This window comes from Lepus europaeus, chromosome 2, assembly GCF_033115175.1.
Source record: "Lepus europaeus isolate LE1 chromosome 2, mLepTim1.pri, whole genome shotgun sequence".
In the NCBI taxonomy this organism is placed as follows: Eukaryota; Metazoa; Chordata; class Mammalia; order Lagomorpha; family Leporidae; genus Lepus; species Lepus europaeus.
This window is the reverse complement of record NC_084828.1, coordinates 76,118,705-76,334,589: the sequence shown is the minus strand read 5'-3', so window position 1 is coordinate 76,334,589 and position 215,885 is coordinate 76,118,705. Positions and strand designations below refer to the sequence as shown.

Here is a 215,885-nt window from a genome sequence, read left to right as displayed (position 1 = left end):
AGATGGGTGTGCTTCTTCACATCCTCTTTCTCCAGAAATGAGAGGCCACTCTGGGCCGTCTCTCATTTCTTGTTGTGTCATGACTTTGACCAAAGTCCAGGTCAAGTAGGCTGCAACATGACTGACAAATGGAACAAAGTGTACAGTAGCTTACTTAGATCTTTGTCCTGAGCTTTGGAAACTAACCGAACCAGGATCTTGAAAAAGAACAGTGGCCACAGATGTCTTAGAAACTAATGCTTTGTTCTACTTTCTCAAAAGTTCAGGGAGGAGCCAGTGTTGTAGCCTAGCAAGTAAAGCCACTGCCTGCAATGCCAGCACCCCTTACAGACACCGGTTTGTGTCTCAGCTGCTCTACTTTGGATCCAGCTCTCTGGGAAAAGCAGCAAAAATGGCCCAAGTACCTGGGCCCCTGTCACATGGGAGACCCAGAAGCTCCTGCCTCCTTGCTTCAACCCCTGGCTCAGTGCTGGCCAGTGCAGCCATCTGCAGAGTAAACCAATGGAAGACTCATTGTCTCTTCCCTCTCTCCTCCTCCTCTCCTCTCTCCTCTCTTCTCCTTCCTTCCCTCCCTTCCCCTCCTCCCTCCTCCCTTCTTCTCCTCCTCTTTCTTCTTCTCTCTCAAACTCTTTCAAAATTAAATAAATCTTAAAAAATTCAGGAAAGGGAATAATGAAAAGCCAGATGTTTGACAATAGGAAACTTGAGTCTGGCTCCTAGTCCCATAACTTGAGAGCCACAAAACTGCTGAAAAGAAATATCTGTTGTAGCTCTTTGGTGTATCTAACCTAGAATCTTAGTTAATCTTGGACTACATTTAGTAGTTATAGTCTGTATAAATCACATGTGCATATCAATTCAATGTGCGGAGTGTTTTAAATCAATACCAGGAGGTGGGAGTTTACCTCACAAACCCATCTTAATCTAACCTACCCTCACCTTTCCCTAGGCACCTCTGACAACAATTTCAGGCTCTTGAACGAGTAGCACACTGAAATTGTTTTAATCAGCAAGGGGATATGCATATGAACACAGCTAAATGGAATTTATATTTCTAAATTACACATTTATACTTTTAATTGAATCCATAATTAGGCAAAACTTCTGGGAGCAAGAGCTGTATAATTTAGAAAGAGGAACTCTTTCTCCCTCAATTGCTTTTCTAAAAATGAGTGCTTTCTCCCTTTGCTGCAGAAAAGGCTAGTAAGTCTAGAGATATGTCAGGGATTGTGCTGACTTACATTGATTTCTATTGATGGTGTCTTAGATTTTCAAAGTTTGGTTGTAAAATAGTAAAAGCTAAGCAATTATTTGTTTCTAAAATTCAGTTACCTTGCAGTTTCATTTGCAATTGATTATTAAACATTTAGAATTTATTCAACTACTACTTTTTTTTTTTTTTTTTTGACAGACAGTGAGAGAGGGAGAGAGACAGAAAGGTCTTCCTTTTTCCGTTGGTTCACCCCCCCCAAGTGGCCGCTATGGCTGGCGCATTGCGGCCGGCGCGCTGCGCTGATCTGAAGCCAGGAGCCAGGTGCTTCCTCCTGGTCTCCCATGTGGGTGCAGGGCCCAAGCACTTGGGCCATCCTCCACTGCACTCCTGGCCACAGCAGAGAGCTGGACTGGAAGAGGAGCAACCGGGACAGAATCCGGGGTGCCAGTGCCGCAGGCGGAGGATTAGCCTAGTGAGCCGAGGCGCCTGCCCCACTACTACATTTTTAATTATAGTACTTAGACCTTGAATTTTTATGTAAAACAATCCTTTCATGAACAAACCAAGTTGAATGATCAAATTTTGCATTTTTAAAAAATGTATTTGAAAGAGTTACACAGAGGGAGAGACACAGAGAGAGATCATCCATCCTCTAGTTCACTCCCCAAATGGCTGCAATGGCCTGGGCTGGGCCAGGCTGTCGCCAGGAGCCAGGGGCTTCATCTGGGTCTCCCAGGGGGTGCCGGGGCCCAAGCACTGCATTCTTAGAGCAAGAGTCTTAAGATGTGTAAAGGGCAATAAGTAGTGATATACAAAGGAGCTATAAAAAGTTAATGGAAATTTCCTATGATGAAAACACTGCATGGTTTCAAAGATCTTTTGCACCAAAGGAAAAAACTTTTAATTTCATTTTTCCGTGAATATTTTAAAGTTCTCTGTAGGTAGAGCATAAATAGATAATGTGTGTGTTTATGTAATATATACTATTTCCTTACTCCCACATTTCTTTTTTTCCCCAGAAAAGAAACGCAAATAATTTTAACATCTCCAGCCAAGAACATACTTGCTGAGCTGAAGTTATAGGTGTGGAGTACATAATGTAGAATTGGTTAAAGTGTTATTTGTGGAAATACAAGAAAAAATTTTATTTAGGGGCAGCCATTGTGGTGCAATGGGTTAAGCCATCTGCTTGGAACCGGCCCCTTGGGATCCCCACATTCCATTTGGAAATGCCTGGGATCCAGTCTCACCTCCACCTTCTGATCCAGCTTCCTGCTAATGTGAGATAGCAGATACTAGCTCAAGTACTTGGGTTCCTCCCATCCACTGGAGAGGAGTCCTGGGCTTCTGGCTGCAGCATGGCCCAGCCCTGGCTCCTGTTGGCTTTTGGAAAACAAACCCAAGAATAAAAGATCTCTTCCCCCTCTGCCTTTCAAATAAACTTTTTTTAAAAAAACAAAGATCTTTCTTTCTCCCTTTCTTCTCTTTTTCTCCTCTTTCTTTTTTTTCTTTTTCTTCCTTCTTTGAAAGGCAGAGTTACAGAAAGAGAGAGAAAGGCAGAGAGATCTTCCATCTGGTGGTTCACTCCCCAAAATGGCCACAACAACCAGGGCTGGGCTGGGCCAGATGGAAGCCAAGAGGCTGGAACTCCATTCAGGTCTCCCACGTGGGTGTCAAGGGCCCAGTGGGTATCAGGGGCATGTGGGTGTTGGGGGCCTAGGCATTTGTTCCATCTTCCACTGCTTTCCCAGCCATTAGGGAACAGCCAGTACTTGAACCGGTGCTCATAGGGGATGCCAGTGTCTCGTGCATCTGCTTAGCCTTGTGCCACAACACTGGCCCCTCAAACTTTTTTTTTTTTTATTTGACAGGTAGAGTCATAGACAGAGACAGAGAGAAAGGTCTTCCTTCTGTTGGTTCATTCCCCAAATGGCCGCTACAGCCAGTGCTGAGCCAATCCGAAGCCAGGAGCCAGGTGCTTCTTCCTGGTCTCTCATGCGGGTGCAGGGCCCAAGCACTTGGGCCATCCTCCACTGCCCTCCCGGGCCACAGCAGAGAGCTGGACTGGAAGAGGAGCAACTGGGACTAGAACCCGGCGCCCATTTGGGATGCCGGCACCACAGGTGGAGGATTAACCAAGTGAGCCATGGTGCCGGCCCAGGCCCCTCAAACTTTGAAAAGCATTTTATTCAAAGATGGCTATAAACAAAGCAGATACTTTGATACTCTAGCTTTGAGGACACACAGGAATAGTAGATGTGTGCAAATGGTTCTGCTCCAACACATTTACTGACTATCACCATAGTCTCAGACTGGAGCAGTCCAGCATTCTGGGCTCAGAAGCAAACACGGGCTCCAGTCAGATGGGGAACAGACCTGCTCTCACCAAGTCACATGCATATACCCACAACCACCATGCCTATCCTTCCTCTCACATACACAAGTGCCTTAGGGAACCCTCACTTGGATTCCAGATAACCACAGAACTCCAGTACAGCTCAGCATCCAAAGAAATTTCTCATGCTTCTTATATCACTTGTTACTTCTCCTTTTGATCCAAGTTATTTGGATTTCTGCTTTGTTTTCTTTTTATTTATTTATTTATTTATTTATTTATTTTTTTTGACAGGCAGAGTGGACAGTGAGAGAGAGAGAGAGAGACAGAGAGAAAGGTCTTCCTTTTGCCGTTGGTTCACCCTCCAATGGCCGCCGCGGTAGCGCGCTGCGGCCGGCGCACCGCGCTGTTCCGATGGCAGGAGCCAGGTGCTTATCCTGGTCTCCCAGGGGGTGCAGGACCCAAGCACTTGGGCCATCCTCCACTGCACTCCCTGGCCACAGCAGAGAGCTGGCCTGGAAGAGGGGCAACCGGGACAGGATCGGTGCCCTGACCGGGACTAGAACCCGGTGTGCCGGCGCCGCAAGGCGGAGGATTAGCCTGTTGAGCCACGGCGCCGGCCATCTGCTTTGTTTTCTTAACAATAAACTCTCTGAGGCCAAGAAACATGTGGGCCAATGTCAGATGCCCCATAGCAGGTTGCATAACAAGTGTTCTTCAAAAAGGTCATGGAAAATGGAATTACAAGGTAAGTTTACTTTAGCATGCACAAAAAAACTTGAAATTGAAGGCTAGTGGTTTTTTATAACATTTTCCATGAAATTTTTTAAGATCCTCATAATTTACTGCTTAATATGTGCAGGATCTTAGTCCACCCGAACGAGGATGGACTGGGTCCAAAGAAAGGTAAGTGCACCGCTCGCCCGTTCCCCAGCCTCCCGATCCCGGAGACAGACGCAGCGGAGAATCAAGTCAAGCAAGCAAGAACTCGGTTTATTGCGCATGTAGCAAAGCCTTTTAAAGCACAAGACTGCAGGATTACTGGGGCAGGGCATAAGGACCAACCAATTATTTAAAAGGTCATTTTACAGGGCGACTTTTTACAGGACCAGCCATATGTCTGTACACTCATCATCAGTTGTCATCACCTCCCTGATACTGCACGGCCAATCAGCTTTGGTGGTAAACGACTTTGGGTACCGCCCACCTTACTTCCTTTGGGTGCCATCTTTGAATTGCCACATGTGCCTAATTTCCCTGCAGGCGCCATCTTGAATTGCCTCCTGTGCCTAATTTCCCCACAAATAAGGTGTTTGAATAAACGTGGAAACACAAAAGGATGTGCCCAGAATAAAGTCACGGCAAGCTTCTGACATTTGTGGCAGGCCTCCTGGCCTCTCGCTAGGAGACCCACACAGCCTTGGAACACCTGAGCAGGTCAGGACAGGAGGCCGGGGGTTGGGAATGGGTGGGAAAATGGGAGCCCAAAGGGTTTGAGGTAGCAATGAAAAGACTGGAGCTAATGAACTTGGGTGTGGGTGCAGATCCTCAGATTGCCCAGCCCTGGGCACCCCTTCTCGCCTCCCACCACAGCACATAAGTGGATTTGGGATTTGGGGATCTAGTCCCAGACCCCAGGACCATTTCTAGGGAGAGGGTAGCCAGTGCATTCTCCATGGATGGAACTGTGGTCAGGGGCTAGAGGGGGCACAAGTCCTTTCCTGAGAAATGCTAGCCCCCTGTGGCCACAGCAGCAGGTCTCCGGGAGAGGCAGGCTCACAAGGCTTCGTTGACCATCGGTGGTGTCCACATGGGGGCTCAGAGAGCTGTGGGCCTGGCTGCCCTGTTAAGGCCTAGTCCAAAAGCAGCTGCTCAGCCATCTGTGGTGCTAAACAGCTCCCGCATGAGGGGGGTGGCGAAGGGGTGTGTGTCCTGGATCCGCAGCAGCCGCTGCGTGTGCTGGGCGTTGATAGTGCGAAGCTCAGTGAGGACAGCCATGATCTTCAGGAACAGGAAGCTGTGGGCCGGCCGGAGGACAGGTCAAGGATGCAGCCGCCCTCTCCCCAGCCCGCCCCCCGGGGACCGCCTTGAGGCTGGCCAAGAGACACGGCTTGACTGAACACCTTAAGCTTCCCTTTCAGCATGGGGATTCAAGTGGCAGCCACACTCTCCCTACTCCCACCCCTCCACAGCGCTGGAATCCTGGCACAGACACTGAGGCACAAACAATGCAGAGGTAGTTGTGTGGTGAGCGGTGGGGCAGGGCAGCTCCCTGCCTTGGTTAAAATCCAGGGGCCAGGTCCAAGCAGAGCAGACGTGCAGGTCGAGCACTGCAGGCTGAAATCCCTGTCCGGCTGCAGCTCTGAAGCTAGCGTGGAAGACACGCCACACCTGGCATCTCCCCCATGATGAAAAAGAAAACAGCTCCAGCCTTGTTCCACCCTGGGGAGGCCTGAGCAATTACAAACACGGCCGCTCCAGCAGCCCAGGACACTGGGCCAACATAAAAGCTGCTGCAGGCCAGGTAAGGGTTTCAGTGGTAAGTTCACCCCATGCTGGTCTTGGTGTTAATCCTTATGGCCTTGGGCTCAAAGCAGGCCAAGCTCATTCTTGGGTCTGTTGGCAACAGACTAGGCACTAGGTAGGCCCCAGATTAAGCACTTAGGACCAGTGAAGGTGTGAAGTCTCTGGGAGTTGAGGCCACACACTGAGGAGTTTCCCACCCGCTGGGCAGGTGCGCTTCCTGCCTGGTCAGCTGTCATGGAGAGTTGTGCTTGGCACTTGCTTTGGCAGCTCCACCACCTGCAGAGCCTTGGGCAGCAGCTTGCGCCTCGCCCCCATGCAGGATGGTGGTGGTGTTGCCTTCTGGCAGTGTTTGGAGGATTAAAGATGATGTGGTCCATGCAAACTGCTTCTGATCGATTGACTATGATTGATTGATTTATGATTAGCAGTATTAGTGTGACCATTCCTATCATTGTGGGGTTCCAGCTATTGCTAGAAGACTCTGCCAAAAGACTCCAGAGAATATCTGGCTCTTTCCACCTCTTGATGATCACACTAGTGGGGAAGGCGCTGCACAGAGAAACATCCTAGCAATCAGACACAGCCCCTGGCCCTCCTTAGTTTTCCCCAGGACTTGGCTGGCACTGGGGCTGAGCGGGCAGGAAGCCTCAGGGGAGGTCACAGTCTCCAGACTGCTGTCCCCGAGAGCCCTAGGCAGACAGAGCCACAGGTAGAAGCCCCCCATACCCACCCCGCACACTTCCTCCCTCCCTGCTTGTGCTCACCGGTGGGTGGGCTGCGGCCGACTGCACTCGATGTAGGCTTTCAGGGTGATGGCGAATCGCTCCTGAAGCTGGTCCACCACTCCGCGCTGCACCACACCTGGGCGGTCTGGCGGGGAGGGGAAAGCAGTGTGGGGCCAGCCAGGCAGTGGAGCCCAGAGCGGGAGCTGCCAGCTAACCAGCTGCCAGAGCAGGAGTCACCAGGCAGGAAGGGAGGGAGGACTTGGGCCTTGCCTCAACCCCCCCCCCTCCCCCCCGCCCAGGGAGAAACCAGCCAGAGTTCCCATGCTGGCTGTGCAGGGAGTGTGGAGCAAGGGTTGGCAGCTGGGACCTTCCCTGAGGAGGGCAGATCAAGCTGAGGGTGCCAGCAGCCCGGGGAGGCCATCACCTGGGGAGAAAAGGGAGATGGCCTGCATCAGCACGTACTCCTCCTTGTGCAGCTGCAGCTTCTTCAGCATGTAGTGGAATCTCAGCAAGGGATCCACAAGAAGTTGCTGGAAGCCTCCTGAGTATGGATGCAGGAAGGAGGGGCAGCTTTTCGGGATGCTGAGCCAGCACCCAGCCTTCCCTCACCAAGGCCCATCGCCCAGTCTTCCTGCCCATGGTCCCAGACCCTGAAGACCCTGGCAGGACCTTTTCCCTCCCCCAGCTAGGGCAGGCAGGCAGGCAGGCATCCTGCAGGCACCTTCAGGGTCTTCCAAGCAGTAGGACAGCCGACCACACTCCCAAGTGCCAGTCTCTGCGTTGAACACGGTGTTGAATCTCAGGAGGTACAGCTCGAGGGTGGCTCCCTTGAGCAAGGAGATCTGGTCCTCGATGGGCAAGTCCCTGGCAGCAGGGAGGGGGAGGGAATGACAGCTTCCAGGAGGCTGCCCAGAGGATGGCTCCAGCGCTCGTCCCCACAACCCAGAACATGGATTGGGGGCGGGGTCAGGGAGGTGAGGTAGGATGGGCGCCCGTCCCTGGGGATTAATGCTGCTGCGGATGCGTCCTGGCTGCCTCCCACCTCTCTCCCTCACAGTCCTCTCCTGCGACCTTCACTGCTCACTCACTTAGTCTGGCATCCAAGTTCCAGACAGCCTGGCCCATCTGCTCCAAATACCCACCCAGCCACTGACCTACCCCTGACAGCTCAGCCCTGGCCTCACCTGTTCTACCTCACTTCCCACCACCCTTGGAATAATGGCTCTGGCCACCTCATTGCAGTAAACCCTGCTAGTTCTTCAGGCCAAGCTATGTCTTTGGTCCTCCCATGAATCCTTCCAAGCACAAAGTCCTTCCACAGGTGTCACTCCTTTGGCAGGAGCTCCATGCGGCTTGCCGCTCATGCTTCCTGCTGACTCTGTTGGATTTAACAGGTGCACACTCCTATTTCTGCAGTCTGGAGGTGTTGAGCCCCACTCCCAGTGCCTAGCCATGACACTGTGTAATAAGCCTCCATGGTCAGCCTTCCCATCCGTCCACCCCTGAGGCCATCATTCCTGACATGCAGGAGTCTCTGGAAGCCCGGGAGGGACGGCCTTCAGCATCACCTCTCAGGAAAGCCCCGCCCCGGTTATGGTCTCCTTAGAACTTCACACCCTGTGGTCCTCACACCCAGCCTTGTTTTAGGTCCAAAAACAAAAGCCGGAATGTTGACCTTATGCTTCTGTGTCTTCCCAGTGCATGGTAGGGAGCTGACTCTGAAGTTTGCATTCTGTGATTTTCAAATCTGCCATCTACCACTGATTAGCTGGGACCTTGTTCAAGTCTCTTAACCTTGGGAAGGCTCAGTTTCTATCTGTAGAAGGAAGGTGACAGTGAAGCCTAGGGTCTGTGTGCTCAAAACTGATGATCACCAGGCAAGCCTTTATCCTAATGATTAAGACACCTGTCAAGATGCCCGTTGAAGCTTCCCCGTCACAAATCTGAGTACCTGGGTTGTCAGATGCCTGGCTCCAGCTCCTGACTCCAGCTTCCTGCTAACGCAGACCATGGGAAGCAGCAGAGATGGCTCAGGTACCTGCTACCCACTTGAGAGACCTACACTGAAATCCTGGCTCCTAGCTTCAGCCCAGCCGAGTTCCAGCCCTTGTGGAAACATTGAGTATGAACCAGTGCATAGGAGCTCTCCATCTCTGCCTCTCTCTCTCTCTCTCTCTGTGTGTGTGTGTGTGTGTGTGTTCCAGCCTCTCAAATAAACACATTTAAAAAAACGTTGGTTTGGAGAAACAACAAATGACCTCTTCTCCTGGCATTACCCTGTGGATCAACATGTATCCACAGGGATCTGCCAATGTCCAAATTGCTAAGTAGCCTTCTGCCCTTGCTGCCTTGATCGAAGCTGCTGCAACCTGAACCCACTCCAGCCTGTTGCCACCTTCACCCCAATAAACCAGCCTTTCCTGTCACCCACCGGGCCACAAGGGGACCTGTGGGCTCCTGGAACACACACAACCTGCCGATGAAATCAGGGAGTCCTTGCATGTTGACTCAGCTCCGTGTGGCCAGGCTGAGGAAGTCAAGGTGGCCAACCCTTGGGCTGACACACACAGCACCACTCCAGGCCTAGCAGACTGCATCTCATGGATAGGAGCTTCCTAGGCCTCCTGCTAACTCAGCGGCCCCATGCTTGTGTGCTCCACACCTGGCCCTGGGGAGACCTGGCTGTTTGGCCCTCAGGACACCCATCACCCCCCAGAGCCTTCTCAACCTTCTCTTGGAAGCAGCCTGCTGGAGCCCCGCACCTGTCCCTCGCTCTCTACCCACATTCTTCACTCTCTGGACTTCCTACCAACTCATTCTTTGCTCTGGAACGGCTGACTTGAGATTCCTGCCCTTACAGGGGAGGGAGGCGCTAGGGAAAGGGGTTACTATCTGAAGTCCTCCGTGGGCCATGCGCTCGTATGCTCCTCAGACATTTTCTCATGTTATACTCCAGGCCTGGAAGGAGGCATTCCTGGCTCTCCTCTGCCAGACGGGGAGATGCAGCTGCATTATTCGGCAGGCCTACGGGCACAAAGCTAATGGGACCTGGAGCCAGGCCTCTATATTCCCCAGCAGCACTGGTGTCCTAGGGGCAGAGTTAAAGCAGGATCTTTTGCGCCCAAGCCTCCCAAACTCAGGGGGCTCTCCCCCAGGTACTTGAGCCACTTGACCATTTTTCGTTCTTCTCCACAACCCATTCCCCCAGCCTCATGTCCTACCTGAAGTAGGAGATGACCTTAGCAAAGTTGATGATGCCTTTGAACATGTAGGTTGACATGTCAGCCAAGTGGGGCAGCAGAGAAAAGAGCTCTTTCCCACTTCTGTCAGCTGGGGGCTTGTAGTTCCAGACGCTGCCGTCTTCCCCCCGCAGCTGCAGAGAAATCTTCAGGGTGCCCAGATCTTCATGGCTCTGTCTCCACCTGCCAGACTCTTCCTCCGGTAGGGCCTGCAGAGATTCTGGAATCTCACAGCCACTGCCAAGCACCTCCGGCAGCTGGGACACAAGCCAGGAGGTGGAGAGAGGAGAGACAGCATGTGTTTCCTAGGCCCCCACACGGGCCCCAGCCAGCCAGCCACAGCCCGAGAGGATGCACGGCTGCCGGTGCTTATTCCTGCATACAGGCGCATGAACACAAGCACTCGGCACATTTCTCCTCTCTGGCATTTTCCCAAGTGGTGCTTTCGGGTTTTAGGAAGTTGCGGTCACACACAGCCCTGCCCAGTGAGAATGCAAGGTGAGAGGGGTGTCTACCCATTCTATGTCCCAAACATCCCAGACACTGAGCTCATACAACCCAAAGAGGGTTTGGGGAGCTACAAACAGAGAGCAGACCTGAGGCCCATGGGCTAACCTGGGTCTCTTAGACACCTCTGAACACAGGGGGTGGAAGACCCCTGGGAGCTCAGATGGGGCTAATGAACACCTGCTCACATGATCACACACACACACACACACACACACAACCCGAAACAGGTCTTGACCCTACGTAGACAGAGCTCTGAATGCCAGCAGCCCATGGAGCCTCTTAGCTTTTCCTCCATCTCTCGCTCATATCCAATCCCTACCTGCTGCAGACACAGAGAGAAGCCATTCTCACTATGAGCCAGTGTTGGACCACCTGGGGGCCTCGCCCCTCCCCGGAGTTTCAACTGAGCAGGACTGCCTGGATTTGCATTTCTAACAAGCCCCAGGGGATGCTGATGTTGCTGACCCAGGGGCCACACCTGCAGGAGACCTGGCAATGAGACTGGAGCTTTGAGGAGTGAACCCAGAAGTGGAGCCAGCTCTGAGACCTCCTACCCGAAAATTCTTGAAATGGGAGAAGGTGGTGTCAAAGGTTTTCATCTGAGCGTCCATCAGCTCCTCGATTATCATCCGCTGCTCTTCCGTCAGCCCTTGCATTCCCGGCGGCTGAGTCTCCATCCGTTCTCTCTTCTTCCTCTTGATCAGAGCCCGTCTCTGTGCCACGGCCACATCGGACATGATCACTGCGGGGACATCCGAACAGGCTCAGCTCCCAGGGGCGCCCCTGCAGGACCCTCTCAAGGCCGCAGAATACGTTAGGTGAAAGGGAGAGTGCTGGCCGCAAGGAGCTCCCCCTTGTCCACACTTGGGGTGGTGGGTGCGGGATCTCCGGGTTCCTCTGGAGAAACACCTGTGTGAGGGTGGAGGTGAGGCAGGGCTGCGGTGCCACCCTCTGCAATGGATTTGTGACCACACTGTGGGGCCGTGGGAGAGTGCAGACTTCCATTTAAAAGGCACTGGGTTTACAGGAAGCCTTTGCCATTGACTGTGACCTCTCACAAGCTCCTTAGCCTCGCCTGCCTTAGCCGCGTGCCTTGCACACTGGAGCAAGGGTGCTTGTGGTGCTGTTGGGATGAGACGGCGCATGCAGGGGACCAAAGAGAGTGCCTCCACACATGTTCAGTAAATGGCCCTGAGAGGATTATTTTCTCGCGAATGACACAGAGAGACCCCTGAGGGCTCTGAGTCTACAAGACTCAGAGAGACTGAGAGAGCTGGGACTACTGCCTGGCAAGGAACAGCAACTGTGGCTGTTTCCTCTATACCTGGAGGAGGCCATGTGTGTGTGCAAAGCCCAGCTGCTGGGGTGCTTGGAGTGGGCAGATCTGCACACACAACCCTTACTCTCAGATCTTACTCTCAGCCGGCTGCAGGCCAGGCTCCCTGCCCACGTGGCTAGAGAACCGGACCCCTAAGAGAGGCTGCCTGGGGCAGGGCAGAAGACCAACAAACTCCTGGTGACTCTAGCCCTCCCCTCACCGCCTCCACTGCCTCACTGTTGCCCACCCCAGCCTGTCTCTCAGGAGTCACCTGGAGGGGCCAGGCTGTGGTGCAGTGGGTTAATGCCCTGGCCTGAAGCACCGGCATCCCATATGGGCGCCGGTTCGAGACTTAGCTGCTCCATTTCCGATCCAGCTCTCTGCTATAACCTGGGAAAGCAGTAGAAGATGGCCCAAGTCCTTGGGCCCCTGCACCCGCATAGGAGACCTGGAAGAAGTTCCTGGCTCCTGGCTTTGGACTGGCACAGCTCTGGCCATTGTGGCCAATTGGGGAGTGAACCAACAGATGGAAGACCTCTCTCTTTGCCTCGCCTCTCTCTGCATAACTCTGACTTTCAAATAAATAAATAAATCTTAAAAAAAAAAAAAAAAGAGTCACCTGGAGGCAGAAATGCGAGTATACTAATGTGGAACAGGCAGCACAGACCACCCTATGTCGCCTGCTAGCAAAACAGCTCCCTTACGCAGAGATAGCATCTGAAAGACTGGGGGCCGTCCCTCCTTATCTGTGCCTCCCCTTCCTCATTTGGTTGTGTGAGACCTGAGCCCCAATCAAGGTGTAACTATTTTAAATTAGGCCTCCATCTTGTAACTTGGGCCTGACCAGGCCCTGAACCCTAAGCCAGAAGTAAATAAATGAACTCCCCTTGCGATAAACTTTCCTAGCAACAGCCGATTAACAGATAACAGAGAAATACCTAGAGTCCCTGGTGTCTTCTCAGGGCAGATAAGGTGATTGATAGCTACCTGAGACCCTGCAGTTCGGCACATACACCCCAGCAGCTCGGACCCTATGCTTCGGCCAATCAATTCAAAAGGTATCAACCCCAAAGCCATCCAGCCACCTTTAGTAGGTCCGTTCCCGCCACTGGATGCACTAATCAATTCTAGGAGATGTCCTTTGAACTTCCTGCGGGATGAGATGATTTGCTAAATGGTACCATGATGTATAGAATGTCTCTGAAAACCCTATAAAAACCCTGTTAACGGAAGGGTCGGGGCTCTCAATTCAGACCCGCTGTGTCAGTGTTGATTGAGAGACCAGGCCGGACCTGCAATAAAACTCTCGTGTGCTTTACAGCGGTATCGGCTCCTTGGTGGTCTTTGGGGACGACTGAACTGGGCATTACAGTTGTAGCACCAGGATGAGGATTATGAAGAGGCCAAAAGCAATCACTCCGGCAGGTGACACTCACCACGCCTCCCAGAGAGCAAGCTAGGGGCCCTCCAGCACCCTTCGTGTGCACGTGGCTGCCTCTGGCCCCTGCAGGAATCTCCCACGTGCCCCTGGGTTCTCCGGGAATGTGGGCGCACATGCCACACCCTTTGCACAGGTGTCTCTGGGCGCGCCTGAGCGGGACACGCCTGACTTCCCCCACCCGCCCGCTCTGGGGCCCTGCTGCTCACTCTCCTTCTTCATGCCGCTCTCCAGGCACTTGCGCAGCCGGCAGGCCTGGCACTGGCGCCGGGTCTTCCGGGTGATCTCGCAGGCGCCCTTCCGGAAGGGGCATCTCAGCCGGGCGTTGCGTTTCACGGTCCTCCTGCGGGAGAGCGGGAGCAACGGGTTAGGGGCTGCCGCGGGGCTCCCAGGCCGCGCCCTCCTCTCTTCCAGGCTGCCATGGCCGGGCAAGTGAAGGTTGGGGTTCTTCCCTGGGGTCCCAGGACTCAGCTAGAGGAAGGAGAACGGGGGAGGGGGTCTGCTCTGCAACTCTCCCACAGGAAGCCCCCGGGCCACTCTCTGGGCCGTTTAGCTCCAGGCCCCAGATCCCTGTCCTCTGCACCTGCCATCCCCACCTCCTTCACACCCTTTGCAGTGTTTCCATGGAGATTGGCCTCTGCCCAGATTTCTCCTTCTTGGACAAGGAGGCCCGAGGAAACTGAGGCCAGGAGCATGGGACGCACAGGCGGCCGCTTGCCCTCCAATCCCACTTCTGGATCCGGGGTGGGTGGGTGGGTGGGTGGCCAGGAGCAGCCAGAGGAACTGGTTATCCATGCGGAGGTTTTTCTCCCTCGGAGGACAGAGTGGGCTCTCCTGATGGTGGGAGGAGGCAGAGAGCCCGAGGGCCCGTGCTAGAGGCGGGTGAGGGTGCTGGCTCTGCAGGCCCCCAGAGATGCAGCAGTCGGCCAGCCGCGGGGTAGCTGCTTTGTGGACTCTTGCACGTCCACCCCTCCCCACCGAAGACCCACTCAGGGCTGCTCTCGTTTTATTTTCCCCCATTTCCACGTCTGGGTGGCAGTGGCTCCTGGCCGTGGGGCTAACAGCATGGAAAATGAAGGAAAGCTGGTCCCGGAGCACCAGGGGGCTCTGCAGAGCAGGCCCTGGGGCTGGCCTGAGGGGCTGAGCTGTGCACTCTGTCGGTAGTTTGAGCTCTGAGGCCTCCCCCTACCATCGACCAGCCTAGGGGCCAGGGTCTTTACAGGTACCACCCCTACTTTTGCCCACCTGCTGGCCCAGGTACTTCAAAGTCCACCCAGAATGGTAAAAGGGTAAGGAGAGCGCAGTTAGGAGAGCACACTACTAGTGTGTGCCAGATGCTACACTAGACATTTTGCAGAACTTAGCAAATTTAGTTCTCAAAACCCTATGAAGGGGCTGGCATTGTGGTCTAGCAGGTAAAGCCGCCGCCGCAATGCCGGCATCCCATACAGGTGCCTGCTCCACTTCCAGTCCAGCTCCCTGCTAATGCACCTGGGAAAGCAACAGAGGATGGCCCAAGTCCTTGGGCCCCTTCACCAGTGTGGGAGACCCAGAAGAAGCTCCTGGCTCCTGGCTTTGGGTCAGCCCAGCTCTGGGTATTGCAGCCATTTGGGGAGTGAACCCGTGGATAGAAGACCTCTGTTTCTCTCTAACTCTGCCTCTGCCTCTGGCTCTCTGTAACTTGGACTTTCAAATAAATAAATGTTTAAAAATAATTTAAAATTTTTTTTAAAACCCATATGAAGTCCGTCATTCCATCTTTCTGGCATGGGTAAGAAGGACCGAGGCTTTGAGAAGACAGATCACCACCTGCTCTCACCTCCCCAGGTAAATGGGGAGCTGAGACTTGAATCCAGGTCCACCTGTAGCCGAATCCAAGCTCCTATCCACTACAGGATGTTACCACCCTCTAGGAATCCCAAGAGTAGCCAGGGAAAGGGAGCAGGAAGCAGGGGAGCCCCACACCCTGAGGCGGTCTGCAGGATACCGCTTGCACAGGTGCCCCAGGCAGGGCTGCACCCTGCTTTAGGTGGCGTGTGCCCAGCTCGGCGACACCTTGCTGGCTGCCGACTCGGGAGTAGCCTGGGGCCCTGCTCTAGCAGGTGTGGTGTGAGAGGGTCTTCTGGGAAAGGCTTTCTTGCTCTGCGAGCGAGAAGAGATTGGGCCTTTTTGGTCCTCGGCTGACGTGCTCCCTTAAGAGGAGCCAGACTGAGGATGTCAGAGCTGTCTGGTAAGATGGCGGAAGAGAGACATGGAAAGCACCAAGCCAATGAACTCAGACTTCCTGTTAAGAGCAGCAACACATTTTCCTCATTGTGAAGCTAGCGGAAGGCTCCGTGCTGGGGCTGGGACTTTTCAGTCCTTAATTTCCTGGTCCTTCTTATCGGTAGGGGGGCTTATTTTCTTCTTTTTCACTTATTTTCTGTCGTTCTAACAAGCATCCCACTAAATTTACATGAAAACTCGAATGGTGCATTTTTGAATTCTGTACTCTTTTACTGACTGACCGTCTGGTTTCTTTCAAGAATGCATGAAGAGACGAAAAGAGGGATTATAATGGAAGGGCACCTTCCCCGAGTAGAGCAGAAGGCCGAGGATGAGGGATTTCTCTGAGATGCATGGCTCCGACGAGACTAATGAGAAGCCTTTGACTGGGCCACCACCCCACACTCAGCCTGGGGACGGATCAAGTGGAGGTCCTGCAGCATTGCCCTGCGGGCTCGTGGCCGACCCGGTGAGATGGGACCCAGTGTGCCGATGGTGGCAGGTGGGTGAGAGGCAGAGGGGTAACTACCTGAAAAAGCCCTTGCAGCCTTCACACGTCAGGACGTTGAAGTGGTAACCATTGGCCTTGTCCCCACATACACGGCAAGTCTGGGGCCCTTCCTCCTCATCTGCACTGATGGTGGGCTTTGCTCCCGTGGAGTCTGCTTCGTCATAGCTCGCAAGGCCGGCTTGGTTCCCACTGCCTTCAGATAGCACCTCCAGGTTGGTTTCTGGGCCTCCTGGGCTAGAAGCAAACAAACAAAACAGCCACATGGAATGAAAGGGTTGTACAGTGTCAGGCCAACCTTGGAACCCTCTGTTGCCTGTGTGTGTGTGTGTGTGTGTGGCATTTCAGTCTGATGCTGCAACCAAGAGCTGACGGCTCATGGAATGAATATGAGCGGGGGCTGATGTTGTTATCAAGAAAGATGTGACCAAGACATTCTGTGTACAACAGTAGGGCCTAGGAGAGGACATAGGAAAGAGAACATGGGAGAGAAGAGAAGGAAGGGAGGGAGAAGGGAGGACATGAGGCTGTCTTGTTTGGATCAGGGAGGGGATTCCTGAGTGGGTTGGGGTTAGGAAGCTGTGAGTTGGTCAGAGGGAGCAGCTTGTGGGACAGACTACTTACGCAAGGTGATTTCTGGGATAGAGGAGATCCAGGGAGGATGGTGCCTCAGGTGTGGTAGGGCCCAAGATTCCAGAGAGAGCTGGAAAAAGTGGGCTTTCCCCCGAGGAACCAAGCAGCTAGGAGCCAGGACCACAGTGCAGGAGAAAGTGGCCTGTGCCCTGGCAGAGCCGGGGCTTAAGTGGATTTCGAAGAATTCATGCCGGTCGTTACTCAGGGCGTCCTCCTGGGCTGAGATTCTGCACGGGACCTGCACCGAGGGCGATGAGTGGAAGCTGGAGCCTGTCCCATTCACTCCACCCCCAAAACTCTCTCCAGGCACTGATTGCTAAGGCCAACCACACCACCGATGATGCTGCCTCTTCCAAAGCCATCAAAAAACTGGGAGTGAAATTTCAAGACATACTTCTACTCCTAATAGCATGACAGATGATGGATGCCTGACAGTTCTGCCTATGAAGTGACTAAGAAATTAATCTGGGCTGGCACCATGGCTCAATAGGCTAATCCTCCGCCTCGCGGCGCCGGCACACCGGGTTCTAGTGCCGGTCGGGGTGCCGGATTCTATCCCGGTTGCTCCTCTTCCAGTCCAGCTCTCTGCTGTGGCCTGGGAAGGCAGTGGAGGATGGCCCAAGTGCTTGGGCCCTGCACCCGCATGGGAGACCAGGAGAAGCACCTGGCTCCTGCCTTCGGATCAGCCCAGTGCGCCGGCTGCAGCGCACTGGCTGTGGCGGCCATTGGAGGGTGAACCAACGGCAAAGGAAGACCTTTCTCTCTGTCTCTCTCTCTCTCTCTCACTGTCCACTCTGCCTGTAAAAAAAAAAAAAAAAAAAAATCTTCAACCCTCGAATCTGATTTCAAGTGCTCTGGAGTTGGTCGCTGCACCAGACGCTCAGCGAAGTGGACGCCAGTCCTCCTCCTTGGAGGACCTCACTTCCCCCTTTCCAGCTGGGCACCACCAATCACACACATAATTCCCGAGGAATGCAGGCGAACACAAATCATGAGTAAAGATGAACCCAGCACCATGAGCACAAACCAGCAAAAACAGCTTACAGTAGAACGAGACCACAGAGTATGTTTAAATGAAGATGTTGAAGACATAAATAAAGATGCAAAGACCATAAAACTACCTGAGCAGATCCAAAAAAAGGAAAAAAGTTGATTATCAAATTGAGCAATAACTGGGTGGAGAATGGCTCAGCTGCCAAATAAGACCCACAAAATCATTTGGTCTGGGCCTGCCAAGGCAACCACAGGCAGCACTTGAAATTATAAATCTATAGCAGGCTAATTTGTATAGCCTGCGAATGATGTTGTAAATATCCCAATGGCTCTTGACAGATAAAAGTTTCCCTACCCTATAAACTAATAATGACAATGTCTTGGGAGTTAGAAAAGTCTAAATACAACTAAAGTAAGCATCAAGGGGTAAGTCAGGAAGTGGACAAAGTTTCTCTAAGGTTCTGTGTTATTGAAAGAAAGAAAAGATAGGAAATAACTTAGATTTTTATTAATAAAATGTGCTTCTTTTTTAAAGATTTTTTTATTTATTTGAAAGGCAGAGTTACAGAGAGGCAGAGAGAGAGAGAGAGAGAGAGAGAGAGGTCTTCCATCTGTTGGTTCACTCCCCAAATGGCCGCAATGGCCAGAGCTGTGCCGATCTAAAGCCAGGAGACAGGAGCTTCTTCTGAGTCTCCCACATGAGTGCAGGGGCCCAAGGACTTGGGCCATCTTCTGCTTTCCCAGGCCATAGTAGAGAGCTGGATTGGAAGAGGAGCAGCCAGGACTCGAACCGCCAGCCATATGGGATGCTGGAACTTTAAGCAGTGGCTTTACACACTATGCCACAGCGCCATCCCCATTGATTAATAAAGTATGCATCTTAAAATGTCAAGGTAACCAGTAGAAATCTAGAAACAGCTAGTAGAAAGGGGGAAAAATGGAAGAAAAAATGCCTGAAAGGAGGCAGCTAGAGATAGAAAAAGAAACTGAAAAGGTGAGGCAGATATGAGAGAGCTTGAGACATTCACTGACTCACTCCCCAGATGGCCACCAACAGTCAGGCCTGGGCGAGGCCAAAGCCAGGAGCCAAGAGCCAGGAGCTTTATCCAGGTCTCCCAGACCCCTGGGCCAATCTCCACTGCTTTCCCAGGCGCATCAGCAGAGAGCTGGATCGGAAGTGGAGCAGCCGGGACTAAACCACATGGGATGCTGGTGGTGCAGGTGGTGGTTTATCCTGCTGTGCCGCAGTGCAGAGCAGATTAGCGTTCAGTGTAGACAGATGTGCACCCAGTGCGGAAGGGTATATTGGGGAATCATCTCACTGGAAACAGAAACCTGTTGAGGGGACTAGAGGGATCACCCAGACAGAGCAGCCACCCTTCTCCTCTCTGTGGAGTGCTTCGCTGCCTGCCTCCATGCTGGGTAATGGAAACAAGGAGTCCTCATTTTCCTGATTAAAAACAAAGACAACAGCAAAAACAAAACAAAACAAAAAAAAACTTAAAATCCAGGAGTAGAATGACTCTTCCTAGTTTAAGACAATCTTTCTTACCAACAGCCTATAACATACTCTGTGAAGAAACACTAGAGTTATCTTCAGTGGAATCAGAGAAAAAATAAAACGTCTGCTTTAAGAAGAGCCCATGAGAGTATAGTAGGCATGGAAAGCCAAGATATCATGGAAAAAAAAAAAAGACCTAAATGAATGATCTCTGTGAGTGAGATCCCAGTGGAAAGAACGGGGCCATCAAAGAAGGAGGTACCCTTCTCTGAAGGGAGGAGAGAACTTCCACTTTGACTATGACCCTATCGGAATAAGATCAAAGTCAGCGAACTCTAAAGGCTTCCATAGCCCTGGCAACTCATGACTAGAGCCTAGGGAGATTGCTGACGCCATGAACAGGAGTGTCAAATTGTTTTTTTTTTTTTTTTTTTTTTTTGACAGGCAGAGTGGACCGTGAGAGAGAGAGACAGAGAGAAAGGTCTTCCTTTGCCGTTGGTTCACCCTCTAATGGCCGCCGCGGTAGCGCGCTGCGGCCGGCGCACCGCGCTGTTCCGATGGCAGGAGCCAGGTGCTTCTCCTGGTCTCCCATGGGGTGCAGAGCCCAAACACTTGGGCCATCCTCCACTGCACTCCCTGGCCACAGCAGAGAGCTGGCCTGGAAGAGGGGCAACCGGGACAGGACCGGTGCCCCGACCGGGACTAGAACCCGGTGTGCCGGCGCCGCAAGGCGGAGGATTAGCCTGTTGAGCCACGGCGCCGGCCCATGGAGTGTCAAATTGTTAAATCAGCAACAGGAGTCACTGTGTACTTACACCCCATGTGGGATCTGTCCCTAATGTGTCGTCTAAAGCGAAGTGATGCTATAACTAGTACTGAAATAGTATTTTTATACTTTGCGTTTCTGTGTGGGCACAAACTGATGAGGTCTTTACTAATTATATACTGAATTGATCTTCTGTATATAAAGAGAATTGGAAATGGAAAAAAAACAACCTGGTGTTAAAAAGGAAATGGCATAGAAAATTAATTAATTTGAAAAAAAATTATGTAGGATCTCTGTCTTTAATGTGCTGTACATTGCTATTTAATGTTATAATTAGTAATCCAATGGTAGTTTTTTCACTTTATGTTGCTATATGGGCAAAATGTTGAAATCTTTACCTAATATATACTAAACTGATCTTCTGTATATAAAGAGAATTGAAAATGAATCTTTACATGAATGGAAGGGGAAAGGGAGCGGGAAAGGGGAGGGTTGCAGGCGGGAGGGAAGTTATGGGAGGGGGGAAGCCATTGTAACCCATAAGCTATACTTTGGAAATTTATATTCATTAAATAAAAGTTTAATAAATAAAAAAAAAGAATATTGCAAATAATTAGTCAGGGAGTAACCTAATTCAGTGAGATATGAGACCAGTAAAAAATAAGATACAGCTCTTACAAATCAGGTACAATTAACATTAGGTAGAAACTGTAAGAAAATCAGCTGAAAACTCAGAAAATTAGTTAGTGTTCAATAAAAAGAAAGGATACAGAATAAATACGTAAGAACCAGGGGCTGGCGCTGTGGTGTTGCTGGTTAAAACTGCGTCCCATATGGGCGCTGGTTTGAGTCCTGGCTTCTCTGCTTCTGATCCAGCTCCCTGAGCCCCTACATCCACATGGGAAACCTGGAGGAAGCTCCTGGCTCCTGGCTTCAACAAGTCCCAGCCCCAGTCATTGCGGCCATTTGGAGAGTGAACCATTGGATGGAAGACCTCTCCCTCTCTCTGTCATTCTTTCAAGTAAATAAATAAAAATCATTAAAAAAAAAAACTTTTTAAAAAAGAATCAATAGCTTTCCTTTATATCATAAATAAAATATCATAACCTGAACATATGCAATGGGATTGAAAACCCAGTGTCTGGGAGGAGTAACAAGAAATGCATGGGTGGAGAGTAAAATAAAATTCCCAAACTCTGAAGGGTATGAAAGGAAAGAGATACTTAACATTCAGCATTTTGAAGATGTCCAGTTTTCCCAAATTAATTTATAGATTTGATATAACCAATGAAATTTTACTTTTTTCGCTATTTAGAAAAATCAGGACTTCATTTGGGAGGAAAATGGGGAAAGGAAAAAAATCCCGAACAATTTGATGAGAATGAAGGGAAATCATCCACTAAATCATAGAACCCATTGTGAACCTGCAGTGTTTAAGGTAGCTGTGCTTGTGAAAAACTTAAAAAAAAAAATTCTCAGTGGGGCCAGCGCTGTGGCGTAGCAAGTAAAGCTGCCGCCTGTAGTGCCAGCATCCCATATGGGCTCTGGTTTGAGTCCCAGCTGCTCCACTTTCCATCCAGCTCTCTGCTATGGCCTGGGAAAGCAGTAGAAGATGGCCCAAGTCTTTGGGCCCCTGCACCCGCGTGGGGAGACCTGGAGGAAGCTCCTGGATCCTGACTTCTGATCAGCACAGCTCTGGCCATTGCGGCCATCTGGGGAATGAACCAGTGGATGGAAGACTCTCTCTTTCTCTCTCTCTCTCTCTCTCTCTGTCTCTCCCCATCTCCTTCTCTCTGTGTGTAACTCTGACTTTCAAATAAATAAATAAATCGGCCGGCGCCGTGGCTCAACAGGCTAATCCTCCGACTGTGGTCCCGGCACTCCAGATTCTAGTCCCGATTGGGGCGTCGGATTCTGTCCCGGTTGCCCCTCTTCCAGGCCAGCTCTCTGCTATGGCACGGGAAGGCAGTGGAGGATGGCCCAAGTGCTTGGGCCCTGCACCCCATGGGAGACCAGGAGAAGCACCTGGCTCCTACCTTTGGATCAGCGCGGTGTGCCGGCCGCGGCGGCCATTGGAGGGTGAACCAATGGCATAGGAAGACCTTTCTCTCTGTCTCTCTCTCTCTCCCTGTCCACTCTGCCTGTCAAAAAATAAATAAATAAATCTTTAAAAAAATTCTCAGTGAATGAGAATAGATGTTAATATTTAACATACAATGAGTTTGTCATCACAAAACAATTAAGAACATTCAGTACATGATTCTTTTTTTTCTGACAGGCAGAGTGAACTAGAGGATAAAAGATCTCTCTCTCTCTCTTACTCTCTTTCTCTCTGATACTCTTGTGTTCAAAAAATAAATATTTAGAAAAAGGACAATTTATAATAAAATGAAAAGTGCTATGAGTATATATAAGAAAATACTCAACCTTTCCACTAATAGAAATACACATCAGCAGTAATAATGTCAGATATAATATGTCCTCGAATGTGATGTAACAGGTGCACAATACCATCTACATATGAATTACTCTGGACAAAGAAGTGAAAGCTTTCAAGTTTAGGGGTCTCAGTACCACATTCCAGGAAACACAGGGAATAGAAGAGCATTAAACTATGCTTTGGAAGTACTATCAGCCAAATGCAGAGTGTGAACATTTTTACAGGACAAGGGACCAAGTTTCCCTGACAAATAAATGACAAAAGAAGTGGGGAAAAGGGAATTCTTATGAAGTCAAAAGTTTTTTAAAATGTCTTAAGAAATTTATTATCTAAAAAGCAATGTGTGGAACTTGTTTGGATCCTGACCTAAACAAAGCAACTTTGTCATTTAAAAGTCAATTAGGGCCAGCACCGCGGCTCAATAGGCTAATCCTCCGCCTTGTGGTACCGGCACACTGGGTTCTAGTCCCGGTCGGGGTGCCGGATTCTGTCCTGGTTGCCCCTCTTCCAGGCCAGCTCTCTGCCGTGGCCTGGGAGTGCAGGGGAGGATGGCCCAAGTGCTTGGGCCCTGCACCCATGTGGGAGACCAGGAGAAGCACCTGGCTCCTGCCTTCGGATCAGTGCGGTGCGCAGGACGCAGCGCGCCGGCCACAGCAGCCATTGGAGGGTGAACCAGCGGCAAAGGAAGACCTTTCTCTCTGTCTCTCTCTCTCACTGTCCACTCTGCCTGTCAAAAAAAAAAAAGTCAATTAGAGGGGCCAGTGTTGTGGCATAGTGGGCTAAGCCTCTGCCTGCAGTGCCGGCATCCCATATGGGCACTGATTCGAGTCCAACTGCTCTTCTTTCAATCCGGCTCTCTGCTTATGGCCTGGGAAAGCAGTGGACAATGTCCCAAGTGCTTTGGCCCTTGCACCCACGTGGGAGATCCAGAAGAAGCAACTGGCTCCTGGCTTTGTATCAGCTCAGCTCTGGCTGCTGCTGTCATTTGGGGAGTGAACCAGCAGATGGAAGACCTTTCCCTCTGTCTCTCCCTCTCTCTGTCTGTAACTCTGCCTCTCAAATAAATAAATAGCAATCTTAAAAAAAAACTCAATCAGATTTCCCTGTGTATAGAATCATATTTGTATACCCTTTATTTCTTCTCTTGCTCAATGACTCTGGCTAAAACTTCTAGAACTATACTCAGTAAGAGTGGCAAGATTGTATATCTTTGTCTGGTCCCAGATTTTAGTGGGAACACTTCCAGCTTTTCCGCATTTAATATCACGTTAGCTGTGGGCTTGTCTTATACAGCATTATCATGTTGGGGTACGTTCCTTCTATACTTAATTTGTTCAAGGTTATTGTTTTAAATCACGAATGGATATTGTATTTTATTAAATGTTTTCTCTGAATCTACTAAGATGATCATATGACTTTTAGCCCTTATGTTGTTGATATGATATATTATGTTAATTGGTTTGTGTATGTTGAATCAATCTGCCTCATGGGAAGGAGGAAGTTAAATTATCCCTGTTTTCAGATAACATGATTTTATATGTAGTAGAACAACAACAACAAAAAACTCCAAGGGACTTTTACAATCAATACGTGAATTCAGCAAAGCTGCAAGACACTAAATCAACACACAAAAATCAATAGCATCTTTATATCTTTTATACTAGAATAATATTGCTGAGAAAACATTTATAAGAGCAATCTCATTCACTGTAACTATTAAAAAATCAAATATCTTAGTGTAAATTCAACCAAGAATATGAGGACCCCCTACAATGAAAATTACAAAATACTAATAAAAATGGGAAAAGACATACAAAAAATGGAAACATATCCCCCATCGTGGATTGGAAGAAATAACATTATCAAAATGTCTATTCTACACAAAGCAGTTTACAGATTAAGTGTAATTCATATCAAAATGCCAATGATGTTCACAGAATCAGAAAAATCAGGGGCCAGCGCCGTGGCACAGTGGGTCAACACCCTGGCCTGAAGTGCCGGCATCCCATATGGGCGCCGGTTCGAGATCCGGCTGCTCCTCTTTCAATCCAGCTCTCTGCTATGGCCTGGGAAAGCAGTAGAAGATGGCCCAAGTCCTTGGGCCCCTGCACCCACGTGGGAGACCAGGAAGAAGCTTCTGGCTCCTGGCTTCCGACTGGCACAGCTCTGGCCATTGCGGCCATTTGGAGAGTAAACCAGTGGATGAAAGACCTCTCTCTCTCTCTCTCTCTCTCTCTCTCTGCCTCTCCTCTCTCTGTGTCACTCTGACTTTCAAATAAATAAATAAATCTTTAAAAAAAGAATCAGAAAAATCAATCCTAATATTCATATGGAAACACAAAAGACTCTCAAGGCCCACAGCAGTCTTGACCAGAAAAACAAAGCTGGAGGCATCATAATACCAGGTTTCAAGATGCACTGCAGAACGATTGTAACCAAAGCAGCATGGTACTGACCTGAAGATAGATACATAGACACAAAGACCACTGAAACTGAACAACACAAATAAATCCATCCACCTACAACCATCTTATCTGTGACAGAGGTCCTAGAAGCATTCTCTGGAGAAAGAAGAGTATGTTTAATAAATTGTACTGGGAAAACTGGGTTTCCACGTGCAGAAGTTTGAAACCAGACCCCCTACCTTACACCCTCTACAAAAATCAAATCAAAAGTGATCAAAGACCTCAAAGTAAGATCTGAAATTATGAAACTACTAGAGGAAAACACAGGGTAAACACTCCAGATCATTGGCGATGAATTTTTTGGATAAAACTCCAAAAGCACAGTCAATAAAAGCAAAAATAGACAAACGAGACTATATATAACTAAGAAGCTTCTGCACCACAAAGGAAATAATCAACAGAGTGAAAAGACAACTGGAAGAATGGGAGAAAATATTTGTGACCATGCATCTGATGAAGGATTAATATAAAGAATCTATAAGAAGCTCAAGAAGCTCAGGACAAACTATGTAGTTGAGACATTTTTCAGAAGAAGAAATATAAATGGCCAATGAACACATGAAAAAATGCACAGTAAAACTAACCATCAGGGATATGTAAATAAAAACCACTAGGAAGTATCATGTCACTCCAGTTAGAATGCATGTTATCAAAAAGTAAAAAAAAAAAAAAAAAAAAAAAAAAAAGGTGGGGACCTGTGTTGTGGTGTAGGGGATAAAGCCATGGCCTGCAGTGCTGGCATCACTTAGGGGCACTGGTTTGAGTTTTGGCTGCTCCTCTTCTGATCCAGCTCTCTGCTATGGCCTGGGAAAGCAGAGGAAGATGGCCCAAGTGCTTGGGCCCCTGCACCCATGTGGGAGACCCAGAGGAAGCTCCTGGCTCCCAGCTTCAGATCAGTCCAGCTCCAGCTGCTGTTACCATTTGGAGAGTGAACCAACAGATGGAAAACCTTTCTCTTTGTCTCTCCCTCTGTCTTTTAACTCTGCCTCTCAAGTAAATAAATCAAATCTTTCAAAGAATCCATGCACCGGGCTGGTGCTGTGGCATAGCAGTTAAAGCTGCTGCCTATAACACTAGCATCCCATATGAGCACAGGTTTGAATCCTGGCTGCTCTACTTCTGATATAGTTCTCTGCTAATGGCCTTGGAAAAGCAGTGGAAGATGGCCCAAGTGTGTGCGCTTCTGATATCTACATGAGAGACCTGGAAGAAGCTCTGGCTTGGGCCTGGCCCAGCTCTGGCCATTGCAGCTGTCTTGGGGAGTGACTCAGCAGATGGAATATCTCTCTCATTTCTCCTTCTCTCTCTGTAACTTTGAGTTTCAAACAAATAAATACATATTTTTTAAAAAAATGTTTAAAAATACAATGCTAGCAAGGGTGTGGAGAAAGAGAATTTTTTGAAATATTTATTTATGGGGTTAGCACTGTGGCACAGTGGGTTAAGGCCCTGGGTTGAAGCGTCGGCATCCCATGTGGGCTCCAGTTCGAGTCCTGGCTGCTTCCTTTCTGATCCAGCTCTCTGCTGTGGCCTGGGAAAGCAGTGGAAGATGGCCCAAGTCCTTGGGCCCCTGCACCCACATGGGAGATCCAGAAGAAGCTCCTGGCTCCTGGGTTTGGATCGGCACAGCTCTGACCATTGCGGCCATCTGCAGAGTGAATCAGTGGATGGAAGATCTCTCTCTGTGTCTCTACCTCTCTCTGTAACTCTGCCTTTCAAATAAATAAAATAAATCTTTTTTAAAAAAAGATTTTATTTTATTTAAAAATATTTTATTTATTTGTAAGGCAGAGTTACAGAGGAGCAGGGGCAGAGAGAGACTTTCCATCTGCTGGTTCACTCTCCAAAAGAACTCAATGGCCAGAGCTGGGCCAATCCGAAGCCTGGAGCCAGGAGATACCTCAACTGCTTCAGCTTATGTAATTCTGATTGAAAAATTAAGGTGGAACACATTTTTGACTCAGTCGGTGCCAGGATTTTGTGCTCAGACCAGCTGCAAACAAGAGCAGGGAATTAGCCGAAATTTTTAAAAATTTATTTTATTTGTTGGAAACACAGAGTGATGGGGTGGGGGCAGGGGGAGAGACATAGAGAACCTCTGCTGGTTCACTCCCAAATAGCTGCAAAAGCTAGGACTGGCCTGGCAGAAGCCAGGAGCCTAGAACTCCATCTGGGTCTCCACGTGGGTGGCAGGGTCCCGAGTCCTTGGACCATCCACCGCTGCTCTCCCAGGCACATTAGCAGGGAGCTGGATTGGAAGCAGAGCAGCGAGGATTCAAACTGGTGCTCTGATATGGGATGCTGGCATCACAGGCAGCAGCTACTCCACTGTACCACAACACCGGCCCCAGAGGAAATTCTCAACAAGTAGCATCAAAATCCTGAAGCATTTCTTCAAGGAACTGCTAACGTGAAATGAAATATGGCTTCACAGTACGATCCTTGAAGACGAAGTACAATAAGCAATGGCTGCCTGGAGGTGGAAGTGATCCAGCCAAAGCAAAAGTGGACTGGTTGCGAGCAAGCATCGTGGCAATAGTTTAGGTTTTTTGTTTGTTTGTTATTGTTTTTGTCTTTTTGGATGCTCAAGACATGTTTGTTAACTTTCTGGAAGGCCAAAGGATGATAACATCTATTTGTTGTAAGAAAATTTTGAGAAAATTAGCCAGAAAAGCACACAGGAGATCCAGGCATACAAGGGGGCTTCAAAAAGTTCATAGAATTGTGCTTTGTGAAAACACTGTGCATGGATTTCAGGGTGTTTGTTGTTTTTTTTGTTTTTTGCTTTTTTTTTTTTTTTTTTTACCAAAACAAACTTATCCTTTAATTCCATTTTCCCATAAACTTTAGAAGTATTCTCAGGTATGTATGTATATGGATGAATTTGCAAGTGCATGTGTGTTTGCAGCTACTTCACCTGCTGAGGAGCCTCATAGCATCTCTTAAAGGAAAAGGGATGTCCTTCATGAATAGCTCCATACAGACACGGAATAACCATTTCCCAATGGAAAATCATTTCCCACTTGGTCCCCAGCCTCCTGGAAGTTAAAGGACTTGGATTTTCCTCCTTGGAGACGAAAGAGGCCTTGTCTCAATGGCACTATCACAGGGCCAGGCCTTGGCCCATACCACGGTAGCTGGACTCATTCACTCTTCCTACTAACTTCCCTGGGGCTCGGCGTCCTCAAGATAGGACAGAAGCTGCTGGAAGAGGCCACCGCGGCTTCCGGCATGAAGAGGAAGACAAGGGCGGGGGATGTTAGCGCACACAGAGCCCGCAGGGTGAGAAGTGAAGGAGAGGAGGCTGCTGAAGGCCCTGAAGGCACCTACCACCCAGAGGCCGCCCCAGGGAGAAAGTGTGGCCCCCAGGGAAGACAAGCCTGCACCTGGGAAAAAGAAAGAAGGGGAGTGGTGCACCTGCAGATGATAATGGAGGAGAGTCCTGGAGAAAAGGTGGGGTCAGTTTCCTCTAGGGAGGAGCAAGCATCCCGATGGTCAGAGGAGAGGAGAGGAGAGGAAGCAGGTTGGAAAAGGGGGGTTTTGGGGGGGATAGGACATGGCTTGGGACGACTCAGGGCTGAAAAGAGGAGCGAGAGAAGGCTGCAGAGGCGGTGCTAACGGATGCGAATCCCCCTGCAGGCTGGGCTCCCGGTGGGCTCCGGGAGGCTCAGCCTCTGGGGCACCTGCCCTGGCGCTGGGAGAGGAGTCAGGAAGCAGCTCTGGGCTGCACATCAGGCTGAGCGGGGGCCTGCGGTTTCCTGTCGTCCGGAGGGGTGAGCCGGGAGACGCAGCACGCTCAGTACAGGTGCTTACGTGACCTGAGAGAATTCAATGATGTAGAGCAGATCAACCTTTGGAGCCAAATATTTAGAGACTGGAGGAGAGCACAGGAGAGCGGCGCTGCCCACCGCTCTGGGCCAATGGGCCAGGAATTGGGTATAAACAGGCAAGTGACCGTCTTCAGTGCAAAGAATAAACCTCCCAGGAGAAGCTCCAAGATGCTGCTGGGTCTGCGAGTTTAGCATCGACGGGTCAAGAAGAAAATGCCTACTATAGCCCGAAAAGCAAAACGCTAGAAAGGGGGTGAGCAACGGGTCGGAAGCCCTTTCCAGGGAGTAGAGAGAAAACCAAAGAAGTCAATGTGTGTGGGAAGGGGAGGGGGGCCTGTCTAGAGCCGGTCAAGGGCAGAGTGAAAGGTCAAGGACACCAAGGCCTGGCGCGGACCCTTGGCAGCACCGGCAATGGGACTGGGGCGGCAGCTGAGACAAGAGGACCAGGTGGGGGCCCCTGGAGGAACCACAGGTGCTGCGCATGCTCCTTCAGGTAGCTCAGGGGAAGCAGGGCGGCTGCTGTCACCGCCGAGGCCAGACAAGAGTTCCTAAGACAGGCTGCCCAGCTGCAGTGCTGTGATGGCAAGCGAGGGAGAGATGGCTGACGGGGTCAATCAGTGCGTGCCCAGGGGAATGAGTCAGGGGCCCTCGTCCTGACCTGCCCAGGCACCCGGAACCTGTCTGGCTCGGGACATCCCTGACAGCCCGTCTAGTCGCCCTTTGCCCCGTAAGGGACGCTCCAGGCTCACAGTCCTAACTCCCCCACTGGCCTAGGTGCTGACCCACCCCCGCCAGCCGCTGCCTCCCCAGCTCCTGGAGTTTGCAAAGGAATTTCAAGGAGTGCTTGCCTTAGTCCCTGTGCGGGCAGAGGTGGCCTTGGTCAGCTTAGGTGGGGTCTGAAGCTTAATCAAGTTAAGGACTCCTTTTTTTTTTTTTTTTCATAAAGAACATGAAATTACACACAGAGAAATAAGGTGCCAAGGAGAGATAAAGGACAAGAAAAGACATTGCAATAAATTATAAATATTAAAAAACCAACAGATTTTTTTAAAAATCACAAAATCAGTGTAATGTAATGAATTGTCTGGTATGCCTCTAAAACATGTATTTTTAAATTTTAAGTTCATAGCACTTATTTTATTTGAAAGAGATGGAGGGTGGGAAGAAGAGGTAGAGAAAGAGAAGAGGAAAAGGAAGAAAAAGGAAGAGGAGGAGGAGAGATCTCCCAGCTGTTAGTTCACTCCCCAAATGCTTGCAATAGCCAGGGCTGGGCCAAGGCAAAGCCAGAAACCAGGAGCTCAATTCAGGTCTCCCATGGGTGGCAGGAACCCGAATATTTGGGCTGTCACCTGCTGCCACCCAGGGTACACATTAGCAGGAGACAGGAGTCGGGAGCAGAGCCAGGAATCCAACATCCCAAGTGGCATCTTATTGCTAGGGCAAATGACCTGCTTCTGTATTTTGGATTGTGTCCTTGTAGTAGGCGGAACGATGACCCCCAAAGATACCTGCTTCTGCATCTCCAGCACATGCGGCTGTGCTTCCTCATATGGCTAAAGGGTCTTCGCCCATGTGACCCAGTGACGGGGAGAGAATCCTGACTTCTCTTACTGGCTTTGAGGGCAGAAGAATGGAGCCATGAGCCAGGGAACAACACGGTAGCAGCCAGAAGCTGGAGCAGGCCCAGAGACTGGTTGTCCCCAGAAACCCCTGGGAGCCCCCAGGAGGAAGCTGTCAATGGTTTGGCCTGTGTGGGCTCAGCCCTGCTTCTCTGCCAGGCTGCACCTCTTGGATTTCGCCTGAGTGGCGCTGGGCTGCCTTTCTTAGCAGGTGGCTGCCTATTTTTCTTCTGATGGCTCTGATCATGGACTTCGGTGAGAGGAGAACGGGTGGGTCGCAAGGTGGGTGTCCAGGGTCTGTGATTTTGACCAGAAGTCCATCACACAAGTTCTTCTTAAGGACAGGGTTCAAGGAACGCTCTTCAGAAGGAAAGATGCTACTCCCTGTCCTGGAGAGAGGAACCAGCGTGTCAAAGAAGCTGCCAGACTTGTGAGCAGTTCTATGAGTGCACACCCGGTGCTTCCTCCTCCGGGCCTGGATAGGAGGCTCTTACAAACACTGGCTGGACACCCCCCCCCCCACCGGGAGGAGGCTGCTCTGGAGCCCCGCATCCCACCCCCCAGCCACAGCTGCCTCTGAGGGGCCTCTGGGTGGACCCAGGCCAGGTACCGGGACAAAGGATCCCCAGGTGTTCTGGGACCTGCAAGGGGTGGCACAGTTGTCCTCTCCTGAGAGACAAGGGATCCTCTGACCCATTCATGGCCTCTCTTAGTGACTCTGAATGCCAGACAGAGTCAAATTAAAGGGTCAAATGGTTGGCCGGCTGCCCACGGTGCTTCTACATTCAAAGGCATGCAAACGCGCCTGGAAGGAATCAGAAATGAAGTGAACATAGCTGCTCCCTTTCCTCCTGTGCCATGGGATTTAAATCCCCACTCCTTGACGGTGTGGGCTGGAGTCCGGCGTGCCCAGGGACACTTATGACACTTACACGCCTGTCACACCAGCCACTCCCGTGGAGGACCTCCTGTGGAAATCCGGAGACTGATCAGAAACCCAGGCCTGTGCCGGGCAGGGCTGTTTGCAGGCCTGAGTGGACTGTCTTCCCATCAAAATCCCACAACATCCCTTCAAAGAAACTGCACAGAGTAAAGCACTTCTTTTGGCCACAAGGACCGTGGCATGTAGCTTTTTAATAAAGGAACATCACTTGCCAACAAACACTACTCAGCATCACTGATGGGTAGGAGAACGCATCTCAAAACCACAAAGAAATGTTGACACTCATTAGGATGGTTGCTATCACAAAAACAGAAAGCAGGTGTTAACAGGCGGAGAAAGTGGAACTCTCGGGCCCTCTGGGAATGGAAATGGTGACATCACTGCAGAAAACACTAAAAATAGAATTTCCATAGGATGCAGCAGCCCCTTCCTTGGTATCTGCCCGAAAGAATTGAGATGAGGGTCTTGACGAGAGGTTTGTTCACTCAAGTTCACAGCAGCCTGAGTCCTGTGATCTTAGGAATAGAAACTACTGGAAACAGCAGGATTATTTTATATATGTGTGTGTATCTATGCATATACATGATACTGCTGATTATCTTATATCACACACACACACACACACAAACACAGTCCCTATATAAATAGCAGAACTGGCCAGAGGACAAAGCAGAGGAAAAGCAGGTGAACAGCAGACAATAGAAGGAGACTGGGTTTCTAAGAAGTTAGCAAATAAAGTTTATACAACTGTTTGTGTTGTTTAATGCAGGGAGTTATTTACTAACTCACATTTGCACAGGCTTTGTTGGTTGCAAAAGGATTTCAAAATCTGGTTTTCCTGTCCAGGAAGCTATGAGGTAGGCAGAGTGGGTTTGTCTCCCCAGAGCAGGGAGCAGCAGGTCTTACTACCCCTTTTGCACGGGGAAAATGGGGGGGGCTCTGGGGTGTGCCTGCATTCACAAAGGCAAGAAGCGACAGAAATCCTTTTCATTTCCCTTTATTCGGATTCTTCCAAAGCCTAAAATAGGTGTACTAAATAGGCTAAGTTTTTATTGTAAAATCTGTGGGGATAAAGTGAGATCAGACATTTAAAATTCTTTTGAAATGGATCCAGCACTGGGAACAAGTCTCTTTCTAGTGGCCCTGCCATGGGGTGGGCCCCCAGGGGAAGCTGAGCAATGATCACGTTTTATGAAGTCCCGTGAGAGGGGCTGCGGCTGCGCATGGAAGTTGGCCTCTGGGCCTCGTGCAATGTCACTGTCAGATCCAGCAGGTCCAGGGTTTATGAAAGACTCGGATCAGGGATGAGAGCTGGCAGCAGTGCAAGGCAACAGGACACCCAGTACTCTCCCCCAGTATTTCACAGGGCACAGGAACCTCTTGTTGAGCTGCCTCTCACTAGCGCTGGCGTGGTGCTGCTAGTGCCAGGAGCTTTTTGTTTGTTTTGTTTTTTAAAAGATTTATTTTTTAGGGGCAGGCGCTGTGGTACAGTGGGTTAAAGCCCCGGCCTGCAGTGCCAGCATCCCATATGGATGCCAGTTCTAGTCCTAGCTGCTCTGCTTCCAATCCAGCTCTCTGCTATGGCCTGGAAAAGCAGTAGAAGATGGCCCAAGTCCTTGAGCCCCTGTACCCGTGTGGGAGACCTGGAAGAAGCTCCTGGCTCCTAGCTTCCGATTGGTTCATCTCTGGCCACTGCAGTCATTTGGGGAGCAAACCAGAGGATGGAAGACTCTCTCTCTCTCTCTGGCTCTACCTCTCTCTGTGACTCTGCCTTTCAATAAATCTTATTTTTTATTTATTTGAAAGGCAGAGTTACAGAGAGAGGCAGAGAGACAGAGCAAGAGAGAGCTCTTCCATCCACTGGTCACTCCCCAAATGGTCACAATGGCAGATACTGGCCAGGCCGAAGCCAGGAGCCAGGAGCTTCTTCTGGGTCTCCCATGTGAGTGCAGAGGCCCAAGGACTTGGGGCCATTTCTACTGCTATCCCAGGCACATTAGCAGGGAGAGGGATCCGAAGTGGAGCAGTCAGGACTTGACCAGCACCCATGTGGTATGACAGTGCTGCAGGAGGCCACTTAACCTGCTGCAACACAATACTGGTCCCTGGATTTTTAGTTAGGCTGGTCATTTGGAATTCAAAGAGACCCAGGGGAATTCTCTCCTACACTACATGAGGGATTTGGTAACGGCCCCTTGCCTCGGGTTTCAGTTGGATTTTCTTCTACCTGTTGGATCAGTGTTTCATAGAAGTTCCAGAGATGTGGTGGGTGGATGAGCAGGTATTGGGGGCCGGGGAACTCTTCTCAGTCCCCTTCAAAGCACACCATCCAGAAAGCCCTCACTGGCAAGAGGGGCCCACAGGCTGTTCTCACACCATGCCCAGCGGTGCCCAAGGGGCTGATACCTGGAGTGGGAGGACAAGAGTCTGACAGCTCAACCTGCAGGATGTGGTGTGGTGACCACACAAAGCAACCGAATTAATGCCATCCCGTTCCCCGAGCTGACTGCTCTTCTAGTGGCACAATCGTGAATCTCCTTTTCATGAGTCTTAGGGGCCTTTGGGTCATCTCTGCTTCCATAGCGCTTGTGCTGAGCTATCTAAGCAAGCAAGTCCAACAGTACTTTATACTTTGTGTGTCTGTGTGAGTGCAAACTGTTGACATCTTTACTCAGTATAGAGTTGATCTTCTGTATATGAAGATAATTAAAAATGAATCTTGATGAAGAATGGGATGGGAGAGGGAGTAGGAGATGGGATGGTTTGCGGGTGGGAGGGTGGTTATGGGGGAAGAACCTCTAAAATCCAGAAGTTGTACTTTTGAAATTTATATTTATTAAATAAAAGTTTTCTATTAAAAATAAATAAATAAATAATAGGAAGTCCACTAACTACAATGATAAAGGGAATCAAAAACATTTCTCCCTAAGACATTGAGGATCGTTGAGTTAGACGGTTAAAATGCAGGGAAAAATGCCTGCCCTGCCTTTGTTTGTCTAAAAGACTATTACTAACATAATTTGAAAGACAGAGAGAGAGGGAGAAGGAGGGAGAGAAAGAGGGGGAAAGAGATAGAGAGAGAGAGAGAGATGTCATTCATCTGCTGGTTCACTCCTCAAATGGCTGCAATAGCCAGGGCTGGGCCAGATCAAAGCCAGGGGCCTGAAATCTCATCTGTCTCCCACATGGGTGGCAGGGACCCAAGTAGCTGGGCCTTCATCCTTTGCCCACCAGGTACAACAGCAGGAAGACTGATCCGCAGCAAAGAGAGGCTGGGGCTTGAACCAGACGCGCTCCGTGTGGGATGTGGGTGTCCAAAGAGGTGGCTTAACCCTCGTGCCACAACTCTCCCTCCTGGGGACAGCTTTCTATCAGTTCAGGGAGAGCACAACAGGGCAGAGGAATCTGGGAACTGACGTTACTTCTTCCCCCAGTTTCTCACCTTTGAAAGCCTGAAACTGCTCCCTGTCTTCTCACTGCGGTAAGATGCAGGATTCTTTGTTAAAATACCATTTAAGACAGGGCTCAAGCTGCTGCTTGGAGACAGTTACTTTCCAGAGAGAACTGCTTTTCTCCTGTGTGATGCGTACTACACATGTTAATACATTTGCTTGTTTTTCTCTTGTTAATCTGTCCTTTTTTACAGAAGTGTCCCAACTATGAATTTGTGAGGGTTGAGGAAAACGGGTCATTTTTGTCCCCTTCAAAAATAAGATGAGAGAAGTCCTAGACGTTGCGAAGCATTTAATAAAACTCAGTAGTCAATCTTGACTTTAAAATTCTTGGGTAGCCAGGAGGAACACAAGAGAGCTGCAGCTACCTAATGTGTGACAGCTACCAAACCCTTTTCCCGAGTTTCTTACTCCAGGGAGGAGATTTGGGACATTCAGGGCCGGTGCCAGGACAGAGGTGTTTAGAGAAAAATCCCCCTGGTACAGAGCACCTACAACTACTACATAACATTTTGAAAAATAGTGCTTTTAATGCAGGCTTCAGCTGGTAGAGAAGTAAGGGAGTCTCGGGGAGCCCAAATCTACAAGACTAAGCCAGGGAAGCTAGAAAGAGGAGGCAGCGATCGTCTTGGGGTCTCTACATTCCTGGAGGCCTGGATCCGGGGTGTTACCAGGAGAACAGGGGACAAAGCCTGGAGCCTAGGCAGATGGCAGTGGAACACCGGGGTTCTCAGCCGGGTGCCCCCAGAAGGGACACAGGGCAGTTCACGGCCTTTTCTGCTTTGGCTCTGCAGGGAGCAGGACAAGGATTCCTAACAACAAGCCTGTCAACAGGTAGGTTTGGGTTTAAATTCGAGCTACTCGAGAGGCCAGTCACCCCAAGTCACGGCTGTTCTAGCTGCTGCTGGCCCCTGGCTCCTGGCAAAAGCAAACAGAAATTCTCTGGAGGGAAAAAGGTTTAACTCCAGCCTCAAAGACTCTCACAGAGAAGCTTCTAAGAAATAGGAGTGCACAGTACAAAGTAAAAAGGGATTTAAAATCGGGAACGTGGCAGGAATGCTCAGGATATCTGTGAACAGTACTCCCCAGAATTGTGCAGTGTACAACCCACACAACTGTGTGCATCAGTGCTGAGGCTATCCTCTATCACAGCCATTACTTAACATCGTGCTTGGGGCCTACAAAAGGCAATGAGACACACACACACACACACATACACACATATACACACACACATAATTAAGCTGTATGAAGACTAGAAAGGAAGGAATCAAATTCTCACTAGACATAGATAAATGATTGTCTATTTAGAAATTCCAAAGCAATCAACTGATAAACTTTTGGAAACACAAAGTAGGGTTCCTGATAGGTCAGGAAAAGTCAATTAGTGGACATTGGTTCAGGAATAGGAAGTAAATACAAAAGAACCAGATATCTGGGACTGGCCCTGTGGCGGCAGGGCTTTAATACATGACAGAGGCGATACTTCAAACCAGCAAGGGAAAGGTGGACTCCTCAGTAAGTGGCACTGGAATAATTCCTTGAACTAAGCTCTGGACGGTCCAAGGATCTATCTTTGTAAGTGATAAAACTAGTGCGAGAAAGCGGTCACCATTTTAGACATTTAGAAAGCTTCCTTAAGCCTCCAAGAGAGCAAGATCCGTAAAGGAGAAAACTGATGAATTTCACTATATCGAGACAACATCAACAGTAAAAACTCCTCTTGACTAAAAGTATGTTCTAAATGAAGTTTATAAACAAGTGTCAGAATATATATTACACGTGTATCAAAGAACAATGAACTTCAAAACAAACGAATATAAAAACCTGACATAACATGGGCTGACGATTTAAGAAGACGAACTACAATAGCCAAACATCATGTAAGGAGAACGGTCAGCTGCACCAGGATTCAGGAAAATTAAAGTATGAAGCTAATGGGCTACCGTTTTCACCTATTTGATTGGAAAGGAATCTATCATTGACCTCCCTGGGAGCATTGTTCGGCGCGTGGAGGAACAGTCACTGCCAATGCTAGTGCTGTTTGAAGGAACGAAAAATTGAAATACACATATCCTGCTATGTGGCAGTTCGACTTTTCCCCATTTCCTAGAAGGAAACATTTGCGCATGTGCACGAGTGGACATATATATTGAGGTTCAATATGTTAGTAACAGCAAAACATCGGAAACAGCTCAAACAGTTCTTAAAAAGGAAATGCTGGAGTTGGGCATTTGGCTTGTGGTTAGGATGTCCGGGTCCAATATCACAGCGCCTGGGTTCAAGTCCCAGCTCCGGCTCCCGGCTCCAGCTTCTTGCTAATGCATTCCCTGGAGGCAGTGGTGATGGTTCAAGTAATTGGGCTCTTGACACCCATGTGTAGAACCTGGGTCGGATTCCTGGCTCCTGGTTTGGGCCCCAGATGTGACCCTTTGTGGGCATTTGGGGAGTGAACCAGTGGAGGAGACTTCTTTGACTGTCTCTCTGCCTTTCAAATAAATAAACTGAAAATGTTTTATGGAAATAGCTAAATAAAAGGACTATACACTGTGAAATACTATAAGGAATTAAAATGAATGAATTACAGCTCTCTATAGATATGGAAAAATCTAAGTCATGTTATTCTCGGAAAAATGAATTCAAAGATAAGTTCATTTGGTGCAAAATATTTTGAAATCCATTATACAAAGGGTCTTTGAAGAGTTCACAGAAAATACATATTGTGAAAAAACTATGAATTCAAAAAAATTTTATCAAAATGAATTGTTTTTTAAAATTATTTATTTATTCATTTATTTTATTTGAAAGGCAGAGAGACAGAGATCTTCCATCCACTGATTCAATCTCCAAATGCCCACAACAACCCGGACTAGGCCAGCCCAACGTTGGGAGGCAGGAACTCAGTCTGGGTCCCCCATATGGATGTTAGGGACCCCAGTACTTGAGCCATCACCTGCTGCCTCCCAGAGTGAGCACTGGCAGGAAGCTGGGTGGGAAGCAGAACTTGGACTCAAACCAGCCCCTCCGATACGGAATGGGGAAGTCCCAGGCTGTGAATTAACCCATGGCAAGCTTCTCTTTTAATTTGGTCTTCCATGAACTTTCTGAAGTACCTTAGTATGTTCACTAGTGCTTATGTATACGTGAATGCAAAGGAAACCGCCGGCAGTAAACTCACCAGGCAGAGCAGCACTTTACTCCCCGGGGAACAGAGGATTCGGACAGGCAGCATGGCCAAGGAAAAGTTAGCTTTATCTCTACTGCTTTCTCATTTTATAAGGCGCAAGTAATCATGAGTGGCTTTATAATTTTAAAAGATATTACCCAGAAATCTAACTTAGTCAGTTTTGTAATTGCCTATTATTATGTTTATCCCATAATAATTTAGGGACACATTCATTGCTTTTGGACTAGCAGCTGACAAATATTTTTTCTATAAAGGGTTAGACAGTTAACACTTTGGGCTCTGTGGGCCATCCCACCTCCCTTGCAACTAATCCGTTCTGCTGTTGTGGGGCAGCTGTACGCAATGCATAATGAATGAGCATGCCTGCGTTCCAATAAAACTTTATTTAAAAAAACAGTGGGTGGGCCACATTTGGCCTGTGATCTGTAGTTACTTGCTATAGACTAAGTTTCTTATATAACTAAAGTATATTTTAAATATTTTTGTGCACAGAGCTGGTCAAAAATAGGTCCTAGCCTCGGCAATGTTGCTCAGAATGCTTTAGACTCTGGCCGTATTGTCAGAGACCCAGCACTCCCCCATGGAGGGGATAACCCACAGCTGTCTTTGCATGTGGGTGACAGTCACTGACTCTGGAGCAGCAACCAACCACCCGTGAGGCGCGGGATTGTGCTTGCCACAGCTGATTCACCCAGTCAAGGTTCAGTGGCCTCAGAGGTGGCTCCTGATCAGCCCCACATGCAGAGTGACCCTTAGAGCAATGCCTCTGGCGTCGCCTCAGCCAGGCTGGGCTGCACTGGGGGAGGAGGAAGGCCTGGTGGCACTGAGCCTTTGCAGGAGAGGCTGGGTGCTGTGGGACCAGGGTCTCCCCCTCACAACTCAAGGTCGAAAACTCACTGGTCCAGAGTCGGCTTGGACACAGGGATCCCTCACATAGGTAGGGAAGCCTTGGCACTGGCGTGCTGCTGTCATTGGTCCCAGAGGCTGCCAACACTAGGCACACGGAGTTCCCATGGCTCCCAGCACTGCAGTCCCTGACTCTGGTATTTTCTGGGCTAGGGGACTGTAGCCTAGTATCTGAGAGAGGGCTGGCTGAACCAGGACTCCCGGTGACTCACGTGCAATAGAGGATTGCAGGCAAGCACAGGGCCAGGGAGCACTGGACACAGGGCTCAGGATTGAGTGATGATCTTCGTGCTTATTTCTGCTAGGGAACTGAGGCGAGCAGTGAGGCCCAGGTGATTCCCCAGGCCACGGTGATGTTGACCTCACGTGGAAAATGCAATGTGTTCCCACACAGGCTTTGCATGGAGCTGGAGTGCAGCCTTCCCCCAGCCCAAGAGAAAGAAAAAAACACTGTACCTGCTTGGCAGTAACTTCCTTGCTCTGACTTCTTCCTTGGGGTCCACTTTGAAGGATCAGGAGCAAAGGATTAATCAGAACACCAGTGCACCTGAGGTAGCTCCGTGCGGAAGACGGGAGGAATAGCCGAGTCCTGTGCTGGGCTCAGTTCGCCGCAAGGACAGGCTGGGGCTCCCGCTGGAGTGAGGGCAGTGTTTCCTCTTCCTGTCCTAGTCGTAGGCTATAACTTCTCCGGATATGAGCCAATCTTGTCCCTCACCTACCCTTTCAGCCCAGGTCTGATGCAGGCTCTCAGCGGCTCCTATGTGGCACACCTAAGTCCCAAGTCCAGCACTTGAACTAGCAAATGAACAGATTACCGTATTTACTCTCATGATGTCCCCCTCCTAGTTTTCTTTCAGATGTCTTTGCTGTGAAACACCCGAGGACGGAATCTGTTCTGTCTGAGCAAACTTCATGCACTTGAGCCACTGGGGGGCAAAGTTCGTTGGAACCTAGATCTTCTAACACTCTCGTCCCATCTAAGCCACCTTCCTGGAGAGAGCTATTGCTGTGACAGTGAGCAAAAACTTCAGTTCTACTGCTGGTTGACAGCAAGGTTGCATTAGACCGGAGGCAGGCACACAGGGAGAGAGGGAATGAGAGTAAGGTGAGGAGGGTGCCCACTTCCCTGGAGCGCAAGACCCTGCAGCTCCAACCTCAGGACAGAAAGCTGACCTGGAGCAGGGAGGCCTGCTCCAGGGGAAAGAGTTCTTAAAGGCCCCTTCCTGGCCCAGCCCCGCGAGCAGGGATGGCGGCTCCCTCTTCCACCTCATCCGTCCTAGTCCCCAGCAGCAGCTGCTCTCAGGTGAAAATGACAAGAGGCCAAAGCACCGGAAGGCACAGGATACACCGCTTCTACTTGCTAGAGAGCACCAAGACTTTGATGGTGGAAAAGACAACTAGAAATTTCCAAAATATTATCTCCATGAGTCATATGCAAAAATTCACGTGCATTTCCTGACTTAAATTGTCACATGCTTAAATCTTGCCCTGATGGAAAAAATATAATTAATAAGGGCCAGCGTTTGGCTTGGCAGTGAAGATGCCCCTTGGGAGGCTTGCATCCTGTATCCTATATTATGTACCTAGGTTCCAGTCCTGACTCTACTTCCAATTCCAACTGCCTGCTCATGCGTGCCCTGGCAGACAGCGGGCAATGTCTCCTTGCATTCCTGCCTCCCACTTGGGAGACCTGGATCACACTCCAGGCTCCTGGTTTGGGGTCCCAGTGGAAACTGTCTGATATGCATTGGAGTTGGAAGACAGTAGCCCGGGAATGTATCCTGGGTGTCTCAGGTACCCCTGAGAGCTACAGATCAGAAAGGCATGGCCATAGCCAAAGGGAGAGGGAAGGCTGAAAAGGATTAAGAGCCCACCACAGGGAACTTCTGCTGAGAGGAAAAGCGGATCTTTCTGGTCTGCAGGTCATTCCAGGGACCCGAAGGTCTTTCTGATCTGAAGGTCATTCCAGCGACCCAAAGGTCTGTCCAGGGAAAAAGGCACTGCCCCAGTTCAGGCAGGACAGCTTGGCAGAAGTCCTTGGGTCATGGGTAAAATACATAGCTTTCATCATCTCCCAACTCTTTCTTGGCTCACAAGGGCTTGGCCTTATCTCTCTTATAAAAATGGTGAATTATTTACAGCAGGAACAGGAAATTAAGACTAGGTTATGAAACCCCTGAGGCAAAGGCTCTTTCCTCAAGTTTCAGGTGAGATCTTCTGGATCTCTGTTACTCTGGCTCTGCTGCCTGGTGTCGTAGACCAGAGGACAGGAGAAGGCTGTGGGGGTGCCAGGCCTCGCTGGTCTGTAACCGCAGTGTTAATGTTTGGCATGATTCTATTCTCAAACTAGAAAGCATACTCCAGTTAGTAAGGACCCCCAGAAGGGGCACCACACAAATTGAGCTCAGGGGCCAGCACTGTGGCATATGCTGGCATCCCATATGGGCACTGGGTCATGTCCTGGTTGCTCCACTTCCAACCTACCTCCCTGCTAATGGCTTGGGAAAAGTAGCGGAAGATGGCCCAAGTGTTTAGGCCTCAGTCACCCATGCAGGAGACCTGGATGAAGCTCCTGGCCCCAGGTTTGGCCTGGGTCAACCCTGTCTGTTATAGTCATCTGGGAAATAAACCAGTGGATGCAAGATTTCTCTCTCTCTCTCTCTCTCTCTCTCTTTCTTTAATTCTGATTTTTAAATAAATAAATAAATCTTTAAAAAAAATTGAGCTCCAGCTGTTCTAGATTCTATAATTACTCCGAGGCTCCACAAATTACACTTGTGGCAGCTGGAGTTGGTTATAGTCAGCTTTTCAATGCTACGATGAAATATGCACTATAAGCTCCTTATGGAGGAAGGGTTATTTTGGCTTATGTTTTGGACGCTCACAGCCAAGGACTGGGTAGGTCCCATTGGTTTAGCCATCAGGGGAGGCTGGGGATGGCACTGATGGAGCATGTGCAGAGGAACAATCATATGGCGAGCCAGCAAGAAGAGAAAATGGCCGGGTCTGACGCAGTCTTCTGTACCCAACCCTCCTGCAAATCTGCCTTCCAAGGGCACCTCCCAGGGACCTGAGCATCTCCCACCAGGCCCGCCTCCTACATGCCATGAGCAGATGGAGATTCCATGCACTAAAGACCATCAGTGTATGACTTTGGGATTTAACCCTCTGTATGAATTTGGAAGTCATGTCCTATTCAAGCCATAGCATTATGCCCCTGGCTCTCCAAAACTCATGTCCTTCTCACATACAGCATATAATCCTATCTCCAATAGTTCCAGTATTAACTCCAACCCAACTTTAATTCAAAGTTCAAAGTCTTGTCTGGGACTCAAGGTGAATTTCTTAGCCTTGAGCCCCTGGGGGGAAAAATGTATATTTTTAAGACACAGTGATGAGACAGGCAAAAAGTATGCACTCCCATTCCAAAAAGGGAAGACAGGCACATAAAAAAGATTAATCAGACCAAAGCAAAACTGAAAACCGGCAGGGCAAACATCAACTCCTAAAGCTCCATGCCTGACACACTGGGCACGCTGTGGCAGGGGCAGTCCTGTACATGGCTTTGTTTCTTACAGGTTGGAGCCGCATCTCTGCAGCTCCACTAGGCATTGCCTGGTGGGGACTCTGCAGCAGCTGCACGCCCACATTTCTGCTTGCAACTGCCAAGGAGTTGGAGGCTCTTGGCAGTGGCCCACCCCCACGACAGGCCCTGCCTGGAGACCCAGGTTGTCTGAAACTTTAAATCTAGGCAGAGGTCTGCAGGTCTCCGTGGCTCTGTTTTGCTCTATCCACAAGGCTGCTCTATGAGGCTGCATTCTGCCTGCAGCTTCCCAAGCTTGGGAGGCACGCTGCTGGGAGTTGTCCTTGGCAGGCATTGCTGGCACCTCCACCTTTCTGGGGTCTCCTGTGTGGCTTTGCTGCCACAGCTCCACCATGCATGGCCTCCTCAGACTTTCCTTTGAAATTCCGGTGGAAGTTGTCTTGCTTTTTCGCATGCCTGCAAAGCCAGCATCACACCGATGATGCCAAGGTCTGCCACCAGCACCAGCTGCACCTGGGCCCCCGTGAACCACCTGGGGTACGTGGTGATGTTGGGCAGGCTTGCTGAAAGAACCCCATGGTTCCACAAAGCAATTCTACACTCCCATGCATCCAGGCCTGTGATGGGAGGGGAAGCCTAGAAGATCCTTGAAAGTCTTCGAGGTCTTCTCCCCATTATCTTGCCTAATAGCACGTGGCTCCCTTTTACCTGGGCTGGTCTCTTCCTGTGCTGAACACCTTTTTTGCTTCCTTTTTCCCTCTGGCCAGGCTGTGAACTTTCCAAATATTTCTGTTCTGCCTCATTGTACCCTTGATTCTCATTGTAAAATTTCTTAACAGCAGCCAGTAACACTCTTGATACGCCTGAGTGCATTGCTGTTTTTGTTTTTTTTTTTTTTTAGATTTATTTATTTCAGAGGCAGAGTTACAGAGAGAGAGGGAGAGACAGAGAGAGACAGAGAGAGAGAGAGAGGTCTTCCATTAACTGGTTCACTCCCGATGACCATGACAAATGTCCCAGCCCCTGGGAACACAGGCTATTGTCTCCCAAACTGCTGCTGAGACAGAAAGGGGGTGCAGCAGGGGCGAGTAAGAACACCACAAAGCTTTACTACCCCTCCAATACTTAAAATTGTGGTAAATGGTCTACCACTTTTAAGTTCCCTTTTTAAAGTTTATTTTATTTTACTGTACTTTTTAAAGATGTATTTATTTTGTTATTTGAAAGGCAGAGGTACAGAGAGGCAGAGACAGAGAGAGAGAGAGGTCTTCCACCCACTGGTTCACTCCCTAAATGGCCACAAAGGCCTGAGCTGTGCCGATCCAAAGCCAGGAGCCAGGAGCTTCTTCCAGGTCTCCCACGTGGGTGCAGGGGCCCAAGGACTTGGGCCATCTTCTACTGCTTTCCCAGGACACGGTAGAGAGCTGGATTGAAAGTAGAGCAGCTGGGTCTCGAACTGGCGGCCATATGGGATGCCAGCACTACAGGCGGTGTGGCTTTACCCGCTATGCCACAATGCCAACCCCTTACTCTATTTTTTAAAGATTTTTTTGTATTATTGAAATTTTAAAAAGTTTCCTTTAAGGTATGCAAGTTTCACGTATTCCATTTGTACAGATTTAGGAACACAGTGATACTTCCAACCCTACCCTCCCTCCTGCCCATGCTCAACCCTTCTTCCTCCTCCTCCTCCCTATTTACACAGATAACTCTACACTAAGCAAAGAATTAACAAACAGTATGAAGAAAAAAACACTGTTCCTCAACAGTAGAGACAAGGGCTGATTTATTTATTTGAGAGGCACAGTTACAGACAGAGGTAGAGACAGAAAGAGAGAGAGAGAGAGAGAGAGAGAGAGAGAGAGAGAGAGAGAGGTCTTCTACCTGATGGTTCACTCCCCAGATGGCTACAATGGCTGGAGCTGAGTGGATCAGGAGCTGGGAGCTTCTTATGGGTCTCCCATGTGGGTGCAGGGGCCCAAGCACTTGGGCCATCCTTTTCTGCTTTCCCAGGTGCATTAGCAGGGAGCTGGATCAGAAGTGGAGCAGCTGGGATTTGAACTGATGCACATATGGGATGCTGGTGCCACAGGTACAGGCTTAGCCTACTATGCCACAGCACCATCCCCTATTTTATTTTTATTTACTTGAACGACAAAGCAGCTGGAATTCGAGAGAGAGAGAGAGAGAGAGAGAGAGAGAGAGAGATCTTTCAGCCATCAGTTCATTCATTTTCTTGCAACAGCACTTTTTCTTAATTGCTGTGAATTTTCAATTCTTTTTCATTGTTCTGACAAAGTTGGTTCTGAGCTGCTGCTTGTTTTTCAGGGTTTCTGTGGAGGGATGGGAGTTTGCAGCTGTCTACGCCATCATTTTGTTGATGTCATCAATGCTAGTGGATGACTCATTTTGTGACCTATTTGTGCACGTCTCAGTTCTCTACAAGGAGACGATGCAGGTAGCTTGTGGTGAGGCTTCCCTTTTGCGAAAAGGGACAACATAAGAAAAGCCTGTGACAGGAGCTTATGAGCTCCTGACATATGACATATGACAGGACCCGACTGTGTTGGGCTTGGTACCCACATTAGTCAGAACAGTGAATGGTCTCTCTCCTGGGGGAACTTGCGGCATCCAGGAGTCATTTTGTAATTATTAGTATTTGGATCCGGAACACATGAGTATGATGACATTCCCTTATGTTTTCTTTTAGAAGATTTACATTTTAACCTAAAATTTCTTTTTCTTTTAATTATTTATTTGAAAGGAAGAGAGATAGGGGAAAGACAGAGAGAGAGAGAGAGAGAGAGAGAGAGAGAGAGAGAGAGGTCTTCTATCTGCTGGTCACTCTCCAAATTCCTGAAACAATTAGAGCTGGATCACACTGAATTCATGAACCAGAAACTCAATCTGGTGAGTTATATCAATATGTTGAATGCTGTATCAGTCTTGCATCTTTGGAATAAACCTACTTGGTCCTAATATATTGACTTTTTTTTTTCCTCCTTTGGAAATTCTGGATTTGATTTGTCATATTTTGTTAATGAATTTTGCAACCATATTCATGAGAGATTTTAGACCTATATACTTATTTTTGTTAGTTTTGTCAGGTTTTAGTATAATGATTATACCAGCCTCCTAAAATCTTAATTTTCTGAAAGATTGGTGTTATCTCTCATTCAATATGTGATAGAATTTACCATGGAAACCATCTGGGCGTGGAAGTTTCATTTTGCTGAAGGTTTTTGGTAACAAATTCAACTTAATCCAAAATATAGAGATATTCCTGTTTTCTACTTAGCCTTGTATCTGTTTTGGAAAATCCTGTTTTTCTTTTTATTTTGACAGGCAGAGTGGATAGTGAGAGAGAGAGAGAGAGAGAGAGAGAGAGAGAGAGAGAGAGAGAGAGAGAGAGAAGGTCTTCCTTTTTGCCATTGGTTCACCCTCCAATGGCCACTGCGGACGGCGCATCTCGCTGATCCGAAGCCAGGAGGCAGGTGCTTCTCCAGGTCTCCCATGCGGATGCAGGGCCCAAGCATTTGGGCCATCCTCCACTGCCTTCCCGGGCCATAGCAGAGAGCTGGCCTGGAAGAGGGGCAACTGGGATAGAATCCTGCGCCCCAACTGGGACTAGAACCCGGTGTGCCGGCGCTGCAAGGCAGAGGATTAGCCTGTTGAGCCACGGTGCCGGCCGGAAAAATCCTGTTTTTCAATGACTTCATCTTATCTAAGCTGTCAAATTTATTGTGGTAAAGTTTTCAAAATATTCCTTATTTTCTTTTAATGCCTGTAGGATATGCAGAGGCATTCTATTTTTTTTTTTTTACTGTAGTTATACCCCTTATTTCACTCTGGGAAATTAATATTTTCTCTATTTTATAATCAATCTAAGACTTAATTAACTGTGTTAATATTTCCAAAGAATCATATTTTGGCTTTGTTTTTTCTACGGTTTAAGTTTTGCTCATTAATTTCTGCTCTATTTTATCTTTGGTATCCCTCCTACCACTTATTCTGGGTTTGCTTTCCTGTTCTTCTTACATCTTTCTTTGGGGGAAACTTAAGATAAATGGTTTTCAGCCTCTTCCCTAATGAGCACCTATAGTTCTACATTTTTCTCTAAGCACTGTTTTTGCTGTATCCCCCAAAGTTTGAAGCTGTATTTTCTCAACCATTCAAGTCAAAGTACTTTCTAATTTCCATTGTCATTTCTGCCTTGTCATTTTTAAAGATTTACTTTATTCATTTGAAAGGCAGCATGACAGAGAGAGGGAGAGACAGAGAAAGAGATCTTCCATCAACTGGTTCACTACACAAATGACGTAATGGTTGGGGCTGAGCTAGGCCAAAGCCAAGGAGCCTGAAGCTCCATCCAGGTCTCCCATGCGGGTGGCAGGGGCCTATGTGGGCCGTCTTCTGCTGCTCTCACAGGATCATTAGCAAGAAGCTTCATCAGAAGCAGAACAGCAGGGACTCCAAATGGCACTGATATGGGATGCTGGCATCACAGGTGGAAACTTAACCTGCTATGCCACCACATGAGCCCCTGTCATTTCTTCTTGGAACAAAAGTTTGTTTCAAAATGCATTGCTTAACTTTCAATATTTGGATATGTCTTAAATTATTGTTTTGTCACTAATTTCAAAGTTAATTCTCTCTGTGGTTGGAAAACATATTCCAGAAGGTGTCAGTCCTGCCCTTGGCTGTCACCTGGCCTCTCTTCAGCACTGGCAGAGAGGCAGTGCCTTTCTTACAAGGCACCAGGTTTCCCTAAATCTAATGATGTCTCAACACCAAAAAAAAAAAAAAAAAAAAAAAAAAAGCTTTGTCTCAGAATAAGTTCCTTATGATTTTGTATTGCTATTGACTGTACCAGTGTAGCACCATCCCAGTCCACGATTGCATGGCTGGAAACAGCAGTTTTTTTCATCACTGTAAGTGTTCTGTTTTCAAGAGCAAAGGTTATAAAGTTGGGTGTTTTAACTCCAACCATTATACACAGAGGGCTACCAACACCAGGAAAAGTTTTCCTTTCCTGGTAAACTTCAATTTATCGATGAGAATTTTGTAGAAACTCATTTTTAATACTTTCTCAAAGTATGTGCTGATTCTACCTTCAGTTAGGGTGGGCAAACTCTAACCCAGAGGCCCAGTCCTGCTCAGTCACTGCTGCTTCTGCCCTACGGCGGCAGAGCTGAGCCGCTGAAGTGGAGATCACCTGACCTGCAAAGCCTGAGACAGTCAACCTGGCCTTCACAGAAACACGCAGTTCTCTGCTGTGCAGCCTTCCCCCGCCTAGCATCATCATCTCCTCCCATTCCCCTCCCCTCCCTCTGCCCCCTCCTTCTCCTCTGCTTCTTCTTCTTCAATATTTATTTTATTTATTTGAAATGCAGAGTGAAAGAGAGAAAGACAGAGAGAGAGAGAGAAAGAGATCTTCCATCTGCTGGGTTCCCTCCCCAAATGGCTGCGATGCCTGGGGCTGGGCCAGGCCTAGGCCAGGAGGCCCCTCCCACCTTCTATCATAGCAGCTCAAACTCACTTCTCAGTCTGTGTTCCTAGTGCTTTACTTCAAAAGTGAATACAACATAATCCTGACCTAGTTCAGGTTAGCTCGTTTCAAGCAACAAAACAAAGTGCAACTGCTTCCTGCCTGGTGCAGTAGTTTTCTATTTCCTCAGGGGGAAACATTTTGTCACCATCCTTGTTTTCTGAGGAAATGGGCAAAGCTTTACAGGTTCATATGATCAATTTGGAAATTTTATTAAACTTTGCTCATTGTTTCTGTTGTATTTGTTCTGGCGACTTTTTCAGGAATTCTTATTGCTTGTGAGACCGGTTATCCAGAGTTAACTCCTTTGCCATTTTCATCTCTTTGCCCATTTGTCCCTACCCCATATTGGATACTCAGCAAATTTGTCACCAACATCACCAACTGTATTCTCTGTTAATGGTATTTATATTCTTCTAACTGCATTCAAATGGACATATGCATTTTGTCATGGAACTTCTCTTTTTGCATTTTTTTCATCTCAGCCAGGTTCCTTTTGCTTTCAGCCTACATCTGTCTGTTGGCCTTATCTATCCTTATTATTCCCTATTTCAGTTTCCAAAGAGACCCTTTCTTTTTGCCTCCTACTAAAACCACCAAGATATCTCTGAAACTTTGTTTCTTATAGCAAGATATTTCCTAGGGTTGGATTTTATTCTGTTTTCAGGGTAGTATACATTTTCCTTTGTCAGTTCTGTACATGGGCTCCATGTTGACTTTGTTGTTGATGGTTTTGTTCATTTATTTTTTTTCCTACTTGCTAGTCATTGAACAAAGAGAGATCTCTTCATCTCCAGCATCTTTCAATACATAGGATGGGTAGTTTCCCTTTAACTTTCTCTGTAGATCTAGAGCTCAATGGTGGGTGGATGTACCATGTTATGGCCAAAGCAAAGTGCATTTTTCCATTCCAATGGAGATGAATACTTGAGTTTCCAGTTTGGGGGCCATGCCTGTTGGTGCACATATTCACACATTTCTTCCAGAGATATCTAGGAGGTGAAATGCTGGGTGATAGGGGGTGCATGTTTTCAACCTTAGTCAATAATCCCAATGTCCTATACAAAACAAAATAAGAATGCACAAGAAATATTCAGTAACATTTATTTTTTGTTTGTTTCAACAAGCCAGCATATCTTTGTAGCTAACAAAATGTTGGAATGAGATATAAGAAAATTTTCTCTTGAGGTTGAACATCTAGAAAAAAAAAAAAGAGGACATAGCTCTTCAGCTGACTATTATTACTGAAAATCATTTTAAATTATTGTGAGTTTAAGGAAAATAAATCACTTTTCTCAAGAATCACACAATGACAAGGCCATGACAGCTGCACACTTCGGGAGAAGCACAAACTCCTGGAATTCTTTACAGTGATTCATATGGTGCCTTTAAAAAAAATCAACAATCTGCAATAAAACAACACAGATGCTTATGATTATATCATCTTCTAGAAACATGTATTAACCAGATACATAGATGCAAAACTTAATGTGATACAATAAAATAGAGCCTTTGAAGTCAGACTGCCTCAGACTCCTCAAGCCTGCAACTTATGCGCCTAGGGATCTAACAATGTCTTACTTCCCAAGTCTCAGAAATATTCACTGTATACTGCAGAATACATACACACATTTGTATGTGCATATTTACATATGTATTTCTAACTTCCTTCAAATATGTATACCTTTATTTTATTACTTAACAATGTTGATGATCAATGGATCATCAATAGTACAGCCAGACATGCACAATAATTAAAGTCATCATCTTTTATTTTTGCCAACTTTCAACCACAAAAAGACCACAGCTGTTTACATGTCTTTCAATTTTATCATTTTAAGGATATGTGTGTCAAAGTAGGTGGGGAGAATACATTGCACCTAATAGTATGTTAGATGGATTTATAACTTCTAAATATTTGCATATGACATCAAGTTCTAATTTATTCCCTTGAGCTGGGTCTTGCAAATATTAGGAGCAGGGCTGCTTCTGAATGTCCCAAAGAGCAGTTTGTATGGAACATTTGTTTCAAAAAAGTTAATGCCCAGATGTCGGAGGTCATGAGTATTGTTTCTGAGTCTCTTTCCATTTCACCTTGACTTTTAGCCAATATCTTTTACTATTTTTTAATTGACAAAGACTGTATTTGTTTATCATATATAACATGTTTTTGAAATACGCATGCATTGTGAAATGGCTCAATTGAATTAATTAACACATGAATCACTTCACATTCTTTCTTGGAGGTGAAAACAGTTAAAATCTACTCAGCAATTTTCTTATTTATTTAAATTTTTCTTAATATAAAGTGACTAGACTTCATGTATTTCATAGGCACAGTTCTAAGAAGATATCACTCTACCCTCCCTCTTCTCTCTCCCTCAATCCTCCTCCATCCTTTTTTTTACTAAAAATATTTTTACAAAGACAAAATTTCAATCCACTCTAAAGTCGTGAATTTAATTCACCACTAACCATAATATTCCATAAGTAAAAAGCAGGAAGGCCATAGTTCCACAGGAGTATAAACAAAGGCTAAATATAATAATCATAAGATGTCTATTTCATTCTTATACATTTTTTAGTATTCTATATTAACTGCCATATATCAGAGAAAACAATATATTTGTCTTTTGGGGACTGGCTTATTTCACTAAGCATAATGGTTTCCATTTGCATCCACTTTGTTGTAGAAGACAGGATTTCATTCTTTTTTTTATAAAGGTTGAGTAGTATTCCATAGTGTAGATATACCCCATTTTCTTTATCCAGTAATTAGTTGATGGACAGTTGTGTGGATTCCACATCTTAGCTATTGTGAACTGAGCTACCATAAACATGGGAGTACAGATCACTCTTTCATATGTTGATTTCATTTCATTTTGGTAAATTCCCAGGAGTGGGGTGGCTGGGTCATATGGTAGATCTATTTTCAGATTTCTGAAACATCTCCATATTGTCTTCCATAATGGCTGCACCAGTTTACATTCTCATCGAGAGTGGATTAAGGTACCTTTTTCCCCACATCCTCACCAGCATCTATTATTTGCTGAATTCTGTATAAGACCATTCTAACTGGGGTGAGGTGAAACCTCACTGTGGTTTTGATTTGCATTTCCCTGATGGCTAGTGATCCTGAGTATTTTTTCATGTGTCTGTTGGTCCTTTGAATTTCCTCTTTTGAAAAATTCCTGTCCAAGTCCTTTGCCCATTTCTTAACTGGATTGTTTATTTTGTTGTTGTTGAGTTTCTTGAGCTCTTTATAGATTCTGGATATGAATCCTTTATCAGTTGCATAGTTTGCAAATATTTTCACCCATTCTGCCGGTTGTCTCTTCACTTTGTTGAATGTTTCCTTTGCAGTGTGGAAGCTTCTTGGCTTGATGTAATACCATCTGTCTATTTTTGCTTTTATTTTCTGTGCTTCTGGAGTCTTTTCCAAGAAGTCTTTGCCTATGCCAATGTCTTACCAATGTTTTCCTCTAGTAATTTGATGATATTGGGTCAAATAATTAGATCCTTGGTCCATTTTAAGTTGATTTTTTGCATAAGGTGTAAGGAAGGGGTCTTATTTCATACTTCTGCATGCATAGATCCAATTCTCCCAGTAGCATTTGCTGAAAAGATGGTCCTTTCTCAGGGATTGATTTTAGCTCATTTGTCAAAGATCAGTTGGTTGTAGATATGTGTGCTAGCTTTTGGGGTTTCTATTCTGTTCCACTGGTCTACATGTCTAGTTTTGTGTCAATATCAGGCTGTTTTGATTATAACTACCCTGTAATATGTTTTTGAAATATGGTATTGTGAAGCCTCTGGCCTTGTTTCTGTTGTTTAAGATTGCTTTAGCTATTTGGAGTTCCCTGTGTTTCCATATGAATTTTAGTATTGTTTTTTCTTAATCTAGGGCGAATCTCTAGGTATTTTGATTAGAATGACACTGAATCTGTAAATTGCTTTGGGTAGTATGGACATTTTTATATTAATTTTTCAATCTACAAATATGGAATATTTTTCCATTTTTTGTGTCCTCTTCTATTTCTTTAATGTTTTATAATTTTGATTGTAGAGATCTTCTATATCCTTGGTTAAATTTATTTCAAGGTTTTTAAATCTTTTGTAGCTATTATGAATTGTACTGATCTTACAAGTTCTTTCTCAGCCATGGTATTGCTTATGTATGCAAAGGCTATTATTTTGTGTGTTGATTTTTAGATCCTGAAAATTTACAAGGCTCTCCTAGGAGTTTCAATAGTCTTAGTAGAGTCTTTTGGTTCTCCTTTATATAGGATCATGTCATATACAAAAAGGGATAATTTAACTTCCTCCTTTCTAATTTCTACCCCTTTAATTTCTTTTTCTTGTCTAATGGCTCTGGCTAAAACTTCCAGAACTACACTGAATAGCAATGGTGAAGTGGGAGTCTTTTTTTCAGGTTCCAGATCTTAGTGGAAATGCCTCTAGCTTTTCCTCATTCAATATGATCTTGTTGTGGGTTTGTCATATATTGCCTTGATTGTGTTGAGGACTGTTCCTTCTTTCCCAATTTGCTTAAGGTTTTTATCATGAAAGGATGCTGTATTTTATCAGAAGCTTTCTCTGCATCTATTGAGATAATCACATGATTTTTATTATTCAATTTGTTAATGTTATGTATCACATTTATTGATTTGCATATATTGAACTATCTCTGAATACCAGGGATAAATCCCACTTGGTCTGGGTAAATGATCTTTCTGATGTATATTGTTGGATTTAACTAGCTAGTATTTTGTTGAGAATTTTTGCATCTATGTTCTTCAGGGATATTGGTCTATAGTTCCCTTTTTTTGTTGCTGTACTTTTTTCTGATTTTGGAATTAAGGTGATGCCGGCTCACAGGAGTTTGAGAGGATTCCCTCCCTTTTGATTGTTTTGCATAGTTTGAGAAGAACTGGAATTATTTCTTCTTTAAGAGGTTGGTAGAATTTAGCATTGTAGACATCTGGTCCTGAGCTTTTCTTTGTTGGGGTGAAAATAGTTAAAATCTACTGTTAGTAGTTTTCTTCTTTTTAGCACTAACTAAATACTTAATTGAATAAACACAATAGCAAACAAAATGCATTCTAATACTTTCTTTAAAAAAATCAATTTTAAAGGTCTTTCTATTCAGGCTAATGACAAACACATTAAAGGCAGATATGCTAGTTTAACAAAATTGGTTAATTTTATACAGCACTTATATCTTTTAGTCTACAAGTAAATTATTAAATGATAGAAAACATCGAATACCCTGGCAGCTCTGCCAAGAGTTGGATCACTGGAAATGGACCTGCCCTGGAGTCGAAGGATGCCCAGGTCAGAGCCACAGATCTTATTGGCTCTAAGCTGAAAAGCCCTTCACTCAGCCCAACTTCCAAAGTGACTACTGCAGCTGAGGGGACAGCCAAGTAGGGTCAGCAACATTGAAGGCAGAACTGTAAATTTCCTGTTAGAGATGCCACCTGCCTTTACCTGGCCAGCTCTCCTCCCAGGCCAGCCAAGTAATGAAAGTCAACAGAGTGCCTTCCCCTAGGAGGTTCACACCTCCCTTAGGATATATCCCAAGTGAAGAGATAGATAGGTCTGGGCCTCTTAACTTACAAGGCCTAAAGCCCAACAGATTATTATCAAGCCCCTTCTATCAGGTTCTACTTGCCTCTCAATCAGAAAACTTAATTGTAGCTTAGACAGCACCTTTCTTAGCTCCTCTAATAATGACTCTGTCCTTTGTTCTAGACCCTGTCTAGTGCACTTGGGCCTCATTTCTTTGTAATCATAACCTCTACTCTACCACCAATGGCTCTACTCCCAACCTGTGTGTACTGATGGTCCTCTTCCCCACTTAATGCTGTATAATTGTTCAGACCTGGTTAATGCCTCTCTTAGGATCATTGGTTACTATCCTCACCCTGTCTTTTATGACCTTGTCTAAATATGATCAGAGTCGGCAAACTTGGAAGGCTTCCATAGCCTTGGCAACTCATGACGACAGCCTAGGGTGGTTACTGGCACCATAAACTAGAGTGTCAATTTGTTGGGTTAACAACAGGAGTCACTGTGCACTTGCTCCTCATGTGGGATCTCTGTCCATAATGTGCTGTACATTGTGATTTAATGCTATAACTAGTACTCCAACAGTATGTTTCACTTTGTGTTTCTATGTGGGTGCAAACTGTTGAAATCTTTATACTAAATTGATCTTCTGTATATAAAGAGAATTGCAAATGAATCTTGATGTGAATGGAAGGGGAGAGGGAGCAGGAGAGGGGAGTGTTGCGGGTGGGAGGGAAGTTATGGGAGGGGGAAGCCCTTGTAATCCATAAACTGTACACTGGAAATTTATATTCATTAAATAAAAGTTAAAAAAAAAAGAAAACATCGATTACAACCATTTCTACAGAACTAGGAAATAAATGTTTAAGAAAGAAAGATTTTACAGACCACATCTTTTATATCCACCCCAACAGTCTAACTCTAAAGAGGAAAAAGCCAATGACTTTCCTCACAAGAGCTCACGATTAATGTTGCTTTGCCGTCAAAAATCTGTATTTCTGATCCATTATGAGCACTAGACAGATTCAAATATTCCCAAAGAAAGAAGCACAATGCACATTGTGATAGCCTATTCAGCAACAGCAAGCACTGCATTCAAACTACATCGTCCCAGGAATTAAATAAGTTCAGCCACATTCATGGGCATTTCCTCCACTGTAGTACTGTAGGAAGTCTCAGTGTCACAAAGAATCCTCTTGTCTTCGTCAGTAAAAAATTTTGTAGCCACACCTTTCCTCCCAAATTGATCCCCTCTACCAATTCTGTGAATATAGTTTCCACTATTGGTAGGTAGATTATAGTTTATAACCAAAGTTATAAACTATAGTTTATAACCAAAGACAATCCCACGAGCCAACAAGTCAGAAGCAATCAGAACACGGCTGATCCTGATCGGAATTCTCTCATGATGACATCTACCTCCTCTGGTCCATGTCACCATGTAGAACAGAAACTGAAGTCCCTGACACACATTTTTCAGTGAGCCAGTGCACTTTGTACCTTGTATTGAGAAAAACAACAGCCTGCGTAATGGTCAGTGTTTCATACAGGTCACAAAGTGCATCCAACTTCCATTCCTCTCCTTCAATGTTAAGATAGAACTGTTTGACTCCTTCAAGGGCCAATTCTTCTTTATTCACCAGAATTTGAATTGGATCTCTATTGAATTTTTTGGTCACTTCTAACACATCAGTTGACATCATGGCAGAAAGCAACACAACCTGAATACTGGTATTTAGTTTTTGAAAAATCTCATAGATTTGATCCTTTAAGCCTTGGCTCAACATTTCATCTGCTTCATCCAAAATGAACACTTTGATCCATTTTGAAGAAAGGTATCTTGTGTTTAATATCACATACTCTCCCTGTGTGCCAACAAAAATATGTGGTGCTTCTGCCTGCAATTTTCAGATTTCATTTCTAACGTTTGTTCCACCAGTGTAGGCATGACAAGTTGCTCCCACACAGTTTCCAAGTGCCAGAATTACCTTTTGGATCTTTAATGCAAGGAATAACAGTTCTTTGCTGAATAGCTGAAGGCTTCTCAAAACCATAAGCACAGATGCCCTGCAGAAGAGACTCCTTTAAATTCCTACCATCAAGGTTATTACAGTGTCATCCCAGGTGCTCTTGATGACACCATCAGGGTCCATTCCCTCTGGGCCACTTTGTTATAGTCTGCAGAGTCACCAGGCATGTTCAAAGAGCCCCTCAGCACCCGACTGAAAAGCTACTGCCAGCAATTTTCAAAACACAATGTGTTCTTAACTCTATCACCACACTGTACAATAGATCTCTTGTACTTAATCCTCCTACCTAGCCAAAAGTTTGTATCCTTTGACCAATATATCCTGGTATGCCACCCCTGGTAACCTCCAATCTACTGTCTACCTGTATGAATTCAACTTTTTTAGATTCCACATATAAGAGAGATCAGACATATATGTGCACGTACTTTAGGCCTGGCTGAAGGCATTATGCTGGTATTTCTATGTCTGATTTATTTCACTTAGTTTAAAATCATCCAGGTTAATCTATAATGTTGCAAATGACAGGATTTTCTTCCTTCTTAAAGATTTATTTATTTATTTATTTGAAAGTCAGAGTTATACAGAGAGAGAGAGAGAGAGAGATTGGTCTTCCATCCTGTTTCACTCCCCAGTTGGCTGCAATGGCTGGAGCTGCGCCAATCTGAAGCCAGGAGCCAGGATCCTCTTCTGGGTCTCCCACGTGGGTGCGGGGGCCCAAGAACTTGGGCCATCTTCCACTGCTTTCCCAGGCCATAGCAGAGAGCTGGATCGGAAGTGGAACAGGCAGGACTCGAACTGGCACCCACATGGGATGCCGGCACTGTAGGCAGTAGCTTTACCCACTACGCCACAGCGCTGGCTCTGATTTCCTTCTTTTTTAAGGCTAAATAGTGCCAATTGTGTATATCCATGACATTTTCATTACCAGTTAGCCTCTTCATGGACACTTGGGCTGATTCCATATATTGGCTATTATAAATGATGCTGCGGTAAACATGTGGGTGAAGATATCTCTTCAATATACTGGTTTAATTTCCTCTGGATATATCCCAGGGGTTAGATTGATGGATCAGATGGTAGTTCTTTTCTTAACTTTTTGAGAAACTTCCATACTGTTTTGCATAATGAGTTGTTTTCTTGCTATTGAGATCTTTGTATTTTTTTGCAGATAAATTCCTTATCAGATGAATGGTTTGCAAACAGTTTGTCTCCCATTCCATAGGGTTTTCTCAGCATTATGTTGGTTATTTTATTTTGCTGTGCTCAAATTTTAGTTGGATGTGGTAGTGTCTATTCTCATTTTGTTGCCTGTGCTTTTAGGATCATAGCCAAAAGATTATTGCCCAGATCAATGCCATGTGCTTTTATTTTGTTCAGTAGTTTAACTATTTCAGGTCTTATATTTAAGTATTTAATCCATTTTGAGTTGATTTTTGTATGTGGTGTGAGTTCAAGGTCCAAATTCCTTCTTCTGCATATAGACACTCAGTTTTCCCAGTACCATTTATTGAAGAGACTTTTCTTTCTCCAATGAATATCATTGCTGCCTTTGTTGAAAACAAGTTGGCTGTAGAAGAATGGATTTATTTCTGGGTTATCTAGTCTGTTCCATTGGTATGTATGTCTGTTTTTATGCCAGTACCATGTTGTTCGGTTATTATAACTTTGTAATAGATTTTTGAAGACAGGTATTATAATGTTCCCAGCTTTGTTCTTGCCCAGGATTGCTTTGGATATGAATTTAGTGATTTTCTAATTCTATGAAGAATGCTACTGGTTTTTTTTGTTTGTTTGTTTGTTTGTTTTTTGACAGGCAGAGTGGATAGTGAGAGAGAGAGACAGAGAGAAGGGTCTTCCTTTTTGCCGTTGGTTCACCCTCCAATGGCCGCTGCGGCTGGCGCATCTCGCTGATCCGAAGCCAGGAGCCAGGTGCTTCTCCTGGTCTCCTATGGGGTGCAGGGCCCAAGCACTTGGGCCATCCTCCACTGTACTCCCGGGCCATAGCAGAGAGCTGGCCTGGAAGAGGGGCAACTGGGACAGAATCTGGCACCCCGACCGGGACTAGAACTGGTGTGCCGGCGCCGCAAGGCGGAGGATTAGCCTGTTAAGCCACAGCACCGGCCAAGAATGCCATTGGTATTTTGATATTCATTGTGTTGAATCTGTAAATTATTTTCAGTAGTATGAACATTAACAATATTAATTTCCAATTAATGAACATAGAATATCTTCAATTTTTCAGTGTTCTCTTTACTTCTTTCATCAATATTTTATAACTTTCAGTATGCAGATATTCCACTTCCTTGGTTACATTTATTAATAAATATTTTATTTATTTACTTTTGGAATCTATGGCTAATAGGATTGCTTACTTGATTTCTTTCTGACAATCTGATTACTGATGTATAAAAAGCATTGATTTTTGGATGATGATTTTATATCCTGCAACCCTACTGAATTCATTTTTTCATTCTAAGTTTTCTGGTGGCATTTTCAAGTTTTTCTACATATTAAACCGTAGTGTCTGCTATGAGGGATGATTTGAATTCCTCCTTTCCTATTCAGATGGTCTTTATATATTTCTCTTGCATAACTGGTGTGGCTAAGACTTCCAATATTATATTGTCTAAAAGCAGTGAAAGTGGACACCTTTGAGGAAATTATTTCATCTTTTCCCATTCAGTATGATGTAGACTGTGGGTCTATCCATCAGACAGTCCCATTCCTAAGATTCTGGACAGAGGCTCTCTGGCCTGTTGGAACGGAAGCAATGGCCCTACTGATTTCGGAATCTCCTTTGGGGTCGTTTTCCCTTCTTGAAGACTGGGCATGTTCACAGTGCAATAGTTCTATTGTCTCATCCTGTCAACCCAAGGATTTCAACAGCCTTCCTTAATTTCATCCTGCCTCTACCCCCTCAATCCAAACTGGCAGTGCTTCCTCTAATATAATCCCAGAAACTACGCAGTCGCTACTCAATCACATCCCTTAGAACATGTTTTCTCATATTTTGCAATATGGAAAAGCTGAGAATTTTCCACATCCTCAAGTTCTTGTTCCTTTTTTCTTAACAATTCCTTCTTCAATTCATCTCTCACCTTTCACATTTTATCACAACAGGAAGAATCAAGTTACTCTTTTAATACTTTGCTTAGAAATCAATGTTATTGCTTACAAGTTCTACCTTCCATAAAACAATAGAATATAGTCAAGTTATTTCCCACTTTATATATATATACAATGGTCATCCTTCTTCCAGTTTCCAATAGCATCTTCCACATGTATCTGAGACCTCACTGGAATCCCTGTTAATAGCAGGCTCAGGAAAGCTTCCTCTCTCTACCCATTACCCCGTTCCAAAGCCACTTCCCCGTGTTTAGGTGTTTGTTACAGTAGCACCCCTCTCCTGGTACCAAAATCTGTCTTACTCAGTTGGGGCTTCCATAACAAAACACCATAGATGGTAGCTTATCCATAATTTATTTTTTCACAATTCTAGAGGCTATATTTCCATAAGAGTAAACACAGTTATTGTGAGGTCTGTGTACAATAATTCCAAGATTTTATATCCCTTTTTGTCTGTTTCTGTCATCTAGTGTTTCTGCTGCTTCTTGTTCACTTGTCACTTCTCCTCACATACCTGGACATCCCTGATTCTGTTTCAGAAATTATATATGAAAAACTGTTCGTAACAATAAATTGACACCTGGGATTATGTTAACTACAAAGGTAAAGCAAGTTTTATTTCTAACAGATTTCTTGAGGCAACAGGAATCAAAATTCTCCCTAAATCAGCTTCTGGGATTGAGATTTTTGCAAACCATTCGGATGACTAGAAGCTAAACTTTAGTGTATATCAAGGCTGACTTACTTCTACTATGCACAGCATTTGAGATCCTAACCAAATTAGGGTGGTTTATTAGGGCCTCAACTCTGACTCGTTTTTTTCTCCTTAGTTCTGCAAAGCTTTTAAAATCACTGCTCAGTGTTCCAACCATATTTTTCAAAATTGACATATTCCCCCAGGCTCCAAATGCCAGCCCCAACTCTTGGAATGTCTGTCATCTAAAAGTTGGCTGAGGCACTCTCTCCTTTTACTAGCTTCTCGCTGCCTTCAAGTTGATAAAAAATATGTATCTTTTGGCTGGCGCCGCGGCTCACTAGGCTAATCCTCCGCCTTGCGGCGCCGGCACACCAGGTTCTAGTCCTGGTCGGGGCACCGGATTCTGTCCCGGTTGCCCCTCTTCCAGGCCAGCTCTCTGCTGTGGCCAGGGAGTGCAGTGGAGGATGGCCCAAGTGCTTGGGCCCTGCACCCCATAGGAGACCAGGAGAAGCACCTGGCTCCTACCATTGGATCAGCCAGCCGCGGCGGCCATTGGAGGGTGAACCAACGGCAAAAGGAAGACCTTTCTCTCTGTCTCTCTCTCTCACTGTCCACTCTGCCTGTCAAAAAAAAAAAAAATTATGTATCTTTTAAAATCAGTGGTCCATGCCTACTCCCTCTTTCCCTACACAGTATTAAATAATCTCATACCTCTCCCTCCATCCTTCCCTCTGTAGTAAGGAAGAGGGAAGAATATAGACTTTGAAGGCAACTAAGCATTTTATTCCAACCATTTAATTTATTGATCATCTTTGCTGACTGTCTTTATTTAGCTGGACTAGATTTTTTTCAGCTGGATTTTGCAACTGTCATATATGCTTTACATAGGTTTTAATTAAATTAATTTTACTTTAAGTACAAAACAGAGATTTTTTTTTTTGCACTTCTCTGGCATGATTTCATAAGTCACTATGAATGTCATAAAGCAGGTATCATAATCAGAAATAACTGCATATATATTTAACTCAAACTGTGTAAATTACCAGTCTTATTAAATTTGCAGTTCAGAAGAATGACACCCTAACCCTAAGGCTTACTTTTATCCTATAATAAAGTAGCAAAAACGTTTTGGTTGTTGAATTTGTGCTTTAAAGATAATATATGATGTTACATGGTAACACATGTTTATATGGTCAATGATTTCAGAAAAATCATCATTAAAGACAAAAGTTTTTCAGCTGGAATTGACAGCCATAGCTTGACATTCAAGAGTCACTTAACAGTTTTCTCACCGTTATCTTTTTTAACTTTGCCTTCATCTCATTTTTTCTTCCATGACCCTTCTGATGGGACCTACGATGCCAACAGGCACCCTTGCAGAGGGTTCTTGGTAATATGTTCAGGAGAAGGGAAGTTATGTGTATAAGGGTACACAGTAGCAGAGCCTGCCAAGCCCCAGAGGACTGAATGCCAAGCTAAAATGTCTCTCTAGGCCTTGCCGCCTTCCCTCCCACCTGACAGTGAGCACATCCTCAGGGCAAAAAAAAAAAAAATCCTTCGTGGAAGGATTTGGGGAGAAGGTATAGACAAAGGGGTCACTCCCTTTCCCCTTCAGTATGACAATTTTACCTTCAACTGACTTGTTAGCTCTGTTTTCCCAGCAACCAGATAATGTGGTTTATGTCAGCTAAGCTACTAAGCAACTTCACTGAAGGCAAGAATGACCCCTGATTGGTATATTACCTCTGAACGGGGAAGGTTTACAAATAAATTATTGATACCTAATAGGAAGCAATAGCACCGCAGTTCCCTGAGTGTGCTGACTTTTGTCAGTGAGTGCATCTATTTGGGACCTTGGAAGCTAGGTCTTCAGAATTATTAGAGGAGATTCTGGCTCTGGTGTGTCAGGCTTTTAAGCTGGGGCAGCTCCTGCACCTTTCCAACGCGAATCTCTTTTCCTTGTACATGTGTGTATGTGTCACTCTGCCTTTCAAATTAAATAAAAAATTAAATGAACTTTTTTTTTAAAGATAAGGCCTATGCTAGCCATGTGAATCTGAATGTTTTGTTGAGCCTGAGACCAAGCCCTCACGGGCATTACAGAAGGTGTTTGGGCTAGAACTGGCAGGCTCTGTGCCTTCTGCTGGGCTTACAACCAGCACCAGCCTTGGGGCATACCTTAACTATCTCCACAAGAGCAAGCTTCTCTTTTTCTTTTGATAACACTGACACATTCTGTAGCTTTATCTGTTACAGGGTACAGTCATGTGTTGAAAAGACCCATGAAAATAATCAGGAGTCCTTGTTTCCTGGATCACACGAGTTTAACCGTGGTAATATCAACTCTAATTCTTGAATAATTTCAAGAGTAAATGCCGTAGCCAAGATGAAGTGCCAATTTAAATACAAGTGCTTCATTTGCTTGAACAGTGGACAATCTTTGCACCTTATGACCGCTAGAGCGTGGCACAAAGCTGAACAATGCAACAATTCCTCCTCCTCCTCCTTCTCTCTCTCTCTCTCTCTCTCTCTCTCTCTCTCTCTCTCTCTCTCCTTCTTTGCAGATAGAAAACCAAACTCACCTTAGCTGTTTTGCTCATTTTGAGTTTCTTCCTCAAGTGCCCTGGCAGCATCTGAGACCTCATTTTGCTCCTGCTCCTGCTCTTGCTGCTGCTCAATGAGTCTCTGTTGCACCACAGCCTCTGTGTGCCCGTGGATGATCTGGTGGGCCGCGAGAATGTGTTTCCGCTGGGCATTCCTCACTGCACCAAAGCGACAGAAGAATTTTCACTCTCAAAGTCTCCATGAAACCACTGCCTAATGCTTTCAAGGGAGTAACAACAGAAACAGTAATTTTGCAAGCCAACATTTAGGACTGATTGGGTTGAATAGATCTGCTCTCTGTTTTAGAAGGATCTCTTTTCAGAGTAAACCAAATGCACACATTACCTCTTGCTGCATCCTCTGTCCCCACTCTGGCTTGGTCTGGCCAACCTCCCCACCTGGAGGCTTATCCTCATTCCTGACTCAGCAGTCTCCCTCGCCTGGAAGGCCTGTACTCCAGACCCTAGCCCTCTAGCGGAGCTCAGCTCAGGTTCCAGTTCCCCCAGGAATCCTCTCTTGATTATGTCAGCCCACATTTACCATTTACCACCTGAATGTGTACCAACCTGTTCAGTGTTGAAGCATTTCAGGCGGGCTACGTTGTATTTTCCATTGAGACTGCAAATGACTTAAAGGTCAAGACCTTGTCTTACACTTCTCTTTGAGACTCAATTCCTAACATGGAGGGTACTTTTTGATTGATGATGAGTTTCTAAGCTCATGATTTTAGAAGGTGATCATAGCTCTGAATTCTAGGGATATTTATGGTCAAGGCTTAGTAGAGACAATACTAAGCATCAGAATCCGTAGAAAGGAGTGGTGATGAAGACGATAATGTTGATGATGTTGGCAGTTACATTTGTCCTCACAGGTGTCAGGCACTGTTTTAAGCAGCTGACATATCACTGCTGATTTATCTTCCCAAAACCCTCAAAGAGAATATTATTGATTATCTCCACTTTCAGAGAGATAGGAAATTTGTTCAGTCGCACACTAGTAAAGGACAGTAAAAAAATGCATGAATTCTTTGCCATTTTGCTATCAGTGATTTTACAGAGGGTAATTCACACAGCAGCTCATAGCTCTTAGCAGTAGTATGGTTGAAAAAGTGGGGTCTTTGGAGACACACAGATGATGGTTCAAATCTACAAGCTCTGTGTCTCCAAGCACTAATTTTCTTAACAAAGAGACAAGAATGCATCTACAGCTGTTGTAAGACATTGAGATAATGTACATTTTATTTTTTGTTTTCAACTTTTATTTAATAAATATAGATTTCCAAAGTACAACTTTTGGATTATAGCGGCTTTTCCCCCCATAACCTCCCTCCCACCCGCAACCATCCCATCTTCCACTCCCTCCCCCATCCCATTCTTCATCAAGATTCATTTTCAATTATCTTTATATACAGAAGATCAACTTAGTATGTACTAAGTAAAGATTTCAACAGACTGCACCACACAGACACGCAAAGTATAGAGTACTGTTTGAGTAGTAGTTTTACCATTAATTTGCAAAGTACAACATGATAATGTACATTTTAAAAAGCTTAGTATGTTGACTAGAACTTAACATGCATTTACGATTGGGTAGTTACCGTTATTTCACAAGTCTCTTTAAAGTCTTTATGACACCTGGCTTTTAAAAAAGTGTAATAATTCAAAATGTTCTATATATAATAATATCTTAATTTTGTATAAAGAGTAAATATGGGGCTGGTGCTGTGCTATAGCACATCTGCAGTGCTGGCATCCCCATATGGGCACCGGTTCAAGTCCCAGCTGCTCCACTTCTGATCCAGCTCTCTGCCATGGCCTGGGAAAGCAGTAGAAGATGGCCCAGGTCCTTGGGCCCCTGCACCTGTGTGGGTGACCTGGAAGAAGCTCCTGGCTCCTGGCTTCAGATGGGCCTAGCTCCAGTCGTGCAACCATTTGGGGAGTGAACCAGGGAATAGAAGACCTGTCTCTTTGTCTCTCTCTGTCTCTGTCTCTCTCTCCTCCTGCTTTTCTGTAACTCTGCTTTTCAAAAAAATTAAAAATAAAGAAATCTTTAAAAAAGAGTAAATAAACTAATACATTTCTCTTGTTTGAAAAGGCAAACTAGTTCAAACTTGTTTGGAAAAGACTTAATGTGTGCTCCTGGCCTTATGGCTTTTTTGACGTGGCATGAATATAATGCGAAGAGGCTAAAGGACACCCAGCCTGCCCACAGACAGGTCCCCCTGGACTCCTTCAATTCAACTCCTCCTCTGAGCCCTTCCCCTGAGACTCAGGACAGCAGGGGCAGGGGGGAGGGCGGTGTCAAACCAGCAAATATTAGCCCACTGGTTTCCCCTCTCCTTCAATGCCCCAGTAGAGTGGCTCTGAAATGAGCTGGCCTTGATTTGATCCTGGGAGAAGTGGAAATGAGATGCATATTTTCTCAGGGACCTGGAAAACATGGATCCCTTTTATAATAGAAAGTGACCCAGCAACATACATTACTTGATCTGAAAACTGAATTTTGTCCCCAGAGACACTGTCATACACTGTTGATGCAAGTGTGCACTTGGTAAAATGTAAAGCACACACGTCCCAGTCCCAGCACCGGCACTGCTAGGAATTTACTCTGAGAAGCCTGGCCAGGATTTATATAAAATGGCACGATTTCATCGCTTCTGGTGGCAAGAAAACACTGGAAACAAACTAAATGCTTATTACTAAAGGGTACCCTTTTAAAAATTATACAACCACCATCTAATGGGACAGTAAGGTATTGCTTTGTCTTCTCCAAATGTGTTAGAACCCTGCCACACCTACATGCCTGACAGAGCAACCTGAAATTCTGCACAATACCTGCTTAAACCTGCTCAGATTCTCCACAGTCCTGAAGGGTTCTGAGCTGTCAGTTACCTGAAGTAGCATCTTCACCTGGTTCCCTCCCTGACTCTGGGATCAGGCCTGCCACCAAAGCCTAGAGCTCCAGCAAAACCTTCTTCAGTTTAATACATATTTTTTTTCTCCTCTATTGTCTAAAAGCATCAACCTTTAAAACCGTGTCACTTCTGTGGTAGGCCTTTGGTCTAGTAGTTAAGGCACCTGTGTCCCAAATCAGAGCGACTGGGTTCAGTTCCTGGCTCCAACTCCTGATCCCAGTTTCCTGCTAACGCATATCCTGAGGGGCAATGGTGATGGTTCAGAGAGCTGGGTCTCTGCCACTCACACGGGAGACTCACACTGAGTTTCCAGCTCCCAGCTCCAGCCCTGGGTGAACCCCAGCCCAGTCCTGGCCATTGCAGGCATCTGGATAGTAAACTAGCAGATGGAAGCTCTCTGTCTGTCTCTCTCAAATAAACGTTTTTAAATGACACTTGTGACCAATGACAAATTAGGATACTTAGACTTAAGTGTGGCCCCAGCAGAAAGAAGAGATCTGTGGCTCGGGCAGAGCAGTGCAGTGGATGTAGGCCATTCAGGCATCTGTGCTTCACACGTGCCCTGCCTCCAAAGGGCTGCTATGGTTTGAGTCATAAAATGCACCTCTTCTGGGAACCTGGAAACTTCCTTCCACAGAAGGTTGTATCTGGTAATCTGTTAAGTTTATCAGCATTGCATCCCATCTATTCCAGGGGGATTATATTCTGGAATCAGACAGCACGAAGAGAACTTGGCATACTCTAAAATAAGAAAACTCACTCACTCTCCTTCAGAAATTCCCTCATTCCTCTAAGTTTAATCTCTGGGACCCTGAAAATGATTTCCATCTTTTAAAGAGCCTAAAGTGAAGCGCTGCCTCTGGCTTACCTTTCTCTTTCACAAAGTCTTTTTGCACTTCTGGGATCAGAAAACTATACACCAGCTCAGCAACAATCTCCTCTGACTGAAGACGAGTTCGACTGAAACATTAAAAAAAAAAAAAAACAAACTTTTCAATTTTGTTTCTTGGCTGGAGCTGCTGATCTGTACTTGGCTCTTCCATGCTTGTTTCGGCAGCTCTACTGCTCAAATCCTGCCAGCACCAGCTCCTTGATTAAGGAATGTGAAATATCACATTCCTAGCGAGCAGGGTTAACTCCATAGAAAACTTGGATTTGACCCTGTCCTTCTTTTACCACCTCCCACCCCACCAACCACTAGGAAGAGAAAATGAGAAATACAGCTCCCACATGGAAGCCAAAAGCCTTGGGTCGAAGTCCTAGCAATGATGCACACATGTATTCACAGTGCTTCTATGCTTCTGCGTGTTCTCGATGTGAATAATATGCAAATCATCCAGACTGCAACAGATAGCTGAAAATTCAATTTCCTGTCCTCCTTCCATATAGATGTATAACCATGTTAGATTCTAAAGAGTTATGCCAAGAAAGCAATGGAGATTGATTGGTGGTGAAGTCTTAAGCATTCCCCACAAAATGCATATAACAGCAAATGGGCTGTCCAGGCTACAGACAAGTTTCTCACTACATACCGATTTTCCATTTCATAAGCAATTTCATTGATTTCCTCAGCCATCTTTTCAATTTCTGCCCTGGCGTGTTCTTCTGCGGTATTCTCTTCAGTATTCAGGATTATCTCTTCCAAGTAGGAGGATACAGTACTTTGATGAACTTTAATGACCTACATAAAGTGAAAAGACCCCCACTTAACTGAGAACAGCAATGCTATCACAAACAAGAAAAACAGGCAAACACTGGTTGACTTCTTTAAAGCACATATATTTTGTCCATTAAGTCAATAGTTCCTTTCCTTTACCATCAAGTCAGTCTGTTTCTCCTCCACCTAGCTATTCATTATGGGCAACCCCCACCCATTATGCCTACTGTAAAATTAAGGATCTTACTTTGGGGTGGGCAGTAAAGCACTGCTGGAAGATTATGGGCTTCAGTCTCAACTATACTTATTTGGATCCTGGCTTTGTTCACACCAGCATTATGACCTGGTCCAATGATCTAACTGTAGCAGAGACTATGGGATCTTTTCCAATGTCCTTTCTGTCCTCTAAAATGACAGGATCCCTGGAATTTAGCTTGGCAAATTAGTACCTGGAATAAAGACCACATTTCTCAGCACTCAGAGCAACTATATGACCAAGTTCTGATCAAGGGAATATATATAGAAGTGATGGGTGCACCTTCCAGAAAGGATTCTTAAAGGGAGAGAGACCTGGCTTCTTTGTTTTTCATTTCATTTCTTGTTGTATGAGGACATCGTTCTAAACCACCAGCTGTCATCTTAAATTAACACAATGGCCACGCCTTAGTGTTCGAATAGCAAAATGCTGTATGGATCCTGGGTCTCTGGTGAATTCACTGAACAATCGTTATTAGCCCTGGCATTGCAGGTTGACTCTGAGTATGTAACAGGTATGAGTATTGTGTAAACCTGTAAAACACCAACCTTGACTCCCCATGCCTTCCTTATGGGTGGGTCTCAATGGCCAGCTTAATGCAGTACCAACCAAATGACCAGCCAACCAAAATATATTTGCTAAATGTCTACTACGTACGCGATCTATGGTGGTGTTACAGTAGACAAAAAGGGAACAGACAGCAGACCCACCCCCACAGAGCCTACTGTCTTATTTAGGAAGCAGATCACACCTACATGTGACAGCCAGGCAGCCAAGTCATACAATGGTAGAGAAGTGGATAATGTGGTCCACTCAGACCAACATGTGCACTTGTGGGTTTATACATTCTTTATAAATGAGTAAGTTTTTGTACACAATTGTGTTTATATGTGCACAGGCTACTGAGGAAATCTAGATGGCCACATGTGTGTCTCTGTATGCTCCTCCATAGTTTTGATAATACTCTACATACTGGAAAATATGGGTGGACATTTCCTTGTGTACATGCTTGCAAAAGTGCATATATATTTAAATATGAATGGGACTGTGTTTCTATGTGCTATTTTTATGGAAATGTATTAAATATATGCCTGTCTTTTGATACATTTATGTGCAAGAATATTTACCTTCATTTTTATCAAGGGGATCTATATGAAGAGAGGTTAGGAATGTAGGAAGGAAAATAGAAACTGTATTTTAATTAGAAAGATTGAAAATGAGAATGACAGATGGTATTTGAATCGTGGGTCTGTAGCTGATACATTCTTTGTATAAGTGGTCCTGAAAACCAGCTGGAAGACTTACCCTAGCTTCCTACTTGCCCTTCCTAGAAACAGCTGGCACTTGCTGGCCTCGTCACCATTTAGAAGACAGCTTCCAAGAAGCTTTGCTCCTTTCTCTGTTGTTGAGAACAACGGTTCCTCTATTCCATTTATTTTTATTCTCACCCCTCATTAGTTATTCCCGTTCCCAGGTGGTTTTTCCTTCAGGGTATCAGGTAGGGGATGGTAGGGGCTGGTCTGTCAATAATTTATAAATCTCAGTAACTTTTTTTGAAGAAAAATGTGTTAAGGTGGTAGGAAGCTGGAATACCAGTGATGATCATACATTGTTAAACATTATAGATAATCTGCAACCAAAGTTAGAACTTTGAACGTGACAGCTTATAGCTTCAAACTTGCTAAACTGTACTCAGGGAGGGTAATCTGTTTAGTTTGTTTAGTTTCAACCAAAAAGCTTTTTTTTTTTTTTTCATTAAGAAGACACACACCAAATACTGTTAATGGATTAATCTTAATTCCATCAGAATTAGCTAAAACATCAAAATCTCAGACCAAATAAGACTTCCAAATTGACAAGGTGTGTTGCTTTTGTTTTTTAAGGTGTTGAGCTCAAGTCGTTCACACGTGGATTCAGACAGCTTCTTGGAGGGGAATGTTCGTTAGTTCCAGGCTGGCTCTTTCTCTCTTTCCCATTTCTGGTTACCTTGATCACAGGAACAGGGAAGCACCTCTAGGTGTGGGGACAGGGTAGCATTAGTCATGGCATAGCTCCCTTTAAAGAGATCTCTCTCCAACGTGAACACGTGACCTTCCGTATTCTCTATGCGGTGAAGAGTGCTTCCAAACATTACTGGTTCCTAGAAGCTCCCCTGAATTTGCATCTTGGTCACCTTGGCATTTCACACCCATCATACCCTGGTCGATCAGCCTGGTACCCTATTTCTCGAATGTTTACCTTCAGCCAAGCCTCTCTTCTAAGCTCCATCTTGTATATCCACCCACAGAGGTGAGACTTCCACTAAATTGTCCCAAAATGAATGTAAACTGAATTCCTGATTCCGCCCCTGCGCTGGTCCCCTCTCCACCTGCCAGGGCAGAAGCCAGAACCGTCATCTTCCAGTTGCTCACACCCGAAAATCAGACTGGATTCTGCCTGATTCTCACCCAACTTCACTGTTACAACAGCCTCTCCGGCCCCAGCCCGCCCCTGTTCCCACTCCGCCCTCCCCCGACCTGTTCTCCACGCAGCAAGCAGGGGAATCTGTTTAAAATACATCCCTGAGCTCCATGTGTTTGCTTCATGGAACTCATGACATTTTCCCCCCTATATGCCTGTGTTACTTATGCTCCAGGAGAGAAGGGACCTTCTTGGGTTGTTTTTTTCCAAAATAGCCCACAGAGCCTTTGCACAGGACCTGGCATATAGTAGGAAAACCAAGAAACAAATGCTGGTTCATGTCATGTGGCTCTTTTGCTTGGACCCACGCCTTCCAGGCAGCTTCTGAGCACCGGCCACCCGACTGACCTCCTTGAAGATCTTGTCCTCCTCGCGCAGACGCCTCTGCTCCGCCTGGCGCCGACCGCTCTCCTCCGCCTCCCGCATCCGTCGTTGGCGCTCGGCGAGCATGGCGAAGGCGTGGATCCTCCTCTCTTCCTGCAGTCTCACGAGCTCTTTGGACAGGAAGTCGAACATGTCTGCCAGTGCCTTTCCCTCCAGGCCAGCCAAATGGTTTTCCATCAGTGACACCTTGAAAATAACGTAACTTATTATAATAGCAAATTCCTATCTTTATAATATTATTATATAATATTAATTCCTCAAATTAATATAATATCAAATTCTTCTCTGACCGGGGGTTATCAGGAAGGATGCTAGATTCCCCAGAACTTCTGAGTGTCAATTCACTTTCAGAACGTGCCTAGTTTTATTAGTAATATTATCTCCCCACCTCACAGGTTCCTATTAGGAAAACTTATTACAAGCTTAGATATGAAAAAGTAGATTACTCAGGCGCTGATGGGTTGTGAGCTCCAAATTATGAAGAGGATTCAGAAAAACATTTCTGTGAGCCAGTGCACAGAATGGCTTTTTCTTTCAACTTTATCTAGAAGATAAAGTATGTCTTCCCAGACATGAAGGGAAATGTCAAGGTTTTTATTAAAGATAATAGCAAGGATTAATGAAATGGAATCTCCTAGAAATTCACTCATGATACTTCTAAATTTTTTACACTTGATCTTAGCCAAAAGGCTGAGATGCTATGAAGATAGTTTTTCATTTTTTAATGTCTGTTTTTCACACAAGTTTGGGGAATTTTATGATCTTGAGTAACCTTCATACTTTTGAGATTTTTAATAACTTTAAAGCCACTAAGAACCATCTCACAAGCAGCCTGGGAAAAAGCCTAAATGTTTATGTGATCAGAGGGAAAATCGGGAGCCTTTGGCACCCCGGGCCAGGAGTAAGCCACGGCACCTATTTGTGGAGTCCTGCGTCCTGGCTTTGACACATGGAGAAAAGAAATGTTTAAAGTTCATGTGGAGATTTATGTCTTAGCCACAGCTCCAGCCGTACAACCCATTCCCCGTTCTCTCTTACAGTTGCTGACCGGGGCATCTTTTCATTTTCTGTTCCTGTTCATGTGTTTTGTTAGGATTATTTGGAGACTTTTGATAGTTTCAATCCTTTAACCTTTTCCTTGCTGTGTAAAAGGAAAACTAAAGCTGTTATCAACTTCTTGTTCTATAGACACTAAGCCAGGTTTTCAGTATTACTAACCTTGTATGACATGAATACCCTCTCCCAGCAATATTTGTGTTATGGTGCTATATATTTGGTGGTGATCCTTTAATATTGAGAAGGGATTTTAAGAATACTGTGATTTGGCTGGCGCTGTGGCATAGCGGGTAAAGCTGCTGCCCGCAGTGCCAGCATCTCATATGGGTGCCGGTTTGACTCCCGGCTGCTGCACTTCTGATCCAGCTCTCTGCTATGGCCTGGGAAAGCAATGGAAGATGGCTCAAGTCCTTGGGCCCCTGCAACTGTGTGGGAGACCCAGAGGAAGCTCCTGGCTCCTGGCTTCGGATAGGCGCAGCTCTGGCTATTGCGGCCATCTGGGGAGCGAACCATCAGATGGAAGACCTCTCTCTCTGCCTCTCCTTTCTCTGTGTAACTCTTTCAAATAAATAAATAAATATTTTTAAAAAAAGAATACTGTGATTAACTGGGTTCCTTCCTTTGATTTTTGAATTTTAAATACAGCCACAGTCATTTATATAAAAGAAAAGCTTATGTCCCTGGGCAAATCTTTTGAGGACAGAGGTCAAAGTCAATTGCATAAAGTTTTTTCATCATTTCTGTATGTATTTGATATCTAAATCAATATCTGTATAAATTTAATCTTTTATTTTCTGATAACTTGTGATCATTGAGAAAATATTTGAAACTTTCTCACAGAGTATGTGTAAATAATGGTGTGAAAAACTCCTTTGGGCAAATTTATGTTCCTTTCATTTTTACCAAATTGCAGATTTTCAGGATGGGTGTGAAAAAGCTTTAAAATGATAACTTTATGTACAAGATGAAAATAATTCACTAAATTTGCCCCTTTTCACACAAAATAAAATGTAAAAATTAAAAACAAAGTTTTCTTTATTTTGTGCGACTATCTCCTATACTCTGCTATCCTCAGATATAAGGGAAAGGCTCTTGCTGTAGCCACATGCTACTTCAGCTTTGCTCTCTCCAGTGCCCCCCACTTCCGGTCTGCATCCGAAGGGAAGGAATGCCCGCAGGCCTCAGAGGCCATGTGGCTAGTGGGTGAGAGGGTCGGTCAAGTGCAGCTGTCACCGTGACACCTTCCTCCTCCTCTTCACCTACCTCCCAGCCCACACATACTTTCTACCCACAAAGCTCAAGTAGGGAGAGATGGGAAGAAAGGGCGGAATGACAGTCATCTATCTATCTCACAGCTCCTTGCGTTCATAAATATTCAGCTCAGGGACCAAAATGGATCATCCCCTTCTTTCCAGGGAGCAGAGGTGCCTCCACCTGGGGTGCAGATGCAACATTTAAAATCCTCAGGCGGCCACCTGCTCATGTCTAACCTCCTCCCTCAGCAAGAAACTTGGGCGTGCTCAGCTAGTAAAATCTAATTTGAAATCAAGTAAAAACATTGAGGAAAGTGACTCTGCTACAGTCACATAACACCTTACATAATTGGGCCCGAGAAGGAGAAGGGAGGCTCAGCAGGGCTGGAGGTTCCTGTGCTCACAGCAGCAGCTCTTCCTTTATTGCCACCCTTGGATTTCAGCTGACATGACTGAGGCAATGTGAGCGTTCACTAAAAGGCACACCTGAGTTGAGAAGCCTGGGCTGGCTCAGACGCATCTACTTGTCCATCATCAGAACCATCCAAGGATTCTGATTTTTCTATCAGAGTCTCAATGTCATAGAGAGACATAGAGACACAGAGTCCATCCACTGGTTTACTCCTCAAACGCCCGCAACAGCCAGAGCTGGGCCAGACCAAAGCCAGGAATCTGGAACTCCACCAGGGGTTTCCCCCTTCAGAGGCAGGAACCCAAGTGCTTAAGCCAACACCTGCTGCCTCCCAGGATGTTCGTTAGCAGAGAGGTGGGCAGGAAGCTGGGCAAGAAGTGGAGGAGCCCTGACTTAAACCAGGCCCTCCAATACAGGCTGTGTGTGTCCCAAGTGGCAATTTAACCACTGCACCAAACACCTGCCCCTGATATTTTAAAATATATCTAATTTCTCAGCTTTGTTGGTGCTGCTCTTATTATTCATTCTGCTAAGCTCTAACTGAAATAAATTTACCAAATACAATTTTTGTGTTTGTTTTACTTGTTTGCACAAGAAAATAACACCCTGTTCAATTCCATGGAATATGACCCCATTCATCTTTAAGAATGCTGATAGGTTAAGGCTGGTGTTGCCAGGCAGATTAAGCCACTGCTTGCAATGCTAGCTTTCCACATGAGTGCCAGTTGGAGTCCTGTTTGCTCCACTTCTGATCCAGCTCCCTACTAATGCTCCTGGGAAAGCAGCCGAGTGTTTGGGCCCCTGCTATCCATGTGGGAGACCTGCATGGAGGTCTAGGCTCCTGGTTTCAGCCTGGCCCAGCCCTGGGTATTGCAGCCATTTGGGAAGTGATCCAGCAGATGGACGATCTCTCTCTCCCTCCCTCTCTCTGCCACTCCCTCTCCCTCTCTCTTTCTCTACATAACTCTACCTTTCAAATAAGATAAATAACTCTTGTTAATAAAAAGGATGATAGGGTGAAGGCATTATGGGGATGTTTCTTCTTTTATCACTTCATTTATTGTTACTATAGCATTGCTTGTGCAATAATAAAAAACCAAGAAGGAAATGGAACAGGTGACAAGAGAGAAAAGGAAGGACCTTGTTCTCGTGCAAGTTCCTCTGTCGCTGTAAAGCCAGGGTCACTTGCTTCTCAGCTTTTTTCACCAGCTTATGATCTTCTTGCAGCGCATGGCTGGTGCGCAACTCCTGGATCAGCTCCAGTCGCTTTTCTTTCCCTTCAAACATCTGTATCAAATCAAATCACAGACAGACTTGCAGGTTACCAACCCTCTGTGCCAAGCCCTGGGACTCACACGCAGGGATGTGAGACCCCTGTGAGCAGTGGGTTCTGGCCTGCTTTTTGGGAGTACCACTAAAGTTCAGCCCTCTGTTCTGGGCCTTCAGTGGCTCAGGTAGAGAAGTGTCTTTGTTGTCAGTAAGCTGTTTACTTGGTTTCCGGAAACGCTTATCAAAGGCTAGAGAATGATACTAAGAAGCTATAACTCTCCCCCCCATTTCCTTCCCTAAGAAACCTGGGATGGTCTTTTTCATAGCTATGTGTTCTTTTCCAGTAAATCGGTCCCTGGTTTGTAGTATAAATGTGAGGTCTGAACATAATTATGAAAAGGAGAATAAAGAACAGTGCTGGACACCAGCTGTTTACCCAGCTCCCTGGACATACTCATTCCACCTGAGTCTCTGAAGAGGTATAGACAGGGATGGAGGGTAGAAAGGAGTATCTTGTTCTTAAAATTGTAGCTATAAATCACATCGAGTCTGTTAAAAACTAATTAAAAATTAAAATAAAAAAATTTCTAATGACTACATGTTGAAATACTTTACATAGTAGATTAAATAAAATGTATTACAAAAGAAGAGTTATAGCTGCTGGGTGAAAGAGAAAAAAGAAAGAAGAAAGTTCACAGGTGCTTTGTATCCGTCCATTTTTGAAGTGAGATGACTGCTCTGGCAGCACAAATACTCCTGCTAAGGTTTTACAGTCAGGAAGATACGAGCTGGATTTGCTGATAGTTAACTAAATCTCTCTTGGGGTCAGATCACTTGCCTGTAAAGTGAGATCACTGATAGAAAAAAAAAATGTGATGACATAGGTATAAAGAGTGTATAAAGTAGGCAAATAATAAGGTTTCAAAATGTAGTTATTACTTAGCAATTCATTTATAATGCAAATAATTGCATATGACTGTGGAAAACTATGACGTCCACCTAGTTTGTGATGCTTTAATAGTCAAAAATAAGGTGAAGAAATTTGTGGATTTAGCGATTGCAAGGAAGAACTGAGTTTCACACCACTACAGTTGCAACTGTGGCCAGTAGCAGGCAGCTCATTCCCCTCTCTCTGACACCGCAGACAACGACACCAGAAGGGATTGGGTAAGTAATTCAAAAATATAGTTGACTAGGATTAGGGGGTGCAAGAGGGAAGGCACCCCAAGGAGCCAAACACAGGTGCATTTGAAAAAATTTATTCTCAAAAGAGAAAACACAGGGCCAGAGGTTGGAACTACACACCATGTTTTGCACGACTCTACCCCGGATTAACTTTTGAAGGTAGATCACAGCCATTTCTATTTCTTCTTCTTCCTAAAAGAACAGAGGGAGAACCAAGCAGTTTAAGAAGAGTGGCAATCCGCGCATGGGATATGTTTCTGAAGACTTATTTCAAGCAAAAGGGGCTTGCTAGATGCCAGAAGAATTTAAAGAGAAATGAGACCGGGTCCCTTCTCTCGTTGAACACATAGTAGGTTTAGTGTTACTTACTGTATCATTAAAATCCATTGTTATATTTTGTTATCAGTAATCTATTACCAAAGCATCTGAAAAGCAAAACATGATGGAACTTCCATGCCACCCCTAAAAGGAAGTCATTTTCACTTTTCTATACTCCTATCAAAATCTTTCTTGAAGCAACAAATACTATACAAAACATCCCTTTTTGCAAACATATTTTCATGTTTGATCACAAGTAGACAAAGAATACAGTTGGTCTATGTCAGAGTGACATAATTCACACGAATTTAGCTGAATTGGTAAAATCCGAATATAATGGTCAAGATTAGTTATCTACAAAAATCACCTTAAATAACTATACGTCCAAAGCAGCAAGAGCAGGATCTGAAAACCTAACTAAGCTGCCAAGTGTAAAAGAAAGCAACAGCCTAGTTAGGAGCGCTAACACACGTGAGAGAAGGCTCCTGCACACTCCAGAAGAGGAGATACGCTGGCCAATCAGTGGGTGCATCCCATAAGATGTGGTAACCGGCATCCATGAGGTCTCCTGTCAACTTCCAATCCCTAGCCTACCCGCTACGCTGATGAAACACACACGAACCTCCTGAATACAGTCTGGCTTCTTGTCAGGATTGCTCTGTACTAGGAGATAATGTGCCGATCAGCCAGGAAGAACATTCCAGGCCACCAAGAAGTTATATTTCTCTCCATAAAGTAATCAGTTGGCATTGTGGCATTTCTAGCACTTTCTTTTGAGTTTGTTGAATCTGACTCAGTCTTTTAAATCTTAACAAACTCTTGTACCTTGCCCAAATTGAGTGTGGAAAGAAATGGCCCTGGTTTGGGGACCCCTTTGAGCCATTCCTGCCCCAGAAGCTAGCCCGTCCTGATGCCATGTCAGGCATGTTACTTCTCTTGGATTCAACCGTCTTCAGCCATATCGCCACGTGGGAAGATAGTTATGGTAACTAATCTCACTCAATCTTTCTTTTCTATTTGAGATACATTAGAATAATCTTCTGAAACCTATCCTTCATAGGAAGATATTTTCTTGGTGAGTTATTCTCAAGAAAGATTGGATGTAGATTTCATTTTCCTTATTTTTGTGTGTTTGATGTTTGATATGTAAGAATAAAGACAATATTTAAGTAAGAGCTTGGGAAGCTAATACTGTTAACATTAGATTTGTTTTCAACCCAAACTATCCTAAGAATGATTGATGGCAATACTGAGTTAAGCATGTAAATGTGAAAGTTTCAAACTTACATTGGAACTCATTTCCAAGGTTGGTGTTGGGAGCCGAGCTTGAGGTATTGATTTTCTATGAAGGAAGCGCAGAGGTTTCATTTCTTCAAGGACTTTGTTCTTCTTATCCAACAGTGCCTGAAATAATCACAACTACTGTCATTCCTTACCTCTGTATTTTCTTCCACTGTCAGATAGAGGCCACAGATTTGACAGTCAATCAGAGATAATATTCTCTACGGCTGTGCTAGGTCAGCTTGAGAAAGTCCAAACTGGGGTGCATGTATCTCCCAAGCAATGCCAAGATATTTCTAAGGATATGTTAACCACTTCAGTGATGTGGAAGATGTTTTAGATGTATCCATTTTAATCAAAACTTTTGGAGGAAGATTTAATCTTTTTTTTTTTTTTTTTTAGTTTTAAAAAGTTTTGTCTTACATGTTTACAAGCAACTCGAAGTCCATTCCTACTTTTTTACATGGTACAATTTGCTGAATACCTGGGCAACAGGAAATTTGCCTGCACAGTAAGAGATTCAAACATTTGGTATGTTTTGTTGTAATGGGGGAGCTGAAGAACATTAAATTTCATGTGTCTCAAAGTGGAGAAAGGTCCCTGAAGGCTTGTACATCTAGAGTTTTTGAAAATTAACTTGTTTCCCTAGTGAAAGAGTATGTGTTTGTGTTTTTCATGTTTTTTCTTTACTTTTGGTCATCAAAAGTTCTCCAAGATTATATATAGTATTTTGTTCATTGGTTCCATTCTCAGTCATAAGAAAGGATTTTTAATTTAAAAGTACCAACAATTCTTATCTTTATGATTTTGAAATCATATTTTATTTACTTTCTTATCAGAATAATTAGAATATCAGAATATAATAATCTTATGAGAATATAAGAATAAATTCTTATCAGAATATTATATCTTACATAAAAATATAGATGGACTTTTTTTAAAAAATATAAGCACTAAGTCAAAGCTTGAATCTAGTAAAATATGCAAATTAGGAGTGAAATTCACAGTCACCTGAAATTACTCTGGTTGTAATACATGTAGCTTCTGGGTTTCTAAAAAATAAAACTTATAGCAAGTACAAAACAGCTCTATGGTAACCACAACCAGTGAATCAACAGAGAGCAGCAGGAGTCTAAAAGTGATTAACACCTCTAAACTCATGCATTTCCTGAGTCAAGAACTCTAAACAATACCACATGAAAACACTTCAGAACCAAACATCCGTAACAGATTGTTGGTGAGGACAGGAGAAAACAAGTGCTTTCACACACTGCTGACATCGATACATCATGTAGGTAAGAAAACTTGGCAATTTCCATCCAAATTATTAACTGCGCAATTACCGCGGTCCAACGATCCCAACTCTAGGAATTTATCTCCTAGCTATGTTCACACACACAACACATTACATGCAAATAAAAAATATTAATTGTAGCATTGTTTTCAATATTAAAAAATTATAAATAATATAAATGTCTACCAAAAGGAGGAAAGTTAAATACATTATGGTACATCTGTTCAATGATATAAATTTCTTCTGGTAATATTGAAATAGATGGATCACCAAGATATAGTAAGTAAAAGAGGGGAAGGCAGAACAGTATACATTATACACTAACATTTATATTAAAAAAGGTTTAACTAGATACTTGTAAGAAAGGCACTTCAAAATGTTCATGGAAAAAGAATTAAAAGATTTTACTGCAAAAAATTTTGAAATTCATGAAAATAAAGTCTTCAAAAGTTTATGAAAAAAATTATGTACAGATTTCAAAATATTTCTGCACCAAAATAAACTTTTCTTTTGATTTCATTTCCACAGACTTTTTGAAGTATTGTCGTATGTATTTATATATATTTGCTTGTGTATTTTCATAATTACACACAAACATGTATATATGTGTACATATTTGCACAGGCACCTACACAATATATTCAAATGCATAAAAATATATTTGTTTATATAAAATATCTCTGGAAGAAAAGACATAAAACTAAAAACACTGGTTGGCTCCAGAGAGAACCCCATGACTGGGCAACATGGATAGAAGGGAAATATTTCCATTAATAATCTTGTATAACCCATTTTGAACTATGTAGATTTTATTTTCTAGTCAGTAGAGTAATTATAAATAAAATAATTATAAATAAAATAATTGAAATTTTGAAGGAAAAAATTACTAGATTTTCATAGTTAAAAGGGTTTGTTCAAGATGACCAATAGGGACTGGCACTGTGACACAGTAGGTTAATCCTCTGCCCTTGGTACATGCATCCTATATGGGAACTGGTTTGAGTCCTGGCTGCTCCTCTTCTGATCCAGCTCTCTGCTATGGCTTGGGAGGCAGTAGAAGATGGCCCAAGTCCTTGGGCCCCTGCACCTATGTGGGAGACCTGGAGGAAGCTCCTGGCTCCTGGCTTTGGAGCAGCTCAGCTCCGTCAGTCATGGTCATTTGGGGAGTGAACCAGCAGATGGAAAACCTTTCTCTCTCTTTCTCCCTCTCACTGTCTTTAACTCTACATCTCAAGTAAATAAATAAAATCTTAAAAAAAAAAAAGATGACCAATAAAAATCATAGTCAAATAAGCAAAATACTCAGATCTTCTTCTATCTCAGCCTCATCTTTTCCTTGAAAGGTAAAGCACAGAGAGAGACAGACATTGAGAGATCCAATGAGTATGAGCGAATATGAGGATATTAGGAAAAGTGTTCTTATCAAAGAATGCATTTTAATAAATGCTCAAAAGACAAAAACTGTATTTAATCAGTGGATTTCATAAACAAAAGAAAGGGCTCATTGGTAGACTTGTTAAGTACACTTTACAATACAAACAATTTGAAACAACAGCAAAAATATATTCCAGCCTACATTTCTACCAAGAATGGCCCGAAAATATTGCACTGTGGCAAATCTTTCATGCTTTTCTGGACAGTTCTCTGTTATTACTATGACATAGCTCATAAGGTATTTTAAAACAATAACCTTCTACCACCTGTACCTTCACATTTCTTTGATTTTGGATTTGCAAAATACTGTAACCTTAAGGCTAAGAGTCATTGCCTGGCCATGAGTCTGATATTCAGTGACTCTCTTAACTATCTCAGTGCAACAGATTCCATAAAATGGCATCTCATCCCAAATCCAAGAAAAGAGATAAAAACAAGGACAGTTAAGTAATGTGGAGCCTTTGATATCTAAAAGTCCAACAAACATTAAAAACAAGCCAGGGACCGGCGCTGTGGCACAGCAGGTTAAAGCCCCGGACTACAGCACCAGCATCCCAAATGGGTGCCAATTTGAGTCCTGGCTACTGCACTTCCGATCCAGCTCTCAGCTATTGCTTGGGAAAGCAATAGATGGCCCAAGTCCTTGGGCCCCTGCACCCACATGGGAGACCCAGAAGAAGCTTCCGGCTCCTGGCTTTGGATTAGCTCAGTCCTGGCCATTGCAGTCATTTGGGGAGTGAACCAGCAGATGGAAAACCTCTCTCCCTCTCTTTCTGTCTCTACCTCTCTCTGTAACTCAAATAAATAAAATAACAAAAATTAAAAATAAATTAAAACAGCCCAGCCCCTAGTCACTTTTGTATAAAATCCACACTACAGCCTACAGCCTGTTTATCTCAGTCCCCAGTATCTAGGTCAGGTGACAGACTATCAACAAAATATTAAAATCCATGCCCAAAATCAAGAAAAAAATACAATCTAAAGAGAAAAAAACTAGAGTCAGCTAACAATGCAGATTTTGGAATTATCAGACAGGAATTTGAAGTAACCATGGTTACTTGATTAAGGAAACTAATGAAAAAGGTAGACAATGTGCAAGAACATATGAGTTAATGTAAACACAGATGGACACTTAAAAAGAATCAAAAGAAAAGGCTAGAAATCAAAGCACAGTACAGAAGTGAAGAATGTCACCACTGGACTAGTCAATAAACTTGACACAGCAAAGGAAAGAATCAGGGAGTCTGAAGATAGGTCAAGAAAACAGGATGAGCTTTTTGGCCTAGCAGTTAAGATTTGTTTGGGACACCCACAGTCCACATCAGAGTGTCTGGGTTCAATTCCTGGATCTTCTGCTAACGCAGACTCCGGGAAGCAGCAGTGATGCCTCGGATGGCTAGATTCCTGCCACCCACATGCAGGCCCCAGCCCGGCCCAGCCCCTGCAGGTATCTGGGGAACGGGAGTGTTCTCATCCATCCTCTCTCTCTCTCTCTCTCTCTATCAAATAAAATTGTAAAGCGAAACAAAACAAAAAACAACCTTCCCAAACTGAAATACAAAGACAAAAAAAGAATGGAGGGATAAAAATCAGAAACAAAACTAAGAATTGTGAAATAGCACCAAAAGCTGTCATATAGGGGCAGGCTTATTGTAGTAGGTTAAGCTTCCACTCGGGATCCCTACACCCCACACTGGTGTGCCTGAGGTGGAGTCCCCCTTTCCTTCCAATCCAGCTTCCTGCACATGTGCCTGGGAGACAGCAGATGGTGGTCAAAGTACTTGGGTCTCTGCCATTCATGTGGGAAACCCACATGGAATTCCCGGCTTCAGCCTAAACCAACCCTGGCAGTTGCAGGCATATGGGGCATAAACCAGAGGGTAGAACTCTCCCTCTTTCTCTCTCACTCTGGCTTCCAAATACATACATACATACATATGTGGTGTGTGTATGTGTGTGTGTGTGTTTATATATATATATATATATATATATATATATATATATATAAACTGTAATATCAGATAGAGAAAAAAGAAAAAGAGATTGGAACAGGAGAAATATTTGAGGTACTAATGGCTGACACTTTCCAAAATTAATTGAAGAAGCAGAAAACTTAGAGAATGCCAGTCAAGATAAACACCTTACACAAAATTTAAAATACAGGCATATAATATTTAAATTGAAAAAAAATAAAATAAAATAAAATTTGAAAGAAGCCAGAGTAGTTAGAAACGCCTCATCTACAGGAACAAAGATAAGAATTCTATTGGATTTCTAGTTAGAAACCATGCAAACAAGAAGAGAGTGGTGGGAAACCTTCACAGTGTTGGAAGCAAATACACAACAACCTAGAATTTTATGCCCAGTAATATTATTCTTTAAAAATGAAAAAGCCAAAACAAAAACTTATGTTTCAAGGGATACATGAGTAGACATTTCTTCTAAAAAGATAAATGACATGAAAAGATGTTCAACACCATTAATCATTAGATTCAAATCAAAACCATGGTGAGATATCCCCTCAAATGCAGTAGGGTTTTACAACCAAAAGATGGAAAAATACAAGTGATGGCAAGGATGTGGGGAAATCAGAACCCTCCTGCATTGCTATTAGGGAATGTAAAATAGTTCAGCCACTTTGGAAACAGTCTGGCAGTTACTAAAAATGTAAACACAAAGTTCCCATATGATCCAGCTATTCTGCTCTTAGATATATGAACAAGAACTGAAAACACATTTCCACCCAAAAGCTTGTACATAGATGTGCACCACAGCATTATGTATAATATTAGTCAATAACACAAATGACTGAACTGTCCCACAATTGATGAGTAGATAAAAAAATGTGGCAAATCCATACAATGAGTAGTGTGCAGGCATAAAAAAGAGGAAATACAGGGATATGCTAGGACAAGGATGAATGATAAAAATACTACACTAAGTGAAAGAGGTCGGACACAAAAGCTCACATAATGCAGGATTCCTCTTACGTGAAGTGTCCAGAATAAGCAAATTCAAAAACAGAAAGAAGAGTGGCTTCTTGGGCTGAGGCAAAGGGGAATTGGGAGTATGATAGTATGGAGTTCGTTTTTGAGATGATGAAAATGTTTTGGAATTACACAGTGAGTGACAGTTGTACAATATCATAACATGCTAAAATCATCAAATTCTTTTTAAAAATTTTCTTTATATTTACATTTTATTTATCTGAAAGGTAGAGTTAGAGAGAATGAGAGAGAGAGAGAGAGATTGATTTCATCTGCTGTTTTACTCCCCAAATGGCCACAACGGCCAGGACCAGGCTAGGCCAAAGCTAACAGCCTGGAGCTTCTTCAGGGTCTTCCATGTGGGTGCAGGGGTCCAAGCCAACTTTGGCTGCTTTCCCAGGCAGATCAGCAGGGAGCTGGATCGAAGTGTAGCAGCCAGGACATGAACTGACTCCTCTATGTGGGCATCACAGGCAGAGGCTTAACCTGCTATGCCCCAACACTGGCTCCAAAATCACTGAATTCTATACTTAAAAGGTGGATTTTATTGTGTGTGAATTATTCCTACCCTCAAAAAACTCATAAAGGAGAAATGAGTTCTTGAGACAAATAAAACCTGAAATCAGCTCATTTCTAACAGATAATCCCTGTAAGAAATGATAAAGTTCTTCAGACAGATGAGAAATGATAGAAGAAACTTAGATCTATATAAAGTAACTATATAAAGAAAGTAAAAATGGCAGAAAGGAAATAGATGAAAGCAAATTGAAATCTTTTATTTTCCTTAGTTTTAATTGATATAAAAGGTAACTGCTAAAGAAATAAAAATAAAGATGCACTGAGTAATTACAGCATATGGATTAGTAAAGAGAATGAATGACAGCCGAGTCACAGGGATGGGGGGAGGAATTGGAATTATTTCCTCTAAGTCACCTGCTCAACACATGAAGAGATACAGTATTGTTTGAAAGTGGACTTTGATTATTGATATGTACAGTCATATACTAGTCCACAAAGCAAGTCTCACTAAATTTCCAAGAATACATACTACATAGACTATGATCTCTGATCACTATAATTGAGTTAGTAATTAATTAGAAAGTGAGCTAAAATTCCTGCATATTTGGAAATTTACAAACACACTGTTAAATAATGAACAAGTATAAAAATCACAATGGCTTTTCTAGATAGTAGAAATTAAGAATAATGACAATCATTACATACCCAAACTAATGGAATGTACCCAAAAACAGTGCTTTGAGGGGAATATTTAATTCAAAACACATAAGTAAAACTGATGAGTACATGAAATTTATATGTCCAGTTTAAGTTAGGAAAAGAACTAAAAATTAAAGAAAGAAAAAATAATGTAAATTAATGTAATTGAAAGAAATGTATTTATGTATATATGTGTGTGTGTATGTCTGTGTGTGTGTGCGTGCATGTGTATATATCCAGAAACTTCGGGTGTGGGGCCCAGCACATTGTGTGCTATCAAGTCCTACACGTGATTCTGATGCATGCTCAAGTATCAAGGTCATCAACCTTTCTCATTTAGCTGCTGAGTTTTAAAGCCAATGAGAAAGGAGTTTTCTTCATAATGCCCTGATAACAAATACAAAAGGAAGAAAATGGACCTGTGACAACTATGAACACCGACAGAAATTCCTAATACTAGAAATTTGTTCTACCTTGGGGTGATGTCAAACTTTACTACATAGATCCAAACTCAGAAACATTTTGCAAAAGTGACATGACCTCTTCGAATGGTGGTGTCACTTTTTCTACAGTCTGAAACGAGGGGGCAACCCTCACTGGTTCTGCACAGCACAGGCCCCTCCAGGAGAGAGAAGTGTGGAGAAAAGAGAGAACAGAGGTTGCGTGACAGACCCGCTGTACACTGTTGCCCAAGACAAAGCGCTGCATTTGTGGGCAGTGTCCCTCTGCCAAAGTCACACTAGAAGCATCTTGTCTTCCAGACGATCATTATACCTTATGGACTTCTGCCAACTCATTGTCAAACCTTGCTGCTCTCTTCAGAATACCAGCCTTGGTGGTGATGACTTTTGGCTTTGGAGTTCTGATTCTTGGTTGTGTCACAAAATCTGGGAGAGATGACTCAAGTTCAACTAATCCTGTAGAGAGGAAGTTTGTGTTTTTAGTATCTGGCACTTAAATTCAGCTTTTTCAAGAGTACATTGTTAATTTCAGTAACTCTTTGCCAAGTGGTTTCACTGGAATGTAAAGCACATTTCTGTATAATTATCTTCTGACTCAGACTGGGAAATAAGAAATAATTATAAGATAAAAAAATATTGGCCTACAGAAAGTAATAATTTCCATAATATTAAACAGAAAATTAATTACCTTATGATACACAGTATCACTCTTCTAGAGTGGATGTTCACCAATTTATCATTCTGTTCTGAGATGGCCAGTCAGGGCTACAAGTTCAACAATGTGACCATCAGTTCATGATCTTGGCCACGTGATGTTTCACATGTGAACTGAAATTTAAATAAGACTCTTGGACTTCATCAAAGGGATAGCCTCTTCAGGTATTATCCATCCCCTTGACCCCTACCCTTCTGACTTGTTTTGTAAAATGTTGATTTCATTATATATTCCTCATCTGCTTTCATAAATTTGATATAGAAGTTTTTTCTATTTCACTTTTTTTTCTTTAACTTTTATTTAGTAAATATAATTTTCCAAAGTACAGTTTATGGATTACAATGGCTTCCCCCCCCCATAATTTCCCTCCCACCTGCACCCCTCCCATCCCCCGCTCCCTCTCCCATTCCATTCACATCAAGATTCATTTTCAATTATCTTTATATACAGAAGATCGATTTAGTATGTATTAAGTAAAGATTTCATCAGTTTGCACCCACACAGAACATAAAGTGTAAAATACTATTTGAGTACTAGTTATAGCATTATTTCACATTGGACAACACATTAAGGGCAGAGATCCCACATAAGGAGTGAGTACACAGTGATTCCTGTTGTTGACTTAACAATTTGACACTCTGTTTATGGCGTCAGAAATCTCCCTAGGCTCTAGTCATGAGTTTCCAAGGCTATGGAAGCCTTTTGAGTTCTCTGACTTCAATCTTATTTAGACAAGGTCACAGTCAAAGTGGAAGTTCTCTCCTCCCTTCAGAGAAAGGTACCTCCTTCTTTGATGGCCCTGTTCTTTCTACTGGCATCTCACTCGCAGAGACCTTTCATTTAGGTGTTGTTTTTTTTTTTTTCCCAGAGTGTCTTGGCTTTCCATGCCTAAAATACTCTCATGGGCTCTTCAGCCAGATCAGAGTGCCTTAAGGGCTGATTCTGAGGCCAGAATGCTATTTAGGACATCTGCCATTCTACGAGTCTGCTGTGTATCCCACTTCCCATGTTGGATCATTCTCTCCCTTTTTTATTCTATCAGTTAGTATTTGCAGACACTAGTCTTGTTTGTGTGATCCCTTTGACTCTTAGGCCTATCAGTGTGATCAATTGTGAATTGAAATTGATCACTTGGACTAGTGAGATGGCATTGGTACATGCAATCTTGATGGGATTGTATTGGGATCCCCTGGAACATTTCTAACTCCACCATTTGGGGCAAGTCTGATTGAGCATGTCCCAAATTGTACATCTTCTCCCTCTCTTATTCCCACTCCTATATTTAACAGGGATCACTTTTCAGTTAAATTTCAACACCTAAGAATAAATGTGTGTTGATTACAGAGTTCAACCAATAGTATTAACTAGAACAAAAAAAAAAATACTAAAAGGGATAAAGTATTAAACTGTACATCAACAGTCAGGACAAGGACTGATCAAGTCACTGTTTCTCATAGTGTCCCTTCCACTTCAACAGGTTTCCTTTTTTGTGGTTGGTTAGTTGTCACCGATCAGGGAGAACATATGATATTTGTCCCTTTGGGACTGGCTTAATTCACTCAGCATGATGTGTTCCAGATTCCTCCATTTTGTTGCAAATGACCGGGTTTCATTGTTTTTGACTGATGTATAGTAGTCTATAGAGTACATGTCCCATAATTTCTTTATCCAGTATACTGTTGATGGGTATTTGGGTTGACTCCAGGTCTCAGCTATTGTGAATTGAGCTGCAATAAACATTAAGGTGCAGACAGTTTTTATGTTTGCCAATTTAATTTCCTGCTTTCCCAGGCCATAGCAGAGAACTAGATTAGAAGAAGAGCAGTTGGGTCTCGAACCGGTGCCCATATGGGGTGCCGGTGCTTCAGGCCAGGGCTTTAACCCACTGTACCACAGTGCTGGTCCCATGCTGGCTCTTCTATTTCACTTTTGAATAACTTTATTAGTTACATTAAACGTTTTTTAATGTCTTGAGGCTGATTGAATTTATTCTTTGCTAAACTGTTTTCTAGTGTACCCATTTATTTGACTTTGTGGTTTTTATTGGTTTGTATGAACTCATTAATAATAATATTCAACATGTTCATTTTTGTTTCTTGCATATATTTTTGTAGTTTAGCTTTTAATCTAAATTTCTATAGTTTACATATATACATACATATATATGACAATCCTCTTTTTGAAAATATTTAGTTATTTGAAAAGTAGAGTGACAGACAGAAGGGAGGCAGGGGGAGAGAGAGAGAATCTTCCATCTGCTGGCTCATTCCCAAAATGCCCACATCAGCGCTGAGTCAGGCCAAAGCCAGGAACCTGGAACTCCATCTAGGACTCACATGGGCTAGCAGGGACTCAAGTACTTGGCCCATCAAGCGCTGCCTTTCCAGGAATATTAGTAGGAAGCTGGATCAAAAGGAGAATAGCTGGGACTTGAACTGGCACACTGATACAGGATGTGGGTGTTCCAAGTGGCAGCTTAACCCACTGTGCCACAACAGCAGCCCTTAAGATAACCCTCTTTTATTGGGAATTCTAGCTACATAACTTGCTTACCTTCATAGGTGTTGAGATAGTGATTTTTGACTACAAAGTCTTCTGAGTTGTTGTCCGGGAAACGACCAAGGCGAGCTAGAGGTCCATAGACCTGTGATGCATAATCAGAATAATCCTTGATGATATTTCTTCTCTCCAACTTCCCTTCTACATTCTTTCTCTTTTCTACAAGCTTCCTGATTGCTGAAACAGAACATACTTCCATGACTGTCTCCAAAATATTTATCCAAATTAGCCAAACACAGAATAGTAAACCAATTCTAGTTTTATGCACAGGGGAGCTACTAAATTGAATTAATTTCATGATGACTCACAGCAGCCAGAATGTAAGACTAAAAACAGAGTTCTGCCATCTGCATGGCTCAGCCTGTCCCAAGACAGGCAGTAGTGGCAGACGCTGAATCAGCCAGTGTCTTCAACTGAAACTCATCAAAAATCCTTTATGACTGTATTATAAGCTCTGAGCAAGCAAGAAGTATTCAATAATAGTTTGTTAAATGAATGACAGAAACTCAAGGTAACTAGCAAATGCATGTTCGGTGGCGAGTTAGGAGAATCACTTTTCCCTACAAGATAAAGAAGACCGCAGGTTCCTCATGGTTTGTTGGGAAGTCAGAGGGGAAAAGCAACTGTGCTCATTAGGAGTATACTTATCTAAAGAGTCTACCTCTACCATTCCTTTTCCTTTTTTTTTTTTTTAATTTTTTAAATTTTTTTTTAATTATTTTTGACAGGCAGAGTGGACAGTGAGAGAGGGACAGAGAGAAAGGTCTTCCTTTTGCCGTTGGTTCACCCTCCAATGGCCGCCACGGCTGGCGCGCTGCTGCCGGCGCACCGCGCTGATCTGATGGCAGGAGCCAGGTGCCTATCCTGGTCTCCCATGGGGTGCAGGGCCCAAGCACTTGGGCCATCCTCCTCTGCACTCCCTGGCCACTACAGCAGAGAGCTGGCCTGGAAGAGGGGCAACCGGGACAGAATCCGGCACCCCGACCAGGACTAGAACCCGGTGTGCCGGCGCCGCAGGCGGAGGATTAGCCTAGTGAGCTGCGGCGCCGGCCCATTCCTTTTCCTTTCAATCTCATCGCAGACCCACTCCCCTGGAATGACTCCACGTGGTGTACGCTCAGTGGTGCAAGACGGCAGCACAAGATGTGAAATCGAGCGCAGGGGCCTCGAGAGACACTCCTGTGGATGTTGTCTATGCTTGACCCCCAGTGCTTCTGTGTGTGTCTTGGAGTGCTAGAATTAAGTAAAAATGCTTATATTGTATGATTTATCTACAAAAGTTAAATCCATCACTATTTATATCAAGTACAGAAATGGAAAAATGGTGACAAAGGAACACCTAGCAGCTAGTTAATTATTTTCTCACATTAAGAAAAAGTTAAAATTTAAGATCATTAAAATAAGTTTCAAGTAATGATGTTTTGTAATGTTTCACTCTTGCCAGAAAAATAACAGTTTTGAGTGATTTTTATATGTTGCCATTAAATATTATGCAAGCTACTAATTCACAAATGTAGTTGATAGAATTTTTAATATAAATTTTCACTTAAATATTTTAGCAGATTTTAATTGGCTTTACTTGCAATTCTAGACTCCAGCAGCAGCACAGACCAAAAACAGATCAACTCATTTTTAATCCTGCACTGAATAAAAAGAGTAAGTTGAACACTTCATCTTTTTATGTATAACGTATGGAGATATATATATATCTTTATGTATAAAGTATATAAAGATACACACATAGTATCTACACATATATACAACATTTTTGTGATATCAAAATTTCTTGGAGAGGGGTGGTGAACAAAAGAGACTTATAAAACATCTCTATAGGAGGCAATAATGAGTAAAAGGTTGAGAAAGTACGGCTGTCTATCCAGAGTCTCAACCCATGAACATGGGGAATCAGCACACACATATACGCACCACACCCCCATAATGTCAAAAACTTGGCTACCTGTTACAGCACCACCGTCTGACTATTTTCCTGAGGGATTCCCCTCCACTTTCCTATCTTTGAGAAAAAATTCACTGATGCACCAGGACCCAAAGAGAAGTTTATCACAGTGAAATCGGATTTGGTCAGAGAGCCAAAGCGAAGCCCCCTTGCCATTTTCTGCATCGTTCATACTAAACCATTACTCGATAAATGTCTGCACTGGATTTGTGCCACTTTGGCCTCTTTTTCTTCCTGCAGCTTAGACCACTTGGCATTCAAGTGCTTCATGTTCAGTTCGTTTTGATTCTCCTCACGCTTCTTCAGCAGCTCTTTCAGGACTTCCAGACGAATCTCCTGCAACCTGCAAGTGAATCACAGAACATAAAGAAGCATCCGGTGTCTCAAACGGGTTATTCTGTGAGGGAGCAAAGGAACAGCTGCCTCCCACAGGATCTGCTCTGGAAGGGTCAGGTTCCTGCATTTTCAGAGAGAGCACGACGGCAGAGTGTGAAAAATGAACTGGGGTGTGGGGGGACATCTCAGTAGTGCATTCCTATGTCATAGGAATGTATGGGGGCATAATTCTGGAAGATGAAGACAATGCTGGGCAGATGAGATAAAGAAGCGCTCTCTAGGTGGGAATGATGAGAGCTTTGTGGATGGTTGCAAGATGACCAGTGTTGCTGGAGGGTTAAGTAATAGGGGAGTAGACAGGAAAAGGTTATGGTATACTATCTTAACAACGAATGTGAAAATGTGAGGGCCTGCAAGGAGTAGGTACTCAATAAACCATGTTTTCCTTTCTCTTACCTTCAACTTGTTTGACTAGAGCCACCTGGTTTATGTGTATCCAATTAGGTACTGGTGATTTCAAAATCTGTCCCTCTAGCATAGATATTTCTGAACCAGAATTTTTGTCTACTGGAATCTCCCATGGCAATTTTCAAAAATGTATTCATTTTGTTTTCCAAGAAATCTGCCCCTTCTGCTTATAATTGTTTTCCCTTGGCTAACGATTCCTCCCCTGAAACACTTCTCACGCCCACACATCAGCCACCTCCTGTTTTCGTGGTCTCTCTCCTAACATGGATTCCTTGCTACCTTCTCCTCCTTCCAATGTCTCTACCACAAAGCTGTCCAGGTTTTCCTTCCTAAACCAGCTCTGAACACACCTTCAACCCACACATTAACTTATGCACCTGGTCATTTGTCAAATATTTACTCAGTGCCCACCATCAGCCAGGCAGGACATCGTGATGTACAGGATAAAATGTCTCTCCTGGGAAGCAGTGCTGCAGTGGAGTAGGCACCTAAGCCACCTGCTACACGCGGAAAGAAACACGCCAGCCTAGAAGAAGGAGGAGATTCCTGTGGGAGGAGAGAGGATGAGCAGGAGGAAAGGAGAGAAGAGCTGTTAACTGGCTGAGTGTTACAGGTAAACAGGACTGGGATTGCCACAATGAAAAGCAGCAAGTCCTCAGCGGAGGGAGCCGAACAGTCCTGTGAAAGGACTGGAGGCAGAACGAGCCGGTCACACCTGCAGAACTGCTCAAAGTGCAGACCCGTGGGAGGGTGAGGGAACAGTGACAAGTGATTACGGAGAGGCAGGTGCTCTTATGCCAGTAGTCACCTTTCTCTCTCAAGCTAGAAATACAGTCATGTGTGCGATAACAACATTTTGGTCAACAACTGGTAGTCTCATCAGATGACCATGGGGCTGAACAATTCCTATTGCCTGGTGACATTACAGGTGTCTTACCATTGTAGTGCTATGTGTCATGTGTTTGTGATGATGCTGCTACAAACAAACCTACTGTGCTGCCATTCATACAGAAGCACAAAATATATGAGGGGACTTAAAAAAGTCCAGGGAAAAGTAGAATTAAAAAATAAGTTTACTTTGGTGTAAATTTTCTAAAACTCATATGTAATGTTTTATAACATACATTTTCATGAACTTTTTGAAGATTCCTTATAAAATTATGTACCGTACATAGTACTTGATCACAATAATGAATGACTATTCACTGGTTGCTGGCTGATGTGCTTACTATCCTATACTTTCATCATTATTTTAGAGTGTACTCCTACTTTAAAAGTTACTATAAAACAATCCGTTGTGTTCTACCAGCAGCAGTTTTATGCACCTCGTGTGGATCTCATCTCTTGACAGCATCGAGAGGCCACACTGAGTAACCACCATCCAGGTTTGTATAGGTGCGCTCTGTGACGCTCACACAACAGAATCGCCTGAAGACAAGCCATTTCCCATTGGTTAGGCGACACGTGACTGCACTAGGGACAGTTCTCAACTTCACCACTGACCTCAATTTCTTCTACTGTAAAATGGAGGTCATAGTGTCCACTTTATACAGTTGTTGTAAGCATTCAATGAGTTTATGTATACAAAGTGCTAGAACAATAGTTCCCAAATTTGAGCATGTGTCAGAATAATCTGGAGAGGTTGGTACAACATAGATTGCTGGACCTTAACCCATTCATTAGTTCTGGGATGGGGCCTGAGAATTTGCATTTCTAACAAGTTCCCAGATAATGCTGACCCTGCTGGTGTGTGGCCCACCTTTGGGAACTACTGGCTTAGAACATAGTCTGGCACATGGGAAGCACTCACAAGTATCTGCTAGTGTCCTCCTCCTCATCACTGATATCACTGTCTACCTCTGGCTTCTTCCTCAACGTTCAAATCTCAGCTCAGAAGCCAATTCACCCCCCTCAGCCAGAACTCACTGTTCTCTCACCATGTTCCCCTCTCTCTTTGTGAACAAAGACCCGTCTGGGGGGCGCTGGTCTGAAGGTGTTTTGCCCCATCCCCTGCCAACTGTCCTGCCCTCCTTTCCTTTGTTGTGGTCCAATGGACCATACGGAGCTCTGGCAGGATGCAGAACTTCCCTACGATTCCCGTTTCCTCAGCCACAGGCAGAGCCTAGCACAAAGCAGGTACTCAATATATGTTTATTACACTTATACTCGATTGTACAGAAGTATACACTTCCTCTGACCAGGTACATTTTAAATATCTGGATGCCTTCTGACAAGATGAGTAGAGCAAAAAGTGTGAATGTATGAAAACAGAACTGACATTTGACATTTGACATCTACTTTGCCCCTAACATTTTCTAAGTAAATTTCTAAGTAAAATTTTCTAAGTAAATAAGCCATAATATAGAATGGACTCAGGTTTAATTGGTGGAAAGTATTATTTAAAAAATGAATAAATTCTGAATTTAGCACCAAATTGAATCTTTACCTTTCCTGTGTATGAGGCGCCTTGGCAGCCTTGCTACAAGCAATAAAGTGCCTGGACACAGTCTAGGATAAAGGACAAGCTGAACAAGTACCCTTCCTCTCCTTCTTATTGGGAAGATGTAATTTCTTGGTTCTCATCATTTCTACGTAGCAGCAGCAACCTCATTTCCACAGTACATCTGCTAAATGAGTGAAAACTCACCCTGCAGGAGCCTATTTGGCGGAGGATAAAGAAGGCCAGGGCCTAGGGGCAGTGGCAGTGGGAATGAATAGAAGGCATCAGTTCGGAAGATGCTTTGCAGGAATCAATGTGACAGTCTATGCAGGCAGCAAAGAGAAGCCCTCAAGGAGTTGTTCAAATGTGCATTCGTGTGGCACTTCACACACAAAGACCAGTCTACATTTTTAAGTTATTAAAGAGAAAATTATAGAGAGGTCCTATACCACGTTGGGAATGTGTGATTACTCTTGAAAGAACTGGAAATCCAATTTTTCTCTAAAGGCCAAAGATTGCTTTTGAGTTGTATGCATTGTACAAATAAAAAGTGGTGGCATTCCTTCCACCAGTGCAGGGACAGTTTTCTGGGTGAGAGAGAACCTACTTTTCAATCTCCTGCTCTCGGAAGGCCCACTCCTTCCTCTCCATTGCATTCATCATCTTCCTTCTCTTCTCAAACTGGGAGGTGTCACTCAGAGGCGGGAGAGTGGCCTCCCACGCTCGCTTCTCGCGGGCTTGTTCTATCATCTCCACCTCAGCTTGGCCGGCTGGCAGACCTCGACCTGGAGGATGAAGCAGCACACCTTAGAAGCACTGGGCAACCACGTACACCTACCGTGCCATAATCTACTCCTTTTCAGTTCTTCTCTAAATGCAAAAGTTATGACAGAATACAATGATATTGGGAGACACCCTCCAGATGTGCCTCTCAGCCGTGTCATCTAGGTCCTGCACGGCCTCTTCTGAGTGACTGAGCCACGACACATGTTAGTTGTACATATGATGGAAAGGATTTAAGTAACCACTGAAAAGTCACACCTTGGAGTGCTCCATACTAGAAAAATCTGCATTTTGAAATACAAATAGCAACATGTGAAAGATAGGGAACCTGTTGGACAAAGTGGAAAAACGTACTTTTAAAATAACAGCTAATGAAGAAGTTAATTATTAACTGAGAATTACTTTTGTGTTTTGACCTCCAAAATGAATGTACCATTTAAGCTATCCTTCAACTCCAACGACAAGAGTTCGAAGACACAAAGACCTCCAGGTCAGGCAGATGGGTAGGGCCACTGGATGAGTCTCCTGACCATCTCAGAGACACTGAGTAAGACCCGATCCTAGCTATGCCTCCCTAAAGCAAGATCAGGGGACCCAGTCACACTCAGATGAGGTAGCCTTGGTTTACTGCATCAACTTCCTGGGGTGAAAAGTGGAAAAAGGAAGTGGGGGCTAGAACAAGTTTCCTGTTGATCACTTAATCCCAGTAAACCAATCTTTGTTTTATTTTCATTAAAAAAAATTGAACAGAAAAGTACAGAGATATAAATGTCATATTTGTACCACATACAATAAACTACTTCTTCTTTTTTTTTTTTTTTTTTTTTTTGACAGGCAGAGTGGACAGTGAGAGAGAGAGAGAGACAGAGAGAAAGGTCTTCCTTTGCCGTTGGTTCACCCTCTAATGGCCGCCGCGGTAGCGCGCTGCGGCCGGCGCACCGCGCTGTTCCGATGGCAGGAGCCAGGTGCTTCTCCTGGTCTCCCATGGGGTGCAGAGCCCAAACACTTGGGCCATCCTCCACTGCACTCCCTGGCCACAGCAGAGAGCTGGCCTGGAAGAGGGGCAACCGGGACAGGATCGGTGCCCCGACCGGGACTTTTTTGCTTTGTTTCAAATCTTGGGTAATGTTCACACTTTTAACAAAGAAATACATGAATTCACGTGTCTTGTTTTTTAAATTAGGACATTATAGAAGAAGCTGAAGTCTTCTGTATTCCATCTCTTTAGTCTGATCACCTTCTCAGAGGAAATCACAACATATTTGGTGGGTATACCATCAATTCATTTTTAAAAACTTTTTTACATGTGTACAAAGAAGTGAAGCCATGCACAGGATAATAATTTATATAAAGATGCTAATTCATAGAAGTATCGATATATTTGGAGTAGGGATTTGAATTGCTTGGAGGTCTAAATTATTTTCAGGAGAAATCGTATCTATTTGAGTTCTCCCATTCATAAACATGATATGAACCTTATTTTTAATCAAAATTTATCTACTTGAAGAACAAGTTAAAATTTTCTCCCCAAATGCCTTGCATGTGCATTTAGTACATGATTTCCTCAAGGTGTTGTTATCTGTTGCTATCATGAATGTGATTTTTTTCAATTTTTTTCTAATTGTATATTGCTTATAGGAAAGCTACTTACGTTCAATGTCTATTTCATCATCAGTTGCCTTGTTGAACTCTCTTTTTAGTTCTAATTATTTATTTTCTAAATGAGCACATTGTTTGCAAATAGTTTTGCTGCTTCTTTCTTATTCTCACACCTCATTTTTGACTTATCTTCCTGCATTGACTCAGGGTTTCTCAACCAGGGTGCTAGTGCCTACTTGGGCAGGCACTACTGCCCCATGAAGTACAGTACGTTTAGTATCCAAGCCAGCCCATCCCCCATTGTGTACGCTAATGCCAGAGGACTTGCTAATCATCATTATCTACAAAAATGCAGCCCCTCCTTCCAAATGTCTGGGCTAGGATCTTCTCTTTGTTGCTAAACAAAGGCCATGATGAGGGCATCAGTGCCCTTTTACTTTCCTGGTGAAGCTTCGGCAGCTCCCCTTCAGTACTACGTTTACTGAAGGCTGTGGTCGACTCTGTCAAGTGGGCAGTTTCCTTCTGCTCCAGATTTATCTGTAGTTTAGATCATGAAAGAGCACTAACCGTTACCAATACTTTCTCTGCATTCAGGGCAACATTTTTCCTATATTTTCTGTAAAGTAGTAAATTATGTTGGCTGATTTTCTGTTTTAAAACAAACCTCTCTGATGCATCCTCTTGGTTATAACAACTCATCCTTTCCAAACACAGCAACATTTTATATCTAGAATATTATTTAGAATTTTCTGTTGATTTCCTCATTTGTTAGATTGGCTTATCATTTTGCTTTCTTAGTTTAGATTCCTTTCTTAGTATCTTTATTTGTTTTCAAATCAAAGCTATACTAGCCTCATAAATGAATAAAGTAACAACTTTTCTCTCTTTCCTCCTTTTCTGAAGGAATTTTCATAAGACAGAGAATGAATGGTAACCTTATCTGTACAACTGTTTAGGAATTGATTTTTGCTTTTTTCTTTTTACCAAGTCAATTTCTATAGCTATTCTTCAATTCAGGTTTACTGTTTTTTTTTTCCTGAACCAACTTGGTAATTCATACTTTCTTTAAAAATTTCGTAAGTTATGCCAGTTTTGAAGTACAGGATAAAAGATATTTATAGTATTCTCCCATAATTCTTTAACTGCTAAATCTGTCATTATGTTCTTCCTTCAGCTCTAATTCTCTTTATTTGCATCTTCTGCCCTTTTTCTTGATGCTCCCTACAAGAGGCTTATTATTACATTGTTATTATTATTATTATGCTATTCAATCTTATGCAAGAAATTGTATTATGGTCCTAAGACCCACTTATTTTACCTTTTTAATGTTATATTTATAATGTTTCTGATTTTAAGCTTATTAGTACTTTACTTACAAAATTAAATAAGTTAAAATTGTAAAGCAATTGGCACAGTTCTTGGCAGTGGGTACTCAATTCCTCCTTTCCTCCTGTGGAGCAATTATGGTGTCTCCTTTCTCATTGTCATTATTTTTAATTTCTCTTTATGTAATCTTTTTATTAATTCATAATATACACAAAGTTGCAAAAATGAATACAACCCCGCACCCAGATCAATAAATGGAATATTACCAGAGTCCTAAATTTCCCATCAGATTCTCTTCCTATTCTCTGCCCCAAAGATAACTACCATCCTCATACCTAGCACACTTTCAAGTTTTTGTAAATGGAATCTCAATATAGATATTCTTGGGTATCTTCCTTTGCCTACCATTATATATGTGAGACTCACTCATATGGTTACATGTAGCCATATTTTCATTCTCATTACTATATAATATTCTACTATATTAATATACAATATTTTATTAATCCATTCTATGGCCGATAGCCATTTGACTGTTTCAGTCCGAAAACGAATATGACTACTGTTCCTATGAACATCCTTATACAGGTCTTTTGGTGAACATAATATACATTTCTACTAATAGAAATATAGATTCAATTTTCCTTGTCATATAGTTAGGAATGAAATCTATGGTTGTAGGTACAAGCACATAACATAAATCAATGGACTTAATCCTTAAAATAGCCTATGAGATACTTTTATTGTGCATAAAAATGTCTTTATTTTATTTTAACTCCTTAATACAAGTATGGTAAAAGAATTAGCTTGCAATTATTACAATCTTTAGGTCTGAGAAATTCTTAGCTATTATCTTTCCTTGCATCGCTTCTCTACCATTCTTTCAGTATCAATTTCTGGAGCTTATAATCCTATCTCCCATGGCTCTTTTATTAGGTCTATAGTTGCATTCTGGAATATGTCTTTACTTTTAATAATCTGTTGGTCATTCACATGTATTCATTTGAGAAATGTCTGTGCAGATCCTTTGCTCCTTTTTAAATATGGTTGTTGGTTTTCTTGTTATTAATTTAAGCTCCTTTTATATTTTAGATATTAGCCCCTTAGTCAATGTATGATTCGCAAATATTTTCTCCCAATCTGTACACTGTCTCTTAACTCTGTAAACCGTATTGCCTGTATGATATCATTTCCAGGAATTCAACAGCATGAATGGTTATCAATATTGTCAACTGCCAAAATTCAAGAGAATTGCCAACTCACCCCAACAAAGAGTAGCCAGGGTCAAGAGTTCGGGGATTGTGTCCTGATACACTACATATTCTGGAGAGTATGGATCGGTTTGAACATCAGCATCCCGATAGTCAGTCTGAGTGCTCACGGAATACTTTGAAGGGGTGGGTAAGTACTTAGAAGAAGCAGAAGGAAAAACATATAGCTCTGTCCTAAAAGAAGAAAATTAGTTTTAAAAATGAAACTTGATATTATCACTTAAAACACTCTATAATCAAGTAGAAATAAGCCCTCGAGCTTTGCAAGTCCATCCTCCCTCCAAATGTCGAGAGGCGCATATTTATGAATCCAGTGTAACCAAGATTAGGCTCCCAAAAGCTTGAGAAAATCATCTTGTTATCCTCCTTCTGCCAAGAAACTGAGAGGGAGAAAATACCTTAGTCTACTCGTAAAAGCATATATTTATATTTATCTGTGTATCACTGGGCAAGGTTGTAGCGTAGAGCTATAAAAAGATGGATTCTGAATCGCTAGGCAGCACTTGGGAGTTGTTCAGAACTGCTGTGTTCCCTGGTATCTTTCTTCTCGGCTTTCAGTTACACACCGGATCTTAGCTGTGTTCCTCTAGAAACACAGGAGCAGAGGAAAGGAGAGGAGTGGAGAGGGGAGAAAAGCAAGCCAGGCTTTTTCTGGCTAGATGATTCCATAAATAACGTTGGGATCACTTGTTAACATGCAGAAAAGCTAACCCATCTCTTGCGTAAAAATTAATTCTATATCTTCTTAAGAATGTAATGTAAAAATGAAACTATAAAAGTGCTTCTAGGAAGTATATGCAAAAGTTTGTATCATCTTTGAATGAAGGTCTTTTTACATTTGATTCTAGAGCCGGAAACTGTAAAAGGAAACGATTGAAAGAACTGAGGGTAAGTTTAAATGTCTACGTCTCAAAATATCACAAAGCAACATAAAAGCTAAATGACAACCTTGGAAATTGGTTAATTATAAATGAATATAAATATATAATAAAGGGGTTGGCACTGTGGCATAGTGGGTAAAGCCGCCTCCTCCCATTTGGGCACTGGTTTGAGTCCCAGCTGCTTTACTTCAGATCCAGCTCTCTGCTATGGCCTGGGAAAGCAGTAGAAGATGGCCCAAGTCCTTGGGACCCTGCACCCACGTGGGAGACCTGGAGGAAGCTCCTGGCTCCTGGCTTTGGATGGGCGCAGCTCTGGCCATTGCAGCCAACTGGGGAGTAAACCAACGGATGGAAGACCTCCCTCTGCCTCTCCTCTCTCTGTATAATTCTGACTTTCAAATAAATAAATCTTTAGAAAAATATATGATATAAAGTTAGAGTCTTTCATATAAAAGCTCTTGTAAATAAGACACTTGAATACTCCATAGAAAATGGATAAAGGACAATTCACAAACCAAAAAATGAAGCTTCTGTATTATTATCTGTCATCACGGAAACAAAATACCTACAGCAGCCTAACTTTGTAAAGAAAAGAGGTTTATTTAGCTCCCAGTTTTGGAAATCCAAGGGCATGGCCTGCCCCAAACCACATCAACTTCTAACAAACATATGAAAAGATGACAAACATAACCAGTGATAAAAAAGTTAATTAGGATAAAATGATCACATAAGAAAATATTTAAAAGACTAAAAGAGGGCCAGTATTGTGGTATAACAGGTTAAGCTGCTGCCTCCAATGCTAGCATTCCACATGGGCACCGGTTGGAGTCCCAGCTGCTCCACTTCCGATCTAGCTCCCTGCTAACGCTTCTGGGAAAACAGCAGAAGATGGCCCAAGTGTTTGGCCCATGCACCCACGTGGGAGACTCGGAAGAAGTTCCTGGTTCCTGGCTTCAGCCTGGGCCTGGACCAGCTATTTGGGGAGTGAACCAGATGATGGAAGATCTCCCTCTCTCTCTGTAACTCTGCCTTTCAAATAAATAAAATATTTTAAAAATAATAATAAAAGTAAAAGGCTAAAAGTACATAGCATTGATGAAATTGTGGACAAGTCTTTTCAAAAACCGTTGATGAAATTACAAATAGGTACTACCTAACGGACTAGTAATTTATCAATCTATAGCAAACCTTTAAGATATCCCTCTCCCCTGCAATTACATATCTAGGGATTTATTCTAGAAAATCACTGAACAAGTGTACAAAGGTATACAGTCATCCTTTGGCATCTGTGGGGGATCGGTTCTAGGATCTCCCATAGATGCCAAAATATGAAAGTGTTCAGTCTCTTACAAAAAAAGGTATAGGATTTACACAGATCCTATGCACATCCTCCTGTACACTTAAATCATCTCTAGATTATTTATAATACATAATATAGTAAAAATGCTATAAAGAGATGATTTACTGTATCATTTAGGAGAAAATGACAAGAAAAAAGTCTGGATGTGTTCAGTGTAGATACAATTTTTTTCAAGATTTTTTAATTTTGGCTGGCGCCGTGGCTCAACAGGCTAATCCTCCGCCTTGCGGCGCCAGCACACCGGGTTCTAGTCCCGGTCGGGGTGCCGGATTCTATCCCGGTTGCCCCTCTTCCAGTCCAGCTCTCTGCTGTGGCCTGGGAAGGCAGGGGAGGATGGCCCAAGTCCTTGGAACCTGCACCTGCATTGGAGACCAGGAGAAACACCTGGCTCCTGGCTTCGGATCAGCGAGATGCGCCGGCCGCAGCGGCCATTGGAGGGTGAACCCACGGCAAAAAGGAAGACCTTTCTCTCTGTCTCTCTCTCTCTCACTATCCACTCTGTCTGTCAAAAAAATAAAAAAAAATTTTAAAAAAAGATTTTTTTATCTGCAGTTAGTTGAGTCAGTAGATGTGAGAACTGCAGATACAGAAGGTTGACTACTCATAAAGTCTTATTTATATGAGTGAAAACTTAGAAATTTAAATGATCATCAAGAGAATTTATATATATATACACACAATGTAATTCACATAGATATTCAAAGTAAAAATATTTATAAGCATTTGAATATATCCATGATTCATTATAAAGTAGAAAAAAATGAACATCATTAAGTAGTATGCATAGGATTACATTTTTATGGTTTTAAAAATATTTTATGCACAGGAAAATGCCTAGGTAAATATACAACAAAATACTTACTTCTGGGTAGTAGAATTATAGAGAGTGTACTTTTCATCTTATAGTTTTCTGAATTTTCTCACTCTCTTTTACCAGGTACATGTATTACTTTTAAAATAGAAAACAATATAGTCACTTTCATTTGAAGAAAATGTTTTTTCCTGGTTGGTAAAAGAGTTGATTCAGTTACATAAATAACTAAAAGATGCTTGAAAAGAGAAGCAATTGGAGGCACTTATATATGAGCACATCATATACATATAGCTTAGCTGGGGGAAAAATACATTTTAGGCCAATCAGAAAGAAGCACCTGCTTGGAAATCTAACCTGTAACAAATACTTTAAATAAATTTTAATGTTGAATTCTTTTTTTAATTAATTAATTTGAAAGTCAGATTACACAGAGAGAAGAGAGGCAGAGAGAGAGAGAGAGAAAGAGAGAGAGAGGTCTTCCATCCAATGGTTCACTCCCCAATTGGCTGCAATGGTCGGAGCTGCGCTGATCCGAAGCCAGGAAGCCAGGACCTTCTTCTGGGTCTCCCACACGGGTGCAGAGGCCCAAGGACTTGGACAATCTTCCTACTGCTTTCCCAGGCCATAGCAGAGAGCTGGATCGGAAGAGGAGCATCCGGGACTCAAACCGGCACCCACATGGGATGCTGGCACTTCAGGCCAGGGCATTAACCCACTGTGCCACAGCGCCGGCCCCTAATGTTGAATTCTAACTGGCATTGAAATTTCTTTTCTGGTGGTTGCTATGAGTTTTTAATATATGTAGAAAATAGAAGTATTTGGTGCTTCTTATATGTTCAGTTGCAATTACTCTACTGTAAAATTATAGTTGAGGCAATAACTTCAAGTCAGCTTTACATTATCCCCAGATCACATTTTCTATTACATTATTATACCATTAACTTGACTTAACAGAATAAAGTATTCCCTTTTAAACTAACCAATATTTGAACCATCTGATCAAATGTACTTAAATTATGACAAGGCAGAATGAATATTCCTGCAGTTTCCTCATGGCTTAGTATCTTTTCAGGTGGGTCATAGAAAAGTATGCAAAACAAGAATGTTACTTTGACAGAATCCCAATAGTAGTTACCTAACAGTTACCTAACTCACTTCTTATTTTCTGTAACCTGTTCTCCTCCCCCACCCCCCCCAACCCCCCACCACTCTCCACACTTCAGTTGGTTTGGGGAGGAGTAAACTATGAATAAGTATTATCATCCCTTTCCCACCTCCTCCCCAAGCTTGGTCAGGACCCAAACCCCGAAAAACTCCACATCTGCTCCAAGCTTGGCTTGACCCCAACAGGACAGCATACAAAGAGGAGCTCCACAGGGACCAGCTTTGTGGCACAGCAGATGAAGCCAGCATTTGCGATGCTGGCATCCCGTATTGGAGAGCTGGTTTGATCTCCCAGCGATTCCACTGCTGATCCAGTTTGCTAATGCACCTGGGAAAGCTGCTGAAGATGGCACAAGTACTTGGACCTCTTCCACCTAAGTGGGAAACCAGTTAGGAGTTCCTGCCTCCTGGCTTTAGCCTGGCCCAGACCCAGCTATTTTCAGCCATTTGGGGAATGATCCAACAGGTGGAAAATCTCCCCCTGTCTATTACTCTTCCTTTCAAATAAAATAAATAAATCTTTAAAAAAGGAGGGGCTTCACAAACTTCCAAATTCTGTTATTATGAACTCCATGGCATCTTTTTTTTTAAAATATTTTATTTATTTATTTGAGATGTAGAGTTACAGACAGTGAGAGGGAGAGACAGAGAGAAAGGTCTTCCATCTGCTGGTTCACTTTCTAAATGGCTGCAATGGTCAGAGCTGCGAAATCCAAAGCCAGGAGTCAGGAGCTTCTTCTGGGTCTCCCACATGAGTACAGGGGCCCAAGGACTTGGGTCATCCTCTACTGCTTTTCCAGGCCACACAGCAGAGAGCTAGGACTAGAACCGGTGCCCATATGGGATGCTGGCACTGCAGGTGGAGGATTAACCTACTGCGCCGCGGCGCCTGCCCACACATTGTCTTTTTTTTTTTTTTACTTTTATTTAATGAATATAAATTTCCAATGTACAGCTTATGGATTACAATGGCTTCCCCCTCCCCATAACTTCCCTCCCACCCGCAACCCTCCCTTCTCCCGTTCCCTCTCCCCTTCCATTCACGTCAAGATTCATTTTCAATTCTCTTTATATACAGAAGATCAATTTAGCATATATTAAGTAAAGATTTCAACAGTTTGCACCCACATAGAAACACAAAGTGAAACATACTGTTTGAGTACTAGTTATAGCATTAAATCACAATCACAATGTACAGCACATTAAGGACAGAGATCCCACATGAGGAGCAAGTGCACAGTGGCTCCTGTTGTTGACCCAACAAATGGACACTCTAGTTTATGGCGCCAGTAACCACCCTAGGCTGTCGTCATGAGTTGCCAAGGCTATGGAAGCCTTCCAAGTTTGCCGACTCTGATCATATTTAGACAAGGTCATAAAAGACAGGGTGAGGATAGTAACCAATGATCCTAAGAGTGGCATTAACCAGGTCTGAACAATTATACAGCATTAAGTGGGGAAGAGGACCATCAGTACACACAGGTTGGGAGTAGAGCCATTGTAACCTACATGTAAAGGAAGTTATAACCAAAAAATAATTTAACTTCAAGATGCCTCATGCTTTGGTTATTTCCCTTTCTTTTCTTTCATTTTTAAAAATGCTACTAGATAATATTATACCTTCTAACAGTTTGTGGTCCACAATGTGAAAAATATTGACTTACGAAAACTATGTTCTAGAAGCAAATATGGAGGCACACAGTAACTACAAAATACTGAAAAAAGTTTTAAAATAATACTTACGTGGCTGTTGCAAAAACAACATTTGATGACATATGTTGAAGAAATGGAAGGAAAGGCCTAGAGGAAAGGAAAACAGAATTGTTTGTGACTTTTCCACTGGGAGCACTCTAAGCTCTCTTCCAACTCTAATATTTGTCCCATAAAATCAATAAGCACGAGTATCCCATATATCAGCAATACTCAAACTTTGGCATAAACAAAAACACTAGGGGTGGGTACGTTCCTATTTAAAATGCCCAAGTGTAGCTCAGAGATTTGGTCAACACAGATCTGAGTTGATGGATCTGCACTTACTCCAGTATTTTCACTGCAGATGGAGATCAAGCCACACTCTGAGACACAGTACCCTATATTTGGGCTACAGCTGGCCATGAATTCCCTGGAAACTTCTCAAGTTCCCTGAAATTCACAAAGGTCTAGGAATTGAATATGCTATAGTTAAGAAAAATATAGTTTAAGAAAAATCAGCATCACAAAATTCTCCTAAGGAGGCCGCTCATAAATAATAATGTCGATTAGGGGCCATATATGACACCTGCATCCCATATGAGCACTGGTTTGAGTCCCAGCTTCTCCACTTATCTCTGTCCTCCCTCTCTCTAACTCTGCCTTTCAAGTAAATAAATAAATCTTTAAACAGTATGTATACATATAAGTAGGAATAATGTAGATTAGAAGTTTACATGGTCAAGGAAGCTTAGATAGATATAGCATCAAGCTTACCTTCTCAATTCAGGTAAGGCCTTTAGTAAATCCCTTTCTTAATTTGATTTTATCTGAACATGTGATTATCACATGAGTATTAATCACAAATGAAATAAATGGTTTTGGTGACATTCACACAAAGAGAGCAGAAGTCGCCCATTTAGATACTTTCAACAATTTCCCCAGCATTAGTATGACTTCATGTATCCCTGCTGTGTCTCACTTCACCTGATGACTTCTTTTCCTTCTCAAACGTGCATTCTCAGTTTTAACCTGTGCCTCTGAAGTCAGACGGGCTTTGTAAGACTCCCAGTTCTGCCACTGGCTGGCTTACGTGGCCTTGACAAATCCACTTCTGACTGTCTCAGCCTCATTTTTGGTAAAATGGGGATAATATAGGAGAAAGTCTTCAAAAAGTTCATGGAAAATGTGTATTATTAAAAAAAAGGATGAATTTCAAAAATTTTTGCACCAAAATAAACTTACCGCTCAATTTTATTTTTCACGAACTTTTTGAAATACCCACTTATAGCTTATATTTCTGTTGTGAAGATTTGACAAAGCATATTTAAAGCTCTTAAAATGGTGCCTGGCACAGTGTATGTACTTAAACATTTCAGCTTTTATCATAATCATTAAGAGGTTCTCTAATATTATTAGGGCTCAAGTGCTCATTAATAACTACTTTCTACCTGTCAAAGTATTTATAACGATTCTTTCCAGTAACATCAGGATCCTCACAAGCTTCTTTAGGCATCTGGAAAGAAGTATCCATTCTAAAAAAAGAAGCAGAAAAATATTATTCAAGTCTAAAACATCATTTCCACATAAAATTTCTAATCATTATTTCCATGACTATAAAGCAGATACACAAAGTGTCTTACACTGAGTGAAGTATTCTCTTACATGCACCTGTCCTGCTTCTTACACTGAATACCACTTTCTCTAAGCCAGTAAACCAGGATCCAGTAAAAAATGTGAGTAAAGTATAGATTTATGAAATACCTTGTACACAAGTGCCCAATTTTAATTAAAAGCACATGAGAATAACAAAGTTTTAAAAGACAATTTTTAATGTCAAGACTGCAACATATGATTATTTTTAATATAGTAAATGTGAACTTTAATTAAAATAAGGATTTCCAAAGACTCATCTTTAAAGGTACTTTGCCTGTAAGAGTCCAAAAAATATTTTTGATACTAGCAGAGAACAGCACTTGCAATTTCTAAGATGGATCAAAGGACAAATTCAGTCTCCCTTACCCAGGTGACAAGTATCATTTAATACAGCTGTTCACACCAACCCTCTGAGACCATCTACTAATCAATCGGACTACAGCTGTTGCTCCTCAATCAAGCTTGTTTGCAACAAGAGGTTTAGAGAGAATTTGGCCTAGGTGTAACATCTCAGCGCTACATTTTCCAGTCATGCAGAATAAATAAATAAATAATTTTAAAAAGAAAAACATATTCATAGAAAACGTGAATCCCTTTAGGAGCAGGCTCTGCCCAACACTTACGCGGCAAGCTGCCGGAGCGCTTCTCTGCGTTTCTCCTCATGTCCCTTCCATTCCCGACTGACGAATGGTGGGACAGGATCTGATTTGCTCCAATGCAGAGAATATCTTGGATAATGGTTCAGGTTACTGAACATGGTTCTAAATCTGGGAATTTTTCTCTAATGTTAGAAAACAGAAGCAAGGAGGAAAAGAACAAACTTATGCCATCAGATTTTCTAACACATTACAATTATATGATAATTATTTTAAATTAAAAGGTATAAAACAACATATATAGGGGCTGGTATTGTGGTTTAGTAGGTAAAGCTGCCACCTACAATACCATCATCCCACATGGTATGGGTACTAATTCAAATCCTGGCTGCTCCACTTCCAGTTCTGCTCCATGATGATGGCCTGGGAAAGCAGTGAAAGATGCCCCAAGTGGTCAGGCCCCTGTACCCGTGTGGGAGACCTAGAAGAAGCTCCTGGCTCCTGGCTTTACCCTGACCCATTTGGGGAGTAAACCAGAGGATGGAATCTCTCTCTCTTACTCCCTCTCTCTCTCTCTTTGTAACTCTTTCAAACACATAAATAAATCTATAAAGAAAAAACAACATATATAGCATAGGTAGGAAGAGGGCTTATTGGTGTATATAGAATATTTCTAAAAAGAATGTAAAAAAAACTGATAATGACTGTTTATGTGTTGCAGATAGGGCTAGAATATACTTGATACCATATATGTTTTTGTACACTTGAATTCTTTTAACACAAGCATATATTACTTTTCCCACTGAAATAAATTAGTGTATGGGCCCTCAACTCAGTATTAGTTAATTAACCCTCACAATGGGTCACAAGTAGTAAGACACCTTGCCCCCTAGTAATCATGGTAAAATAATTCCTGCAGAACCTAAAATCCAGAGATTTGGTGATTAGTCAATCCAGTCAACACAGTTAGCAAACTAGATGGTTCAGTTGGTTGCCTTAGTTGAATTAGACGCACCAGTCTGCTTCGAAGCACAGCGGCTTGGATATTTGCTTGTGTGTGTTCTTTCTCACTTGACACAATAAACAATGGATCTGCAAAACAGACAAAACAAAGTCGCATAAGGGATAGAACACATCTACTCCTAAGCTGAGACTAATGGCAAAGCAATACAGCTTAACTGGAACACAGATTAGAAAGTTTAGACATTGCCTAACCGGTCAGAAGCTCAAGACCTTGTGACTCTACCCCATCTACCAGTAACAGTCAGCCAAACGCATTTCTTTTCTGTGTATTCCAAGTTATCTTATGGGACTGGAATGTATAGAGAAGCCTAGCATGTTCTCAAGCATAACTCTAAACACACTCTCTTCTCACCTATGAACATACGTCTTTCTGGATCTAGGTAGCCTAAGAAATCCTTCCAGAGAAAAGATTCTGTGTAAGTGCACTGTGCCCAATTACAAGCGAGAGAAACAATAAGTTTAGGCACTCTCTCCCATGTTCAGTATGTTGGGAAGGAGCAACAGCATTACTCCTTAGAACTGATAAATGTGGTAAAAAATATCTAATAAGAGACATTTATTCTCGGGCCAGTGCCGTGGCTCAACAGGCTAATCCTCCGCCTTGCAGCGCCGGCACACTGGGTTCTAGTTCCGGTTGCCCCTCTTCCAGGCCAGCTCTCTGCTGTGGCCCGGGAAGGCAGTGGAGGATGGCCCAAGTGCTTGGGCCCTGCACCCGCCTGGGAGACCAGGAGAAGCACCTGGCTCCTGGCTTCGGATCAGCAAGATGCGCCGGCCACAGAGGCCATTGGAGGGTGAACCAATGGCAAAAAGGAAGACCTTTCTCTCTGTCTCTCTCTCTCTCTCACTTTCCACTCTGCCTGTCAAAAAAATAAATTAAAAAAAAAAAAAAAGAGAGAGAGAGAGAGAGAGAGAGAGAGCGCAGGCAACCAGCTCTCTTCAGGATAAGTCTATTTTTACCACACAAAGGCCATTTAGTGGAAGCAGACATGTGATACCATCAAGGTTGAAAGGCCGCACGAGACGCAGGCTCTCTTAATGCTTTCTTTTTTTTTTTTTCTTTTTTTTTTTTTTTTTATTAGAGACTTGTGTGCCATATCGGAGTCCCTTGATTTGAGTCATAGCTTTGCTTTTTTTTTTTTTTTTTTGACAGGCAGAGTGGATAGTGAGAGAGAGAGAGACAGAGAGAAAGGTCTTCCTTTTTGCCACTGGTTCACCCTCCCATGGCCGCTTGCGGCTGGCGTATTGTGCTGATCCGAAGCCAGGAACCAGGTGCTTCCTCCTGGTCTCCCATGTGGGTGCAGGGCCCAAGCACTTGGGCCATCCTCCACTGCCTTCCCGGGCCATAGCAGAGAACTGGCCTGGAAGAGGGGCAACCGGGATAGAATCCGGTGCCCTAACCAGGACTAGAACCTGGTGTGCCGGCACCACAAGGCGGAGGATTAGCCTGTTAAGCCACGGCGCCAGCCTCTTAATGCTTTCATCCAACAAATAGTTAGTTGACAAGCCCTGAGCACATACAATACAATTTCAAAAATTGTTTGCACAAGAATAAACTTATCTTTTAATTCCATTTTCCACAAACATAGTACCTTTATGCTATGTTCTAGGTGAATGGAATACATCAACAAAGAGATAACAATCCCCAACTTCATGGGATGTAGATAATAAACATCCATCATTATAAATTATACATTATAAGTTATACAATAAAATTATATAATATGTTACCCAAGGCCAGTTAACTCATTGGTTAGCCAACAACCAATCTTTTCTTATTTAAATTTTCAGCTAAGATACAAAGAGACTCCATTCAATTGGTGGAGAGTTTCAATGTTAAAAGGTCATATGCGGCCGGCGCTGTGGCTTAACAGGCTAATCCTCCGCCTTGCAGCGCTGGCACACCGGGTTCTAGTCCCGGTTGGGGCGCCAGATTCTATCCCGGTGGCCCCTCTTCCAGGCCAGCTCTCTGCTATGGCCCGGGAAGGCAGTGGAAGATGGCCCAAGTCCTTGGGCCCTGTACCCGCATGGGAGACCAGGAGAAGCACCTGGCTCCTGGCTTCGGATCAGCGAGATGCGCTGGCCGCAGTGGCCATTGGAGGGTGAACCAGCGGCAAAAAGGAAGACCTTTCTCTCTGTCTCTCTCTCACTATCCACTCTGCCTGTCAAAAAAAAAAAAAAAAAAATAAGTCATATGGATTGCCACCCTAGTCCTTGTCATGGTAGGAAAAATCCATACACAAGTAGCTTTCCATCAGATTTAAGAAGGAAACACGTGACATGCACAGAAAGAAGCCTAGGGTTGCCAAATAAAATTCAGATAAGTAATGAATGACATTTTAGTATAAACTTGTCTCAAATATTGCATGGGATGAAAAATTTATACTAAAATTATATTTGTTGTTTATCTCAAATTCCTATTTAACTGTGCACCCTGTATTTTTATTTCGTAAATCTTGCAACCCTACCAAGTCAAAAAAAAAAAAAAACAACTATAAAATGCAAACAAGAGAGCAGGGGAGTGCAGTATTGTAGTATCTTAGCTCTAACCTTCCCTGTCCAGGTGCTCTCGGCTTTCCTGGCTACCCTTTGCTTCCTGTGCACGAACAGCTGTGAGACCTCCGTTTTATTGCAACAACCCAGACTTTCCTTTAACCTATTCTGGGAGGATTTCTGTTCTCTGAAAGGGACAGGGAAACATGTATCAATCCCTCTGTAGAAGAGATGCTTAGGGATAAAAGAAAAACAAGGGAAAATGCTTCATCCATCCTTACCAAAGATGTTTATCCACATCCCCAAATTACCTTTGAAAAAAAACACGGTGATACATTTACAGGAACTTACTAAATATATTCCATCTCATGAAACCAAGAGTGATTAAAGAAAACCACTGGCTAGAATATTAAAGCAACCGTCACACAATCCACCATGCAGGAAATGGCCCCCTAGAGTTCCACCAAAGAGACTGGGAGCCCCTGATGTGACACCACATGGTTGAAAGTAATGCAAGATTCAGGTGAAGAGCCTGGGGCTCCCGAGTGCAAAACTGAAAAACAAAACCGTGCTTAAACGGCTACAATCCCCCTAACAGTAAACGCAACAATTCAATAGACATTAAACCCCCAGCACGTGTACCAGCACTGGAAGGGGCTGCGAAGCCTACAGAAATGTATGGAATAGAAACGTTAGGTCCAGAAGAGATAGGACATAAACGGACAAGCAAGACATTACAATAAATTGGGCTTTATCGGTCCAAAGGAGAATCAGTGGAGCTGGTTTATAAATGATGCTCTGATAGATAAAAATAAATTTAAAGGAGAACAAACAGACGTAAGATAAACTGGCACTTTCTTCACCTAGAATGCCACCTGTGGAGTTGCCCAGAGAATGAGCGCAGTGTGAATGTGGGAACACTGAATCTCCAAGTTTTAAAATCACCCCCTATTTTTCTGGATACCAAAACGCCTGGACCAGGTGTCAGCTATGTCTCAGGGCTGAGGAAATTACTAGAAAAACAGGGTTAGGAGGACGGCGGCCCGGAGCGCAGCTCCAAGAGGCAGAGGGCGCCTCCGGCTTCAGAGGCGCCCCAGAGCGCGCGCCCACTTGGAGGGCGCAGGGCTGCCCCTAACCAACACAAGCCCCCCGCGGGCCAAGGTCGGTGCAGGGACTCGGCTGTCATGCCCCTAGCCCGGTGCACCACCTGGAAGCCCGACCTGGCGCAGAAGTCTATATCCCAGGAGGAAGTCTCCGGAGGCCCTTACCGTACAGATAATCGTAAAGCCGATTGGAGCAGAAGCGGCCCACGGCCCCTGACCTCTCCCCACATCGCGGCTGAGACACCTGCAGGTTGACCTGAGGCTCCCTGACGGTCACGACGCGGCTCATGGTGCCGCTTCTTTGCTCAGGCCAAGCGACCGGTCTGCGAGGGAGGCCAACAGGTGCGTGCCCCGTAGCTATGGTAACCTGCGCGGCTGCGCTGGGTCAGGGGTGGGGCGCGGAGGAGGGGCGGGGCCTGAGCGCGGCGGGTGGGAGGGAGGAGAGAGAAGAAAAGCGGGAAGATTGGCAGGCGTGGGGCGGAGCGTGGGGAGGAGGGAGGCGCGAGGTGGGGATGGGCGGGAAAGAGGAGGTAGCAATGGCCTAGGCTCTTGCTATGCTTGGAGACAGGGCGGGGAGCTGTCGGCTGGCCACCCAGGTTCACAGCCAGAAGCTGGGGAAAAGGCTACGCTTCAGGAAATCCTGCAGCAACGTGCGGGGTACAACTGGAGCTTCTTTCAGAAATCCCTGGGAAATCTCAGAGCCTCCTGGAGTAGTCGGGTGCTTTCATTTCGGAAAACCCCTCTGCTCAGAGCCCTGGGATTCCTGTGAGTGAGGAGGAATCCCAGTGCTTGAGTATTGGGCCTTGGCACCCATCAGGGATCAGGGTGCGCTTGGTAACCGTCAGTAGCTGTTGACCGCAGGAAGCTGCCCCTGACTGAGCCCTGGGCATTAGGGACGCCGCAGGCACGAGTCCGCTTTTAAACCCAGCATGAGGAGGTACTTTTCTCTGAGGGGAGGAGAGAACTTCCACTTTGCTTATGGCCTTGTCTCAATACTGGAGTTTGTGGAATCAAACGGCTTCCATAGCCTTGGCAGCTCATATCCAGAGCCTCCGGTGATCACTGACATCATACATGAGAGTGTTAATTGTTAAATTAACAGCAGGAGTCACTGTGCACTAACTTCCCATGCAGGACCTCTGTCCTCAAAGAGTTGTATTATGAGAGTTTGAGAGTTAACAGTAAAATTTGTTCTCAAAGATTTATTTTGTTTTAGTGTATTAAGTGCAGGATATTCTCATGTCTCATAAGTTTTAGTTATGCCTGTGTCCAACTCCAATGTTTGTTTTTCTTAGGTGCTTCCTTAATCAAGGATAAAACTCTTTTTTTTTTTTTTTTTTTTTTTTTTTTGGACAGGCAAAGTGGACAGTGAGAGAGAGAGAGAGACAGAGAGAAAGGTCTTCCTTTTGCCGTTGGTTCACCCTCCAATGGCCGCCGCGGCCGACGCACTGTGGCTGGCGCACCGCGCTGATCCGAAGCCAGGAGCCAGGTGCTTCTCCATGGGGTGCAGGGCCCAAGCACTTGGGCCATCCTCCACTGCACTCCCGGCCACAGCAGAGAGCTGGACTGGAAGAGGGGCAACAGGGACAGAATCCGGTGCCCCGACGGGGACTAGAACCTGGTGTGCCGGCGCCGCAGGCGGAGGATTAGCTTATTGAGCCGCGGCACCAGTGATAAAACTCATTCTAAAGGACTTTCTTTCAGTGTATTAAGTGGAGGATATTCTTAGGTCTCACAAGTGACAGTTATGTCTAAGTGCTCACAAAAGATGTATCATTCTTGGGTGCTTCTTTAGTTAATTAAGTTTCTAACAAAAGTGAAATTAACTTTGAGGTGCAATGACTTTGAGCAGCCCTTGTCTCAACTTGAGGAACAATTTATTATTTTTTCTTTTTTTCCCATGCAAATTGTTGAACTCTTTACTTAGTATAGAGTTGGTCTTCTGTGTGTAAAGTTAATTGAAAATGGATCTCAGTAGAGAATGGGACTGGGAATGGGAGAGTGAGGAGGAGAAGGGGTGGAAAGGTGGGTATTGTGGGAAGAATCACTACATTCCTAAAGCTGTACTTATGAAATGCATGAAGTTTGTATTCCTTAAATATAAAGTTTCTTTGGGAAGAAACAACAACAACAAAACCCATCCTGGCAGAATTTAAAGAGCAGCAGACGTTGAGTCCAGTGTTAGTAATGAACCCATCACTCAACCTTCATTTTGCCAATCTTGTTTCATCTTTCCTTCCCTCCCCCACCCCATTTGTAAAAGAATTCTCAAACATAGTCTTATTTTATCCTTTATCTACATGGCAAAGTGATAAAGATTTAAAGAATTTTTTTAACCACTGTTACCTTAACTAACAGTGATTTTCTAATACTTTGGATAACTACTACTGGGGATTCTTCTACAGAAAAAACTTTCTCAAACCAACTCACTGATTTACTGAAATACATCGTAGAGGAAAGACTGGATAAATGCTAGATTCTTTGGGGCCGGCTCTGTGGCGCAGTGGGTAAACGCCCTGGCCTGGAGTGCTGGCATCCCATGTGGGCGCTGGTTCAAGACCCCACTGCTCCACTTCCGATCCAGCTCTGCTATGGCCTGGGAAAGCAGTAGAAGATGGCCCAAGTCCTTGGGCCCCTACCCCTGCGTGGGAGACCAGGAAGAAGCTCCTGGCTCCTGGCTTCGGATCCAGGATCAACAAAGCTCTGGCCATTGCGGCCAATTGGGGAGTGAACCATCAGATGGAAGACCTCTCTGTCTGCCACTCCTCTCTCTAAGTAACTCTGACTTTCAAATAAATAAATCTTTTTTTAAAATGCTAGATTCTTTATTAAATTTCAGAGAAATGAGTTGGTGCCAGAGCAAACTCCAATGTTAGCCACACCAAGTTTTTGTTAGTTTAGTATCATTTTGAATCCATGCATTTTTTACATACCTGATGTTTCAATCTGTTATGTTCATTATTCTTTATGATGTTTAAATTATCCCGTGAGGCTAGTAGGACCTCTAAAGTTGGCTTTTTGGGGGCCAGCGTTGTACTTCAGGTAAAGCTACCACTTGAAGTGCCAACATCCCATATGGGTGCCAGTTCAAGTCCCAGCTGCTCCACTTCCTATCCAGCTCTCTGCTATGGCCTGGGAAAGCAGTAAAAGATGGCCCAAGTCCTTGGGTCCCTGCACCCACGTGGGAGAGACCTGGAGAAAGCTGCTGCCTCCTGGCTTCAGATCAGCATAGCTCCTGCTGTTGCAGCCAATTGGGGAGTGAACTGGTTGATGGAAGACCTCTCTCTCTCTCTCTCTCTCTCTCTCTCTCTCTCTCTCTCTGCCTCTCCTTCTCTGTGTAACTCTGACTTTCAAATAAATGTAAAAATTTTCTTAAAAAAAGTAGGCTGAACTTGTCCTTTAGAAAAAAAAAAAGGAGTTGGCTTCTTCATTGCTTTCATGTGATTCACAGATACTTCCCTAATAAGCTCCCTGGCCTTGCGACTCCTTTGGCACACACCGTGGTTTTAACTCATTGTTGCTTCTGAAAGATTCCTTTCCGTAAAATGCCTTTTCCTGTTTATGTCCCTGACAAAGACTCTTTGCTTAGCTAAACTTTAGTCTGGCTCCTAAACCTTTCTATGTTCTTTCTTTTTAAAGGTTTATTTATTTATTTGAGAGGTAGAGTTAGAGAGAGGGGAAGAGACAGAGAGGTCTTCCATCTGCTGGTTTACTCCCCAGGTGGCCACAGTGGCCAGGGCTGGGCCCATCTGAAGCCGAGACAGGAGTTTTTTCAGGTCTCCCACACTGGTGCAGGGGCTGCTGCTTTCCCAGGCCATAAGCAGAGCTGGATCAGAAGTGGAGCAGCCAGGACTGGAGCCCATGCCCTTACCGGATGCAGACACCACAGGCAGAGGCTTAGCACACTTCACCACAGCACTGGCTTCTCTATATTCTTATAAAATCCAACTTTAGGAGAACCCTGCCAAGTCAGTCTGACAAAAGCCTAACCCCTCTTCCCATTCCTTTTTTATTGCATTACATTCATATGCAGGAAGAGTACTGTCAGGTCCCTTTAGCTAGAATCCCCCTGATCCCTGAATGTTCCCTCTTAGTAATTTCCCATCCAATGACCTCCTTGGCTGTATGTTCCGACTTACTCATGCTTGTATTTGGCATTGAGCCCAGCCTGTCTCCACTGCAAGAGCTGGGTGCAGTGGTCTTTATGCATATCTCTCTGGTCCCAGATACAATCTGCCTTACCGTGCTTTACAAGCACCTCTGAGTAACTTTTTTTTAATCTAACGCTGCCAACTAATATAAGCATCCTGCAACATTTGGCTCCAACTTTGCCATCTTTATGCATTTTCTCCAGGGCCCCCAAATAGAGTGCAATGTCGTTCTTTCTTCCAATGCTGTGGCGCCAATAGCATGGACCACTGTGTATAGTAATTGTTTGCAACTCTGTTCTCCCTAAGGTTGAATTCACTGAAAACACAAGTTTCATATGGTCACTCTTTTTTTTAATCTCTGAAGGACCGGGTACATAAAAGCTTAATAAAATGACTACCATATGTATAAAACCATACATTTGTTAAACAAATATGCTGAATGTTTACTAAATGATAGGTGCTGACTTCAGTGTTTACTAAAATCTATGAGCAAACAAAGAACAGACGTATGGCTAGAAATAGGAATGACTGTCAAAGATGTGACTTTTATACTTATACCCTTCTGAGAAAATTTGTACAGGATACTGAGGAAAGCAGATACAGACACAAAATACAATGTTCTAATGGTCTATTTCCCTGTCTGTGGGCAGAGCTACATTTCTCAGTGCCTCCCTTTCCTTTTTCCTTCTTAGGATGCTCCTCACTCACACCCCATCTTCTCACAGTTGGCTCCTCATCCTTTGAGGTCAACTGGATTGGCATCTCCTCAGACACACATTTCCACTGTCAGACAAATTATCTGAGGTAGCCAACAGCTAATGCCTCCCTTCTCCTGCCATCAGAAACACATCTAGAGTCACTATTATATTGCCTTGATTTATTTTTATAGCACTGAAATGTTCTTTTTTAAAATCTATTTATTTATTGTTTCCTTCCACCTGAAGTAAACTTTGTGAGACCAGAGAGCTCAGTGTCCTACTCACCCTGAATCCATCCACAGTTCTTAGGTCAGCAGCTGGCACAAAGCAAGTGCTAAAGAAGAAATCATTTGAATGAATTGATCTGCTTAGCCTTTTGTCCAGTCATCTGTCTGCCATCATTGGTCCTCACTTCTATCTCACTGCCAGTTTCATACCTCCATGATCTCTAGGACGTTCCATACCAAGTGAGCATTGGTTAGTCAAATGCAATACATTCTGAGTAAAATACTAGGACAGTGATTAACTGTATGAGCTTTTAAAAAATGTATTGATTTTAATGGAGGAAGGTGGAAAGAGAGAGAGAGAGAGAGAGAGCACTCCTACCAACTGAGTTCACTCCCCAAATGCCTGTAATGGCCAAGCTGGGCCAGGCCAAAGCCAGGCACTGGAAACTCAATCCAGGTATCCAATAGGGATGGCAGGATTCCAATCATTTGAGTCATCACCACGGCCTCCTCCCAGGGTGTGCATTAGCAGGAAGCTGGAATGGAGAGCAGAGCCATAACTCAAACCCAGACACTCCAATATGGACTGTGGACATCCTACCTACTGGGCCAGACACCGGCCCTGTGTGAGTTTTGGAATCAGATTTCCTAGATTTGAATCCTGTTTTAAAACTTACAGTTTGTATGTTCCTTAGTTAATCATTTAGTATCTATGTGCATCTGGTTCCTCATTACTAAAAAGGTGACATATTACAGTAGTCTCAGGGAAGATTATAGGAGATAATACCCACAAAAGACTCGTAAAGGAATATGGTAGATAGTAAGTGCCCTCAAAATGTGAGATACCATTTCTCCCTAATTAAAGGCAAGAACACACATGTGTTTGGTCTCATCTCTGTCTCATTCATCAGCTCCCCTTCATTTGTGGATATATTCCATGCAATCTCTGTTTTAGGTCTGTATTTTTAGATAACCAGCTGATAGTGGACAGACACTTATGGTGGCCCCAGGAACTCAGCCTCCTGGTGGTTCATGCTTCTATTTGATTTTGAGCATTGTGATTTGCTATTAATCAATAGAATATGTCAAATGATGGGATATATGTACATAGTTATGTGATTCTAATACATAAGACTGTAATGCCCATTTTACTGGGTCTCTCTCTCTCTCTCTCTCTCTCTCTCTCTCTCTCTCTCTCTCTTTTCTGTCCTTTGTTGGCTTTGAGGAAGCAATTAACCATGTTGGGGAACTGTATGTGACAAGGAACTACAGGTGGCCTCTAGGAGCTGAGGACAAATGCCAACTTACAGTCAGCAAGAAACCAAAGCCCTGAATCTGCAACTTCTGCCAAGTGTCTGAGTGAGACTGGAAACATACATTTCCCGTGTAAGAACCTCAGAGGAGACCATAATCTTGGCCAAAGTCTTGACTGCATTTTTCGAAGACTCTAATCAGAGGAGCCCCTTAAGCCAGGAGCAGATTCCTGGCCTGAAGAGACCGTGAGATGATCATGCATATTGCCATTAGTTTTGTGGTAATAGTGTTACTCAGCAATCTTTTTTTTTTAACTTTTATTTAATGAATATAAATTTCCAGTATACAGCTTATGGATTACAATGGCTTCCCCTTCCCATAATTTCCCTCCCACCCGCAACCCTCCCCTCTCCCGCTCCCTCTCCCTTTCCATTCACATCAAGATTCATTTTCAATTCTATTTATATACAGAAGATCAATTTAGTATAAATACTTCAACAGTTTGCACCCACATAGAAACACAAAGTGAAACATACTGTTTGAGTACTAGTTATAGCATTAAATCAAAATGTACAGTACATTAAGGACAGAGATCCCACATCAGGAGCAAACGCACAGTGGCTCCTGTGTTACTCAGCAATCTTAACTCTCCTTGGGTTGTTACCACAAAATACTAAAGACTGGGTGGCTTAAACAAGATATTTATTTCTCACAGTTTTGGAGGCTGGGTCATCTAAGATAGTCCAATTCTATTTCTGGTGAATGTTCTAGACCTGGTATAGCTACCTTCCTGCTGTGTCCCCTAAGATAATAGTGATGTCTGAACTCTTCCTCTTCTTAAAGGGCAATTATCCTATGATGGGGGCTCCAGCCTCATGACCTCATCTAAATATAATTACCTTTCAAAGGCCCCATTTTCAAATGCCATACTTTGGGGAGTAGAGTTTCAGAGTCTGAATTTTGGAAGGACACATATATTCACTCCCTAGTAACAATGGTAAATGATTAATACACAACCTTTATGAAATTGGGTTCTGCATCATTTAGTTTACTTATATAAAAGAAACTTTGATAATGAAGACAAATTCCAGTTAATAAAATTTAAGCACTTGGGCTACCCTCTGCTGCCTTCCCAGGCATATCAGCAGGGAGCTGGACTGGAAGTGGAGCATCCAGGACTCAAACTGGCATCCATATGGGATGCTAGCTTTGCAGGCAACAGCCTCACCTGCTGCACCACAGTGCTGGCCCCAAGATTTGGGTTTTTAAAAACTCACTACCTCTTCCCATTTAGCTTTCTTCACATCATCCTGTGGGAACTGAGGTTCGGGGAACAGACAAAACAAATACTGATGTTCTCCTGTTTGTGTTGTGATAAACTATTTCTCATCTGTAACTCAGAAGTTTGATGGCTGGGAACTAGAGTAAAATCTCAAACTCTTCAGAATATTTGGAAAATTATAAAAACTGTACAGAACTTATTTATCTATTTACTTATTTATTTATTATTTATTTTTTATTTATTTATTTCAAAACTGAAAAGTCCTTTTGACAGAGGCAGACACATGAGTCATATGCAAAAATCACCTTGCTTGCTTTTGTAAGTTAGACTATATGAAGTCTACCACCTAGTAACTAGAGAGAGGAGAATTTAAACCTGTAATTCTTTTCTCTCAACATATGGTGTCACCCCTGCCCCACTAACCTCAGCCTGCCCATGCTTACTTGGCCAAGTCTCTACACTTAGGATCAGTTAGGCATGAAAAATGAAAAATGGTTAAAATACTTTTTAAAAAAGATTTATTTCTTTTGCAAGGCAAAGTTACAGACAGATAGGGAGACATAAAGAGAAAGACATCCTCTATCCACTGGTTCACTCCCCGAAGGACTACAATGAGCAGTGTTGGGCCAGGCCAAAATCAGGAGTAGGAAATTCACTGGGATATCCCACAGGGGTGACAGGGGCCCAAGGACTTGGGCCATCTTCTACTGCTTTCCCAGGCACATTAGCAGGGAACTAGATCAAAACTGGAGCAGCTGCATTTTGAACTAGTGTCCACATGGAATGCCAACATGGCAGGGAGTGGCTGAACCCACTATGCCACCACACCAGTCCCTAAAAATACCTTTATCGTGGGAGATTTTACAAAGTATTTCTTTAGTTGTTCCTTGTTATATTGCCAGGGCTGTTACTTTATTCATAGAATGTCTGTTTGGTGCCACTGGTAGCTAATGTTCTCATTTAGTATCTTTAGCCTGGTGGTTAGAACGCCAGTTGGGGTACCCACATGCCCTCTTGGAGTGCCTGGGTCTCAGTCCTGGCTCTGCCCCTGATTGCAGCTTCCTTCTAATATGTACGCTAGGAGGCAGCAAGTGATAGTTCAAGTATTTGTGTCTCTGCCAACCATGTGAGAGTCCTGGATGGAGTTCCCAGCTCCCAGCTCTGGTCTGGCCCAGCCCCAGCTGTTGTAAGCATTTGGGGGTAAACCAGAAACCAGAGGAACAGGCACGCTCTCTCTCTCGCTGGCTCTCTCTCTCTCTCTCTCTCTTTCTCTGCCTTTCAAATCAATAAATAATTTTAAAGAGAATGTCGGGGGCTGGCGTGGTGGTGACACAGGTAAAGCCGCCACCTGCAGTGCTGGCATCCCATATAGGCGCCGGTTCGTGTCCTGGCTGCTGCACTTCCAATCCAGCTCTCTGCTATGGCCTGGGAAAGCAGTAGAAGATGGCCCAAGTCCTTGGGCCCCTGTACCCACTTGGGAGACCCGGAAGAAGCTCTTGGCCTAGCTCCGGACATTGAGGCCAATTGGGGAGTGAACCAGTGGATGGAAGACCTCTCTCTCTCTGCCTCTCTTTCTCTCTCTGTGTAACTCTTTCAAGTAAATAAATAAATCTTTTTTTTAAAAAAAGAGAATGTCATATTTTTTAAAATGTCCACCAAAGTCACCATTTCAAGTCCTGCAGCCTACTAATTTAGCAATTGTAGCAATGCCATAGAGTGCCAACTCCACTTAAAAGAGTCAAGTATTGCTGGTTAAAATCAGAATTGAGAAGTGAGAAGTTGATCTGAAACATACCGAGCAAACTAACCTCAGAATTACCTCTGTAAAACAAATTGTTGAATCCCATCTTTTACTTGGTCCCATATGCCACCTAGTTCAATTTAATTATCTCTAATGACAGCTCTCAAGAATTGTTGTATTTTCCCTGAGGAAAGTAGGTTATTTAGATTTTTCATGAGGTAGAACAGGAAACAATAAATTTCATGTTTTGTACTCCTACTCTTCCTTTAATGCCAAAAATAGGCCATCTCACAAGTCTGAAGACATTCAGGGTGGGAAGAAAAGTGAAGAATAAGGATAATGTAAAAAAATCAGAAGTTGACCTTAAAGCTTACTCGCTCATACATTAAAAACTAAGAGAAAAAGCCCACATGTGTGGGTTAGCAGTCCCCGTCTGAAACAATATGCAAATTAAGTAGCTGGAAATAAATGACTAAATATTCACTCATTCTTTGGTCCTTGTCTCAAGGGAAGGAGAATATTCTGTCTTGGAGAAGCAGTTGTTGCAGAGTACAAGCATCACAGTGCTCAGGAGGAAACAGAGTTTGTTCATATCATGCACACAGCAGGTTAAAGGAAGTGTGCGGAGGAGACAAGGTTGCTACCCAACTTTTTTGCCTGAGGTTTGCCAATACTAGTTTACCTGCCACAAGTCATAGAGAGGGCGAGTTGTCACAGCAGTACCTGTGCTCTTTCTTCACTAAAGCAGAGAAGCAATAAACAAAAAGTGAGAATTTGATACAAAAGGTACTAAGCAAACTAACCTTAGAGTTGCCCCTGAAAGCAAGTAGGTAAAAAGATCTTAATTGCAGAAAACCTGTTCTATCTTTTGGTCTATAATCTGCAGCTTATCACAATTCTCTTAACTCCCTAAACTGTCTTAGATATTTATATATCCCCCACACACCAACGGTTTCCAAGCTAAATCGCTGAAATAGACTCATAGACACAAACATTGGTTAGGTGATACTGAAAGTTTGAATACCAAAACAGCTATTACCAGGCAGCTATTGAACAATGCTCCCAAATCCTGCTGTAAAAATCAAGTTCATTCCCTATGTGTAGCAGTTCTCTGCAAGACAACATTCAATGATTATGTTTACCACATTGCAAATAACGTGGGCACCAGTTTATTGCTTTACTTAACTGAAGTCAAGAAATACCAAACAGGGGGTACTTTTCAATTTTATTAACAGATGTGCGGCAAATCCATGATTGAACAATTCATAATGAATTCCATTGGCAAGGAGTTATACATGCAAATCAGCTGAGGAGTTAACACCCAAGGTGGGCAGGAGAGGCATGTGGGCTTAGAGGACCTTTCTCTGCTCCCCAACCCCAACACTTGTGGATTGGATTGTGCAGATGTCTTTGATTGTTAACTAACTCCATGAAAAAAATGGTCAAGGACAGCAGTGGGTAGGGGACAGGAAGAAGGCAGGTGATGACCCTGAGTGAAAAGATGGGAAACCAGTGCTACTCAAAGGAGCTGGCTTTCACTAGCGCTTTCTCTTGTTTGGCTGGGACAAGTCATTTCACCCTCTTAGGGTTCAGTTTCGATATTCGTAGCAGGTGGAAAGATTGAGAGCTCTCTTAGTTGTTTTGCTGTTCTCATCCTAGGTGAATCCTCCCAAGGTGGTTGACACTTTTAATTTTGAGACCTATTTTATTTGAAAGGCAGTTACAGAGAGGGAAAGACAGAGAGCTCTTCCCTTGTTGGTTCACTCTCCAAACGGTTGCACCAGGCCAAAGCCAGGGTCAGGAGCATCATCTGGGTCTCCCACATGAGTGCGGGAAGCCCAAGCACTTGCGTAATTTTCTGCTGCTTTATCCCAGGCACACTATCAGGGAGCTGCATCAGGAGCGGGGAAGCCGGGACTCGAACTGCCGTCCACATGGGACTCCACCATTGCAGACGACAGCTTACGGTCGCTGCGCCAGAGGAGCAGCTCCTCGCCTTTCAATCGGCTTCTCTGCGCATGCGCCGAGGAAGCGGCCTCCCCCTGACCTCAATTTCACCTCTTCTGCGCACGCGTCTTTTAATCCCTCGGCGCTCCGTCGGAGGAGGGCGGGACTTCCTGTCTTGTTTAGGGATACCGCGGAAGTGACTGCGGACAAATCAGCTCTGCAGAGGCTGCGAGAGTTTAGGGTGTCTGCGTTTTAGCTGCTTTCGGCGGGAAAGATGCCGGGTCTGGCGGCCGCAAGCCCTTCCCCGTCCGAGCCTCAGGAGAAGAAGCCGCTGAAGCCCTGCTGCGCCTGCCCGGAGACCAAGAAGGCGCGCGATGCGTGGTCAGTGCGCCGCCGGGAGGGGTTCCGGTGCCTCTGCCGCTGGCCCTCGCCTTGCTAGTCCGTGCTGCACGGAGACTTAGAGAGCCCCGTAGGTTTCGCAGTCGGCCACGTGTTGACTGAACCCTTAGCCCAGTGCGAGGAAACGCTGAATGGAGAGAGAGAGAGGTTAGATTGGCCCCGGGTTCTGTTCACGCCCTCACTCCTTCCGATAGATGGCTGCTGACCTTCTGTTAGGAGTTAAGCACTGCCTTAGGTCCAAAGCTGTAGAACAGGGTAGACACTGACTTCAAGGAGCTTAAAGTTAATGGCGGCCTACACCAATAATTGCTATGTCATGGAAAGGCCTATGCTAGAGGATTTGGCAAGACTAAAGAGTAAACGTGTTCTGGTAATTTCTGAGGCTTTCTCCCCAAATCTAGAAAAAATTAGGCCACGGGTCCCATTGCTTATAGTTTCGAAGGGTTCCCTTCAACCCTTTGAAGGCAACCCGAAGTTAAAAAATCAACCAGTCAGCATGATCAGCCTGCCTGTCGGTTCAAAACAGCGCTTCTAAATTATCATCCATCCACAAAAGGTCTTGTTCTTTATCGTCTTATGTAACCTCTGTTGTAGAACAAATCTCTTTAGCCAGAGGCCTCAGGTGCTATGAATGTGCACTTCTCCCTCCAGCTCCTTTTTGTCTTCATAAAGCAGGGAGGTCCTAAGTGTTATCATGGGGTAGCAAGAGAGTAGGAGCTCAGTGCCTCTATCACAGTGGGTGCTTTGCAAATAGGACTGTGAAGAGAATTGGAAGGCTGCAGTCTCCTACTGAAATTGCTCCCGTGTTAGCAATAAGTGCTTATTGAATGTGTGGATAGTATAGCATCGTGATTTAGAGCCAGGGATCCAGAGTCGAGGTTTGAACCCTGAACCAACAACTTGGTGACCGTGTGCAAATTATTTAATATTTCTGCCTCATGTGTTTGTAAAATAGGCCTAATAAAAATATCTACCTAACAATTACTGTAAAAGTCAATGATAAGCTGGCGCCGAGGCTCAATAGGCTAATCCTCTGCCTTGCGGCGCCGGCACACCGGGTTCTAGTCCCGGTCAGGGCGCCGGATTCTGTCCCGGTTGCCCCTCTTCCAGGCCAGCTCTCTGCTGTGGCCCGGGAAGGCAGTGGAGGATGGCCCAAGTGCTTGGGCCCTGCACCCGCATGGGAGACCAGGAGAAGCACCTGGCTCCTGGCTTGGGATCAGCGCGGTGCGCCTGCCATTGGAGGGTGAACCAACGGCAAATGAAGACCTTTCTCTCTCTCTCACTATCCACTCTGCCTGTCAAAAAAAAAAAAATTTAAAAAAAAAGTCAATGATAAAAGCCACATCGAGTGCCTGGCACAGTATATATGGCTGTTACTTTGATAAGGAGCTCCATATCCCTAGCAGTACTTCATTTGAAGGCAGCCTTTTGAGTTTTGAAGGATGGGTGGGAAGAACCTATTCCCATCTTTAAATTCTTGTTGCATGAATTGTCTCTGATGACCATGACTTTTCCCCACATAGCTGTAGTGAGGAATCAATTTTTTCTTATAATTGAACTTGGCCTGATATTATTTACAAAAATTACATATTTTTAAAAGATTTATTTATTTTTATTTTAAAGGCAAAATTACAGAGATTGACAAAGATCCTCCATCTGCTGGTTCACTCCGCAAATGGCCTCAACAGCCAGGAGCTTCCTCCAGATCCCCATAGTGTGGCAGGGGCCCAAGCACCTGGGCCATCCTCTGCTGCTTTCCCAGGTGCATCAGCAGGGAGCTGGACTGGAAGTGATGCATCCTGGACTCATATGGGATGCCGGCATTGCAGGTGGTGGCTTTACTCACAATGCCACTATGCAGGCCCCTAGAATTACATTTGCATAGCCTGATTATTTTCTAAAATTTGCATTTTCAGATCCTAGAAATAAAGCTATGTGATTTTTTTTTTTTTAATTTTCGACAGGCCGAGTGGACAGTGAGAAAGCTGTGTGATTTTAGTCTTTACGTTGTGCTCTTCATTTAGGATAAATATGGTATTCATTCAGCTTATTTCATTATATAGCAGTGTTACTCCTTGGACTAGAAGCAATATTTGATATGTCTAAGTATTTCTTCTCATCAGACTCCCCCTAAACCTACTTACTTGTGGAACATCTTGGAAGGCGTGGAAGCAATAACAATATCAAATAAAAACAAAGCTGTTTTGCTCTATAGCGTTTTAAACTGTTGTGTTCCATCCTATCCTTGTTCTGCCTCACTCCCCATACTGCATGCATATTTATTGTGTTTAATGCCTACTTGGTTATGTGACAAGTACATTTTGTTTGTAGCATCATCGAGAAAGGAGAAGAGCACTGTGGACATCTAATTGAGGCCCACAAGGAATGCATGAGAGCCCTGGGATTTAAGATATAAACGGTGAGCTTACTGTTTCTCTGTTGCTTTACAGATTTAGCAACCATTGGGCAACGTGCTCTGAGAGGTAGTCCACCTGGTTAAAGGTAATATGCTTAAATATCACTAAAAAAACACAGCTCTCAGTATAGGGGCAGATGTTGCTGACAAATTGGGAGGCATTCATTGGATTTAGGAAGGGGAGAATCTAGCTTTCAAGAAGAGGTTTGACAAAAAGCTGTTGGATTCAGTAGGACCAACAGCTGACAGCCGTAGTAAGTTCAAAATGTTTCATTGTCCAGCTTAAAGGAACTGAAAGGAAAATGTTCTCTGTTTCTCGTCTCCAGTGTTGTGGTATTCAGTAAATGCTTTTCAGTAGGAAGTAGGTAACAAAGGGAAGTCCTGCTGTCTGCGAGAGGGAAAGGGAATTGTGGCTGTGTCTTTTGTACCACGCATCATTCTCATAAAACTGAAACTCCACACTATTTTTGAACTTTGAATCCAAATTTTTATGCTTAAAGGGACCTTAAGTGATGTGTATCCAGTAATACCACAAATAAATTATTTTCTTTTCTTTGGAAGCTCTTTCTGTAGCTATTGAGTTAGGTCACTCCCCCACTTCATTTAGGTCTCTCTTCACAAAGAATGGATGTTCTGTTTTTTCACTTATGGATCCCTTTGGTCAACTTTCATGGGAATTGTTCTGGATTTTTTTTTTTACATTCCATTCATAATTTGCATCTTATGAATAATCTTACCTCTTAATAAATTACAAGGAAGGTATGTACTTATCCAATAAAAAAAAACTTGTTAGCCCCTCCCTCTACACCTCCTCCTGTAAGCTGGCATCCCTTTCCCCTCATTCCTTTTTATTACTGTCCAATACAATGTTCTGTGATGATGGCAATGTTCTGTATCTGCACTGTTCTAGTGTGGTAGCTGCTTGGCTAGTGAGACTGAGGAACTGAATTTTTTTTTTAAAGATTTATTTATTTATTTGAAAGTCAGAGTTACACAGAGAGAAAAGAAGAGGCAGAGAGAGAGAAAGAGAGTGCTTCCATCTGCTGGTTCATTCCCCAGTTGGTCACAACGGCCGAAACTGTGCCGATCCGAAGTCAGGAGCCAGGAGCTTTTTCCGGCTCTCCCACACAGGTGCAGGGGCCCAAGGACTCGGGCCATCTGCTGCTGCTTTCCCAAGCCATAGCAGAGAGCTGGATTGGAAGTGTAGCAGCGGGGACTCGAACCAGCACTCATATAGGATGCTGGCACTGCAGTCAGTGGCCTTACCAGCTATGCCACACTGCTGGCCCCCTGAATTATTAATTTTAAAGTGTTTTAAAGCTACAAGTAGCTAGTGGCTACTCTATACTTAACTCCGTCACCTGTGTATTATCTGTTTTTGTATCTACCTTGCTTCACTCCAACTAGAATGTAAACTGAGAAAGTAAGGGTTTTCTGTTTGGCTCAATGTCATATCTCTTGCAATTTTCACAGTACTTGGCACATACTAGGTGCTCAATAGAGTATTATTAATTAAGTGGATGAGTAATTGAGGAAACTAAGGCTTGTAGTTATGAAATGACTACAAAGGTGGGTTAAGCAGGCTCAGAACTGGAGCCTGGGTTTCCAGGCAGACTTTCCTGCTATGTCCCTCCCTGAATATATGCACCACACTGCCACTGTTAACTTATCAATAGCCAAGCGATAATGTGAAGCCACATACCAGTGTAATAGTAATAGAGAGCCTGGCTTCTTTCCCTTTCACCTCTCTCCTGCCTCTTTGGAATTTCATGTATGGCCAGTTAATTGTCTTCAGTGAGGTATGAAAGAGAAAGGATAAGGACTCGGCCACAAGCTGATAAATATATGACCCTAGTGGAAAACAGTGTAGTCTGGAGACCTGTGGCTTCATTTAGATTCTCCTGATGTCTCATTTAGCATGGTTTTCACTTTAGCTGCATTTAACTTTCATTAAACACTAATCCTCTTTGGATATTACTTTTTTCATTTATAAAAGGAAAGCATATATGATCTCTATATTGTACAGTATATCTACTACCATTTATACATAATACATTTACATGGCTTTTAGACTAGATAGTTAAATAAATCCCTTGGTGAATTGTTTTGTAAAATAAATAAATTTAAAGGAGAGTGCATTCTTCATAGCAATGATCATCAGAGTTTCTTCATTCAAGATTGTAGATTGTAATGTTATTCTTCAATAAATGGAGAAATTTTTAAAAATTTTTAATATTTTTATTAATGTGCAATACTTGTGCATTTTTATGGGGTACAGTGCACTGCTTCCACACATAGACACAGCATAAACCAAACAAACCAACCAGCCTGTGCATGTTTGGAATTTACCAGCTCCTCTCTTCAGTTGTTTATTCAGAATATAATACATTATCCTGGACTGTAGTTTCCCTAGTGCTCTAGTGTTCCACAAAGTAGATCTTGATTGTACCTGAACTCAGTTGATTAAGAATAAATCTATTATACATGTTTTATACTTCATATAAAAGTGGACTGTGTTCAGCCAGTAGTTCTTACACATAGGTCGTACTTCACAGTCACTTGAGGAACATTTTATAAAATGCATAAGCCTGGGCCTCACTCTCTATTTGTTGACTCAGATGCTCCTAGATGATTTGCAAGTGAGCCTCTCTTTAATAGCCATTTGTTTAAGCTAAAGAATGAACAGTAGTAGTGATCATGTTAAATATAAATTATAGTGGCAAAAGCAGAGACTTGAAAACTACAAAGGGAAAACAGGTACGATAGTGGTAATTCTAGACAATTTTTTCTATCTTACGACAGTACCAGTGAAAGAGAAAGTGGATGGACCCAGAACCTGACAAAAGTGTGAGGAGGATGTGGCTGGTCTTTGGTGCAGCAGTTAGGATGCCACTTGGGTTACCTAACTCCCATATGGGAGTACCTGGCTAGAGTCCTGACGTCTCTGCTTCCTGCTGATACACACCGTGGGAAGCAGCAGATGATGGTTCTAGTGTGTGGGGCCTTGCCACTCATGGGAGAGACTCCTGGTTCCTGGCTGCTAACAGTTGTCTTGGGGAGTGGACTGGCAGAAAGGAGATCTCTGTCTCTGTCTCTCTGTCTTTTAAATAGACTAAAAATAAATTAAGAAAGGATTAATAACTATATATATAAAAAGAGGCAAAGGGCACATTGTATTTTTCTGCTTTCAGTAGTCAGAAGAAACCTGGTATGGAGACTAATGTTACTGAAAGAAATTAAAGGACTAGCACTGAAAGTAGTGATACTCAGTATTTATTAATTTTAACTAAACTCAGTACTTGGGTTCCTAAAATATGCTGATTTCACACATAAAAATAAGCAACTACTTATGTGTGAAAATGTGGTCCTGAGAAAAAGGTCATTTTTGCCATTCAAACATTTATTCCTCAGTAGGTATGTATTAAGACCCTGGGAAATGCCAAGATGAGAAAGTTGACCCTTTCTGTCAAAGACATTACACCCAGAGATAACAACCAAGTTGACATCCAGGGGCTTTCATGGGGTGGGGCTTTCATGGGGTGGGCTGCTGTCATTGAAATGCTGAGTGGCTTCATTTTTTGTTATCTTTCCTGCCCAGATTTAGAAAAGAGACAGTTTGGATGTTTGTATCTTTATGAGGCTTATCTTCTTATGTAAACCAAATGAAGGGAAGGGCTTGATGGGGAGAAAGTATTTTCATTAGACTTGAAGAGTTGACCAGCCCAGTTGAATGATCTCTGTAGTGTTCTCTTTGTTGTGAGCAAGAGGCTGGGGGAGGGAGAGTATAAGGTGTGTGGAGAGAAACCTTGTACAGACCAACTGGACCAGGAGCCCCACCCATGCAACACTCCCTTTCTGATCTTTCAAAATGGATTTTTACATGGTTGCCCTTATTGTGCCCTTGTGATTAAGTGAGTAACTTTCCACAGGAAGTATCTTGTGTACTGAGCTGACCTTCTGTCTTCTAATTTGTGGATCTTAGCCAAACATACTTAAATCAGCCAAGAGAGGAGTTTGCAAGTCTCTTCTCTTGAGTATCTGTAAAAATAAACTGCCGTAGCCTTTTTTGGAAGATATTTTTGAGAAGATAAAGATATCTATGTATATAGAAATTTATTTACGAGTATTATTTTTATTTCAGAATGTCTAAACACTAAACCCTGCAATGTCTTGAACAGTTTTAATGATGTTTTAGTTAGGCAAAACTAGAATTTAAAAATGAAGTTCTTTGATTTTGTGAGAAAAACTGTGGCAGTTGGTTAATAACACTTAACTAAGGTGCTCTTATCTAGTGATTTTCATTCTCTAACTCCATGGGTCTATTAGATGTTGGAAACCTGACTTTCTAAAATGAATATTTTTTTGTAGGTGATCTGCTCTGTGAATGAATAATCCATGAAGAATGAAGAATAAATAATTTTGGAAGTTCCTTAGTGAGCTTTAGAAAAAGTATTTATAATTTATTAAAAAAAGGAAAGTATAAAAAAGTCTTTCAGGTGTGTTTCTTTTTGTGTACCTCACATGCTCATGTTCCTGTTTGATGTGTGTGTGTCTTAAAGCATAAAGCAACAAATCTTTTAACATCAGTTTCTTATGTTCTTGTTACTGTGTCATTCTGGAAACTTTGGATATTTGTGGTGGAGAGAAACCAGAGGCAGGTCTCACCTGATGAAACCTCCACAGTTAGGTGCATGGAAGTATGAATAAATAACCCTTTACCAATTGAGAATGAATGTGCTGGCCATATCATCTAATTCAAGACTCACGTTTTGTTTTTCATGTTTAGTTTTCATAAGGGAAAGAACTGGACAAGACTGTCTTGAATTTTGAAGCCATTTTTTTTAAACTAGTTTTGTCATTTGGAAAAATTTGTTTGGACCAGAGTAGGGTGATTTGACTTAGAAGACCTTAGCTGTGTGCCGTAACTAATCTGTAAATAGCTAGTTACACTTTAGAATAGACCAGATTGTAAGTTTAATGCCTGGAGGACAAATAGTTGAAGTTAGAGGCTGGATTGATTCCAATAAGTCATTAATTAAGTAGCTCATGCTATCCTATAATGATACCTGGTAGGACAGAGTGCAGTTCTCTTAGTGTGGGAAGTAACCTTGTGGTCGTCTTAGTTGCTTATGGTCTAATGAAACATTTGATCCTATTCTGCCTTTAAGTACACTGAATTTAAAATCCCAAGGACAAAAGATACTGAGGATCTGTACTGTTCATGTGTTATTGTATGATGGGAAAATTGCCTTCTCTATAAAATAAAAGCTGAACTAAATGATTTCTTATGATTCCCTCCTAATTAAGAGTCTGGCTTTCACACTTAGGTTCAGTAACTAGCTGTGTGGAATCAAAAACACTTCCTGGTATTTGTTCTTCTTACTTGAAAAAAAGATGAACAAGGATAGAGATAGTACTAATTAACAAGATCGTAAGTGCTAATTACAGTGATTTACTTACAGCCTTTGGCACAGTATCTAGCACTTAGTATTGTTTGGACATTCTCTAGTTCTTTGATTCTGTGTTCATACTTTTACTTGAATATCCATTTGGATATTATTAGTAAGCACTTGATAGTTTATAGAAAAATCTTCTGGGTAAAGATCAGAATCTTGAACTTCCAAGACAAATATGAATCAACTTCTTGCATAATAGAGATTCTTAGCAAGTGGTTATCCAGACTCTGAATATGTCCTGGAACTATAAAAAACACAATCCATAACCTTGTCACCCAATGTTACTGTTTTATATGTGGTATTCCAGACTTTTCCTATGTATTGTAATTTTTTAAATCAAGAGGAGATCATTTTTCTAGGTTACATTTTTTGATGAGATTATAATGTGGCTTGCTTAGTATTGACTGTTGTCTGGCTTACCATAATTTAACCCATTATGGTTTTTTTTCCATTGTGTATTATTTGTACATTGACCCATTCAACAACTGTGAGAAAAGGAAAAAGATGAATAGGATAAACAAATGTTTTATAGCGTGTCTGTGATGTGTCAGATACCATTCTGGGAATTAGGTCTCAGTATGGAATAAGATACATAGGAAATATCTGGATTCTGGATTTTAAAAAATTTTGTTTGGGGTTTTTTTGAGACATAAGGAAGAAGTCACAATCCCATCTTCAAGAGGACCATTTTTTGATGACCTTGTCTCTGTGTGTTTGTTTTTGGCTACTCCATAACACTGCAGTGCAAGTCTCCTGAGAAAGTTTTTACAAGTGTCCTTTACTAATTGCTTAGCTAAGAATAGGCCAAAGGCTATGTATGGTTCCAAGGATTTGGATGAATATTGCCTGATCTCTGTTTAAATACACCTTAGTTTCTAAAGGTGCCTGTTTCCTTAAGTTCTTAGAAACACATTAATTTGTTATTTGTTTGTTTATTTATTTATTTGAGAGGCAGACAGGAAGAACTTCCACCTGGTGGTTCAGTCCCCAAATGCCCACAGTAGCTGGAGCTGGGCATGTGCCATGAGCCAGGAGCTCAGTCCAGGTCTCCCATGTGGGTGGCAGGAACCCATCTAATTAGTTGAGCCATCACCACTGCCTCCAAGGATCTGCACTAGCAGGTAGCTGGAATGGCAAGCCGGAACTAGGGAGTTGAACTCAAGCACTCCAATACAGGATGCAAACATCTTAACCAGTGCTTAACCGGCATCTTTACTGCTAGACCAAACACCTACCCCCCACACACACATTAATTTTTTTAACCTTTGCCAGATTGGTGTGCTTACCTGATCTATAAAGGAACGAAAGTTCTCTTCTTCATCTCTGCTGTAGTTGAAAGTACATCTCACAAGCCTTTCTGCCCATTCTTCCCTGGTGCTTAAGATTTCCTAAACATGATGTGCAGCATTTTGGTAATAATGGTAGGAGATGTTGCCAAAGTAATTTAGAAAGGAAAGAATTTCACCTCCGTATGGGTGACAGTCATGTTCTAATATACCTCTTTGCTAAGTCCATGCTATTCAGTCATTCCTCAACTCTTACAGGTACATTCACACTGTTTTAACAGTTTCCTTGAAATGTTTGTCATGAAGGTTGATGAAAATGGAAAGTCTTAGCAAAGACTACAGATCTCATGTGAGGCTGATGGAGAAATTATAATTCCTCTCTCAGCTAAATTTTTTTTATAGTACCAGGTGTCTAATACATATATAACTATTCATAATTACATGTTTATTCATTCTGTATGTGTTCAGTGAAGTGCTGTTATTTGCAAGGAATGGCCTTATGTGTTGAGTATTCATATGTGGCTCAGACATAATATCCTGACCTCAGAGAGATGAGAGGCTATTTAATTCAACCTTTTTTTAATAAGAAATGAAATTTTGTTCTCAATTTTCATGTTAATATATTAATACAAAGAAAACATTCTTTATACTTCATAGATAGAATTCTAAGGATATAATGATACTTCCCTTTCTCCATCTCACCCAGCCTCCCTCCCTTCCTTCCTACCTTCCATCCTTCCATCCTTCTTTTCTTTCTTTAATTTTTGAGATAACATTTTTAATTTGGTTCAACATTTTCTGAGGACATAGGCCAACTATGTGCTAAGTAGTATATAAAGATTAAGAAGACGTGAACTACCCTCAAAGAGCATATAGTGGGAACATGTCCATAAGCTACAGAAATACGAAGTTGAATGTTTAATGCTTGATAGATGTTCCAAGACGCTGTCCCAAAGAGTGCATGTGGGACTATGTTCAATGTTTGTTTCTTTAGCTATTAAAACATGTTAAGTGTATTTGTATCTTTGTTCATTATTGTGCTTTTGTCAGCAAATAATAGAAAATGCTTGTCAAGAAGAATTCTGTCATTATTGGGAGTCCAGGCTTCAGGCAAGTTCTAGATATAGTGTAGCATAGGTTTGGTGATGCTCTCCAGTGCATAGCTCCAGCTGTAGCAGCCCATTGGGGAGTGAACCATCGGATGGAAGACCTCTCTCTCTCTCTCTCTCTCTCTCTCTCTCTCTGCCTCTCCTCTCTCTGTGTAACTCTGACTTTCAAATAAATAAATCTTTAAAAAAAAAAAAAAAAAAAAAAGGACTATTGCTCCCTGAACACTAATCCCTTTGCAGTTCCTTAGGGAGATCTGAGTAAGCATGCATTCAGCTCAAAGCATCAGAATACCTAACTCCGCTGACATAAACAATACAAAAATTCATTTATCTCCCCTGTGAGGAAGGTTTGAGACTATGGCTCAGTGAGTCTGTCAAGTACCTATGCTTGCTTTGTTTTTCTGCTCTTTATCCTCATTCTGAGGTGTATCTCATGACTTCAGTAACTTCATGTGTTACATCATCATTGTGCTGTATTCAAGCCTGTATGAAAGATAGCAGATGCTACCAGGGAGTATACTTGTGACAGAAACTCCCTTCTCCAGCTTACTCTTCCAGCTCTTTGGTCACATGACTGCCCTAAGCCAGTCTGGAGTAGGAGTTATGGGATGATACATTGCACTTGACTTTAACCAGTATGTGTTCAGGCCCTGGCAACTGGGAGGAAAGCCCGCCTTCTTTAACATATTACCCAAGCAAAGTCAGAGTTCCATAAACCAAAGAAAAAAGAGAAATGGCTATAGGGCAATAGCCAGTAGGGTCTGCTTAAGGTCAACCCAGCAGGATGTATCCAAAGCTTAAAATCATGCCTTTGTTCTATTTTATTTAAGATTTTATTTATTTGACAGGCAGAGTTAACAGAGAAGCACAGGCAGAGAGAGAAAGGTCTTCCATCTTCTGTACACTCCCCAAATGGCCACAATAGCTGGAGCTGCACTGATCCAAAGCCAGGAACTAGGAGCTTCTTCTGGGTCTCCCACATGGGTGCAGTGGCCCAAGGAGTTGGGCCATCTTCTACTGCTTTCCCAGGCCATAACAGAGAGCTGGATTGGAAGTAGAGCAGCTGGGACTTGAACCAGTGCCCATATGGGATGCCAGCACTGTAGGTGGCGGCTTTACCTGCTAAGCCACAGTGCCGGCTCTGCCTCTGTTCTATTTTAGTATCTGTATTTTGAAAGTATTAATCTCAAGTGTAGAGTCTCTCAAACTATACTCATTTGGGATGAAGAACCAGCTCCCCCAAAGCCCCAGTTCATCACAGGCCAGTACTAGGAAAATGAAATTTTAAAAAGGCCTGGCCCAGATCTGGCTGCTGTAGGCAGAACCAGAGGATGGAAGATCTGACTATCTCTTTTTCTCTGCCTTTCAAATAAATTGAAAATCATGGCCAGTGCCGCGGCTCAATAGGCTAATCCTCCGCCTGCGGTGCCTGCACACCGGGTTCTAGTCCCAGTCGGGGCGCCGGATTCTGTCCCTGTTGCCCCTCTTCCAGGCCAGCTCTCTGCTGTGTCCCAGGAGTGCAGTGGAGGATGGCCCAAGTGCTTGGGCCCTGCACCCGCATGGGAGACCAGGAGAAGCACCTGGCTCCTGGCTTCGGATCAGCGCGGCAGAGGCCATTGGAGGGTGAACCAATGGCAAAGGAAGACCTTTCTCTCTGTCTCTCTCTCACTGTCCACTCTGCCTGTAATATATATATATATATATATATATATATATATATATATAAACAGATAAATTGAAAATCAAAAGATTTTAAAGAAAAATAACACAGACTTTCAAAAAGATATGTTCTATATAAGCCCAAAGTGTTTGTTACTAAATTCAAAGGCTCTAAGTTCCTCTGTCAAAGTTCTATAAAATGTCTTAATATTTGCTCTGAATTTCTGTCCTTGTCTCAGCACGATCCAGTAACAACAGTTGGAGATCGGCCCCAGTTCAGGACCTTTGAGCCAGCTGACATCATCTGGCCCCAGCCACCTCCCCTGCCCCTGTCCTGCTTGCTGCTGTTTTGGATTTCGCTACCACAAGCTGGTCTGTGTTACCGGAATATGCCATGTATTTTTGTTTTGTTTCTGGGCTCCACTTCACATTCTGTTCCTCTTGCTGGAAGGCCCTCTCCAGCTGGGGAGTCCCCACTCATCTTTGCAGACCAGCCTAAATGTCACCTTCCCTGTGATGTTTTACCTGAATTCTTTGCTCCCCCATTAGCAGTTTTCCTTTGTAAGCTGGATGTTCTTATTCTATTGAACTTTGTTGTTTTCTGGGTCAGTCTCCCCCAAGACCAAAAGGTCCCTGAAGCTGGTAACTGTCCTGTTCATCTTCACATCCCCTGTTCTGGCACACATGGTTTGTCCTGAATAAACACAGAGTTGAATCAGCTCAACACATGATACGACTTCTACTTCTTTCCTTTTGTCTCCCTCAAATATTTTCTGCTATGCTTCTGCCTTTATGTCTGTGGATTTCCTGGTAAGAATATTACCATCTTGACACACCATCAAGTTTTCTTCTTCAATTCTGGGTTTAAAAGTAAACAAAATAGAACTTTCCATTTGGATCACAGGTCCCATCTTACAGGCCTCAGTGTCCCTGTCACTGCTGGCACCACGTGGGTTTGTGCATCTATGTTGTGTGACATGGAAGTCGCCTGACAACGTGTTGAGGTCCCCTGTGGCAACCAAGGAGGCTGTGTACACAAACTTGTTGACTCCCCAGAGAACCTAATAGGGTGACACCACACAGAACATGCAGTTTAGAGTCACAGTGACCTAAAGCTTTAATCCCTTTCACACACCCGTCTATGACCTAGGGCAAGTTTCTTTGCCCCCTTTCAGCCTGCGTTTCCATAAAAAAATAAAGTTTTCATGGGATCCCATGCAGCAACAACAGCTGCTTGGTCAGTGTTAGTACACTCGGCTCAGATGAGCTCATGTGTGGATGGCAGGGAAGCAGGCCGAGTTCAGTGTGGGCAGCAGGGCAAGTGAACAGAGGTTGGTAGGTCTGCCTGTCTCTTTAAAGGGTCAAGGCCAATCCACTGGCAAGCTTGCTGAGAAAGATGACCTGCTTTGAAATTCTATAGGGCAGAGAACGCCTGCGTGGCTCTCTGTTCTGTGCTTCTGACTTCCCCGCTCACAGCTGGCAGGGACACCTACTCCGGGCGCCCAGGGGGTGCCTGACCCAGGTGCAAGGAGGAGCAGCTGCTGCTCGTTAAGGTAGGCAGGCTGGTACATGAAGCAACATCTAGAAAATCACTCCACTGATCCGGTCGCATCACAGACCCAAATTGTTGCCATGAGGGAGGCTGGGGGCTATTACTTCACCAAGACCAGCTCATTACTGCTGATTTTTTTTCCTATATTTGGGAAGCAGAAAATAAAGTACACATTTGTTGGCTAATTGATTGTATTCTAAGATTTTTTTTTTTTTTTAAATTGAAAGAGTTACAGAGAGAGGAGGAGAGACAGAGTGAGGGAGAAAGAGAGCTTCCATACACGGGTTCACTCCCCAAAATGGCCACAACAAACATAGCTGTGTTGATCCAAAGCCAGGAGCCAGGAGCTTCTGTATCTCTGACGTGGGTGCAGGGACCCAAGCACTTGGGCCATCTTCTGCTGCTTTCCTAGGCGCAGTAGCAGAGAGCTGGATTGGAAGTGGAACAGCTGGGGCTTGAACCAGTGCCCATATGGGATACAGGCACTGCAGGACGAGGCTTAGCCTGCTATACCCCAACGCCAGCCACAGTCAATTGACTGTGTCAGGAAAAATCCTGATTCCCCGCTCTGCTTCTCCTGTTTCTGCCAGTAGAGATACTCTCCCGCTGCCCATATGGACGATTCTACCCCAACATCTCAAATCAGTTACCAGCTCTTCTTAAATCTTCCTTCCCACAAGCTGCGCTTCCTTCAAGGCTGCCACCATTCTTTAAATTAGCTCAGCCATTGTGCTTCACGCACTGAATTGCCATGTTTTCTGAAGACTCTTTCCCCTAGCCGGGCTAAAGCTTGGCTCCTAGCAGACACTCAGTAAATACTCGTTGAGTTGAAAACTTCTGCTCCTCGGCATATTTGACAATTTCTAATTGCTTTAGTCAGGTTATGGCAGTGGGGTAAAGGTCCCTAGGTTTGAGCCCTTGAATAGTACTGGGAAGTGACTGGGCTTCCTCTTCTCCAGCTCAGGGGCAATGGTGACAGCCGTAGGGGCGACAGTTATTTCTTGGTAGCCCAAAGTACATCTCCAAATTCACCTAGATGTTTCTGTCTTCGGAAATTATCAGACTTTATAGAACTGTGAGGTTGAGAGACATGGATCTAGACTTGCATTTCTTACTTACTGTGCAAACCCCGTGGAACAGCATACTAAATCTGATAGATGGGTTCAAATCCCGTTTCTGCTGCCTTCTAGCTGTGAGAACTTACCTCTCAGCCTGAGTTCCTTTTGGATCTAGAAGGAAGATAATATTTACTTTGAAGGGTTATTATGATGGCTAAATAAAAAGTGTGTAAAAATGCCCAATTCAGGTCTGGCGCTTCATGGGTATTAATAGGTGTTGGTTATAACTTGGAAATATTGGAGAGGGGAGGTGGCTAAGGACCTGGGCAATCATTTTTTAACTGTTACTGGGACCAGGTATGTGCAGGGCAAAGTCAGCCTTGAATTCAAAAAGCTGCTCCACATAGTTATTTTTTGTTGAATGGATGTCAAATAAATGCCTGGATGACATTTGCGGCGTGGGTTAATAAGGCTTTCAAGGGGGTTTCCAGTTCTCACTTTTAGGAGTTTTTTTCTGATAATAGTCCCATACTTTCCTACTTTGATGTGTCCTTTTACCTCACAGGAGCCTCCTGGCCCTCCCCACAGTGGGGGCTCTGCCCGGAGCCTTGAGGTAAACCCTACCCTCACATTCCCTTTGTCCCTCCCTGCCCGCCTCTTTGCCCCGAGGTCTTATCTTGTCCTCTGGGAGGTATGTTAAGTGCTCCGCCAGCCTGCCTGTGTGCCTGGCCTGTTTTTTCTCACTGCCAGTACCTCTTAGATTCCAATTCCAAACATGGTATCCATCTGGGGTCACCCTTTCTTCCGGTGCCAAGAGAGAACGCATTCCAAATGGAACACAAGTGTGCCTCCCAGGCCAGGCTCTCCTCACTCTGCTTGGGAACAGCAGAGAGCAGGATGTGCGCGCTGCATCCCACGCTGCCGACCTTTCAGTCTCGCAGGGCTACCTTTCCCACCGAACAGCCCAGGCTTTCTGCTCAGAGCCACATTTGCAGACTATCTTAAGGAACCCCAGGCGGAGGACGCCTGCCGGAGCTCTGCTGAAGGGGGAGACAGACAGAGACGGAGAAAGAAAAGTTTTTCAAACTCTCCATGCAGTGTGCTATGTTCTTCCATTCATTCCCAAAGCTGCAGAAGCATTCCATTCGGGAAAGGGAGCCTGCAGTGAGCAGCACCGGTGAGAAGACGCCTGGGCGAGCAGATTAATTCATTTTCTGCATTTTCTATGAGAGGACAGTAGTAGAGGCCAGTAGGGCATTGAGAAGGCCCAGAGATGAGTGCCAACAGCAGCAGCTCAGCGGGCCAGCTCCTGTGGCAGGGGCCGGTGTGTATCAGCTGGAAGCCGGATATGGAAGGAGCTGTCTACCACCTGGCCAGCTGCATCTTGCTCCTGGGCTTCATGGCGGGCAGTGGGGTGTATGGCTGCTTCTACCTTTTTGGCTTCCTGGGCACTGGCTACCTATGCTGTGTGCTGTGGGGCTGGTTTCATGCCTGTGGCCTGGACATTCTCCTTTGGAGCTTCCTGCTGGCAGTGGTCTGCCTGCTCCAGCTGGCGCACCTGGTCTACCGCCTGCGTGAGGACACCCTCCCTGAGGAGTTCAACCTCTTGTACAAGACGCTGTGGCTGCCCCTGCAGGTGCCCCTGCAGACATACAAGGAGATTGTTCACTGCTGTGAGGAGCAAGTGTTGACACTGGCCATGGAGCAGACCTATGCCGTGGAGGGTGAGACACCCATCAACCGCCTGTCCCTGCTGCTCTCGGGCCGGTGAGCTACTCCATCATGCCCAGAACTTTCCCCCTCTGGCCCACATTTCTCATTTCCTAGCCTGTCCCTTTCCATTTCGTGTCCCCGTCTACTTAGGGAAGGATGTGGCAACTGAAACAATCTAAAATAGATTTTTCTAAGAGTAGATTTGCTTCCTCTTTCTTAGCATTTTCCAGATCATGAGATGACTGTTTGGCAAGAATGATGGTGTGTGCTCTTGCTACTGGATATGGGGTAATTGTTTCTTGAGCCACACCTGAAATGACTACACCACACACAAACACACACAAAGCTGTGGCAGCCTCTCTTTGGGAAACGGGACCTCTCCCAGAGTAGTTTGTTCCTTCCATAATCAGTCAACATTTTCTAAGCACTAGCTATGTGCAGGGAACAATGCCAGAAACTGAGAGGAGTTTTCCGTAATCCATATTCCTGGCTAAGTCATCAAGGAAACAGCTCCACATGTATTTGGGACATCCTGTACAGACTCTGTATGGTAGCCTCTCTGTGCAGTCAGGTATGGAGAGAGAATATCCTTGTCCACTTTTCCATTTCTCTTGTTCTGTTGAGACTCTGGCATACCAAGAAGTCGGGTACAGATGAGGGTCCAACAGTGAGAGACAGATAGAGCAATGCCTGCGTGTTGCTGAGGATGTGGGGACACACCTGCCTCCTCTGAAGATGGACAAGCATTGGCAGAAGTTAGTCTTAGTTAGGATCAGTGAATGCCCAGGCAGCCTGGATGTGAATGTTGGCTACTGATATCTCCTAGGAAAATACCAGGGGACTCTGTGCTGTACACTTGGTGGGCATCGGTGATTTTTTTTGAAACATGGCCCTAGTGGTGCTTCTGTGTACCCCACCTCCCCACTAGCTTGCTTGAAAACAAGACAGTGTGGTAGAAAAGGTAAGATGGTAATCAGAAGAAAGAAAGAAATCAGATAAGACTGCAAAACATACAGTGTTGTTTTTTAAAGTTTGATAATGATGATGATGGTACAACTAATAATAAGAATGATTAGAATACATATTATATATTAATTATATAATCCAAAGAGTTGTGTGTCTATGCTTTGATGTGGTTTGGGCTTGGAGGTCCTGGATTGAGTGAGCTAAAAAAGAAGACATTTTGTGGGCAGGCCTCCCATTACGTTTATGAGTTAATTGCAAGTGTAAGCAAATGCAACTCTTTGGAAACAAATAAAGATGTAAATACAAATACATCAGGACTAGTGCCAAAATGCTTGCTACCTATAGGTTGAGGCTTGAAGCAAAGACAATGGAGGGTCCCATGATGTCACTTGCTCCTAGCAGCTCCTGTGTTCAAACGGGGGACTTGAGACCAGCAGAAGTGCCCCCTTCATGTGATGGTGCTCATTTGCTGGAAGCCTATACAATGGCAGCTGGTTCATGTCTCATGTATGATTGTTTTACCATGAACTTGTATAAGTCCCCTTCCCCGTGAAGGGGGCATGCGAATTTACTCCTCACTGTAGCTTTTCTCAGTATGCATGGCATCAAAGGCCTGCATCAGAACTTAGACCATTTTGCTTTTTTTTTTTCTTGCTTTTCAAGGTTTGGAACAAGAGTCTTGTTATTGTTGCTGTTGTCTTTCGATGTCAGCCTGTCTCAGTTTTGTGAAGGTGGTCACGAGGAAGAGACCTCCAGTCCCTGCCGGAGAATCCTTGTACCTGGGGTAGTGATAGTGAGCGGATAAACACTTCAAAGTGGAAACAAGAACTCCATGCCCGGAAACAGGGCCCTCTTGTGTAGACCCCCTCATCTCACATGCGGACTCTCATCTGGAGCCCTGTGCTCAACCCTCAGAAGTCTTTTTAGGGCAGTCAGTTCCTTTCAAGACTTAGGGAGGCAAAGTGATTCTCCCAAAGTCTATCCTGCTGCCAATGTGTGCTTACCGTTGGAGAGCTTCCCTCACACACAAAGCACAAACTCCCTTGTGTACAAGCCCCGAGCAGGGAACAGACTGTCTATGCTGTTCCTTGAGGAGGAAATCACCTGTCATCCAGGAAGTGCAGAGGGAGAAGAGACCGATGACAAAGGAGATAGTCTACCGATTTCAGTGGATTCAGTAGGCCCACAGGCCCACAGTAGGATGTGGTCACTCTGTTCTTCCACACTTGCCTGGGTAGGCAGATTCCTGGCCCGAGGCGATGATGGGAGGGTCTGATGTGCACTGTGGCAGCTCCTTTCTCTCCTGTAGGCATCCTTTCTTGAAGAAGCTTTTCCTTGAGGGTTTAACTCCTTTTTATGGTGACACTGAGCTTGCTCACGCCTCTGTTCACTCTTTCTCCCGCACAAACACATGGTAAGACTAGGGCTCCAATGTTAACTATGAGTGATACTGTCCCAGTATGACGGTCTATCAACAAGAGTCAGGAATTAATGTTTGTCATCATGGTCAGTGACAGATATACCCACCGTATTTCCACAGAGAAGCGCAAAGTGCTGAGAGAGCAGTAGCTAGCTTAGCAGCACTCACTGATCTGGGGAGGTCAGACTTGGAGGACAGCTTAAGGTGAGCCTTGAGAAGAGGTTAGCTGGAGACAGTATGTGTGAAAACCCTGATGTAGCAGAACACAGCACTTGATTTTCTCCTGCATCCATTCGTTGCCCAGGGCAGTCCTGCCAGGTAGTCTGTGAATTACCTGCTCTCTAGGAGCAAGCATATCTCTACCATTGGAGGCTGCGGGCTGACTCCATCCTCAGCTTGACTTGAGACCTACATCCCCTTCTGTCTTTAATCTTTAAGTTGTCAGGCATCCGGCAAGTTTATCAGTTGGTGATGGTCTTTGGAAATTTATATGCTGCCACATATATTTCTAGGCGTTCATTAAAACAGCATGACTCAGAAGTGCTAATATCTCATTGGTCAGGACTTAGCCATGGCTGCATCTAACAGCAAGGGAATCTGGGAAATGTAGTCTTTAGCTGTGCAGCCCTGTGTCCAGTTAGAACTCCAGTTCTATAGAGAAAGACAACAAACAGATACTGGAGAAGACACTGGACTTCCCAGCTCTCTGTCCACCCCCAGCATTCTCTGCTTTTCAATATTCTGTTCAAACTTCAGGACACAGCTCAGGTGTCATCTTTGAGATGTCTGCCATCCAAAGAGAACCAACCTCTCCCCTTCCTCTGTGCTCCTCTTTCACAACAGCACTGAGCACACTGATTCACCATCAGTGATTGATCTACTTGTGACTTCCACTCAGCTGTGACGTTCTCAAAGGCAGGGGCCAGCTCAAACCCATCTCTGCATTCCCAGCCCTCCCAGAACTCAGGAAGTGTTCTCTGTGTATTTGTTCAGCCAGCCAAGCTCCAGAAATAGTGGAAGGATAGCCCCATCTACATGGACAGGGTGTGTCTTTGAGATCTTTCTTGTCTTCCCCCCTTGCCAGATAGAGGCACCTTCTTACCTGATATAACTCACTTCAGAAGAGAGGTTAAAGACTCAACTCTGAGGCTTTTTTGGAGAAAAGAAATAAAAGCCCATCCTGTATCCTAATCTTCTTCCAGATGCGACATCATATCTGAAATTCGTTCAGTACACCCAGGCACAGCCAGTGATGTGCCTTCGGTCCTAACAAGTCCTCATCCACTGCAGCCCCCGTCCCTGCAGGGCAGAGCACCAGGCTAGGTGCCAACTGCCTAGACACAGAGTCAGCAAGCAGCATGAGTGATGTTTCTAAGTCCAAAGTTGTGGAGCCAGCCCTGTGGTTGTGAAGACAGGCAAGTCAAGGGCTATAGAAAAGAATATTCACAACACGAAAACAAATATATTAATTGGGATTATTGGCAGTAGCCACAGGTGCCCTACCACCCTCCCAAAGATCTGGTGACAGGGTGGCAACATGGAGTCATGGCTGGAACACAGACTCTCAGTTCTGCTGCTTGGTAGCTGTGTACCCTTCAACTCACCACTCAGCCTTTCTGAGCATCAACCTCCTTAGCTGCAAAACACGGGTGGGAGGGATAACCTACCTTGGGTTATGGTGAAGATTAATAAGAGAACACTTGTAAAGTGTCGGAGCCTGGAAAGCACTTACAATGCAAGCATGAGATGTATCAATCAGGGCTCTTCATGCAGCCTGTGTGGTGCAGCTCTGTGTTGCTGGGAACACTCTCTATGTTGTGCTGTATCAGAGCCACAGGCCACAGGGGCCGTGGTGATCCACACAAGTGAGGAGCTGAATTGCTACCCTGACTTATATGCAAGTGTAACTGGCCACACGTGGCTAGTGGGCAGAGAACTCTAGAGCACTGGTTTTCACCTTGGCTGTGTGTTGGCATCATTGGGGAGACTTAAAAACTAATACTGTCTGCATCCCACCATCTGAGATTCCCGGTTCCCTGCTCTGGCATAGGCCCAGTCCTAGGTGATTTTTAACACCTGCTCCACTCCACTCTTATCCTCCCAAGTCTTCCACTCTGCAGCATGGAATTGGGAATCATAGGGAGAAGGAGAAGGAGAAGGAAAAGGAGAAGGAGAAGGAGAAGGAGAAGGAGAAAAAAACAGGAGGAAACCCAGGGCTCGGGAAGTGGAAGCAGCATGGGTTTGCTCTCTGAGCTGCTTGCCTGTGGTGGTGGGGCTGCGCCTGCTTTGGTCTGGCCCTGCTTTGGGCGAGGTATTCTTGCTGAACGAGTCAGTCATGTGGTCAGCAACACCAAACCTCGGGGAGGGGGTCGGGCAGCCATTTCCCTTTTCCCACACGGTCTCTCCTCTCCCTTTGCAGGGTCCGTGTGAGCCAGGACGGGCAGTTTCTGCACTACATCTTTCCGTACCAGTTCATGGACTCTCCTGAGTGGGAATCGCTGCAGCCCTCGGAGGAGGGGGTGTTCCAGGTAACAAGGAGCCCCACGGCAGCACCACATTGCCCTGATGCACTATCCCCCGTCCCTGCTTATATCTGTCCTTCCTCCCCACCTCCTCCTCTGCAGAAAGAGTGTCTGGATCCTGGCGGAGGTGGGGTAGGGCAGGAAGGTACTGGGCCCTGATGGAGAGGCCCTGTTGCTTTTTTTTTTTTTTTAAAGATTTATTTATTTATTTGAGAGGCAGAGTTACAGAGAGGGAGAGGCAGAGGCAGAGAGAGAGAGAGAGAGAGAGAGAGAGAAAGAAGTCTTCCATCTGCTGGTTCACTCTCCAAATGGCCGAAATGACTGGAGCTGGGCCAGGCTGAAGCTAGGAGCCAGGAGCTTCTTCCAGGTTTCCCACATGAGTACAGGGGCCCAAGGAATTGGGCCATCCTCTGCTGCTTTCCTAGGCACACTAGCAGGGAACTGGATCAGAAGTGGAGCAGCCAGGACTCTAACCAGCACCCATATGGGATTCTGGTGCTGCTGGTGGCGGCTTAACCTGCTACGCCACAGCACTGGGCCCCTTGGACCCTGTTGCTCTTGTGCCTAAAATACTTTCAGAAAATCCTGCTGGCCACATGATAAAAACCCACACTCCTTGCAAGGTAATGTGAAACCTTCAGTGAACTCCAGTCATATCTCCCTATTTTTTCTGCTCTTACTAGTTGTGCCGAACTAGTGGCACGTCCCTAAACACCCAACAGTGTCCTGCAGCTCCATGCCTTGGCTCCCACTTTCTCCCCACATCAAAATACACACCTGAGATGCATTGCCCCCTGTGGACAAGACACCTCACTTGCTCCGTGAGGCCTGCCCAGACTGACCTCGCCAGCTTCCCCCCTCACACACACAGCTGCTGGCTCCTGCTCGCCTGCCTGTCCTCCTTTTCCTTGCTGCTCTCTGATGAGTGCAGTTTCCTTCCTGTCTCGTGCATGGTGAACTCTTTGAAGTAAAACTCTAGGCTTCTCTCTTGCTCTGCCCCAGGTGCCCAAGGACAGCATCTGGGACCCAGCAGGTGTGCAGTGAAGGCTCGGTGCGCTGGCTTGCTAGGGACTATGCGGGCTTCACATCCACACTCCAAGGAGGGGCTCCAAGGGGGAGTCCAGCCGCCCGGCTCCTACCCTCCTCTCTGGCAGTCCTTCAGATTTTCCTCGCAGTTCTCACGGCCTGAGCGGCCAGCACATCTCAGGCCCTGCGTATTACCTAGCCTCGGCTTTTCATTCTCACAACTCTATGGATGGCCTGTTTAACAGATAAGGAAACTAAAGCCCCAGATCACCATGTCATTTGCCCAAGGTCTTCAGCTACAACGTAGCAAACCCAGGGAGCCTGGATCTACTATTTCTATTCTGTTTTTTTTTTTTTCTTCTTTTTCTTTTTCTTTTTTTTTTTTTTTTTTGACAGGCAGAGTGGACAGTGAGAGAGAGAGACAGAGAGAAAGGTCTTCCTTTTGCCGTTGGTTCACCCTCCAATGGCCGCCGCGGTAGCGCGCTGTGGCCGGCACACCGCGCTGATCCAATGGCAGGAGCCAGGTGCTTCTCCTGGTCTCCCATGGGGTGCAGGGCCCAAGCACTTGGGCCATCCTCCACTGCACTCCCTGGCCACAGCAGAGAGCTGGCCTGGAAGAGGGGCAACCGGGACAGGATCGGTGCCCAGACCGGGACTAGAACTTGGTGTGCCGGCGCCGCAAGGCGGAGGATTAGCCTAGTCTGTTTTTTAAAAGTGGGAGGGCAGCAGGGAGTGGAGTTTCTCCTGCACACTCACACTCTTATAGGGACTCCCCTGTCCAGATGGTTTGCTGGTGTTGGGTTCCATGTGTCTCCTACCACTTCTATCAGGGAGTCCCTGGAAGCAGCATCTGAGCCAACCCCGGAACAGACACATGCCTGCCAGTGCCACCTGGCAAGGCCAGCTTCCGCCCCCACCCTGACATTTGGCTCTGTGATGACGAAGCCTGAGAGGCAATCCTGATCCCACTACCAAGCTCACCCGCCACAGACCCCTTGATTGTGGTCCTGCCTGCCACCTGCCACCCACCTGCTGTCTCTAACCAGCTCAAGCAATCTCCTGTGGGAAGGCTCCCGGGCCACAGGAATATGCAAGAGGGCTGAGTCAGGTCCCGAACTAGGCGGACCGGGCTCTGACACTGATGCGGAGCAACAGGTGGCGGCAGGCCGGCGTCCTCCCCAAGTTATGCTCCAGAGGAAGGGCTGTAACCCCAGATGGCCTCTCAGCCTGGAATGTCGGCATGGGCGTGTCCCTCCCATTTATATTTTTAGTGTGCACCCACACATTTGCTGCTGGCTGTGTAAAGTCCCATTTCCTCTCTGCAAATGTCAAGCGTCGTTCCAAGTTATAGTTCATCCTGTCCCTGCCTTTACATCATCTTTGTGGCTTGAGAGAGCAATCCACACTGACTGCCTGTGGTTGACACAAATGCATCAAGGCCATCACACCTCTCGACAACTCAGATCCAAATGCATTGACTGTTCAGCCCCGTGACACCCTGGTTAGTCACACAGCACAGCAGGGAGGAGGACTCACACAGAAATCATCATCATGCTCTGACGTGCATGCTGTGTTGCTGGGCCTAAACCCTGTTATTTATGCTATTTCATTGAATCCATTCAAACAACTGCTAAGGTGAGTTTTAGAGAAGAGGCTGCATACTGCTCAAGACTTCACAGACATGCCCATATGGCAGGCATGTGGGAGCTAATCCAGACACAGTTTCTGGAAGGCCTTGACCAAATGACAGTAGGTGGTTGCATGACAGTGGTGGACTTCCCTTAATTTACTTATCTGCTTCTGTGAAATTATTTTTTTGAGCACTCATTACAGGCACCACTAAAGGTAAACAGAATAGGTGAAGACCCCAGCCCTCACACGCTTTGCATTCTAGTTGGGAGAGGCAGACAGAAATAATCACAGACATAATGAATGAGTTAAGTCATAGCATGCTAGAAGGTGAAAACTGCTGGCTAAAGAAACAACGACGTAGAATAGTATGAGGGAGTTACAGTTGCAACTTTAAGTTTGGTGGTTATGGAAGTCTTTGTCATGTAGGTTACCTTGGTCACAGACCTGAGAAGTGACAGTGTGAGCTCTTTGGATATCCTGGGGGAAGAACAGATATCAGACAGAGGGAAGGGCCAGAGCAAAGTCCCTGAGGTGGGGCTGGTGTAACTGAGGTACAGAAAGGAGGCCAGAGCACCCAAACAGAGAGAAGGAAGAGAAGTTGGAGTGGTGATTGGGTGCCAGGTCACGGAGGGCCAGCGCATATATTTGCTAGATAGAGCCAAGAGACTTTCTTGAAGGCTTAGATATATATAGTATGTGAAAGAACGTGGGGCTCAAAGACAACTCTGAAGCTCTTGATCCAAGCAACTGCTAGGATGGGGCTGTTATCTGCCCCAGTAGAACTGGGGTAGGGGGCAGAATAGGAAGTTCACTCTGGGATGTGTTTGGTTTGTGTTATCTATGGCATGTAAGTGGAAATGCTGAATAGACAGTTGAATATTTCAGTCTGGAATTCAGGAATGAACCCTGGGCTTGAGACATAAATGCGAGAGTTGATTGTGCCCAGTTAATATTTAAAGCCACTGGACTGGGTAAGATCACCAAATGAGTGAGTGTGGACAGAAAAGGGATTTAACAATGAAAGTCTTGGACTCCAGTGTTAAGAAGTTGGGGAGGGGCCAGCACTGTGGCATAGTAGGCTAAGCTTCCGCATGTGACGCCAGCATCCCATGTGGGTGCTGGTTCTAGACCTGGCTGCTCCATTTCCAACCCAGCTCTCTGCTATGACCTGGGAAAGCAGCAAAAGATGGTGCAAGTGCCTGTGCCCCTGCACCCATGTGGGGGACCCAAAATGTGCCCCTGGCTTTGGATCAGCTCAGCTCTGACCATTGCAGCATTTGGGGAGTGAGCCAGCAGATGGAAGACCTTTCTCTCTGTCTCTCCCTCTCATTGTTTTTAACTTTACCTCTCAAATAAATAAATCTTTAAAAAAAAAATAAGAAGAAGTTGGGGAGAAAAAGGGGATGCAGTAAAGGAACCTGAAAAGGGGCAGTCAGGGGAATTCACCGGGGCGTGTGTCAGCCTGGGAGCTGAGCAAAGGCGTGGCAAAGAGCAGGGGTGTCGGTGGGCTTGAATGCCCAGGAAACTGACCACCGGATTCAGTGACTCAGAGGTCACTGATGACCTCATCAGGAACAGCGTTTGTGGACTGCCAGGGACAAAGCCATAGAAGCTTAAAGAGACAGTGAGAAGAGGAATTGGAGACAGTGAGTATAGACAGTTTTCTCAGGGAACTTTGCTAAAAAGAGGAGCAAATTCCTGGAGTAGTAGCTGGCCAGGGAAATGAAGTGAAGAAAAGGATACTGTCCTTTAGACGGAAGAAATCTGAGCTTGTGCATAGGGATGCCCGCAGCCTTCAGGATGGAGATGTTCATGTGTAGATTAGCTCTTTTTTTTTTTTTTTTTTGACAGGCAGAGTGGACAGTGAGAGAGAGAGACAGAGAGAAAGGTCTTCCTTTTGCTGTTGGTTCACCCTCCAATGGCCGCCGCGGCCGGCTTGCTGCGGCCAGTGCACTGCGCTGATCTGAAGCCAGGAGCCAGGTGCTTCTCCTGGTCTCCCATGGGGTGCAGGGCCCAAGCACTTGGGCCATCCTCCACTGCCTTCCCGGGCCACAGCAGAGAGCTGGACTGGAAGAGGAGCAACTGGGACAGAATCCGGCGCCTCGACCGGGACTAGAACTTGGTGTGCCGGCGCCACAGGCGGAGGATTAGCCTAGTGAGTTGCGGCGCCGGCCTAGATTAGCTATTACTGAGACATACCCACCGTGCGCTCTGGAGGGGAGGTCTGACTTGGGAATCGTGCAACCACAAGATTGTGAAAACTGCTTGCAGAACTGTTAGCAAGGGACAGATCTCTGGTATTATTTTCAGAATTCTCATGAAGCAACGTGTTCAGAGAGATTATGTCATTTATGTGATGTCACACAGCTGACAAAGAAAAACCAGCTTCTGGCCTTGAGTTTGGGTGGGGTTGAGGGGGTGAGAGGGGGAAATGAATAAAGGAAATGGAGGAAGGGCTAGCAGAGAGGAGGGAAGAGGAGAGGAGGGTAGTGGGAGATCAGGCAGGCAATGCAGGAAGTTAAAGGATGATATATATTCATTATTTGGAGAGTCAACCCTACATTTAATTAGATAATGCATTTAAAGTGCTTAACACACACCTGGCTCACAGTCTTGATAAATGGCAGCTGCCACCACCACCACCATCATCATCACCTCCGCTGTCTCCATCCACAACCACACACCATGAGCCCTGCCATCCCTAAATATTATGCCAATCAAATTATAGAAAAGTATGTGACTCCACACCCATTTCTTACACTATCTCAAGCATATTTCCATTTTTTAAAAAAGATTTATTCATTTGAAAACCAGAGTTACAGGGAGAGAAAGGGAGAGAAAGAAAGCAAGATATCCCATCTGCTGGTTCACTCCCCAAGTAACAGCCAGGAGCCAGGAACTTCTTCTGGGTCTTCCACATGGGTGACAGGGATTCGAGGTACTAGGGCCATCTTCAGCTGCATTTCCCAGGCCAGGACCAGAAGTGGAGCAGCCTTGAAACAAACTGGCGCTTACATGAGATGCCTGCGCTGCAGACAGCCATTTTACCTGATGGTCCTGCATGTTTCCGTTTTAACCCTAGCTTTACCACTTGTCATTGTTTTGATGAGGATTTATGTAGCACCTACTGTATGCTGGGCACACATTATTGCTTATATCCCCTGCAAGTGCTATTTAACAATGCACCGTGGACATGCAATGAGTGCTCAGATGAACAAAGAAATGGAGAATTGGGTGCCCTCGGCTTTCTGCTCTTGAGAGGCTGTCTTCCTCTGGGCCCTTTTACTGACTACTCATCACATCTTTTCGTGATAGACAAAGTTAGGAGCAACTACATGTGCCTGAGTCCCAGGCCAGAGCCCCATCCACTGGATGTAGCTTGCCCTGCCAGCCAGAAGCTTTTCCTATAACTAAGCTTCTTTCTACCCTTTTTGTGTTCCTACCCCTGATCTACGAGGGCACTTCAAAAAGTTCATGGATAACTGACTTAAAAGATGAGTTTATTTTGGTGCAAAAAAAATTGGAGTCCATGCATAGTTGTTTCATAATATGCATTTTGAGACCCTTCACGTGCATGGATTTGAACATCTTTTGCATCAAAAATGAACTTATCTTTTAATTTCATTTTCTACAAACTTTTTGAAGTATTATCCTTCTTTATTCTGAAAATGAAGTCATCAGCATTTTGACTTCTCTTCAGAGCATTAGGAAGCTTGTTCTTTCTAACTACCTATCTTATCTATCATCTATTATCTATCTATGTATCTAGCTATTTATGTATCTATCTATCTACCTACCTATTCTAACTATCATCTATCTATATCTGCCTATTATCTATCAATCCTCTATCATCTATCATTCATCTATTATCTATCATCTATTTATATCTGCCTATCTATTATCTATCAATCCTCTATCATCTATCTATCTATCGATCATCCATCTTTTATCTATCTGTCTGTCTGTCTGTCTATCTATCTACCTATCTATCTCAATTGCAAGACCCAGGACCTTCTTCTGCTACTAGTGGTGTCAGCCATGGCACCCTAGGAGAACTAAGAAACTGGGAGGTTCCAGAGCGAGGGAATGGCTGCTCCCAGGACTCCTGAAACAGGACACCCCCATCTCAGTGCACGCAACTGAAAGTCTTTCCCTGGACCTCCTACAGGCAAGCCCGTGGAGGTACTTCAGGAAAAGGACAGCCGTGTTCCCAGTGACTGGCTGTTTCTTGGTGCTCAGCATGGGCAGATTTTCTAGCTTCAGCCTCACTATCTGCTTCTGACCCCTCTCAGGTCACCCTCACAGCTGAGACGGAGTGCAGCTACGTTTCCTGGCCCCGGAAAAGTCTCCACCTTCTTCTGAACAAGGAGCGGTACATCGCGCGCCTCTTCTCAGCCCTGCTGGGCTATGACATCTCAGAGAAGCTCTACACTCTCAACGACAAGCTCTTTGCCAAGTTCGGGCTACGCTTTGACATCCGCCTGCCCAGTCTCTACCACGTCCTGGGTCCCACTACCCCAGACGCAGAGCCAGGATCTGAGAAGGAGGAGGAGGAAGCCCACATGCCAGCCGTGTCTCCTCAAGCCGTGGCCACCGCTGCCCAGCAGATGCCCCCTTGTTCTCCCCCTCCAGCTGCCACCAACCTTCCTGCACCTCCGTCCCGGGCCAGGATGTCCAGGCCCGACAGCGGCCTCCTGGGTGAGGACTCCACCAGTCTGGTGCTGGAGGATTTTGAGGAGGTGTCAGGATCGGAATCATTCATGGATTATAGGAGTGATGGGGAGTACATGAGGTGAGGGGAGAACTAGCATGGGCACAGTCGCCGGCTGAGGACCCAGTGTAAGTACTCAGAACACAGCTGCCACACATTCCTGCCAACAGCTGGGCTCGACACAGCTCGGAAGGGCAAATACCTGTCTGCTGCATCTCCTCTCAAAGGGCTCACAGAACGTGGCATGAACCCAGTCTTGCAGACGGCAGCTCGCTCTGGGCGTGTGAAGGCCTGGAGGGGTTCCTTGTTTTGTTTTTCTCTCTTTCTTTCTTTCTTTCTTTCTCTCTTTCTTTCTTTCTTTCTCTCTTTCTTTCTTTCTTTCTTTCTTTCTCTTTTTCTTTCTTTCTAAGACTGACTTATCCATTTGAAAGGTGGAGTTACAGAGAGGGAGAAGGAGAGAGAAAGAAGTCTTCCAACCACTGAGTTACTCCCCAAATGGCAGCAACAGCCAGCACTGGGCTGGACCAAAGCCAGGAGCCAAGAGCTTCATCCAAGTCTCCCACATGGGTGTAGGGGCCTAAGACTTGGGCCATCTTCTGCTGTTTTCCCAGGAGCATTAGTAGGGAGCTGGATGGGAAGTGGAACAGCTGGGAGTTAAACCAACGCCCATATGGGATGCTGGCACTGCAGGTGGCAGCTTAATGCAACTACACCACAGAGCCAGCTCCAAGAGGGATTGTGATTGTTTTTTGGAAAATGGGCTGGTTGACATTTGGAGGGCACTGATAGGTTACTAAATTTTTGTACAAAGTCGTATAATAGCTGAGGCCACTTCTGGGGCTAAAGGGGTTTTTATTTGGCATACATTTTAAATGAAAGAGAATGCTGGCATGGTCCTAGTTCCTACTGATTGTCTTCCAGACAGAGAGTCCATTCTGGAGCGCAGTTGTTATTTAGCCTGGACTGGGCAGGTGTCCCTGTTACAGTTGCATTTGGGGGTGGGCATTTTGTCTAACAGTTAAGCTTCCAGTTAAGATGCTGACATCTCACACAAGAGCCCCTGGGTTCAATTCCCAGATTCTGCTCCTGATTCCAGCTTTCTGCTAACGTGGGACTTGGGAGGCAGTGGTTATGGCTCAAGTATTTGGACCCTGCCACTGCCTCGACTGATACCCTGGCTTTGGGACCCAACCCGCACGTTGCAGGCATTTGGGGAGTGAACCAGCAGATGGGAACTCTGTCTGTCCCTGCCTCTCAAATTAAAAGCTAAACCAAAAAATGTGTAGGAGGCGAACTTCAAAAAGTTGTTGGATGGAATTAAAAGGTAAGTATATTTTGATGTAAAAAAATTGAGAAGTCCAAGCATAGTTTGGGACATGTTTTCTACAAACTTTTGATGTCTCTTCCTCTTGTAAAGAGACTTGTGATTACAGCCTAATGGCTCAGGGAGGAACGCCCCCACCTTGCTTTCCTCTCAGTGGACGATGTTCAGGTTGTTGGGGGCAGAGGACTGGACGCTGCTCTGATTAAACTGCGCTGTGCTTGGGTATGGCCCTGGCTTTCCCCCAGCAACCCACACCGGAGGGAGGTGGGGTGGACGGGAATCTGGGCAGCCAGAGGGCACCTGTAGGACTTCCCTCTCAGGGTAGTGTGCAAGGGAGGCTACATTCGGCAGTTCTGGAAAATTGCTTTCTCATTCCCCCAGGCTGCTCTCACAACACGGTGACATTTGCTGCTGGGGCTCTGCCCAACCATGGTGGATGCCTGGCTTCAGCTGAGGAAAATCTCACCCTTGTCAGTTCACAAGGCCTTCCCCAGGGAAGGGGGCACTAAGAGACCCAGCATGCTTTGGGAAGCCCTGAGACACCAGCCCAGGGTACTCAAAGTGAATGAGCGAATGTTTGTGTGTTTTGAAAAACAAGTTGTATAAATGGTGGAAGAGGTAAGAGAGGAGAATGCTAGGAGGTTAGATATTTCCTTATGTGGCTACAGAATTTATCATCTCCAGTGGTACCAGTGTCCTCAGCTGAGTGATTCTGGGGTAGTTCCAAGGATCTGTCTACACCAAGATCACTACTGGCTTCCCCGTTGGCACTGTCGCCCCTGCCCAGCACAATGCTTCTGTCCCGTCGACCCCTCTCTGCCAAGCACGCCTGCCCTCCTGTCCGCTCTTCTCAGCTCCTAGCAGCTCTCTCTGTTCTAGGCTGCTCCTCTGGGTTCCTTGCTTTTCCCGGTCCTGTTGGCTCTCCCAGTTCTTTTCTCTTTCTGACTTATACATAGCCGTTGACTGCCTCAGTTTCCTACTCTTGTGTCTCTTTTCTTCTGAGCTCACGTCTCCCTCTGCATCTGTTCTTTGTCTTCTCCCATTTTATTGTTCACTGATTTATCTCTCCTTTCTCCCTCTTTTCCTTTCTCAGTTCCTGCCTTGTTTTGTCTTCTCTTCTTCCAGGGCCTCCCTGGTTCTTCTCATTTTATTTGTTTTAATTGGAACTCCTCCAAGATCAGTGTCTTTCCATCTATTTTTAAAAAACCAGGTGAAGGTGTGAAAATTCCCAACTTTCTGAATATTTTCCACATTTTGGGAGCAGGCAGCTTGGGGGACAAGAAAGAGGCCAGGACTGGGAAGACTGCCTCCTCTGCTTGGCTTCTAAGCAAATTTATGGCCTTTGGCAAACCATCCAACCTCCCTGAACCCTGCTTCTTCATTTGAGTCTGTTGGCCCCACTGTCTCCTCTTGACAGATGTGAGAAGGCAAAAGCTGAGTTTTTCACACAAGTTAAAGGGAAGTGGTCAGCTGTACAGTGGGACTTGAGTCCCAGGAAGCCTGTGTCTTTTCCTAGTAGCTCTTTAGTTTTTACAATTGCTCTGGAGCCATGGCTGTCCTGGTGGGTGGCGGGGCCGGCTTGCCTAGAAGTTCTCTCACTTTTGTCCCTGAGAAGAATCTGTCACCTACCCTGAGATCACTGTGCATTCATTGTGAAAGATCACAACTTGGTCCCCAAGTCCTCACCCCAATACTGTGAACCCCATTCAGCCTCTTCTGAAAACTCGAGTTGGGAAAACTGCTAAGGTAACTCACCTTCTAAAGCACTGGCATTTGCAGTAATGAAACAGTAGCAGGTGTTTTATGTTTAAGTGATAGAAACGGAAAAGACATTCTCTTTCAAACCATAGGGTTTTCAGAACAACTTGAAAATATGGTCAAACTGCTAAGTTTCAGATGGTTCTCAATTTAGTCTGTGATAATAGGATCATTGAACCTGAGCTCCTTTTCTGGCATGGTGGTTTTGGATGCATGGTTTGGCTTGCTTTCCATCCAAGCCCCTTCAGGGTTATGACAGTGAAATAGGTGTTTCTCCATGTGATTGGCAGCAGTTTGTCATCATTTCCTTTATAAAGTATAGCACAACTCACCATCTGTTTCCTGGCTCTTCTGTTACCAAAATTTTAAGCTCGTTGCCATTTGTTCTGACATAGCACTTACATATGAGGCACGGAGCTGCTGAATTCTGCAGCATTGTGAATGACATAGTCTGGTCACATTGACACTGGGGTTTGTCTCTGACACCAACTCAATTGGAAACCAACCTAAAACGGGCAGCGCTTCCACTGGAATTCATTCATTTATTTCTTTATTTGCTTGTTTATTTTTGCTCATCTGAACATGACAGACAGCAATGACAAAATTTGTCATGTCGCTAATTTTCCTGCAAATGTTTGTTTAGCACATCAGAAATATTGTTTCTCTTGACATGGAACTCTGTTTTTAAAAGAGTACTTTCTGCCGGCGCCGTGGCTCAACAGGCTAATCCTCCACCTTGCAGCGCCGGCACACCGGGTTCTAGTCCCGGTCGGGGCGCCGGATTCTGTCCCGGTTGCTCCTCTTCCAGGCCAGCTCTCTGCTGTGGCCAGGGAGTGCAGTGGAGGATGCACTTGGGCCCTGCACCCCATGGGAGACCAGGAGAAGCCCCTGGCTCCTGCCATCGGATCAGCACGGTGCACCGGCTGCAGCGCGCTGGCCACGGCGGCCATTGGAGGGTGAACCAACGGCAAAGGAAGACCTTTCTGTCTGTCTCTCTCTTACTGTCCACTCTGCCTGTCAAAAAGAAAAAGAAAAAAAAAGAGTACTTTCCTTCAGTCTGGTGGTGCCCATAATTGGAAATGGGCACTGTGAGGTTATGGACCTTCCAGTCAGAACTCAGATTACCCCTGCCCTCACTGGGATTTTTTCCCGTTTAATTTACGGGCAGCCTCCTCAGTGTTCTTCCCTCTAGGAGGTGCCTGGTGAATGGGGGACTCGTCCTGGAGAAATGCATCTGTGAGCTGGTCAGCTGACTTGGATAAGGAATCCATTGTCACAGACTAAGCTGAATGCTGTCTGAAATTGGATCAGTTTTTTTTTTTTTTAAAGATTTATTTATTTATTTATTTGAAAGTCAGAGTTATACAGAGAAAGAAGGAGATGCAGAGAGAGAGAGAGAGAGAGAGAGAGAGAGGTCTTCCATCCGCTGGTTCACTCCCCAACTGGCTGCAATGGCTGGAGCTGTGCTGATCCAAAGCCAGGAGTCAGGAGCCTCTTCCAGGTCTCCCATGCAGGTACAGGGGCCCAAGGACCCGGGCCATCCTCTACTGCCTTCCAAAGACACAGCAGAGAGCAAGATCAGAAGTGGAGCAGCTGGGATTTGAACCAGCACCCATATGGGATGCCAGCACTGCAGGTGGCAGCCTTACCTGCTATGCCACAGCACCAGCCCCTTGGGTCAGTTTTTGATTTTGTTTTTATGTGGTCCCTAAAGCTCTGTGGCTTGGAAAGTGAAAACTCCATTTTGTGTATGTTCTCTCTATTATTTAAACAAACAATACAGTGGTTATAATACGTAGGCCAATTCTCTGTGGTCAGAGAAGGGGCTCGGGATATAGTCCCAAAGGCCCGAGAAGCAATCCCACATTTTGGACTATGTTACATGGTGCATGCTTCAGGCACCATGCTAGGTCATCACAGAAGATACCTAGGTAAGAAGTGGAGAGATCTGATCTCCAGGAACAGGACAAGTATAACAGTTCCAAGTTCTCAGAAGAGTGGGAATTAGAATTTAACTTGATTTGGTGTAGTGCTTTGGGGAGAAATTGGATTACCAGGGGAAAGTTATAAGAATAAGAGGATTTCAGCTTCTCATTAAAAATAGATTGCCCATGGGGTGGTGAGTTACTCATCACTGGAAGAGTTCGAGCAGGGAGCAGAGGGAATCTGCGGAGATTGTAGGAGGAGATTCAGGCTCTGGGGAAGCAGCCTTAGATGACTGCTGATGAGGCACCTCTGACTATCTCTGCCACACCCTGATCCCGTGGTTCTCAGGGATGGACACTCATCCGGCCACTCAACTACCATCAAGGACAGGCGGCTCACCTGCAGAACAGGATCCGTATGCCTGTGTCTCCCTGACCAGGTGACTGTGAAGAGTAATAGAAGGAAATTATATAAGGCAGTTTCAAGTTGCAAAGCATGAGTTAAATGTGTGTGTTCTACAATCCTGCCGTGTATACTATCATCCAGCTCTGTACCATCATCATCTTCATCCTCAGAATCACATGCTTCTCCTTCATTTCTCCTAGTTTGGCTTTCCAGGGCAGGCGCCTAATCCTGTGACAACAAAAGGTGGAGGCCTCGTGAGAACCTGGGTGGCCCTTTAGCCTCTGACTTCAGTGCCGCCACCCCCAGCCTGCTCTCCTTTATTTGTTCAGGCCGAGACAGCCCAGGTGCTTGCCCTTGGAAGTGACCCTAAGGTGCATGGGAGCTGTCTGTGCTGGTAAATAGCACCTTTCTCAAGAGCCGAAGGGGAGACTCCTGGGCTGGGAGTCGGTCTTCAGAATGACGTGGTGGGAAGTGGGGTCTCTGGTGGTGCCACCTCGGCCTGCCACAAGCTCTGAGAGTCAGGTGAGCTGGGGGCCAGGTCTCTCCCCACCCTGAGGGTCATAGCAGCCTTGGTGGCACCCTGCTGCCTGTGCCATTCTTGTCCTTTCTGTTTAACGGGCCTTGTTCTCCCAACTCTTTCATTTGTAGAAAAAAAGGGGTCTGGCTGGCGCCGCGGCTCACTAGGCTAATTCTCCGCCTTGCGGCGCCGGCACACCGGGTTCTAGTCCCGGTCGGGGCACCGGATTCTGTCCCGGTTGCCCTTCTTCCAGGCCAGCTCTCTGCTGTGCCCTGGGAGTGCAGTGGAGGATGGCCCAAGTGCTTGGGCCCTGCACCCCATGGGAGACCAGGAGAAGTACCTGGCTCCTGCCATCGGATCAGCGCGGTGCGCTGGCCGCAGCACGCCAGTCGTGGCGGCCATTGGAGGGTGAACCAACGGCAAAGGAAGACCTTTCTCTCTGTCTCTCTCTCATTGTCCACTCTGCCCGTCTAAAAAAAAAAAAAAAAAGAAAGAAAGAAAAAAAGGGGTCTTACAAAACATCATTTTTTAAAAAATTATTTATTTATTTGAAAGGCAGAGTTATGGAGGACACACACACACACACACACAGAGAGAGAGAGAGAGAGAGAGAGAGAGAGAGAGAGAGAGAGAGATCTTCCAGCTGCTGGTTCACTCCCTAAATCGCTGCAATAACAGGGCTGGGCCAGGCTGAAGCCAGCAGCTAGGAGCTTCTTCTGGGTCTCCCACTTAGGGAGACCCAAGCACTTAGGTCATCTGCTGCTGCTTTCCAAGGTGCATTAGCAGGGAGCTGGATCAGAACTGGAGAGCTGGGACTGGAGCCAGTGTCCACATGAAATGCTAGCACTGCAGGCCATGGCTTAACCCACTGCACCGCAGCACCAGCCCTAAAACTTAGCGTTTTTCAATGCAAGTGTTGTTTTTCACTTGGACTGTTGGGTTCAATGGAAGTAGAACTCTGAAGATTGTTCAGAGAAAGCAAGAGTTGATTTCCTCGTCTCCTTGCCTATAAAATACTGCAGAGGCTTGCTCTCGATAGCTTCGAAGCTGACACATGCTAGTATTCTGGAATGAAATGGCTGCCTGATGCACCTTCCCCTACCATGTCAGGCTCTGGGGACAGCTAAATTATGGGGAAATACTAGAAGGGGGAAAAACTGAAAAGAGCCCTGGAGATTAGGTGAGCTGTCCGGAGCCACAGCACTGACACCATCCCTCTTTGTCTTTCCACAGCTTCTAGAACTCCTCTCCAGAGCCACTCTCAAGTTATGTCCCGAGGACAGGCCCCCTTGGCTCCAACCCACACTCCTGAACTTTAAGGATCAGTGGGCCACCCTTCTCCCCGTGGCCAGCCCACCTCCCCGCCGTGTTCACAGGACGGCCCCTCGTGCGCACCCCCTTCCCCTCACCCACCGGAAGCAGGCTCACTAGCAAGGTGGAAGCAGACACAGAAGGGGCCAGCACCACAGCTACGCAGAAGGCCCTGCGTGGCTTTGGGAAATGCACTGTCCTGAGCCCTCTTTCTGAGAGAGGCAGCCAGAGCACAAAAGTGTCCGCGCCTTACCAGCTGCAATTGTTGAGCGTGTACAGCGGGGGTTACAGAAGCCACCTCACTGGGTTATTGTGAGCATCAGATGAACTGATTTAAATAAAGCACCTGCAACCCAGCATGGCACCCAGAAAGCACCCAATGAGCCACTCAGCTCCTGGCCGAATGTCGTTTTCTTGAATTGTGCGAAAGGATCCATGGAGTCAGCTCTCTGGGAACTTGTCACTCGTGGTTAATGTTATTTTTCCAGTCCTATTCAGTGTATGGAAGTAGAAATTTAAAAACCTTGCTTTCCCTCAGGCTTTTACATTCAGCTTACCAATCACTTGTTCTGTTTATAAGCCTACTATTAAACTATTTTTTAGAAAGTCTTTTTTTAAGATTTCTTTATTTATTTGAAAGTCAGAGTTATATAGAGGAGAGGCAGAGAGGGAGGTCTTCCATCCACTGGTTCACTCCCCAACTGATCGCAGCGCCTGGAGCTGTGCCAATTTGAAGCCAGGAGCCAGGAGCTTCCTCCAGGTCTCCCACGTGGGTGTAGGGGCCCAAGCACTTGGGTCATCTTCTACTGCTATCCCAGGCCATAGCAGGGAGCTGGATCAGAAGTAGAACAGCTGGGTCTCAAACTGGTGCTCATATGGGATGCTGGCACTGCAGGCAGCGGCTTTACCTGCTACGCCACAGTGCTGGCTCCTAGAAAGAGTTTTTTTTACAAATGCAGTTAATTGAGTTTCCTTAAACATTTAATATATATATAATGTATTCTCTTTTCTTTTTTCCATGAATACTTGAACATATATTCTATTTATCTGTTGCTGTATAATACCTATCCCTAAACCATCACTTAGTGGAATATCTTGCTCATGACTGGGAGATGTGTCTGGATTCAGCAGAGTGGTTCTTACTCAGGATTTTTTATGCCAATGCCGTCAGAGTTGCTGGGCCTAGAAGCCTCTCAGAGGTGTCCCCACTCACCAGCCTGGAGCCTAGACAGGCAGCAGCTCAACAGCTGAGAGCTGGGACAGTGCTGGCTCGCTTGCGCGCTCTCTCTCTCTCTTCCCTATTCATTTTTGTTGCTCTATAGCACTCTGTTGTATCATTATACCAAAGCTTACTTACCCATTCTACTCTTGATGTGCATTTGGGCTTAACTTAAGGCAGTTTCCGACGTGCTGCTGCGAACATTCTTGTACATACGTTTGGGTGTACATATGTGCACATTTCCTGGGTGTATCCCTAGGCATTGGGTGTTCAGCATGGTAACACAAAGATTTCCTAGGTGGTTGTTCCAGTTTCCATTCCCACTAGTTGCATATGAGAGATTCCAGCAACTTCTCATCCTCCCCAGTAGTTGGCATTGCCATGTTTTCCCATGTTAGCCATTTGGGCATATACAGCAGCATATCGTTGTGGTTTTAACTTTCATTTCCCTGAGAAATAATAAAGTTGAGTGCCTTTGCCTTCACCATATGGATATCTCCTATTGTAATGTGTCTGTTCTAGTTTCCTCTCCCTGTAGCTATTTGTGTGTATGCTTTTTAAACTTAAGGAAATTCTTTAAATATTTAGGTTAAGAGTCGGTGCTGGCTATATATAATCAAATATTTTCTACTTGTGGCTCTTTTTCTCCTCCTGTTTTGATGAACATAAGTTTTATAATTTAATATAGTAATTTATCAACCTTTTCCTCTGGTTGGTATTTCCTGTGTCGTGTTTAAGAAATCTTCCTCCTCTGAGGAGCCTCACCTATGTTATCTTCTAGACCTACCATCAGCCTGGATTTCGCTTTGATGTATGGTATGAAGGGAGAGTCAAAACTCATTATTTTCCATTGGATTTAATCCACTAAGCAACACTCATTGACATGATTGTCTTATCTCACGCAGTATTCAGTGTTCCTCTGTCATACAGCAAATGTCCCTGTATCTGTAGATCTGTTTCTGGATCTTCCATTCTGTCCCAATGGCCCATACTGCCATCCTTGAAAATTCTACTTGGTTATAGTTATTGTAGCTTTATAATAAGTTTTGATATCTGGTAGTCTTCAAACTGTTCTTGCAGTTTTGGTTATTTGTGGCCTTTATATTTTCATATAAATTTTAGAATTGGTTTGTCAATTTGACAAAATAAATAAACCTTGCTGGCATTTTTATTATAATTTTATCCACACTAAGGGTAGAGTTGATCAAGAATTGAAATTTTTATAATATTCATTTTTCAATCCTTGAACAGAATTTGGCACTTTATCTATTTTGGTCTTTTTTTTCTCTTGATAGTGTTTTGTAGTTTTCTATGTAGATGTCTCTGCACTTTTTTTTTTTTTTTTTTTTTTTTTTTTTGGCTTTGCATTTGCAGACTTTGTAGCTGAAGAAACTGGTTTGTTATCTTAGTGGCTATCCTGGGTTGCAAGGCCTGATTTCCATTTGTGGTATTCTTTTTATTTTTTTAAGATTGTACATTAATTTGAAAGGCAGAGTTACACACAGAGAGAGAGAGAGTGAGAGAGGGAAAGACAAGAAAGAGATCTTCTGTCTGCTGCTTCACTCCTCAAAAGGCCATATTGGCTGGAGCTGGGTCCATCCGAAGCCAGGAACCAGGAGCTTCTTAGTTTTCCCACATGGTACAGGGCCCAAAAACTTGAGCCATCCTCCACTGCTTTCCCAGGAACATTAGCAGGGAACTGGATCAGAAGTGGAACAGACAGCCTTCACCTCCGCATTTTTTAAAGATTTATTTCTGATGTTGGCACTGTGGCATAGCAGGTAAAGCTGCCGCCTGCAGTGCCAGCATCCCATATGGGCACTGGTTTGAGTCCCGTCTGCTCCACTTCCGATCCAGCTTTCTGCTGTGGCCTGGGAAAGCAGTAGAAGATGGCCCAAGTCCTTGGGCCCCTGCACCCTCCTGGGAGACCTGAAAGAAGCTCCTGGCTCCTGGCTTCTGATTGGTGCATCTCCAGCCATTGCGGCCATCTGGGAGTGAACCAGTGAAGAGGAAGATCTCTCTCTCTCTCTTTTTCTCCCTCTCTCTCTCTCCTACTCTCTGCCTCTCTGTAACTCTGCCTTCCAAATAAATAAATAAATATTTTTTAAAAGATTTATTTCTAAGTATTTGATGCATCTGATGTGATTGTAAATGCTGCATTTAATTTTTTAAAAAAGATTTACTCATGTATTTGGATAGCAGAGTGACAGAGAGAGGGAGAGAGAAAAAGAGATCTTCTATCTGCTGGTTCATTTCTCAAAATGATCACAATAGCTGAGGCTGGGTCAGGTTGAAGACAGTATCCAAGAACTCCATCTAGCTCTCCTGAGTGAGCCACCATCTGCTGCTTCGCAGGTGTGTTAGTAGGGAGCTGAATCGGAAGTGGAGAAGTCAGGTCTCAAACCAGCTCTCTACAGGGATGAGCCAAAAGGCCTGCTTCTTTGTTTTAATTTTTTTTTAACTTTCTAGTTGTTTATTAGCTATGCATACATACAATCAATTTTGCTGTTTTATACTTTCATCTATGATCTTGATGGATTCCCTTATAAATGCAAACCATGAAGTCATTGTCATAGAGTTTTACCATCTGTAAATAATGTCCGTTATTTCTTAATTTCTAACTTACATCTTCCTCCTCCTCCCCTTCTTTTTCTCTTCTTCCTTCTCCTAATGGAGCCTGATGGTACTGGGTGGGGCCTTCAGTACAGGGGTAAATAGAAAGGGTGGTAGAAGAGCACTTCCTCTCAGACCAGGCCTCAAGGAACATGAAGGCTTCTGTGCTCTGCCATTCATATGGTGCATGCTGGTAGGCTTTTCCATCTCTCATCAGATTGAAGATGTCCTCTTCTGCACCTAAGGACTTTCTAATTGTCCTTTGTGAATGATCATTGAATTTCTGCACTTACTAGAATTATTTTTCTTCTTTATCCTGTTAATGTTTTAAGTACATTAATAGATACGCAACTGTTAAAACAACCTTGCATTCCTAAAGCAAAACCCAACTCATTCTTGGCATAAACTCAGCTTCATCATGACATGTTGTCCTCTCTGTGTATTTCCCTCCTTATGTATTTCTGGGCTTGTTTTGAGCATTTTTGTTTGTTTGTTTAGAATTTCTGCACCTTTGTATGTTGTAGTATCATCATCAGGCTTTGGTATCACAGTTATGGTTGCTTTATAAAATGAATTGGAAACCCCTCCCCCCCCATTCTCATCCACTGAAAGAGATCTTTGAATCAAATTATAGCTTTTGAACCCCATCCCATTTGCCTTGCCTTGCCTTGCCTGCTCTCCCTGACTGTGTCTTCTCTTAGTGGCTTATGCTGCAAACCTGGGAGTTTTTCCATCAGTCCTATTAGTTCTGTCTTCAAAACATCCTGAACTCAACTCACCGTCTCTGCTGGTGCCACTCATTTCAAACCACCATTAATTAATATCCAGATAAACCTCAGTTCATGTCCTGATTTGTCCTGTTCCTCTCTGCAATCGATCCCACTCACAGCAAAGAGGCCACTTAAACAAGTATAAGACCTTATCACTCACTATTGAGCTCAAAATTTCAAATGACTTCCTATCACCCTTAGGATAAAACGCATGCCTTTTGCCATGTAGTATTAGGAGAGGCTTATCACTACGTGCAGCACAGAGGTTTGTTTTTCTCTAACTCGAAGTCTACCAAACAGTCTGCATGACTGAGAAGGACAACCGTGCTTCCCGTCGGCCCTCCATGATTCAGCCAGCGTTGACCATCCGGCTGGACAGCTGAAGGGAGAGACAGCTCAGTACTCCTGTGCTTGCTCCTCCGTGTTTGGCTGAGGAGTGACACCCGTCCCACGTCTGCTCACAGCTCCTTGATTCAAAATAGGCACCTGGACGCCCTTGGGAATCAACTTTGAGCTCTGTGGACTGGAAGATGCGGGAAGGGAATGGCATGTTTGATGCGTTCTAGTCTTCCAGCCACCTCTAACCCTCGAGGCCCACCTGCCGCTCTCCCCCGCTACTTCACTCTGTGCTTGCACCTGCTCATCCTGTTGCAGCCACACTCGTCTTTTTGCCGTTCTGCAGGCACACCTCACTCTTTCTGCATGTGGCCTGTGCAGGTGTTCCTTCGTCTGGAACACTTAGTACTCCTACCTTCGCTAGAAAGGCTGCTTCTGCTCTCTCAGTCCCCAGCTGGACTGTCCCCAGGCCAGCTAAGACGCCTGCTTCATTCGCCATCACTCTCCATCCCTTGGCCTTTTGTGGACATTCAGAGCTGGCTCTTTGTTTTCCTCTCCTTTTGGGATTCCAGTTCTGTGCTTGGTAGAACTTAGGGGTCCCGTATGGCTCATACCATTTTTTCATTTTATTCTGAAATTGTGGTGTATATCTGTTCTGCCTCTCCCATGCACATTTTGCTACACAGGGCTCCTGTCCGTGTTGAGAGATTTAACAGCTCTCTTGTCAACCTTTGAGGGCTGCTGTGGAGAGTAAATAAAGAAATAAGCAAAATCAACAAAAAGCACAATATTCCTTGTAAACAGAGTCTCAACACTACCTGGGGTTGTGTCACTGCCAGGCCCGGGGGTCCCCAGAGCAGGACTGTCCTTACAAACCATGGGTCCTGGGGGTGAGGGCCTCTGTCAATCCTTTTTTTGTTTTTTTAAGGTTCAGACTTTACATGGGAGAAGTTGTGCTTTTTTACCTAATACTTTATGGAAGACAAGAAAGCAGTTGGATTTCAATGAGCTTTTCAAATAAATTTTTGGGTTTAGAAAATTAAAACCACAGCATCACTTTGGGTATTTGAAAAATAGCTTCCTATCTGCATTCAGAACACTTGCGTTTATTTAGTGCACACAAATGCTCGCCATGATATGGACTCAGATGCCTCGACAGTACCTCCACACCAGAGTCCTACATGTATGCACAGAACACCTGTGAGCTATAGCTTCCTATTTTTCAGTAATAAAGTCTGGCATGCAGTGAGATGAGCTCGGGGGGGAGGGCAGTAAGTAGCCTTTTTTTTTTTTTTAAACAAAATATTTATTTATTTGAAAGTCAGAGTTACACAGAGAGAGAAGGAGAGGCAGACAGAGAGAGACACTGGTTCACTCCCCAACTGGCTGCAATGGCCGGAGCTGTGCCGATCCAAAGCCAGGAGCCAGGAGCTTCTTCCAGGTCTTCCACGTGGGTGCAGGAGCCCAAGGACTTGGGCCATCTTCTACTGCTTTCCCAGGCCATAGCAGAGAGCTGGATCTGAAGTGGAGCAGCTGGGTCTCATCCCTATAAGGGATGCCGGCACTGCAGGTGGCAGCTTTACTTGCTACACCAAAGCGCTGGCCCCAGTAAATATCCTTTTATCACGTGAATACCTGAGTATCCACTGCTGGCAAGGCTGTGCAGGGGCTTCCCTGGCTGACTTGCTCCTTGTCTCTGCCCTCAAGGAGCTAGAAAAGGAGATGCACAGTTTTCCAACCCTTCCCCATCCTCCCCACTCTCTCCATTGATGCCTCATTAAATCAAGCTTCCTGGGCCTGGCTCCTATCTTTCCCAGGAGTCTCTTGAGTGCCCCGTATAAGCAGGCATCTTGCAGCTCTCAAATAGTTTAAAGTGAAGCTGGATCCTTGATGCAGAACCAAACAGGCGCCCTGCCCGTCTGCTGTGGCAGGCGTGACAGGAGCAGTCGAGATGGCTCCGTGAGCTACGCAGGTGCAGCAGATCTCGCTTCCTGTGGCTGAGATCAGGAAGGGCTCACGGGGACACTGACTTTGAGCCGTGCCTTAGAAGACAGAGTTTGGAAAGGCAGAAGCAGACCACGTGGGAGCAACGGCTCTTTAGTGGCCAATGGGGGACCTGCACTCTGATCCAGAGCCGATGGGAAGTGACAGTGCCCAGGGCAAACCGTGTTCATTGCAAACGCCTGCCTCTGGTGGGGTGCAGCTGTCCTGCAAGTATCCCTGCAGAGATACAAAGTCAGGAGGAGAGGAGAGGCCACAGCAACCGTCAGTGGGCCCGTGAGGTGCCATGGCCCAGATCCAGGTGACGAGCACAGCGAGAGACTGAGGGAAGTTGAGCCCTTCTGGGAGCTCCTGCCCCTGGTTTCCTGTAGACACCCACACAGATCTTGAGGATTGAAGAAGTGTGCGCAATGCTGTCAGCAGTTTCACTTCCGACTGTCTCTGACTTCACGCCTGGGCAGGTGCGGGTGTCTGTGTGCAGAAATCTACCTGGAGCTCCTGAAACCTCATTTCACTTTTGGTTCACTTCTCTGACATGCTCCTTCTACACAACACACACTTGCCAGCTGTCACATGATGGCTTCCCTTCAGAAGGGACTGCCCAGGACACAAACAGCACACAAATCAGACCACTCCAGGCTGTGACCGGAACCTTTGCTCAATGGCCCTTGGAGCCATCCCTCCAGGATGATGCAAAAGTGACCTCCCTGCCCCCAGTCCCCACCACATCCTCCCACCCCTGTTTGTGTTGACCCCCCCCCGCCAGGACTCTGAGTGCTCTGGGACCATGCCCTCAGCACTCACCTCGCTCCCTACTGCAGGCCCCTGAGGGCTGCCTGGACTCTGCGGTCCCAGCATCCGGCACAGGGTCACATGCTTGGCACTAGTGAGGAATCCTTAGCCACTTGTTAGACTCAGCTGACAACCGGAGGTGGAATGATTCATGCACCCCTTTCCCTGTAGGCAAGGTTAGCACTTGGGATTTTTGAGACATTAGTTCTACTTTCTAGTTTCCTTTTGCCTCTCTTCCCTATTCAAGCCAGGATCCTTTCTCTTTGACCCTTGGGTCACCGAGGAAGGAGGTATTGTCTTTCTTTCTCTCTCTTTTTTAAAAAATTATTTATTTATTTATTTGAGAGGTAGAGTTACAGAGAGAGAGAGAGAGAGAGACACACAGAGAGAGAGAGAGAGATCTTCCATCCGCTAGTTCACTCCCCAAATGGCCACAAGGGCCAGAGCTGAGCTGATCCAAAACCAGGAGCTTCTTCCAGGTCTCCCATGTGGGTGCAGGTGTCCAAGCACTTGGTCATCTCCCACTGCTTTCCAAGGTGCATTAGCAGGGAGCTGGATCAGAAGAGGAGCAGCCGGGACACGAACCAGCACCCACATGGGATGCCGGCACCAAAGGTAGAGGCTTAGCCTACTAAGTCACAGCAACGGCCCCTAGGAGATCATTTCTATGTGGTTTCTTTAGGATCTACCAAGTTGCTCAGGCCTGATGGCCCTCCCTCTCCTGCCCGCGGGCAGTTTGTCCCTCAGTCTCGCCCTCCCTGAAGTGCCTGAGAGGAAAACACGAGCTCCTCCTCCTGTATCCTCCCCAGTTTCTTCGCTTTTCCCCTGCACTTGGTTTATCTCGGCTGTTTTGCTTCCTTTCTCGCGCCACCCCCCCCCCCCAACCTATCGAATGTCTATCTTGTCTTCATCAAAAGCAATTATGCTTTTAAGAAGCTCTCCTATTTGCACCGTTAGCTTATCTAAGCTAGTGAGCCTCACCTGAACACAACTGAATATATAAAGGACTGTCAAAAGTTTATGGAAAATATGCATTCTTTAAAAACTATGCATGGATTTCAAAACTGTTTTGCACCAAAGTAAACTTACCTTTTAGTTCCATTTCCCAACGGACTTTTGGAAGCGCCCTTGTATAGGTTTAAGAAGGCCTTCATTTGTCATGTGTGTTGGGGGGCTCATGATTCCAGTGTCTGGCCCGGTGGAGTGCTAGACCTCAGAGCTGCTGCTGGCATGGATGAGCCCTGGAGACCACAGGATCCTGGGAATTCCCCCCTTGGCCCTCAGTAGTGGAAGTTCATTACTCCCCTCCCTGCTTCCTCTCTGTCTACAGGGATTCTACTATAATTACTTAGGTAGAGTAGTGATCCTCAGCCCTGGCTCTGTAGTAAAATTAACTGGGAAGGTTTTTCAAAATACCAATGCCATAGACAAAACAAGATGGCCATAAAGGTTGGTAATTAGTGAAACTGGATGATAGGTACTTGGGAATTTGTTGTACTGCCTTTCTCATTTTATACATGTTCAAGATGTTCCATAATAAAAAATAAAAGTAAATTTATGGGACCAGCATTGTAGCATGGCAGGTATAACTGCCGCCAGCAATGTTGGCATCCCACATGGGTGCCAGTTCACGTCCTGGCTGCTCCATTTCTCATCCAGCTCCCTGCTAATGGCCTGGGAAAGGCAGCAGAAGATTGTTCAAGTGCTTAGGCCCATGCCACCTATGTGGGAGACCTGGATGAAGTTTCTGGCTCCTAGCTTCAGCCTGGCTCAGCACTGGTCACTGTGGCCATCTGGTGAATGGAACCAGTGGATGAAAGATCTCTCTCTCTCTCTCTTTTCTGTAACTTTGACTTCCAAATAAATAAAAATAAATTTAAAAAATAAATATATAAAATATATTTATATAAGTAAATGCACACACATATAAAATAGGAAAAATACCAATGATTGGTCCCACAGCAAAGCAATTAAAACAGAAATTCGGGGGGGAGGGGGCCCTGAGTGAGGAATTTGAAGTTTTAAAAGCTTCCCTGGGATTCTGAGGTCTGTGATGGATATATGGGGATATGAAGATAACAGAAATGATTATAGTAGCTGCCACTGGGCTGTAATCTTTTGATGAAATGCTGCATGATGGCCTCTGATTCCTGATCTGGGTAATTGGCCAAATACTCCTGGGGTGGCTACCAAGGCTAGCTCATAGTCCACCTGGTCTATACTGAAGGATTTTGAAGTAATTTATAGACCACCAGCATTGGCTCATGGTAGTCCTTTTTATTATTTTCCTATTAATGTGTGAGTTTCCAGAGAAAAAGCCCTGTCTTCTTTGTATTTACATTCTCAGCACCTGGCACATGGCCAAACACCTTGCCATTATTAGCAAGTGTTTGTTAAACTGAGTTTTTAAAAAGCAGAAGAGTATGGGATGATATGAGTAGGCACTGGGTTAGACAGCCAAGGTTGCAATTTCTGCTCTGCCATTAGCTTCGTGTCTGTGAGAGTCCTGATTCCACTCAGGTCTGAGGCATCTCCCCCACTCTTCCCTGGCATCAGGAAAACAACAACACAGAGGCACCAGGCACCTGGAGAGCCTCACTGTTCCCGCAGTTTGTCCCAGCTGCAGATCAGGGAAACACCTTGTGCCTCCCGGGCCCTATCACTGCCCCAGGTATGGATCAGGCAGCTCCAGGGACTCCCTGTGTCAGGGACACCTTGTCTCACGGTATCTGGGATCCTCCCCAGCTGCTCCAGCCGCATCCCACAGCCCTTTGTTCAGCCGCTCCAACTCATCTCCCACCTATCTCCCTCCTCCCTAGACACAGTTCCCTATAAAGCCCCAGCACTACACATCAGCCCCAGGCTCCTCACCTTCTGAGGCTGCTCCTGGCAGTTCTCCGCCCTAATAAAACTCTTTTTTGCTCAGTGTGGCCTTGGTTGTCATTCTCGCTCGTGGTTGAAAACCCCAACAGTGTCATTGTCTGCTTATTTAACTGCTGGCCATCTCAGCTTGCTCGTAGGTAAAATGGCAACCAAAACAATACCAAAAACCAACCAACCAACCAAACCAAAAAATCCTCTCATGAGGTTGTTGGGAGAATTCAATGAATGTGTGTCTACAAAATCACTTAAAACCATGCATGGCCTGGAACAGGTAAGGATGCAATGAGTTGTAGATTTTATTGAGAGGGGTCTCAGAACAGTGGCTGGTACACAGTAGATCTCCAATAACAGCCTGCTGGGTGAGTGAAAAATCATTCTAGGTTTGCGATTGCTTGTCTCCAATTTTACCCATTTGCCTGTCCTCTCTCCATAAGAAACATGGCACAGAGCAGGACTAGGATTAAACCTTACGTTGAGAGTTAACAGGAGTGACCTCAGGGTTGGGGTGGGTTGAATTGTAAGTACCAAGCAGGAGGCCTTGAGTGGAAAAGTTGAGAGGGCTGAGGATTGCAAGAGAGAAGGGACATTTTCAGCTGAGTCAGTCGGACCCTCGTTGCTGCAAGGTGGGGAGACCACATTTTGGGCTTCCTTTCCCAGGCTATTCACCTGATCTGTACCAGACTCTCCTAGATCTTCCCACCTCTACTCACTTAGACCTGGTTGGATGTTAGACCTTGAAGACAACAGAAGAAGGCAAAAGAAGAATTTATATTCAGATAAACACTGCCCTTAGTTTATTCTCAGGAGATTATTAAAGCTCACGGTCACATGCCATACAGAATCAGAGTCAGGGAAAGCCAGCCCAAGCACAGGGCAGGTTTGCAAGTGCAAAGTAAACGAAGAATCAGCCGTACTTTTCTCTAGTGGCTGTTGGGAAAATTCCCTTCACCTGACGACCCCAGGGTCCTGCTCTGACTCTCTGGGGCTGGTAACCACTGGACAGTTTATTTTAAAAGCACAATAATAATCATAATGACCCTTGATCGACTCAGTTGGAGCTAAGGATTTCTTTTGAGAAAAAGGAAGAGAGAAAGCCAAGGGGAAAGGTGAAGATTTGCCTACAGAAGTTCCCGATTTCCAGGTTCAGCAGTAAGGAAGCCCTTCTCCGGAGACATCAGCAGGAGGCAGTGGCACTTTTGGAGCTGGAGAATAAGTTGCGAGTGTCTTTGGAAGGCGATATCTGACCCAAGCAAGAATGGGCTGGAAGGGAATCAACTGGAGGGGGAGACCAGTTCAGAGGTTGGTGTCAGCCCAGAGCCTTACAGAGGGAGCAGGGAGGCAGGGCCAGCTCGCGGATGTATTTTAAAGAACCTGAGAGGTGCTGTTGGGTGTAATAAAGCCTTGGGGGGAAGACAGAATTGACTATTTTTAGCACCGTGATGTTCTGAGTCACAGATGACTCAGGCCTCGAGCCCGGATGAAGCAAAAGAGGAACAATTTAAGGTAAGATGTTGACTTGGTTTTGGATGGCTTGAGTGTGGGCTGCTGTGAGGACACTAAACGGACACATAAAGCAAGCAGTGTGGCTTCCCAGATGAAAGGGTGCACACTGAGGGTTCGCAGGAGCTCAGGGCCTTCAGAGAGGCATCGAAGGACTCAGCACTGGGGTGTTCTCCTTACAAAGCCCTCCTCTAACGAGAAGTCAGCCCCCTCTGGGGAAGAGTGATGAATCATCACTGGGCTGCCGTGATGGTCATCCCAGGCCTAGAGTTGCCCAGTAGTGAAGTCAGAGCAGGTGTTGGAAGCACAAGGGAGTAGTCACTTTCAGAACGGCAGACTTGGGGCTGCTCAGCAAGGACAGCAAGGCAGAAGGGAAGATTTATGTTTCAAGGCAATATCCTTGGTATGCAACCGTGTTTCTTCTTACAGAAACTTAACATTGCAATGGAACACTGACAGGTGAAACTTTAAAATAAGATGAATAAATGAAGACCATCCCTGGCACTTAGGAGGACTTCAACCCCTCCTCTGAAGTCCAGCCTCTCTGTGCTCAGCTTTCTCTCCCGACCTTTGTCTGCACCAGTAGGATTAGTGTTTTAAATTTATTCAAGTTTTTATTTGCATTCTTACAATGGGTTATTCTCTGGAGGACATAGAGAAAGAGAAAGTATAACTGCTGTTTTTAAGGACCTCCCACTGTGAGCATAGAAGTCTGGCATACAAGATGCCTTCAAGCCAAGCTTCCGTAGTCTTGGCAACTCATGACTAGAGCTAGGGAGATTACTGACACCATAAACAAGAGTGTCAAATTGTTAAATCAACATCAAGGGTCACTGTGTACTTACGTCCCATGTGGGATCTGTCCTTAATGGGTTGTCCAATGTGAAGTAATGATATAGCTAGTACTGAAACAGTATTTTTACACTTTGTGTTTCTGTATGGGTACAAACTGATGAAATCCTTACTTAGTATATACAGAATCGATCTTCTGTATATAAAGATAATTGAAAATGAAAAAAAAAATTTGGTGTTAAATTGGAAATTACATAGAAAATTAATCAATTTTTTAAAAAAATATCATGTAGGATCTCTGTCATTAACGTGCTGTACACTGTTATTTAATGCTATAACTAGTACTTAAACAGTATTTTTTCACTTTGTGTTGCTATGTGGAGGTAAACTGTTGAAATCTTTACTTAATATATACTAAATTGATCTTCTGTATATAAAGAGAATTGAAAATGAATCTTGATGTGAATAGAAGGGGAGAGGGAGAGGGAAAGGGGAGGGTTGCGGGTGGGAGGGAAGTTATGGGGGGGGGGAAGCCATTGCAATCCATAAGCTCTACTTTGGAAATTTATATTCATTAAATAAAAGATAAAAAAAAGAGATGCCTTCAAAAGGTTCATGGGAAATGTGTGTTATCTTTTTATTCAATCTTTTATTACTATTTTGAAGCTCTCTTCTACATGCAATAAGCTATTGGCCACCATCAAATGGCAGCAAAGATACTTTCTGATATGACATATGAGTGGCTATGTTTTTTTTGGAGGATATAGAATTTGAAATGGACCCTGAATGAGAATCAGGGAGCCTCAGAAGCAACAGCCCACTATGGTGCTAGTGACCACAGCACACCTTGAAAGGAAGGGGAAACTCTTTTCTGCCAAGGGCATTTGATTTATAAAATCTTTCATGGGACACATAAAAAAGATCAGTTTATCAGGCTGCTATAGATTTATTGGATTCTGAGTCCCACCTGAGGTTGCCTTAACAGGGCATTATACAGCCCATGGGCCAGATGCTCCCCAGCCCTGCATGGCTTCAGCACCCTAGGGGACATGACAGATAATTTTAGTCAGACAGAGTTGGGCCAGATTGAAGACAGCTCAATTTAGAGAAGGTGTTTAGGTTGCAAGTTCTAGAAACCAGTTTGAACAGACTGATTTGTGAAAGCATAACACGGTGATCACATTCCAGATTCTGAAGTCAAAGGGCCTCATGTGAATCCTGACTTATTAACTGTAGAACCGTGGGCAAGCTGCATAATTTTCCCTGTCCCTCAGTTTCCTTGTATGTGAAATGAAACACAACATGGGAAAATGACATAAGATAAGTCACGGAAAGTGATCAGAACTCTATGTGGCTCAGACTAATTGCCCAATGTCTTAGTATTTATTTGTTGCTAGGACAGAATAGTTATGCTGGGCAATGTGTAAAGGAAAGAGGCTTCTTTAGCTCAAGATTCTGGGGGCTGGAAAGTCCAAACAGCATGGTCCTGGTGTCAGGCAGGGGACTTTTTGGCTGCATCGTGCTGTGGTGGAGAGATAGAAAGGAAAACAAACACACACAGAAGAGGCCAAGAATCAGGGGGTGCCCCAATGTACAGTAACACCCTCTCTGGAACTAATACAGTCCCCAAGGCCTGACCCATTCCCACAAGATGTTCTCAATCCACCCATGAAGTGGCACCCTCATATGACCTGATTCCCTTTCATTGGGCCCTCACTTTTAAAGGTTCCACCACCCCACTGAGGACCATGCTTCCAAAACATGGACCTCTGGAACAGAGTCAAGCCAGATCCAATCTGCAGTCCTCAGGCGGCTTTATCTTTCTTTGTTGGTGAAGTTGATGATGATGACCATGATGATGATAAAGCAAAAAAGAATTCATTCATTTTTTCAAATATTTATTTACTTGAAAAGTAGAGTGAGAGAGAGAGAGAGAGAGAAGCAGAGAGAAAGAGATCTTCCATCCTCTAGTTGATTCCCTAAATGGCTTCAACAGCCAGATCTGGGCCAAGCTGAAGCCAGGAGCCAGGAGCCAAGAGCCAGGAACTCCATCTTGGTCTCCCACCTGGGTGGCAGAGGCCCAAGCACTTGGGCCATCTTTCACTGCCTTCCCAGGTGCATTTGTAGGAAGCTGGATCAGAAGCCAAGCAGCCAGGACTCCAACCTGCGCTGTGATATGGGATTCCAGCTTCATGAGTCACAGCTTAACCTGCTGCACCACTAGTCTTATAGGATTTATTATAGGAACACAAGGGGGCCTTAGGGAACTCCAGGTCATAAATGCCACTAGGTTTCAATATGGGACTAGATCAGGAAAGCAAAACACCGTCAGGTATCCAGGCAGCATCTTCTGTTTCTGTTTCTCTCGGAGGTCTGCAGCATGTTTCTCTTCCCCATAGACCGATCTCTGTAGCTGCATTCTCATGGTGAACTACTGCTGCCCTCAGCTCCTGAGTTCACATGTAAATTTTCCAGCCACCAGAGAATCCTGGTTGCTTCTTAGTCATTATTCAGACTTGCAAGAGGGAAATCTAACTTGTCCAGCTTGAGTCAGGTGTCTACTCCTGGTCTAATCAATAGGAACTAAGGTCAAAGACATCCAGTACAATTGGGGCTGCCCATCTTGTAGATGAGGGTCAGTTATCAGGGGAAGGGGATGACGTCTCAGCTCAAAAGACACCTCGAAATGTCTGGTGTCTGTAAGGTTGCTCTATCGCTTCTCGGCCTTTTGGCTAAGATCAAGTGTAAGGTAGCTCTAGCCTTCTGACCTGAGGAATGTGATTCTTAGCCATTGATTTTTTTCACTAAGAATTCCAAAGAAAACATCTGGTATGTAACCACCAAGGTCTCAGGATCTGACAAAATGAGCATAATCTGCACTCAGATTTTTATTAAGCTAATGTTATGGAGAATTCCACTTCAAATTTATCTCCTGAAATAGACCTGGTAGTCCAGAAATGAAGATGAATTGTGTGTGTGTGTGTGTATATATATTCTAATAACATTCTAATGTACTAACCAACATATCTTTTCCTAAGATTTGTCTATTCCTGTGACTCTACCCTTTTTAGGCAGTAGATGAGGAAGAATCTGGTGCCTCAAGGAGGAATGGCAAAGTAGAAGTAAAAACAATAGTCAAGCCGGCGCCGTGGCTCAACAGGCTAATCCTCCGCCTGTGGTCCCGGCACTCCAGATTCTAGTCCCGATTGGGGCGTCGGATTCTGTCCCGGTTGCCCCTCTTCCAGGCCAGCTCTCTGCTGTGGCCTGGGAGTGCAGTGGAGGATGGCCCAAGTGCTTGGGCCCTGCACCCCACAGGAGACCAGGAGAAGCACCTGGCTCCTGCCTTGGGATCAGCGCGGTGCGCCGGCCGCAGCACGCCGGCCGCGCCGGCCATTGGAGGGTGAACCAACGGCAAAGGAAGACCTTTCTCTCTGTCTCTCTCTCTCTCACTGTCCACTCTGCCTGTCAAAAAAAAAAAGTCAATTCAGATGTTTGGTTTTTGTTTTGTTTTGTTTTTTAAATGTTGTGAACAATATCTGGTCAAGAAATAAAATAGAGGCTAGTGTTGTGGCAAAACAGATTAAATTCCTGCCTGTATGCCAGCATCCCATATAGGCACTGGTTTGAGTCCTGGCTGCTCCACTTCTGATTCAGCTCCCTGCTAATGCACCTGGGAAAGCAGTGGAAGATAGCCTAGCTCCTGGCTTTGGCCTGGCCCAGCTCTGGCTATTGCAGCCACTTGGGGAGTGAACCAGCAGATGGAAAATCTCTGTTTCTCCCTCTCTCTCTCTCTGTAACTCTGAATTTCAAATAAATAAGTAAACAAACCTAAAATAAAAATAAGAAATAGAATGATAAATATTAGAGTAGAAACAGAAAATAAAAAACTAGAAGTGATCAGTGAGCCTCGTCATTAAGCTGCCGATTGAGATGCCAGTTGCATTCAATCTCTGGTCCTGGTTCCTGACTCCTGGTTCCTGCTAATACAGACCCTTGGAGGCACTGGTGATGGCTCAAGTAATTGAATTCCTGCCACTCAGTTGGGAGAACTGGCCTAGCTTTAGACAGGCCCAGCACTGGCATTTGTAATCACTTGGGGAGTGAACCAGTGGATAGAAGCGCCTTCTCTCTCTTTCTCATTTTGATCTCAAGTAGTTCACTGAAGAAATCAAAAGAGAAATCAAAAAATTTTCAGATACAACATATCAAAACTTATGGGATATAGCAAAAGCAGTGTTAAGAGGAAAGTTTATAGCAATTGGTGCCTACATCAAGCAATTGGAAAGGCATCAAATAAATAAGCTATCAATGCATCACAAGGATCTAGAAAAACAACAACAAATCAAATCCAAAATGAGTAGGAGAAAAGAAATAATTAAAATTATAGAAGATATCAACAAAATTGAAACAAAAAATATAAAAAAAGCAAAATGAAGAGCTGTTTTTTTTTGAAAAACAAAAAGAAAAACAAAATTGGCACACTACTGGCTCAACTAACCAAAAAAAAAGGGGAGAAAAGACCCAAATAATGAAATTAGAAATGAAAAAGGAGGTATGACAACAGACACCACAAAAATAAAAAGAGTCATCAGAAAACTACAAAGAGCTGTACGCCAACAAGCTGGGAAACCTAGAAGAAATAGATTCCTGGACACATACAACCTACCTAAATTGGGCCATGAAGACACAGAAAACCTAACAGATCTGTAACCAAGATGGAAATTGAATCAGTAATAAAGACCCTCCCAACAAAGAAAAACTCAGGGCTGGATGGCTTCACTGCTGAATTCTACCAGACATTTAAAGAAGAACTAACTTCAATCTTCTCAAGCTATTCAAAACAATTGAAAGGGAGAGAATCCTCCCAAATTCTTCTATGAAGCCAGCATCACCTTAATTCCTAAACCTGGAATTAATTCCTAAAAGCTGGAACTGAGACAGACCAATTTCCTCGTGAGCATAGACATAAAATCCTCAAAAAAAAAAAATTCTAGCTAATCGAATGCAACAACACATCAGAAAGATCATCCACCCAGACCAAGTGGGATTTATCCCTGGTATGCAGGGACAGTTCAACAAATCAATCAATGTGATACATCACACTAAAAATTGAAGAACAAAAACCATGTGAGTATTTCAATAGATGCAGAGAAAGCATTTGATGGAATATAACACCCTTTCATGATGAAAGCTCTGGGCAAATTTGGTATGGGGGGGAAACATTCCTCAGCATAGTCAAGGCAATTTATGACAAACCCATGGCCAGCATCCTATTGAATAGGGAAAAATTGGAAGCGTTCCCACTGAGATTCTGAACCAGACAAGGATGCCTACTGTCACCATTGCTACTCAAATAGTCTTGGATGAAGAAATTATTGGATATGTACATTATGGAATACAGCAGTAAAAAAAAAAATGAAGCCCAGTCATTTACAACAAAATGGATGAGCCTGGAAAGCATCATACTTGGTGAAATGGGCCAGTCCCAAAGGGACAAATATGACATGTTCTCCCTGACCTGTGATAACTAATGGAGCACTTCAGAGGCAATCTGTAGAAGTGAAATTGACACTTTGAGAGGCAATGACTTGAACAGCCCTTGACTTGACTGTTGAAGAACAGATTTTTTTTTAAATATACTATTTGTTGAACTCTTTACTTAACATAGAGTTAGACATATGTGTGTAAAGTTGATTGCAAATAGATCTCAGTAAAAAAAAAATTAGAGTGGGAATAAGAGAGGGAAGAGGAAGAGGGTTGGGGGTATGGGTGGGAGGGTGGGCACGGTGGGAAGAATTACCAGTTCCTAAAGTTGTAATTATGAAGTGTATGGTATTTGTAACTGTAAAGCTGTATAGTTCTGCATACATTCCTACAGACTTACTTCTAAGGGAACAGTTTAAAAACTTGCCATGGGACCCCAAATCTCCTTAAGCTGGGTAGTAAAAATACCATCTTAAGTGTTAAAGTGATCATATGGATAGGATTAAGTATCTGGTAATAGTAACAGATAGAATTGAAAGGGAGGGAATACTCCAACAGTCCACACAGCAGACTCAGCAGATTCATAGAATGACAATCACTTTAAACAGCACTCTGACCTCAGAATCGGACTTAAGGCGTTCTGATATGGCTGAAAATCCCACAAGAGCATTTCAAGCATGGAAAACCAATATACTGTGGCAAAAAATGTCCTACATGAAGGACCTCGGTGGGTGAGACCCCAATGTAAAGAAGTAGTCATCAAAGAAGGAGGTATTTTTCTCTGAAGGAAGGAGAGAACTTCCACTTTGTTTATTGCCTTGTCTAAATATTGATGGATTTTGTGAATTCAAAAGGCTTCCATAGCCTAGGCAGTTAATGTCAAGAGCTTCAGGTGGTCACTGACATCATACATTAGAGTGTTAATTGTTAAATAAATAAGAGTCACTATGCACTAACTTCCCATGCAGGACCTCTGTCCTCAAAGAGTTGTATTATAATTATGTCTAAGTGTTTGCAAAATATACATCATTTTTGGGTCTTTAAAGTTAATTAAGTTTCTAAAAAAAAGTGAAATTAACTTCAAGATGCAATGATTTTGAACAGACCTTGTCTCAACTGTTGAAGAGCAGGTTTTTTGTTGTTGTTGTTTTGTTTTTTTTTTCCATGCAAATTGTTGAACTCTTTACTTGGTATAGAGTTGGTCTTCTGTGTATAACGTTAATCAAAAATGGATCTTAGTGGAGAATTGGATTTGGAATGGGAGAGGAAGGAGGAGGAGGGGTGGGAGGGCAGATACGGTGGGAAGAATCACTATATTCCTAAAGTGTGTATTCCTTAAATAAAAGACTTGTTGGGGGGGGGCAATAAATTTAAAAAAAAGAAGAAAGAAAAAGCAGAAGACTTAAGTTAGCAAAATCAGGAATGAAAGATGAGACATTAGGACTGACCTTATAGAAATAAAAAGAATTATAAAAGAATGCCATTGGGGGCCAGCTTTGTGGCACATGGGTTAAGCTCTCACCTGCAATGCTGGCCTCTAATGTGGATGCCAGTTCAATTCTGGCTGCTCCACTTCTGATCCAGCTCTCTACTACTGTGCCTGGAAAAGCACTAGAAGATGGCACAAGTCCCTGGACCCTTGCCACCAATGTGGAAGACATGGATGGAGTTCCAGGTTCCTGGCTTCAGACATTTAGGGAGTGAGCCAGTGTATGAAAGACCTCTCTCTGTCTCTCTCTACCTCTCTCTGTCACTCTGTCTTTCAAATAAATAAACCAATGTGTTTTTTTTTTAAATTGAACAAATGTGTGCCAACAAAATAGGCAGCTTAGATAAAGTGAACACATTTCTAAAAAGGCACAAACTAGAGAAACGGACTCAAGAGAAAAAAATCTGTGTAGATCTGTACCCAGCTGAAATATTAAATGAGTGAAAAACTACTCACAAGGAAAAGCCAATGCTGAGATGGCTTCACTAGTGAATTATATCAGTAAATTAAGCCTTGGAAGTGAAAACATGCCATGGGATTATTTAGTTACTCATTTTCTAACAAATATTTGAGTATCTAATGTGTGCTAAGTGCTACTTTTATGACAAAAAACAAGAAAAAATCTCTGGCAGCCAAGGAGAGATTTATAGACAAGGCACATTTTGTGAACCACAGGCAAAAAATGCTGCTGTGAATTCACAGGGTCCTTATTCCAGGGTTACACAGAGGGCTGGGTATGTGTGCCAATTAACCGCTTCCCTAATAGCAATCACCTCCAACCATATTCATGTCTCCTCTCTCATCTTCCCTGCTCTCCTGTCTTCCTCGTTTTCTCCACTTGTTGGAGCAGGCAGCACCACTCTTCAGCAATGAGTTCACATATCCTCTTCACCACTGCCCACTCTGTAGTCCTTTGACAATGGCACAGCTGAAGGACACAGCCATGAGAGGGCTTTTCTGCTGTGACCTCAAGATGCAGACCACCAGACGTCAGAAGATGCTGGCAAGTGGTTTTCTCCCTCATCAACCCCTCCCAATCTCTCCCTGGAACCTTGGGCTTGCGATGTTGTAGAGAGTGTTCCCAAAACGCTGCTGGAGATGGGGTCCCTCCAGCCTGTCACCGTGCTGCACCTGTCGAGCCAAGATCCCATCAGCATCTGTGATGAAAAGGGCTTAGGAGCACAAATCATCATTTGCCTGAAAATCAAGTGGTGCTTTTCATGGGAAAGTTCTCTGGAGTCTGAGTATTTTCTCCAAGAAACACCTGCACTCTCCCCAAGACCCTGCAGCCTTTTTCTCACCTTTTAACAACCTTTTCTTCCTTAGCCAACCTACACTGCACACATTGGCTGAATAATTGTGTGGGATCCACACTTGGAAAGGCCTGTGCTTGGTTTCTTTTTCTGCTGACATAATCTTGAAATTCTTAATATATTTTTTTTTTTAAAAAAAGAAGCCTGTATTTTCATTTTGCATTGGACTCTGCAAATTATGTAGCCAGTCCTGTGGGGTTTTATCATGGGTCTTTTAGGGGGGACTCCCTTTGACACAGTTTTAGAGAGTCTTGTTTCTGAACCTGGTACAGTGGGGGTGAATCACCTGGCTATAGGACCACACAGATGACATTTGAATCCTGGTTCCTTTACTTACTAGTCTTGGGATTTTGAAGGTTCCTCAGTCTCTCAACTCTCTATTTGTGAAGTGGAAATAATTATAGCATGTATCTCATAGGCTCACTGAAAGGATATAATTTGCATATATTAACATATGCAGGATGCTCAGAATGGTGCCTATAACAGTACCAAGCCATGCAATGGTAGCTGTTTTGGTTGTGTGGATATTCCAGGGTCCAATGGCTTTGCATCTTGCAGCAGTGTGCTTTGCACTTGGAGGTGAATCTGACTATGGAATTGGAGACGTTCTGTAATAGTCTCTGGGAGAGATCTCAGCAGGGTGTTGGGAGCAGTGCGGATGGGGAGGGGAGACCCAGGTCTGCCTTTGCCCAGCTAGCAAGCAGACTTCCTTGTTAGCTCTCTCTTGTCCCTAACTCCACAGATGCCCACCCACAGGAAGCCAGGTTTCCCACCACGTGGGCCATGGGGCACAGGACAAGAGGATTTTAGGTACCACACAGACCCAGCGTAACAGAACAAAATCTCCCAGTGAGACAGGTATGCCTGTTGTGTATTCTTTTATCTACTGATCACACAGAGAAGACTGCCTCCTTTCAAGGTTGACAAGTTTTTAACATCTCCAACACACTTGCTAATCTAAGGAAAAGTCAGGCCTGGGGCTCAGAGACTTCATCAGGCCTCACCATCTAGCTGGACTTGTTTTTTTTTTTTTTTAATTTTAATTTTAATTTTTTTTAGACTTGGGTCATCTTCTACTGATTTCCCAGGCCATAGCAGAAATCTGGATTGGAAGTAGAGTAGCCGGGTCTCGAACCGGCACCCATATGGGATGCCAGCGCTTCAGGCCAGGGCGTTAACCCACTGTGCCACAGCGCTGGTCCCATCTAGCTGGACTTGTAAGCATTGTTCTGTCCACCTTGTATTTCTTTCTAGGATTAATTTATGCTCCGGGAAACTGGTTTTCCATTTAAGGTCATGATCCAAAGTTTCTGAAGGGGAGCAAAATAACACAGAAAGAGTCTAAAGGGACTTTAAAGTCAGAAGACATTCACGAAGACCCACAAAACTAAAAAAGGAAAGCACGAGGACAGCCGCGTCGGCTTGCATGACCCCCTTCTGGCTTCAGCACCTCACAGCATCATTTTGCTCTCGGAAGTGAGATTCCTATGCACGTGGAAGGGAAGCAAGGAGCATTGGGAAAACCAAGGAAGAAGAAGGCTGAGCGGCGGCTGCCAGGAGAGCTGTGAGAACAACAGGAAGTGCAGCTCGATATAGCTCAGGGCAAGGCCTCTCTAGAGAGTTCTCGCTGGGAACGGGGGCCAAGAGGGAGTAGCAGAAGGAGGGGTTTGGGGTTTTGAAAAAAAATAAATACATAAGAAGAAATCGCAAGCCTGCATACAGGGGGACACGTGGCTTCTGCAGGCATGTTATTCTCACATTGCGTCATCTGTCCTTTGGTTGCATTTCTACAGCCTAGACAAAGGCCGAGACTCTGTCTCCTGGCGCCCGGGGTGACTTGGCCCAGATGGAGTAACTGTAGCCTGCTGCTGACATCATTCCTCCTGCCTCTGTTGCACAGAGTCGATCAGCAAGTCAGCAGTTTCCTTTTAGAGAATGTTTACTTAAGTTAAAAAAAAAAAAAAAAACGTAAAGAGTGGAAGCCTCCACGGGGAGCCCGGATGAGGACAGTGTCGAGGTAGGTGCCATCTCTGTGCCCCATAGCCAACCACTCTGCGCCCTTCCCGGTCTAGCAGGGAGCGCCAGCAGGAGGCTGAGTAAAGCCAGAGAATCCGGGTTCCTGGCTCCCTCCCTGCAGGTTGCAGCCTCCGCCTCTCACCCTCACTGCAGGTCCACAGCCCCCACCACCTCAGGCTCCAGGGGCCCCTCTTGCCTGGCCTGGGGTGGGGGGGCGGGCAGGCAGCAGCCCCTACTGCCTCCAGCCGCCCAGGGAACCTTCCTTGTATTCAGTTCTCCTCCTGCAACTACCCAATTTCAGCACTCCCCCTCTGTGTTTTGCTGAACTCTGGCAGATTAGTTTAGGAATGCACCAAGAAAATCCTCCTCTTGTCCCCAGTGCTTCCAGAAAGGCACAGAAGGCAATGGTAAAGGGTAATGAACGGGGCCAGCATCCTGCTCTCCTGCCATCCCTTCTGTTGGTCCAGGAACTTCTTTTCAGCTGTCATTTTAATACAGATAATTTAATTCTATGGCATTCTCCAATCCTACAGGCTATAAGTCTCATTTTTTTGGTATGAAGCACAATATTCTGTTCCAATAAAAAAAACAATTAAATGACTCAGATATTCCATAAAGTTTTATTAAAAATGTTCTTTGACTGTTTCTCTGGATGCCTAGGACAGATGCCCTTGGACAGGAGGCGAAATGGTATCTGCGTTAGGCTTTTCACTCTGGCAGTAGGGATCGGGTTCTGTAAAATGAGTCATCCCCTCCCCCCCCCCCCCCACCATGGTAGCTACATGTGGGGAAAATAACCAAGACTGTGGCCTTCCTCTTTGGAACGAGCAGTCAGGAATAAGGTGTGCATGCATGTGCACACACACACAGACACACACTGTCCTGGGTAGGGGGTGGGGGGAACAAATCCAGGGAGCTGTGTCCTGCTCAGGCTTCTTCTATACACAGGCTATTTTCAGGGCATGAGAAACAGCCACACTGGCTTGCAAGGTCACTGGCTCAGGTAAGCAGACAGTCTTTTTACTGCAAGAGAAGATAAACAAGAGGGCAGGTCCTTGGGTGCTGGGGAGAGAGGAATCACATGACTCTTGTGTTTCTGTGATGTCTGCTCCCATAGAGTCTCTCCCTGCCACCAAGCGCCCAGGGCTGGGCAGACTGACATCAGCGCCTGCTGATGGGAGGGCACAGGGGGTGTGGAGTTCCTAGCCACAGTTCCTAGTCTTGAATGTGACCAGTGGAGGATACACTGGAAGTGGGGGCCCAGGAGGAGAAAATACGCAGTGAGGAAGCGGGATCTTAGTCAGAAACCTAATCTATAAAGCAGGTTAAGTGGAGGGTCTTGCACTGAAGTGGGGCAGCGGGGGTGTTGGTGTGAGGAGTCAAGGCCCACCCTCTTTGGCTTCCTTCCTGACATCCCCAACCCTAGGTGGCCCTGCAAGAGGCCCAGGAAAACCCTGGGTCTTCATCATCTCTCCTAGGACTGTAATGGCCAGGAGGAGATGGCACGCGGGTGAGTGCACGCCTCCGGGTCCGGAGCAGCCGTTGAGTGTGTGTGAATGCTGGAGCTCACCTGTCGTGCACAGGTAGAAGGGACGTGCAGAAGCTCCCGACGATGGTAGTGGTCCGGTCTTTTTTCCACATCCGGCTGGAAGCCTGAAACTTGAGCTTCACCTGGTTTATCTGGCACGACGGGTTGGGGTAGGCTATGATTCCCTTCCCCTGGGATTGATGCCTAGGTCTACAAGGGAAAAGGAAGAGGAAAGTCAGTGACTGTAGCCCGCTGTGCCTATGTGAGCCCTTTGGCTGCCCTGGGGCTCTGCCAATAGCCCTGGTTGGCTGCCATGTGCGAGGAGTTAGGTCCCTGGAGCTAGGGACCACAGTTAGTCATGTCACCCTCTCCAGTCCCTCTGCCCACACAGCCACAGCTCTGCATGTGACCCAGAAAACAGGTTTTGATTTTGGGGAAGATACAAATGGACTCTGCAGCAAAACAGTAGCTCTTGGAGGTGCCTGTCTGGAAACCTGTCATGCATTCTTGGATTTTTCACGTTCACATCCCATTATCTGGAAGTAGAAGCACTCTTTCAAGACCTCACAGTTCCAAGAGCGTGGTGTGAGAGGCCGGTATTGCGGCACAGCAAGGTAAGCCCTCACTTAGTGCAACACCGGCTGCTCCATTTCTGATGCAGCTTCCTGCTACTGTGTCTGGGAGGACAGCAAAGGATGGCCCAAGATCTTGGGGCCCTGCCATCCATGTGGGAGACCAGGATGGAGTTCCTGGCTTCTGACTTCAGTCTTGGCCCTGACCCACCCATTGCTGCCATTTGGGGAGTGAACCAGCGGATGGAAGATCTCTCGATACCTACCTCTACCTCTCCCCTAACCCTTTCTTCTGCCCCTTTCTCTTTCGCTCTACCTTTCAAACAGACAATAACTATTTTTAAAAAGAATCTGGTGTGAAGACTGCTTCCTTGCTTTAGGCTAGGCATGAATGTGTGGACAGGAATCAGCACTGAGCCTGATCTTGAAGCCAAACAGCTGGAATGGACCCCAGGTTGTACTTCCTCCAGCTGTGTGGCTTTGGGCAATGTACCCAACCCGGTAAGGTAACTGTGGAGACACACAGCCCGGTGTATACATCCAGAGAGCTTGAACGATGGGGTGTGCGTGGTACACACTGACCTCAGCCTAGAGGTCCAGAGAGAAGACAGAATCCAGGTCTCTCTGAACCCACCCTCTTGGCTTTGCCTCAGCTTCCTCCTCAGTTTCCAAGATCCAGGCACCGCTTTGGACAGAGACAAAGATGAGGAAGGAGTAGAAGACAGAGGTGAGGCAAGGATCGCGGGAGGAGTATGATGTAACCTACCTAGCAGGTGCTTCTGAAAGGACTGTGGTTGCCTGGACAGAGACAAGAAATGGGGACACCCTGTGCCCATCACCAGGCTGAGCACAAAGCATGGCTGTCCTGGCAGAGCCCTGAGGGTATCATGTCGGGGAGCCCGTATTGGGCCCTGACCTGGCCTGTGACCCTCTCTTCTCCTCCCTGGGCTCTGAGGCAGCAGTGGCTTTGAGAAAGAGGGATCCCGCCGTTCCCTCACTACCGCATAACAGGCTGGGCCCATTCTTGCCAAGCCACTTTCCCTTTTCTTTCTGGCCTGTGCAGAGTGTGGCAAGTCCTCTAGTTGCTTTTCACTCCAGGGTAAGTCATACACTCTGTTTTTTCCTTCCAGGGAAGATCCTGAATAACTTAATTTAAAAGTTCTTCCCCCCCACACCCCCTCCTTTCTCATAAGTATTTTGAAATATGTCAGAGGGAAAAAATAAGATGATTCCTTTTGAGAAACTGCCTGGGTCACGGAGCTTGTAACACATGAGGGATATGAAATCTGCTTTAAGTGGGTGGTTTGGGGACTTGACCGGGGTAAATCCTCTAACGAGAAGGAAATCTTGGGGTTTCACAAGGTCGCAGATAGGAGGGAAGAGCCCTTACCCTTCTGCCACCCCCAAGTTCTAATCTGTAAGATCAAAACTCAAGGAACTTCCGTTTTATGGACTTGTAATAGTCTACTGTATGGATTTACAGTCATGCATTACTCAGTGATGGGGATTCATTTTAGGAAGTGTGTTATTATTTTGAAATGCAGATATAATATACATATAAACACTGAAAAAAAAAAAAAAAACCTCAAGGGACTGAAGATAGAATCTAATCCAGTTGGGGTGGCCTTCTCCACAGGAGTCAGGTGTATCTCCCGTGGGAGGGGCAGGCGCTGATCTGTGGGCTTTCAGTTGTTGAGTCCATATCCAGTTGAGGTTCTTTTGCCCTCTCACTTCAAGGCTGCTCCCCCCCCCCCCCCCAGCTCCCATGCCCGAGTTTCCTCCAACAAGGGAAGGGAATGTCAAGCCCTGGTTCCAGGTACCTGAACCACCCAGCATCAGGTCCTCCTGGCCACTGGTTTGGTCCTTGCCTTGCACTCATTTGCTACCTGGCCTTGCGCCTTGGGTTCTGATCGTGTCACTATTCTAGGTTGGCCCTTGCCAGGAATAGGGGCTTTCCAAGGTTTAGGCCAATGCTCCCCCAGTTTAGTGACTGAGGCCCTCCCATCTGCTGGCACCCCTGATGGCCTTTGTCTGGGTTCCTGAGCACTGGATCCTGTCCAGGACCTGAGTGCTATGTCCTAACCCCCTGTGGAGACACCCTTTCCCTCTGCCTACCTGCCACGTGTGCTACCGTCTGAATACATTGTGCTTGGGCCCAGTACTGACCCACCCCTGGGACAGTTCACCAACACGTGTCCTGAGTGGATCTATAGCAGGTGCTGCCCCCAGACTGGATGGCGGGACCTGTGTGTTAGCAATCACACAGTGCCTGACCTGGGATGTCCCAGTGTGTCTACAGGGAAAATGAAAGGGCAGCTGCTGCTAAGGAGAGAGGTGAGCCACAGGGGACACTTGCGTACATGGTGATCTTGACGGACGAGGTGACATTGCTGCCAAGGAAGGTGACCTCTATGCTGGTGTCCTTTTTTCTTGGCTCCTGCAAGTAAAACTCCACGAGACTGTGATGCACTAGGAAATCAAAGCACAACAGAGATGGGCCACAGGGCAGAGGGGGGCATTGGGCAAAAAGCCCCAGTGAGCACAGTGTGGGCGAAGATGGGTTGCACTTCTCAGCAGCTGTGTGCCCTGGAGCACATCACCCATCTTCTTAGCTGCTCAGCTCCTCACGTGTCAACCAAAGAGGACGCAGGAGACACCCTCAGGTCTGAATGGATTATTACACAAAGGCATTAGGATGCGCACTGTGCCAGGAAGCATTCAGTAAGTGTTCATTTTTAGCATTTATTGCAATGCTAGAATGTTCCCCCCAAAACACCCCATTTAGTAACCTTATCGTGATGGTATGAGCTTAAAAGAAGCAAAAATGATCTGTCACATATCACTATTGTTTGAATGTTTGTGTCTCCTCCAAACTTCACGTTTAGATATAATCCCTGGTGCAACAGGATGAGGTGGGGCCTCTGCAGGAAGTGTTTAAGTCCATGAGGGCTCTGTCCTTGTGAATGGAGGCCCTTTTGCATCCTCTCACTTTCTTTTTTAAAGGAATTTATTTAAGATAGAGAGAGAGAGAGTGAGAGAGAGAGCTTCTGTTCTCTGGGTCACTCTCCCAAATGCCTGCAACAGCCAGGGCTGGCCAGGAAGAAACCAGGAGTCCAGAACTCAATCCAGGTCTCCCATGTGGGGAGCAGGGACCCAAATATTTGAGCCATCTCCTGCTGCCTCCCAGGGCCTGCATTAGCTGGAAGCTAGAATTGAGAGCAGAGCTGGGATTCACACACTGATACACAGGGGACTAAGCTTCCGCCTGCAGCACTAGCATACGGGTGCCGATTCGCGTCCCAGCTGCTCCTCTTCAGATCCAGCTGTTTATGGCCTGGGAAAGCAACAGTGGATGGCCCAAAGTGCTTTGGCCCCTGCACCTGTGTCAGAGACCCTGAAGAAGCTCCTGCCTTCAGATTGGCTCAGCTTCAGTCGATGCAGCCATTTGGGGAGTGAACTAGCAAATGGAAGACATTTCTCTCTGCTTCTCCCTCTCTCTGTAACTCTACCTCTCAAATAAATAAATAAAATCATTTTAGAAGAAGACGAGGAGGAGGAGGAGAAAGAAGAAGAAGGGAGACCAGAGGAGGAGTGGAGGCAGCAGAGGGTAGGGAGAAGTACATCACTCTAGTTAAAATGCATGTACATGGGGAAGGATGACGGTTCCACTTGAAATGTATTTCAAGGACCCTAAAGCACACTTTTCTCTCACATGTAATGTCTTTTGCAATCACTGGCATGTTAGCTTCCAAGAAGTTTGGTGGTTAAGAGTGACAAGTGCACAGCTAGACTTTGGGAAGGGGAGGAGGGTGGAGAGCAAAGCTTAGCTTCCTCAGGGACCCTAATCCTGCAGGGCTGCCAGGATGACGGATGGAGGACGGGCACCAAGGAGGGGGGAAAGGAGTGTGCAGGAAGGAGGGAAGCCAGAGTACACTTCCAAATCCCACCCTAAGGAGAACCCCACCAGAAGGCAGGTTTCAGGAGGAGCGGGACTTGGATCATCAGTACATACACCGGCAGGTGCACCCAGGTCCTTATCAATAGAGCAATCAGTTGCTGTCTGAAATGGTTCTAAGGCCAGGAGCTGTGGCCACAGCCTATCAAGAAATCTTTGCTTCCCACCTTGGCCACCACACTTGGCTGGATGCAGCCCAAGCTGTGAGACCTGGACTCTTCTAGCTGGCTCCATGGCAGAGCTAAGGGCATGCATTTCTCCCACCTTGCTTACCACAGTATGGGGCCTTGGAGGTGGTGAGGAGGTAAACTCTCACTTCCTTGGGAAGTGGTTCTATCTTGATACCACCTTGTTCCGCCAGTCCTAGAAATAGAGAAGCAAAGATAGAAGAGCCTGAGGAAGACATTTCAGGGCCCCACAGCACCCAGCCATGTCTTCCTTAACTCATACATCCATGTATTCTACAGACAGCTACACTGTAGGCTCATTATGGAACACATTCTGTGACGAGTCTAAGAATAGCAACTCTGTCCTGTGGGGATAAACACACAAACAGAGAATATGTTTTTCAGGTCGTATGGCTCATTGTTAGTAGGTAATTCTAAGAAATTTTAAATTATGTCTTCAACTTGAAACAAACTATATTACAGTGGCCCTAAGGGCACTTGTATCCTGCGCAGTGAAAGGAGCATGTTAGATCTGAAGACTAGCAGATGGCAAGTTAGGGAAAGGCATTCCACAGTTAGGGTGCAGACACACAGGGTGAGGAAGCTACCCTAGGGTGTCCAGCACATGGGGAAAGGTAGTGAGAGGAAGGCTGGGCAGACAGTGTGAGTGGCTGTGACAGCAACTGGCCTGTCCCACCTGGGGCAAATTACAACATATACTCGATGAATAGGAAATAAAGGGTTGTCTTGCTATGGAAAGTGAACCTTCTTTGAACATTCTATCAGGCAGTGGCCAATTAATTTGAATAATCAATGACAAGCACTACAATTTTGAGGGCAGCTGGGGGTGGAGGGCAGTGGAGAGCATGGTCGGGGCGGGGAAGGGGGTGTTTTCACTACTCGGGAGGTTTTCCTGGAGATTTTCATCTTGGACCACCCTCCTGTATTTGCAGCAATGATGTGCCCAGGGTTGAGTTTAGAAGCCAGGCCCTGGGCCTTCTCGGATCCATTCCCCCAATGAGCTGGTTCATCCAGGAACATGCCCATGTTGTCCAGCAACTGAGCATGCCCCCAGGTGGTATGTGGCCACTACAACCTCCTGCCTCTCAAGGGGCCTTTGTGAGCCATTCTTGGGGATTCCCCAGACACACTGACTTAGGGTCTACTTAGGGTCAGTTGGAGAGCAGCTGACCTAGCTATGGAAAACATCCCACCTGAGAGTGGGGTCAAGGGCTCTGGACAACCTAGTGTTTCTAGGATGCTGAGGCTGGACTTTCCAGTAAGGGGCTGTGTGTGGGAAAAGTGTGTGCAGAGCAAATTTGGCACCAGACAGTGGTATAGAGGGCGAGCCATCTTCCAGGGGAAAGCAAGCTGAATCTCTCATCAGTTACTTGTTATTTTCCCCATTTGGGGAGACTTCTTGACCCCAGGAGATCAAGATAGAAAGAAATAACAATAACCAGGATTTGCCCTTTCCCCAAATTTTGTCCAACTATTCTGTTTTTTCTTCTTTTAATCTCAAGCACTAAAATATCTTCCTCTTAGGGCCTAAAGCTATCTGTTCTTTAAGATCTGGCTCAAATTCTACCCACTTGTGTGTTGTTTTATTTGAAGATTTTTAAATGAACATCTATTTTGTGATGGTTCTGAGAATTAAGATGACAGTTCTATCTGTCCAACTGGGCAATTACAGGCACTTCAAACTCAATAAAAGCAAACTCCGGGATCTGTCCCAAACCTACTCCTCCCTCCGTGTTCCTTGTCTCAATAAAGACATCAGCGTTCATCCTGATACCCAGATTTATTTTTTGGTTCTTCCCTCTTGCAGCCCACACCCAATCCTGTTGGCCTGATGTGTAAAGGCAAGCCAAAGAGGTGCCATTTTACCTATCCTTGGGCAAGAGAGGAGAAAAGGGTTAAAGCAATCCAGACACTGTCCCTCCAGGAAGGCCTTGTAGCTGGCACAGGGAAAGGCCATCAGTGGACAGGAGTTCTCCAGGGCACTGATGTAGAGATGCACAGCCCGCATGTGATCACAGATCAGATAACTGTAACCTGAGAGGGGAAAAACCACGACCAAGCTTTCAGTGAAGACAAATGGAAACTCCCCCAAGCTACTTACTGTAACTCGATTGACTCTTGTATTCCAGAAGGCTATACATACATGGGATGTCCCCGGAGCCACGCTTGAAAGAAGTATTAATGGATCTGGTTATCACATCCTCCCTTTCCCTTTTAATTTTCCTGAGATTAATAAACCTAATTTACAAAATCAGTTGCTTCATTTGAGACTCACCCTTATGTGGTCATGCAAATTCGCTTTCATAAAATGGGAACATACAGAGAGTTGGAGGTGCTGACCTCACTTCCCAAGATGGGTTTCTGTCTGTATGTCTTTACCTTCTTCATCATCACCCTACAACCCAATTTTCACACCGTCATCACACTCAACCCAGCACTGAGATACTCAAGGGAGTCAACAGCTCAATCTCCAGAGCCTCACTGCTAAGGCTCACTTGGCCAACTGCCACACTGAACTTGCCAAATTTTTTTTTTTTTTTTTGACAGGCAGAGTGGACAGTGAGAGAGAGAGAAAGGTCTTCCTTTACCATTGGTTCACCCTCCAATGGCCGCCACAGCCAGCACACTGTGCTGATCCGAAGCCAGGAGCCAGGTGCTTCTCCTGGTCTCCCACGTGGGTGCAGGGCCCAAGCACTTGGATCACCCTCCACTGCCTTCCCGGGCCACAGCAGAGAGCTGGCCTGGGAGAGGGGCAATCAGGACAGAATCCGGCGCCCTGACCAGGACTAGAACCCGGTGTGCCGGCACTGCAGGCGGAGGATTAGCCTATTGAGCCATGGCGCCGGTCACTTGCCAAATATTCTAATTTATCAAAAATTTAGTTTGGTTGCCATGGTTTACTATTGAACAATTTGCAGCAACCCACACTGGTGTGCTGGCTGGTGCTAGGAGGTGTGTAAGTGACCCTAACTGCAGGGTTCCAGGGTCTCCAGACTCTCCCTGAACTTCGAGCCTCCCTGCCTTGGGAGCAGCTGCCAACACTGAGCTCTGTGTTCTTTCCTTCCCCTCAATGCGGGAACAGCTTCCATGGCCAATGTCCTTCCACTGCAAAAAGAAGCCAACACAGAGGCAAACAACACCCTTCTCAGGCTGTGTTAGGAAGGAAGAAGTCAAAAGTGGCCAACTAAAATGCCATGGAAATCAAACCATGCCATCTGACCACAATTAAATAAAATTTTATAAATTCTTAAAATAAGCATATATTGGGAAAATTAGTAAATTTAGAGAAATAGTTCAGTGATTATTCAATAAATTGTCAAAAGACTTCTTAAGATTTTGAAAATTTTGGGGCCGGCTCTGTGGCTCACTTGGTTAATCCTCCGCCTGTGGCACCGGCATCCCATATGGGTGCCAGGTTCTAGTCCTGGTTGCTCCTTTTCCAGTCCAGCTCTCTGCTGTGGCCCAGGAGGGCAGTGGAGGATGGCCCAAGTGCTTGGGCTCCTGCACTCGCATAGGAGACCAGGAAGAAGCACCTGGCTCCTGGCTTCGGATTGGCACAGCACCAGCTGTGGCGGCCATTTGGGGAGTGAACCAACGGAAGGAAGACTTCTCTCTGTCTCTCTCTCTCTCACTGTTTGTAACTCTACCTGTCAAATAAATAAATAAATAAAAGTCTTAAAAAAAGATTTTAAAAATTTTGTAAATCAGAAAAAGGCCAAAAACATAGTATGCAGAAATGAATATTTAAAATTTCCATAAGAAATATGGATATATTGGGTATATAAGAAGATGGAACAATTACTGTTGCTTAGTTTTTGATGAATTTACTATTATTTAAAACATGCAAAAAAGACCTCAAAGACATGCTTAAAAGTTCATAGAAAATGGAATTAAATTGAAATTCATGTATTTGAGGAGTCTTCAAAAAGTTCAAAGAAGGTATACATTATTAAAAAATGCACGGGTCTCTATTCTTTTGCACCAAACTAAACTTATCTTTTAAAAAATGATTATTTATTGGGGCAGGCTTTGTGGCACAGTGGGTAAAGCTATCACCTGCAGCACTGCCAGCATCCTATACGGGCACTGGTTTGAGTCCTGGCTGCTCTACTTCCTATCCAGCTCACTGGCCTGGGAAAGCAGCAGAGGATGGCTCAAGTGCTCGGGTCCCCTGCACCCATATAGCAGACCTGGAAGAAGCTCCTGGTTCCTGACTTCAGCCTGGCCCACTCCTGTCTGTTGTGGCCATTGGGGAAGTAAACCAGCAAATGGAATTTCTCTCTCTCTCTCTCTCTCTCTCTCTCTCTCTCTTTGTGTGTGTGTGTGTGTCTCCCTGTCTCTGGAACCCTGCCCTTCAAATAAATAAAATGAAGCTTTTAAAAAATGTTTATTTATTCATTTTTATTTATTTGAAAGGCAGAAAAACTGGAGGTTGGGGGTGACGACGGAAAGAGGTTCACTACCCAAATGTCTACAACAGCTGGGCCTGAGCGAGGCTGAGCCAGAAGCCAGGCACCATATATGGATCTCTCACGTGCGTGGCAGGATTCAGGTTCTTGAGTCACCATCTGCTGCCTCCCAGGCGCATTAGCAGGGAGCTGGGTCTGAAGACGGAGGCAGGCCTCGATCCCAGACACTCTGCCATGGGATGAGAGAGTCCTAAATGGCAGCTTAACCTGCTGTGCCACAGCGTCAGCTTCTAAACTGACCCTTTAACTCCATCCACAGCCTTTTTGAAGAACCCTCATCTATTCACTGAACATATTCAAAAAGAGCATTTTTGTACTTAAAAGGGAAGCAATGTATATTCATTAAAACTGTCCAAGAAAAATTTCAAGAAGCTTATCTTGAAATCAACTTTTAAAGAACTGTAGAGGTTAGTAAATTTGGTGAAATGGTCACCTAGCGGATCCTTTGGCTGGCTGGCTTTGGACACACTGGCTCAGCTCTGCCATCACCAGGCTCTGCAAAGAGGGTACCTGGTGTGGCCTACACCACACATGAGGGCCCAGCGAGGAATAGAGGTTACTGGCTTGCGTAATGTCTGGTCACAGCTGGACCCTAGACAGGTGGAGAGGGCAGCACAAGTGTGGCCCTGGCTTTTAATTTCAGACTCTCCTCCCCCAGGAGTCCTGGGCTCTCAAGACATCCTTTCAGTAGGTGCTGAGTAACGCTTTGGGGACATAACAAAGGCCACCATCAAGAAGACCCTCTGCATGACCGTTGGTGCTTTCCATTCTCTGACCTGCGTGAATGAACAGGGGACAGCCAGGTTGGTCTTGGCCTCCATTGACAAAGTAGTCCACGTGTCCGACAGGAATCCGAATGCCTAAATCTGAAAGGAGGCAGAACCACATTACCTTCTTGCTTCAGGGGCACATTTTCCTGATCCCACATCAGGGCCCACCAGCAACAGAGCCTGAAGTCTGAGCTTGAGAGCCTGCCACCCCGTGCCACCTCACTCCAAGAGCCGAGAGTAGGACGGACTATGCTGGAAGGAGCCAGGGAAGCATCTGTTTGTAAGTGACTCCACCTTCGCCTAATAAAATCAACAGACTATCCCTAAATAAATTTTTATACATCAATAGGGGTTATACACTGTGGTAAGTTTCCTTGTTGGATGTTACTTCAAAAAGGTCATGGGAAAGGGAATTAAAAGATAACCTTATTTTGGTGCAAAAAACTTTGAAATGCACTCAGTTTCTCATCAGATGCATTTTCCATAAGCTTCTTAAAGGCTCCTCCTAGTTCTGTTTTCCTTTGAGCAATAGTGCAGACAAGTAAGTTCTGGGCCACATTTCCAGTCTCCTACAAAACATTTTTTGCAGTCTCCTGCCTAAGTGGAATGGTGATATGGCTACAAAGAGCCGAGTTTAAGGGGAGGGGGAGACCCTTATCTTGTCACTGTGACTACATCCCAGGCCCTCCAACATGCACCTCTGACCCTTCAGATTGAGTGAGGCCTAATCTCCAAAGACCCTCACTTTCTCCTTCATATCAACCTGTCACTATTGCAGGAAATTGTGTGTTATTTGTTTAATGTCACCTACCCTGGGGTTAAGCAAGGATCTGGAATCCATCCCTGACTCCTGCCTTTCCCTCACTCCCTACGCTCAATCCATCATAAGTCCGGTCAGTGTGACCTCCCAAATCTGCTGGTATCTTGAGTGTCTCTACTTCTCTCCATTTCTACTATTACTTAGTCTTTGCTCAAGCACCCACATTCTCACCAAAATAACTACTGGCCTTCTGATAGGCCCCCAGGCTCCCCTGAGTGCCCTCGTCCAGTTCATTCTCTGCAGAGGAGCCACAGCAATCTTGTACAGGAAGCCAAATTACTGCCCTGTTCTCGCTGATCTTAGAAGAACATGGGGGCCAGTGCCGCGGCTCACTAGGCTAATCCTCCACCTGTGGTCCCGGCACTCCAGGTTCTAGTCCCGGTTGGGGCGCCGGTTCTGTCCTGGTTGCTCCTCTTCCAGTCCAGCTCTCTGCTGTGGGCTGGGAGTGCAGTGGAGGATGGCCCAAATTCTTGGGCCCTGTACCCACATGGGAGACCAGGAGGAAGCACCTGGCTCCTGGCTTCGGATAGGCGCAGCGGCCGGCCGTAGCTGCCATTTAAGGAGTGAACCAATGGAAGAAAGACCTTTCTCTCTGTCTCTCTCTTTCACTGTCTAACTCTGCCTGTCATAAAAAAAAAAGAACATGGGAACTCCAGGTCACGGCCAGCCCGGCCTCAGCAACTTGGATACTTTCCCCAATAATACCATGTGAGGTAGTTCCCATATCCAAGTCGCCTTCAGTCACGTGCCCTTCATTATAATCATCACGGAGTGTAATAATCCTGTCTGTTGCTTTGGATGTCAGCTCCACTACTGCAAGACTTCCGCTTGTCTTTCTCCCGCTTTCTCCACATCTAGCACAGTCCCTGGCACCTAGTGCCTAATAAGTGGTTATTGAATGAACAAGCAAATGCCCGCCCACGTAGCCTGTAAGTTCCACCAGAGCAAGGACCCTCTTCAACATATTGTTAATTGCCATAGTCTCAGAGCCTGCTTTTTGGTCCAATAAATATTGATTGAGTAAACGGAGTTATTATGACGTTTTGTCACATCAGAAAAAGGCTCCAAATTCGAAGGAGTCTGAGTAGCCTCATGCAGGAACCTGGCAACCTAATAAACTACCTGGTTATCAAAGTCATGGATAGAAGAGAAGTATATATGTTACTGATGACCAAGGCTCGTTAACCTTACACAGCTGGACAGAGGCCTACAGGCATTGGTTTCCTGTCTGGACGATGAAGGTATGACCAAGGGCAGGCAGCATGGCTGCAGGGGGGTTTCTCCCAGGAGGATGCATCTGTGAGTCTTGGACTCAGAAAGTCTGACCAAAGTGAATGAAGGAGGGACGTCTCTCACTTGACCTGAAATTCTTCCGGACAGGGACAGTTGTCATTTCTCTTTGCACCCATGACACTGAGCACTGTGCCTGGGACAGATGCATGGGCATTCGACAGCAGGTAGAAATGAGCAAGAATGCCCAGCACCTTCCCCCGTTGGCCAGAAGAGCTTAATTTGACCATGAGGGGTGAGGAGTTGAGGGGTCTTTCCTGTGCCTGTCTGTGCTGTAAGGGGGACTCTCATTTGCCACTGAACTGAAGGGCTGGACTTATTCTTCGGTAGGGGGAGGGTAAGTCCTGACCAGCCCCTGTACTTGGGGAGTGGAATGCCCCCATCCCCTGGGGCCAGGCACATCCACCTCAAAAAAGCAGCCTGACTTTCCCCTGAGTCAGCCAGGCAGCAATGCCCTCCCTCGGACTACTCAGCTCAAGGTGCTAAATCAGATAGTGAGATTCCCAACCAAACGTTTTTGGTCCATGAGTGAGATTTCTCATTTCAGTAGTCATAGAATGAAAGAGCTGGAAGACTCTCTCAAGACATTTTGGTAAACTCACGACGTCACAGAAGCCCAGGGAAGGTGCGGACCCCAGCCTCCCAGCCCTGACCTGGGCTCCTTCTGCACCCCCAGGAAGGTGGCCCCAGCTCACTGTCGGTGTCTGTGTGGATGGCTTCCACGAAGAGGGCGTCTCCAGCATCCAGGCGCTCCTCCAGGCTGGCTCTGGTGTACTCCGGCCCGGCGGGGTCCAGGCCTGCAGGGACAGCTTAAAATCAGGAGCCCCTTTCCTCTCGGCTGTGGAAACCCTCATGGATCCACCACACACCCTTTCCAATCACAGAGTCCCCACAAGCACCAAGGGTCGGAAAAAGTAGCCTGGGGCCACCTCGGCAGGAAACTCCACACTGTCGTCTCTCCTGAGATAACCCCTCAACAACCCAGTTTCTCTGGCCCTAAATAGACAACACCAACCATGTGGCAAGGGTTAATGGGAGTAATATTGACCTTCGTGGTGTAATAGCAATAGTGCCAGCTTTTTGAGTAGTTACCATGTGGCAGGCTTACACTGGGCAGTTTTGCACACTCCAGACCTCACAACACAGCAAGATGGATCCCACCGTTCCCATGCGTTAGTTTGCATCCCCTCCCTCCTTTCCTCTCCCCAACGAAAGTGGACCGGGCCACAAGGTCGTGGAAGACCACGGAGAGCAAGGTGAAGGAGTGGGAACACATCACTGAGTGGGTTAGCGCTGTGGGCAATTGGATCGCAGCCCTGCCCGGGGACCCCTCTGAGGGCTTCTGTAGAACGTGACTCAGAGCTGCCCTGCCAGAGGACTAGGGAGCTGAACTGCTTACCACACTCACCCAGTCCCTCGCCGACTGAGGGAGCTCCTCAAGCGGTGATTTCCACAGCGGGACAAGGCGCTGCGGCCTATCACAACCCATTTTATAGATGTAGACACTGAGGCTCAGAAAGAAATGCATGGCTCTTACGCTGATATTAGAAACCAAGCCAAACAACACAATATTATTCTGCAAAGGGCACCATGAGGTTTAGGGGTAACAGAGGGCACGAGCCTAGGAACAGAAGGCTCAGCACTCCTGCTGCTCTTCTCAGACGGGGCATTTCCAGGCCACTCTCTCTGACTTTGAACCCTGGGGGGAGGGGCAGCGAGGAGCAGTACCTGTGATGCGTCCTAACTGGCCTTTGTAGAAATGTCCCACCATGCCCGCAACGTGGGCCCCCAGGCTAACACCAATGATGTGGATGGAGGACTCCGACACACCCAGCACCTAGAACAGGCACCGACAGTGAGACCCACTGAGTGGGCCCTGGGCAGACACATCCACCACGCATGCTTTGCCCGCTTCCTGGACGGCCCCCACTCGCTGTCCTTTGTGGCTCCAAAGTGTGTGAGTGGCGAGCACAGCCGCTCCCTCTTGCGCGACTACTAAACGCCAGGCAACCTACACTCACCATGGGCTGTGTAGTGGCACATTTTACAGAGGAGCAAAGGGAGGCTCGGAGAGGTTCAGGAACCCGCTGGAGGTCAGCACTCCAAGCAGCCAAGCCCAGGTTCGCCCCGGATGGTGACAGGTCCAGGGTGGCGCTGCGTCTGTCCCCACGTGTCCCCCAGCGCCGCTTCTTTCTCACCCCTCCCTCCTCCCTAAGCAGCCCTAAGGCCCGCGCGGCTCTCATGCACTCACCAGGAGTTTGCTGAGGAAGCGGGAGATCTCCAGGCTCAGCCTCACCACGTTTTCCACCGCTGAGAAGTAGACGCCTGTGGAGCCATACACCCAGTCCACGGCAATCACGTTAGCGTCCGCTGCACGCAGGAGGACGCTAATGAATCTGTCGATCCAGGAAGGCTTTGTTCCTAAAGCCCTAGACACGGGGCCAAGGAAGGAGAGGACAGTCACCTGCCAAGCCAATATTCACGGGAAACCTCTGTGGGTCCCAAGCCTAGGAAAGAAACTCGGGGCGAGGGTGGTACATGAGGTATACATCACACAGCCCCCTGAGCATGGGGAGGACCTAATTCCAAAGTTCCCAGGCCTTACACCAGTATATGGAGCATTTGTGTGCAATATGCAAGGTGCATTTTGTTCCTAGTAGACGCAGCCTCGTGCCAGGATTCACAGCTCCTGGCAGCTTCCTTCCCTCAAGCAACTTTGTGCAGTGCGTAAACTTCATACACCGGCCGGCGCCGCGGCTCAATAGGCTAATCCTCCGCCTGTGGCGCCGGCACACTGGGTTCTAGTCCCGGTCGGGGCGCTGGATTCTGTCCCGGTTGCCCCTCTTCCAGGCCAGCTCTCTGCTGTAGTGGCCCAGGAGTGCAGTGGAGGATGGCCCAAGTGCTTGGGCCCTGCACCCACATGGAGACCAGGAGAAGCACCTGGCTCCTGCCTTTGGATCAGCGTGGTGCGCCAGCCGCAACACGCCAGCCGCAACACGCCGGCCGCAGCGGCCATTGGAGGGTGAACCAATGGCAAAAGGAAGACTTTTCTCTCTGTCTCTCTCTCTGTCCACTCTGCCTGTAAAAACAAAAACAAAACAAACAAACAAAAAAAACTTCATACACCTATGCATTGCACTGCTCCTGATTCACTGTTCTATTTGTGGAAAAGAGAGCTTCCTATCTTAGAGTTGAGACTGGTGATCTTAGTTCTTATTCTAGAATATAGGCTCGTCCCTCGAGGTTTTCATTCAGTGATTCACCCACCCATTCATTTCATTAAGCACCTATAGGCCAGATGCCTTCCACGAAACAAAGACAAATAAGATACATCCCCTAACCCCCGGACCTTACAGTACAATGAGACTTTTCTAGGGAAAAAAAGAGAGGGGGAGGGGAGGACAATAGAAAATGTTTCACAAAGCTTTCACAACACACTGGGACCAGGAAAGAAGTTTTATCAATGGCTCCCAGCGTAGGAGCAATCCGAGCATGCCTGTGGACAGAGGCACGCAGACGGGGCCTGTGCCATGGAATGTGGTGTGGGGGATTTAGGAGCAGACAGAGCGATCAGTCTGATGAGCTTGCCAGCTCTATTAGCTACCCCAGGGTTGCAGGCACACACTGGGCTTCGGATGGTGGCTGTGTGCAAGATTTGCTAGCGGGGAATCTCTGCCACGAGAGTGTGGAAGAAGAGCGATGCCTGAGGAGCTGTAACGTGGGGTCCCTGGAATGCAGGGCCCGGAGGGGCAGAGAGGCGGGAGAGCAGGAAGTGGTGCTCATCCACCTGGTGCCTTTGCACCTGCATCTTCGTCTTCGGGGCTTGCCTCCAGATCCAGTTGCCCTGTGGCACGGCTGTTCCATCACACTCTCCCCTCTGCCCTCCCAGAAGCTTTGTTCTGCTCCTGGCTTTTTTGAAACCCTGTTTGAAGGAACGCTGAGGACTGCCCTGAGACTCAGTGACAGTATGTTACCCTACAGCTTGGGTTGTTGGATAAGAGAGATTACAAAGAGAAGTGGCTCACTCCTAAAAAACGCTGACCTCTGGGTATGATGAAAGTCAGGCCCTAACATGGAAGTTTCTTGGGTCATGAAACCAGCAAAGAGGGAAGAAGAGGAAATAAAACCCTGAGAAACACTGTTTTCTTGGCCCCAAGAGATTGCACAGAGCCTATGACCTCACTGTCTGAGAAAAAGTGTGTCATCCAACCCACGTTCCAGGTGGAAAACTGACCACGGAGCCCACCCCTACAACTTCCCTCTAATTTCGATGTGGAAAGCTAGGGTTCAAGGTCGCCCATATGCACTGCTTCTGGGTGTGTAGACAAAACTGAATAGAGAAGTTATGGGAATGACTGACAAGAATGAACATCCGTGGTGGGCGTTGCGGCCCAGTGGGTGAAGCCCCAGCTTGGGACATCTGCACCCCGAATCCGAGTGGCAGCTTGAGACCCAGCTGCTCTGCTTCTGGTCCGGCTCCCTGCTGAAGCATCTGGGAAGCAGCAGATGATGACCCAGCACCTCAGTTCCTGCCACCACTGTGAGAGGCTTGAAGGGAGCTCCTGGCTCCTGGCTTCAGCCTGGCTCAGCCTTGGCTCTTATGGCCATTTGGGGCATGAACCGGCAGATGAAAGATCTCTCTCTCTCTCTGTCTCCCTCTCTCTCTCTTTCTCTTCCTTTCAAATAAATAAATACATCTTAAAAAAACAAAAGAATGAACAACATCCTGTGTGCCTTTTGATATGAGACAATCCAATTCGGCAGGACCGGAGAGGTGAAACCGGAGACAGGAAATCCATCCCTCTTGCTCCCTGCTGACTTCCTAAGGCTCTACAGTTCTTAGCTGAGTAGATCCTACAGGTTGATTAGCTCCCACCTGAATCCATGAATAATCAGTTTGGTTCCCAGAGTGGCATTGAACCCAGAGTTTTGGATGTCACTGCTCTCTTCTACCAGCTGCCCACAGCTGGGATCCGCAGGGACAAAGAGAAGAAACTGGACTTTAAGGTTGGTGCCTCGGAGGAGGTTGGCGTTCTGGAAGTCAGTGCACTTTGGCTGCTGGGTAGGAGGTGCATCCCCTGCAGGAAAACAAGACAAGAAGCAGCCACATGAGGGCATGTGTCCTTACAAGCTGTTCTTAGAGGGAACAGGAAAACAGACTTCCAGGCATGGCGTTTATTATAAACCAGCTAGTGCAATAGTCATTCACTTACTTGCTAAAGACTGAGTCAGTTCCATAACTAAAATATGTGAGTATCTGCCTTGCCTAAAAATAAAGATCCCAGAAAAGAATCTGAATATTTCCCAGCTAGACAAGGTGAAGGCTATGGTGAAAAGACCATTGTTATGGGCTGAATTGAGTCTCCTCAAAAAAAAAAAAAAAAAAGGATCCACTGAAATCCTAACCCCTAATCTTTCCGATTTTAAGCATATGTGGATATAGGGACTTTACAAAGGTAATTAAGTTACAATGAGATTCCTAGGATGGACGCTACTGCAATATGACTGATGTCCTCATAAAAAGAGGAAATTTGGACAAGAACAGGGGTAAGCGGATGTGAAGAAACGCAGGAAGAAGACAGCCACCAGCAAGCCAGGGAGGAAGGCTTGGAGCAGATCCCTCCCTCAATAGCCATCAGGAGGAACTGACCTCATTGACACAGCACCTCCCCATTCCCAGCCTCAAGCACTGTGAGATAATAAGTTTCTGTGGTTTCAACCACCCAGCCTGTGGCACTTTGTTATGGTAACCCCAGCAAACTAACACAGATATCTAAAAAGAGCCCTGGGTAACCAAACGGAGCAGTTGCCCTGGTGCTAGGCTCACACTGGTCTCAATATCTGCATGGTTAGTTGCCTCCCCCATTCAAGTCATTGCTTACCTAGTGCCATCTTCTCTGCTTGAGCCACCTTTCAAAGTTGTAGCCTGCTTCTGCTCCCCAGCCCCATTCTCTCCAGGTTCCTTACCCTCAACTCTTGTCTAGCAAACATCATCTATTAGTCTACTATAGAATGTATTAACTTATCGTACCGATTTTTATTTATTATCTCCCTACATAAGAATACACAGCCAATGGAGCAAGTATTTTTATCTATTTTATTCACTCAACTGTCTAGAATAGTGCCTGGCACACAATGAACCCCAAAGCTATTCTTTGAAAAGTTAAACTAGATGTACTTTTGATAAGACAGAGCAAGAAAAAAGAAGGAAGTCACAAGTAAACAATATTTAGAATAAAAATGGGACATTCATGTAGACAACAGCAGTTTTTTAAAACCATAAAAGAAAATGTTTATACTCACCAAAAAAGACAGATATTTTTCTAGAATTTGAATACTTTTTTTGAAAAAATGTAACTTGCTAAAACTTAGTCAAGAAATAAATAACAGAAACTCAGATGTAAAACTACAGCATAAAAGAACTGAGACAGTAGTTTTACATCAATCCAGTGAAGGCTCTAACTGGTAGACAACTTTCCAGAGTTCTGCTAATGCTGCAATCCTGATCTCCTATACGTTGTTTCAGAGAACTCTTAGATGAGAATAACCAAAACTTCAAAAACTAGACAATGACAGGTGTAAGGAGAGCTAAAGGCCAACTTCACTTAAAAACACAAAAAATTCTTAGATAAAATAGCAGCAAATTTAAATTCATCAAGAATAATAATAACAAAAAATATATCACGGACAAGCAGGGTTTAATCCAAGGACTAGAAAGAATGTTTCAACATTAGAACATGCAGTAGTATCACTCACATTTGGACACACTAAAGAAGGAAAACCATTAGCCCATCAAAACAGATGCCAGCACCTAGCGTTCCTTAACATAAGAAAGTCTACCAAATGCCCATAGAAAGGCTCAGCCTTATGGGTAACACATTAGAATCATCTGTGTCTGCTATCACCACTACTATTAAACATTGTACTGAAGGCCCTCGTCCTACCCAGGGAAACAAGACAATAAAATGTGATAAAAGTTATAATGTTTGAAAAATCAGGAGAGTTAGCAATAGTTGAAGACTCTTCTCCAGTCAGCCTGAAGCTGTACAGGCGGGGAGGAGTGGGGGGAGTTGTAAGCCTGTGGAGAAGGGGAGGAGGCAAAGCCCAACTTCAATCCAAAATTAAAATGAAACTAATCTAGTGTAGTTGTCTCTTGATATCCATAGCGATTTATTTCAGGAACCCCCACAGATAAAATTCACAGATCCTTATAATCCCTCCTATAAAATGATATATTTATATATAAGCTACATACATCATCCTGTATATCTTTTTTTAAAAGATTTTATTTATTTATTTGAGAGGTAGAGTTACAGACAGTGAGAGAGAGACAGAGACAGAGGGAAAGGTCTTCCCTCCGTTGGTTCACTCCCCAAATGGCCACAACGGCCAGAGCTACACTGATCTGAAGCCAGGAGCCAGGTGCTTCCTCCTGCTCTCCCACGTGGATGCAGGCGCCCAAGCACTTGGGCCATCCTCCACTGCCCTCCCGGGCCACAGAAGAGAGCTGGACTGGAAGAGGAGCAACTGGGTCTAGAACTGGCGCCCATATGGGATGCCGGCGCCGCAGGCGGAGGATCAATCTAGGCATTGGCCCCCTTCCTGTATATCTTAAATAATCTCTAGATTACTTATAATATGTAATGCAATGTAAATACTCTGCAAATTATTGTTCTTCTGACTATATTGTTTAGAACACAAGAAAAAAAGTCCAGACATGGTCAGAAGAGGTGCATTTTAGTATTTGCAGTTCACAGCTGATTGAATCCATGGATGGGGAGCCTGTGGATATGGAGGGCCACACTCATGTTAGAAGTTAAAATCATCAAGGTGGTAGTGACTAACAGGGGATAGAAGGGATAGGCTTTAGGGTCCCAGTAATTTTTTAAAAATTTAACTGTTTATTTGAGAAGCAGAGTTACAGAGAGGAAGGGAGAGAGAGAGAGAGAGAGAGAGAGAGAGAGAGACAGAGAGAGAGATATTCCATCTGTTGGTTCACTCCTAAAATGGCTGCAATGGCCGGATCTGGGCGATCTGAAGCCAGGAGCCACTGCTTCCTAGCTGCATTAGCAGGAAGCTGGATTGGAAGTGGAGCAGCTGGGACTCAAACTAGTGCCCATATGGGGTGCCAGGCCACAGGTGGAGGCTTAACCTACTACACTACAGTGCTGTTAATAATGTTTCATTTCTTGATCTGGATGATGGCTACATGTACAAATTCACTTTGAAATTTTATTCATTTGTGTAGTAATAATTTGTAAACTTTTTGTATATATTGTACTTTAATGAAAAGTTGACTTGAGAATAAATCTACAAACAAAATATTTCAATATATGAAGAAATCAAGTGTTTACAAAGATAGTCTATAAAACTGATAAGTGGATTATTAAATTATTCCAGGTGAAATAAACTTTAAAAAAATCCACTGATACAAATTTTAAGAATATGTATGCTAAGAATAAGTAGTACCAGGTTAAAAATAAAGAGCATAAGAAGCTATGATATAATTACAGACACAAATGATAAAATGGTAGGCAGGGCTGGCGCTGTGGAGTAGCGGGTAAAGCCGCCACCTGCAGTGTCGGCATCCCATAGGGCACCAGTTCAAGTCCCAGCTGCTCCACTTCTGATCCAGCTCTCTACTGAGGCCTTGGAAGGCAGTAGAAGATGGTCCAAGTCCTTGGGCCCCTGGACCCATGTGGGAGACCCGGAGGAAGCTCCTGGCTCCTGGCTCCTGGCTTTGAATTGGCTCAACTCTGGCCGTTGTGGCCCACTGGGGAGTGAACAAGTGGATGAAAGATCTTTCTCTCTCTCTCTACCTTTCCTTCTCTTTCTGTGTGACTCTGACTTTCAAATAAATAAATAAATCTTAAAATAAATATAAAAAATAAAATAAAGTGGTAGGAGCAGGCGTTTGGTGGAGAGGTGAAGATACTACTAGTGGGACACTGGCATCCCATATCAGAGTGCTTGGGAGTGCAAGTCCCAGCTCGGCTTCTGACTCCAGCTTCCTGCTGATGTGCCTTTTGGGAGGCAGCAGAAGATGGCTCAAATACTTGGATCCATGTCACCCATGTGGGAGACTCAGATTGAGTGGGCATTTGTGGAGTGAACTGTATGTCTTCCGAATAAATAAAATTATAATGATAAATCATATAGTAAAAAGCTAATTAGAAAACTAGGAATGAAAAAGATAGTTATGGAAAGAAGTCAATACTAAAATATCTAGCACAGCTATAAAAGACACTTTTAAAATAAAGTACATTTTAAATGTTTGGATGATATGGAAAGGTTCCAACATTTATTTAGTGATTGTTCTCTAAAAAACAAAATGGAAGAAAAAGCAGTATTTTGAAAAGAAAATTGCTAAGAATGTTCCATATCTAAAAAATGGTATGCATTCTTCAATCAGAAATTACTCTTGGGAAAATGAGCAAGATAAAAAATAAACTTATACCACGTAGATAATAGGATAACTGTAGAATGTCAAAGATTAAAAGCTACTCTTGGCTGGCGCCGTGGCTCAACAGGCTAATCCTCCGCCTGGGGTGCCGGCACAACGGGTTCTAGTCCCAGTCAGGGCGCCAGATTCTGTCCCGGTTGCTCCTCTTCCAGGCCAGCTCTCTGCTGTGGCCTGGGAGTGCAGTGGAGGATGGCCCAAGTGCTTGGGTCCTGCACCCCATGGGAGACCAGGATAAGCACCTGGCTCTTGCCTTCGGATCAGCACGGTGCGCTGGCCGCGGCGCGGCAGCCGCGGCGGCCATTGGAGGGTGAACCAACGGCAAAAGGAAGACCTGTCTCTCTGTCTCTCTCACTATCCACTCTGCCTGTCAAAAAAAAAAAAAAAAAAAAAAAAGCTACTCTTAAAAATTCCCAAATACCTTGCAGAGCTTGAAACAAATGGATAATTTTCTGGAAAAATATAATTTACTGAAATCAACTCAAGGAGAAATGGGAAACTCAAATAACACTACTAGCATCCAAAATTGAACTGGGCAGGGGCCAGCATCATGGCCCAGGGGCTTAAGCTTCTGCCTAGGAAGCTGTCTTCCCCTATTGGAATGCTGGTTTCAGTCTTGCTGCTCTGTTTCCAATCCAGCTCTCCAGCAATGGGCCTGGAAAGGCAGCAGAACACAGCCCAAGCACTTGGGCCCCTGCCACTCACGTGGGAGACCAGGATGGAGTACCCAGCTCCTGACTTCAGCCTGGCCCGGCCCTGGCTGTTGTGGTCCTTCAGAGGGTGAACCAGCAGATGAAGATCTCTCCCTGTCTCTCCCTCTCGCTATCTATCACTTTGCCTTTTAAGTAAATGAAATAAATCTTTAAAAATACCAGCAAAAAATAGATTAGAAACGATTCACAGGCTAAAATATCTTTTTTTTTTTGCTACGTGTCTACTAAACAAAGGATTTTATTAAGAATATATAAGGATCTGTTATAACCAAAGAAAAAGACGAACAGAATAGACAAAAATTAGTAAAAGAATGGACAAGCCACCTAAATAAATTTTGTAGAAAAGGAAATCATAAATTTTTTTAAAAATTAACTTTATTTATGAGTGCTGAAGGGGACATTAAAATGACAGACAGGTAGTATTTCATTTCCATCAGATTGACTATAATTAAGTCATCTGATCACACTAAATATTAATAAGAGGGAAGAATGGCCCCATGCCTTTCTGGCAGGGATATGAATCGTACTGGTCTCTTGGAGAGCAATTTGGCTGTACCTGGTCAAGCTGAGAGCACTGCCTTGGGAGCTGGTGATTCCATTTTCAGAAATCGATATTCAATTTTCACAGGGTGGTCTTTGTGTAATAGAAAAACTTCTAGAAACAGTCTAGCTGGACTTTAGTGACAAGAAATGGACAAATAAACTGTGAGTTAGTTAACAATTGCACAACCTATAATATTTTAAAAGGAGAATATGAAGCAACAAATGTCAACATGTATTAAACCTGGATGGTGGGAAGGTTAGTACAAGAAAGCATGTCATTATTTAGTGAACTTCTTATATTCTTGAAATATTTTGTAATATTTTTTAATTTACCAGAAGGAGCAAAAATGAAAAAGAGAGAGGGGAGAGCAAATCTCTCAACATGTTAAAATGTATTTGTATCTGCATGGTAGGCATGGTAGTATTTTTCTTTCCATTTATTTTTGTGTCTTTTCTAAGCTTTCTGTAATGAGTCTATTCACCGTTTTTAGACACTCAGAACTGTACACAGAAGAGAGGGCTGCCAGAGGTAGTAATCTCACTACCTAGGTCATCCCTGCAGGTCCCTGAGTGGTAAAATTAGAGATCTTAAACTTTTAAACTTTCCTCCTCATAGTCCCTCTGCCCAAAGGTGAATTCTATGCATATTTTCTTGTGATGCTTTCCAGGAAAACCTGTGTACATAAACAGTCATAAATTGCATATGCTAATATATTCCTTTGTATTGTTTTCGTAGTGGAAAATACCTAGAATTTGGCCAAGGAGAAAAGAATTCTATTTTGCAAGTTTAACAGCATGGGGCTTGCAGACTACGTCAATTAAACTGGAACAAAAATCAAACAGAACACCCAGCTCTTCAGAGAAAAGGGAAGTGGTTGAAGGGAGGAAAAACTTCAGAACTCCTCCTAGGATACTCTTTTGTCAGAAAAAAATGTAGAAAGAAAGTATTCCAAGCAGTGATACCCTAAGTCCCTGGGAAAGAAGAACTGGACAGATGGGCCTCCCTGATTCTGGGCTGGTTTCTCCCTGGTTTCTTTCTTTGTACTCCAAGGTACAAAGCCAAGGTGTTAGACTCTGAAGGCAGAAATGTCCTCTTCAGGCATCTGCAGTGGGTTTTCAGGACTACAGGTTTCCCAAAGTCAATTTTCAGCTGGAGAGAGCACCTGCCTCTTTCTCATTTCTGGGTAAACAGCACTCTCAGGTTTCCCTCTGGGCCCTAAGGCTGTTGCTGGATTATACTGTAGTGTGCTGTTCCTTTCATTTTTCCTCCTGGGAAGACACAGGAGTGCTAAGCCCAGGCGAAGGGAAGCTGGGAAGTGCAGGGAACTGTTACAGCCTTGGCAGGTGACGAGGATGGGAGTTGAGCGGCAGACAGCAGGGACTGGTGGTGGCAGTGTGCCTCTTTCATCCTCGCTTTTGCAAACAGCTTCTTGGGACAGGCACAGGGAAGAAGCTCCTCCCATCTGCATTTCCTGTGCCTTCCTCTGCACACTTCCATCTCCAACTCCTTTGATGCTGGCTAAGGATGCAATGCAGATCACCAACGTGCTTTACAATGTTCCAGCCAAGGCCCTTTAGAAAGCCACTGATCCCTCTGCAGCCAAGGGGTAAGTATACTTGGTTTGATCTGTGGACAACATTTTCCTTTGATGCTCATTATCGAGATAGTTTTTTTTTTTTTTTTTTTTTTTGACAGGCAGAGTTAGAGAAAAGGTCTTCCTTCTGTTGGTTCACCCCCCAAATGGCTGCTACAGCTGGCGCGCTATGCCAATACGAAGCCAGGAGCCAGGTGCTTCCTCTTGGTCTCCCATGCGGGTGCAGGGCCCAAGCACCTGGGCCATCCTCCTCTGCCTTCCTGGGCCACAGCAGAGAGCTGGACTGGAAAAGGAGCAACCGGGACAGAACCAGAGCCCCAACTGGGACAAGAACCCGGGTGCTGGCACCGCAGGCAGAAGATTAGCCTAATGAGCCACGGCGCCAACTGTTATCAAGATACTTTCAATGGGGATGTGGTTCATCAAGACTCTGGAGCCCTCACCAAGTGTCTGGCTGTGGAAGCAGTGTAAGAAGAAGGATGCATTCCCTGCCGTCCATGAGATCACACTCCAGCTGCAAAAGCCCAAACCAACATGCAAGAGATTGCATCAGTGCAGACCCAGGGAAAAGATAAAGAGTGGGGAACCAAGATGGTGATGTTGGGAGAATCTGCTCCGCAGGGGATTCCCATGAGCTGAGAGCAGTGAGGGAAGTCGAGATACTAGGATTGCGGAGGACAGCCTGGGGGAAGACAAGGGCTTGACACGTTTGGGAGGATCCCAGAGTGCATGTTGGCTCCAGGGTGCTTGATTGTGGTCGAAGAGCTGAGCTGTGGCTACTGAGGGCCTGGGTGAGGCTGTGCAAGCCAGAAACACATGTGAACTGAGGTTTTCTGAGTCCAGGTGGGGCACTGGCAGTGAACTCTGTGGGTCTTCAGAGGCTCAAGGTGATTGCTGAGGAAACTGAAAAGCAGGATCTCCCATCTCAACCCATATACCCCCCCTGCAGAGCAAGAGCCTACTCTCTGGTGAAATAAAGCATTGCCCAGGCCCACTTTCAGATGAATGGAGTGAAGAGCTGGTTTTCATGGACTCACTGAGGACTTTCAAGCAGAATCATGTGAGAATGGCTGGATAACTGGGAAACAGGAAGTGGGGATGAGGGGAGAGGCAAGGAGTGGTACAGAGGAAAAGTGCTGCTGCCTCGCTTGCCAAGTGACTAATTTTCACAGAGCTCCTACAAACCAAGGGGGGAAAAAAAGCAGACAACCCAATAAAGAAAGAGGCAAGAGACATAAACAGGTGATTATTTGAAAGCAAATGAAAATGACCAATAGATACATAAAAAGCTGCTCAACTTTAATCATAATAAAAAATAAGAATTAAGGTAATAATGTAATTTTGTTAATTAATTAACTTTGTTAATAGAAAATATATCTACTTAGCCTATGAAAATGACAATATCCAAAACATTTGCTATTAGAAAATGTTGGCAGAGAGAAAGGGTTTTTGCTACTAGAAAGAGTTGGAGAGACCGTTGGGCTCACCTACTAATAAATAGCTATAACCTCTTTGAAAGGCTTTTTTTCTCCCAAATGCCAAAAATGTATGAGATACAAATCTTTTCAGATTCAGTCTATAGTGTTTAAACAGCGATTGCAAGTAATAAGACAGTTCCATATGTTGATAGAAAAGGATTTCACGTGTGTACATAATACATCTATAAAGAAATAATATATTTACATAAATGAAGTCATGCTTTAAGAACAATGTGGATTTTTCCATTTGCATATATTTCCATATATGACTTGTATCTATTCTTTGAAGTTTGAATCTTAAAAATTGCAATTTCCACTGGTTTTCACTTCATTTCCATCACCTGCAAGGTTGGCAGGAGTTTATAAAGAAATAGAAAAGAGGGCTACAGAACCACACACTGGCTTGTCCAAGTCTGAAAAGAACCACGGTTTTCCACGTTGGGGACTGAGTGCCATACAAGGGTTAAAGAAAGGTTATCAAAGGCCTGGTAATTCCCACATTTCCAGATGGAAAGTACATCGCAGGGCATGTGTGCACACAGCTCCTTCCCCACTCTCCGGCTGCCCAGGGTTGCCATGCATTGCCTCGCTCCTGATCTACCCCTACCCGCCTAAGGCGAGTTCTGTAGATTGTATCCTACACGTGTTTTTGTTTCAGTGAAGCCTTCTTTGGCTAAAACAGTTTTGATTGTGTGGCCTGGACCAAGAAGGGACTGGGGTGCTCTCACAGGGACAGAGCCGGCTTGAAACCACAACCACTTTGTAAGCAAATGCGGAGATGAGAGAGGAGCCACAGGGGTGTGTAGTGTGACGTGGGCTGTCTCCTGCACACTGCTGGGAGCTGACCTGAGGGTAGGCTCTGGCGGCCCTGCAGCAGACAGCAGTGCCTTCAGTGGGGCTGGCCACTCTGGCCTTTGAGAAGCTGACACTGCAGGCCCAGTCTTGGCCACTTCATCTCAGCTACCTCTATCCCTAGCTCAGCACCACAGGGCTCTGCCACCGCATTAGAGCCCTGGCCTCCTGGGCAAACATAGCTGTGTTCTCAGAGGACCCACAAGGTGCCAGGCAGGGCCACCTCCTGCTCTCTTCTCTGGCTAGCTCATTGTTTTAGGGCTAGAGTCATTTCACTCAGCTACCATCGTGGCAAGGCATGGAAATGAGACCACAGCCTACTTGATTTCCTTGTCAGCAACCAAGGCTTTTGGTTTCTCCAATGGCTTGCAGGTGCTCTGGGGATTCGAGAACGAATAAGACACAGCCATAAGTGCCCTTGGTTAGCTCAGAGTCTGGAGAAAATAATGAAATCAAATAGCTCCTCCCCATGTCACCCCAAGAAGTAGAGGCATAAGGCGTGTGACCTGGCAACTCAGGTCCTGAGAGAAAGCACAGAGGGGCTGCCTGCCCCAGCAGTAGGAGGTGCTCAGAAGCCACCTCGAGAAGACAGCTGAGCTGGCTTAGAACCACGAAGGCCAGTCGGACCAAGAAGAAGCACGACGATCTTGACCTCCACAGTGCAAGGAAAAAGCTGAGTGTGCCGTGGGCGGCTATGGAAGATTGTGCAGGCAGCCAGCCAAGAAAGTGCGGAGAGCCCCAACTTCCCCAGAAGCTGTGCCGGCCAGTGGCTGCCCCCAGGTGATCAGGGCCTCCTCAATCAACGGGCACCTGGGTACCCCTGAAAGTCCCTCGCTCTTCTTTACCTGATGTCTTCGCCTCAATCCTCCTCCATCTTCTTGCCTGCTTCCTTCTGGCTGCCTTGAGGCAATTGTTTTCTTTCTCCAATCCTCTTTGGCAAATGTCTATCCCTCTCAGCCATACACACAACACGCGCGCACACACACGTGCCCATGCACACGCATTCTGTCTCTGCCTACTGCTAGCCCATTTAATTTCCAAGATAGCACTTCTAAGAGTAAGAATAAGACAGCAGGAAACAAAGGCAAGGGGCCAGGCCAAGGCTCCCCAAAGACCCTGCTAACAAGGTGTTACAGGCTCTTTTCTTGCCCAGAGCATCCACAATGCTTCCCACGCATGCGTCTGGAACTGGAGCAGAGTTTGCCCTGACCCCTAATCCTGCTGCCTTATTCAGGATTTCTGGGTTCCTTTTGTGCGTGCCTGAGGCCCCAGGCTTGCTCAGAGATGAGCTTTCTAAAAGAGTTTAGAAAGAGTTTGCTATTGGTCCTCCCACCTCTCAATCTTCAAATCAAAGCATTCAGCTGGTGCCTTTGACCCTAAGCAGTCAGAACTGCTGAGCAGAGACAAAGCAGGCCTAACAAACAAGCTCACTTCTCTGAATGGCACCACAGCTGCCTTCCTGGGAGCCGCCCATCTTCTCCCCAGAGTGGCCCGTGACAGCCCCATTTCATCCACTTCCGCCAGCCCAGGCAGCCACACCTAATAAAATCACCAGGGAATCAACAACTGCAAAAGATCATCCCCTGGGCACAGGTGATCTCATTTTTTTTTTTTTTACAGGCAGAGTAGACAGTGAGAGAGAGACAGAGAGAAAGGTCTTCCTTTACCGTTGGTTCACCCTCCAATGGCTGCTGCGGTCAGCGGACTGTGTCGATCTGAAGCCAGGAGCCAGGTGCTTCTCCTAGTCTCCCATGCAGGTGCAGGGCCCAAGCACTTGGGCCATCGTCCACTGCTTCCCAGGCCACAGCAGAGAGCTGGCCTGGAAGGGGGGCAGCTGGGACAGAATCTGGTGCCCCGACCGGGACTAGAACCCGGTGTGCCGGCGCCGCAGGCGGAGGATTAGCCTATTGAGCCGTGGCGCCAGTCCGATCTCATTTAGTCTCATGTAGAATTCCTAATCTGGGCAGGCTTCTTGCCAATTACAGGTTAAGAAAAGTCACTTCCTCAACATTACACAGCTGCTGAGACATAGAGCCAGGATTCAAATCCCCTTTAGCCTGATAGAGATCCTACACCTTGTCTGTTCAAAACACTGCCTCCCCAAAGCAATGGTGACAGGACACTCAGTGAGCATCTGCTGTATTTGGAGCAGACATTAAGAGTCCTAAAAGAGGCAGAAGTCCCAAACCCTCACCTTGTGGGAACAAATGGTGATCATATATGAAGCTACTGGCACCTTTGAAAGCCACCCACGAAGGGAGGGAGAGAAAACACATGTTCAACTTGAACTTTGGATCAGGGGAATGAAGTGTCGTAAAGGACACAGAAAACAGAGATTAAGAGGCTGATGCTGTGGCGTAGCAGGTAAAGCTGCCACCTGCATTGTTGGCATCCCATATGAGCAGTGGTTTGAGTTCCAGCTGCTCCACTTCTTTTTTTTTTTTTTTTTTAATGACTTATTTATTGGGCCGGCGCCGTGGCTTAACAGGCTAATCCTCCGCCTTGCGGCGCCGGCACACCGGGTTCTAGTCCCGGTTGGGGCACCGGATTCTATCCCGGTTGCCCCTTTTCCAGGCCAGCTCTCTGCCGTGGCCCAGGAAGGCAGTGGAAGATGGCCCAAGTCCTTGGGCCCTGCACCCGCATGGGAGACCAGGAGAAGCACCTGGCTCCTGGCTTCGGATCAGCGAGATGTGCTGCAGCGGCCATTGGAGGGTGAACCAACAGCAAAAAGAAAGACCTTTTTCTCTCTCTCTCACTATCCACTCTGCCTGTCAAAAAAAAAAAAAAAAAGACTTATTTATTGGGGCTGGCGCTGTAGCTCAGTGAGTTAACGCCCTGGCCTGAAGCACCAACATCCCATATGGGCACCAGTTCGAAGTCCGGCTGCTCCACTTCCGATCTAGCTCTCTGCTATGGCCTGGGAAAGCAGTATAAGATGGCCCAAGTCCTTGGGCCCCTGCACCCACATGGGAGACCAGGAGGAGGCTCCTGGCTCCTGGCTCTGGACTGGCACAGCCCCGGCCGTTGCAGCCATCTGGGGTCTTCCATCAGCTGGTTCACTCCCCAAGTGGCCACAATGGCCAGAGCTGCGCTGCTCCAAAGCCAGGAGCCAGGAGCACGGGTTCAGGGGCCCAAGGACTTGGGCCATCTTCTGCTGCCTTCCCAGGCCATAGCAGAGAGCTGAATTGGAAGTGGAGCAGCCGGGGCTCAAATCAGCACCCATATGAGATGCCAACTCTGCAGACGGCAGCTTTACTCCATACACCACAGCGCCGGCCCCAGGCTCCTCTACTCCTAATTCAGCTCCCTGCTGGTGCTCCTGGGAAAGCAGTGGAAAGTGGCTTGAGTCCTTGGGCCCCTGCACCCATGTGGGAGACCAGAAGAAGCTCCTGGCTCCCGGCTTTGGATCGGCTCAGCTCCAGCTGTTGCAGACACTTGAGTGAACTAGAAGATGGAAGACAGTGCTCTCTCTCTCTTTCTCTCTGTTTCTCTCTGCCTCTCTCTCTCTCTCTCTGCCTCTCTGTAACTCTGCCTTTCAATAAATAAAAATATGTTTAAATACAAAAACAAAACAAAACAAAAAACAAAACCAGAGAATACCCGAGGGTAGTCTCAACCACTCTAGGCAGGAGGAATGGCATGTGCTCTGGCTGGGGGGTGAGAATGAAAGGTACTGTGCAGAAGGCAGGTAAATGATCTGCTGTGTGCAGCAGCGGGAGGGGACCCTGCTGGGGCTGGTCTCCTGCTTGGTGGAGAAGACAGTCTTGGTTAGACTCCAGTGATCTCCCCGCAGGGCGGGTGGGTGTGTTAATTCACTATTTTAGGTAAGTGGGCAGGTTCTTTACCAGGGGAAAGATACAATGCAAATGGTGTCTGAGGGAAGTTGCCGTAACAGGCTTCTGTGGTTAGAAGGGACTAATCCTACTGAGAGGGATCTCAAACCTGAACTTTGAGTTGGGCTGGCAGGATTAGCAAGGACACCTAACAATCTCAGTGACAAAATCATTGTTGGTTTGGAAAAAAAAAATCTAAGTGTTAAAATTCAGTGTATCTTGAAATCATCGCTCTTTATCGCGTGAAAATGCATATGAATCAGATTTTTATTTTCTTGCAGTCATCCTGGCTTGTGCAAGGTGAAGAGGATTGTAATGTGGGCTTTAGAAAAATGAGTCAGATAACCAGGGGAAGTTCAGTTTTTGTGACCTGAGAAAGAATCCTGCTCACTATCATTCCCATTATGATGGTAGGGGGGGTTTCCCTTCTTTTAAATTCACCTTAGGAGAGGCCAAGGGCTTTTAGGGGACCTTCCAATGGTTAGTACTGCGTAAGTGGACGGCTGGAGAAACACAGCCATTGCCTACAACACATTCCCCCCAGGCCTGAACCCCCAGCTTACCTGAGCTGGCAACGCAGAGCCACCAGAGGAGAGCCCCCCACCAGAAGCATCTCTTGCAGGGGTCTGGGGGCATGGCTGAGCTGAAGTCCCAGAGCTGGTGTGAACAGACTGCTAATGCCAAAGAGATCTCAGAATGCAGCCTGTCTCAAACACTCCCTTGGATCCTGCTACTCATTAACTGGCCTCATGACCATGAAAGAAAAATAAACTCTGCCTATTTGTCTAACCTCCAGTTTTCAGTTTCTTCTTCTCAATGAAAATAAATACACTTTCCGTTTGTTTTTTATTTTTTTAAACCAGGGGACATTGAAACACAGTCCTTCCTCTCTGTGCCAAACATGCTCAGGAAACCACGTCCTGCACCTCTCCCATTTCCCATGACAAAATGCTGGTAACGACCAAGGCCGGCTTTCATCTCCAGTAGTCACAAACCCTTGTTGGATTGAATTCTCTGTGCACTTGTTTCTTGCCCTTCTGGGCAACTTGAGGGCAATGGCTTTTTTAAAAAAAAAGATTTTATTTATTTATATGAGAGGTAGAGTTACACACAGAGTAAGGGAGAGACAGAGAGAAAAGCTCTTCTATCCACTGGTTCACTCCCCAAATGGCTGCAACAGCTGGAGCTGGGCCGATCTGAAGCCAGGAGCCAGGAGCTTCAGCTGGGTCTCCCACGCAGGTAAGGGGGCCCAAGCCATCTTCCACTGCTTTCCCAGGCCATTAACAGAAATCTGGACTGAAAGAGGAGCAGCCAGGACATAAACCGGCGCCCATAAGGGATGCTGATGTTGCAGGCAGAAGCTTAGCCTACTATGCCACAGCACCGGCCTCTCTTTTTATTTTTTAATTCCCAGTGCCTAGCCCAAATCTAAGTCAACACCATGTGTTAAGTATACATTTAATGGACAGGCTAGAAGAAGATGACACTGGCTTAGCAGAAGCACTATGCATTCCTAGACTCTTGGACTAGAAGGAAAGTGCAGCCTCTAAGAAGAGATGTTCAACTTTCTGACTTCACAAACAGGGAGACTAAGTAGCAGAAAAAGAAAATGATCTGTAGACACCCTGCTGGTGGAAACAGCAGGGCTGGGCCTGGACTAAGGGTGGTTCCAGTGTACCATGTGGCCTCGTCACTCAGAACAGGGGCAGAAACCCCAGGAGCTATTTCTAGACAGGTGCAGGATGGCAGTGCGGTCAGCAGAGCAAGGTAGGGCAGGGCTCTCGCCCAATACTTGCTACACTGTCACAGGTTGCTTGGAGGCAGACAGTTACCAGCTGGGCCTTTCAGGTCAGTAACTCTGTGCAAGCTCCACACGCAGTTTACACAGCTGGTAGAGCACAGAGAGGTTCCGTAGCTTGCACAAGGTCATGTAGAACTGAGACTTAAAGCATGACAGCCTAGTCCTGGAATCCAGGCTCTGAATCACTACACTGTACAGGAGCAAGCTCTACAGAGGCAGCGATGCCATGCATGACTGAAGGCAAGCACAAGATAATCTTGGAGGGGCCACCCTCACTTCCTCCCTGTGCAATGATCTCATGCATCCATGCTGTGGCTAGAGGGAGTGTGGCAATAAGTGGGGCACAGCAGAGGTCATTGCTGAGGGCTGCTCAGATGTCAGACACCAAGCCAGGTGTATCGGTTCAAGTCCTCAGGGAAGACATCAAGGTAGGAGCAGATGTACAAGAGATTTATTGCCCTGGCACCTGTGAAGAGCAAGGGTCTGTGAAGCAGGTCTGACACATGGGAAGGAGCAGGAATGGGGGTTATCTGAGCAGAGTCTTGTACTATAGCCATGGAGCTTAGAATGTTCTGGCCAGGCAATGGGGCGTCTACAGGCCAAAGTCTCCTGTGAAAACAGTCCCACGTCTTGTAGGAATGGACCCTCATGAACTGCCACCTCCTGCTCGGTTATTAGCTGGGGCCAACCTCAGCACGAGGGCAGGGTTGATTCATAATGCAGCAATTTCTACTAGGAGACACTGAGGGAATGATTTCTGTTCAATGCCTTCTCCCTCAAGGCTGGGATGGAATCTTGGTCTGTTTTGCTCATGAAGGAACCCACAGTGCCTAGCAGGGGCGTGCCACGCAGCCAGTGCTCAAGAATGATTCGCTAAAGGAAGACATCGAACATCCAGGGTTATTGTGGAAAATGGAGTCCGCAGCTGGTTCTACTGCAACTTTTGGTCTCCGCAGTGGGCAGCTAGTGTGAGAGAATTCAAACTAGATACTTGGGTGAGGTGCAAAGGGAATGGGATTTATTCAACAGGATGGTGCACATTCAGAAGTGAATGCGGCAGCCTCTCTCCAGGAAGAAAGATTGACCCCTGCTGCACCTGCCCAAGTCCCAGTGATCCCTTTACCAGGAATGGGCTGGTGCCCTAATTGAAAACACAATTGGAGCAGAGTTTGGGAGGGGCTTTGGTGCAGGTGCTGATTTCCAGCAAGGTATCACGGGAGTCTCCACATGGAGCTTAGCATACATGTGCTAATCATGGCTTTCCACATGTAGCTTAGCATACATGTGCTAATCATGGCTTTCCACATGTAGCTTAGCATACATGTGCTAATCATGGCGTTGAG

At 45.2% G+C, this 215,885-nt stretch overlaps 5 protein-coding genes and 1 pseudogene across 9 annotated transcripts; 2 read left to right on the top strand and 4 right to left on the bottom strand.

Moving 5' to 3' along the window:
• Window positions 1-4,520: 4,520 nt before the first annotated feature.
• Window positions 4,521-16,343, bottom strand: NR1I2 (nuclear receptor subfamily 1 group I member 2). Its single transcript, XM_062181033.1, has 8 exons — window positions 16,099-16,343; window positions 13,514-13,647; window positions 11,103-11,290; window positions 10,021-10,295; window positions 7,521-7,663; window positions 7,224-7,340; window positions 6,839-6,944; window positions 4,521-5,565 (listed from the first exon to the last, which is right to left on the bottom strand). Exons 1-8 carry the CDS (start codon window positions 16,341-16,343, stop codon window positions 5,421-5,423), a joined length of 1,353 nt encoding a protein of 450 aa, XP_062037017.1. The 3' UTR covers window positions 4,521-5,420.
• Window positions 16,344-52,819: 36,476 nt separating this feature from the next.
• On the bottom strand, window positions 52,820-110,319 carry CFAP91 (cilia and flagella associated protein 91). The gene is made up of 18 exons (XM_062176910.1): window positions 110,167-110,319; window positions 106,401-106,477; window positions 105,413-105,570; window positions 104,585-104,668; window positions 103,188-103,244; window positions 97,218-97,399; window positions 92,854-93,031; window positions 89,188-89,345; window positions 87,040-87,222; window positions 84,085-84,227; window positions 76,384-76,500; window positions 74,899-74,970; window positions 73,465-73,611; window positions 69,568-69,789; window positions 66,379-66,527; window positions 65,715-65,806; window positions 61,911-62,090; window positions 52,820-52,901 (listed from the first exon to the last, which is right to left on the bottom strand). The coding sequence occupies exons 1-17, from the start codon at window positions 110,288-110,290 to the stop codon at window positions 61,912-61,914; spliced, it is 2,322 nt and encodes a 773-aa protein (XP_062032894.1). The 5' UTR covers window positions 110,291-110,319; the 3' UTR covers window positions 52,820-52,901; window position 61,911.
• LOC133748243 (eukaryotic initiation factor 4A-II-like) lies at window positions 54,593-55,672 on the bottom strand (annotated as a pseudogene).
• Window positions 110,320-121,468: 11,149 nt separating the features above from the next.
• Window positions 121,469-134,353, top strand: LOC133772077 (cytochrome c oxidase copper chaperone). Of its 2 annotated transcripts, none has more exons than XM_062208661.1 (3): window positions 121,469-121,682; window positions 124,032-124,119; window positions 133,866-134,353. In XM_062208661.1, the coding sequence occupies exons 1-2, from the start codon at window positions 121,576-121,578 to the stop codon at window positions 124,114-124,116; spliced, it is 192 nt and encodes a 63-aa protein (XP_062064645.1). In that variant the 5' UTR covers window positions 121,469-121,575; the 3' UTR covers window positions 124,117-124,119; window positions 133,866-134,353. The 2 variants fall into 2 exon arrangements, with proteins under 2 accessions (XP_062064645.1, XP_062064644.1); XM_062208660.1 differs by lacking the exon at window positions 133,866-134,353 and adding an exon at window positions 128,485-128,606.
• A 2,769-nt stretch (window positions 134,354-137,122) lies between these two features.
• Window positions 137,123-159,173, top strand: POPDC2 (popeye domain containing 2). 2 transcript variants are annotated; one of them, XM_062208652.1, is made up of 4 exons: window positions 137,123-138,003; window positions 142,755-142,863; window positions 149,808-150,213; window positions 157,390-159,173. In XM_062208652.1, exons 1-4 carry the CDS (start codon window positions 137,510-137,512, stop codon window positions 157,473-157,475), a joined length of 1,095 nt encoding a protein of 364 aa, XP_062064636.1. In that variant the 5' UTR covers window positions 137,123-137,509; the 3' UTR covers window positions 157,476-159,173. The 2 variants fall into 2 exon arrangements, with proteins under 2 accessions (XP_062064636.1, XP_062064626.1); XM_062208642.1 differs by having other exon boundaries at window positions 149,808-150,354; window positions 157,390-157,480.
• A 22,353-nt stretch (window positions 159,174-181,526) lies between these two features.
• On the bottom strand, window positions 181,527-213,450 carry PLA1A (phospholipase A1 member A). Of its 3 annotated transcripts, XM_062208615.1 has the most exons (11): window positions 213,305-213,449; window positions 199,144-199,345; window positions 196,519-196,696; window positions 195,996-196,104; window positions 194,963-195,064; window positions 192,164-192,253; window positions 188,785-188,952; window positions 187,004-187,093; window positions 185,136-185,244; window positions 182,246-182,413; window positions 181,527-181,698 (listed from the first exon to the last, which is right to left on the bottom strand). In XM_062208615.1, the coding sequence occupies exons 1-11, from the start codon at window positions 213,375-213,377 to the stop codon at window positions 181,614-181,616; spliced, it is 1,374 nt and encodes a 457-aa protein (XP_062064599.1). In that variant the 5' UTR covers window positions 213,378-213,449; the 3' UTR covers window positions 181,527-181,613. The 3 variants fall into 3 exon arrangements, with proteins under 3 accessions (XP_062064599.1, XP_062064607.1, XP_062064615.1); XM_062208623.1 differs by lacking the exon at window positions 188,785-188,952 and having other exon boundaries at window positions 213,305-213,450; XM_062208631.1 differs by lacking the exon at window positions 199,144-199,345 and having other exon boundaries at window positions 213,305-213,447.
• Between the last annotated feature and the right edge of the window lie 2,435 nt (window positions 213,451-215,885).

Coding starts and splice junctions, on each gene's coding strand:
- NR1I2 (XM_062181033.1), bottom strand. CDS start 16,343: ATGTGGCTGTTTTGTTTGTTTGCTTCTAGCCCAGGAGGCCCAGAAACC. Junction 10,296..11,102: donor CCCATTTCAAGAATTTTCGG/GTAGGAGGTCTC, acceptor CTTGTGTCCCAG/CTGCCGGAGGTGCTTGGCAG. Junction 5,566..6,838: donor CGGCCGCAGCCCACCCACCG/GTGAGCACAAGC, acceptor GCCGGCCCACAG/CTTCCTGTTCCTGAAGATCA.
- CFAP91 (XM_062176910.1), bottom strand. CDS start 110,290: ATGAGCCGCGTCGTGACCGTCAGGGAGCCTCAGGTCAACCTGCAGGTG. Junction 89,346..92,853: donor CGAGAGCAGGAGATTGAAAA/GTAGGTTCTCTC, acceptor ATTCACTTGCAG/GTTGCAGGAGATTCGTCTGG. Junction 73,612..74,898: donor GTAGAGTCGTGCAAAACATG/GTGTGTAGTTCC, acceptor GATTTGATACAG/ATGTTTGAAGGGAAAGAAAA.
- LOC133772077 (XM_062208661.1), top strand. CDS start 121,576: ATGCCGGGTCTGGCGGCCGCAAGCCCTTCCCCGTCCGAGCCTCAGGAG. Junction 121,683..124,031: donor AAGAAGGCGCGCGATGCGTG/GTCAGTGCGCCG, acceptor TTTTGTTTGTAG/CATCATCGAGAAAGGAGAAG.
- POPDC2 (XM_062208642.1), top strand. CDS start 137,510: ATGAGTGCCAACAGCAGCAGCTCAGCGGGCCAGCTCCTGTGGCAGGGG. Junction 138,004..142,754: donor TCCCTGCTGCTCTCGGGCCG/GTGAGCTACTCC, acceptor CTCCCTTTGCAG/GGTCCGTGTGAGCCAGGACG. Junction 142,864..149,807: donor CGGAGGAGGGGGTGTTCCAG/GTAACAAGGAGC, acceptor GACCCCTCTCAG/GTCACCCTCACAGCTGAGAC.
- PLA1A (XM_062208615.1), bottom strand. CDS start 213,377: ATGCCCCCAGACCCCTGCAAGAGATGCTTCTGGTGGGGGGCTCTCCTC. Junction 195,065..195,995: donor CCAGTTAGGACGCATCACAG/GTACTGCTCCTC, acceptor CTGTCCCTGCAG/GCCTGGACCCCGCCGGGCCG. Junction 187,094..188,784: donor CCTCTCTTGCCCAAGGATAG/GTAAAATGGCAC, acceptor CTCTATTTCTAG/GACTGGCGGAACAAGGTGGT.